The following is a 262812-nucleotide window of genomic DNA, read 5'->3' as shown; positions in this document are numbered from 1 at the left end:
ACAAGCACTTATGAATCGTTATTTTACTAAACTATTTTAAGTGAAACTACCAACGATTCGGAATGTAGATTCTACCGAGAAAAACCGGCAAGAAACTCAGTAGTTACTCGTTTCCAACATTTAAAATACATTGTTATGTATATAATTGGTTGAGGTAAAGTCTAATAGTAGCTAAACCATCTTGGCTCTGATCTCCAAGATCCTTTTAATATTAAATGAACATCAGTAACGTTTCCCAAAGTTCTCATTACTATTAATAGCATTAAACATATATCTCCCGTTTCATTTGCCCAATAATTCAATATAAAAAGCAATTATTTTTCGCTTTACGGGTTTTCACTGCAACGATATAATTTACTTCTTACTCATACGTAGTTAAATTCGATTAAATCGATATAATTGAAACACCAATTCCGTGTAAGTTATCAGTGTGAAAATTCCGAAAAAAAATTGAACCAGTCAGCGCAGACGTTTAATATTAAGAATATTATATAATAAACCTAATTTTTTGATATACTTGTCTATTCTATATATTGTAACCTTTTTACTTGTAAATTTATTTAAATTATTTTTTAATAAACGAATAAAAATTAAAGGAATTTATTACAGTTTGATCTCCTATGTCATGAATCCTTAAACCTATAAGACATTTAGATAACACAAGTAATATATATCTAATTGAGTCATTATCTGTCTGTCTGTCTGCGCTAGCTTAATTACAATAATCATTCAGAACTCCAGTAATAATCATTGTAATTAAATTTTTAGAAACAGTGCCTTTTATTGTTAAAATTAATATATTATAAACCTACACGAATGCTTCCATATATTCACTTGTGTAATATATTTAAGTTTAAGGGTTCCCACAGACTAAAGACTTTTGGGAGATTGGATTTATTTTTGTAGTTAATTACAATAAATTCATTTTAGGGTTGCGTATAAACTATAATTATCATCCTGTGCACCTATGACTGCCTTATTAGATTCTTTCGCGCTTTTTGATGCTCTTAAATTTCCATACGCCGCGTGGTTATTTGTGTGCAAATCTAAAGCGGAGAGCAGTGCGTATTCATATCATATTCTCCATTGTTAACGCAGTTTTAGTAACGCGGAACATATTTGGTGAGCTAATTAAGTCGTTATACACCTTAATGTAACAAGCCCAATGATTTGAAGTCGGTTGGTCTGTTTAGTAAGTCAAATGAGAATTAAATCGACAAATATTCAAGTCTTTAGTCGTGGGAGTTCTAAATGTGTTCTTGTTTAAGTAAATTAAATGAATAAATGACCATATAAATAGAACCTTTACCTTTATACATTTTCTTTAGAATATATTATAGATTTAAGAGTCATATAACTAAATTAATTTAAGAGAATATATTACTTATAATCATTGATTTAAAATACATTTACATTTTTATGTACACTATTGTGTATCAAAGTGAATTATGGTATCGTGTAAAAAACGCTACGCCCTACGAGGCTACGAATTTACGCGTAGATAGAGCTACGTGTTTTACACAGTGGACATTATCATTTACAAATATATCATCTTTTCGATCGTGTATGCTATTTATAATTGAAACTTATTTCCTGATCTAGAATATAGGTAAAAATTTAATTAAAAACGATTACTGAAAATTATAATTTAAAGAGATTACGAAGAGAATTATTATTAGGCTTTGTTACAACTTGGTCTCAAACAAGGATTGAATTAACGTAGATCAAACGTTACGTATTATTAAAGTACGGATACAAAGAGTATGTCATAATAAAAATGTTTTTAATTAACTCAAATTTAAATTTTATGATTTAGTTTTTATATTTTCATCAAATATAATATAACTAGTTTTTGCTCGCATTATCGCTCGTGTATAAGGGTTTGGTTTTTCAAGTATTATTTACATTATATATTTATAAATTATAGCCTGTGTTATTATCATGTATATATAAGCTACATTATTGCAAAGTTTCGTTATAATTCATTGAATAGTTTTTGCGCAAAAGAGTAACAGACATCCATACATACAAACTTTCGCCTTTATAATATTAGTAAGAATTTAGCTATGGATTTAAAAATTGTAAATAGTATTTATAATCAATGATTATACAGCTTTTCAATGTATTATAATATGTATCGTTTTGTAGTTATAATTTGTATAACAAAAATTGTAATAAGTAAAATATTTACGCATTTACACTATATATTAATGTGTAAACAAAATCATATCTTAAATATTTTGGTAAATAATGAAGACCAAATAATACATACATAGCTAATAAATATATGTGTATAGGTACACGTTAAATAAAAGTCCACGTCACGATAAAAAGTTCAAATATAAAAAAAAAAAATCTAATTGAAATCGTTTTATTAATAAATCGAATTAAAAGAAAATTAATGTTATTTGATTTGTCGTGATTTATTTTCTATATTATATGTATATATCTAGAAAAAGTGTCGCATTACAAAAGAACTAGAACAAACGAATCAACTTTATTATCTTGGTGTGCGTTACTCGTACAGTTACGTTTGACACAGCTATGCGTTTGTGTGGGTAACTGTCATTTCTTCCGACGCGTTCTCAGTTTTGGAAATCTATCTAGATATATATGAATAACTATAAATAAATCGATATCTTTTAATTGTATGCGTCTTTAAAATAATAAAGGATAATTTGTAAGTTTTTTAACAATTGAATTTAATAAATAAACTAGTTTATGAACATTGTATGTAACTCTAAAATAATAGCATTGTATAGCTTCGTCGTTAGAATACGACAAAACGTGATATAGTGAAGGATCACGAGGGATTACAAATTGTGAATATTTTAATTTACTATACACTCCTCGCTAACTTTAACATACTACTCTTGTTACCGTTGAAATACGCTGTCATTGATACATGTAGCTAGTGTTTATTGTAAATAAACAGATTGACAATAAAATTTGATTACTGTATCTGAGTTGTGTTTATTTCCTTACCAGACTGCGGAGAGTTAATTATTTAGCCGTAAGTATATTCATCTGTTACCGCATAACTTGTAAACTACTTATTATATTCAAATAAGGTATTCCTAGTAGTGTCTTGTTTATGTATACACGAAGAAACAGGTGAGTAAATTATTTGTCCATTTTTTGCAAAAAAATAACCATGAACTTTTGGACACAAAATTCATCATGTTATGACCTTTTGCTGAAGTTACACTGATCGAAAACAAAAACTCAACAAAATCAAAATATAATTTATTCAAGTAGGCTTTTACAAGCACCTTTGATTCGGAATGTAGATTCTGCCGAGAAGAACCGGCAAGAAACTCAGTAGTTGCTCTTTCAACATCTAAAAATACAGTCATGTTAGTTAAATACAATTATATATGTATGTTATGTCTCCTGCCTGGAAGTCAACAAGCATTAACTCTACGCTTTTTATAACAATAATTTACAAATGACTTGAATCTATGAAATGGCAAAGTTAAAAATGTCTTTCTACCGTCAAACAACAATACTACGTATTGCTGTTTGACGGTAGAAAAAGTAAAATGGGGGTAGTACCTACCCAGAGTGGCTGCACAAAGCCCACCAAATAAGCGTCGCCTCTGCTGAAATATAATTATCAATGCTTTGGTAATCTTTCAATGAGAATCTAAAATAACCCTTTTGCCTAAAATCACGCTTGCTCACTAACCCGTATAACGTGCAAATGATATAACACAATTATTGAGTTCTTAGTTGATAGCAAACCTTTGGAATGAAACGAATGCCATCTGACTATTTCTTGATTATATTAAAAATTATATATTATTATAATATTTGATGATGAGTTTCTTTCGCCAGGTCATCTTAGGTCGTTCGTTGCTTCGCAAATTAAAGAAACTAATTTGGATTTGAAATACAGTATCAGTATTTTTTTATACAATATAGGTATGATAGGTAAATAAATCAAATCAAATCAAATTCCTTTATTCAATATAATCATTTTTTAGCATTAGCAGCCTGTAAATTTCTGCTGGGCTAAAGACCTCCTCTCTTTTTGAGGAGAAGCTTTGGAGTATATTCCACCACGCTGCTCTAATGCGGGTTTGCGGAAATTCAATTCAAATTCAATATATAATATAATATGATATAATATAAATAATTATACTTACTTATTGAGTACTAGCCAGGAGGCGATAGTTTCATTCCCAAGGTCTGCTATCAATCATAAACTCACTAATTATATAATAATACGCACACAAGCGTTCCTTAACATTTTTTTTTTTTTTAATTTGGCTACAAAGGCATTTTGTACGCTTTCTGGGATCCTGTTTTAGAACCGTATACATGGCCCCACAAGAGTTACTGACTCTATGCAGTCGAGTAACAGGAGTAATAAGTTTTTGTTTGTTCCTTGTACCTATGCTATGAGTATCACATTTTCTCATAAAATAATTCATACTTTTCAGTACATACAAAATATTACTGAATATATATTACTGAATATATATATATTCAGTAATAATCTTCAATTAATTAATAGCCATGTTAATTTAAAATTTTATATATAAGATTTTAAATTAACATGGCTATTTTTATTACTATAAGTATTTGAAACGGGATATTTACCATGTCTTTTATTTTTATTTGGTGGAACTCGATATTTCGACATTATCTACGAATGTCTTTCTAATTGTTCTAAATATCCCGTTTCAAATACTTCTAATAATTACTGAATATACATATATTGAGAAGCAACAGTTACATCTTAATTATCTTTAAATGTATATCTCGATGATTCTTTAGCTTCTAGATCTAGATTATAGATTGCGCGAATAGTCCTTTTCTGCAGCACAAATATAGTATGGATAGAGGCTGCGTTATCCGTTAATTTGTTATTATTTACAATTTGTAAATAATAACGTAAATAAATTTGTAAATAATAATAAATAATTTGTAAATGTATGGCTCTTTTGATATTTATCAAAAGAGCCAGAAGGATCGTTTCATTCCAAAATTGTTCTATCAACCAACTCAAATAAATGGACCAACTCATGGTAAGTGGTCACCACCGCCCATATTAACTATTCCTTACATTACCAATGCGCCACCGATCTTCTCAAATAATTTTTGTGTCTCTTGTGCCTGTACTCACCCTTCAAACCGGAACACAACAATACACCGTATGCTGTTTGGCGGTGGAATCTTTGATGAGGGGGTACTGCCCAGACGGGCTTGCACAAAGCACTACCACCAAGTAAACTACTACATGGTCTACTTACGAATCTCTAGAACTTTAGACCTTAATTTTCATTATAAATAAAATAATATTCTCGTGCATATAATATTCTTCGTTTATTTATTAATTTTATTATACATATATGCAAAGATTACAATGATTTTTATACCTCTATTATTATTTTGTTTTCTATATATGACGTTCAGAAAAAACTTTTTAGTACAGTTTTTTTTTTTTTAAATATAATTTGTTAAATTGACGACAACAAATAGAAAACAATACTAAGCTTAAAATAAATTTAGTCTATCTGTATCAAAAACGCCATATATAATTGTGTTTTTATTTGACAATATGAAGCCCGAAGTTGTTGTTGCACACTTACTGGTACAAACCAGTTTACACAGTGAAACGCTCTTATAATACATGATCTGTTTGAATTACAAAGTAACTCGATGTACACAAGAAATACTTAGTAGTAGAAAACTAAGTATTTTTTATGGTAAAGTTAGGTGGACGGACGGACTTGACGATAAGTGATCACATCGCCCTTAGTCATTGGTGCTGCAAGAAATTGAACGGAATGATTCTTAAAGTACCCAATTGGCATTGGTGACAAATCTATTAGGTGGTCCATTTCCCAGTCCATATATATTACATAACAAAAAGTAATAGCGGTGAATAGTTTTTACGTAGATCGTAGCTTGTACATGATCACAACGTACGTATGTACGATGGTGAGTGCTAATGCATCCTGCGAAAACGGCCCTGCTTAGTTGTTAACCGGATTGTAATCCTTACGAAAACATAAGTGTAAATAAAGAGTCGAGATTTTTCTCAGGAGTTATTTTTTATATTAGTGAACAGTACAAAGAAACGTACGTAGATGTTGTACCATAAACTATTCTCTTTCGTTTTTAATACATAGTTTAATAAAAAATTATTAAGCTTCTTGCCGATTCTTCCCAGCAGAACCAATGTTCCGAAACATCGAACGAATTTATATTTTATCTATCTTGAAAAACTGATAAGAGTTATAAAAGCCTATTTGAGTAAAATATCAAATTATATTTTTAGGTTGAATTCGAATGATATATGAAAAAATAACGCCGTTTTAATGTTCCTTTACCACGCCATAATTTATTATGTAAACACGCAATGTATTATCAAAAAGATACCAAAAGTTTTAATAACGTTTGCCCATGCACATTGCATAATGATTTAAAGAATAAAGTTAGTAAAAAAGAGTGAGCACTTGTTCTACCAGGCCTCAGTGCAGCTTAGGAGATACACGTGTAACAGATTATTATTATTCCGACACATACAACTACCTGTGTCGAATAGTCAAGTACTATTTACGATGTTTTCCATCACCTCCACGCACGAGATGAATTATAAACATATATTAAGCACATGAAAATTCTACGATGCCTGTCTGAAGCTGGTAGCTTTACTTAATATAGTTCTGTAAAACGAAGACTCAAAAGTGCTTGTAAAAGCCTACTTGAATAAAGAATAGCTGATAATATCAAACAACATTTTCAATCTCTCTCATATAAAAACATTTAATTAAATTCGTGTTTGTCAATGTTGAAAATTTATTTCACCAAAATTACTAAATCACTAAGGATTTCACACTAATTCTAATGAAGACTTATTCACACACACTCCATGCAATTCTCTGCGGGCGCATAACGTTAAAAAACTTTAAGGATTTAGAAAATTCGATAGAGCTTGGCTCGGATGTAATACTTCTGTAGTAATGTTGTATTTGTTTCAAACTGACTTAAAAAAAGAGTACAAATGCATGAAATGATTTAAAACTGAAAATCGTAATCCCCCTTACATCGTCATTATGCCACCAACCTGGGGAACTAAGATGTTACATTTCTACTAACTTTACACTGTCTCCTTTACCTTTCAAAACGAAAAACAATAATTACAAATATTGCAGTAAGCCGTACCTACCCAGACGGGCTTGCACAAAGCCCTACCACTAAGGAGTTTATTGATCGCGTAAATTCAGATTGGCTTTTGCAGTCATTTCATTTTTTCCAATCGACTCGAAATAACATATAAAAATAAAAAAGATAAAATTAAAAAACTAACTTATAAAATTATGAATACATCGAAGTTAAATAATTATTATTCTAGTGTCAAAAGTGACAAGTTTTCACACTCACCACATCGCACGTAACTACATAATTAAAAATCCACTCGTGTAGTTGTTTACAAATTCAACAAAACCTCGCGAATGAGTCATCAAAACCTCTATTACCTGAAGCCTCGTTACAACGATACGGGTTGTTTACTCCATTTTAATTAGAACACCCTCGTGACTTCAAATTAAACGATATTCCTAAATTATAACGTATACGCTTTAAGTAACTAAGATGTCTTAAATTAATTTGCGGTTCTAAAATTGTATCGCTCTTAGTTGAAATTTGATATTTATTTATAAGAGATTTCACTGGGTCGTTTGATCATAGAAGGCCTTAGGTCAGAATAAATGATCAGATAGCCGGTGCTACTTGTGAGCAATTTACCCTGGTAATGGGGGAAATCCCGAAGCTTACATCCCTTAGGATTCTCTTTCTTATTAGCCTTAGCTAATAAGAAACAGTCCGTTAGACTTTTTTCCTTCAAATTCGAGCAAGTACTACGGACTTGGCCTTCCCAATTCGACGACCTCCGTGGCGAGTAGTGTGTACACCGGTTTTCATGGGTACGCCACTCTGAGGTCCCGGGTTCGATTCCCGGCCGAGTTATCTTGGGGCTGTGTGTATGTGGTACCGTCGTTACTTCTGATTTTCCATAACACAAGTGCTTTGGCTACTTACATTGGGATCAGAGTAATGTATGTGATGTTGTCCAACATTTATAAAAAAAAAATTGTAACTTGTTACATTCGTTCATAGTTGTTTGTTATGCTGAAGCCAAGATATCGCAGAAGTTAAAACACGTGTATCTCCGATGATTGCTGGTTCAAGCCCGAGTAACCACCACTCAGTTTTGATGTGCTTCATTTTTGATGTAAAACATCTATTCTACTACTTTCAAAGCGCGGCGCTTTGAAGGTAGTACCGACTCGTATGCCGTGACGTGATGCTCTCTAATACCGTCATGCCCCATCTCAGCTGTGTGTGCGTGACGTGTATTCACAATGCTTCGTTGGTTTATATTAGTTTTTTAATAAGGAAAATATATTTACTTTACAAAAAAATCTATGTGCTACTTCTATGACCATCGTCATCATATCAGATAATATTTTTTCTGAGCTATAAACTATATTTAAAAATATCAATATATATTTAATTTAAATAAAGAAACGCTGACTGCATTACCTTTTTTTATAGACATATTTTTTTATCTCGATATTTCAGTAGCTCATCGAGGACAATTAGGGGAGCTAGTAACATTAATAAATGTCTCGAAGCTCAATGAAAGGAATGCCATTTGTTAAGCGCTAAAAAGAATTGAAAAAGAGTAACTTGAATAATTGTAGGAGTATTGAATATGATGCAGATTTCGGAAGTCAACATCGTAGGTAATATTATAAAGTACAAGTGTAAACACAAACTCAAATAAACTTGTATTCCTTTACTCTCATCAACATGAGGCGTTTATCGTATCGTATTCTATAATTTCATTTTCTCTTGAGCCTAAAACATCGGGATCTGAAGACTTATTTGTGCCAGTAGTACAATGCGGCCATTACAATGGTATACTTGCTTAATCAAAAAACGCATAATTATTTAGAAAATGGTATGAATAGTTATTTCATTTTAATATTCTCATGCAAATTCATGCTAAAGGCGACCTCAACGCCATCTAGGAACACACTTCAGTCAACATTAACGCTAAGCAATATCGCGCCAAGCTAACTCACTAGTTTTACCACGTCAACTCAACTCAACATAAATAAATCTTACTAAAAATGTTTAATACTTTCTGTGCTCCTCAAAATTACACATTCGAAAAGTCAATCTTATAAACGAAATGGACTAACAAACTGTCAAGCTGTTGACAGAATAAGTTCATAATCGAAGTTGAATTAAATAAATTTATGGAATATTTTGATTAGTACTCTAATTGTGCTGTATTTTTATATCCTAAAATAGAAATATTTAAAAAAAAAATACGAACAACTAAATCACATTACATTAAATATTTTACAAATGATATTAATAAAAAAAAAATTGACTGTTTTTTGTCATATTTTCGATACAAAAAAATATATACTTTATACCTACTTCTAATTTCAAATACTATCCTCCTTTAATTCTCATCTAGCTTGAGATATCATAGTGAACAAATGCTTGCAACTCTATTCTCTGATCAGAAAGTAACCCAACGAAAGATATTGATCCCAAGACCAATGGTTTTACGAGAACATTTCTAGCTTCTTAATTTCAAACTGCTACTAAGGATTCTGGAAAACCTCGATGCTTTTTTTATTAACCCAACTGAATTTCAAAATTCGAATCTTGGATTTCAAAACGTAAACCATTATAAGCTTGCTACTAGACGAGATAGTAATCGAAAATACAAACGATTCTGGTTTTAAATGAACGAAACGTTTTAGGTACGCGTACGGAATCCCTAATAGTCTAATTAAAGATCTAAGAAATCCAGATAACGTTGGAAATGCTTATTTTATAAAATTAAAAGGAAAGAAACGTTTGTTTGTTAAAGGTCGGTATATAATTACGATTTTTATACAAAATAGGAAATGAAAAAATTGCCTCTGGGCTTTTTCATTTCGAAACAAAAAACGTAAAAAACATTTCGGCTAAAAATATGCTTCGTTGTTTTTGTCAGTTTATTTTTATCGCTGTTTTATAATGAAAACTATTGTGTGTAAAATAAAAATCAAAGTCCAATATTGATGATCACAATCATCCAGATATATTCATACTTATATACATATAATGAATATCACCGCTAGCACGGTGATCCATAGAGATGTAAACGTTTTAGGTTATTATAGAAAAAAGAAAAAGGAGGTCAGATTTGTTTATGGGCAATTATTTAATAATAATGATGATTACCGATTTTTTTCTGTCGACATTACATTACTTCTTAGCTTCGTGTTTGAAGTGTACAAAAATATAAATTATAATTATTTTCATTATATGTACTAATAAATGAGCCATTTTTAACTACGCAATAAACTACGTTAAACTTATACCAGGATCCAGAATCCTTGTATTGCTGTATTCGTTTTTTTCAGTCAGACATTACAAAATCCCACGAATACTATATATTATAATAACACCAGGGGAATCTCCCTCTCTACAAAGTCGAAATCCGAGTCAAAGAAAAAGTCGTCGTTGTCGAATTCAACGCAAGATATTAATCAATTCGCAATTCAAAAATTTAGATAGTGATGCTGCCGAACATAATTAAAGTTATATAATATAAGAACGGCATGAACAGAACGTCTGTTGAATATAACAGGAGATACAGAACGTTTCGGAGAAGGTTTTCGTATACTCGTATAATATTATTAAATAAAAAACTGCGCATCGCAGTTTCATCCGATTTAAACTATTGACGTGACAGCATGAATCTTACATCATTCTACATTATGTATTTGCAAAGGTTTGTATTTTTTACATTGACATTACGCAACGGATCACCGCAAGCTCATGTGTATTTTGTTAAATTAATAATTTTGTACTCAAACGAGATCTTAACAACCTCTTTATCTGCATTAGAGCACAATATGAGATTGTATGCTCGCGTAAATGTCAATAGATTGTATCCGTTAATATGTAATTAATTTTGCCGCGCTCCGATTAAAAAGCCATAAATATATGAGTATTAAACATAAGTAATACAAAATCGTGGTATAGGTTTTAATAGATTAAATTGAATAATAAAAACAAATACATTTTATAATAAGTAGAAGTTAGTTAAAGAAATACACTTAAACAGCATTATCACTAAACTCTTTTTTTTATAATATATCTTAAACGAACCTACTTAGATTGTTTTTAAAAAATATATTTGATAAAAGTCTATGGTTTGAAGTTAGTGATAGTAACGGGAATACAAATTCACTGAAATGAGGAGGGTGTGGGCAACCCGAGGAGATTATTAAATAAATATAAAGATTATTTCTAAAAAAAACGTGTAGAAAATAAAGGCAAGTCGAGATGCGTATTTATCATAAAAAATACAGCACACGACTAAATACACTTGAAGTAAATCGTCGAAAGCGTTTCATTTTAAAACATACGTTACATATATATAATATATATATATAAGTATATATAAGTACTAGCTGATCCCGCGACATTACCCGCGCACCCCGGCACTCAGACTGGCCCCATACGAAATTTCATCGACATTGGTTCAGCATTTTAAAAGTGAAGAGATAACAGTCACAGTTACTTTCGCATTTATAATATTCGTATGGATTTTTTAAATAATATTCCAGTTGAAACCAGATTAATAGAACAATACGTCATGATGGTTTTAACAGCGAAGAACATTAACCTATCTAGATATTTATCTGTAATGCGTAACTATAAAACTATTAGACCAATATAGACAAAACTTTTTTCATTAGCCTTCTCTTAGCATTTTTTCTTCATTTTCGTTTTATTATTTTTTAGCTAGGCGAACGGGCAAATGGACCATCTGATGGTAAGTGGTCACCACCGCCCATAGACATTTTCGCTGTTTGAAATAATAAAATTCCTCACATCACTCAAATGCGCCACCAACCTTGGGAACTAAATGTCCCTTGTGACTGTTACACTGGCTTACTCAATAATTACTCACAGACATTATTTTAATTGTGACTATATAACGTACTTGAATCTATATTAATTTTATAAACGCAAAGTGACTAGCTGGGTTTTTCGTCATTACGGCTTAAACACTAAACCGAATTTAATGAAATATGGTATGGAGTATGCTTGAACCCCAAGGATATGCTACTTTTCGATTCACCCCTCGAAGGGGTGAATTAGGGGGTGAGGCTTTGAGTGCAAGTTCTTCAATTCTTTTTTAATTTTAAATTCTTAAATGGCTGTGTAGGCTTTTGAGAAATTTTATAAAATATTAAGATTGTAAAGGGTTTTCGGAAATTACATTCATAGTAGTTGTAGTAATATTTGATTTTATACAATAAAGTCTGATACGGTGTTACTGTAGTGTGTCAATATGTGAATACAAATATTTAGGTAAAACAACCAACTGTGATTTCATGGTTTTCCCAACAACATCCCAATGAGGGTGAACATCATTGTTGTTAGAAAAATCGCTGAACAAGGTTTTTGTTACGAAACAAAATCGCAATTTTAAATGTCCGTTAGACTAACATTAAACGTAGACCATTTCCAGCACAAAGTCAGTGATCACAGAAAAGACCCATCTGTTCGTCTGTTGCCTGTCATATTTAAAAAAAAAAATTAAAGTCTCGCTCTATGATCGGGAACAAAAATTACACGATTATTATTTTACATAGGAATGCCACGGTTTTTGAATTGCGATTTATTTAAAAAATAATAATTTAAATTTCGAACGTATTCTAAAAAATATTGCATAAACAGCAAGTTGCATTCGATAACGTCATGAATACTTCATTACTTCCAATTAATCAGCAATAGCTCTGACATCTATGGAAATTACCTAACGACGTCAATTTGCTGGCAAACAACTGTGAAGCCATATAGCCCGATTGATTTCCGAAATCAGCGCGACGTCACCCCGCCTCCCTGAATAGGGTTGATGACGGGTTCTTTTATGTTATAATATACTTATATGAATTGGTATTTGTTCTTCATAATAGCGATCACGACATATTATTTATATGTATTAATAGCGTAAGCCGATTTTAGTCCCAGTGATTATGGGACGATAGATTCACGTAGAAAATTATGGTCTTATTTTGAAGAGCTCCAGTCGTAGATGTGCGGAAAATTAAAGAGGATTCTTAATTATAATTTTAAAATTGTTACGATTTAACAAATAATAAATTTTAGAGAGCGGAAAACAGTTACTGGCCGGATAGATGTGGCACTATGGCTGTATAAAAAAAACTAATTCAAAACGTGCGGACAGACGTCGTCAGTTTACAATGAAATTAAATCACAACAAAACCAGTCATAAGTTTCAGAATTCCAAAAAATCTGTTTAATAAACGCATAATTCGCGGGCGTCTCACTACAATAGGTAAAAGATAATACGACCAAAATTTACTTATATTGGTGTATATTTTTTCTGTCTTTATTCGTAAAGTAATCGTCTCACACACACTAAGACCTCTTTTTAGATGTTATAAGCACGAGCGTCTCTCTAATGCACACCAATAATTTAAAGTGTACAATGGCGCGCCTTCGTGGGTGAATAGATTTAAATCTGTTGTTCTGCAATTTTAAACTGTATAAGATTTTTTAAATGAATGCGTTTTAGAAATGAAAATATACAAACTATATATTCTAACGGGCTTAGTAGAATATAGAGAGGATAATACAGATAACAAAAGTTAATTTGACAAATATATTCTAACGTATATATACTTTAAAAAAAGAACATGAATTTTAATATAGTCGGCTTAGCAATTATATTTCACTGTTTTTTTTTTTTTTTCATTAAAGATTTATTTATTTGTACATAATATATTAAACATGAGCTTAATGCCCAGAACGTATAGCAATGTTTCTTAAATCTTTTTTTTTTTTGTAAACAATTATCCGATACAATTCGCGCGTTACTTATAATACGTTGATTGTAATATCCCAGATACCTACCATCACGCAACGTATCAACAACAGCTGTATAAAGTTTGAGCTAAAGTCAATATTAACAAAAATAAACATTATTTTTTATCTATAATATATAAATTGTGTACGCGTGTACGTAACTGAATTCCTCGTAAGCGGTTAGACCGATTTTGATATTTTATTTGTGTGTATGTGTGGGTGGCTTACATTGGACCTGGTATGTGGAGATGCAAACGGTAATTAAATGCAACTCGTATTTAAGAACAAATACAAAAAAATAATGATGTAATGCCATTACACGAACTTCACATATCGGTAAATATTTTAAATTTAATGAATAATAATAGTATTATATTTTATTTTAATTTATGTATTTTTTTTTTTGGTTACAAGCCTATGAAAATGATATGATTTAAATGTTTTCATACCTTTGTATTTTTTTTATAGTATAATTATGTAGACGGTCGAACAAATAGGCCACCTGATAAAAAGTGGGCCCCACCGCCAACAGACATTGGCGCTGTAATAAATCTTACCCTCGTTAATTTTATAGAAATTAATTACAGAATATTTTTATTCAAAATAAAAATGTGTATTTTGTAATTGTATGAATTATTGGCTGTAACTGTCAGCAAAAGAGTTTCACTATAAATCAACCTCTTTAAAAGATTTACTGCATGCTGGTTAACAATTTTATTAATGCATTTTATCGACAACCCTAATTTATTCCCAATATCAGATACTATGTTCTAAGGGAAGGGTAGGGTGTGTAAAACGAACGTAATTAATAAGTACACTTAATATGAATAATCTGACCGCGCCTCGTTGTGGATTTATTACGGGTTTCATTATAAACTTCAGTGTTTTAATATTTTATTATTTTGTAAAATTTTGGTGTTGTCGCAAATGTCAGTGAGCTAGTGTTCGAAATTTAAATTCTAATTTATTTATTTGCGAAAGTGTAGAATATTTTTGTTACTGTAAACTATAACTCACAAAGGCGCTCCACAACATTATGCATTGACAAAAAAAACTTTATTTGTATTACTTTTCTGTCGTCTTGCTTTTTGCATTAGTCATGTCACGCACACTAAGATATCTTGTAAGCACGATGGTCACTTATACTAATGCACACCGATAATTTAGCTTAGAGGGGCGCGCTTCTTGAGTGAACAGATCTATACAATAACTAACTAACTAACTAACCAAAATAATTAGAAAATTTTATGCAAATATATTAATTCCATGATTAAAGGCATTTAAATTGTTAGAATTGTTTTTATTATTGAGAAAGGATCTACAGTCGATCACTCAGTCTGCGCCATCTCGTGAAGTACAAGTGCCAAATATAAGCTAGATTTATCACCATCAACAACAACACAGCGGACCATTTTAATATATTTAATTTAATAATCTCGACGAAATTCCTCTCAAGCAATGAAGTGAAGGAACCTAACGTACGGTATTGTTATTTTTTTCAAAAGATGACGCACAGAGCAATTTGCGTTTGAAGGGTTAGTCCGATAACCAAATTGGCTCTCCAGTAAACTACATTCGGACAGAGGCTTGAGACGTTTCGAGTTCTGGTAAGGCCTTCCCAGAACTGATAACAATGCCAGTACGACTATTACAGGTTCTCATATATCATAAAGAGAGTTTTGGAGCTTGTCTCGTGATACGTTTTAGATGCATTATACTTAGTATTTGTTTAATTATTTTGATGATGACATATATGTTTGATATCATGACAATGTTTTAATATCAAACTATGGCTTTTATCATAAATACTAATTAATCACATAGACAATTACAATTTTTATTAATTGGGCATACCCCTAAGAAATAACGGTTTAATTTTAAATATACAGAAATGAAATGCCGCTTAAAACTTATTGTATAAAAATTAATCTGAGTGGGAAAACATGAGCCGAATGTTGAACCGCAATTTCAATTAAATATTAGACAAAGTTGCAAAACCCTCCTTATTGAGCCATCCGTTGATCCTCCATGAGCCGAATGTTGAACCGCTATTTAAATTAAATATTAGACAAAGTGCAAAACCCTTCTTATTGAAGACACTGCACGGTATAAGTCCTTAAATATTTTCAACGTTAAAGTAATTTAAATCTCAAATGTATAAAATAAAAGATGATCTTTCCACCGTCTGCTTGCTTTTGCGCTTTTTACTTCTGTTCCGGTTAATGACGTTTCTATTAAACGAATTTATTTCCCGAAACCGGGAAGTAGGGATCAGTTCATTAAATGTAATGAGAACAACGAGAGCACAAAATTTTGTGTTGAAAAAAATGTTTTGACGAACAATTATTAAAAAGCATAAATTCCGAATAGTCTACTTGAACTCCTTGCTTAATCTCTCAGTAATCCATTAGGGATGTATTAATAATCATATATATGACCGAATTTTTAAACACAATCAACTATTTCTTCTCTTGTCAATAACAAGTTAACATAGCATTGATAATAATATGAATCTTTACTAATATTATAAATACGAAACTAACTCCGTCTATCTGTTGCTCTCCCACGGCTCTATCACTGAAAACAAATTTGATGACATTTTGCATGAAACAAACTTGGAACTCCTCAGAAGGACTAGGCTACTTTTTTATACCTAACCCCTGACGACCGACCCCTAAAACGAGAGAATTTTCGGAGATTTCACTAAAGAAACATTTGATGTATGCAAGTATGTTTATGTATTTACTGATATTATAAAGGGATAAAATATGTTTGTTTGCGTGTAGGGAACACCGGAACGAATGCATTTGTAAGCTACATTATTCCTGAGTGCTTTAGAGTGTAGATTATATTGATATCATATCATTTTCTTTATTAATAAATTGCACCAGAGGGGATCGCAGGTCTATACTAAAATTATACAACTAAAGAGTTTGTTAGTGTGTTCAAACGCGCTTATACCAGGATGTGCCAGGCCGATTTGATTTGAAAATATGGTTTCATTAGATAACCACTTTATTGAGAAAATGTATTGAACAAATTCTGTCATATGGACGTAACTGGACGCTACGACTAACCCGAGTGAATTATCGCAGACAAAGTGTTCATACAAGTAGCGTTTCAATTAACAAATATAACGAAATTATAAAGGTTAAGTTATACTAGGGAACTTCGAAATTATTCCAGTGTAATGAGAGCAGAATATCTAAACATAATTCAATAATTTGTAACGTTTCATGTGCCAAATTTATGTGAATACTCAAAACTTCAATACGTTATAAACAACATTTTGGCACGTATCCGTCATCACAATGAGCCTCATTAAAGTATGCCTGCGTGCAGCCATCTTGCCTCTGCCAACTGTCGTATCCGCTTCCGTTCCAATTTTAAATTCCAAACAAGTCGCCTGAAAATGGTAGCCATTACTGAAATCTTCATCAGTCAAACGACTGATGTTTTAAATTACTGTGAATTAAATATCGCGTCTTTAATTTTAATGGCGCTTTCAATACAAAGGGGAAATTGTAGAACGTATCCAATCCAATTCGTAATCAAGATATATTCAGTTGAATAGAAGAGTATTGAAATTAAGCCATTTTGGCGTACATTTTTGTATGTGACGTCATTCATATTCACCATGTGAATGTGTGCGTATTTTTTAACAAAATGTGTACGACTTGCAAATTCATATAATAATTTTTATTTTAATATGCTAATTTAGTTATAACATAAGTTTTTATTAAAAAATAATTATAATGAGCCGAGAAGTTGTAATATACTTATATTTGCTATACTTCGTGTCGGTATTTTTAGTCTGAATATGAGGACTTAATAAACAAAAAATACATTGTTATCGGAAATTAACTAACATGTTAAAATTTTAATACATAGAATTAGAACTGGTAATACAGCTTGGAAGAGAACTTTGCTATTGACAAATATATATGCAGTGAATGATCCAGCAATTTCCACTGAATAAATCAATACTTTTTGGACAAAGTCGCCTGTATTTTCGACTGACGGCTCGGCTTCCAACATAGAACTTAAAAACAATAATAGTGAATCGCATTGTAAATCTGGTTATTTAAAAGAGCAAGTATGAGAGTTACTTGCCGTTTCTTCTCGTTGGAGGTAGAGGTGAAGGTACAGTTGAAATATTGTCGATACAAAAATGCCTTATAGTATATGATTTAAGTAAGTTATCAGAACAGTAAAGTCAGTAAAGAACTGTTTACATTAATAAAATTTATAATACTTTTTACTCTTCAGCTCAATGAGCTAGCGTTTTATAAAACTCAGACACGATTCTGACCAGAAATTTGTTCACATACCTACTTGTATCAGAAGGTATACGCTTCTACAGCGGAGAAAAATATAATAGTAGTAAATTAAAACAGCCTTTGCTGTAGCTTTTAAGAGCAAAAATTTTATTATCGTATCCTAGCGGTCACTTTCTAAGACCGTAACACAAAAGGGTCTACTTGAATTTTCCCATCAATAAATCAAAACATATCGGCTGTTTCCTGAAAGAGGGAACTGTTGCCTGTTAGAGAGAAAAGTAGCTAAATAGACGGTACGCTAAAAAGAGACAGCGTCATAAAATCATTCTTTATCGAATAGGGTATACTTACCATTAAGACGAATTTTGCTTTATTATCATTATCAGAGGTACCGAAAATATTAGAGGGTTCGTAAATATTTATAATCACTTAACGTGAAGGGTGATTTAGTAAAAAATGTTTATTTTTTAATCTACGCCTAGAATTTAATAGCTCGTCTCAGAAGCTATTGTTTTAAGTTAGTCTTCTTTAATGGTCCCTTTTCCTTTATTATTTGCTATGCAATCCCTGCTGCAGTACGAACACAAACGTCTAGAAAACGACTAATGCCCAAATTCTATACGAGCATACTCTTACAATATTTGTAACGAACAAGGATCGACTTTTCGACTGAAGTGCAGCACTCAGTTGTAACCACTGCTGATAAGTATCAACATTATGTCATTTTTAAAACAGGGAACGATTATGAAATTAACTTAACATATACGAATATTATAATCGTTATATTTAAAAACTAGTTGCCGGCCGCGGCTTCGCTCACGTTTTGGGATCGGTCGTCAGAAGTTTGGCATAAAAAGTATGCGTATATCCTTCTTGGGGATTAAAGTTGTAATTTTGCAGTAACAAACAGACAGACAGAGTTACTTTCGAATTTATATATATTATAATAATATGACATTACCTAGGAATAATTACTAACAGGCACTGAATTAGTACAGTACCACCCGGTCGTACGTTGACTTTATTGTACTAATACGGGATATAACATGAATATTATATACACTTGGTGTGTTCTCGGTTGTTTGTATCCGCCTAGGTAGGTATTGTAGTAGGATACAAACAATATATTACACGATATATTCGATATATCGCTATACAGCAATACTCAGTATTGTTGTGATCTGGTCTAAAGGATGATTGAGCACAAAATATAACATCTCAGTTTCCAAAGTTGATGACGTATTTGTATTAAATATAATACTTAATATTCATTCCAGTGCAATGGAATTATTTTCTATGAGGCATGGTCTATGATGGTATTGCTTTGCGCGCCTATTTGAATTTAAAATATAATTTAAGCAGAAATTATATTCACTAAAAGTATTATTTATTTTACAATTTAAGATTGCTATTGGCAACCCCCTTTAGGTTTAAACTTGTCTAACTGACAAGCTCATTTGTTAACCTTTACCAACAGAAGGGTAGGTTCATTTTCGCCTCAATAATTTATCGGAAATGCAATTCTGCGGGGAAATACTGTTAGCATTGTTGCCATTGTATGAATTAAAAATTTAATTGTTTGTTTAAAATTATGTTTTTGACTTATTAAACATATTATAATAATTTATATGGTGTGTAAGCCTACTTAGAGCAAATAAATATTAATTTATCGTGTTTAATATATAATACAAGGTCATACAATTCACGCTTGTCACGTCATCATCATCATCCTTCTGCCCTTATCCCAATTTTATTTGAGGTCGGCGCAGCGTGTCCTCTTATTCCATACTTCTCTGTTTGACGTCATCCCACAAGTAACATTCTTTTCAGCCATATTGTCTTTCACACAATCCATCCATCGTTGCTCTGGTCGTCGCCTTCCTCTATATCCATCCACGTCCATGCTCAATACCTTCACAACATGGTTCATATTCTTCCGCATAACATGCCCATACCATGGCAGCCGTTTTCCAAATAGCTTTTCCATTACCGGTGCCACTTTCAAACTCCTCTTATGTACTCATTCCTTACTTTCTCATCTTCGCTACATGCAGTTGTGTTTCATTCTTCCGTCACGCCAACGCTTGTCACGGCATTAATCTAGATTAAAGGCTAACTCTCCTTTCTCCGAAACTCCAAAGCGCAGTTTTGCATAATGTTCATTATGTTGTAAGACGCGACACTATTCATCTTTAGGTTAAAGTTTTAAGATAATTTATCTTCCCAAAATTTACTTACAAAAAACATTAATTTTAAAGTGATCGTTTGTGTGCGATACGGCCTCTATTAACACATCACACTTAAGTGAAATCGTAGAACACATCACTAGACATCTAACCACAGAATATATTCTAAATCTCACTTGAAAATAAACCTTATCTTTATTGTTATAAAGTTTATATTCTTATTACGTATTCGCATTGGGTGTATTCTCTACTTTACTTTAAGGGATAAACGCTGTGGCAATTTAAACTCTAAGATAGATGGTTACAGTTGTTTTTGGAATGGCAAATTAATTATGTTGGATATGGAAAGAAAGTTAGTAGTGAATTGTGGAACCATCTCTTCTTTTAGGGTTGTCGATATTTGTTTCATGTACTTAAAAAAAAAACATGGAGTTATTTTCAATTCTATTGAACTTTTACTGAATAGTATATTTATAAAACAATTATTATAATAAGTCTTAATATAACCTCGTTAAACATTATTATTATTTATCTGCACCAATATTATAAATGCGAAAATAAGTCTGTCTGTATGACTTTTAAGCTTTCACAGCTATGCACAGAAATGATTCTGATGAAATTCGGTACGGAACACACTTAAGCCCTAAGAATAACCATAAACCTTTTAAAGGGATAATGTTGAGGATGAAATGTTGCTTACAACATATTTAAGCATTTTTGTCACGAACTGAATTCTAAGCAGACGAAGCTTCAGCTGGTTTAATATCAATTTAAATTACAATATACAATTTTTAGTTTTATTTTTACAAATACAACCAAAATTTCTTACGCTTTCTTCAGATTCGACCTCAAAAGTATAAGGATACTTGAATAAAGAATATCAAGATTTTGATAAGAAATATGCCGATAGAAATCAGCATTGCTGTTGCACGTTTGCTTCTTGGCCTTAAAAAATAAATATAAAGAATCCAAAAATGGTTTTCGCTCACTAGAAAATACGCTTTAATTTTTCATAATCAACATATTGTTCATTTTACGCAACGCACATGGGCTTTATCCGCGTTCACGCCTCATTTACTAATTTATATAGCCCGACCCTTCGACAAAGTTGCATTGATGTGTAATTTCTGTCAAAACACGGATATAATCGAATATTTTTTATCCGTCTATCACCGGATCTTCTTACAACTAAGGTATATTTATTAAGAAAGGGTGGTAAGTTTTAGACGAACAATAAACAAGTAAAACAATTCTATATGAATTAAATATTTTTACTTTACAAATACATATTAATCAAACAATTATATTTATACATATAAGTGATATATCATAAAAAAAAATACTTAAAATAACTGACCGTAGACTTCACTACCCAAAACCAGATTATACTCTATTTAAAGACGATCTTACAAGTATTTGTGAATTGTCATTGAACAGAATTAAACATAATAGTGTTACCAGGTTGAATTGTAAAACCAAGTCAAACCAAGAACTGTCAATAAATTTAGTAACTACTTATTTTCACGGATTATACGTGAGTTGATAATTCACGAGAATATTTTGTATAAATATCATCTTCGTGGTTTATGTATTTTCTTATCGAATATAATATTATATATGAATATTCGACACCGTTATTAATAGAAATTGCCAACCCTGACGCAGTATCGTAGTAAATTAGAACATAACGTCTTGTAGTTCTTTGATAGTGAATGCAGTCCACACAGAACCTAACAGTTATACGCTGGATCTTCTAATTTATTATTGGGTTGTCGCAACACACGATATAACTAAAAGTTACTATCCAAGGTATTAAAATGACAAAATGAACAGGTTCTAGAAGGTTCGCTTCATATTGTACTTATGGTACACTAGTTCTAACACTTCGCTTCCGTTTTAGGGGTTGGTCGTCAAGTGCTAGTCATAAAAAATTGCTTTTGTCCTTTCCCAGGGTCCAAACTCACTCCGTGCCATATTTTCTTTAAATTTGTTTGTGTGGTTTGTCCGTGAAAGAGCAGAAAAGCAGACAGAGCAGAGGGTAATTTAATAATAACTTTACATACGGTACATCGTTATATACAAGACAGTGACGTTGAAAACGATGTTTTAGATTTCTGGTAGTAGCAAATCTTACATGGATTAGAACAGAATCTCTTGCATACTACAGGTGATGGACATCGGAGGCCGAATCAAAATTCTAATCCGAGTGATTAAACAAGTTATAACCAGTTGAAACCAGTTTTCTTATAAACTAATGAAAACTATAAAACGTGTAGTAATATTCCAAACGCTTCGAGAACTGTAACTCTATGTCCAATTACGATGCCGCAATTGCAATATGTTACGAAAAAAGGTGTTATCCAAATCAAATACATTTGCCACTAACATCATGTAAATTTTCTGCTATCTCACGCGTCCGTGATAATACGAGGCAGGGTTGAAAATATATTTAATAATCGCAGCTTTCCGATTTTTAACCTTATTCTGCTTGCGTATAGGATTCATTTTTCAGTGTCGTTTCGTGATCAGTTATATCATTTGGTAAATGGCAGAGTTGCACTCAATTCTCCAACCGCGTGTTCGGTTCAATGACATCGATCTTTGTTGTAGAAATAAATATGTCGACAATATTACCTTTGTTTCTGATCGATGTTGAATATTAGGGATAAATGGCTAAATTGGCCGATTGGGATTCAATTTGTACCAAATCTAACCGCATTTTCATGAAAAAATCCTTTGATTCTATGAAATAGCATTTAATCATGCAATTTTTTTTTATAATTTGTATCTATCTTGAAAACACAATATACAAATAATTTGAAAGCGTACCATTTTAATTATTATATTTCAAAGAGCCGTGATGTCCCAATGGTTAGAACATATAAATATTTACCGTTGATTATGGGTTCAAGCCCAGACAAGCACCGTGCTTGTGGTGAAAGAAAACATCGTTAGTGCATTCACTATTAGTTAGCGTGCTGGGTTAAGCTCCAGACCTTCTCCTCAACTGGAGAGGAGCCCAGCAATGGAAGATTTACATTCAGTTTCTTTCCTTTTTTTTCATATTACGTATACTACTTTAAGTATGGAATAAATATTTCGTACAAAAGAACGCTTGGTTCCATTTAAATTTTATGAAGTATACGAAATGAAGGACTTCAAAAAAGCACACTATTTTCATTGAACTAAAATTCCTCGTATAAAATTAAAAATCGTGCTAGAAAGTTTTCTACCAACAAATACCTTTTTAATATCGTGTAGTAATATTTTCAAAAAGAAAAACTTAATAATGATCTTCCAAATATGTTTGAATTACATCTTGAATATTATTTCGGACATAGCATCCATTGAATAAAACCCAACATAGCATTATTCATATAATATAATTACTAGTTTTCGCCGGCGGCTATGTTCGCATTTTAAGGTTTGGTTGTCAGGAGTTCTAGCTTGCTTTATACCTTTAACTTAGCCATGAATAAGCAAGACAGATAGAGTTACTTTCGTATTTATAATATTAATACACACCAGCTGTGCCCGCGACTTCGAGCGCGTTTGAATTTAAGTTATTTGGACATTGCAGCGTGACTTTATTTTTATTTTATTTTTACTCCTTATTACATCAGCTATCTACCAGTGTAAGTCCCGTCAAAATCAGCCCAGTCGGAACAAATTAACAGACAGACAAACAAATAAAAAAAAATATTTTGGTATATGTACCGTGCATACATACATGTGCATTTAGTAAAAAGCGGTTATTTTAATATAACAAACAGACACTCCAATTTTATTATATGTATAGATCAAATCATATCTAAAAATAGCTTTTATGTTAAAACAAAATTAAAGTGAATTTATTGGTGTAAACAATTTCTACCCATACATCATCGAGATCAAATTGAGTATCGACGCAGCCATGAATACACGCTCCAATTGTTCCAAGCTACTTCCAGCCTTTGATGTTATTCCAATAGGTATGCTTTAGATTGGAGCATATTTCCGGGCTTATATATGTCGCATTATATCGCACCTTTAGAATAACGTATGTGCATTTCATTTACATATATAAATAAATATTTGACAACATCACATACATTACTCGGATCTACATCGACTCGGCCGGGAATCGAACCCGAGACCCCGGAGTGGCGTACCCATGATGGTAGTTTCACGTTATTTTTAAATATTTCTAAAATTTTTCTCGCACTTTAATAAATAAATAGTTGCTTAATGTTTATACCCAAAGAATCTTATTCAATGACGAATGAAATTTACGATTCGCGAAACTCGTGTATACTTTATCATATCATAGATATAAGCATTTGCTTATATATAAATAGTATATTATATACAAAAAATCTTGTCAGCGCGATTTAGAAACTTGAAAAGCTAAATCAACTTCATCCTGCAGTGACATGCAATAAAAATGTGTTTCACTATTATTTTATTGCATAATGCTTCATATAAACTACATTTTTATCACATGGACGTCCTCCTGACTGTATTCGGGCATCCGAAACGAAACGAAAAGGATATTAAAGTGTAGTAGTCAAAATTCCTGGCGATTTCAACCAGATAGAAGTAGAGCGCTATGGCCTTCACGAGGTTTCAACACACATAGAAGGAATAGAGTTACTACTTGTGCATTTCGAAGTATACATTCGTACAACACAAAGTATGAAGGCTAAAGTGGACTTTCTATATTAATTATCTTGTCCTGTAATAGCTTGAAACGTACCCCAAACATCACAGCTACTTACAGACCTTATAGTTAATAACGTTATGACGTAATGAAGAAACATATGTAAATAATTATTTTTTTCATTATATTTATTGATTAACTAACAAAGTTTTTACCAGTTGTTTTATATTTAATTATTATTAATAAAAAAAAAACATTTGATTTAATTTAATTTATTAAAATATGTTAGTAGCTAATGCGATTGGTAATTTTATCTCTTTAATGATATACGAAGGGTACATTGATTATAGAGTTCAAGGTGTATTCAGTTTTGTGTTTATGTAATCTTTTGTGTGTTACAAATGTTCTTAGAGAACTTCGATTTTTACATTAAGTACTTTAAGGTAACAAAGAAATGCACCAATTTTATGAAGCTGTGGTATACCTATATATGCACGAGGGCGAAGGGACAAAAAGATAGATAGATAAATATAATAATAAAGAACACATTGATAAAGAAGCGCCCAAACGATTTTATAAACGTTTATATTGACGCTTATTATATCGAGCGAAGCCGGGTAGTCTCCTCTCCCTTTGAGGAGAAGGTTTGAAGCTTATTCTACTACGCTTCTCCAATGCAGGTTAATGGATACACATGTGGCGGAATTTCATTGAAATTTAAACACATGAATGTTACGACGTTTCTTCACGATGCTTTCACCACCAAGCACGAGACGAATTATTTTAGCACAGGGAAGTTAAGCGATCCTTGCCTGGATTTGCATAGGTCATCATCGGCTTTGGTGATGATGCACGCGTTCCAACCACGGGCCGTTACGGCTCTAAATCTAATATAAATTCCAAAAAAATAATTACCTATTTTAAAATAAAACCCACATCTAACGATAGTAAGATAAGTCGATATATAGAGGTAAAACGGTCAAGATATGTAGGAAATATCTCCAGAACAAGGGATTATTCAAGTGAAACCCTTATCTAAGGCTTAAGTAAAAAACAAATACACATTTCAATCGTCATACATCAGAGGATCAAACAAAAGCGCCCGCTTCGTATTAAGTCTGAAATTCTCGAGACTGGCATTTCTTAATAAAATAAAACATACATTTTATACTATATATTATACAGCCAGTCCCGGATTTCGCACGTGTAGAATAAGGGTCTATATATGTATTGATTGGCATATTTCTTTCTGAAGACTTATTTTGTTTTATTTTATTTTATTTTCATTAGAACAACCAACAGTAGATACAATATCACATCCAAAATAAAAAAAATACATTTCAAAATTATCAAGGCAAAAGTTCTACTACTAAAAAAAGAAAAAAAAAATTTAAAAAAAAGAAAAAATAAAAGTAAAAAAAAAAAGTAAAAAAAGTTACTAAAAAGTTCTACTAAGACTTCAACAATCATCATAATACTTTAGCCAATTAATACAAAACCTTCCTCATATTTTACTCCGTTCATTAGTGAAAACCGTGTTATTCGTTTGATAGTTTTTGATTTTATCGCGTACAGCCGCGGCGTGAGAACTTTATTTTATAATATGTAGTGATATTGCTTTTTTTTCTTTTTTATAATTTCCGTCAAATAAATCACATAAAATTAAATTAAATTAAAAAAAGGGTTTTACCAAGGTTTCGTACCAAGTAAAAGTCCTAAAATAACACAAGTAATAAATTATTATAATTTCCTTAAAACAAATATTAAAATATGTTTTTAAAGAAGGCTATTTTTTCTTCAACAGTAAACTGTCAATGGCACCACTCAAACTAATGGTGATAATTAAAAGTCACACTACGTTGTAACTTTAAACCATAATTTTGTAGGCATTAGAGTTGTTTATTCTTGTTCATAAAATCTTTATTTGTGACGTTTCACAAATAAATACGAGTATCGTCAGATTACAAAACAAAACGCAGGTGGAGCGCACGGAACATTACAGGGAAGCAACAAAACAAAATACAAAATCAATGCCTAACGACGCTACTTTTTGTGAAAACGCCAAAAATACTGTCAGTTTAATTATAAATTGCTAGCTGAATTTATAATTAATAAACCCTCGCGAAATTTCTAATTATGTAAAACGAATCTTTACCTAGAGCACACAAACTTTCCCCCATTTTACCTCCTCGAGGGGTGAATGAAAAATAGCACTTCCCTGTGACTTAAACTACCTCCATAACAAATTTCATCTAAATCGGTTCAGCGGCTTAAGCACGAAGAGGTAACAGACAGAGTTATTTTCGCATTTATAATACACTCTTTCTGATTAAGAATCTTTCTGATTAAGAATTTTGTGTTTTAAATGTGTAGAAGTCTCGAAATCACCTACGCCGTCCGGTCCGGGTCCGATTTTTCGAGAGGATCATATTCAGCGGCATTTTTATAATTATAAAGTTTAAAAAATAAAATGTATGCTCAATAAACGTAGCAATAAGCCCGAAAAGTTGAAACATCATTTTTAAAAAAAATTATGGTAAAAAAACGTGAAAATAGGTGAAATTTTCGAGCTCTATACAATTAGTTAAGGGGACCCCTTAATTGCTACACACACTACCGGCAATTGGAATTATTTTTTTGCTTCTCTATTATGTACCGGCGTTTCATCCGGCTTTTGAATCTGGGCGAGTGCCTATTTATTCCATTCGTTTAAAAAAAGTTAAGCATAGTATATTACAATGTGTTGAACTTTTCATTTTAAATTTAGTGTTTGATAATCTTACAAGCTCCCAAGAGTAGACTCAGTTAGAGTTTTCCTTTGACAAGATCCATTTTATTGTTAACTACCGGCAACAGTAGTTAAAGTTAGAAATCTCGTATAAATGAATTAGAAAGTCTTGTTACAACTATTATAAAATTTAAGTCTGAAAATATAATATTTTCAAATTTTAAGAAAGTGATGACGTCGTAGTTATAACGACATCTGATATACATAAATAGAATACAATGAAGTCTGATAAGATAAGATAATACTGTATTATGACAGTCGTGCAGACATCTTCACACTTTAAGTGGGTGATGACGTCATAGGTATGAGGATATAGGATGCAATGATTGTTAATGTTTTTCTTAAAGCATTATAAATTTTAAAGAAAAACACTATTGAATATGCCCAATCATATGGCGGTCTAAGCGGTACATATAGATCGTTTCCAGAAAACCTTATGAATTTCAAACAGTATTATTATCATATATATATATTTAGTATATATAAATCTATAACTTATTTCAAAGTAAAAACAAAATTTATTTATAAATATTCCAAATTCAATTGTAAAAATTATTATAATCTTAATAATAATATCAAAGTAACAAGGCATTCGTATATGTAATTGAATCGCCTTTACAGTGTAAGCACTTACATAAAATACTGCCCACTTTCATTAAATAGCTGAGAGGGTCCAATGGAAAGACTAAGACGAAAATTCCTGGTTCAAATCCAGTTAAGTACCACTTTATTTATATTTTCTTATAATTCAACTCGTGGTGAAGGGAAATATAGTAAAGAAAATACAAAATACAATACCAAGTTTCCCCAATGCGTTAGACCAGAGTGGCGACATAAACTCCTGCCTTCTCCTCAAAAAGGTTTTAACCCAGCAGTAAAACATTTATAGGCTGTTACCTTTTGTCCTTTACCTTCGAGTAATACTTCTACCAATAAAAAAAAAATAGAACCGTCTAAAAATTGAAGTGAACCTTTTTAGCCAATTAATCCATGACTATTTAGTAACACCAGTTACAATCAGCTTTATTTATTTTTGTGAATGATTATTATACTCTATTGTTTCAATTGTTATAGTCAAGTTTGTGTCTCAATGGATGCCAGAAAGGATTCACTATAGTAACGCCATCTTAGGCCCCTTTAACTAATATCGTAAGCGTTAAAGGGACTTTGTTTCTTTATTTCCATTTTATTATGATTAACACGACCGCTGATCATGAAATTTTTGGTACACGTCAGGGGTCAAAAAAGGACATATGGCACCTTACACCTGCTACACCCCGTGATACGTGGGTGAAACTGCAGGCGGAAAGTATTAAATAAATAATATTGTCCATATAAGTCCGAGGACATACAAAGGGTAAAAATACAACACAATTTAAAAATAGTAGAAACATCAGATCAGTGAGTGTCTTTAGGCTGAGTGCTCGTAGCGCACAACAAAGACAATATCGTTGTATAACAATCGCTGGGAAGCTAACCCGTGATTAAATTCCGCTATCAACTGAACCACGGTCAGTCTGAGCTTTGGAATAGGTCTCAAGTGATAAACTTCTCTCTTATAGGGATATAAACGAATCGGATTAGTATTTTTTGGCTTGGAATTGTTCCTTACAAGAGTATTTTTTGGTCTAATGGCTATTTTACGACTTTAAACTAGTCACATATTCTACCACGAAACAGCAATACATAATATTGATGAGGTCCGATTTGAAGTATAAGTAAGCCAATGACCCAAAGTTGGTGGCGCATTGGCGATGGAAGGGTTGGTTAATATTTCTTACTGTACCAATTTGTTAGCTACTGTTGGGTGATCAATTTGCGCCTCAAGCTGTCTACTTTAAAAGGAATAAGAAATACAAATGATCATTGTCCAGAATTTGAAACCCAGTACCAGTCATGTGTACTAAATATATTTAGCATGTATTTATTGATATTTAAGGTTAAGGTCATTAAATTGGTGTCAAATCAAAGCGTCAATAACGCAGTGGTTTACGAGTCACCTAGCGATGTAGAATTGCAGTTTCGAACCTGACCCTTAGGACTATTGTCCCCACTTTTAGCCAAGCTATAGGCTAATTGTACTAATTGTAATGTTTTTGAAATAAGGATAAATTTACTTGGGTAGATCCACTTTTGAAATTCACTCCGCACTCATTCAAGAGCCTGTCACGTAGTGCAATTTCGATCGTGCAATGTCTTATCTCACTTACGGCTTAATCCACTATTCTGACAAACAGCGGCTTTCCATAACCTGTTTTAGTAGTCTATATCTTAGATACAAGTTTGACGCATTGACGATTTAATGACTGATTTTCCATAACACAGGTGCTTTAGCTACTTACATTGGGATCAGAGTACATATACCATAATCTCCTCACTTACACCACACACAAACAATCAGGACTAAGCGTAACCACTTCTGCAAGTCACTCTCGCTTGCAGTTTAAATTACGTGACTGACGAACAGACCGACCATTATCAATATTGGCTACTGAGTTTTGTTCTTTGTTCAAAAGCACTTAAAGGTATTTGGAAAAAAAACTAAGTAAAATTATTATTAATCAATATTTGTTTAGAGCCAACCAAGATTTACGATCTTTTACATATGCATATATGATGACAATGTCACGGAACAAACCTCGTACCACTTTTATTTGACATGATAGAAGGCTGTAGTCCAATATTGGCATTTAATTACCCATTCTGTTCTGCATAATATCTTCTTAAATATATTTCTCTATCTCTTTCTCATGTGTGAGGTTCAAAGGGATAGCAAATCAAATAGCTTAAAGATTTCATATTCAATTCAAATTCCATACGTAATAGTTGTCTATGTTTTAAAATGTATTACTTTTATAAATAAAGAATAAATATATCGAAAAATAAATATCAACTTCACGCGATGTAACTTCGAAACACTCACAGCTGTTTCTGAGTATTACAAATGTTGGGGCAAAGTTGAATTTATTATTTTCATTTTACGTATACATCATACGCAAACAAAATATGTAACGCACATAAAATTCTCTTTTGACTACCCCACAGTGAACCGTGCCAGTAATATATATATATCCCCTAACAACGGTTTTAGATTTTAAACTGTACGCTTTGTACTTATTTTTAATTTAAAAAAAAATGGTAATTCTTTTTTCAAAATCGAAATGACGTCAAACGTATATTGCAGTTTAAATAAAGAACATGCTATCATAGAAAAAGTCGTCCAGACCAAAGTCGGTCTCGGTAGTATATTTCAAGGCCAACGCAAGACATATTATTGTCCACAAGTGTATGTGCAAACACAGGTGCACAGTGTATTCCTTCATATTTCGATAGGACGACAATTCTGCCACGACCGGAAAGAGTTCAGCCGCAGGATCGACGCCTCTACGTTCTTTCCGGGTGTACACAATCAACTCCCAAACTCCGAACTGTTCCTGAGAAATTTTCGATAGAAAAACACAATAACTTCTACTAAGCCAACGAGGCAGTCAAATAAAGAATATATAAATACTTCAAAGTAGGCTACCATTTTTACCACAGCTGGGCTCTTCGTCCTTTGAGTAAAGTAACTATGTGTATAGGTAGATTTATTATAATAAAATAATATATAATTATTAAACATATTTGTTTAGTTTTATTTATTTGATCCGAGCTAAGCCGGGTTTTCATCTAGTATATTAGTTTAGTAGCTTTGTCCAGAGTCCGTCTGGGTTGGTACCACCGACACGTCTTATATTCTATCGCCAAACAGGAATATTTAGTATCTTTACCTGAGGGGTACGCCCTATCACGCACTCCATTACTATTGCTCATCCTGCAAAAGGATTTGTCAATATGTTTACGGCCGGCCGCCTGCTTGACATGTTGGTTTACCCGCCATCGCACTAGGGCATAGGCGCGATGATTTGCAGAGGTCCCCAAAATCCCTTATTCGCCTTCTACGACACCCCCGGGATCTCTATTCTAAGCCTAAGGGGCTAAAATATAAATATATTATTTTCAGAATTCAGTGTTTCGGTTCAATTTGTAGGTAAATAGTAGCGGCATTGCTTTTAGTAAGCCATTTGAAGTACCCAGTCAAGCGAAGACTTTCCACTTACCTTGTTTGACAAATTTAAATCCACGGTATGTCGATATTGCCGATTCAAAATCATTTTGCATGTAAAACACTATTAATGACATTTTAACAAGAAATTTATGAAATAATCATGAATATATAATAAACATTATTAAATGAAAATACAATTTCTGAATGTAACAATTTCACGTTGCTAAATATTTTGAAATAACACTAATTATGGGAAACCTTGGTGGCTTCTTGCAAGTGCATCTTGCCTACCATCCACTCATTACAAATTTTCCTCTGCTGGGCTAAGGCCTCCTCTCTTTTTGAGAAGGTTTGGAGCATATTCCACCACGCTGCTCCAATGCGGGTTGGTGTATACACATGTGAAAGAATTTCGATGAAATTAGACACATGTAGGTTTCCTCACGATGTTTTCCTTCACCGCCAAGCACGAGATGAAACACAAATTAAGTACATGAAAATTCAGTGCTGCTTGCCTGGGTTTGAACCCGCAATCATCGGTTAAGATGCACGCGTAATAACCATCTCGGCTCAACCACCCTCATACTCATGGCGTATCGTAACTACCCAGAGTCACTCTTGAAACCGTAACACAATAATACTCAGTATTGGTGACTGGCGGTAGAATATCTGATGAGTTGGTGGTAACTACCAAAACGGGCCTGCACTAAACCTTACACCAAATAAAACAACCTTTCGATTATTCTTTCGTACGACAGATAATAATAGATTAATATTTGACAACATCACATACATTACTCTGATCCCAATGTAAGTATCTAAAGCACTTGTGTTATGGAAAATCAGAAGTAACGACGATACCACAAACACCCAGACCAACTACAACTTAAAAAACTAATGAACTTTTTCTACATCGACTCGGCCGGGAATGGAACCCGGGACCTCGGAGTGGCATACCCATGAAAACCGGTGTACAAACTACTCGACCACGGAGGGCGTCAAGATGCTATGCGCTACATTTTTAACTACAAACCACTGTTAATTCATACAAATATATTTTATTATGAAATTGATACGATTTCTGTTTACTATTGTCTCCCGAATTTGTTTTTTTTTTTTTTCATTTCAATCTTTATACTCTAGAGTTCTTGAGACATATCTCGTTGCACAAATTTTAACTTTAGAAACTCGCGGTAGTTGCTGATATTGTAAGCTTTTGCAAATAAAAAACAGATTTAGCAATTATTTCTATTGATGATTTCAAATGTTTTAAATGTAAAGATGTAAGAGTCGAGATGGCCCAGTGGTTAGAACGCGTCCATCTTAACCGATGATTTCGGGTTCAAACCCAGGCAGGCACCACTGAAATTTCATGTGCTTAATTTGTGTTTATAATTCATCTCGTGCTCGGCGGTGAAGGAAAACATCGTGAGGAAACCTGCATGTGTCTAATTTCAACGAAATTCCGCCAACCCGCATTGGAGCAGCGTGGTGGAATATGCTCCAAACCTTCTCCTCAAAGGAGAGGAGGCCTTTATCCCAGCAGTGGGACATTTACGGGCTGCTTTTGCTAATGCTAAATGTAAAGATTCGAACGTCAATTGTAATTGTTTGTACCCTTTTTTATGATCGAATGAATGTTGTGTCACGTACGAAAGAGAGTACCCGTCGAATTTACGTGAAAACACTTACAGCCAATATTCAGACAGTTGATAGACACATATCCACTGTTACAGTTTTTTGGCTGACGTTTTACGTAGGAAATCCATTTATAAAGATATTTCATTACATTGTATGTGAAAATATATGTTGCTTACTTTGATATTTTTTAGCAAAAGGGCCACCTAATGGTAAGTGGTCACCACCACCCATAGTCATTAGCGCTGTAAAAAATATTAACAATGATGTAAGTGACATCGCCAATGCGCCACAAATCTTGGGAGCTAAGATTTTATGTCCCTTGTGCCTGTAGTTACACTGGCTCACTCGTCCTTTAAGCCGGAACACAACAAATCTAAATATTGCTGCTTGGTGGCAGATTATATAACGAGTGGCTGGTACCTAGCTATACGGGCTGGCACAAAACCTTTCAATCAATCGTTAACGATTTTGAACTCAGACTCTGAAAAAAAATCCTTAAACCCTACAAATTACTAAACTTACTTGCTTTATATTATTAAAAATAAGCAAACATTTTTGTTTTAATAAAAATCTCTTTGTTTTACTTTATCTTTATCCATATTTATTTATTGATTTCCTTTAATTCCCTTAACTCTTCCAATAACTTATTCCAATGCCATATTTTTAATATAATTTTAATTATACTAGCTTATTTACTTTTCAAACTGAAACAAATGATTGCTATTACGTAGATCGAAACAGACATTAAATTATATCTACCTAGACGAAACTGCAAATTTTTTTGGCAAAATAATTAACGCAACGAAAACCATATGATATCAGGAAAACAAGTAATGAAAAAAAATAAAATAAAAATAAAAAATAAAATTAAATTAAAATTTTATTTACCAATTAAATAAAACATGTTAATAAATTATAATCTGATTTAAATATAACTTATAGACGCTTCTGAAATCAATGCTCGATTTCAAGACGGATCGGTTTTACGTTAACATTGGAACAGAGATGATTTAATTACATGCAGACAAAGCCACAAGAACCGACTAGGATAATATCTCTACGAACCTATATTCGCTAAATCCCAGTGAAATAATAGAGTATTAATGTCAAAACCCTTTTAGGGATGACCCTTAAAATATAATCTTAATAAACTGTTATTAAATAATACTACTATTTATAAAGTAATATTATTTAAAAAAAAAAAAAAAAAACATTTTTTTTAATGTCCGCCAGGGGCTTAAAACATACCAACAATAGATACAACATAACATGAAAAAACAAAATTACATTTCAATATTATCTTGGTAAATGCTCTTTTAAAGGTAATATCACGCATCACTTTACACAATAAATAATAAACTTAAATTTATAACATATATGTAAATCTGAACACATAAAAAGTTGACAGAAATTTATTTACTAATAGCATTAGGTATTCAAAATATAAATTATACTTAAAGAGAGACTTAATTTTTTTTTAAAACTGTTGTGTAATAATTGATATCAATACACCATTTTTCGTGATGTGTAAGTGAAAGTATGCGGACTTTTCGGATTCGGAAAAGTCAATAAATCCATGTACGAATCGGTGAATTCAAACGAAGCTAAGTTCTTCGAAGTTCTGTGAAGAAATGACTTCGAATTCCCTTCATTTAAAATTCTGCCACAAGCAAATGCCAGTATAACACATTATGAATAAGTAAACTAAATATAATATCCTATAACTAAACTATTACAAAAATATTTGAAAGTTTTCCAATTCAAATAAAACATTTTCAATAGTCAGTTTCGGATTCCTTGGAATTCAATGAACATTCTTAAAATACTCAAATATCCTAACTTATAAAGTTTGGCGACGTTTTATTGTTTAAAGTTAAAGGTAACGTGAATTTTGTTTAGGGTTACCAGCAGTACAATTCTGTAAGAATTAACATCGTATCACTCTTGAAATGTTGACAATCGACTTAAAGTGATATGCCATTTTGATACTTCTATCCTATAAATAACACACTGATATTCCATGTTCATTTTTTGCGGTTAGATCCGAGTTTCTTGATGCAGTATACCACTACAATTGTCTGATTGTCATTTGAGATCGGTTTTTAATTATATTGAAATAAAAATTGTCATAAGTCCGAATGAAAATTAAATATACACTAGAAAATGGTTTATTTATTTTAGGTTTATTTATTTCGATAATTATTTATTTCTTAGTATTATTAAATAAACTACTACTTCTATCTAATCTTTTAGTAACTATAAAAACAGACTGTACACTCAAACTTTATTTCATAAAAAAGGATAGAAAATACTTCGTGGAATAAACAAAGGTTTTGTAAGCTTGACTAAAAACAATTTTCCTCTGTGTTAAAATAATTTGAAAGGCTCAGAATGCGAATGATGGTAGGTTTATACAAACATATGATTACTTAATACAATTTTGAGAGCTCTCATTTAAACTTAATATATTTATATTCAAAACATCTCTTCCATTCCCTTTTGTTCTATTTTATAATTAATATTTCATCTATTTTTCTATAACTAGTGTCCATACACATCCGTACTTTTCTAGCTAGGCAACCCTAGTTTTCACGGTAAATTAATTTCAAAACGATATGGATTTATATTACTCTGCCCTTCGTGTTAAATAATTTAGTTAAAATGTGGCAACATTATTATTACACTCCACAACCAAACATTGTTATTAAACCTGTTAATTATCATTTATTATTAAGTATTAATTATTTATCAAAGAAACGTTAATAAATATTTTAAAACTAATGTAAAATGATGATAATAATCTTATCAATATCAGTTAATGCAATTAAAATACAATATAGGAACAATAATGAGATTACAATCTTTACTATCAATACATCATTTATTTAGGCTGTGTGTGTATTACACTATATACAATCGTTTTTTTTTTTAATTAGTATACGTGTTATAATTTTATAATGCCGCGTACATTTATAATTTTATATAGGACCATATTAGTTAATGTTACGAAGTTTTTTTTTTATGGCATTGGTTGGCGGACGAGCATATGGGCCACCTGATGGTAAGTGGTCACCGCCCATAGAAAAAGGCGCTGTAAGAAATATTAACCATTCCTTACATCACCTATGCGCCACCAACCTTGGGAACTAAAATGTTATGTCCCTTGTGCCTGTGATTACACTGGCTCACTCACCCTTCTAACCGGAACACAACAATACAGTGTACTGTTATTTGGCGGTAGAATATCTGATGAGTGGGTGGTACCTACCCAGACGGGCTTGCACAAAGCCCTAGTTTTTCTTTTTTAGTGTTAAATATTTATATTGTTAATGTAATTTTCAATAATTAAGTAAATAAATAAGGAAGTCGTTTTATTTATTTTTATAACGTGTTTAAATGCGTCTAGTCACTCACGTCAGTTCGCCCCTTCACTTTAAATTGTTATCCGCGTGCATTACTGTGAGTGTCGCTCGTGCATACAAGATGTATTAGTGTGCGTGAGCTGAATAAGAGTAGAGACAGCAAAAAAATGAATATATTCGTCAAGTTTATTTTATTAAAAAGGCCGAAAATTAAACATGGCTTATTATTTAAGATATTGCTTAATATGCTGCTCAAGGCGCTATTAAATGAAAATAAAATGGCGACAACAAAAATATATTAAGATATTTTATTAATAAATAAACCATTTAAAAAAACTCACACTCTAACGTATCTATTTAATTTATAATATAAACATACATTTTAGAATGCAAATTGTTTGATTTTTTTTAAATATACAGTAGATACAAAGTACATAAGAATGAAAGGCCTTATCAATCGAATGCCTCATAAATCATACAATTGACCGCTGCCCTCAACAGTGAAAGGCATGACGTGTTAAGAAGGGTTCCTTAGCTTAAGCGCCTTAGGCCGTGCCGTTACTTCACAGATTACAAAGACCAGATTTAAGTATATTTTTATATCGTATAGGGTCACCTCTCTTCCATAAGTTTTATTTTCGATATCAAAAGTCAAAATATACTTTATTCAAATACAACAATGAGGGTCTATATATAACTTTCAAATTTTAAAAATAACATTTTTTTATTTTGTTTATTTCCGACTCGGAATGTTGATATTCACGACTTATTTGTTGACGTTGATATACTCTTGAATCACTCTGTCTATTGTTGGAAACCGAATTAATTAAAAACAATTTGATTATTTTTTGTTAAGACAATTTATAATAAACTTAAAAGGTGTTAGATAAAACGTAGGTTTTATTAGTATTTAATTTTCGAATAATATTACACTACTCAATAATTCCAAGATAAGTATTAATACGTATTGAAATTATTAATACGTATGTACATAATTGATATCGGTAAGGAACACATCATCGTCATCAGCCTCTTTAGCTCAGTGGCAGAGCACTGGTCTTGTAAACCAGGGGTCGTGAGTTCAATCCTCACAGGAGGCAACGAGATGTGTTCTTTATTTTTATTGTTATTCATCGTCTTCAAAGTGAGTCTGACCCATAATAAAGCAAAAAAACACTTTACAAAAGTGTGTAATTGTATATTGATGATAAAAAAGCGTGGAGTTAATGCTTGTTGACTTCCAGACAGAAGACATAACATACATATAGACTTGTATTTGATGATACATGACTGTATTTTTAGATATTGAAAAAGAGTAACTACTGAGTTTCTTGCCGGTTCTTCTCGGTAGAATCTACATTCCGAACCGGTGGTAGCTTTACTTTTTTTTTGTTTCGAAAGTGCTTGTAAAAGCCTACTTAAATAAAGTATATATATAATAATAATAGTAAAATTAAAGTAACAGATTGTAAATGCTTGAAAAGATGGCTATGATATGATAAGGTGGGTGTAGTGTCTATTCCACGCGACTCGAATGCAAATGGTAGTTACACACGAGCCAGGATATCATTTGTATACATAAAAGTTTACTTACGATGTTTAGGTTTCCTGAAAGCACCTGAAAACTATGCTGGATTTCAACTCGTAATGTATGGGTGAAATCCATATATTGTTTTCACTGGACTTGTTCGAACACTTTTCGAGCCTAATTTATTTTAAATTTTGGAAACATACTATATAATTTAATAATAATTTTATAATTAAATTATGCAAAATGTTGGTTCAATATTTTTAACGAAAGTCACTACAGTTGACTTACAGAATTTATTTCGAATTGATAATTTTCATTTTCTCTAAAAGTGTTTTTGTAAATATTTGGAGAAAATAAATGTTATTTTTGTATTTTGGCTTTCAAGCCATTTTCTCTTTCCATTCCTTAAGAAATGAAGAAACGATCAGCTTAAGAATAATTTTGCTTGCATCATGAAATAATGATATTTTTCTTGTAAATCGATTGCGTTATGCGTTCGCGTAAAAGCGTAAATGTGTATTACAGGTTGTGAAACATAGACAAAGTGTCACAGCTTGTAATAGGTACCATAGAAAAACAGCGTTCGGCTTTGGAACCTAACTTAGAAGCTAAATAGTACACCTATTTAGGACAAGATCGCTGTCATTGCTTACCAAATCTCTTTTTTATTTTTTACTAGCTGGGGCCTGCGACTCCATTCGTTCGTTCGTGATTTTAAGCCTCAAAAGTAGGTGTATTATATAATTGACATATCTGTGTATCTTTGAATCTGTCGTGGCATTGCAGTTCCCAATAAGTATTTGTCTAACTGCGTAATGTAACAACACGTACGTAAGGTTACACGATATTACACAGGGCCGTCGGGGATTAAAGCATAAACTTTTTGTAGTTGTGAACACGCGACAGAGCCACATAAAGCTAGCCGTGTGCACTGAACTCATTTAAAAGTAAACGGTTTTTATTTGGTATTGGTGGTTGTTGGTGGTATTTTTTTTTTTTTGAATAAATAAGAACCGTGCTCTAATCATAAAATCATCTACGCCGTACCCATTTATATCTATAGTATATTTATTTTACAAACAAACGCTATATGTTACCCCAAAGTTACTACAGTATAAATCAGTGAAAACCGCATCCAAATCGGTTAAGCCGTTCCCGAGATTAGCGGTAACAAACGAATAGATAAACAAACAAAAATTCTAAAAATCACATTTTTGCGATATATTGAGTTGGTAAATAGCCCCAGTACTAAGTTTTCTCAAATATCTTCTATGTACAGATTTCGATCAGTTACGATTCTATTGTATGTATAGATTTTCAATTTTGTTGTGTTTTTTTTGTAGGCTAAGTAGTATAAACTTTATAGTATAAACTTTTTTAATTTTTTTGTCAGTAATTTTTGTCATATATAAAATTTTCTTTCTTTCTTTACAAGAATTATAAACAATAATTAAGTTATATTCGACTAACATACCGAAGTAATTTTATTAAAAGTAAAAAAGTTTTGCCATTTATTTTTCCGTTAAAATCTACGAAATGTAATCATCGACCGATACTAAACTAGTAGTAGTAGAACTAAATTAGTAGTTCTTGTAAAGAAATAAAGAAAAACTTAATTTAATCTTGTATTACAAGCAACGATTGAAAACCTCCTTGTACGAGCCTCCTTGGAAAAAGTATATGTTGATTTTGAAAGCTTTAAATATGATGTTACGTTTAGTATTACGATCATGAAAACGAATAATTGAAGTACTTGTAACATTTTATTCTGTAATTTGTTCGATACACAAGCTTAACTTAAGTTACAACGTCACAGCCTCTTTAGCTCAGTGGTAGAGCACTGGTCTCGTAAACCAGGGGTCGTGAGTTCAAACCTCACAGGAGGCATATGGGAATATAATTTTTATTCGATTTTCTAATGTATTTCATATATTATATTTAGGTACGTGGTAAGTATTTTGATTGGTTTTATTTTTACTTCAATTTTTCATGGTGCCATTTGTTTTATGTAGTAAAAAGAATAATTATTTTCTCAGGGTCAAGAAGCCCTTCTGACCTGAATTGACCTTCTGACTTATTAGAAACATAACGCTTATCCAAATTTTATCTAAGTGTGAACAATAATCGAGAAGGTCAAAAGTCACTGTGTTTATATCTATTCCCTAAAGAATAATTTCGTTGCCTCGTATTCAAACAATAATTAAAAAATCAAATTAATATCCCAATACCTTTTTCAAATAAAACATTGTTTAAATTTTTTAAATTTAATATTCAAGACCTAGCAGCATAAGCATTCTTGGAAATTCAGTTATCGAATATGTCGAACGTAGAAAACTAAAGAGCTTATCTTTAGGAATGTAACGTGTTCAGTGACTCATAATTAGTATAAATACGAGGTTTCATTGTTATTAGATCATTATTCTTTGAGCTATCGTCAACCGAGCAACATAATCGGGAGTAAAAAGTGGAATATGGAAAATATCGAAAATCAACCCATTATAAAGGCGCATTTTCATTGGTCGATAAGCCGGTAGTTAGCCCGATTGCGGGGAGTACCCGCATGCGAGCTAACAACCAATGAAATCCACTGGTCGATAACTCGGTCGATTAAACGTGTGCGGGTGATATCCGCATTCGGGATAACGACCAATGAAACTAGTCAGTCGATAACTCGGTCGATACAAAGCATGCGGTGACTCGCCTCCGTTCAGTCATTCATTAGACGTCATCAATACTACGCGCATTATTTATATTATTAACGCTGTTTATTTACGCAGCGTGGGAGCAAAATGGCTGAACGGTTTTCGGATTCACAAATGCTAAAACTCGTAGAGATCTATCGAGACTACGAATGTTTGTGGAACGTAACGAATGCTTTGTATAAAAATCAGGACGCAAGACAAAGTGCGTACAAACAAATTGCGGAAAAGTTAAACATTAGTGGCATCTCAGACAAAGATATACCAAAAAAAATTAAAAATTTAAGGTCGTCGTACTATCAAGAATTAAAAAAAATTGAAAAGAGCACTCGATCCGGAAGCGACCGAGATTCTGTTTATAAACCGAAGGTGTCATGGTTTTCAATTGCCGATGGATTTTTAAGAGCATTTAAAAATAAAGAGAAGACATTTTCAAATGTAAGTATACAAACTTTATTTATGTTACCAAAGACAATCCTAATTAAGTAGGTTATTTAATATATATTTTTAAGAAATATAATATTATATAAAATATCACTATTTTTTTTATATTTTATTATTTAGACATTTTTTGGAGTAACACGAGACAATCTAATACACTTCTCATAAAAAAAACACCTCGCGAGTTTATTTTTTAAAGATTACTGAAAAAATGTGTGTTTAGGTTAGTAGTGATACCTATGAGGTGTTCAATTAAAAATGTTAATGAATTGATGATCCAATTCAAATTTTTTTTTTTATATAGGTACTTCATGTTTTATTATCATAAGTTAAATAAAAATCGAAATGTTTCGTTTTTTTCATGAGAAGTGTATTATTAAAGAAACAAGTGCCGCGGGGCATAGTGGGTTCTGCCGCGGCGTTGTCCCTAGTGCAGTCTACCCTCAAATTGTTCCGGAATGTTAGTGAATAAATCTTGTTTGCCTCGGCACTGCACCTTCACTACTGAAGTAATCAGCGAATCTATCCCGAATTGTTGTCCCATTTTCAGTTAAGGTATTATCTTCTCCCATGTTCTCGAAGTTTCGAAGAGGTACTTGTCTCCAGGAGCCATTAATTGTTATACCAGTAGAGATATCTTCATAATCCGCAAGTCCAGGTTCAAGATAATTAGAATCATTTTTTCTTAGCCAATTATGAAGCGCGCAAGATGTCCTTGTTATTTTTATGGTATTCTTGACGTTGTTGGCTATTGGTTTTTCAAAAATTCGAAATCGGCTTGCCAATATACCGAACGCATTTTCTACAATTCGCCGAGCCCTTGAAAGACGGTAATTAAAAATTGTTTGCCGTGTCGTTAGATTATTTCCCGGGTATGGTTTCATTATATTATTTTGAAGCGGGAATGCAGCATCCGCAACAATAACACTTTCTGCTGGAATATTCAGACTACCGTCACCAATTGCTCGTTTTAAAGAACAATTACTAAAAACTCCGCCGTCAGAATATCTGCCCTTTGCTCCAATATCAATATAAGTGAATGAATAATCATCATCGACACAAGCTAGTAAAACAATGCTAAAAGTTTTTTTATAATTATAGAACTCAGATCCCCTACAGGCTGGAGCTCGCAAGTTTATATGTTTACCATCAATTGCCCCAATACATCCAGGAAAATTCCACTTTAACTGAAATCCAGCTTTTATATCCATCCATTTTTGTTCTGTGTTTGGGACCTGAAAAAAGAACATATAATCATGAATATTTTTTATTTACAGATCGATGTAAATTCGGAAATAGCTACTGATACTGTTGACTTCGAAAATAATAATACGGTATTAGAAGAGAATGATAGAGAAGAAAACTCAAATGCTGCGGATGAAATTATTGAAAATCGAGTTCAAGAACTAACCGAAACGTCTTCATCTACATTCACTGTGCCATCAAAACTAGCAACGAAGAAAAGGGGCAAATCAAATAAAAGACAGGACGAGGTACATGAAGCCATTGACAAAATAAATAAAATTGCCGAGAATGTTACTAAAAATACAACATCGTTACTACAAAATAAAGAAGATGAATTCGACATTTTTGGGAGATATATAGCCTCGACTTTACGTACATTGCCACGCGAGGTTTCAATTATTGCAAAAACAGATATTCAAAAGGCTTTATCGGAAATTCAATTAAAAGCATTGAGACCTCGACGTCCAATACCTATGATCCAGAAAATCCAGGATATTTAAGTTCCGCGTCTGTGTCTAATTTATCTAACTATGAAGACGATTTCAACAACATCAGTTTCACAAACATATGTAGCAATTTTATATATTATTTATAATTATGCAACATCTATTTGCCTGGTAAGGCATTTTTATTTCATTTAATTATTTGATATTGATTAAATGATTACTACACTCGCGGACACCAAAATCGATCCACTTTGTAATCCACCAGACATTGAAATTTGAAACTAATAACAATAAAGAAATACTTTGTTAGTCAATATTAAGAGATGGTTGTACACAATGTCCGTACATCGGAGAAACACGATACATATTTGGTTATCAAATGAAAAAATGAAAAAAATTTAAATAAAATTATTTGAAAGAAAGAAAGATTTTTCTAAAGATTTTTCGAAAGAAGAGAAGAAAATTTCTTTCTTTCTTTCAAATAAAACTATTTCTAAGAACGTACATTTGAAAACAATATTTTGTAACCTAATTTGTTGTTTCTGCCCATAACACTCCGAAAACGGCATTTCAATATAGTTCAATAAATTGGTGTCCATAAAAAAGGGTGGTACGCTTTAGGTGACCGGAAGTGTATTCTGCTCAATTAAAACTTCTTAACGTACGTACGTACGTACGTAACGTAATTAAAACTTCGAAACGTACAAATTTGTAAGAATATTGCAAAATTTAAATAAACTTTATAACCTTAATATTATTTACTATTTTTATATTTATATGTACTTACTTTTTATATAATCTGCCAGTGCATCATAGAGCGCGTCACACACTTCTGGTATAAAACTGCTCATAATAGAAGGGGACACACGAAATAAGTAATATGAACTTTTGTAAGAATCTCCAATAGCTAAATAACGTAAGGTGACCTCAAGTTTTAATCTTGCAGGAAGAGCCTCACGAAATAATGTGTCTTTTTTTTCAATTCTTTTTTCTACCTTTCTCAATAAATCGTCAAATAAGTTTTTAGGTATTCTGAAAAAATTATCATGATCTTCTACATCACATTCCAATGCCGGATTCAAGTTCGCACACAACGTATTAGAAGCACCGTGCATCTTTCTACTTTTAAGTAAATTTCGTATCCAAAATCTCTTTTTCTTTTTCTTCAAAGAAGTTATTCATTTCTTTTTTAATACACCGCAAACAGTCAAAATTGCTCCACAAAGCAATAATTGTTGATCCATGGCGAGTACGTCTGCTTATCTCAAAACCCACTGCCAAACTGTAGGTACCTAATTCTCTCGCACTTCAAATGCGGGCTCTAACGACCAGTGAAAATGGCTCCCCGCATGCGGGTCTTATCGCATGCGTTATAGAAATCACCCGCACCCCGTATGCGGGCTCTGACGACCAGTGAAAACGATAAACTCTTTGCGGGCCCTATGGCATGCGTTACAGAAATCTCCCGCACCCCGAATGCGGGCCTTATCGACCAATGAAAATGCGCCCTTAAGTTCCTTACCAAACAAGGAAAATGAGCGATATAATCGTACTGCATAAGGTGGGCTTCGATATTTTGAATCACCTACCCTACATCCACATCCAGACCTGGCTTCGAGTAATAACTATCAATTTCCAAAAATAAAAAAGAGCTACCTAAGGTAGCTAGTTAACAAATTTACCAACGATGATGAAATCAAGTCAAGAAGCAGTTTCGGTGTATTTTGAAAATAAAGACAAAACATTTTTAATGAGGGTATGAATAAAATAATTGAAAAAAGTTTTATTTATTTCCCCCTAAATGCCCTATTCCGCAAACATACGAGGGAGCGTTTTTATGTTCTCTTTTATCTAACATAATACTGTGTTATTCAACTTATGGTAAATGTCAGAAGTGACTCATAGACGAAAATATGAACAAATTTTCAAGACAGACTATCAAAAATATTAGTTAAATGTTAATCAAAAGATTAATTACGAGTTATTAAAACAATCTTAGACAAACGAAATATTCTATATCAAAATATTTTCCTACAAAATTAAGACACTTGGTTTATTTATAGCATTAACGTTGATATCACGACGATAATTCTCAAGCTAGCCAACAGCATAAAATAGTGCACAAGACTCCAAGAGTCCATATTTTTTATGGCTTTTATTTTTGCCAAAAGGGCAAAATATTTTCGCCTATGTATCGTGCGATGGAGAAAAAACGATAGAGATTGAACAGTACAGTCGAGATAACAGACTCAATTTAATTTTAAAAGTATAATAGTAACCATGTGTGCGTACAAAAGTGTTCTCACCCATTGTCAAATAGGACGGGAAAACCAAGACAGGAAACAGCTAAAGCGTAGTACCAACGGATTTGACTGCTTTCAATGTTTAACTAAATTTCATTGATAGAGGCTTTGTAGAAGCCCGACTAGGTACCCACTCATCATATATTCTACGACCAAACACCAATGTTGGGTATGATTGTGTTTCGTTTTGAAGGGGTTTGAGTCATTATAACTACTCGCGCAAGGGACATAACATATTTTTTGGGAACTAACATTTTACTTAGCACCAACGTTGGAGGTGCATTGGCGATGAGAGGAATGGTTAGTATTTATTTCAGTGCCAATAAATAAAATAATAAAAATAAATATATAAAATCGTTTAGTTACCATTAAGTTGAATTGATATTTGTATCCATAGTTATGCGGTGTTTGAAAGCGGAAATGACCACTTAACATTATGAAGGCAATTGATACTACTAAAAATATACACTATCGTTCAAATATTGTTGTTTTAAAGATTTTTAACATGATTTACAATATTTAACGTAACGTCGTAAGCCTCTTTAGCTCAGTGGCAGAGCACTGGTCTTGTAAACCAGGGGTCGTGAGTTCAATCCTCACAGGAGGCACTAGGAGGCGTATGTTTTCTAAGAACATATTTTTAATATTATCAAGAATAATTTTAAAACAATAAAAAATGTTTTAACGAGTAAAATTAATGACTTCGTATTAAAATATATAAAAAATATGTTCAAAACATGTTCATTAATTCGATTATATGATTGGATGAGGTTGTTCTAGAATATTCCTCACTATTTTCCGCTTGGGGAAGACGGGCATGTGTTGGTATCCTATTCTGTATCCATGATAACGTGTATACCTTTCACGATAATCGGTTGTGTAGTTAGGACTTAAAGCGTCACAGATAAACACGCTTACGCATTTATGTATAATATTATAGCCTATTTTAATCAGGAGGCACGAGGAAGCGTATGTTTTCTAAGAACATATTTTTAATATTATCAAGAATAATTTTAAAACAATAAAAAATGTTTTAACGAGTAAAATTAATGACTTCGTATTAAAATATATAAAAATATGTTCAAAACATCTTCATTAATTCGATTATATGATTGGATGAGGTTGTTCTAGAATATTCCTCACTATTTTCCGCTTGGGGAAGACGGGCATGTGTTGGTATCCTATTCTGTATCCATGATAACGTGTATACCTTTCACGATAATCGGTTGTGTAGTTAGGACTTAAAGCGTCACAGATAAACACGCTTACGCATTTATGTATAATATTATAGCCTATTTTAATCGAAGTTGAAATTAAGATAAACAAACTTTAGACTTGCGTATTTCATGCGATTAACCAATAGATCATCTATAATGTAAACTACTTTCTTAATTCTTGATAAATAGATCTTTATTAACAAGAATATTTCATATAACTACTTACAAAAACAGTAATTTTACGTTCAAAGTTCCCATGTCATCACGCACCATAAAAAAATACTCTAATTGTTTCGTAACGCGCCAAAAGAAGTGTAACTTGAAACAAAATCATCTATACTAATAATATAAATGCGATATTATCTCTGTCTGTCTGCTTGTTACTCACCCGCGGCCGAACTGAACCGAATTCGATGAAATTTAGTATGAAGCGAGCTTGAAATCCAAGGAAGGACATAGACTTTTAAGCCTAATACTTAACGAACAACCCCAAAAAGCGAGTGTATCATTGGAAGACAACTAATAATATGTACATAAAGGCAGATCTCCATCTCTATCGGGATAAACAATTTGTTTATTCTTTTCTTAAGACATTACAATAACACAATATAACAATGAGGAACAAAGGCGATTCATCGCAGACGTTGCGCTTGCGTTGACTACCCCACAATAATGGCGGCGTTCAACATTCCTGCCAACCATCGATACGACACTTCACCAGACCGACTACCTGTCAAATCTTGTTTCCTCATAATTTAAAAAATGTGCGTTAGCGATGCGCTCTCATATATGTATATATAGAAGATTACTGAGGTTATTTAATAAATAAGATCATTTTACGTCTACATCTTAATTCAGTATCTACTGAATAAAGATGTAGACGTAAAATGTTTACACATTTTACACTCAAAAAAAAACATAAAAGACACGATTTCCCAACGTTTCCGCAACAAAATAAACACATAAATAGAATTAACTCCTTGAAAAAATATACTATTTGCTCCGAACCCTGACCCGCGACCCTTGCCGAACAAGAATTCCAACACAACGCTGTCGTATAATCGTATATTCCTATATATCGGCCTTTCTCCTTTAACAATTCAAGCTGACTCCATTATAAAGCATAGTCAATATCAGCCTCTTTAGCTCAGTGGTAGAGCACTGGTCTCGTAAACCAGGGGTCGTGAGTTCAAACCTCACAGGAGGCATACATGGAATGTTAACTTTTCTTATTTACGTTTTGCTCCTTGAACAATGAACGAGTAAAATAAGTAATCTGACGGTTTCTTAGTTTAAAAAAAAAAATGTCTTCAATATACTTTCGTTTATTTACAAACGATAACATTGGTACTTACGAAATAAATAACATTTTTATTTGTTTTAAAATATCCACAATTGGTAAATTAATTTGGTAATTATACTTGTGACCAATAAATTAAATAAATTGCAATTTCAAAGAATTTAATAATGCTAGTGATATATATTTTAATCCTGAAACAATACGAAGGAAACAAGGGAAATGAGCAATATAATGATTACGAAGCTTCAAGCAATCCATCAAATCAATTTTAATCAAGTAAACTTCACAATGAAACGTTTTTGAATGGTCAATATTTAAATACTACCACCGTTTCGGAAAGCAGACTCCAGCGAGAAGAAACGGCAAGAAATCCGCATAATTTCTCTTTTAAAATAAACAGATTTACAGTGCTGCTTTTTACAATAATTAGTGTCCTGTGAAGGAACCCGAGCCTAGATCGAGGCGCATTTTTTTCTAAAAAGTATTCTTTTAGTGAATAATAAGAAGCTTTGAAGCTTTATCATTATTTTGTTCACTTCGTCGCGAACAAACTTCCTTTGAGACGTTTTCCTTCACGAGGTAAATTTAGCAAATAAAATATCATTGGTACAGAGAACTGCAAAATCCCGGAGTTTGGAAATTGAAAGTGTGTACACTCCCGTGGCTCGGAAGGCACGTGAAGACGTTGGTCCTGCGCCTGCACTCTTTCCGTGTCGAATTTGCCGTCCCATCGAATTATTAGAGTGATAATAGAGAGTGAACCTGTGTTTGCACACACATTTGTGCACTATATATCCCGCGTAGTTGGCTGAGAATGTCCGCTGTTGCTGAAATCGGAAAGGACGACAAATTATCACAATACATATAAATCTTATATATTAATAGCGCAAGCCGATTTTTGATTTAACAAATAAATAATTTATTTGTTAAATCTAATAACTAATGGGTAATGGGCGGTTAACGAATGGAGAAGGACCATTCACCAGAAACGTAACGTTGTAAGTACAATGCTCACAGTTCATTGCATTGACCATTTATTAAACTAATAATCATTTTCCAAATAACAATGTTTAATTTGTAAATTGTGAAAGTTTATTAAAAAAATTAAAGTAAATTGTTATCGACAAAGACGAATTCTAACTGAACTAATGTATACTACTAGACAATATTTAATTAAAAAAATGTTTTATAACTTTGGTGCCAAATGTAGATTAGCGACTTGCAGCTTACAATGAAATGAAATCAAAACGAAACCAGTCATAGGTTACGAAATTCCTTAAAAATCTGTTGAATAAACGCGAAGTTTCGCGAGCGACCCACTAGTGTATATTAAACCTTAGATTATTTATATATGTTGATAAAGTGTGGTACTAGAAAAGAACTAAAACATAATTTCGTTATCTTGGTGTGCGTGACAACTACGCTTGATACTCGCCAATCGTCGTACTACTTTTTTAGTGTGCGTGTGTTTTACTTATCGTTCTTAGTTTGACAGAAATTATCATAGATATTAATATAATACCGCTGTTTTAAAAAGTTTTAAATAAAAAAAAAATTAAAATCAAAATAAAATGATTTAGTTAGACTACCGACTTTATATTCTTACTACTAATTATTTCAAAAAAATAACACAACATGATATAATAAACAGTACAATAGTTTGCTTGCTACTTCACATGGCGATTGTTTATTGTCATGTATCGTCATTATAGATACAATGGTTACTAATTAAATATAGATACACTATAAGTATTTATAGTAACAGGTATCTTGATTTATTTATTTTAGGAAACTAAGGCATAATATTTTACAATATGTTTTTAAACTTAATTAAATAGAATTAGACGTCAACAAATTTGTAAGTTAGACATTGGCTGTAAGAAATATTAACCATTCTTTACAGGGCCGGATCTACCGTATGGCCTTTTGGGCTTTAGCCTAGGGCGCCGTGGATTGAAGCCCCCAGCTAAGTCAAGTCAAATCAAAGTAAAAAATAGACGATAATGATGGATTATATCATTTTATTAAATTAAACAGATCGTATGGTTAGCTGCCCTGAGAATCCTGCAATTTATCAAACCCATTCAATTAATTTAATTCAAGTCTACGTTCAGGTGTGTCTTAAGTGGGGCTCCTAAGTAGTATTAACACAGGGCCCCCTAAACTTTTGGTCCAGCCCTGATTCTTTACATCACACCAATGCGCCACCAACCTTGGGGAGATGTTATGTCCCTTGTGCCGTAATTACACTGAATCACTTACCCTTAAAACCTGAACACTGAGATTAAATATTGCTGTTTGGCGGTAGGATATCTGATGAGTGGGTGATTACCAGACATGCTTGTAAACGCCCTATCACCATTTAGATATAATAGCATAATAATGATTATAAAGAATATTTACTACAAAAACTGCGTTCCACAAAAGTTCACATTGGAAATGGTTTAACGACACCCCATTATCCCGACAGCAGACAAGCAAAGTAAGTTTAGTGTAACACCACGTTGAGCCATACAGTAACAATCGCGGCTGGAGACAAACCACCACTAAATTCACGTATTGTCATTAATGCTTCCATGGACGTCTTTATTAGTTTCACTTATAGTGATAATGATGTCATATTACAACCTTTTACTTATTTAATCTTTATGCAATATATAAAGCAAACAAGGACTTAATTACTTACATTGTTCTCCTAATAGAGGTTTCCACATTGAGCCAAAACAAAATCGGACATAGGATGCACTCACAATTAACTTCAATAATACATAACTCAACATAATTATAATTTACTGGGCAAACGGAATCCTAATAATGAAATCTAACATTCATATGCAACATTTCGTAAATAGTCCAATGCATTTTAATACCAGCAACTCGTTGCTCCCAAACTGACTAACTAATACTACATGTACTAATGAGGATGCCTAACTGACAAAATACTAAACATATATACTTGATGTATAAAATGCTCGGCGGTGAAGGAAAACATCGTGAGGAAACCTACATGTGTCTAATTTCAACGAAATTCTGCCACAAGTTTATCCAAGCCGTATTGGAGCAGCGTAGTGGAATATGCTCCAAACCTTCTCCTCAAAAACGAGAGGAGGCCTTATCCCAGCAGTGGGAAATTTACAGGCTTGTTAAATTGTATGTAATATGAGGTACCTAACCAGAAGGGCTAGGGCTAGGGCAAGCTTATTAGCCAAGCGACTTTCTAAAGGTCGAAATTTCCAGAACGAAAACTGAAAACCAAAAACATACTGTGCTTTCTTTTGCGACACTAGCGCCGTGCACATAATTAATCCTTCAAGTTGTTTCTGCAGCACTTGTGCCACGGTAGAACTCGTACTCGTAAATATATCGAGTATATCGATATTTCATTGTGCGGTAAAAACAAATGAATGACTGTTTTCATAACTCAAATGTACCAGCGAAATTAATTTATAATTTTGAATTTGGAATTATTAACCAAAGAGGAGATATTTCAGATCAAAGTGGTCAGTACGAAAAAACGTTAATTTCATATGTAAAGAATATTATTGCCTAGCAAGGAACCATGCGCATGTTATTTATAAACACTTCGTGTGTAAATTCGACTTTAGTATGAGTTCCTCTTGAAATATAGGTATATTAGCAAAAACAGGAAATTAAACAATGTATTATAGTTTAAAATATTAACCAAGCAAATCTGAGAAGGGAGTTCTTACAAAACAAATAACCTATAAGTTAATTAACCATCGTAAACTTAAAGTATTTTTGGTAAAAAAATGAATTTCTAGTGAATACATATTATAAGGATCGTGTACCATCATGACGTACATTGATAGTCTTCATTGCTAAACTTAATATAATATGCCTGAAAATATATAATGTAACGTCGTAGGCCTCTTTAGCTCAGTGGCAGAGCACTGGTCTTGTAAACCAGGGGTCGTGAGTTCAATCCTCACAGGAGGCATCGATTATTTTTGATTAACAATTTATAATATAATTTGGTAAGTATTTTTGTATCCATTTAAGTTATATGATTAAACTTACAAGGAAATCTATCTATCTCTAATATACCATTGTATTACATATAATTACTTTTGCGTGCGGCTTCCTGCGTTCGATGAAGAGATAAGCGTAGTTATAACTACATATATGTATATATTACTATGACATCATTATAATTAACGACGCAACTGTAATTGGAGAGAAAATAATCGTTCCAGACGCTTAAATATTTTTATTTTTTTTTATTATGGCATTGGTTGGCGGACGAGCATATGGGCCACCTGATGGTAAGTGATCACCATTGCCCATAAACAAAGGCGCTGTAAAAAATATTAACCATTCCTTACATCACCTATGCGCCACCAACCTTGGGAACTAAGATGTTATGTCCCTTGTGCCTGTGATTACACTGGCTCACTCATCCTTCTAACCGGAACACAATAATACAGAGTATTATTATTTAGCGGTAGAATATCTAATGAGTGGGTGGTACCTACCCAGATGGGCTTGCACAAAGTCCTACCTATTTGTTCGTTACTTGTTTTGAATTTTGTGGGGTATCTTATTACAATTTTTCACTACGGTAAATTATGGAATGTTATTCTTGTAAACATATAAATATCAAAATACTTAATATATTCAAAAAGTTGAAAAATAAACTATTACTGTATTGGATCTTAAAATATTTATTATTTATACAACATGTGTAATGTGTATGTATGTTAATATATATATATATATATATATATATATTTATTAAAATAGTTTTTTTTCTCGTATTGTTAAGTTGTTTAACGATTTTATTGAAAAGTTACTATAGTCTTTTTATAGGTTCAAAATCGATGGTTATCCCAAGAGTTTACAACTAAGGAAAGTAGATAAATATGCGTATAAAGAGTTATTAAGAGATAAGAGAGAGTAATATAATATTTTTTACGAAGAAACACATACAAGGAAGAAACCCTACCCTTACAAATATTAACATCATAATCGCTCCCACAACATTTACAGCCCGTAAATTTCCCACAGCTGGGCTAAGGCCTCCTCTCCCTTTGAAGAGAAGGTTAGGAGCATATTTCACCACGCTGCTCCAATGCGTGTTGGTGGATTCACATGTGGAACAATTTCGTTGAAATTAGACACATGCAGGTTTCCTCACGATGTTCTCCTTCACCGCCAAGCACGAGATGAATTATAAACACAAATTAAGCACATGAAAATTTAGTGGTGCTTTTCTGGGTTTAAGTCCGCAATCATCGATTTTGATGTTCGGGTTCTAACCACTAGGCCATCTAGGCTCCCATACAACCCTGATGAAAAATATCCATATCAGGAATTAACTGGTAAAGTAAAAAAAATAAAAAATTAACCTTTCATTTTAAGGTTATTTAAAGACCAACACATACATTTAGACACGCACACATTTATTTGCGTGCATGAGCATGTTTGAATGAATGGATCAAATAAAAGTAATCTCTTATCGAGTTTGGAGAGGGTTCTCTTCACACAATGCTCATACATTACCTTACATTACCTTATTTCAGCTTAAGTAATTGTATTTTATATTCATTTTATTACACGTTTTTTAAACGTTTAATCTTTATTTACCTCTAACATAAAATTGAGATTGCTGTTTCAAAATAAAATTAGATAAATATACGTCATGTGTTATAAGATGTGCAGCAGAGGCGTTAGTACTTGACTACGAACACAGAGATCGCTTGAAGGAATTGATATGACGCCTTCCTCGCCGATCTTAACCAACTGCGTCGGAAATATTATCGTGCATCATCAGTTATTCTACCGTCAAACAGCAATACTTAGCATTGTTGTGAAAAGTGAATGAGCCAATGTAACTATAGCCACGAGGTTCGTAACAGGTTAACTACTAAGGTTGGTGGAGCATTGGCAATGTAAGGAATTGATGTTAACCATTCCTATTCATACTTACAGCGTCAATGTCATTGGTTGCTGGTGACGACTTGCCATGGTCTAAGTGCGTACATTACATAAAAACCCGTACGTAGCCAATCGAAGTCATGGCGGGTACTTAGCTTTATTACAAAGCCATGAAGAGTCTCGATCGTGACATCATCAGCCTCTTTAGCTCAGTGGTAGAGCACTGGTCTCGTAAACCAGGGGTCGTGAGTTCAAACCTCACAGGAGGCAAGGCTTTGATTACATAAGCAAGATTTTTTAGTATAGATTTTCAAATTATCCTTTTTTCATAATTTTTATTTATTTATATTTGACTTAGATATTATATAAATGGTTAAAATAGATTAATACAGAAACTAATAATTCTATTATGAAGATTTAAAGATTTTTTTTCCACTATTTTGAAGTTATAAAGTGGTTTAATATACTTAATATAAAAAAATCAACCGGATTAGGTAGTAGTTTATGCGTTACTCCAAAACATACAACACACAAAAAACAAAAACTTACTTCTATGTAATATTAGAATGATTTATCTTTAATATTAAATTCAAACCCTTTCAAATGTTCTATGAAAATAGATTGACTATTATTTAACACGACGTTTTAATGCAAGTAAAACAATGGCGGTGGCTCGCACCGCTGGTCACTTACAGCCCATTAGAGCTTCGCCACGCGGAAGCTATGGAGGGCCCAATGTATTATGAATTTTATATAGACCATAATCTATGTCAATAGAACTTGTGTGAAACAACGAATTTTCTAAGCGAATGTGTTCTCTACTATAATAAACGTAATAAATAATTAATATTTAGCCAATATAATTAGTTTGTTTCTATTATCACTATTAAATTTACTGTTTTATTTAAAAATGAATAACAGTATATATGTTTCAACTTTATACCCTTTTTTTCTCGCAGTGAAAACCTTTAGAAGGTACCCGGACCCCTTGAACCAGGTTATGTAGGATTCCTAACCACTAAAACAACAACAACGGCCGTCTTCAACGAGGATCAAAGAGGCTGCGGGATCGTGTTGATATAACGCATCAGCAGTCCCACCCGTGCTGTGCTGTTTCCTCCAGAAGATCATTCCGATTGCTATCCTTCTCAGAGCCACTTGGGACACGCAAGACCCCCCACGGCCCGGCCCGAGGGTAATTCACTATATTTTGAGCCCCAGCGTCGCTGTGGGAGGGCCATGACGCGACGCCTTCATGTTATCTGCCGAGCGGGAGCAGATCGGCCCTTTGCCGTTCCTGCTTTACCGTCTCCATCTATACTATAACGGTCTCACAAAAGGAGACGACCGCTCATTACGCCGATTCCCTGTAGAGCATCGCAGTGAGAGGTATGGGACCTTATGAACCTACAAGTTTGCACGTTCCACACAGGCCTCCATCACATACCGAGCGATATCCCGGTCAGATAGCCCTATACCCTACTCTACATAGCCTTCTGGCGTACTGTCAAATATTATAGATAAAAACAATGAGATTTAGACATAGAAAAATTTACTACTTTTTAGTAATTGACTACACTAGTGACTCATCTAAGCGCGGGATCCGGGTCCTCTCCGCTAAGTCAATGTAGCGGCAAAGATTTTATTTTAGAATTGATAGGAGGAATTGAATTTGATATTATTTTCATATAAATTCTTCCACTTACGCAGCGCATAAGCGCTATACCCTTAAGCTATACCTAATTTGACAAAATATTTATAATTTTTTTACCAAAGACTTCTTTCCAATCAAGCAATTTCCTGATATTAACGCGAACATACACACAGACAAACGTGAAGTGCTATTCCATTTATAAAACCCTAATAATAAATTGATCTATAGAATTGAACTACACCTACACAGCCAGCATGATTTGAGATAATCCTATTGTTAGCGATTCTTTCAGTTCCATGCACCCACTGAACAATCCGCACTGCATAATACTCTTGTGCTATCGAGATTCCCGATAACGCAAGGGTGTAATGCAGTACGGATTTGATATTGTTATACCTATCACTACTGCCAGTGCCAGGATCATATTGAAAAAAAAAATTCATTTGATTTAATTAAAAGTTGTAGTTGTTATATGTTAGACAAGCTGAAGCCCGCGACTCCGTTCGCATGAATTTCAGCCTCAAAAGTGGGAGTATTATATGGTTGACATATCTGTGCATCTTTGAATCTGTCGTGGCATTGTAGTTCCCAATAAGTATTTGTCTATTGTTTTAATAAATCATTACTACAGTATAAATCAGTAAAAACCGCTTCCGAGTCGGTTAAGCCGATTCCAAGATTCTAAAAATCATAATGTGATCTATTGCGTCAATAGATAAATAGATATGTAGATATAGATATGTTAGATATGCAACATGCTTGTGACACTTTTGACTTTGAACAATTCTGTGAAATTCAATTAAAGCCCGTTAACTTGTCAGTATCTGACAACTTCATATTAGTGAACAGTCCGTCTTAATTTCCGCTTTGGACGATCGGTCAGGCGAACGAGAATTCGTAAGAATTCTTTTTTGGATAGGAAATAGCCCGAACGTTGGGCAATTGTTGTACTTAAGACGGCGATGAAAGGGGAAATAGGCAACTTATATTTTTCCAATTCCTCGTGTAATTTCTCGACTGATAATCAATTTAATTAATAAAAAAATCGAGGAAGTCCGATCAGTATTGGTGTAAATGTCAGTGTGATTTAGACACAACCCATTTGCAATTTCTTAATATATATACATATTATCTAACATACTATCTGTATATAGTCTTTGTCATTATCAAATAGCAAATGAGAGTATAGTCTTCATAAAAAATTGGAGTTATAGTTTGATATACCGCTTTAAAAAATATATAAGCATATGTAAGGTTTTATGAGGTAAATGCATCTATAGAGGCAATTGCATCTAATGATGACATCGTAAAAAAAACAAACGCTTACTACTATTACTTCCACCTCTGTTTTTAAATTAACGGTGTCAGGTCAAAGGCCTCATCTCCACAAAAGGGAGATGAGGACTTTGACCAGCAATGTGTTATGGAAGGCTTTTACTTTTATATATTTCTTTATGCAAATTTAGATTTGTTCAACCAAATTTCAATAAAACAAGTCTCTAGTACATTCAGGATTCACCTAAAAAACATGTACAACTCTGTTCTAGTATAGCAGATTAGAGGCAACTTATCCATAGTGGGTGACAACAATTGCAATGTAAAAAAGAATGGGTATTGTCTATGCCTCATGATTTCAAAAAAAGAAAAGATAATGTACAAACTATGTTATTTAATTACTAAGACAACCTATTATAAAATTAAGAAATTAAATTATTATTATTTAAAATTATTTCTTCCATAGAGCCTTTCCTTTTGGCTTAAGCCTGTTACTAATAATTGCTTGTCGCTCTTCTTCCTTCGCTCTTATTGCATTCTGATGTCTCTGTTTCGCAAAATCAACTTCTGAGCACATCGAGACAATTTGACTTGCATATTCCTGATGTTTGAGCATGCGTTTCTTCTGTTTTTGCTGAAAAATATAAAAAAAAATACATTGAAAATAATTTTAATGATACAATTCAAAATATACTATTTATTTTTCTTTTTTAATTAAGCTTACTAGCTCTCCTTATTCTTAAAAGTTATATTATACACAGATGATATTAGAATTGTTTGTATATATTTGATGATTAATTGTATAGAATTATATTTGTCTTTAAATCCCCTATGTATAGTAAGTGTAATAATAGATATACAAATAAAATATTACCACAAATATTGCAGCACAAGACTGGTGATTATACTTAAAAACTTATTTAATAAGAAAATGAGCTACATATTAAAAAGTCAAATCAACGGTCAGTCTACAAAATATGTGAAACTTATGTGCATTGTATATTGTAAATTTTAAGTATCATTCAACATCATGAGTTTCAATATACTAATAGTTTGTTTATAATTTGGCTTGTACTTGGGAGTGGAGACATTGTGAGCAAGCCTGCATGAAGACATGAAATACTATCATTTGAATATCAACCTATCCTTATGGGACTTTATATAATAACAGTAATGCTATGTAATTCTCATATATTTAAAAATTAGCCTGATGGCAGATACGAATGCATCTATAACAATGGGTATAAGCTTATTTAATTACCAGTAATGGTGTCGGTCTTCCATCTAAAAAGGTATAATCCTGTCCATCAGTGAGAATACCTTCAGCCGTCCGATTGACCGACAAACCTCGGTTGACTCGCCACTGCTTGATATACAGCGCTGATGTACAACTCAGTGAACGAGTGATGGTGTTTACTGAAAATTAATGAAAGTTAACTTTTGCAACTACCAACACAAGCAATTTAATACTTTAAAATATTTACGTTTAGTGTATGTTAAGCTACTTATCCCTTTTGTTAATGTATTCATATTTTATGATTCTATAAGTTTTTCAATTAAATCCGTATGTACTCGAATTTATTTTTTTAAATATAAATTTAAGGTTAAATTATTTTTGACATTTGACAACAGATACCACAGAGTATACTTATATAATCTTTCAAAAGATAAATATTTTAAAGAAATAACTAAAACAATTATTATAAGGTGTTCTATCTCTTTCAACAGACATTTAAAAAGAGACAGACCGTATTATCATCTTTGTAAAATCACAAGTGGTCGTGTAACTTCTGGATGTGTAAGCAAAGTTATATTGAAAGAAAACATCGAGCATCGAGATTATCCGAGTATTATGGGTGATCAAAAAAATGTATTGCACGTCCATAATTATGTTATAATCTAACAGGTGGTTTTCAATTGTAGTAATGTAATATAAATATTAACGAGTGTTGTTTTTATGAATTAAAAAATGATCTTTATAAAACACACTATAGTGCAAATCAGTGGCGTAGAAAAGTTTCATTCTAAGCGGGCCTTACCGGTAAATGCAAATGTTACCATCTTCGTTTTTTTTTATTGTTTTTTATTTAAATTAGAACGGGTTAAAAGGACTATCTGATTTTTATCATAACCTTTTCAAATTAATATTACATTTTTAACAAAAAAGTTCTTGAACTTCGCATTAAAATAAAAAGTAAGTTGACATCTTTAGCAGTTGAGACAAATAGACTTTAGAAATAGGATAGTTAATATATTTTAAAAATGTTTTTAAAATTCTATTTTTAGCAATAAAAATGTAACTTAGTAAAACTTAGTAATTATATTAATATACTCTATGAAATAAGTAAATTGTAGTACTAGCAACACCATTATTATTTGTTGTCATTTTTGTGTGAAAAACGGGGTGATATCATACGCGTAGTCGTTTTCCAAAATTTATATACTATCTATATTTTTGGAAGTGATTGTTTGTAATTCACACTGCTTATACCTTTCCGGATTTTGAGACGAGTAAAGAAGGTAAGTGAAAGTATAATATTAATTAATAGCGACGTCCCTTACAAGGATCGATGAAAAGTTGCGCCATTCATTCGGCAGTGTCTAGTACTTTCCAGATACATGTTGATAGAAGACTATAATTAAAACAATAATTATTTAAATTTCACACATTATTCAAGCTTTTAAAGCTGACGAAGTTGCTTTTATTACTCGTCGATAAAAATTGTCATTGTTTTGCTTTTAAATTGTTAAAAACATTTTTGCATTACGATAATTTGATACGATTTTCATGGCGAAGCAACCAATAGCTGCTGGTGTGTATACTAAAATAATTTCTCATTTTTTAGCCAATTATAGTAATTATTGACGTTTGCTTTGAAAATATTGTGTAATTTATACACAATATTCCTCAAAATTGTGTAATAATAATATAGTTTATTTAAATTAAATTGTTTGGACTGAGCTATAATGATTTTACTACTTAAATTGCTAGGTAATTAATTATAATCTTTAAATAATGACTTGCAAAACTAGTAACTTGACTCATTAAGAAATGTTACATAAAATAAAATATATCCTGTCCCATTACTGGGCTAAAGACTTCCTTTTCTTTCAGATAAAAAGCTTAATAGCTTTTGACGACACTGCTCATTATATCCACTGTTAGTGGATACAACTCTCAATGATAACATTCATAAATTAGTAATTTAATGATAAATAAGTGCTACGGTTTTTACATTAAGTATGGATTGGCTCTTCTAAATGCAAGGCTCCAATGAGATAGCATTGTTTTGAAAAAATCTGATGAGTCCCCTATATTCGCAACCTGTAATATCATTATGAACTCGTAGATACACTTTTCATAACATTATGTGAAGTTTCTTTTTATGGTGCTGACATAAGCTCAGTTGAGGATAACAAAATTATTAATTTAAAAAAAAACTATAATTGTGAAAAGAAAAAAAATTAATAACATTCCATAACCTACCAATCTAACAACCTTGTATTTTTGTTTATTAGAAATCATTCAACATAACTGAGTAATGAGTTTTTAATGGGAAGTACCTTTGACTCAATATGCAATAAGTAATTATTTAACTGGAAATATGTCAGTATTTAATTTAAATAATGACAACTCAGTCTTGGTTGTACAAACCCTAATATATGATCGGCAAAGATAGGTAACAGAAGCTTGTTTTTTGAATTTAGAATATGTTATCAAAAACTGGTAAAAATACAATTATTTTTTAAGTCTTTTGGATTGTCATTTCACAGAACAATATTCAAGGTAGATTCTACAGGAAATAATAATGCAATTAATTACTCAAATAATAGGGTTACTCTAAAATCTCAGTGGGACTTGCCCAATCTCTAACCAATGATCAGCTAGTTTCTAGTTACTAAGCTATCTTGGCTCACAAAGAAACTTCATATTAACTATGTGACAATTTGAGCACTGATATTTGTTCATTATATTTTTCAATGGACCTGGTTTATGAAAATCATATCATAATCATAGTGATCTGATGATTGCTTGTTCAATTACTAAGTAAAATTAATGTATTAAGTAATGTCTGTTAATTATAGCTTTAATAACTATAATTAACAGACATTACTTAATACACTAATTTATATATATAAAAACATTCTAGGTAAAGTTTTATAGTATTATGAAAGTCGTAGATTCGAACTCCCTTACCGAATACATAACTAATATGATGTTAAATCTTTTTCAGTTTATCACTCTCTAAGAGCGTAAGTGCTGTGAAGTTTTATCAAAAACGGCTTCCGAAAAGATAAATACATCCGATCATCCAAATTACAACACAATGTGTATGTATACAATTTTATTATAATTATTATTTTTCTTCTTACAGTATATATCTTTGGACAATGTGGCAGAGTCCAGGAGTTTATCCCGGAGGTTTTTAATTTCATTTGTTTTATCTATGTTGTGCACCTGTGCCATTGTCCAAATCATTTATTACTTACATCCTTCAAGGAATTAAATAATTTCATTATATAAAAATAAATGTACATTAATGCTAAGTTCATAGGCATTGAATTCCTGCATGTATCACTTAGTTTACTGCCTGATAACATACTTGAATATGATTATGCCATTTCTTAGTCTGAAACCAATAATTGCATTAATTGATTATTAAATGTCTTATATAAAATAATAATTTGAAAAGTTTTTAGTTACAATATAAAAATTATTAAAAAAAATTGGTTATATTTTAACCAATTTGTTCTTTAATAATGATCAAAGTTTAAATTCTATATGTTTGTAAATAATTTAGTATACTGTATACTAGTACCGAACAAAAAAGCACTTTCGAATCATTATCTACAGGTTATCTAGAAGTAAAACCAGCAACAGTAGTATAACAACTAGTAGTAAAACTTTTCATTTAGTTTAATTTTAAAAAAGGCTATATATTGCTCATATGCTCATATGAAGGATTTTTGTGATAAATGATTTATTTTGTTTGTTTTAAGATTTATTTCAATTTTCTTAGTGATATTTGCCATATCACTAAGTAGATGTTTAATTAATAGTAACTATACTCAGAAATATATTTGTGTGAGGTTAGTATTTGTTGTGCGTGTGGGATGATACAAATCTTATTGTGATGAATTAGTCTCCATTATGAAAGCACATGGTTTTTATTACAAAAAAGTATGAATTTATTAAACTTAAATTTACCTCGTATATAAAAAAATATATTTTCTATTTAACATTGCTAAATAAATCAGTTGTTACAGACAAACAATGTATATACATTTTTACAGTACATATACTAAAATATTATATAATATAACTAGTGCATATAGATTTATAATTTAACAAACAATTAACTATTAAAATTATTATATGAGTATTATAATGAAAGAAAAGACTGAAGTAATTTACAGTTTTTTTTAAATTAATCCTGCTATATAAAATGCATAAATATTAATTTCTGCACGAACCTTCAGCTTCCAAACGTTGATCAAAGTGAGATTTACTTATTTCATTCTGAACAGTCATTGGTCGGTAGCAGCCGGTTACGTAATAGGCGACCAATGAGCGTTCTGTATTGAGCCAGATTATATGCAACGTTTTGCATGATAGCTTTCTGTTTATAGTATTTGTGTGTGATTTAGTGTTATTAAATGTTAAGGTCGGTTTACATTGATCTAGCACAGCAATCCAGTGACCCTGAATGTTTGACCAATGTAAACACTTTTCAAACCGTCAAAAACTCATAACGTATAGTTATACATTACTGTCGAATCTGAACGGCGCGGACCAACCGCTGCTGTGAACCAATTTAAACTGACCTTTATCTGCTTATATATATGTGTACGCTCTGCTGATATTTTTATGACGTCACAGAAATATTTACGTGAAATTAAATTTTTTTTATTATGATAAAGTATTCAAACAAATGTAGTTGACATACTCACCGCAGTATTTTCTTGTTAAGTGTACATACACCAGCCTGAGGCACCGACGATATCATTTTGCCATCTATAGAATATAGATATTAGATACAATACGCAATTACTTGCCTGACTATCGTAACACTAGAAATTTATTTACACTTGAAATTTGAAGGACCTTTTACAGTTCATGCAGTATTTTGCATTCAATTTTTCCAATGAACAAATTTCAAATGTCGAGTTTTTTTAACAGGAGTTTATTAATTAATGCCAATGGTCGTATAGTGTAAAGATTATTTGAAGCCATTTTGCGTTGATATTATAAATTTCGTTTTACTTCCTTTGAACGGGAATATTTTGTATTATATTGTAAATATACACAAAGGTTATATAAAATCTTAGATTCAGTAAGCACTGAATCTAAGATTTTACCTAGCTACCAAGCGGTAGCTCATTGATAGTTAATATTACATAATTCTTAATAAGACATTATTGTTCTGTAAGACCCGTATCCACCAACCCGCATTGGATCAGCGTGGTAGAATATGCTCCAAACCTTCTGCTCAAAGGGAGAGGAGGCCTTAGCCCAGCAGTGGGAAATTTACAGGCTGTTAATGTGTTCTGTAAGAAAAAAACTTGTATCTCACCGCAGTACACGAATATGAAATGGCAGAAAGTGGTAAGCCATTCTGTCGTCTGTACGCTTCGTTTTTTTTTTCAAAATGTTCTCCTTATATAAAATAAAAACATCTACATTCTACATCCTATCTGACAGAGCTATACAAAGTTCTCATTTAATACAGTTCTCGATTAATACATATCTATTTATACATATAATAAAATTCGAGTGTCTGTTTGTAATATTAAAATAACCCATTTTTACTATATGAAAATGTATGTATACACGGTTCATACACCAAAATAACATTTTTTACAATTTTTGCCTGTCTGTCTGTCTGTTTGTTCCGGCTAATCTCTGGATCGGCTGAACTGATTTCGACGGGACTTTCACTGGCAGATAGCGGATGTAATAAGGAGTAACTTAGGCTACTTTTATTCTAGAATTATATATAGAATAAAAATAAAATCACGCTACAATATCCAAATAACTTAAATTCAAACAACGCACAGGAAGTCGCGGGCACCTCTAGTTTATAATAAATCACTTAACTACTTATATCCACTTTAATTTTGGTTCCGAAGTTTGGATAACAAGTTCGACATTCGAAGGGCAATTTTTTTGCGAATCCATATTGAATATCATAGATTATAATTCAAGATTTGTACCAATGATATCTCGTCCATTCAACGTCCAAGTTATTAATTTGTTTCTACTATTATTTCTATATGTTTCTGTACAGCATGATAATAAGGTTTATTTAAGATTACTCACGCTTCAATAGTCATAATTAAAACTAACCACATAATCGTATTACGATACAAGCGAAGATGACTTAGTGACTAAATCGTGATAGCTACTAGCACATATGGTAGATACGTTATAATTAAATAGATTCTCATTACATTGTACTGATAAGAAATCCCTTGAGAAGAACACACGATGTTTCTTCAACTGAGAAGGTTCGGACTGCCTCGTCAGTCTTTTGGTTCCATAAGGCCGCAGATCTCGATGTTCTGGATTCAAATCATATCGCATTAAATAGGTTTTCTATCGAAAGATTCTCAATAACTGCCGAGAGTCTTGAAGTTAGAAGTGTGTAAACAACAGAGCCTCGGTAAGCACGCTGGTCCTGCGTATCCTGTCCTGATAATGAGAGAAGAGTAAGGGAAGAGAGAGCGCACCTAAGTTTGCGTAGTCAGCTGGTTTGGCCGAAATCCCAGGATGCCAATTGAACTGCATAAATGTAACTTGATTGTCCTAAAAGAGTAACTAATGTGATTTTTACTAGTTCTTCTCGGTAGTATCAACATACCTAACTTGTTAATAACATTAATGTAAAAATGCACGCATTTAACTACTGACGAAGTTTCCCCTTCGATATGGGCACCGTTTGCCTAACAATATCATTAAAAAAACAAGTTTAAGTTATTTTTAAATTTATCACTGGGTTGTGTTTGTTGTACAAATATATCTGTTACCGACTGGCGTAAATTTATACTATTATCTAAAGTGGGCGACTCTGTTTGTTTGATTGGAGGCGCTTATCTCAGAAATCAGTATTTCCAAGTCCGATATGATCGATTTGTCTTAAAATGTTTTTGCGTTCAATAGTTTATTTATTTATTTATATTCAATTCATATAGGGTCATCATAAGATCCATGGGGGCGGAGCAATAACATTTAAACCGCACAGAACTTTTTTAAATTTTTTATAAATAAACTAACCCATGTTTTAAGCCCTTTTACTTGATATAAAGAATATCATTTCAATTTAATTTTCATAATCGATAATATTTTTAATTTCGCTTAACTAAAATTATACCAAATTTCAATGGAAACCGTCGTTAATTCGAGCGTGATTAATTAGCAATTATGTAAACACATATTGGAATGAATATTATCAATAATCAAATGAGATATTATAATTAATACCAACTAAAGATTAAAATTATATGACAACGAAATGGCGGATAATTTTAATCTTTTTATAAGTGTTTATTTCATTCCGACTGTTAACGTATGAGTTTTCTCAGAGACCTTTAAACATTTCGTAAGAGATTTTATTATACTAGTTTCACCTCCGCCTTTGTCCGCGAAGAAGGGTTTAAGTGTTATGTTATCTGTAACCCCTGACAATGTGCTGCTACCACCAGCTTGGAATGATTTGAAATTCAATCGAGAAAACCAGTAAGAAACTCAGTAGTTACTCTTTTACAACATTTGAGATGCAATATAAGAATTTAAGATATTAACCATATTTTTTAACATCTATATCATCTTATGTGAACAATATGCTTTATATATATAAATATTTGAATTTATGAATCGGCAATCAAAAAATTGTTTAGTTAAGACAACGTGAAAGCGTAACGGTCCACTCACGATCTAAAAAACTACTTCCGTAGTTCCGGTTGACACTTATTACCACTGCGTAATAATTGCAGTAAAACACATAGTTCACACAGCCAACATTATATTTTTTATCGTCGAGACCCTATATATAATAGAGCGAACCAAACGCTAGCGCGATTCAGACACCAGCCCGTTTATACAATTATTCAGTACAAACATTTGATACTTCTACGGTTTAACAGTAACACGAACACGCAGTACACTTCCGCGTCACTTTTTTACTAGAATAGTAAGGACGTCATCCCATCCAATTGACATAAAATTTGCCTCATTATGAGCTTGTGTAATGTTAAACGCTTTATTTAAAATGTTTTACAAAGGCATGTATTATAATGAAACGCATTTAAAATTATGTTTTTCTATTAAAATTCAAGTTTTCTTTTCTAGAACGTTTCTCACGATGTTAGAAACCTGTTTAAATTTACATTAGTCTATTTTAAACTCATTAATGACATTCTTATTCAATTCGACGATCACGGATTAGGCGTTTTATAACGCCTTGTGGATTTTCTGTGGTTTATTGAATTTAAAGAGGTTTTTATTAATCTTGTTTAAATACTAACTTAGTAGGTTTGGGATAAAAAATTATTATTGTGGGTTATCCCCAAGAGATACACATATACCATAGCGGACTTTTTGTAGACCTTTTCATGGTGTACAATACTGTAGTACATTATTTTGATCTACCTTGTAAGAATCAGTCAGCGTTTGCAACGTAAGCGCATAAAATTGTGTTTATTTAAATCACATTAGAATCTTCTAAAATGATTTGTGTTTCTCTCCTATATTATACATGTATTATGCATATAAACCTTCCTCTTGAATTAATCTATCTATTAAAAAAATCGCATCAAAGTCCGTTGCGTAGTTTTAAAGATCTAAGCAAACATAGGCACAGACAAATAGCGGGAAGCTACTTTTGTTTTATACTTTGGAGTGATTACAAATTGTTGCTCGGAAACATTGACGATTATTTACCTCTTTGTAATTAATTACCTACATATTCTATATATGACGAGTTTTTTCTGTCAAGTCATGCCCATTTCCCAGTAGTGAAGAATATTAAGTCTGTTTGTTTCCCGTGCCTCGCTAAACACGTAAAGCCGGTGATCTTCCGCCTGAACTGTTTACGGTTGTGTTAGATTCGCCATCATAATAATAGACTGGGGGAACAAAGAGTTTAGTTTAAAACATTGTTTGCGCACATAATTGTGCACTATTATATGTCCTACGCAGTTCACTAGTAATCAAAATTAGCCACAGTAGCCAAAAATACGGTTAGGAGTCAGGGTTACTTCAAGCTTGAGCAATCGAATGAGTCGTTTATCGAATTATATTCGCACTATCTTAATGTGTGATTCTATTTTTAAATACCTATTATTTTATGTCTGAGAAATGGGGAAGTCCGATGCATAAAAGCGCGGAGGCGTTGAAACTGTGACACATTTATCGTCTGTGACGTCACGTCATATAATGTGAAATCGATATGAACAGTTCATACAACGAATGTAAATAAAGCTAGAATAGTATTAAGTATTGTTCGTATCACGAATATACCAAGAAGTCACAAGGGTGACCTTGATACCGAAATTAATCTTTGCATGAAATGCAACATCAGATAAAAAAATAACGTTCTTTATTCAAATATTCACATCGAAGCATTTTAGTATATTCGAGATTAAATTGAAGGTACCATCGGTTCGCATTCGAAATCTAAAATTCTACTCAGAAGAACTGAAAAGAAACACGTTACATGAAGGTTTTACTTTTGTTTTATTGTTTATGGTGAGGATATATTTCAATTCTTAGCTTAATGGCTTTTAGTTGTACCAGGCACGGATTATTATTAGTCCAATGTCACGTGTGATGGAGAAGACACGTAGATCGATCGATCGAGATTACGGAATAGATTGCATTTTGTAAACATGCTTGATAGTAGAAGTTTATTTATTAATTCTTCATCTGAAATAATACAGACGTAAACTAAAATTGTTCTTAGAAACGATCGTTATATATCTCACCATAGTTACTGTAAGAATATGAGTTGGTAATAAATGTAGACAAATTGATGACTACTTCAAATCACTTTGGATCTCACTCGTGACAAATGTTGACAGTCGACTTGGTCGATACGCCATTTTGATACGTGTGTTCTATATATTTTTTAATTATCATAGACAATGTAGTATATAACATTTGACAATTAACGCTCGTGTGCGAGGAGTTTTGATTTTAAGTACAGAATAATTATACGGGTGTTTAGTTTTTCTCTCTTTGTCATCGTTGATTTGACATTTCAAAAGATACGTTAGATCTGTTTAACACTTAATAATATTTATGATTTAATCCGAATATATTTATTTATAAAAACTAATACGTATTTGCATATAAAAAGAATATTAAAATGTATATTTAGCTTGGCAGCTCGTCAAGGATGCAAGTATCGATTTGAGAAACTCGTTTCATGTTTTTAATAAATAATGCGCTGAGTTCATGTCGTTTGACTCTATACAAAGCTATATGATTTTTTAACAAATACAAACGACTTTTATAAAGACGATAACACACATAATATACTCTATTCCAATGGGAATAGGAAAGAACCAAAACAAACCGTACTTTTCAATATCACGAGTGTTTTGTTGATAAATCCGCTTTATGATTTACTACAAACAGTTCTTGATTAATATATCTTCACTTTTAATATAGCAATATTTCACTTAACTTCGTAAATCCACGTAAATTTGACTTTCAAAGTAACGAAAACAGTTTTGCCGACATTCAAAACGCCTATTTTCGTTGAACGAACAATTAAAATGGAGGCCTCACTAAGGATGTTCGCTAAACGAATGGAGAATGTATAAATTTATACAGATAAAAAATATATTATTTTAGTTTTAACATACAGTTTAGATTTTTTTTAAATATACATTTATTTAATTGGTTATAATATGGATTATAATATATAATATAGAAAGTTACATATTGTTCGATAAAAATGGACAACAAATTTAAAAGAATTCATTCATTTTACAGAAATAAAAAGTCTTAAAATATCAGTTTTATGCAAAGCAATACTTTATAGTTTTGAAAATAATACAAAAGTAAGATATTATTCGGAATTATCTAAAGTTTTTTTCTTTTGACTTTGTTTAAGCGAACTGTAATTGTAACCGATTTAGTATTTACGACCTTATGCTTTTGCTTACTGACTTTTGATTTGCCATCAACACGGACTACGCTTTTTTATTTATTTCAAACCTTAGTATTATACAATACGTCATATATCTTGAAAATGCCACTTCATAATTGAAACATACAATGTTTATTTTTATTAATGATGGAATAAAAATCTATTCATATAAATGAAATTGTGTTTCTTTGGCTTATCACTGAAAATATAAGGCTATTTGCGACGATCGAAATCAAAACTAACGACCTAATTTTGATTAACTATTTTGAAGCCTAAAAATGCTGCTATCTAAAAATTTGAATATGTACCTTTCTTGCAATTTATATAAAATTTATTTAAAAAATTACGTAACACCAATAAATTATATCGTTCCTTAGCATTCTTTACCCATTCACTCAATAATTTTCTCCTCACTAGTGTAACTAAAATGTCATGTCAATTCAAGGTCAAAGTTGTTTATTTATCTTTTCTCCTATTGCCATTGGAATAGAGTATACATACTGTAATTTGAAATGTTATGGTATTTACTCGGTCGTAGGGCCGACCACTCATATACTTTATCGCTATATTGTGTTCCGATTTGAAGAGATAGTAAGCCAGTATAAGTACAGGCACAAGTGTAATATCATCTTAATTCCCAAGGTTAATGATGCATTGTCGATATGATTAAAATATTAATATTTATTTCATTGCAAACGTATACAGGCAGTGGTGACCACTTAGCATAGGTGGCCCATTTCCCAGTAACAACACGTCAATACAATATGACTAATCATTTCGATGTGTAAATAATATCAGCCTTTATTTACAAAACTTAGTGAAATAAGTACAGTAATATATAAAAAATATAATTCGATTTCAATGTATATGTCGCTGGCAACTAGCTTAATTAGGCATCCAATGAAATGCCTAGCCACTTTGCTAAACGGCACTGTTCAACCACCAGCCTCGGGGTCAGACCGAGAAGACCAAATAGAGTTAGAGAGACGGGCTCTTATAATTATTTACTCTATTCGCTGGTTTAACGTCGCCTTTGAGTAAAGTGTCTAGACTGGTAATTAAAAGGCTAATTTAACCAGTTAGCTGTGACATAAATATATGTCCGAAGATGACTTTTAAGTGTCGTTAAATATATCTACGTCACATAAATGCATGATACACATGTTTTCATTTTACGGTTTACCGTCTGACGAGTCATTTTCACCATTATCTCATATTTATCATGTAAACAGATATGTCTAGAAAACGTTGACTTTCATACAAAGGTTTCTCTAGAAAGTTCGAAAGTAGGTATACATCAAATCGAACAATCAATATAAGTATCGTTTTTTAATTTGTTCAAAAATCAATACGTTTATGTTCTAACAATTATTTTTACTTTCGTGTTTTTAATATTGCTCTTTTTATAATTTCGTCATGTATATTATGATGAAAAAACTTTGATGTTATCGGGGTTTGTTTGTATATATACATTGTAGAGTCTAGTCCAATCGGAAAAGGAATGAAGATAAACAAAACCTTAGATTTACGTATGCTACGCGTTTCGCTAATAGCCCGCTGTACTGTGCACTATGAACCGTTCTTGAATAATATATCTTTATTTATAATACAAAAGTGTACCAATAAAATACTTTAATTTTACTTCCCAAGGTACTGAAAACAGTTTCATCGACGTTTGATTTTTTCACAAATCCGTAATCATTACCATAGATTTTTCAAGCTGTCGACCAATGATATCGCTTTAATTCGATGTCAAATTTTGTTTATTTGCCTTTTGTTCTCTTGTGGTTGGTAACTATATGAATATATGAGTTATTCCACTCTAACTTTTGTGTCTGAACAGATTTAGATGTATGAAGTAACCAAAATTTTAATTACATATGTTCAAAATCAAACATCTATTAAAAGACTTGAAGATTATTGGAACATAACTGTTTTTCACTATTTTTTACGTTATAAGTAGTAGTCAGAATTCACGATCAGTCACAATTAATTTTGTCCGTAAAACGTTTACAACTTAGTGCATTTTTGACTGACACATGACGCACATTTTTGACAATCAAAACGCTAATCTAACGCTTCTATTTATAATATAGATTTGACCTTGACTTGACACAGATAAAAAATGGCATGTTTATTGATTTAACCCTTCGATTTTACTGGTTTATAATAACAAATATTTAAAATTCGAACAATTGACATCAAAGTTAAATCACGATAATTGAACCCCGTTACAGAATGTTTTATATTTTGTTAGGAGTCTGGACGTCGTATTAGAATTATCAAGGTTATCGGAACCATCTTGTAGCGCTAAATAAAATAAACCTCTTTTTAATGTCGTTGGACATCAGGAGGTGCAATTTACGAATCATTCAATGTGACTTATCGAATTAATGATAACTATAAACGGTATGAAGTCATAATGTCAAAACGTTATGACACTGGTCCTTACTGTATGTCTAGTACGAGTTTTAGTTTCAAAGTTAATAAACATTCAATCAAAATTAACGTTCTCACTTACGAATGCTAGTCGATGTTCGATGCTTGTTAAAGGTTAAGTAAAAAAAAAAACTTTTTATTCCAATTTCTGTCACTAGATGGCGCTGTTTCGATTCTGACGCTGCTTTGAGTAAAAAACTCGCACTACACATTCTCAGTTCCTAATCTCGAAACTACCTGCATAAATATTACAAACATTTGTTTTTGATATTGTGATCCGTTAGAATGAGTGAGCTAGTGGAATCTGTGTGACGAGATACTTGATTTTGATTCCACGGCTGTAGAAATGGAGCTTATCATTTGAATTTCTTTGGGCAATTGCACCGAGTGACAAGTGAAGTGATGAATAAATGATTATTATTAAAAATCTGAGATAGCCCAGTGCATCTTAATGTGCCTTTTAACCGATAAGTGCAGGTTCAAACTCGAAAATCACCTCTGATTTTTCATGTGCTTATTAAGCGGTAGGGCACGTACGGGCTGTTTCTTTACTTTTGCTTTACAAGAAACTTACTATAACACAAATAATAAATATAGTATATATATAGTATAAAGTACCTTTTTACAAAACGGAACGCTTCCAGAAAACTATTCATGTATGTTGAGAACTTTTATCAATATTGTTTTATTTAGATTTCTAACATCTGCTTTCGTTCAGTAAAAAATACTATTTCTGTACGTATATTTCGTTCTTTATCTAAAACATCAACAAGTCGTTCCGAATTTACGGCTAAGTGTGCATCCTCAGCGATGACGCACCGCGCACGTAACAAATACTCCAAATGCTTGAATCCGTTTAGACTGCGAGCGGGCGCGCACACGCTGTCGGATACGCGTGCGCGGTCCGCGTTCACTCAGGACGCACACAAGTTTAAATTTAAAGCGGGTGAAACTGAAACGGAAAATTATACGAAACGCTCTGCATCCTCTTATATAAGATTTAATATTATTCGTTTAGTGGTTTTATCAGTTGGACATTAAAATAAATTGACCTCTTTTATTTTATTCAATTCGGTGTCACCTGCAGCCTCGGCCCATGTTAGGGGCGGTTGTACCTTTTAGGTATAAAAAAGAATATTCTTTCTTTGGGTTCAAGCTTTCTTTATACCAAAATAATGAGTTGTTTCGCCGTGTAAGAGTAACAGACGAACAGACAGACAGAGCAAATTCCGTATTTATAATATAAATTTCGATTTGTCAAAATAAAGCGTAACTTTTTTTACAACAATAATTGTGTAAATTTGAACCAAACCTAACGTAACTTAATAATACACCAAAGACTTAGCAAAAACCATTATCTCTCACATTGCTAACGTACAATTTAACACCTTAAGCTATTCAACACAAGGTCCTAATTACCGTGACGGAATAACCTTCACGGTTCGCAAAACTCGGTCATGAAGCTCAGCAATGACATGAGAATTCTTAGTACGCATGTCTTGTTTAGCAGTTTTCATACTAGTGTTTGATTTTAGCTCTTATTGCGAGAGTCATTAGGACTGTTATATCATAAAGTGAGGTTCTTCAAGATTCATATTCAAGAATTAGCCATTATATGAAGGATTGCGTTGCAGTGTAGTCCTTGTTTTTTTTTCAATTGTAAATAATATATACATTAAAAATATTACATTAGTTTTTTTATACATAAAAGTAATTTATACAACAATTATATAATTACTGTTGTTATGTGATCGGTATTGAGTTTTTATATATTAAACATAAATAGTGTGCGTTAAAATTATATATAATGTCAGAAGCTAAAGGTAAACAAGTAATTATTTTTATTAAAAAAATTATACGATTTAAATAAATTCATTGATTGTAATTAGTCGAAATAATTGACTTTAAAGTATGTTTCTTAAATCAAATATTGAGTTTGTTGTTATTAAAGTTATTTGAATTGCTATAATTGAATTTTATTGCAATAATTAATTTATATTTATTAATTTATTGCAATAAAATTCAATTATCAACAAACTCAATATTTGATTTAAGAAATATACTTTAAAGTCAATTATTTCGACTAATTACTATCAATGATGTATTATAATAAATATATTATTAATAAATTGATGTAGACAGTAATATTGACTGTAAAATATTAAGAGAAAATTACTATAAACAGTTAAACATTAAGATTTACTTTGAAAACGGAAAATTTATCTAGATCATATTTCTTTTCTCTCAGTATGTTGTGATCTCCAGCATATCGAATGTCAATATATTTATGGCTCGGATACTTTAGTTGCAAATTTATCATCATTGCATTTTTGGATAGGAAATTGAAATATTTTTTTGTACTGCCTGATATATGAAGATGAATATTCTAGAATTCTTAAGATAAATATATAGTACATGAAAAAATATGCTCTTTATAGTATGTATTGAAACAAATTTGTTTTGGGAATGAATTATACAATTCATTATTGAATATTTAAAATATGTCAGACATTTTGATTTACCTTCTTTATGGCATAAAAAAATCGTTAAAAATGTATAACATTTTATATTTAATATCACATTGATAAAATAGTTGTCAATCATTGTTAGAATAAGATTATTCTAGACGCGTTTATACAATTCACTTAAAATAAGACAAAAGTAAAAAACAAAAAAAAAAAAATAACAAAAGTACTCGTATCACGGAGAAATGCAAAATGTTACAAAAAATAGATTGTTATAATATCTCCGCGGTTAATAACCTGTTGCTAGATATACCTCTCTTTAAATATTACTTCCGGTAATTTATAAATTTAAATCTTACATTAAAAAATGTAATTATATAATGCACATTACTTTATCCAAGATTTTATAGACACTGGATTTAGTATTTAGTTAATTTAGCGTATAAATTCAATTTTATTACTACATCTATTCAGGTGGTAGAATAGAGTGACCACTAAGAATAATCAGTATTCCTAACCAGTGGTAAACTTACATTTAATATAATGTTAAAAGTGACGCTTCATAAGTGCCTGTGGACATACTTAAACAAAAGTATATATTGAATTTTATAATCTAAAGAGAAGAAGAACCAATTTAAATGGACAAAGACCAAGAAAATAATATGCAAAGTATATAATAATTATTAGTATTTATTTACCTGTTAATTTCAGATCAGTCACAAGGCGGGTACCCCCAGGGTGGTTACCCACAAGGCGCTTATCCTCAGGCAGGCTATCCGCAAGGCGGCTATCCACAAGGCGGCTACCCGCAAGCTGGTTACCCCCCGGGCGGCTATCCTCCACCTCCCCAACCAGGGTTCCAGCCAGCCGGATATGGGGGTCAAGGCTATGGTGATGTGAGTCGATATATATGTATATATATATTATTTTTAACTTTGAAGATTAAAAATCTAGTAGGTTTCGTTTAACGTCACATAACATTACTAATATATATTTATTTTGTTTTTATGTAAATAAATGTCGAGCTTAGTATGTTATAATTTAAATATAATATGTGCTTCGTGTAATGGATGGCGATTTTATGGCACAAGTGAGTTGACTATAATAAAACAACCCTTTACTTTATACGAGTGTATTATGTAATTAATAAAAAGCCGCTTTAATTATATATGTATATATAACGGCTTAGTAAATTTCAGTCGTCAATACAATCAAATCCCTTGTACATTCGTGTAGATTATTTTTATATCTGTTTAGGCTTTTTTTGAAAAAACTTCATATGTTAAAAATTGTTAGTCAGGGCTACAAAAATGATTTTGACTATGAATATTAAGGGCGACCAGCCAACTATGCGGGATATATTGTTATGCACAAGTGTGTGTGCGAACACAGGTGCACTCTCGTCCGATGGGACGACATATCCGACTCAACCGGAAAGAGTTCAGGCTAAGGATCAACGGTTTTATGTGTTTTTCGGGCTCCGAACCAATTGCTAATAATTTATCAACAGTATAACCCAATAGCTTTTTATCGACCCGACTTGGAGTGGAAGAACCCACGACCACGCGATTCACCACAATATCTAGCCACTAGGTCACGCTATATATGTACATATATCATGTTAAGTTTGAGTGTTTTTAACAGAACAATAAAACATAGCAGCACTTTTATTAAATGATAACATTTTTATATTGCGACCTCAAAAATTCTAAATGATAGTTTTAATTAGTGTATATGTTATTGTAAAAGCTCGAACTACGGTAAATCCTAAGGTTTCCCAATTCTTAATGGTAAATGCTCAAAACGGTTTGCGAGTCCAACTTTTGCCACCGTTCACTTAGTAAATCTTATTAAGATTTACATTTAAGGCACGGTAAACGTTGAAAAAAATCATTTCGTAACGTGTTATAAAATAATATCCGAAATGAAAATAATTTAAATAGGTTAGGTTAGTTATTTATAAAAGTCCGAAAAAGTCGTCCCTCTATAATAAATACTTATATTTACCAACACATGTCGGTAAATCTTAGGTTTTACTGGTAAATCTTAAGATTTACCTTAGTTCGATCTTTTACAGTAACATGTATATAAACATAAATTATATAATGAATTATAGTCGTTCTTGTTACAATTGTTGCATTATTTATCATATTAATTTTGCACAGTATAATCTTATGAATGTTCATAAAATTGTTTTAATATATTTTTTTAATTATTTTCATAAGTTATCAAGTCTCATGATGGTAAGTGGTCAACTGTCATAGACACGGGCGATGTGAGAAGATCAAATCTTCTGTCATATCATTAATACACTGGCAACCACAGGATGTCATATTAAGTCTCTCGTACCTCTTATTACACTGGGTCAATCATCATTTTTACCGGAATATAGTATTTCTTTTATGGCATTGGTTGGCGGACGAGGATACGGGCCACCTAAAGTGGTCACCACCGCCCATAGAAAAAGGCGCTGTAAGAAATATTAACCATTCCTTACATCACCTATGCGCCACCAACCTTAGGAACTAACATGTTATGTCCCTTGTGCCTGTGATTACACTGGCTCACTCACCCTTCTAACCGGAACACAACAATACAGAGTACTGTTATTTGGAGGTACTACCACCAAGAGACAAAGTATTTCTTTTTGTCTCTAGAATAAAAGATACGTGTGTGTGATCACTCACTCTCACCATCACCACCAGGTTTACAAAGTCCTAACAGTACAAAAGTATGGTATAAGTAGCCATCTACTACAGGAAGGCCATCTGATAGTAAGTGACATTGGCGATGTTAACCATTCCTTACGTGGCCAATGCGCCACCAACCTTGGTACTTAAATGTCATCTCCCTTGTGCCTTTCGTTACACCGGCTAGTGAGCCGATGTAACGAAAGGAACCCTTCAAACAGGAACACAACTGTACCAAGTATTGTTCTTTGGTGATAGAATATCTTATGAGTGGACTTGTATAAAGACCTACCACCAAGTAATGACCATGTAATAATATATAATAAAAAAGTAATAAAAACACTTGGCTTTTGAACTGGCCGTTCAGAATGTATAGGTGTGGTTCTTTGTCAATTATTTATTATTATATTTAAAAAATATATTAAACGAAATAACTCTGTTACAGCCGGCCGGTTACGCGGGCCAAGGCAGCAACTTCGGCGAGGATTCCGACGTCAAAGGCTTTGACTTCAATGAACAGAGCATCCGCAAATCTTTCATTCGAAAGGTAAGAAATGTTTATGTTAATTAAGTATATACATATATAATTATGCATGCAAGAAAATAATACTTTATAAAGGGGATGGCCTACATCAGAAAAAATATCCACACACTTTATTAACTCGTGTTTTTTGTGGGGAAAATGTTTTTTAGGCAATTAGTATGACTAATGTAATAATTATGACTAAAGGACAACCCGTCAAGTTGTTTAATGTAACGTTCAACGTCTTGACTGAACGTCATTTTGCATAGTCGAATGGGATATAGCTGACTTTGTAATGTCTGGTTTGGTTAGGTTAAAAAATGAACGTGAACAATAGGAAAAAAATTTACTACATTACAATCATCTGACTGTTTTACATCCGCTCTGTTGAAGGGGGTATGTTACAGTCTGCTAATTATTTGTTTTTTTTTGACGCTTGTTCAATCAACAGCGATCGGCACTAGTCAATTAAATGTCGTCGTTCAATGAACGCGCTAGTCATACAATCAAATAGCGGACTCAACCAGATGACTAAGACGTATATATGTAGACATATTTCTCTATGTCTCAACGTGATAAGACAGTGAAAGGTATGACGAATATGTAAGGGTGGCCATATACGAGCCACCGGCTTACTTCTTCAACAATTATTATCATCAATCATGAACTATACATTGTATAAACAACACGTTCGATATCTTACCAGAGGGTTCGTAACTTGGATACGTTAGCGCTTGACATTAGTAGGGTTTGTAAACATTAATCATATTTGATGGCTAATTAAGAAGCCATTAGTTTTCACATTAATCTTTGTTAAAGCACCACGTTAATGGATACTTGTCGTTGCATAAATTTTATATAAAATTCTACCTCCTTAATGAAGATTCGAAACCAATTATACGCTCATACAGAAACTTAAATAATGCTCTCGATACAGATGTTATAAAGACGCTTTAGTCATTTATATTGGAATATTTATGCAAAACTATACGTTGGTCAAATGTAATTTTGATGCAACAATTCTATTGGATAAGACCGATTCGATGCCGTGACGTCATCATGTTTTCTTCCCCCTCTCCTCCGCCGCTCTCTATTGTCTATAAAAAATATTGATAATTCGAGAATAAAAATAAGATAAATATATTCATTTTAATAATAAGAACCTGTTATTATTTATCTCGGTCTCGGTATATTTATTTATTAGTTCTTTCATTATTAAATTACAACATATAACAATTAATTTAATTTCGTGATAAATGTAGTTAATTATTAAGATTTAAGTTTGTTTTAATAACAATATTATAATTGTTATTTAATCTCCTCAGGTTTACGGGATCTTGATGTGTCAGCTGCTGGTGACGTTGTCCTTTATAACTCTCTTCGTGTACCACACGCCGACTAAGCTATGGGTGCAGAGGAATACGTTCATGTTGTAAGTATATCTGAGTGTCGTTCCTCCCCCCGGGGCCCATAGGCCGCGCCAATTTTCTTTTTTTATTAATATAGCAAATGCGGTATTTGGTTGGTGAGTGGTCACCACCGTCTGGACTTTGGTGCCTTAAAAATTATTAAACATTCTTACTCTTTTCCACCATTTTAAGTACAGAGTATTTTTATCTTAAATATATTCTTGTATAATATGCCTTATTTTTCAATGCTTTTTGACATGAGCTTTAAATACACAAGGCCAAGTTACATTAATGTATGCCATTATTTATGTTAAACCCCCCCCCCTGCCCGCAGCTGGATCGCGTTCGCGGTGGTGCTGGTGACGCTGATCGCGATGGCGTGCTGCCACAGCGTGCGGCGCACGGCGCCCATGAACTTCATCTTCCTCGGGATCTTCACGGTGGCCGAGAGCTTCCTGCTCGGCGTCACCAGCAGCATGTACGCCAGCGACGCGGTGGGTGAACCTCTAACCTCTACTGATTCATCAACGACATTGCTTTTATGAGAAATTAAAGCCTTGTTAATACGTCACTAATATATAATTCGATTATATAATGCGACATCAACTTCGATGTATTGACAAAAAGATGCGACGTTTCGTACTAGCAGGAAGCTGTGTTCAATCTGCTTTTGTTTTATAATCTGAGATGTTTGCCTACATAAACTGAAGACGACTAAGCAGGAAATTATTATAAAATAAATCGCAGTAATATATTTCACTGCAAAAAATGTGCATGTGGACTAAATGGCGCGACTGATTGACCGCAGGTGATGATGGCGGTGGGGCTGACGGCGGCGGTGTGCCTGGCGCTCACGCTGTTCGCCTTCCAGACCAAGTGGGACTTCACCGTCATGGGCGGGGCTCTGCTCTGCGCTACCGTCGTGTTGCTGATCTTTGGTGACTACATACACACTTACTTCGAATATTAACCAAACCAAAATTAAGACAGGGCAGCCTGTTTCGACACATATACAAACTGATATACAATTTAAAATAATATCGAATATTCAGCCAACTATAGTCGGTATACCAGTGAGCCCGCAATGCAATAACAATAAGTAAATTTAATTATATATACAGTAACAGCTTGTAAATTTCCCACTGCTAGGCTAAGACCTCCTCTCGCTGCTCCAATGCGGGTTGTTTATACACATGTAAAAGAATTTCTCATGCAGGTTTCCTCACGATTTCCTTTACCGCCGAGCACGAGACGAATTATTAATAAACACAAATTAAGCACATGAAAATTCAGGTGCTTGTCAGGGTTCGAACCCGTAATCATCGGTTAAGATGCACGCGGTCTGACGGCCCAGTGGGTACTGGGCCATCTCGGCTCTCAATTATATATTCGTCAATGTAAACTTAACTAAACATTCATTAATTAGTTCGTATGAAATTAAAATGATATAGAAATATTTTGTTATAAAGCAAAATTTTACGTGACCAGGTATCGTCGCCATATTCGTCCCCGGCAAGACTTTGACTCTGATATACGCTTCGCTCGGCGCACTGATCTTCTCCCTCTACCTCATCTACGACACTCAGCTGATGATGGGAGGCAAACACAAGTTCACCATCTCCCCGGAGGAGTATGTCTTCGCTGCATTGAACCTTTACTTAGACATCATAAATATCTTCATTTACATTTTGACGATCATTGGCGCCGTAAGAGATTAGAGCACTTAGACAATTTTGCTTTATTTTGTAAAGTTAAGCGTCTGCCAGACTTGACGTGATGTTGTAACATTTAACAGATCCAAGGTTATATAATATCACATGTTAGATATGGTAGGTAATACGTTAGACATTGTGTTCTTAAAAAATGCTTCCACATCTCATATTTCTTATCATTTCTTATTTATTTTTAATTTATAAGAAATTTCTTTGGTCGTAGAGAATGTGTTCTAAAATTTCAATTAAAATGACATTCTTAAATTCACAGTATTAATACTGAAAACTTTTGAAAAATGGGAGGAACTATTTAAAAAAAGTCACATTCCGTTTTATAGTAAAAATTATAATGAAATAGTAATATGATAAAATTAATTGCACACGTCGAGTGTGGTCGTCGCTTGACACCACAGACAATAAAGTCATTTAATTTAACAGTTTCCAATCTATTAATATTTAATATTTTAAAAAATAACTCTTAATGTTTATAGCCTGTTTACATTATTCCGACGTCAAGTGCGGCTTTGCTTTAAAATTAATGATTAAATGTTGCTATATACAAAAGCCGGAATGATATAAACGGATATAATGTCAAAAAATTATGAATCTATATATTATACTCTATATGAAACTATTCGAATATTTGAAACGTAAGCGCTTTGAATAAACTTTAAGTAACCGAAGAATTATAATTATATTTATAATGACTAAATGGTTAGACAGAAGTTGGCCTTAACGCGTATACTGTGTCTACTTAAGTTTGTCATATTAGTCATCTTTTTATAAACAAATGCCGTTATGTATCGATCCCTCTCTCCTGTAGAGCGTTGTCCCTTTCACACCAATATTTAATTGTGTTTAATATAAAATGTGATGTTATAGCCATTCATTACTTTATTTCGTAGGTGTTAGAGTTGCATTTATGTGCAGTTTGGTGTTTATAATATATTCCAATTAAAGTATATCAGCACTTTTAAACGTATTGCTATCGATTATAATCTGTTCCACTTTTTGCCACTAGATGGAGCTTTAAAATATAAAATTATAAGATATTTTGTGACCAAAATTTCAGCGGACACTCACAAAATAAATGTTTATTATTATGTATATTATATTGTTTAGTTGTAATCTCAATAATGATCTTTTGTTACAAAGATAGTAAGTTCAAATTTGTTTAAAGTATCACAGAGCTGTAAATACATGCATATTTTAACTGATAACTTTCAGACCATTGTTCGATTCTTTTGTATCGGAAACAATTATTTTAAAGATTTTTGCAAATTGGCATAAGCTTTACCAAATTTGATTAAAACATAAAATACACTATAATCAGTTTTGAAAGTTTACCAGTATTTGTGTTTCTCGATATGATTCTTAGGTATTATTTAATATTGTGTTAATATTTGTTACGTTGAAATTATAATTTTTAATAAAATTATCGTAACATTGAGTGTGTTTTTATTTATCAACCTTGAATAGGAACCTGTTTATACAATAATACTTATTAACTTTCAAGAATAATAATAATAATTTTCTATTAATTATCTCAAATCCATACATATGTTTCACTGTCAAAATGTAAGTTTTCTATAAATACCTTACATGCTCATGCTTTTTGAACTGACAACAAGCTGTCGAGTTGACTTATTGTTATTATTTTGTGTAAACCAATATGCCACCGCTAAGCGACAATATATTCCGGTAAAGGGTAAGTAAGCCAAAGTAACTATGAGTGCAAAACAATTTCTGCCAACCTTCGCTGCCACCACTCAGGAATCGGAATGCCGGTACTCAGCTCTGCACCTGGATTGTCAAAATTCCATGTCGTGAATGCTTTGGTCCCCTAGGGTTCTGTGTTCTCTTTCATATCTTGATATCTTTCATACATGATTGAACATATATTGCTTTTTCCCACGTTTATTTTCAAACCAGTCCTCTAGTCCTCATTAACTTTCTAAATCGCTAATCAAAGTTAACTCATTTTAATCCGACTTATCATTGGTGTATAGCCTCCAGTGACGTAATAGACGACCAATGAGCTTTCAAAATATAATCAGATTAGTAAATCTAATGTTGATCAGGATTTCAGAAACGGACATTTAATGACGTTGGTACTGAAAACCCGGCATGAGAAAGGACAATGGCTATATAAGGAAAAAACATGCTCAGATTATCAAGAAGTTATTTAATGTCAATGCGGTCTCTGTTCTATTGTTATTGTGTACCTACACCTAGCTCTTAACAAACATAAACTTCTATACATAAATTTCAAATCTAAATTATTTAATGGACGTAATTTCAATTTGATTTAACTATATTTAAATAGGCTTCAAATAGCTACTCAAATAATTATACTGCATATGTTATAAAAAATGTTCAAAGTTCATTCAACTTCGTGTTCTCTATAGTATCGTGTTCTGGAAACTACAACAAAATTCTTTTGACTAATTTTATCGACTTTTTTGTTATCCGAATGTTACCTACCTTTTATTGAAATATGTTATCAGTGTACGCGGAGCTCGTATCAGTGATAGTGCGATATACAAGCGAACGCCTTCACCATGGCACAGGTGAGATATTCACATTTTAACCACAAAACCTTTAAACAAAACAAGTTTAGTGTATATTTTATAATATATGTGACATAGACTGAGTACATTACTTGTATAAAGTAACAATTTTTACAACAGTAATTTTGTCCAGTTATTAAGTTCAATTAAGTTGTGTTCAACTTTTGGATGTTCAATTAGTTTTTTGCATTTCGATATTTATTTAAGTTCAAATTTATGAAATAACCTATTAAAATTATATTTAAAACATATCTGTGTAAAATAAATAATTAAAATATCAACATAAGAATACAGAATATTAAAAAAAAACAGATAAAACATGTTACCAAAACGAATCACTGTTTTAGATATAGTAAATGTACATTAATTAACTTTTAATGATTAGGAAAAATGTAATTAAAAAGTGGTATATTCTTTTCATGTATTTATCAGAGACGGGCTAGCAAGAAGGAACTGTTAATCATCTTTGTCTCTTGACATTGGCTCAGCAAAAAGTTGAATCACTCACAACACCATTAATAACATGGATCGCTATCCGTGGGCTCTAATGTTATGTCCCTACTCCATGTGCTTGGACATTTATAATGGATGATACAAAATAGTTAATGAAGTCCTACATGAATATTCACATGAATGAATTATATTCAATTTAAGCACCACACCACACCTACATAAAAATTAATATATATATAAATTATTTTTTATCAATTCATACATCATATATAATAAATCAAAATGATTTTATTTTTATTTTATTTTGTTAAGGAAACAAACAGTACAAAGCAACACATTTAAACAAAATACAAAGACAAAAATTGACCATTACAGTTTCCAAAAATAAACGTATAATAATGCAATGTTTGCTTGTATAATAATGCAAGCAAATGAAAAAATAAAGTGTAAATTAGAATTCAACTAAACATTAACAAAATATGTGACACTTAAACTACAATATCTATAGCGACGACGACAATTCTTAAAAAAAAAATTTTTGGAGCGCTCCTTACTACATTTTGTAATATTAAATTAAATGTACTTATAGCTTCAAGTTCCATCTGTACAATTGTAGACTGCCAAGAACTACCTATTCCAATCGAAGAAGGAATTAATATAAACAAACCTTAGATTTACGTATTCCGTGCGATTTACTAATAGCACAGTTAAATTGTGTGCTACTTAGTGTACTTGATTAATATGTCTTTATTTATAATACAACACTATTCCTCTCAATTATTTTAATGATACTTCCAAAGTTACGATACCAACTTCGTTGACGTTTTAAAACTCAATTTTTCGGTAATCCATAGTGAATATCATTGATTATTCAGGCTCTCGACCAATGATATCGTAGCAAGTCATGTCAAATGTTGTTTATTTGACATTTGTCCTCTTGTTGTTGGAATAGACACTGTTTTCTGCAAACAGATATACATTTATAATAATTAATGAGGCGAAATGATAATAATATACCACATTTCTTTCTTTTAAATTGTTTCCAGCCAGGTTACATGGGTCCAAACAGCTTCGGCGAAGATGCTTACCCAGGCACCTTCGACTTTACTGAACAGAGCATACGAAGAGGTTTTATTAGAAAAGTGAGCACTCTTTGATTTTAATACTTACATATACCTACTAGGTATATTCCAAAAGCAGTAAGAGCCAATACACCTAGATATACAAATAACAATTTTTACTTTGGTTGGCTAATAGCTCTGCTATAATGCACTACAAAAAGGTTCTTGAATATGATAACTTTTTTTATTATACAACATTGTTCCGCTTAACAAATGATATCCACTTTAATTTTACATTAAAAGTTCCGATAAAAACTTCGACATTCAAAACACTTATACAAATAATTATATTATTATTAACAATTATGATTTTAGATATAAGCTACTAAAATTTGACCAATTCGAGGTCCAAGTTGTTTTTCTATCTTAACTCCTGCTATTGGCTTATACCCTATACATACACTCATCAAATTAAAATTTACAAATCGGATTTGTAAGTTTTTTATTACTTTCTCTATATTTTGCCAGGTATATTCGATTCTGATGTGTCAACTTTTGGTAACGATGGGGGTCATTGCACTTTTCATCTTCCACGAACCCACAAAAGTCTTCGTTAGAAATAATTCGTACCTATTGTAAGAATACCTTTTATATTATTTAGTTAACGTATTTTTATATTTATATTAAGTTCAAGTAACCCTAAATAATAAGGATGTTTATTTTGTTTTTTTTTTTCATTATACTTATTGTTTTTTATAAATTCAATTTTTGAAAAAATAAATAGAAAGAATTAATCTACACAAATCATGACGTCTTGCGTCTTTTTACAAGCTTGATTATTATTCTTATAAGAATTTTCAAATTTTTATTTTGTATCCTAATACATCATTCTAATGTACCCTGTAATGTAATTCTGTTAGTATGCCGATCTACTACTGTTATAGTATTCAGATGATAATAAGTCTATGGGAGACCAAAGAATATCTAGACACGCGGTAGCGTGTCAGCCAAGTTCTAGTAACAGAACTGGCGAGCATACTTACTTACTTTTCCAAACATTTCGAAATCATAAAGTATATTAAAAATTAAAACAGCGAAATCACCCAGAAAATGTTAATAACATATTAATTGAAATCCAGACAAGCAAAAATGGAATTCATATGCAATTTCCTTCTCAGTTGGATAGCGTTCGTCGTCTTATTCGTATGTCTGATTGCCATGGCTTGCTGCACGGAGCTGCGGCGGCAGACGCCGGTGAATTTTATCTTCTTAGCCATATTCACATGCGCACAAAGCTTCCTACTAGGAGTCACTGCTGGTGTCTACGATGCTTCTGAAGTGAGTTTACCTGCCAAATTAATAAATTATTAACATCGATATATATTTCTTATTTATATAAGTTAACTTAAGGACATAACCTGAACGAATTTTGTCAATATGTCGTAATACTGGTCATATCTAGTGCCACAATTTATGTTTATTTTATAAATTAATTTAGAGAAGGCTAGCGAGTGGTCTATCTAATGCTTGAACCTGCGCCCATAGACACTGGGAATTTAAAGTATAAAATACGTATTAATATCGTGGATCCGTAGCCATTAATGAATCTAAAATGTTATGTCTCTCGTTGTAATCACACAGGCATTCAAACATGAATATCAGGAATTAGTAAATACTTTTTTTATGTCATAGGTAGGCGGACTGGCAAATGGGCCACCAGATGTGAAGTGGTCACCACTGCCCATAGACATTGGTGCTGTTAGAAATGTTAACCATTCTTTACTTCGCCAATGCGCCGCGAAACATGGGAACTAAGATATTATGTCCATTGTGCCTGTAGTTACACTGACTCACTCACCCTTCAAACCGGAACACAACAATACCAAGTATTGCTGCTTGATGGCAGAACATCTTATGAGTGGGTGGTACCTACAGAGATGGGTTTGCACAAAACCCTACAACCAACTAAAAGTACGAAGCCGTACAAAACACCAGTAAAAACCAGTAAACATGAGAAACTATGTTTCGAAAAGCCTCCTTCTGAACTCCATTCCCGGTTGACGTCCCGTCAGATTATGATGAATTAATCTATAATATATCTGAGGCGATCCTCTTATCCAAAATCAGACGAAAATTTATCAACACACTGTGCTAAGGTTTTGGTATTTAAAGATAACTAAAATTATTTATAATTCCGACAGGTAATGATAGCAGTTGGTATAACAGCTGCAGTATGTCTGGGATTGACGCTCTTCGCTTTCCAAACCAAATTCGACTTCACGGTAATGGGCGGAGCTCTAGTCGCGGCATCAATGATCCTACTTGTATTTGGTAAGTATTGACTAGAAAACCAGCCCAGATTTAAACGGGGCAACCCGAAACCATTCCGGACTTCAATAAGAAAGGAGTGGCTGCACAATTTTGAAGTATTAAACGACAAAATACAATTCGATATATTCCGGATCTTTGAGGATATTTCCATATACTAATCAAGTATTTTAGGTGTAATAAATAAACTAATTTGTCTAAGGATTTGAATACTGACTCCGAACTTTATTTTACAAACAACTAGCGGCTCACCCCGGCTTCGCACGGGTGCAATACTGATACAAAAAAATACTACAAAATGTCATTACATACTAAGTTCATAGCTTTTTGTCATGAGACAATACAAACCGCTATGTTTTTGTCGCAAAAAAATGTGTTTATTTACGACATCACATTAGAAACCTCTAAAATTATTACTGTTTCTCGACTATATTGTGCATGTATTATACATATTAACCTTCCTCTTGAATCACTCTATCTATTTAAAAAAACTGCATCAAAATCCGACAGACAGCGGTAAGCGACTTTGTTTTAGTTATACTATGCAATGTTCTAGTAGGTAATTCATCGGTGATCTGTAATCGCCTATTGTTTATTGTTATTGACTGTATCTATTTTTACACTCCTCTTTGATAGGTACATATTATCTCTGAGTAAATACTTTCAACATATTGTATTTATCTGGTGAGTCAGCTGCCTTACGAAATGTTTTATTGCATATGATCATAAAATTAATCTCATCACTTTATTAAAATGGTGCATAAATATATCCACTAGATTTTGGAGCCAACGAGCCAACTTCTAAACCAACTACTACTGGCCATATCGCTTATTGTCATCCTTTATAGATTTGTGTATCGAAATTTGGCCATATTATTGATATAGGATGTTCAATTTCCCATAAAAATATATAATATTAATAACTATCGTTGTTATTTTATACTTTTTAAATATGTTGTTTTTGGGTTAACTAGTTACAAATTGCAGTCTTCATCTTTCGAATTTGTCAGAAAGAGATTTAATCAGTATTTAACGTGACACTGCTAAACAATGTTCATGAGTGTGCGTCGATAGAGTTAAAGGTTTTTAATTCTAAATATAAATAAAACTTTTACGAATATACCTTCTCCAATCCAAGAAAGAATAATGATTTCCGTATTCCATGCATACAATATAGCTGAACTATTAAACTCAGATATATTGTATAGTAAATCTTTATTTACAAAACAACACTATTCCATTTAAAAACTTATATCCTGATTAATTTTATACTGGAACTTAAATGAGTGGATATAAGTTACGGTAAAAGCTTCGTCGATGTTCAACGCACAATTTTTTCACAAATACACAATTAATATAATAGATTATTCCAGCTGTCGACCAATAATATCGCTACAATTCACAGTCAAATATTTTTTATTTGAAGTAGTAATTGTCTATGGGATTATCTTAATGCTTTCGATTAGATAGAAGATAGTAAAGACTTTATGATAATAATACAAAAACATCTATCCATTTGATGAGACAAGAATCTGTTTCATCTTGTTATCGTACTAATCAAATAACGGTAAATTCTAAACAAATTATCGTAGTTTTACTAATTATCTATATGGCTTAAGACACTATATTTATAATATAACTCTATTCTTAATTACTCAATAGTAAGTTTCAAATGAGCCAATATCCTGCCTCTCAAATTTGTTTTGCTGACAGTATTACTTAATGTAGATGTTCTAAAATCTCTTGTTGATAGACATTGACGATAACATTGACAGAACAGTTAAATTTTATAGGTAACTTATTTATGAGTAAATATCACCATCACCATCAAATATAGTGACAAATATATGAGATGAATTATAGACACAAATTAAGCACATGAAATTTCAGTGATTCTCACCTGGGTTTGAACTCGCAGTCATCGGTTAAGATGTACGCGTTCCAACGACTGGAACATCTCGGCTCTCTTCCATGCCTACCAATGATAAATTCAATAATATTGACATATTGACAGTTACAACAATATATTTGCAGGTATTTTGGCAATCATATTCAGAAGCAACATATTAAATATATTATACGCCGCTGCGGGTGCGTTGATCTTCTCTCTCTATCTCGTGTACGACACGCAGCTGATGATGGGAGGCAAGCACAAGTACAGCATCTCTCCAGAGGAATACATCTTCGCAGCTCTGAACCTCTACTTGGACATTGTCAACATTTTCCTCTTCATCCTCACAATTATCGGAATGTCGAAATAGAATTTAGTATACGATAAACTGATTTTATATGTATATTATGACATAAAAAAATTATTTATCAAATAAGTTTTATATATAGTTAATTACGCTTACGCAATAAATATACTCTTAACACTAGATTTATTTTATTTTATCATTAATAATCATATTTTTAAAGAACAATAGTCTATATCTAAAATTAAACTAGGTTTAGTGTTATTTTGCAAGATTTCGCTTGGTATAACAAACGTCAAATGTAATGAAATGTAATGTAATGTATGTTCATTATTTTTTTACGAATAGGAATCCGTCATTTCACGATTGCGTTCTGAAGAAACTCGAAACACATCGCAAAATGCAAGCGTGAAAATTGACATTGAGTACATTCTTATATATTAATAGCGTAAGCCGATTTGGGTCACATTGATTATCGGATAATAGCAGCACATAAAAAATCGATTATGGTGTCCCTTTGAAGAGCCCCTGACGTAAATTTGTAGAAAAATCAAGAGGATTCTTGATTGCAATTTAGTAAATTGTTATGACTTAACAAATAATTATTTCTAGAGAGCGAAAAACGTTACGTTACGTAACGTTACATCGGTTAGGGAGCGGTACTATGGCTGTATAAGAAAAAAATGAAAAACGTAAACAAACTTAAAGTTAATTGTTTTCGACAAACTCCCATTCTAACTAAACTGATAAAATATTATTTGGTATAAAAAAAAAATTAAAAGATATTACAATGAAATTAAATCAAAACAAAAACTGTCATATGTTTCGAAATTCTTAAAATCTTTTGAACAAACGCGAAATTTCGCGGGAGACCCACTAGTAATAATTAAAGGATTAATTTATAGTATACACGTATCAAAATGGCATATCACCGTAAGCCGGTTGCCAATATTTCACGATTGAGATACGAATGAATTCTTACAGAATCATTGCTGCGTCAATTTTAAGTTTGTTCTAAAAGAATGTCTATTGATGAGTCCAATAAAACTTTATAAACTTATTAATATTAATCACTACTAGAATTCATTTAGTGTAGAATTGAATTTTACATTCCGTAAATATGTACCTACATATGTATTTAAATGTAAATTGTATTAAGTCTCGAATCTCGCAAGCTTCCAGACTTAATACAATTTACATTTTCTATATTTTATATATAAGTCAGATTTTTTTTACCAGCGACCTACCCCGACGTCGAACGGGTGGAATTTGTTAATAAAGAAAACGGTATGATTTAAATATAATTTATACCTTTTAGCGCTCAGGAATAAAGAAGCTTTCTACCAGTGAGACAATATTTAGAATTGTATCAATAATTCCGTAGATAACCCCCTACATACAAACATATTAAAAATAATATTAATTCAACCGAATTCGTCCGTATCGAACTCCTAACAAAATAATTCGTTGATAAGAAATAACTATAAATCTGACCAAGTATGAATAACGTCAATAAATTCCTTTTATCATTGGGCACAGCGTCACGCACTTATCAGCCGGTGTCTCCTCACTTACTCGTTAAATTAACAATTGCATTTCGTTCAGTTTAACAAAATGACATGTTGTTTAGTAACTACGGTAATATTTATTGTTCTATTAGTGTTTTTCCTGAGGAAGAAAGATCCTGAAGCAATATTCGGTATATACTCTGTGCCCGGCAAATGGTATTATTTAAAATATATAGTGTTTTCATGTCTTTATTACTATAGAAAGGTAAGCTTATATGACCAATTGCTTTTGTATTGTTTCTTTTTTTTTTAAATATTTAACCAACCGGCTTTATTTTAAGAAAAGGCTTTATGCATTTCTGGGTACCACCCACTTATCAAATATTCTCCCGCCAAACAGCAATACTTGGTCTTGTTGTGTACCGGTTTGAGTGGGTGAGTGAGCCAGTGTAACTACAGGCACAAGGAACATAACATCTTAGTTTCCAAGGTTTGTGGTGGTTGCGGATTATTTGGTGGTGACCACTTACCATCAGATGGGCTGCCAGACCTGACCAATCCAATATTTCATAGTATCTTTATTGACATATAATTCAAGTTCATATTATATTTAATAGAATTATTTTGTAATTTGAAAGAATTTATCTGAATTTTTTTTTTTTTTTTTATTTCATATCATGGCCCACTTCAAAGAGCCCAACAAATCTGTTTACTAAGACGGTGTTAAAGAAGTTCCTAATACATTATCAATTAAGTGTTCTGTAAACATGATAAATATAAACTTGTATGATATAGTTCATGAGTAGCAGTAAATTAAAATATTATAAATTTAACTAAGAGTGAATGTTCCTGTTAAGGATTACGTAGTTATCTTTTTCTTGTATGGAAACAATTTAACGTAATTCTCAAACATAAAAAACACGAGTAATTTAATTATATGTACTTGCTTATTAAGAACTAAATTCTATTTTAAAAGCGATTTTTATTCTTTTATAATAAATTCTCTGCATAATTTCAAAATGATGGAGTTATTCTATCACATGTGATATCAATCAACCCACAACTCACGCACGGAGCAACGTGATGGAATTATCTCAATGCATTCCCAGTAGAACATTTACGGGCTGGTAATTTACTAGTTTTCACCGGCTTTCCTTTGCGTGAACAAAAGTATCAGTTTTTCTTCACTTCATAGCTATTTTCAAAATATCTTTTCAATTGCATGAATGAAAACCGATCTAACAATGTATTCTCGCATTGACGTAGAATTGATTAAACCCTACTTAATAAGCCTATTCCTTATCTGTCGTTGATTTTAGCTCTGATAACTATGGCGATAACTATTACAAGATAAACACCTGGACGATATGAAGCGGTTATTACGCAAATAGCAAAGTTTTCAGTCATTTTATCTCAATATAATCTTATTTAAAATCTATTAAAAAATGTATTTAATACAGGATTACACGGCTGTCTATAACAAAAATCGAGAAACAAATGTAATTACTTTTTGTTGCTAATTGTTATATGGAGACGCGACTATATGCACTGGAACGTATTCTGAGGCTGTATAATATATAACAGTTTATAAGTACTTTCCTTTTTTATGGCATAGATGGGCGGTCAAATGAGCCCTCTGACGGTGAGTAGCCACCACGACCTAGAGACATTGGCACCGTATGAAATTTCAACCTTTTCCTACATAATCTATGCGCCACCAAAATTTGGAACTGAGATTGAAATAAAACTAGTTTTTAACGGATTTAATCGCGTATATTAATTATTTTAACATCCCGACGTTTCGAGCACTTTGCAGTGTTCGTGGTCACGGGCAGACGTGACCACGAACACTATATACGCGATTAAATCCGTTAAAAACTAGTTTTATTTCAATGTGTAATAATCGCGAAAATCTAAGACAACATTATGGAACTGAGATTTTATAACGATTGTGCTTGTAGTTACAATGGCTCATTCTACTTTCAAATCGAAACACATTATATGCTTGATGAGAGGATATATGAACAGAGCTATCACAAGCTATGTTGGGGCCTTTGGGCACACATTAATTTAGGGCCCCTTTGCTAGACATTTACTAAAATTAAATATGTAACAAAATAACAATTTATTTTTAATTTTAAAAATTCGCCTACCATGTAGGTGTTATTTGCTTATAGCCAGGCATTAAGTTTAGTTTCAAATTAACGGTGCAGTAATTTTCGTTCTTAGGAATCTAATTGGTGGTACAATCTTATGGCACGTATATAACGTATATGTATGTTCTTAGCTTTCAACTTTTAATATCGACTATCGTCACTAGCATTTTGATCAATATGTTAGCAATTTCTTACAAATATGGCAATTTTGAAAATATACATAGTAGTCAACTGTAAGAGGAATTTTTGGTTCTTCGAAGGGGCCCCTTCAGAATGGGTACGAGCCATGTGTGCCCTTATGTTGTGTATAATGTATATGAGGAGTAGATTGTACCTACCTAGACGGGCAAAGCCCTACCACCAAGTAAAGCTTACTAGGTACTTACCAAAAAGTGTAATTATACAATCAAAAATCTAAAACATACAAGCGTTACACATTCTTATTGAGTGGCAAAAACCACCGGTTGGCAAAGAAAGGAACCTATATTATACTTATTTATTTTAATTTATTCTACTCTTCTAGTATTCTAAGAAAAACAATGGAGCTGGTACGGATGGGCAAGCGGGGCAGGGTGTGAGAGCTATAGCAAATCCGTCGGAAATGGACAGAGCGCAACCTCTGAGTGAGCACGCTAAGGTAATCACACTTATTTCATGTTCCAGCATACCCAACATAACTGATAGACAACAACCATTAAAATAGATAGTTAACTCATAATTAAAGTACAATTTTATTAAAAATATACCAAAAATAAAATTTTACATAATAAATTTGCAAAATAGTAATTTTTTTAAGAATCAGAAATATGACATCTATAGGCTTTCTTGAGCGTGGTTTGTTTTTTTTTTTTTGTCATTAAGGTAGGCGGACTAACAACTGATCCACCTGATGGCAAGTGATTACCACAAGAAATATGAAACTTTGGAGATGGAGAAATCGCCATTGCGCCACCGATCTTGGGACAAAAATGTTATGTCCCCTGTGCCTGTAGCTATACTAACTCAATCATACCGGAACACAAGAATATAAAGTACTGCTGTTTGGCAGTAGAATATAGATGAGTTGGTGGTACTTACCCCGAGGGCACAAAGTCCCACCACTAAGTAAAAGTAACTTAATCTTAAATTACAATATGTAATACAAACAACACATTGTTAAAATAAAGACAATTATCACCCTGAAAATCGATGTATTAACTTCGACTATCGACTTCGATGTATCGACTTGCCTGTATAAATCTTTATTCTTCATAGGCTTTCGACGCAGTATTCTTCATATCCGCGATGAAAGATGAAAAAGAAGATAAGGGCGTGTACATAATATCAGGATGCGAGCGACGACCAATGGGCATGTGCAATGGGCTTTTTTACATCGGGGTAATTATCGATAATATGTATTAAATCCTCACCGATCTCGGTCACAGCGGCAAATCTTTAAGGCGACCGTAAAAAAATTTGCACTCTCTTTTCCCTCATTCTAAGAATTCGTTAGGACGGCAAATCTGACACGACCGGATCTTTCCGGCCGACGTCCGAGGCCGAGGTCCGACGGCTTTCAACTTCCAGTCTCCGAGATGCTGAGAAAAAGCCAATGTTAGTAAAAGCCTAAAAGTTTTTATTGGCCCGACCTGAGTTTTGAACCCTAGACCAACGACGTTACTACTAATACTAAACTAATTCACGGCATGTATAGCAATTACTTTTTTGCGAATCGAATAGCGGGCTGGCTGTATTTAATTATCGACTTCACACAACACTACGTCAACAATGACTGCAAATATTCAACTCAAAAGTATAAAACAAAAACAAGAATACATTTTTAAAGATAAAAATATTAATTATAATGAAGGAACATTTACAAAGCTACAGATAAAAATTAATTGAAACTCCCTTATAAAAATAATTAATATATTATCGCTTCCTGTCACGGCGCTGTGCGGCGGCCATTCCCAAAGGTGTCGCACAATATAGTGTGCACAAACACCGGTGCACTCTCTAATCCTCTAACTTTTATACTGGGATAAACACAGAATCATTCTAAACCTCCTGAAAATGTATTAATAAAAAAACTCAACTTAGAGTCGGAACCTCAGGATCTGACCTTTGAGCTAACCGACGAGGCAGTTAAAATACATAGTGTTAGGAATATGTCTAATAGGTAAAACAATACCTAAAAACTAGTAACTATATGGGACCATCTTAACATATTTGATTAAAAATGTATGACTTGATGAACCTGCGGCTTTACCCGCGCGATATTTATAAAACTTTACCGAGGTGTAAATTAAAAGTAAGCCTGCCTATCCTATATCCTTCCATGGGACGCTAAGTATCTCCATACCAAATTACATCATAGTCGGTTCAGCGGTTTAACCGTGAAGAGATAACAGACAGTTACTTTTGCATTTATTAGTATAGATTTGACTTCTCGTAGACGCTATATGAGAAGGATATATACTAATAAATTTTAAATAATATTTTTAAAACGCTTATATAGAAAGGGACAGAGAGAAGGAGAAAGAGAGGAAAAGGTCACCTGGAATAACATATAAACATAGTCGCTTTACTTTACGTGACGATAACTGCTAATTCAATATACTTTAGAGCCAAGATGGCCTAGTGGTTAGAACACGTGCATCTTAACCGATGATTACGGATTCAAGCCCAGGCAGGCACCACTGAATTTTCATGTGCTTAATTTGTGTTTATAATTCATCTTGTGCTAAGCGGTGAAGGAAAACATCGTGAGGAAATCTGCATGTGTCTAATTTCAACGAAATTCTGCCACACGTGTATTCCTACCCGCATTAGAGCAGCGTGATGGAATATGCTTCAATCCTTCTCCTAAAAGGGAGACGTGGCCTTAGCCCAGCTGTGGGAAATTTACAGGCTGATAATGTATGTATGTAATATACTGTAAGCCGCTTGCAAGTGTGTACTTCGTTTCAAAAAAATACTTCGTGTTTACATCGTATATGATATCTAGCGTTGGATTACTGTGATTGATTGACATATTTATGAATTAACGACATTACAATACTTAACACGCACTTATCAGAGATTGTTAAGCATACCGATTACTAAACATAGTTGTTATGTACTTTTTGTCAATAATATTGACTGAATAATTAGGACTTAAACTGTGTTCTGAAATCCATCTGCCAGCCCCTATATACATGTATATATTATACATTGAATGAATATAACTATTAATCACCTATTATTTGATGCCTTTAGAACCTTTTCTTACATTCTTTATTTTAATTCAAACACATATTCGCTAAGGTAGTCAGGATTATATGATCACAATAAAAAGTAAATAGGTTACTATGTCAGTTACGTCTATAATAATAATTATGTACATAATGAACTAGTAGTCAAACAAGACTAAAGACTTCATAGTAATAGTGATCGCTCACTAATTGCTTTGTAAATATTTTGTGGTCGAAACCATGCTTTTTATAACACAATTTCCAATCTTTCGATGCGCCGATATAATGTAGTTAAAATGATACTTATATTTTAGTTGCCGGGTAAAGGTCTTCTGTGCAGCAAGAAGATACCCGATACAGTGCTATTCGGTGCTCAGATTGGTGAATTTGGAGCGGAAGGTATAATGATGACACCCGTTGAACCAATGAAGAAGTGGGCCGTGTCTTATAAAGGCCCAATGTGGTAAGTAAAGAGAGTAAAACAAAATACTTACAATTTTTTTAGAATATGATATGAAAAAGATAATGAAGAAAAAATAAGCTAAGCAAGAAACATACTATATTCGGATTAGAATTAACTCTAAAAAGGTTAGAGACTAACACCATTAAATAATTTTTAGATCGTCCTTACTGTTTGTGAAAGATCTAATGTTCTTACTTTTCTGTTTTAAATGTAAAAAAATGATAGAAAAAACGGAAATAATTAATTCGATTTCATGAAATTATATTAATTATAATTTAGATTCACTTATTTCTACTACTTCACGTAAATACAAGCTAGAAGGAATAATCGTGTAAAAATATTTCATTCAAATATTTTATAATTTTGGGAACGGCAAAAGTATTGCACTATACAGCCTTGATACTTTTTATTGAACTATGAATTTCATATCAATCCAGGTATCAAAATGAGCCAAGCAAGGTGGTAGACGTCGAATTCAATGGCGAATGGAATGCAACGAGCGACTACTTCGATTACGACTGTGATCTACATCCACCCGCTGTCATCCGATCCATCGCTAGAGAAAAATGGAGCAGGAAATACTTTGAATCACTTAAAACGTAAATATAAATACTGCTTACTAAAAGTATTCTTTACGTACGCATCAGTACTTGCTTTTTACTTTTTAAATATTTTTTTTCAATGTAGTTTTACGAAAAAAAAACAAAAACTTGCTACACACTCTCTCATTTGCTCTCAGACATTCTTCCATTTCTTGGTCTTCTACTTCTTTATTCCATCTTTTATTTAAAAAATCCCTTCTCTCCCTATGCCATCAGTATCGGTCTGGCGCAAGTTTAATCCGATATTCGAGGTCACTAGATTATGATGACCAATAAATAAGAATCATACAACTTTAAATAAAAGTCTAACTTTACTAAAGCATTGTTTAAATTTCAGTGCTCACCAATCTCATTACGAACAATTCGGCGAGATGAAATGCAAGTTCAAGATTGACAAGGAGACGTTTGAATATACACTGCCGTCATTCAGAGATCACAGTTTTGGTTAGATTTTAATTAATGATTTGATAAAATGGAAATTTTAATGTTTTATCTTACAACTTGTCGTGTTGTTGACGCTCTATGGGATATTCAATGGAGTTAGTGTTTAAAATCCATAAACAACAGCCTAAGCACTACCATATTTCAAGCTAAAAATTTTGTGTATTTCAAAGAAAAATAAAGATAATTTCAGTTAACCCACATAATATGTTGCCTGTTATGGGGTTTAAAATAAATTACATATTATGACAACATTATCTATATGGCTTAAGACACTATATTTATAATATAACTCTATTCTTAATTACTCAATAGTAAGTTTCAAATGAGCCAATATCCTGCCTCTCAAATTTGTTTTGCTGACAGTATTACTTAATGTAGATGTTCTAAAATCTCTTGTTGATAGACATTGACGATAACATTGACAGAACAGTTAAATTTTATAGGTAACTTATTTATGAGTAAATATCACCATCACCATCAAATATAGTGACAAATATATGAGATGAATTATAGACACAAATTAAGCACATGAAATTTCAGTGATTCTCACCTGGGTTTGAACTCGCAGTCATCGGTTAAGATGTACGCGTTCCAACGACTGGAACATCTCGGCTCTCTTCCATGCCTACCAATGATAAATTCAATAATATTGACATATTGACAGTTACAACAATATATTTGCAGGTATTTTGGCAATCATATTCAGAAGCAACATATTAAATATATTATACGCCGCTGCGGGTGCGTTGATCTTCTCTCTCTATCTCGTGTACGACACGCAGCTGATGATGGGAGGCAAGCACAAGTACAGCATCTCTCCAGAGGAATACATCTTCGCAGCTCTGAACCTCTACTTGGACATTGTCAACATTTTCCTCTTCATCCTCACAATTATCGGAATGTCGAAATAGAATTTAGTATACGATAAACTGATTTTATATGTATATTATGACATAAAAAAATTATTTATCAAATAAGTTTTATATATAGTTAATTACGCTTACGCAATAAATATACTCTTAACACTAGATTTATTTTATTTTATCATTAATAATCATATTTTTAAAGAACAATAGTCTATATCTAAAATTAAACTAGGTTTAGTGTTATTTTGCAAGATTTCGCTTGGTATAACAAACGTCAAATGTAATGAAATGTAATGTAATGTATGTTCATTATTTTTTTACGAATAGGAATCCGTCATTTCACGATTGCGTTCTGAAGAAACTCGAAACACATCGCAAAATGCAAGCGTGAAAATTGACATTGAGTACATTCTTATATATTAATAGCGTAAGCCGATTTGGGTCACATTGATTATCGGATAATAGCAGCACATAAAAAATCGATTATGGTGTCCCTTTGAAGAGCCCCTGACGTAAATTTGTAGAAAAATCAAGAGGATTCTTGATTGCAATTTAGTAAATTGTTATGACTTAACAAATAATTATTTCTAGAGAGCGAAAAACGTTACGTTACGTAACGTTACATCGGTTAGGGAGCGGTACTATGGCTGTATAAGAAAAAAATGAAAAACGTAAACAAACTTAAAGTTAATTGTTTTCGACAAACTCCCATTCTAACTAAACTGATAAAATATTATTTGGTATAAAAAAAAAATTAAAAGATATTACAATGAAATTAAATCAAAACAAAAACTGTCATATGTTTCGAAATTCTTAAAATCTTTTGAACAAACGCGAAATTTCGCGGGAGACCCACTAGTAATAATTAAAGGATTAATTTATAGTATACACGTATCAAAATGGCATATCACCGTAAGCCGGTTGCCAATATTTCACGATTGAGATACGAATGAATTCTTAGAGAATCATTGCTGAGTCAATTTTAAGTTTGTTCTAAAAGAATGTCTATTGATGAGTCCAATAAAACTTTATAAACTTATTAATATTAATCACTACTAGAATTCATTTAGTGTAGAATTGAATTTTACATTCCGTAAATATGTACATATGTATTTAAATGTAAATTGTATTAAGTCTCGAATCTCGCAAGCTTCCAGACTTAATACAATTTACATTTTCTATATTTTATATATAAGTCAGATTTTTTTTACCAGCGACCTACCCCGACGTCGAACGGGTGGAATTTGTTAATAAAGAAAACGGTATGATTTAAATATAATTTATACCTTTTAGCGCTCAGGAATAAAGAAGCTTTCTACCAGTGAGACAATATTTAGAATTGTATCAATAATTCCGTAGATAACCCCCTACATACAAACATATTAAAAATAATATTAATTCAACCGAATTCGTCCGTATCGAACTCCTAACAAAATAATTCGTTGATAAGAAATAACTATAAATCTGACCAAGTATGAATAACGTCAATAAATTCCTTTTATCATTGGGCACAGCGTCACGCACTTATCAGCCGGTGTCTCCTCACTTACTCGTTAAATTAACAATTGCATTTCGTTCAGTTTAACAAAATGACATGTTGTTTAGTAACTACGGTAATATTTATTGTTCTATTAGTGTTTTTCCTGAGGAAGAAAGATCCTGAAGCAATATTCGGTATATACTCTGTGCCCGGCAAATGGTATTATTTAAAATATATAGTGTTTTCATGTCTTTATTACTATAGAAAGGTAAGCTTATATGACCAATTGCTTTTGTATTGTTTCTTTTTTTTTTAAATATTTAACCAACCGGCTTTATTTTAAGAAAAATTTTAATGGCTTTATGCATTTCTGGGTACCACCCACTTATCAAATATTCTCCCGCCAAACAGCAATACTTGGTCTTGTTGTGTACCGGTTTGAGTGGGTGAGTGAGCCAGTGTAACTACAGGCACAAGGAACATAACATCTTAGTTTCCAAGGTTTGTGGTGGTTGCGGATTATTTGGTGGTGACCACTTACCATCAGATGGGCTGCCAGACCTGACCAATCCAATATTTCATAGTATCTTTATTGACATATAATTCAAGTTCATATTATATTTAATTGAATTATTTTGTAATTTGAAAGAATTAATCTGAATTTTTTTTTTTTTTATTTCATATCATGGCCCACTTCAAAGAGCCCAACAAATCTGTTTACTAAGACGGTGTTAAAGAAGTTCCTAATACATTATCAATTAAGTGTTCTGTAAACATGATAAATATAAACTTGTATGATATAGTTCATGAGTAGCAGTAAATTAAAATATTATAAATTTAACTAAGAGTGAATGTTCCTGTTAAGGATTACGTAGTTATCTTTTTCTTGTATGGAAACAATTTAACGTAATTCTCAAACATAAAAAACACGAGTAATTTAATTATATGTACTTGCTTATTAAGAACTAAATTCTATTTTAAAAGCGATTTTTATTCTTTTATAATAAATTCTCTGCATAATTTCAAAATGATGGAGTTATTCTATCACATGTGATATCAATCAACCCACAACTCACGCACGGAGCAACGTGATGGAATTATCTCAATGCATTCCCAGTAGAACATTTACGGGCTGGTAATTTACTAGTTTTCACCGGCTTTCCTTTGCGTGAACAAAAGTATCAGTTTTTCTTCACTTCATAGCTATTTTCAAAATATCTTTTCAATTGCATGAATGAAAACCGATCTAACAATGTATTCTCGCATTGACGTAGAATTGATTAAACCCTACTTAATAAGCCTATTCCTTATCTGTCGTTGATTTTAGCTCGGATAACTATGGCGATAACTATTACAAGATAAACACCTGGACGATATGAAGCGGTTATTACGCAAATAGCAAAGTTTTCAGTCATTTTATCTCAATATAATCTTATTTAAAATCTATTAAAAAATGTATTTAATACAGGATTACACGGCTGTCTATAACAAAAATCGAGAAACAAATGTAATTACTTTTTGTTGCTAATTGTTATATGGAGACGCGACTATATGCACTGGAACGTATTCTGAGGCTGTATAATATATAACAGTTTATAAGTACTTTCCTTTTTTATGGCATAGATGGGCGGTCAAATGAGCCCTCTGACGGTGAGTAGCCACCACGACCTAGAGACATTGGCACCGTATGAAATTTCAACCTTTTCCTACATAATCTATGCGCCACCAAAATTTGGAACTGAGATTGAAATAAAACTAGTTTTTAACGGATTTAATCGCGTATATTAATTATTTTAACATCCCGACGTTTCGAGCACTTTGCAGTGTTCGTGGTCACGGGCAGACGTGACCACGAACACTATATACGCGATTAAATCCGTTAAAAACTAGTTTTATTTCAATGTGTAATAATCGCGAAAATCTAAGACAACATTATGGAACTGAGATTTTATAACGATTGTGCTTGTAGTTACAATGGCTCATTCTACTTTCAAATCGAAACACATTATATGCTTGATGATAGGATATATGAACAGAGCTATCACAAGCTATGTTGGGGCCTTTGGGCACACATTAATTTGGGGCCCCTTTGCTAGATGTTTACTAAAATTAAATATGTAACAAAATAACAATTTATTTTTAATTTTAAAAATTCGCCTACCATGTAAGTGTTATTTGCTTATAGCCAGGCATTAAGTTTAGTTTCAAATTAACGGTGCAGTAATTTTCGTTCTTAGGAATCTAATTGGTGGTACAATCTTATGGCACGTATATAACGTATATGTATGTTCTTAGCTTTCAACTTTTAATATCGACTATCGTCACTAGCATTTTGATCAATATGTTAGCAATTTCTTACAAATATGGCAATTTTGAAAATATACATAGTAGTCAACTGTAAGAGGAATTTTTGGTTCTTCGAAGGGGCCCCTTCAGAATGGGTACGAGCCATGTGTGCCCTTATGTTGTGTATAATGTATATGAGGAGTAGATTGTACCTACCTAGACGGGCAAAGCCCTACCACCAAGTAAAGCTTACTAGGTACTTACCAAAAAGTGTAATTATACAATCAAAAATCTAAAACATACAAGCGTTACACATTCTTATTGAGTGGCAAAAACCACCGGTTGGCAAAGAAAGGAACCTATATTATACTTATTTATTTTAATTTATTCTACTCTTCTAGTATTCTAAGAAAAACAATGGAGCTGGTACGGATGGGCAAGCGGGGCAGGGTGTGAGAGCTATAGCAAATCCGTCGGAAATGGACAGAGCGCAACCTCTGAGTGAGCACGCTAAGGTAATCACACTTATTTCATGTTCCAGCATACCCAACATAACTGATAGACAACAACCATTAAAATAGATAGTTAACTCATAATTAAAGTACAATTTTATTAAAAATATACCAAAAATAAAATTTTACATAATAAATTTGCAAAATAGTAATTTTTTTAAGAATCAGAAATATGACATCTATAGGCTTTCTTGAGCGTGGTTTGTTTTTTTTTTTTGTCATTAAGGTAGGCGGACTAACAACTGATCCACCTGATGGCAAGTGATTACCACAAGAAATATGAAACTTTGGAGATGGAGAAATCGCCATTGTGCCACCGATCTTGGGACAAAAATGTTATGTCCCCTGTGCCTGTAGCTATACTAACTCAATCATACCGGAACACAAGAATATAAAGTACTGCTGTTTGGCAGTAGAATATAGATGAGTTGGTGGTACTTACCCCGAGGGCACAAAGTCCCACCACTAAGTAAAAGTAACTTAATCTTAAATTACAATATGTAATACAAACAACACATTGTTAAAATAAAGACAATTATCACCCTGAAAATCGATGTATTAACTTCGACTATCGACTTCGATGTATCGACTTGCCTGTATAAATCTTTATTCTTCATAGGCTTTCGACGCAGTATTCTTCATATCCACGATGAAAGATGAAAAAGAAGATAAGGGCGTGTACATAATATCAGGATGCGAGCGACGACCAATGGGCATGTGCAATGGGCTTTTTTACATCGGGGTAATTATCGATAATATGTATTAAATCCTCACCGATCTCGGTCACAGCGGCAAATCTTTAAGGCGACCGTAAAAAAATTTGCACTCTCTTTTCCCTCATTCTAAGAATTCGTTAGGACGGCAAATCTGACACGACCGGATCTTTCCGGCCGACGTCCGAGGCCGAGGTCCGACGGCTTTCAACTTCCAGTCTCCGAGATGCTGAGAAAAAGCCAATGTTAGTAAAAGCCTATAAGTTTTTATTGGCCCGACCTGAGTTTTGAACCCTAGACCAACGACGTTACTACTAATACTAAACTAATTCACGGCATGTATAGCAATTACTTTTTTGCGAATCGAATAGCGGGCTGGCTGTATTTAATTATCGACTTCACACAACACTACGTCAACAATGACTGCAAATATTCAACTCAAAAGTATAAAACAAAAACAAGAATACATTTTTAAAGATAAAAATATTAATTATAATGAAGGAACATTTACAAAGCTACAGATAAAAATTAATTGAAACTCCCTTATAAAAATAATTAATATATTATCGCTTCCTGTCACGGCGCTGTGCGGCGGCCATTCCCAAAGGTGTCGCACAATATAGTGTGCACAAACACCGGTGCACTCTCTAATCCTCTAACTTTTATACTGGGATAAACACAGAATCATTCTAAACCTCCTGAAAATGTATTAATAAAAAAACTCAACTTAGAGTCGGAACCTCAGGATCTGACCTTTGAGCTAACCGACGAGGCAGTTAAAATACATAGTGTTAGGAATATGTCTAATAGGTAAAACAATACCTAAAAACTAGTAACTATATGGGACCATCTTAACATATTTGATTAAAAATGTATGACTTGATGAACCTGCGGCTTTACCCGCGCGATATTTATAAAACTTTACCGAGGTGTAAATTAAAAGTAAGCCTGCCTATCCTATATCCTTCCATGGGACGCTAAGTATCTCCATACCAAATTACATCATAGTCGGTTCAGCGGTTTAACCGTGAAGAGATAACAGACAGTTACTTTTGCATTTATTAGTATAGATTTGACTTCTCGTAGACGCTATATGAGAAGGATATATACTAATAAATTTTAAATAATATTTTTAAAACGCTTATATAGAAAGGGACAGAGAGAAGGAGAAAGAGAGGAAAAGGTCACCTGGAATAACATATAAACATAGTCGCTTTACTTTACGTGACGATAACTGCTAATTCAATATACTTTAGAGCCAAGATGGCCTAGTGGTTAGAACACGTGCATCTTAACCGATGATTACGGATTCAAGCCCAGGCAGGCACCACTGAATTTTCATGTGCTTAATTTGTGTTTATAATTCATCTTGTGCTAAGCGGTGAAGGAAAACATCGTGAGGAAATCTGCATGTGTCTAATTTCAACGAAATTCTGCCACACGTGTATTCCTACCCGCATTAGAGCAGCGTGATGGAATATGCTTCAATCCTTCTCCTAAAAGGGAGACGTGGCCTTAGCCCAGCTGTGGGAAATTTACAGGCTGATAATGTATGTATGTAATATACTGTAAGCCGCTTGCAAGTGTGTACTTCGTTTCAAAAAATACTTCGTGCTTACATCGTATATGATATCTAGCGTTGGATTACTGTGATTGATTGACATATTTATGAATTAACGACATTACAATACTTAACACGCACTTATCAGAGATTGTTAAGCATACCGATTACTAAATATAGTTGTTATGTACTTTTTGTCAATAATATTGACTGAATAATTAGGACTTAAACTGTGTTCTGAAATCCATCTGCCAGCCCCTATATACATGTATATATTATACATTGAATGAATATAACTATTAATCACCTATTATTTGATGCCTTTAGAACCTTTTCTTACATTCTTTATTTTAATTCAAACACATATTCGCTAAGGTAGTCAGGATTATATGATCACAATAAAAAGTAAATAGGTTACTATGTCAGTTACGTCTATAATAATAATTATGTACATAATGAACTAGTAGTCAAACAAGACTAAAGACTTCATAGTAATAGTGATCGCTCACTAATTGCTTTGTAAATATTTTGTGGTCGAAACCATGCTTTTTATAACACAATTTCCAATCTTTCGATGCGCCGATATAATGTAGTTAAAATGATACTTATATTTTAGTTGCCGGGTAAAGGTCTTCTGTGCAGCAAGAAGATACCCGATACAGTGCTATTCGGTGCTCAGATTGGTGAATTTGGAGCGGAAGGTATAATGATGACACCCGTTGAACCAATGAAGAAGTGGGCCGTGTCTTATAAAGGCCCAATGTGGTAAGTAAAGAGAGTAAAACAAAATATTTACAATTTTTTTAGAATATGATATGAAAAAGCTAATGAAGAAAAAATAAGCTAAGCAAGAAACATACTATATTCGGATTAGAATTAACTCTAAAAAGGTTAGAGACTAACACCATTAAATAATTTTTAGATCGTCCTTACTGTTTGTGAAAGATCTAATGTTCTTACTTTTCTGTTTTAAATGTAAAAAAATGATAGAAAAAACGGAAATAATTAATTCGATTTCATGAAATTATATTAATTATAATTTAGATTCACTTATTTCTACTACTTCACGTAAATACAAGCTAGAAGGAATAATCGTGTAAAAATATTTCATTCAAATATTTTATAATTTTGGGAACGGCAAAAGTATTGCACTATACAGCCTTGATACTTTTTATTGAACTATGAATTTCATATCAATCCAGGTATCAAAATGAGCCAAGCAAGGTGGTAGACGTCGAATTCAATGGCGAATGGAATGCAACGAGCGACTACTTCGATTACGACTGTGATCTACATCCACCCGCTGTCATCCGATCCATCGCTAGAGAAAAATGGAGCAGGAAATACTTTGAATCACTTAAAACGTAAATATAAATACTGTTTACTAAAAGTATTCTTTACGTACGCATCAGTACTTGCTTTTTACTTTTTAAATATTTTTATTCAATGTAGTTTTACGAAAAAAAAACAAAAACTTGCTACACACTCTCTCATTTGCTCTCAGACATTCTTCCATTTCTTGGTCTTCTACTCGTCTTCTTTATTCCATATTTTATTTAAAAAGTCCCTTCTCTCCCTATACCATCAGTATCGGTCTGGCGCAAGTTTAATCCGATTTTCGAGGTCACTAGATTATGATGACCAATAAATAAGAATCATACAACTTTAAATAAAAGTCTAACTTTACTAAAGCATTGTTTAAATTTCAGTGCTCACCAATCTCATTACGAACAATTCGGCGAGATGAAATGCAAGTTCAAGATTGACAAGGAGACGTTTGAATATACACTGCCGTCATTCAGAGATCACAGTTTTGGTTAGATTTTAATTAATGATTTGATAAAATGGAAATTTTAATGTTTTATCTTACAACTTGTCGTGTTGTTGACGCTCTATGGGATATTCAATGGAGTTAGTGTTTAAAATCCATAAACAACAGCCTAAGCACTACCATATTTCAAGCTAAAAATTTTGTGTATTTCAAAGAAAAATAAAGATAACTTCAGTTAACCCACATAATATGTTGCCTGTTATGGGGTTTAAAATAAATTACATATTATGACAACAGTATCAATATCCGTGCCATAAGAAACGTTGTAGGCACATTATTTGTTACTACAAAGCACAAAGGTATTTTAGTTTTAAATAGCAGTAAATCTAATTACAGGCATAAGGAACATAATAACTACGATTCCATAATTGTGAGCGCATTATCTCTAGTAATCAATTGTTAAGAGCAAAGGGCAAAGGCTGGCTGGCCGACCTCCATCAGGTGACGAAGTAACTTCTGCCTTCTTACGAATAATTAAAAATTGACCTGTTATTTTCATAAAAGTTACATTTATTTTCAACTTATTATTAGAATTATAAGAGCCAGGTCGGCGACACGTGATTCTTGACCGATTATTGCGGGTTCAAATTCGGGAAAAAAATTATTCACCATCATCATCCTTTTATCTTTTCCTTTTCTTATCCCACTTTTGGGTATAGACTACTCTCTCTGTAAGTCGTCTCCAATGGTTCCACTGCAAATCTAGACTAGTTTCTACTCGTGGTTTTCACAATGGTGAGCTCTCTTGACTTGGCCACTACTCCGCCACCGCCTATCTTCGCCCTTTCTCATTTCGCCAAGAGTCATGAGCGCAAATTATTTTGGTTCACCGTTGGATTGGCAGTAATATTTTTCATTGCTGTTTGGGACATGGGTTTGATGCCGAGCATGTTTAATGTGCTCAATTTGTGTTTATAATTCATCTCATGCTGGGTAGCGAATAGATACAGTTCAAATTGAAAAGTAACTACTGTACAAATATGGACCATTTGACACGGATGCAAGAATGCTTTAATAATTATAACATTTCACCGTGGAGAAATTCCATTTGCTAATGTTATCTTTTGTTTAAGGTCAGAGACGAGATTGGACTCTAATGCATAGGTACGCCTTCCATCATATCTTTCTGGAAGATGGTACTAATATCAGCGTGGGAGTTATTTGTCAACCCTCCACAGCCACCAGGTAAAGCTGAGTCTACTAAATGTACTTTTATCGAATCTTAATCTTTATATTCTACTATAATACTCGCCCTAGATTCGCACGGTTAGAATAAAATTATCCATTTAAAACTAAAGAAAAAATACAAAAAAAAAATAACGTCTGGAATGAAGTCGCTTTTGCTGTATATTATGTATTAACTGAAAGACAATGAACAAATAAAAACATTCTAGAATAATTTAATTTAACAAGAATATTTGTAAAGAAATTTCGTGCGAATTAAAACAGTAACAAAACATATGTATAAATAATATTATATAAATCCGTATATATGTAATAGAAAGAGAGAAAGGTCGGCTGGAGTGGTCGTATAACGATTTTTCCTTACGTGAAGACTTGTGCCAGTTAACTCTACTGAAAGCAGCGTAAAAAAGTTTTTTTCATCGTGCCAGGGCCTTCACTGACATAGACAAAACACTTCACCAGATTTCCAACAAGTATTACAATATGCTTAGCTGTGTATTTACGTACTTTACTTTGATATATACTTTTAGTATGGAAGCAGGAACAGTGGGTCTGCCCAATGGTGAGGTTTTACCTATAAAGTGGGTAGACCTGAAACTGTACCAGCACGGGGAGGGCGGCACAGCACCCCGGGATTACGCATTCAGAATACAAGCTGGAGATGAGGAGTACACTATCCAGGTATTATGAATATATCGTAATATGACTCCGATTTTTAACATAAACGACTTTAAAAAGCATTTAGTTAATTTTGTTTTTATTTTATTTAGTTTCCCCAAAGGATTTTTTACAGTACATGGTTTTTTTGCCAGGCAACATCACAATCTAAAATTTTGAATTGCAAATCGATGACAGATCGCGTTTGCATTTTTTTGCCTTGAGCTCTAGTTAATTTTATAAAGTATCTCTAAGCAAAATTATTTAAATTCTCACGCAAACCATATACAATTCTATAATATACTCATGTCTTACACACTTTATACTAATTTGAGATGAATATCCTTCGGGATTTCCGAATAATTCCTGCAGACGAATTAACCGATGATAATGGAATTGGATTTTGTAATATAATCTAAGATCCAACATTGAACATCTAACGTTTTTGTTACGACAAATTTATTTATTTATCTAAATATTATGTTTAAATTATCATTTTTTCATAAACTATCTGTTTATAGCCTGTTCCAACCGAAGAAGGAATAAACAAACTTCAAATTTACGTATTTCATGCGATTTTCCAGTAACTCAGCTATATTGTGCACTACTAAGAGTTTATGATTTATTTATAATACCACACTATTACATTTAAATTCCTATATCCACTTTAATTTTACTTCCTAAATTCTGATAATAGATTCGTCGACTTTCAAAACGCCATTTTTTCATATCATAGATTAATCAAGCTATCAACCAATTTCATTTCCCAGGTTTTGGTGGAATACGAATCAACTCACTATGTGTCTCAAGAGTGGGACGCGCGAATGGTGGAACGCTTTTGTAAATTCATCGTCAACGGTGTTCCTGGAAGAGGGGTCTCAGAGTTTCACTACCGTCATAAAGATGGCCGACCAGAGAGCGTAGCTAAGAACGACCCTGATTGGTTTAGGAAAATGTGTCATAAAATATAAATACATTAAAGTAAATGTTTGTCTAATAGTTTTATTAAGATTTTAGATTTACATAGGAAAGATATCGCTATATTTGACAGTAAGGGCTTGTCAACAACCTTATAAGAATTATATACAAAAAAATTTAAAACAATACGAGCGATATAATTTAGCGAGTAAGAAAGTCACGAGAGGCTTAACGGATGTATAGGTTTATTGAATACAAGAGTAGATTGGAGGCTAAGTAAGGGATATACCCATATTTAATTGTCGATTAATGATAATTTTTTACTTCTTTCTTTAAAGGTATAAATATGTACATACCTACTTAGTGGCATTATAATAACAAAATCAAAATATTATGGATTCAACTAGGTTCATAAACACTTTAGAATTGTCATGCTACAGCTACGAATGAGAATGAAATCAAATACTAACACAATTATTTATAGGCTTGTATAAAATAAATAAACATTAAATTTCATCCTTTTGTAATGTTATTATTATTGAACAGTCTCATATTCCAAGTAGTTGGTCAAAAAAAATCGACCGTATTATGTTGATACGATATGAAAGATACAATTATTTTAATAATATCAATAAATAAAAACGCTGAAAACGACCGTGACAAAAGCCTTGGCAGCATTTTACATTTGATTCTTCCCGTTTCACAACGATTCCACTGCGCTTTTACAGTGTAAACATTATAAACGGTTCTTGCAACATCGTCGATGGACATTGGTCACTATTTCATCAACTGCGACCTTGATTGGTCGGTCAGGAGCTGTCCTTTCGCTGCTCCAATTATACCGCTAATCGAATTGACTGACTGCGGTCTACGAATGAGATAATTGCACACGCGCATCCCATAATGTATAATGGGTGATGACAATCTTTTGTAGAAAATATTAAATATTACTGATATATTATGTTTTATTTTATTGTTAAAAAAAAGAGTTCGTTAATATATAATTATGTATTACCTGTGTCAAAATTTTAATAATGTTTTTTTTTTTAAATATTTTGGACGTTAATAATTATACTGTGAAAACAAATTTAAGGTTTTAGTAACAAACGTTTGAATTTAAATTATCTTTATTAATTTGGGATCAATGGGCGAATTAAAACTAAAACATTGACACCATTTTTCTTTATTTTGTTATAATTTAAGAGAGTGGAGGAATATGTTGCCCCTTTGCCGGAAAAAACTATGAAAAATATGAACGTGTAAGCTAAGCTTGCTTACACTTTAGGGGGGACTTAAATTATTTATTGAGCATAACTTCGTTCTAATGCTTTGAGGTAATTTTTATAGGATTTAACAACATTTTTTTATTAGTGAAAGGCTAAGAACAAAACCATGTTTTATACAATCTCTTCGGTGGGCTGTTTTCAATTTTTAAATTATTTTGGCAAAGGAAAATACTGTCCGTGAAATCAATAATAAATTATAAACAAAATAGTTTTTTTTATATATAAAAAGACACTGAATAATTCAATATAAAACAATAGAAATAATTGTTTTTCATCCGACTGTAGATATAACCGGTAGCCCATTAGGGTCCCAAGTATAGTACGCAGGTTGCTCGTACGTTGTAACAGTCGAACGGCCCATGCGGTGCAATGAAGACCACGTGATTATCAAAAAAGTCAACGAAAAAAAGTTTAAATTATAATAGCACAGATAGAACCATTGGAGAATCGGTAAGCTGTAATACAAGACAGATATCTTTTTCAGAAACAACCTAATTATATACCTGAGTACATTATTTGAAAAAAAAATCTAGTTCAATAAATTTAAAACATACCTACTTAAGAAAAAATAAAGTTATTTATTTTTAATCTGTATTCGCGAGATATTACACGAAAATGTTTTAATGTTAACACACATATCGTATTTAATAAAAATCATTCAAAACATTTTTAGTGTTTAAAACATGGATTTCGATGCTATTCTTGAAGATGTTGGCACCTTCGGGAAGTATCAAAAACTTGTCATCTATTTCATCCTGTTGCCTGCGGTTATACCTTGTGGCTTCCATGCGTACGCGCAGCTCTTTATGGCAGCTGACGTAAAGCACTGGTGCAGAGTGCCGGAATTGGAACCTCTCGCTGATTTAGAGCTTAGTAAGAACTTAAGGTATAAAAAACTCAAACTGAAATTTGTTAAATATTTTATTTACCGTTTGAATCGTAGGTATATCTATGTGCCTTGTGCGCGCATGCGCTTATTTGATGCCGTTCCATTGGAGACAAAACGATCGATATGTAAACTTCAATTAAAAGCGTGATCTGATTTTTCTATTGCTCCCAAAATAATATAGAACTAATTATTTCTGTTCTTTTTGGGGATGATTAATACCATCATGTAAGCGTATATGCTCGCAGCACACCTTAAAGGAAAACGTAAATTTTTCATCAACGTTGATGCTACAAACTTACATAGTTATTTCAGCATACTTACGTTTACAAAAGCATACTTCGCTCGCTTCTTCTTCGGGAATTGAGATAATTTTACAACTAAATTTCTTATTCGTCAATATAGTTTAAAGTAGAAAAAAAAAGTTTTTAAAAAAGCTCTATTCCCGAAAGATGAGCTCCGTGCAATGATATCAGACGGCTCTATCAATTAATAATTATATTATATAATAATAGCCGATATAGCCTTGTGGTTAAAACGCGTACATCTTAACCGATGATTTCGGGTTCAAACCCAGGCAGGCACCACTGAACCACTGAATTTTCATGTGCTTAATGTATGTTTATAATTCATCTCGTGCTAGGCGGTAAAGGAAAACATCGTGAGGAAACCTGCATGTGTCTAATTTCAACGAAATTCTGCCACATGTGTATTCCACCAAACCGCATTGGAGCAGCGTAGTGGAATATGCTCCAAACCTTCTCCTCAAAGGGTGAGGAGGCCTTTAGCTCAGCAGTGGGAAATTTACATGCTGCTAATGTTAAAAAAAATGCTAATGCTCTATCAATTAACGGTTTTGATAAATAAACTAAGGACTTCTTTCCAGTATACCCTTAGAGCTTAAAAACGGCCAATTAGAATACTCTCAATGCAGTATGTACAATTTAAACTACAGCGATATTATGATACAGTATCCCGATATAGATGAATCCCGTGGTTTAACAGATGTTATACCCTGCAATAATGGATGGAATTTTGAACTCAACACTTACAAGAACACAGTTGTTACTGAGGTACGTAAACCGAAATTGAAACAAAGATTATTTTCAATTATTATAAAATTTATATATTTCGTCGATTTCATAAATATACGTGATTATTATATCTATGAGTGTATATATGAGTGGATTTTATTTTTTTATGAATTTCAATATTTATTATAATTTATGGAGACAATTTTGTTTTTGGCAGTGCGTGCTTGTGTAAATAATTTCTTAACGTATATAAACAAAAATTGAGGTACACCTCAATGTATAATACGATAGAAACTCCGTTTATATAAAAATCTATATATAAATCTATAGCTTCTATAGATATGTAATACATTAAAGACTTGACTACCTCGTTGGCGTAGTGATTAAATACAAGGCTGTAGATCACGAGGTTCAAAGTTCGAACCCCAGCTCGGGCCGTTAAAAAAATCTGCAGTCGAAATATACAATACTATATCTATAATATGATATCCTGCGTAGTTGAAATCGGACACCGTGACTTAAAGCGGTCAGAACGACATCATCATTAGCATTATCATATGAAACATACAGGATTCTGATCATGTTATTTTTTTTCTAGTTCTTTTAAAATTTGTTAAATTTCCTAATAAGCAATTATTAAAAAAAAAACATAATTGGTAGTACTGAGATCGAAGATTATATTTTAAATATTTTATCCATTGTATTTAAAAAAACAGATAAAATCAATAATATATCTACTATTAATATATTATCTAACCGCTCCAATGCCAAATAAGTATTTCCCATGCATTATACAACCACAATCAATTTAATCATTTAAATTTATATTATTGATTAAAACCAAATTATTTTTCAAATTTTTCATTGAAGTTCACTAGAATTGGTTACTGCATATATTATAGAAGTAATTATTAATGAAATGATTCTTGCAAAGGAGCATAATAATTATACATCACGAACCACTTGAACTAAGATCAAAATTGAGTTCATTGACCTTAGCGCAAACCAAATATGAACCGGAAATCGTCGTTTTATAGTGATTATAATTCATTAAGCCTTATTGCAGTGGAATCTAGTGTGCAGCAAAGATTTCTATCCAACACTCGGCTTGGTGCTTTTGGCTGTAGGAGGAATAATTGGAAATTATATTTTTGGCTATCTTCAAGATACTATCGGAAGGAAACCTTCCTTCTTTATATACCTGACTATCGAGTGTATATTTGGAGTGGCAACGGCGTTTGCACAAAATTACTATGTCTGGATCGTCTATAGATTTGGCGTTGGTTTCACAGTTCCTGCTATAATGGCTACGCCATACGTTTTGGGTTTGTATATTTATTTATATGAAAGCTAAATTGTTGTCGATCTCAAATCTCGAGTAGGCATATAATAGAGTATCTCGAGAGCTGATAATTTGCGGAATTTGAAAAGCTATGTTCATGGTCGTCAAATATTCAAAAACACTTATATTAAATACGTAATGGCTTGTCTGCAAATATTGGAGTACAGTTCTGGATATCCAGATATCGAGTTGGCACTTACCTAGCTCAAAGACTGAGTAGTAACAGCGTCAGCATCAATAACCATCATCAGGATACAATGCCACCTACGTACCTACGTTTAGACGGGCGGGGTGTACTTATTATAATATACATTTTTTAATTAGAAATGTATTAGATGTATTTATTATAAACCTCTCATAATGTATTGTTTGCAGCAATTGAACTCGTAGGACCTAAGTGCCGAACGCTCTGTACCATTCTGTCAAATATTGCATATTCCATGGGACTGATTATGTTGGCTGGTGTGGTCTACTTAGTTCGTGATTGGCGCCATTTAGCATTGGCGACCACACTGCCTTTCATCACGTTTTTTCTTTACTTTTGGCCGATGCCTGAAAGTCCCAGGTGGCTCTTAGCTAGGGGTCAGTTTGAAAAAGCAGAAATTATTCTAAAACAAATGGCCAGGTATGTATTAAACTTGTTCAAATCTAGATTTTAATCCAAAACTATTCTAAAAAATAAGCACATTTTTCACAGAATGAACGGAAAATCTTTACCTGCAAACTACATGGTGCATTTAAGAAGAAAATATGAATCGGACAAACTAAAACAGGATTTGGAGAAAGAAAAGTCACGAAAATATGGAATTTTAGACCTATTCAGAACGCCTAATTTACGGAAAAAAACAATCATTATAACTTTTATTTGGTTCACCAACACTAGCGTTTACGTTGGTCTTTCTTATTATGCACCAGTTTTAGGTGGAGATGAATTTTTGAACTTTTTCTTAGCTGGCGTTGTTGAACTACCCACTTACATGTTTCTATGGCCTTCGATGGAAAGGTTAGGAAGACGATGGACCCTTTGCATGAGCATGGTAGTCGGAGGAATCGCGTGCTTAACTACCTTTTTAGTCCAACATGGTAAATAAATTTTAATTAGCTCTAGGTACATGCTATTATCTAGCGATCCGCGTTCAAAAGTAAAGGAAGCTTTGACCCAGCAGTAAGACATTTACAGACTGTAATTTTATTTTTTTGGAAATCTTTTGTTGTGGAGATGCCTTTCTTCTTCTGTTGTTATTGTTATTTATCTTTCTTACAGAAACCAATGTAACTCTAGCGCTTTACTGTGTTGGTAAAATGGGGATATCTTCAGCGTTTGTCGTCCTTCCTTTAATGGCATCGGAATTATATCCAACAGTCGTCAGAGGTCTCGGCATGAGCCTGAGTTCAGTCTTGGGAATGCTTGGCCCTATATTCATACCAATAGTTAACTATTTGGTAAGTCGATGACAAATATATGACTCATGAACATTTATTCACTGTAGAAAAATTATAACTAATTACTTAGATAGTCAATTAATAATCATTTTATCCATTCATCCTTTTTAGGGTTCAGACATAATGGTTCTTCCGTTAATAATAATGGGCGCACTACTGGTTGCTGGTGGAATAGCAAGCTTACTTTTACCAGAAACTCTTAACCAGCATTTACCTCAAACTCTAGAGGACGGAGAAAGAATGGGTTTAGATACTGAATTCTGTTGCAGTCCTCCAGTAAAGGAGACCAAGCGTCCCACGGAAATAGAAATCCAAGAAAGTCATAATCAAATTAACTGTAAGGATTGTAATGCTTTATGTACTTGCCAAATGGTAAACGTATCTTTGAACGAAGATGTGGCAACTATTATTGACAAAAATAATGATAAAGTTGAATATATGGTAATAAAATAAAATTTAGAAATTATTTGTTTTATTTTGTTTTTTTTTTTTAAGAAATTATAATTCGAAAAAAATTATTAATACGAGTGTACTATTAATTTATTAATTAGTCGATTATTACAAGTACAAATACACTAAGTATCGAAAATATAGGAGGTTCAATGGCATGATTGTCAAAATATGTCAATTTTGTTATTATATAAGCATAGCATAATAGTACGTTACGGTATAAGCTTTGGTCTTGCTATTAAGGTGCAAAAATATGATATGTTTCAGATCAAATATCACATTCGTTTTAACCTGTAACTTTAAAATGCCAATATGTGGGTGGTTTACTGTAACTCACTTATGACCGCTTTAATTTTTGCAGAAGTAAGAAAAAAATATTTACTTAGTATATTACAACTGAAAATCAGTTATCTGTAAAACATAATCGTTTACTCATTTTTTATCTGTGGTAAAATTGCAGTTGTCAACATCATATGTTCTTGCGGCGAATACATTGATATTATGAAATAATATATTACATTAATAAATCATCTTTAAATCTAATATGGCTTCATCTTTTTTACGTACTAATGTGATAATCAGAAATTTTAAAAAGCCATTTTATCAAAATAAACGCAACTCTGGATATGTCGTCCTGTAAGTTATTTTATTTTAATGTCTTATTACCGACGCCCTCTATTATCTTTAATCTGTATATATTTAAATATATTTAAAGGTATCAAACATTTTTTATAAATATGTAACATATCATTAAATAAAATATGAGGATATTATGTTTTTGTGTAGAAAAAAAATTATGTAGGAACAAAAATATACCTATAGGATAATTACATTATTCAGGATCATATTACGTTATAACAAAGCATATTAATGGCATATACACTCAACATTATCGATTTTACCAAATAATGTGTAACTATATAATAGATATATAAAAATATGTCTAATTGGACATTAGACAAGACTAGTACAGTGTAGCATTTGCTTTATTTTAAACCAAAAATGTAAAAATAATAATACATATATTATTCGTTATGGGATCATATAAAAATATATTTTCAGAAATAGGTTTATTGAATTTAAAAATCCAATTAAATTGATGCAACTTATACAGAGGTGCGAGGATGGTGAGTTAAATTTGAAAGTGTAGAGCAACACGTAGTGATGGTAATACCCACATCATATTGCGTTTGAATATATGTAAATAAAAAATAAAAAAAAAACCTGCTGATTTTCTTTCGCCGGTTCTTCTCAGGCCGGGGTATTTTCTTTTCCAAACCGGTGGTAGTGTTTAATTTGACTATCAATAAGTATGTGTAATGCTACTATATTGAATAAAGAAAGTTGAGTTGTTTGAGTTTGAGTTTGAATATAAGAATTGAATAAAGGACTAATTGATATATATGTTTTAAACAAAGTCTTTATCTAAAATAATAATAATAAAAAAAAAAAATTCAATTTTAATTAATTCATGGTATAAAAAAACTGTCATATTATTTTGTTTACAAAATGTTATTGGTAATTTTTTTTCTATTAACAACTTTATACTACTAGTATTATTTAAAAAGACTTTAATTAAAAATATAAATAGTGTTATGAAAGGAGATATTAATTGGATTTTATGTAAAATAAATTTTTCTTAAAAAAAAATATATTTAAGAGCACATTGGCCACAAAGATGCCATCGCAAATAGTAATACTATGCCAATGTCACTCATTCATGTCTATATATGTATGTATTTTTATGGAGTTAAAGGCTTATGACTTTTACATTTAAATATACAAGATGGTAGGTAAAATTTCAAGCAATTTATAACATGCTTACAACATAGGAAACATAATGGTTTATATAATATTCTCTCTATTTGATTTTAAATATTCTATCTCTTTTTACAGAATCCCAGAAATAGGCGAAGATGGAGATAAGAGCACTCTTTTATCAGATAATGGATTGCCAGAATTTAATGATATTACCATCGAGAAATGTATCGCAACTATCAGCAAACAAAGCTTGGAGTATGAAAATGGAGTCAGACAAATAGAAGAATCAAGCTTGAATTGCAAAAATGCATTTGTTGAAATTTTTCATCCACTCGAAAAGTTAGATAATGAATTGGAACTAACATGGGGTATGGCGAAAACTTTGTATCTAGGAAATAGTTCTTTAATGCCAACCAAATCATACATTCAAATTCATGAAAGAGCACATAAAGCCAGGTCCTCAAAATTCAATAGCATACCAATTTTTCATGCTGCCGTTAATGAGAAAAATCGACTGAAGAAAATAACTGATGAAGAACAAAGGCTTTTAGATAAGTATATTCTAGAAGGAAAACTAAATGGTCTTGACATTAAAGGTGTGAAACGTGAGAGGCTCAACAATATTCTAACTGATATACAAAAACAGAGGGGCATAGTCAGGGATAAAGTTAATATTGCCACAAAAATTTTTAGTAGTATAATAAATAATGAACAAGTGGCAAAGGAATTTCCAGAAAGCCTCGCTAAATCGATGTCAGTTAATAATGATGCTAACAAAGGCCCATGGAAGCTTACACTACAACCTCACATCTTTGAACCTTTCATGCAATATTGCCCTGATAGAGAGCTAAGATGGAATGCTTGGCAGGCGCATGTACAACGCTGTTCAGGTTATGGAAACAAAGATTTAGAAACAAGTACCGTTATAGAAAAGTTACGTAGTTTACGGTTGGAGCAAGCAACAATATTAGGATATGATACTTTTGTGGATATGAGCATGGAAACTAAAATGGCAGGTTCAATTGATAATGTGTTAAATGTACTTGATAATCTGCTTGAAAGTGCACGACCAATGCAAGATCTTGAACTACAATCACTTCAAAATTTCGCAAACGAGAGGGGATTTGACAAAAACCTTGAACTCTGGGACATTCCATACTGGCAAAGGAAACAGAAATGGTCACTTTATAATTTCGATGAAAATAAAATACGAGAGTATTTTCCGCTTCCCAAAGTTGTTAATAGCCTTTTCAATTTATGTTGCACATTGTTTAAAATTCAAATCGTTGAAAGGTCAGACGTTCATACATGGCATAAAGATGTTAAATTTTACGATATTTATGATGAAACAAGCAATAGACCGATAGCTGGTTTTTATTTAGACCCCTATGCTAGGGAGGATGAAAAAATTCGAGTTTATGATGATGCTGGATGGCATGTATCGATACGCAACAAAAGTTCCATATCCTCTACTCAGCCTCTTTCTGCCCTAATTTTTAACTTCCAAGCTCCAGTTAATGGCCAACAGTCATTGCTTTCTTTTAAGGAGGTAAATGTTTTGTTCCAACGATTTGGCCACTCACTACGGCATTTACTAACTAAAGCAAATTATTCTGAAGTTGCTGGATTATCAAATGTGGAATGGGACGCGGCAGAAGTTTGCGGCCAAGTTATGACACATTGGCTTTACGACCCGAATACCATTCAAGGAATTAGTGGTCATTACAGAACAGATGAACCATTACCGGATGACATAATCAAAAATATTCAAAATATAAGAAGACATATGTCTGGTTATGATTTATGTAAGGAGCTATATCTCTCTCGTCTCGATTTGGAATTGCACTCAAAGAAGACCTTTTGGAGAGACCTAGTGCAGCAACTGTGGCCGAAGTATAATGCTCTACCGTTCGACAAATACGATTCTCATCCACTTTCATTCACGAAAATATTCTCTGAGGAGTGGGGTGCAGCGTATTATTGCCATTTATGGTCGAAAATGATTGCAGCTGACATTTACAGTGCTTTTGATGAAGCCAGGACAGGAGACCAAAATATTATAGCCATCGGAAAAAGATATAAAGATACGTTCTTAGCCACTGGCGGCAGTTGTCATCCCAGTGAAGTATTTAGAAGGTTCCGGGGCAGAGATCCGTCGCCGCACGCATTGCTGAACAATCTTGGTCTTTCAAAAAATACTGTTGAAGAATAGAATGAACGTTGTTCATATCTGTAGATATATAGTTTTATTTCTACAATTATAATGTTCGTGTTTGACTTTTTTTTTCATTAATGTGACCTTAATTTCAAACTTTCGGGCCATTTATTTCAACAGCAGTGAATTATTATGATAAAGCGTTAAAATATCAATAAAAATATAATACATCATTGACAGAGTTTAAATTAGAAATAATCATTCTAATCTTATAATTAATAAACTAATTTTCAATTTTATTGGATCTATGATATGACTTTTATTTAAAATTAATTTTAGTAGCAATCTGTATATTGCCACTATTGGGCTAAAGCCTCCTCCTGTTCGTATGGTTAAAAGCTTATTTCACTAAACTTCTCCATTTTCATTCAACACATATAGAGTTCCTAATTTTTTTAGATTAAACATGATTTACGCGCGATATCAGCGGCGTTCGGGTTTAAATCCGTACGTCTTCGTTTAAGATTCATGTGTTTTAACCACTGGGCAATCTCGGCTTATCAATTTAAAAATAGAATATAGTGATTGAAATATTTTAACCCGAACCCACGTTTATAAAACACGCTTAAGCTTACAAAAATTGCGCACTTTTATATATAACTTTTCTAGAATGTAACCCGCCCAATAAAAAAAATACGCTCAATACCAATAGTAAATTTACGTACAAAGATATTTTACCCTGACTACCCTGTTCAAGTTAGCTTGATCTTTTTGACAGACAGGCTAGTGATGAGAAACAGAAAATATAATATAATATATGACAGTCGATTGAACGATGGAATATGAATTAAATTTTTTTTTACCTTATTTTTCTAAAAAGAGTTCTATACCAACCACTAGCCAAAAAAAACCCAACCAAAAGGAACCCCGTTCGTAACAATAACTCAACAATGATCTTTAATAATGATTTTTTTGTTATCGATATTTGTAACAGTTACTGCCTGTTATTCGTGTCATTACAAAATTATGTCGATCAGAAAAATTTACATCTGTCAAAAAGATCAAGCTATCTTGTACAGGGTAAAAGACATTACTTGGAAATATGCTAAATTAGCAGCACTGGATGAAAACTTATTCGGAAAATAAGTATTCAATATAACTTGACTTATATAAATATTGGGTGATTGCAAAAATAAAAAAGACAATTATTGAATATTCACTATTTAGTAAAATTAAAAAAAAACTGACCATAAATGAAATTTTAAAAATGAAAAACAATTAAGTGTGATTATTTTATTCGCAAATAATTCACTAAAAATCTTAATAGTTAAAGGTGTCGTATTTCTTATTTTGACGCTTATGACTCTTTATCACCTTAATGGAAACTAATACATTGCTTGTCTAGATATCTGTTGAGACCACTAAATATCGAAATATTATTAAACTAGTACAAATTATTCAGAATCTGGATCCTGTTCCCAAGCTCGCTCCATATCATAAATGTCTTTTTTAAGATTTTCGTCATCGGGTAACAATTTTGCAGCTGCTCTCATTTCATCGATGGCTTTATTTAGATATCCTAAGCGAGCAAGTGCAGCAGCTCGACGAGCTATACACTTCCCGCGGCTTCGGCGATTTCTTTCGCAAGCTGGTTTCATCAAATCTAGAGCAGTTGAGCAATCATTCGCCTGCAAATCAAAATATGATTACAACAACATATCAAATAATTCTGTAACATAATGCTATCTGCTTTACCTAGAACAGATACAATTGCTTAACACTAAAGACAAGTTACTTGGTGTGAAATCGACATTCCCACCAACGTAACATTACATGGAATTTGGTGATAAAGCTTCCGATTGGACACACTCGAAACAATGCTATTCTTGTAGGGCCATCATTACATCATCATCATCATACATACGTACCAAAAATGTAACACTTCCTAATTAAGTATATACTTACACATTTATTAAAATTCCCTAAAGAAAAATGTGCAGCAGCTCTATTGGCAAAAAGGCTGGGCAACTTATCAGAAAGAGTAATGCCATGAGTGTAGGCACTTATTGCACCCAAAAAGTTTCCACTGCGAAAAAAATCGTCGCCCTTTTCCTTGCACCATTGCGGGTCTTGTTCTTCTGGACGCAAATCTTCCGAAACAAATCCTAGAAATTGATCATTATTATAACATTACATGCTCAATTTGCCAAATTACCAAAATATTGGAATGACAGTTTCATTATACGTTAGACGCGATGTAAATGTTAAAATAATGTTAACCTATTATGGCACGTTCAGACAAATATTTGCTTGCCTGCCCAGATGGGCCATGGGTATATAAATTACTTTATATAACTAAGTATAGTATACTTAAGACAAGTTTTAAAATTGTAAAGATTTAAAAAATGTGTTTAGCCACAATTTAAGTCTGTCACAAAAACTTTCACAAACAATTCTGTGCAATAATCTTATAGTATTATATAAGTACATTACCTACTATATATAAAAATATAATTACCAGTTGCTCTTCGAGCTAGTGTTATGTTTTTTAGCCATATATCTTCTTCTCGAGCAGTTGATTCTCTGCTAGGTGTTGGAAAGGACCGAGGCGTATGTGTTATTTCTACTTGTGCCATTTCTCTGAGTTTTGGCAAAACCCTTTTTGCTGTTTCTTCTTTTTTCTTTTCGATATATTCTGATCTGACCTTTAGTTGCATCGGAATTTGTTTAGCACTAGCTATAGAAACTTTATTTTGACTATGCTCATCTTCCAAAGATGGTAGTTCAGTTATCTTAACACCAGAACTTTTATTGGTATCATTTTTCCAAATTTCCAATTCATCCATTGCCTTTTTGCACTCTTCATCTCTTCTAGAGTCCATTACGATATGTTGTTTATTATCAATGTCCATTGCTTGTTGAACAGTAAACCTAGCCAAATTACTTTTCATAATTGCTTTATTTTCAGCTTCGTTCTTAGCCTTTTCTTGACATTTTTCAAGGACTTTTTGCCTTATTTCCTTTTTATCTTCTTTGGATAATATTTTTTCTAAATCACTCCAAATGCGGTCTTCTTTCTTAACTAAATCTATGAGAAGACAATTATCGTGTACTATTGTACATTTACTTTTTGTCATATCAACATCATGCATTAAAAATAATTCAAAGAAAAAAGGGTTGAAATTCGCTTTGATATAGCAGTCAGATGAAAATAGATCTACTTTTTCTTTATAAACAGAGGGTATGGGAACCCTCAATTGTATATTTGAGGAGTTTTGATTCCATGTGTAATCTTTTATTAAAATAGGCATATTTTGAACGATAAAAAAACGTTTTGCTAATAACAATATTTCTACAACTTTATTTACTTGTTGTCATGGAAATTTCTTGTACTTAGTCATAATTTATTCTGACAAATAGGTACTTATTCTGATAAAATCAAAGGAGGATTTTAAGGGAAGCGCTCATTCATCGGTCTAGTGTCACAACAATTATTAAAGTATGTTTTATTTTTAGGTATATGTGTAAATAGGTTTTATGATATAAATAATGTTAAAATTATAAGAATTAATGTTTTTAAATCAATTGTAATTTATCTTCCTAAAATTACCACTCTATTAACATAATATACAATGCAACAAGTATTAATTTAGTGAGGTACTATTGCATAAAACGTTAACCTTAAACCTTAATAACTAATATTGAAATACCTACAACATAATTATTCTCGGGGAATGTCTGGGTGGATTTTAAATTTTATGTTTATCAGTGTTACCAATTTTTGGAAAATTCCTAAAGTTGCGGGAAAGTTCAATTCAATTTAGACGCATTAGGACTATGTACGGATTAAAGCATTTTAACATTAATAAATTTACATATCGCTGTAATATCAATGTCTCAAGAGAAACTAGCTATTTATGGGGGACATATCATAGAGCAAAAATGGACGCGCAAACACTTGTGTTTGTTTAATGTGCAGACTTCCCTTAATATCTGATAGGATGGCCGATTATCTTGTAAAATTAGCACATCGTACCATTTTAGAAAAATATGTTTTATAGTTAAAAATCTATGACGATTGGCAGGCATTTTTTTCTGAGACGATTTTTTTTGGATTCTGTATAATAAATAATTTCTGGAATATGAATTTGTCTTTGGCAACGTTAATAGGGATTCCCCTCTTGACTTATTATACTAGTTTTACTTACTGCTACTATAACTATATATAAACCAATGTTTCTACATACTGTTGACATTACATTCTTTGATTCTTAGTTCTTTGTTAAGTGTTTGTAGCGCTCATTGAATCAAGGTAAAGATAATTTATTACGGATATTAGTTATTCTATTTATAGTGCAAGTTTAACTTTTTTTCAGTGTCTGTTTTGTGTGTAACGAGTTACAGCAGATTCTTTAAAATTACGGCAGACCAAGCGTATGAAGACATTATTGATAGTTGATTTGAACTTGAGTATAATTATAGATAATTTAAAATATAACATTAATTTAATAGTAGGTAATTATTTTATAGGTATTAAACGAAAGTCACACTTTTTATTAAACTATATATTACTTTGAATAAGGACAGGTTAGTTCAAAAATGTATAATTTTAAAATTTAACAAGACAATAAACCTATAAATAAATGTATTATTGTGCTGGGTTGAACTGTAATGATACATAAAAAACACACCGCAAACATTGAGTGTGTATTACTTTTTATTTACTAACATAATACCACAATGCTATTTTCCTTGCGGTTTTCTGCTTATCTCTCCCCTTCAGATAACAATTTTATAATTATTGTATTCAGTGCCAACTAATACGACTCAATAAACTCACATATGTTTCAATTTATTTTGTCAGAATTTGCCTGAATAATTACAAGTCTTCGCTGCATTTAAAGAAATATGGCTTACAAAATACAGACAGGTAAGCAGAGATAGCATAATTTTTTTGTAAATAAAAGATTCTGTTAAGAACATTACCTTTAATTGATTAATGGTGATGTAATGTTTTCAAGTCAAGTTAAGTTAATAAATGTCTTTTTAAATCGGTTTCTATTTTAAAAATAAAATAATATCAGACCAATCCTTATGTAAATTATTGAAATAATTCAACTATCCTATTGTAATTTATTCATAAGTTAATATGATCTAATAATTATTAATAATTTTCAGTTTTAGGAGATGTGACTCCTGAAAAGTTAGGCATAACTCTACCTCATGAACACTTGGCTATGAACTTTTCACATTTTTATCGAAAACCTCCTAAGATTCTAGCCGATAAATTTGACTTATATATGAATTTAGATACTATTGGCTATATAAGACAGTATCCATATAGTTCTCAACACAATCTGTTTCTGAATGATAAATATGCAAATGATGCTGTTTTGCAAGATGTAGAATTATATAGAAAGTGTGGCGGTGGTAAGATTTTTAATATACTTACAATATTTAATACTCTCACTATAAACAATCTATGATTTAACACTTGAATGAAAGTGGAAAATTCTTAAGAGGTATTGAGTCAATTTTTTTTAAAGCAATATCTCTAAAGCAATAATCTTAAGGTTAACAGTATTTTCTCAATCAATTTAAATTATAAAAACAAAAACAACAAACAAGCAAACAAGCAAACTTCATGAAAGTTTTATGCAATGTCATAATTTTTTAAAATAGTTCTTTAACCCTTGATTTTGTTCACTTTGCATTTTATCGATAGAAATTTTGTTCACTTTGCATTTTATCGATAGAAATCACAACTACATAGGTCCATAATACTAATTTATCCTCTGCAACACTTATCGATCCACAGCAAATATTTGATAGCAATAGTTGCTATTACACTGGTAATTATGAAATTTTAATTTAGAAATAATGAAAACTTAAATAAGTAAGAAATAGGATTTTATAAAAAAAATATTGAACTAAAATAAAACTGTTTTATTCATAATCTAGGATGCATAGTCGAAAACACCACAGAAGGTTTGGAAAGGGATGTTGGGTTTTATGAAATGATATCAAAGAAAACAGGTGTTAACATTGTGGCTGGAACTGGTTACTATATAGCGGACATGCAAAGTTGTGATTCCCTGCATGCTACTAAAGAAAATTTGTATGACCATATGTTGAAAGAACTAACAGAAGGCTGTGAAGACTACCCTACAGTAAGGGCAGGTTTTATTGGAGAAATTGCAAGTGTTTGGCCATTGAGAGGTACTTATTTTTTTTAGTATGAATAATGCCATCACTTTACCACTTTTTGTATGATGAATAAAAAGAGATAAAACCACTGTCATCAAACTGACCTTATATCCAAGTGCTGTGCACTTCATTTAGTCACGTTGCAGTAAATGTGCATAATATTTAAAATAGGAAATTGTTTTGATGTTATGTACAAAAGGGACAATTACTATAAAAAAAAATGTCTTCACCAGTTAATTATCAATTAAATTATTTAAAGTTTTTTTTTTACTTTTGCCCTTTAATTCTCTGATTCACTAATGTAATGTCTCCATGCAGAATGTTGATCTAAACTAAGTTTCGCGATATTGAGTTTGTTTGTGTTAATAGTTTTTTGCTTGATGATAAATTGATAACATTTTTTTATTACATATAGATTTTGAGCGTAAAGCAATACTGGCAGCAGGTGAAGTTCAAGCTCAGGTTGGTTGCGGAGTTAGTTTTCATCCACATCGGGTACCCGAAGCACCATTTGAGATAATCAGACTTTACCTTGAGGCTGGGGGCAAAGTTCATAAGGCTGTCATGTCACATTTGGATAGTAAGATGTTTTCATTTGTTGTTAATAATAATATTTCAATATTTTATTAGATATTTAACCATTTCAATGATTATAAATTTAAATCCAATACAAATTTTGAAAACTTCTTTAAGTAAAAAAAATTTTCGTTGTTTATTTGGTATTGTACCAAATAAACAATGATACAATATTCTTTTAAAAAAATATATTGTTTTAGGGATAGTTAAAGTGTCAATGAATTAACAGAATTTGAAAAATCTTTGTTTAATAAATATAAATAATTTTTATAATTTAGAACAATTGAGACCAAAGATAGTTTATTTGAAGGTTCAGTGTGATAGCAAATGCATTATTACATTAACTTATCTTTTCAGGAACCTTACTAGGTTCTGAAGAACTATTAGAGTTTTCTGAGTTAGGATCATACTGCCAGTTTGATTTGTTTGGCACAGAAGTCTCTTACTATCAATTGAATATTGATATAGATATGCCATCTGATAGTCAGAGATTGGATATGATACGTAAGTTATTGAATGAAGGCAAGGGAGAAAGAATTCTTATATCTCATGATATTCATACGAAACACAGACTAGTAAGTATCAATCAATATGTCACAGTTGTTTTACACAATGTTTATCTATATAAATATAATTTTTAAACCCGCACATGAGACAAAGATGCAATATTTCTAATCCTCATGAATATGTTAATGTATTGTCTAACAGTAAACGCTAAGGTCATACCATAATCATTTAATTTAATCTTTATTATTGCAGACATCATATGGTGGTCATGGATACAGTCACATACTGACAAACGTTATTCCGAGGATGAAATCTAAGGGAATGTTGCAAGAAGTTATAGATAACATAACAATACATAATCCTGCACAGTGGTTAGCAATTTGGGATGGCCATAACTATAGATAAAAACAGAAAAAAAATATTTTAGATTAAGAATTAAGCAAGGGTCTATTCTGGTATATTAAAAGGAATATAATCTCCTGTGAAGTATGAGTTCTGAAAATGGATTAATTTCAAGAAGTCCAGATTTTGCTTATAATATATAAGAGCGATTTATTAACTTTCTTACTAATAATATTTTATAATGAAGTATAACTCATATATATGTTTTATTAACCTGATTATGATATTGCTGAGCATAATAAAATATTTTCTAATAACATGTTGAAAGATTATTAATTAATCATTATATGAATAAAATATTCCATTAATATTAATCTTTTATTACTCTCCATTGTTTCTTATTTTCATTTCATTTAATTATTTAAACGATTATTACTATGTATAACTTTTGATATTTCGTTGGCAGGATTAGTAAAATTATACAAACCTTACCTATTTCATAATATTTATGCTAGTAGCTAGTGTTTAATTCAAACAGCTTTTGATAAATATATATAGATTTTTTACAATCAACATGATTTCACTTATGTACACTTTAATTCCAGCTTAGCTGACATTCAATTTATTTTTTTTATTGAATTCCTGTTTATGGTCGCGATTGATGATGTCCGTCAATTCAAGGTCAAAATTGTTTGTTTATCTTTATCTCTTCCTGCCTTTGGAATCGACCGTACATTTATGTTGTATTTAAATGATAAAAATAATCTGCTCTATTTACTCTTTATTGTTTAATATGATGCAATGTTAGGTGTACATTATATACCGAACCATCTTTGAAAAAAAAAAAATATATTCATGTGACACATTAGATCAACTAATACGCTTCATATTTTAAATGACCTTAGATGAATCTGTCAATGTTTAAAGATTGACCATTATTTACAATTAGTCTTCCAAATCCAAATTCTGAAGTTCTTCATCTAAATCTTCATCGAGGAACAGGTTCTCATTGATTGGTACTGCACCAGAGTCAGGAGATGTCTCGTCAGTGTTGCTTTCGGTTGCCTCACCGTTTTCAAGACCCTTTTTGTTTTGATGTAATCTATCCTCTGTGGCTTTCGTTCCTGAATCGTCCACCTGAAAAGAAACATGAAACTCATTATTGTGCCCATGTTAAATTTAAATTGCTATCGCGTTTAAATTTAAATCAACGTAGCTTTCGTTTTCTCAATGGGCGTTGATTATGAAAAAATACATTATGTCGTAGCATATACTAGTAGTATAGTACTTTTTAGTTGACTGCTTTGACCTTGGGAATGAAATGATTGCCTCCAGGCTGTTTCAAATAACTAAAATATAATTATCATTGTATATGGAAAATGGTTAAAAAAAAAAAGAATATATATATCCCGCTGAGTTTCTTTCGCCGGTTCTTCTCAGGTCCGAGGTGCTAAATTCCGAACCGGTGGTAGATTTTTGACAATCAATAAGCAAGTGTAAACACTTCTATATTGAATAAAGATTTTTGACTTTGACTTTGACTTTGATATACCCTATACTAGTTAGAATATTAACCGAAAGTCAATTATTAACCTTAGATATATATATATATTCCATGCTATTTGCAAATAGCTCTGCAATAATGCACTTTTTTTTTAGCATTAGCAGCCCGTAAATGTCCCACTGCTGATATAAAAGCCTCCTCTCCCTTTGAGGAGAAGGTTTGGAGCATATTCCACCACGCTGCTCCAATGCGGGTTCGCGGAATACACATGTGGCAGAATTTCGTTAAAATTAGACACATGCAGGTTTCCTCACGATGTTTTCCTTCACCGCCGAGCACGACATGAATTATAAACACTAATTAAGCACATGAAATTTCAGTGGTGCCTGCCTGGGTTGGAACCCGAAATCATCGGTTAAGATGCACGCGTTCTAACCACTGGGCCATCTCGGCTCTTATGCAATAATGCACTACAAACAAAATATCATGTATATATCTTTATAATAAAACACTATTACTTAACTATTTATATACATAATACACATTAATTTTACTTCCAAAACTCCGATTGAACAACTTCACCGAAGTTTAAAAATGCAACTTTTTCTGCGAAACCATAAAGAAGTTTAACTTCAACATCATAGGTTATTTATTCAAGATGTCGAGTACAACGTTGCATAACTAATAGGTGACCTCGTTAAACTATTCAGGATATCGATAGTACTATCGTAGTTGTAGTATCGTTTGATCAATACTATCGATAGTATCGATAGCTCTCCGTGAGCAATACTATTGGTAGCAGCGATACTATTGATACTATCGATAGTTTAGGACTATCTCTAACAACTTAACTATCGATAGTGGACTATCGATATGCAACACTAGCCGAGTATGATAACGCGTCAATTCGATGCCAAGTATCAGGTGAATGTGTGGTATCCACTCAGATGGGCCGTTATAAAGCCCACCAGATAAAAACTCTGTGTGACGAGCTCCTGGTTTGGTTACTATGTTTAAATTGTATGATTTTGAGCATACTTGACGTTCAAACTGTAAGCCAGCCAGCAATGTTAACAAGTCAAAAGTCCATGAATTCATTCATTACATTCTAATTGTTACAGTACTATATAATTTTCATAATATATCTCATGCTGGGATTTGAATAATAACATAGTGTAAGGAAATCTGCATGTGTGAATGAAAATCTGCCACATGCGTATACATTGACTTGAACTAAAATAAGCTCCAAACCTTCTCAAAAGGACAACTTAGTCCACTAAATTTAGGCACTTATTTTCTAACTATTCACTTATTAAGTGAGTTCATTGGCGATATATTTTGACTCGGTGTTTGTAGCATACTATTCTTTAAGCACTACTCACTTCGGAGGCCTCCATGTTAATGAGATCCAACTGAATGTCTCGGTACTCGGTGACATCTTGTTCATCGTCATCTTGATCGTAGTTGCGCAGATCGAAGGTCTCGTCATCATCGTCCGCATCGGCTGCCAACGCAGGATCGAACGAGAACATCTCTCGGCCAGACAGCCCAACAGCTCGGCCAGCCTTGAAATCGTTTCTCTTTTGCTCCTCTGCTTTGGTAAGTGCTTCCTGTAACAGTTAATTATTTATAACATTTTACTCCTATACTTATATCATATAAAGCTGAATAGTTTGACATCGCTACAACCAGATTGAAAAAACAAATGCGTTCGATAACCTTTTCATTGAGAAAGATAATAGATTTTGTGGTATCACATTGTGAATCACGGGACTATAATAAGATTTAAAGCGGGCGATTGCACGCGGAAAATTTATTGTTAATAAGACGTATAGTGGAAGGCAGGAGCCGAGATGGTCCAATGGTTAGAAAGCGTGTATTTTAACCGATGATTGCGGGTTCAAACCCAGGCAAGCACCACTGAAATTTCATGTGCTTAAATTGTGTTTGTAATTCACCTCGTGCTCGGCGGTGAAGGAAAACATCGTGAGGAAACCTGCATGTGTGTAATTTCAACTAAATTTTGAAACATGTGTATCCACCAAACCGCATTGGAGCAGCGTGGTGGAATATGGTCCTAACCTTTTCCTCAAAGGAAGAAGAGGCTGCTAATGTATAGTGAAAAAGCTTCATGCAAAATAGATTGGAGCTACCCATTTTCCAGATAACTAAAGGGTATTTAATATATATATATATAAAAATATATAAATAACTGAGATCTTTAAGATGGGACGTAAATATGAACAATATCTTAAATAACTTCTATCTCTGCCATTCCTCTAATAATATTTGTCACCGAGCCATTATTTATAATTCCTTACAGATGATTTTAATTATTGTATTTATTCACTATCTTAAAAGTAGCTACCATTATTCAATTTTTAAAATAGCCCAGGGCTGTCCTAGCAGCATTATGGAACAAAATTATAAATGCTGTCTAGTTATTATATTAGTTGCCTTATTTTTAGTAACTGTAAAATAATAAGCCTTTTTAAAAATATGAAATACCTGTTTCTCTTTGATCTTCTTCTTCTTCCAGGCAAGGAAGGTTTCTAGAGTAATCTTAGTTTGATTCGGGCCTAAGGCAGCCCTTTCCTTTTCTATTAAATCAACAAGAGATATCTCATTCTTTTTCTCTTCCATTTTCTTTTTATCTCGTTTCAAAACGAAGCCAGCTGGCAGTGCATGCCTGTATATACATTTCGAACCCGAGGGGCACTCCCAGAACCAACCGTATTTAGATTTTTCGACAGCTTCCAAGAAATGTTTGCAGATCTGTGAACATATAATTTGAAGATATTTTAGAATAATTTAATTAGATAGAATATAAATTTCAAGTTTTCATGTACAGCTATGTCCTTATATGGACACATATTAGTTACCATGCCTCTTATTTCATACCCTTGATATGGTATGCAATGTAACAAGTAGTTAAAATGTTAAAGATAGGAAAAAAAATTATTTTCACATTGAAAATATTAATTAGGATGGTCTGTATAATCTTGATAAGATCGAATAATCTTATATTATTTGTCTAATAATTATAAATGACAACTTCGTTGGAATTCATTATGATATTGTTGTTTCATTATACTATTTGTTTTCAGAAAAAGAGTATAAAAAATTAAAGTACATGGCATGTTTATATGTAGATTTTTTTAATAAATAGTTTTTTACGTCAACATTGTCAGATAGAAACTGTCTATCTGGGCTCTTGCTCGAATCAAATGCACACCGGACAATAAACAATATACAGAAAACCAACTATCACTGTCGCTTATACTGCATTTATAGATAATTTCCCATCAAATTGCCACATTTAAATTTTATTACGCAAGTGTGACTCACAATGTCAGTCGTTGGGCGTTGTTTGTCTTCTGCATGTTTCTTTTCAACAACCTCTTTGAGCTTTTCTTCATCCCAATTGTCCATATTGTCATCATCATCATCATCCCTCATGTCCACATACAAGGACCTCTTCTCAGCCTGTAAGTATTTAATTATAGTTACTTAAATGTAACATTCAATATTATTTTTAAAAAAAAAATTATTTTGGAAAAGTTTATAAGTGAAGATATTGTTTTATTTACTCTGAAGAGTGGTTTTCATCAAGATAAGAGAGCTCTGAAAATCGTTAGAGAGGTGAAGCAAATTATGCATCAAGTAATTAAAATCAATTGCCTTATCCCACCCCACCAAAATAGGACTACCAAAGGAGCTTACTGTGTTATGTATGTTACTGCGTACACAAAACTTGGATGGTTGGCCATTAAAGTTTGCCAAATCTTTATTATGGATTGTTAAAACTATTCTTTAGTGTTTGATACATAAAATATAACAAGTGATCATTTTATAAGATGTGTCAGAAAATATTCAGATGGTAAAAATCCTATTCTACAGATATATCCTAATTTTATTTTGCAAATCTGCTATATATTATAGTTAATTTATGAAAAAAAATATGTTTTATCCACCCAACATGATAAGTGTGAATCATTTTTTCCAATCAATGACAAGGATTTATTTAAAAGTATGCAGTAATTCTAATTCAGATATAATATCTTATTACATACCTTTCTTTCGATAGTCAGGTCATGGGAAAATTTACACCTATCGCCCTTCGTACATTGCCCCTGCTTGAAGAAAGCACATACCACGGATTTGGGATCAATACCTGTAAAATATTAAAAGATTATTGTATTTCAATATTTTTTTTATTTTCTTCCAAACACTCATCTGTATAAATTAGTGGGGACTGTCCAGTGGTAAGAACAGGTAAATCTCAATAAATGATTACAAGTTTAAACCTTAAACAATTAAAAGCATCACTGAACTCTTGTGTGTTTAATTTGTGTTTATAGTTATACTCAGTAAAGGAAAAATTATAATTATGTGTCATATGAAATTCTGTCACATGTGAACTAACTTTCTGCTTTCCAGAGGAGAACTTCTGAGACCGACAAGCTGTTACTTTACTGGTAAACTATTTAATTATTTTTAATTTTACTGCTTACCTTTTTCAACCTTCTGTGTTTGCACTGGCTTGAACAACAAAGCTAATTCCTTCTGTTCCTTAAGTTTAGTTTCCTTATCCTTTTTCTTATCATCCATAGGCTTGGCAGGGTGTATGCCACCACTCTTGACTTGTTTTTCCACTTGCTGAATAAACTTTTGCTGTTTTGCTCCCTTTTTGTTTTTTAAGCCAAATGTTTTGTCCTGTATAAATAAGTAAAGTAAAAAACATTGAAAACACTCAAAATTATGTTAAACAAGTCAGGAAATCTAAATTAAATGCACATAAATTATGGGGTCCTTCGGGGGAGCATACGAACAGTGCTTGATACGAGTAACTGGGATGGATAGACTAGCACATTAAGTAGGATATTTCTAAGAAAAAACTATTTCTATTCAACCAATTTGTTTCTCAATCGGTTAGTGGTAAAAATAATATGTGTGACGGAATTACCTCTATGACTTTTTCCTTTTTCTTCTGCTCAGTCTTTTTACTGGCAGAATTGCCAGCTTTTTTCGGAGGCATGGTTATGTTACGCTATGTCCTTATATCAACAGGAACTAAGTTATATCTGTAATTTTATGTCTTAAATAATTAATTTACTTTCGCAGGAGAAGCTGCGGTTTTAAAGGGATGTTTACATCCGATTATAAAGTAAAAATTATCCACTGTGAAAATCGTCGTGGAAGAGTCAAGAAACACGAGTTGACTTAACTTTGACATTGACAAGTCGTACAGAACGGAACTAGGTTGGCGATGAAAATTAAAATTATTGCTTATCGATTTTCAACATTTCACAATTTGTATATATTTATTAATGCATAGCGAAAATTATAATCCTAAAAAATATTCTGGCAATAAAAAAATATTTTAACAGTTAATAATAATATTCAAAAACAAAACAGTATTTAAATAAATTAATTGTATTAAAATAATAATAAATAATGTTGTTAAATCAAGTCTTTGTAACGATAAAAAAAATGTATATCTATTTACTTTCTGTACCAAATACTGAACACGAAGATAATATTTAATTAAAAGGTATGCAATATAATTGTAAATAAAATAAATTATTTGTTACAAAGAACTTGATATCCTAAAATATTTTATAAATATTAACAGTGTGTGTAGTGTATTCTTTCGAATGTGTCAATATAACATATTTTCGCATTATAATCTGTATTGTTTGAGAATAGAGTAAAAATATTTGTTAGTAGCATAATAGTCAGCGACTCGGTAGTTAGTTGGAATCGGAAAAAATCAGATTTTAGTTGATATTTTACGTCACAATTGTCACACACGGTCAATCTTAAATTTTATCCCGTGTCGAAATAAACAGTAGCGGAAAGTAGGCCATGGCGAATGATAGTCTATTTTATTCGTTATTATTCGGTGCAACGTTAAAAAAGTTGTGTTTAAGTCATCAATAAAATAAAATAATGGAAATTGTGGACATAGAGGACGGCCAAGCCGATCCTTCGGCGGTAACAAGAAAGAAAAGTTTATGGGCTAAAATAAACAACAGGACCACATATAGTTATTTATTTAATATTGTTATTTCAATATTATTACTTACGTGTCTAGTTTTAGTGTTATATTTCTTCAAAGAATATCTGAAGAATATTTTATACTGGGTGGACGCGCAGGATCCCAAGATTATATTTTTGTTATTTATGGGACTATTTTTAATTGTAAGTTTCCCAGTGACGATTGGATATTTAGTGCTTATAATAACCAGTGGATATTTATTCGGTATTGTGAAAGGCTTAGGAACTGTAGTGGTAAGTGCGAACTTTGGTGTAGCAGTGGCACATTTTACGTTGAAATTGTTGAGAGGATACTTGCCTCTCGACCGACTGCTGAAGAACGAGACGGCGAGAGCTCTTCTCAAAGTGATATCAGGGCCTCAAGCGTTTAAGATAGTATTTTTTGCCAGACTGACGCCGATTCCTTTTGGTCTTCAGAACACAATTTTCGCAGTAAGTTTTTTTTTTAAATTATATTAGCTTAAGTTAAGTAAAAAGTTTTTAAACTAAATTTTTAAAATTTATTTATTTATTCAATAATGTAATGGTTATTTTTGAACCTCATGTTTTTTTTTTATTATAAAATACTTTAAATAATACATCAACAATATACAAATATAGTAAAAAATGTTATATTTCAAATATTTTAATTTGTTGATAGCCAAATACTCTTTCACTATTCTATTAAATGAATCTACTTCTGTTCATTTAATAATAAATTCCAGAAAATATTTGTTACTATAATTTAGCCAGCAATTTTATTATTTAAAAATTTATATATTTTTGTGTATAATCTGATAAAGTTCTTAAAATAAAAACAGTTGTAAATAATTGATTAAAGACATTGTTATAATGGTGTCAAAGTAATATTTTATTATTTTAACAAGAAGATAAATGGAATAAAATGATTAATGTTATGAAGTGTCTGAGCAAAAATAGACCTTATACAAAAAAAATAATTTGATTATGAATTGTCCTTGGTGTAGAAATACATTATAGAAGAAAAAAAAAATAACAAAACATCTTAGGTAGAATTTATCCATTGAATAAGCTTCTATATAGTGTTCTTCAAAAATGTATTTAAATGGCTTAAAGATTAATTTTGACACTATTTTTAGCATGGTCTTTGGAAGTCACAATCAAGGAACTTACTGGTAATTGTCCAAAAAGCCTTTTTTTTAATGAAAAAATCCTACTGACATAATTTGTAAATCATATTTGATTGTTTGTTACAATAAGTCAAATAAATCAATAATTCAATTGCAGACAAGTCCCTGTTATTGTTATGAGGCTTCTTATGAAAATAGAAAATGTTTAGGTTAATTAAATTTGTATTATTTTCCAGTATTGTGTAACTTATGGCAAATATAAATGCAATGTCAAAATGCACTCCTTAATGGGTCCTAAGCAAAACTTAAAATATAAAAAGTGACCCTTCTAAATATCAGATAAAAATTAACCTCTGAGAAAATATTTATTCATATGCCTACTAAAAAAAAAGAAACTACATACTTTAATTTATCAGTAAACAATCAATTCATTCTTGAGTTTTTTATAACTAAGCCAAGCCTTTCTATTTGTATTTACATCAAATCATTGTTCTTGATAGATGTATTTGGCAGGGCTGCTAACTCTGTAAAGTAATAAATAAAATAAATCAAAGCAAACCTCATAACTAAATCATTGTATGTGGAGGCTGTATAGTGTAATACTTTTTTAAAAGAATAATACATATCTAGAAAAAAATTTTTGTTTAGGATATTAAGTAAGAACTTTTTTGTTTTACAGTCTGATATATCATCTGTTGGTGATTAATAAAACACTTACTGGGCATGTTTAAATATTTATGGTACTAAAATCAAGGTTGAAGATGCACCATAACAAACATTTTTAGTCTATAACAACATACATCACCGGCAACCCTAAATATAACACATTATATATTCCATGCAACAACCCTTATAAGTGTACAGAAGTAGAAGGTCATAGTAAATACCACATTTACCTTTCTTCATTATTAAACACACATTTCAAGGAAAATTTATGGTTAGTGCTGTTCAATTATTCACTCAAACCTTAACGTGTGAATAGGTCAAAATATATATATTTTTTAAATGTTACATGTATTCATTGTACATCTTCAAAGCTATGCAGTTTGTTACTATAGAAGTTGAATATTATATTAGTTTTAGTTATCTATGCTTGTAGTAGCCCAAAAATGTGAAAAACCCTTGACATTTGCCAAGAAGGATATGCATCTTAATTTGCCGCGTGGCAAGTAGGTCATTTTACTTTTTTACATGTTTTAGAAACCCCTCCCACACCGCTAAGCGAGTGACTAGAAGTGTGTGCATGTACTTACTTAAATACTTGCATCATCCAAAACAAATACGACGTGAAGCTTAGCGGTCAAAGTGGGGATGAATTGCTTCACTTTGATCCTTTGATTTTCCACCTTCGTGTCAAAGCTCATTTAACGTGAACTCTGATCTCCACCTCCTTAGCTACGAGTTGAGTTGTACATCCGCATTTCGGTACACAAACAATCTTCGAGTACCTTCACACTAAAGACGAGATAATCTAAACACAAATTTAATTTGGTGCTTGTATTGGTCATATTTTGTACGTATATTTCACTAGAATTTTCAGAGGTAATTTTTATTACTTGATAGGTATACTTATAGAAATAATTTTCGAACGTATATTATTTACTTTCCAATTATTACTAACTTATGATCGAAGCTGCAATAACAAATGCCAATGACGGCTTTATGTCTCAGTAGCAAATATGCATACCGAAATAAATGTGTTTTCGTTTCAAAATACTTCAGATTGAATTTAGAATTGATACGTCATTAGTTTTGTTATGAAAATTTCGAAACCGTGTTCTGTTTTGCATCCGGACGTATAAAGCGGCGAGATGACTACACGCCCCCTCTTACTAAAAAGTGCTGTGCCCTAAATACTACAGGCGTCTCTTGAGGTTCACAACTTACATGCAAGTAAAAAATTAAAAACTGCAACATACTAAACTTTAAAAGTAGTCTGTGTTCCATTTTTAAACCCCCATAAAAATGACTGGCTGACTATATACATTTATTCCACCGTGTTACGCTTAAAATAAATTATGCACATGCATTATTCACTGTAAAATTTATTTGCGCTGTTTTTTATGTAACATGTATTAACTTTATATATAAGTGTTTATTACTGACATATACCCTTACCACACATAACCATCTAGCGTATGTATTAAGACGATCGCAAAGACAATTACTACTTTTATTATTTAATTATATATATTCCTAACATATTGTACCTTCGTCAATGACTAAATATATAGAGCAACTTGGTTACCATCGCAACAGAATAAATTTTAAACACTCCAAATCGGTCTAACCGTTACCTAGTTATACGTGAACATACATACTCGATGAATGTGTAACCTTTTTTTTTTTTGATGTTGTCAAAAAAGTTGACCTTGAACCCAATATCGTACAAACACCAAGCGCAAATGTTTAAAAAAAATATTTACTTTATAAAATCGACGTAACATTTGTTAGTTTATTGAGATACTTTCTGTATTTTTCCAGCCAGTATCTCAATAGACTAACAAACCAGATTTTTTTATGCTATGCTTAAGTCGATAGGTTAATCACCACAAATCGTTAGTCTTTTTTTAATACGTGTTGGCAGATGTACCGATGATATGTCGTTGAGCTAATGGACCACCAATGGGCCACTAGTGTACACCACTGCACATAGATATTGGCGACGGAAGAAATGTTAAACTTCCATCGCCAATCCACCACCCACCTTGAGAACTAAGATGTTATCTTCTTGTGCCTGTGCACTAGCTCAACCTATCAATCGGATCACAACAATACCAATTAGTTATTACCGTTTGGTGGTAGAATAGCAGATGAGTCGTTGGCACCTCCAGCCCAAGCTGGTGTAAGTACCTGGTTTCAATAACGAATCGCAATGTTTAGAAGATAAAATCGGATGCCTCACAAACAATTCGAAATATTTAAATTAAAAAAAAACGAAATCCAGTAAGATCTAATAAAATTAAAATAGGGAAATAATTAATGAGGACTTGACGAAACTAATGCCAGCCAATGAAAAAATTTGCTAGTTTAGTCAATTAAACCATTACGTTCCTCTATTAGAGTGACAAAAATCGAAACCAGAGTAGCGTATGACATGTGTAATTAAAAGTTAACCTCCGCCACAATGGTCATAAAACAATAAAGCGAATTAGCAACACGAGAACGTGACAAATTGTACGTATCTGTACGAACAGTAAAAAAAAAAAGATTTGTGTTGGGGATTTTCCAACTATTTTACAAGCAAGTGTGGAGTGATTGAAGTTTATTGATATTATGTTTATTAAATGAGAAACATGCGTAGTCATATACGTCGTAATATCAAGGAAACCAGCTAATTGTACAGGACATATTTTTGCACACACAGGTGCACTCTCAAATCCCTTGCTCTCATAATCCGATCGAACGACAAATCAGACACCACACTCTTCCAATTTCCAGACTCCAGGCTGACCCTGAGAATTAATCGTCAGAAAAACCCAATAACCCTATATCGGCCCGACCTAAAGTTTGAACCCAGAACCTTGGTTGCTGTGGCTTCATATCTAGCCACCAGACCGGCGAGGCAGTCAAGAACATAATCATAGGTGTAATTTTAAATCAAACGAAATGGGAGTTGTTCAGTGAAATATATACAATATTGAAGTCTTACATGACGATCTGTTTAGTGTTTATATTTTATCAGTTTCTGAAAGCCGTCTATAAATTATGATATTGAAGGAATCCACTACGATGATTTTATCTTTTGGTTATGAAGACCATAATATAAGATACAATTTATACGTAGAGAACACAACGACGTATATTTTTTTGTTCATTTGTTAAAAACTGTATCAGCTACTAACTCTGTCTGGACTGTGGACTTAGGGATAAGGACATAAGATACCTTAAAAAGTATTCTATTACTTGTATCCGAAATAGAAATGACTAGCTCTAGGATCTGATCTTGAATGTATATAACATTCAATTGTATGCCTTAATATGATAGCTTTAGAGATTAAATTCAGTAATAGTCAAAGTGCACATAGCTAAACGTCATGTTATAACAGCAGAGGAAGGAAAGGGAAGTTCTTGTAATATCTGGTTGTTACCAAAATTTACTTACCATGTTATGACGGCAGTAACTAGCAAATGGAAAAGTGGTCGTTGTTCACTCTTCACGTGAATGTTTTATAAAATTAAGTGAATCGTTAAGTTAATAATTATTCTGACAATTAAACTGTACATTGAATAGTACCTAACGAAGTAATGATTACTACAGGAGATATTACAAAGCACGAAGTAGGACAGCGTTACGTGGTTTCTGAGGCACGGGAGAATCACCATACCCAACTCTTAGCCCTGGGCTATTACCTATACTTTCGAGAGCTACGAAGGCTTTGAACCAAGGACCTTGGAATCTATATATATTAAATGCTAGCCAACTAGTTCAATGAAGCACTTAATAAAACTTTATTACTGCCAAATGCCGTAAAAATGCCATGAAGGGTATATTAAAAATGGCGTCTAATCGTCGCCATATTAAATGTCTGCCGTAATTATAATATTTTTAACACTTACGGATCCTAGATAACAATGTCATGATTATGAAATGTTGAGTATAATAATCTCTTAATAGTGTGAAATATATCGCTTAAATCGCTGATAAGCGTCGCTTAAGAGATTGTAGACCACTGATGTAATTAATTAAAATATTACTACACGTTTCTAATCCATTGATCCGTTTTTGATGAAAATTTAGTGTTTAATATATAAAAATATAAATGAAAGTATACCTCGCGTGTGGTTGAGAAAAAATAATTTTATATAATATAGTTTTTTATATAAAAAATAAGATCATACTTGCAATAAAATTAAAAAGGTGCCCAATAGTGCGCGTTTACTAAAAAACGAATATAACACGTCTACCTATAAAAAAAGCGTTTTCTTTAAATAATTTGCACCAGATATATTACAAACTAAACTAGATTTGCCCGCGACTTCGTTGACTTTGAATATAACAAAAAATTTAATCTTGTAGCCAAAGCTACTCCTTATTACATCAGCTAATTGCCAGTGAATGTCCCTTCAAAATCGGTCCAGCCTTTCCAGAGATTAGCTGGAACAAACAAAAAAAAACAGACAAACAAAAATTGAAAATAAAAATATTGGTATATTTATCGTTATATATACACATGAATTTAGTATAAAGCGGTTATTTTAATATTACAAACAGACACTTCGATATTATTATATGTATAGATTCGATGTTTAAAAAAATCGCACTAAGAGAAGTGACGTTACGATAAGATAAATAATAATTAATTAGTTCTGAATACGAGGGTAAGATCACTTGGCATAACCTCATTATATGAATATGATATTATAATTCGATTGATATTTTTCCTCATCCTTTCACATTATGCTCGGTTGAGTTTATGGATGTATTTATTTATATGACGAATAAGAGTTAACCCACGGGATGATTAAAGATTGCTGTAGTAAAATCTGCAACGGCATTAAGCACATCTTTAATAGATAATAAACTGTTATTGTACTGTTTATAAAAAGACGGAAAGTGTATAGTGAATTGAGATAGATCATTGATTTCAACCGTTGCAATTTTGATCAATAGATTTATTAAAAGGTATTTGAATAAATGAAAAATAGTGGGGCGTGCTGTGTTAGATGTATTAGCTCAGTAGTATAAATTATATTGGCTCAATACTAAGAAAAAAATATTTAATTGTATGTAATTTAAAAAAAAAAAATATTAAAACTTTAATATTTTATCCGAACGAAGTCGATTAATCGACCTATAACTTACACTGAAAGTTTGAAGTGTGCAATTACAGTGGAGCTATCCTATGTGGACAAATTCGAAACTCACCGCAAAACACGATCGTGAAATGTCAGAAATGTCAGATAGTGATATTATGCGGCATTGACTATAATAATAAAATCATAACATTTAAAGGTATAAAACACCGTAAGACGGTTTTCAACATTTCACGAGTGAGTTCTCACAGAACGGCACTGCTGTATATGTAGTATTATTAAAATGTGACTTGAGAAATATTTAATGCATAGACATGATTTTGTTAAAATTGTCGTAAGTATGCCTAACGTGTTTAGTGTTTTCTCTCTTTCTGTCATATTTTTTTTGACTTTCAAAAGAAGGAGACAGCACTTTTTAAATAATGAACCACCAACCAGACCAATTAATTTCAATATCGCATATCAACTATGTTACAATGTTTGTTTATCAAACTCGAAGTGGCCTTTTGTGTTTTTGTTATTATCAACCCTGATCTATTTTACAATACGCTTGTGTATTTTTAGCACGTTATAACGTGCAATAAAAACACGTTGCGTCTAAGCGATCTATTTATGGATTATCGATCTGTATTCGTGATGAGAGGAAAACTCTGCTTCTGAGAAAATGTCACCGTGTGAGTGTGACGCAGTTCAGTCTGCAATACAGTGTGTCTGTGTTGAATTCTTAATTGCTTTGGGTCACGGCGTCCATATTGTGCATATTTCAAAGATGATTTTAATCAACTACAAAGTTATCAAGTAATGTGTTTGTCTCGTTTGTTTTTGTATTGCGGACGGTAGTTGTATTATTATTGTATTGTAATACAATGTTTCTTGTATTTACTGTTAGTATAGGCTCGTTAGTACAAATTTGGCAAAAATTGTACTGTAATTTTGTTTACTTTCATAGTTAATACATCATTTTTTTTTGTAAATAACTAAAATTAAAGTTTGAATATATTGTTCTTAAGTAAATAGTCAGTGTTAATACTCTTCATTAACGGAGATAATTTTATCTTACGACACTGATTCATGATACCTGAGGAAATCATGAAACTCTTGCACGTATGATTAATTTTGTTTTGGAAAAGAGGAGACTTCGGGGTTCATTTCATATTTGATATTATCGGGTAGACACCACACGGTCTTCACGTATTTACGACTAGACAGCAATTCTTTGTATTATTGTATACCGGTCTGAACGTTGAGTAAGGCAATTTTACTATAGGAACTTTACAACGTAACATCTTTGTTCCCAAGATTGGTGATGCATTGGCGATGTACTTCATACAGCGCCAATGTCCATGGACGATGGTGACGTTTTACCATCAAGTGGCTCTTTTGCTCGTCCAACTATAATACACTAGCTACCCGTCCAGACTCCGTCCGGGAAATTTCTTTCATTGTGAACCTTCTATAAAGTACTAGAAATCTTAAAAAAACGATGAAAGAAATCGGTAAAGTTGTTCTCAAATTGTGGCGTGATCAGAGGAAATAGGTATTCAATTTTATATTCCTATAAAGCCGCAGATCACGAGATCCAGAATTCAAACTCCCGGATAAAAAAAAATCGAAAATTTCTCAATAGCAGCCCGGAGTCTTGAAATGGATATTGTTTACACTTCCTTAAAACGAATTAGACGTTGGTCCTGCTCTTAAATTCTTTGCGATCGTGTCGTTTTTGCCACACAATCGGATTAGGAGAATGAGATAGAGAGAGAGTTTGCGCACTTGTGCACTTAAATGTCTCGAGCGGTTGGCTAATCTCTCTTGAGAAATCAGGAGAGGAAAACGAATTAGACGTTGGTCCTGCTCTTGAATTATTTGCGATCGTGTCGTATTTGCCGTCCAATCGGATTAGGAGAATGAGATAGAGCTGTCTCTAGCTTGCGCACTTGTGCACTATAAAGTCTGTTTTTTAATCTCTCTATAGAAATCAGGAGAACATCATCATCTTCAACTACGTAAATATTCATTGTGAAATTGACTTATACAATTTATCATTAATCACATTTAACCATACGCAAGTAGACGCATTACTCTAGATTATCGTTAGACGTTAGCCAAGAACAATGCTATCGTATTATCACATTAACGAGAGTGCGCAATTCGAGATTATTATTTTAGTTGGCATATATACAAAGATATTAACCTCACGTCAATCGATTCGTATTACTTAGTGTCGTATGAAACTATACGCTTCGACGGTTTTGTAATACTGTTGTTTTAAGATGCATGTATGTATTAACCTATATGTAGATGATTTTTAAAACAAACAACGAAGTATATCATATGCCAGCTTATCGCTAGTCGCTTGTCTACGTGCAAAATTGCCTTTTTAGGTATATTCCAAGTCGACGGAAAAATTTTAGGAAAGTTTAAATAATTTTGTACATTCGTTATCGCTCAGTGTAAATTAAAAAATATGTTTGTTTTTTTATTGGAGTTACAAATATATCGAATGTCTTATTACACGGTAGTCGACTTTTTTATCAAATTTAATTAGTCTCAGTCACTGTGATAGACTATCAAACGCTAGTCCCATATACTTTTATACCTTTAGTATAAGTAAGAAAAAAACAATAATAACGAACCTTACTCGCATATGATGTGTAACGCCTGACTTCTTATTCATAATAAGTTATATTAACATTCTCAACCAATCACGGAAAATGGGTCACTGGGGAAAGCTGATGGCCAACTGAAGCACTGCGCGCGCTCATTGGTCAAGTCAAATAGCGCGCGCTTCTCCGGTTGTCTGTTACTCACTTCCGTCCCTTTTCATGAAATCCCCTAACGCAGATTGCAGAAAAGCGAAAGGAAAGATCACATCAATATCATCATATAAATGAACATAAGATAGAAAAACTAATTTTCTCGTAAAAACAGAATTATTACTGCAATTCAAAGTGGATGATTACAAAAAAAATGGCAAATTTATTCTGCTCTTAAGAGAGTAAGACATACTCCATTGCAAGTTGTAATTGAGAACCAAGTAATAATGCTTATTCTAATACATACGTCTTAATTAAGATCGTACGTGACTACTTCTCAAAGGTTGATTAAAATATTTTGTAATATCTCAAAGTACGTATCTATAAGTGTACGTATATTTGTATAGTCAGATAGGATTATTTTTAGTATGTTTTGTAATAATCAGCGTCAACCTAACAACCAATTCCATTTTGCCGTATTAGGTACATATACACTTAGTTCTTTTATGTATACATATATTATTTTTCATTGATTTATCCTATTGAATTAACATTTTTGTTTAATTCCTACCAATTTAACTCAAAAACGTGATGATCGATTAAGCTGATTTGAAATCCAAGCGTCGCATACCTTTCTGATAGACTAATAGTTTCGAAAGAGAGAAACTAATTAACCCAGACATTCATATTTATAACATTTACTAATGGTCTCTTTATAACCATATTCATGAATAGTTGAGTTTAGTAGCAGCGTGTTTATTTTATTCTGTAGTGAAGACCCCAAATGATTTCCTAAGGATAAGTTGTCACGATAAAGATTTTAAGGTTAACTTGCTTCCAGTGAGCAGTAGGCTAATGCTGTCTCCCGGATATGGTTCAAGTATCCTAATATTTTTGATCACTACAAACGATTATATATTTAACAGGGACGGCGATGAAGAAAAAATATTTAGAGATGTTTATCATGAAACATCCGCTAGTGTCGTATAGAATATTTTAAGACCGGCATCAGTTTACTAACAAAATGTTTGCTTAACATAAAGAATGTGTTTACATTCCGTCACTGTTTTAGATGCGAAAAATCTAAATGGTTTTCAGCCAAGGTTACACGATTTTATGCTAGATATTCATGTAAGATTTAAGAGGCAACGGACGTGCGATACTATTTGTGTTCTACGTAAATCAATAAATATATAAAATTAGCCCAGAGTTATTGTTGTTTAACTTTTATCTAGAATTTTCTCAGAGAGAAACGTGTTTCATAAATTTACCTAAGTTATAGTTTTTGCAGACATTCCATCTATAATAAATTTATTAATAAAGATGTAGAGATTGTTTTTTTTTTTCTTTGAATGCGATAATTTCAGAATCCGCCAGCCCGCTGCGATTTAGATGAAGTTTTGTGTAAAGATAGTTTGAATCCCGCGGAAGGACATGGGCTGGTTTTTTGTAATTCTCCCCCCGAGGAGATAAAATGGGGGTGACGGATTGTGTGTGTTCAGTTAGAGTTTTTATATATATTAATAGTGTTTCGCTAGACTTGTCTGTTCCTTTTTTCTTATGTTCGTATTACTTCACATCGCTCTTTTACATTAGTACTCTAAATTTATATAAATTATCAATAAATACTAATTAAGTAACGTAAATTGATTACGAAATAACAAATTATTTATTAAATTCACTACTAATATTCACTTGGATCTTGATTGATTGAATGTCACGCCAAGGAAGATTAATTTATTATAACGCTATTGAGTAATAGCGTTTTAAGGTTATGACGCGTGCGTTAACATCGTTACACGTTCTATACAATACATACGTTCTTTCTCTACTCTTTCGACATGATTATGCAACGTTTTCAGGATTATCTTGAAGCTGCAGTTACGTTGTGCACGTCCTTTTCATGTTTTTGGCAGCGTGCGTTTAAACATTGCATATATTACGTGGAACGTTCTAATGAGGCTGCTGCATCAGTATATATTAGCCATAATACTTATTAGATCTATGTAACATTTTGTTTTGGTTTCAAATTTTCAAGTACATATTCGTACACATTCGAATCATTAGTTATTCGCAGTTCAGATAGCAGGAAAATAACTCCAGGCAAAACCGTAAGAACAATCTAGATTACCGTTTTTTTTTTTCAAACTGCAATTAATCTAACTATCCATGTTAGGTTTAATTAGCTAAAACCTAACAAATTAAACGTGCGATAACTTTAACTATTAGTAGGGTTGCCATCGGTCCAGGCTCGTGGTGGGTTTATCCATGATAGGAGTACACCTGAAGAACATTTTTTTTTTATGATGTCGGTAGGCGGTCGAGCAAATAGGCCACCTGATGGTAAGTGGTCACCACCGACCATAGACATTGTAAGAAATATTAACCATTCCTTACATCACCAATGCGCCACCAACCTTGGGAACTAAGATGTTACGTGCCTTGTGCCTGTAGTTACACTGGCTCACTCACCCTTCAAACCGGAACATAACAATACTGAGTACTGCTATTTGGCGGTAGAATATCTGATGAGTGGGTGGTACCTACCCAGACTTGTTGTTAAAAATAGCAATAAAAGGGTAATAATGTCAGCTTTAATAAGACATAAAGAAATGTCTATAGGACGTTTTGATAAGACGGCTACCGTTCGCAATATCACAATCTGTATGACGTAATATTTATAATATCTAGGGCTCCAACAACTTACCTACGTAACTATTTGCTACTCTAGATAGTTATATGACGAAAGCCTAACAACTCTAAAGTGGTCCAATTTTATATCGTAAAAATATCGAATTATAATGTAAATTTTTATAAGTGGTAACCCTAAATATATGTCACGTTATGAGTTGCATGTAGTCTTTAATTGAACCCTTGCTCTATTCTATACGCAGTAAACGTGACTTTGCTCACGTATATTAAACAAGCAGTTATCCTTTCAGTATCCGTCGAAAGTAATCTTTTTCCTTCCTTTAAAATGTAATTTACCGTTTCGATGTGTTTCATAACTATTTTCCCTCTAAATGAACACAATGTCCATTGTATTATTATTGTTACCCAGGTTTCACTTAAGGTTGTTTATCAGAGAATGCGACGCTATGGCGCCGACTGATTCAAGTGATTCCGTCGTGTCCGATCCAGGTTAATGGGAACTCTTGTCTTCCCGAAATATGAATATTTTTCGAGACCGTAGACCAAAATTGGGCTTATTGATCGTCAAAAATCTGAAGAGTTGAGATGGCCTAGGAAATCATCGGTTAGAATAGAACGCGTGCATCTTAACCGATGATTTCGGGATCAAACCCAGGCAGGCACCACTGAATTTTCATGTGCTTAATTTGTGTTTATAATTCATCTTGTGCTCGGCGGTGAAGGAAAACATCGTGAGGAAACCTGCATGTGTCTAATTTCAACGAAATTCTGCCTCATTTGTATTCCACCAAACCGCATTGGAGCAGCGTGGTGGAATATGCTCCAAACCTTCTCCTGAAACGGGAAAGGGCCTTTAGCCCAGCAGTGGGAAATTTACAGGCTGCTAATGATGTATGTAATGTAAAAAATCTACTAGTGGTTGGATGGTAATACCTCAGACCTTAGCAGAAGCGTCGAATGTGGAACTATGATGGTATATATATCGAAAAAATTTCAATATATAATTGTACATTATGGAATATGTATCAAGCTTTTGAATATATATTTCACAGAATCATGACGTTATTATTCATTGTACGTTATCCTTGAATTGTTTACGAGTTTTCTATGTTATTCCATTCGGTATTTTAAATTTCTTTTGCTAATTATGGACGTTAAATGTAAATTACCTCGCGTGTTCTGTATGGGTGCGATTATCTTAATTACTTCTAGACTTAAATGGTAATTTTACCCTACCTTATTAAAAATAGTTGATAAGCTATATTGAAATAAAATATTATAATAGGTATTATAAAATGTTTTACTACCAAAGGCGGTGCAATGGCACTATAAGGCGACATTCACACAGCGGTACGGTTCGGTTTCGTTTTATTATAATTTATGTATTTGCATAAACACGTTCACAAATACCGATCCGACAAAATATACATTGCTGTTATTTACAGCTCAATCAGTCAGGTTTAAAACGGTCCTCTAAATATGGTGTGAACACAACCTCCAGTAGAGACGGAGCCGTTTAAAGTTATCCTGTAAATAAGTAACAATCTGCGGGAAGATCCTAAAGCACTACTTACTATAAAGTGGCCCATTGGCTATCGCGTTATGAATCAAAATATACTTTATTCAAGTAGGCTTTTACGAGCACTTTTGAATTGTCATTTAACAAACTATTTAAAGTAAAGCTACCACCGGTTCGGAATGTAGATTCTACCGAAAAGATGCGGCAAGAAATTCAGTAGTTACTCTTTTTCAATATCAAAAAATACAGTCATGTTAGTTAAATACAATTATATATTTATGTCGTGTCTCTTGCCTGGAAGTCAACAAGCATTAACTCCACGCTTTTTTATCATCAATATTCTCTTGTATTGAATAATATGCCTTCTTTACCAAAGTGTTTTTTACAATAGACTTGAATCTATGAAATGGCAAAGTTTTGATTGAACGAATGAAAAGACCAATAAAAAACGATAAGACAGTATTTAGTTACATGTGTCTTAATAGTAAGCCATTATCCTTAACCCTTGGCGAATTGTAATAAAATACTTCGAGTACATTACATGTAAGCGCCATGGGACAGTCTCCATATAACTGCACATTATCATAACGATCTATTCGTAATTCCTCTACACGTGTTATAGTCGTAACTATGTCTCGATCAAAATTACTTTTGAAAGTCAAGCCCGTCAATCCTATTACTGATGCTTTTGACTAATGACATTGGTTAGGTTTGCTTAGGTTAGTTTTATTTCATTTTTTTTATGACATAGGTTAATGGCAGACAAATCTGCAACCTGGTGGTAAAAACATTAAAACATGCAACATTGGCACCGTATAAAAAATATCCGTTCCTTACATCGCCAATGTGCCACCAAATTTGAGAACTGAGATGTCTCTTGTGCCTGATACTTTGGTTCACTCACCCTGTAAACTGAAATACACTAATACAAAGTATTACTGCTTGGCGATGGAATAATGATGAATGGTGGTACCAACACAGACAAGCTTGCACAAAGCCTTCCCAAAATATATACCTAAGTAACCTGGGAAATAAGTATTACATGACTGTATGTATTAAATCTTGGCACATGGACCACACGTCATTGGTCTTGGTCCGCTCTTTACAGGACCACAGTGCATGCAGTCAGATGCCACGCTTATGGATCTAAAACTTATCTAACTTTTCCCTTTAGTTAAAAGTACTTTAAAGTAAAGGGCAAGAATGGTTTTGATAGGGATGGAGTTCATGTCTAAGTCAAAATATTTATTAAAAATATAAACTTTTATAATTGCTTATTGGCTGTCAAAAATATACTAGCAGTTCAGACATTCAGTTCAGACTTCAGATCTGAGAAAAACCGACGGAGGAACTCATCAGGATCTTTTTTAATATGTATGTATGTATGTCCGAGAAAAGCGAATAGAAGTGTGTTTCTGTGAGAATTAAATTCGTATCTCATTAAATATTGACAATTAACATACGGTGATACACTATTACGATACGTGTATTCTAACAATTTTATTGTTATAGTCAACGTCGCATATGACATTCTGTCATTTCACAGTCGTGTTCGGCGATGAGTTTCATGTTTCTTTTTACTGAATACCTTTTCTGCTCGCTGACGTTACAAGTTTAGCAACAGTAATATGTGAATTATTTATATCTGTTCCAACAGTGCATAAATTATTATTGGAATAAAAGTTTATTTTAAATACAGTATGGATTATTTTTTATTTAAGCATATTTGACATGCTGATAATGTACATATAATAACTTAATGAATGAAGGGATTGCTTTTGAATGAAGGGATTGCTTTAAAAATTGTCTTAAAGCTTACTATTTTTATTGGCAGGTGGGTATTTGAAAGAATTCTCGGGGTTGTACTTGTTCTCTGTGGGGTCTCTGTGGGAGTGAGGACATAGAGTGTCTAACAATTTTGTATACTATCATAACTTCTATGGCTAATCTTTAGAAGTGAACGCCGTGACTAAATTCGGTCCGGATAATTTTATTATTATCAATGTTTGACATAAATATTGGTAAGGTAACGTAATGATGTTATGAAATAAACTCAATCAACGTGAGGGAACCCATTTCTCTGACTTTATTTATAAACGTCACGTTAATATAACACTATAAATTTTAACCGTTGAAATATTTTATAAAAATATAGTTAATTGTGACTCGAATCACGCTCACGCCATTTCAACACGTTAACAAGTACGTTGAAACAAAATATAAAATAAAGTGGTCGAACTAATATAAAATAGAAAAATAAAAAAAGAAATATCATAATTATATATCTAAAAATAAAAATCCACTTACTCGCAATGGACTGGTGTGATTGAAGCTCCGAAATATATTCATAAGAAGATTAGTGGGCTTTGTCCGTAACTAAGAGGTTTATTTTACTTTACGGATAAAAATTTGTGAAAAAATGCACCCGGCCAAATGTAACATTTAAATTTGTAGTTATAGATATAATCAAAGTAAACGAAAATATAAATGTGGAGTAAAATAGATATTAATCTAGAGTTTTTTTTAAATAAAATTATATGATTTGGTCGCGTGTGTGTGTGTACTGACATGTGCCGTACACACACTCACGCGACGTAGCAATGGAGTTTGCCGTCACTGCATAGGAGTGCTGCTGCACTGCAATTTTTTGTGCATAAAGTGATATACATAAACTCCTCGACCTTCTATAAAATATCTTTAATATTGCTCAAGTAAGTTTTCGTCAATGATGCTATGTCGATTTTCTTTAACAGGTAAGTGATGTTCGAGGTTGTGGTTATCATTTGGCAACTCTGCTGGGGCTCCTCCCAGCGCAGGTGATCAACGTGTATCTCGGGTCAACGCTGCGGTCCATGCACGACGTTCTGCACGAATCGCACTTGACTGGATACATTGTTTTTGCATTCCAGGTAAGTTTATTATTTCTTCAACATGTGCTTGGTCTGCGTCATTTCTTTATTTTTTTAATTGTTAGATGTATAATATTGTACGCTGTTATTACTGTGCTGGTATTCCTCAATATCTATGCAATGTTTATATATTCGAAAAATTAATTTCTTTCTTAAAATTTGATCTGAAGCTGGCCAAGCTTGAACATTGCGTTTTCCTAACATAGCATTTTTTGTTTTGAAATTCGAATGGGTTATTTATATTGTGATTAGATCTCCTGGTAAATATGTAACCTTGATAGACGTTTACATGTGTCAATGTCTAGAAAGAAATGACATTAAGCGACCTTTGTTCTAGATCCTTTTTCCTACGCTTGCGTGAAACTTGTGGTTCAATTTGGATAAAAAATAATATCTTTGTAATATGTATGTGAGAAATTATTTCATCGAATTGTTAATACTGTTTAAACAAAGGAGGTTCTTGTTGAATAGCATTTCATACATTCGACTTTGGAATTGCTGTTTTTTTGTTTTATTAAGAAGGCAGTCTCAACTATAAATAGTTGTTTGAAACTGGTATTAAATGACGCATGAGCCTTGCAGGTACAAACGTCACGATTCTTGATTGTTTATGATTTAATTTGTTTTGTTTAAGTCGATTTATTAAACATAAAATTATAAATGAAAATAGTGCTCGCGTGTGTTTTTAAGAAAAATAATCTTTTGTCTTCTAGGTTCAAATGAAAATTAAGATTCTTATGACAATAATTGACTACACGGCACGCTTACTAATTATTCCTAAAGATCCACTTTTGGCGAATCTCTAACAGACCAACTGAAAACGCACGTGTACCATCTTTATTGTTGTCATGACTCAATGCTATGCGCTCTTATTCTAATTTAATAATCTAATTAATTTTGTATCGAGCAATCTGAAGACAAACATGCTACAGATTCAAGCGAAGGCAGGCATTTGAAAACCTTTGATCTTTTCTGTAACCCTGACCGCAACTGAACAAATTTTCGTGATGATTAGTTGAGCTAGTTTTACTTAGTTAAAAACATTTATAAATATTACTTATCGACGACCTCCGTAGTCGAGTAGTGTGTACATCGGTTTTCATGGGTACTCCACTCGGGTCCCGGGTTCGATTCCTGGCCGGGTCGATATAGAAAAAGTTCATTAGTTTTCTATGTTGTTTTGGTTCTGGGTGTATGTGGTACCGTCGTTACTTCCTACTTTGGGATTAGAGTAATGTATGTGTTGTTTTCCAATATTTATTATTTATTTATTTATTTATTACTTATGGTTATATACCCCAACTAATAAAATAAATGCTCTATGGCCACGCAAACAACATTGCGCGCAGCCTGGCTCAAAAAGATATCTACCATACATACAGCAAAGAGGGCTCGATTTATTACAGGATGTCAATTGACAACGCAATTTAGATCGGTGTCGTTACAAGTATAAAAGCATTCAGACTAATCTCCGTTCCCTCTTCTCTTCTTTCATTGGTCTAGTTTAGTTAGCTTAAAATAACAGAGCCGGAGGTCCTGAGTTCGAACACTAGGTGGCGCCAATAAAAAATAGTCATAGTATTTGTAATACAATAGTTGTTAGCCGCGGCTTCGCTCGCGTTTTAGGGGTTGTTGGTCATGTATTAGGCAAAAATAGGAGCCTATGCCCTTCCTTGGAGTTCAAGTTTGCTTCATAACAAATTTAATCAAATTCGGTTCTTTCGTTTGGCAGTGAAACAGCGACAGACAGACAGACAGACAGACAGACAGAGTTACTTTAACATTTATAATATTAGTATAGATTGGTACTTACATTGCTTGAATTATCTGTGCATACAGGAGTATTATATATTTTTATTGGCGTAGTATTATAATAATATTACTATAAGTTATTAAATATTTTCTGTTAAATTTAAAAATATATTTTTGTCGGTATGCCGTAACATAATATAAAGACAGAAACAAACAAGTACAGCAGAAGTATTCTGTAAGAAGATACTCGACACGGCAGAACACGAGCGTGAAATGTCAAAATGTGATATGCGACATTGCCTATAACAATTACATATAAAATGCAATTCAAGATGGTATCGCCATAAGTAGGTAGTCAGCGTTTCAAGAGTGAGATACAAAGTGAATTCTTAAAGATTCGCCTTCAGCGCGAATCCGTTATTTTAGTCCAAGAACAGCGAAACATCCAGATTCATATTTGTTTTCTTCAAATTGTCAATGATAATAATGGTTGCATCTCTAGTTCAATTAATACCAAATATACCAAAATCTATAATAATCTCGTATAGGTATAGACCAATGTATATTATGTATGATATATTTGTAATGACAGCATTTAGTGACCATTCGAACGAAAACCAGTTGCGGTAACCAATGCACCAATCAATCGGACTCCACCACAAAATGTTTATTAGTTTCGTGTTTTTTTTTTTTTGGAATGGATATTTCGTATTCTTTGGATTTAAAATTCAAACTTTCAGAATTTATTAAACTCAACCGTCGTTTAGTGTATATGAATCTACGCTTGCGTGTGTGTGTGTGTGTTGTGTGTTAAGAGCGTGTGTTTTGTTTAGTTCTGTTTGTTATCATGTGGATGTATCATGTGTGTTATATAAATATATATGTGTTTATTAGTGCGTGAGAGTATCAACCAACACAATCAGAACGGGATTAGCCTCAGAACTCAGGACGTACATGTATGTCCTTTTCGAATTAGAAAGAGTATCACTAGGTTTCCTAAATCAAGCTGCTACTGAGAATTTCTATCAGAAAAATAGCTTCAATGAACCGATAAAGCTTATTATTAGTGGAAAATTAAAATTTAAATACCAAGAAACATAATGACATTTTAAAGACGATAATTTTGAACATCCAATCAATTTTAAGTGTTTACCACGATTAAATAAGTATCATGATATATAGACGACTATTCGTTTTCTTTTCAATCAATCGTGAATATTGTCATAATGTGAATGTTTGTCATAATATTTCGGAATACATATTTGCAACTGTAATACCATTTTAGCTTATAGCTTATAGACGTTATTATCAAAGCATTACAATCGTATATACAAGTACGTAAATAAATGGAATAATAATAAATATGGAAATACGGTTGAGATTCTTTGATTGGTGCTTCTAAGATCTGATCTTGTAAATATTTCACAATCATGTATTCAAAATATTCTTTATTCACGTAGGCTCATAAAATCATCCTTGAATCGTCATGTTACATTAATTGTAAAGCTACAAAGTAAGAAAGTAGATTCGATCGAGATAGATCGAGAGGAACCGACAAGAAACTCAGTAGTTACTCTTTTCCACCATATTAATTTACAGAGTCTTCTTCCTCGAGTCTGTACAATGAAGTCACCGTTTTATTCGAAAAGAACATACTTATTTTGATTTAGTAAAATCACCCCAAACGCAGTAAAAAAGCCGGAAAATTCTCTTTTGTACGATGAAAATACTTTCAATATCTGCAGCGTTACCCCAAAGCAAAATCCCGTACTATGAAAGTAATCAGCAAGTATACTAATCGGGATGTATCAACATCAATATTTGTCTTTTTCTAAACGTGTCTCGTCGTTTTCGAGCTGAGTCTCCATATCAGGGACAATGAATGAGGATTCCACTGTGTGTATTTGCGCGAATATGGGCGCAATTTCTGTTCACTCTCAATACGATGGGATGGCAATCTGACGCGACCGATGAGAGTTCCAGCGCTGGAACAATTTTTATGTGCCTTCCAAGAAACGGAAATGTAAACATTACCAACTTTCAAACTTCCAGCTGCTATTGAGAAATTCATTCAGCCGGTAGGGCTGCTATTGCGAAATTCTTGACAGAGAAATCCAACAACTTTTTCGATCCGAATTCTTTTTTTTTTTTCTTATTCAAATCTTCGAAATTTACGAACTCCGATTTAAATTTTTGTTTTGTTTGGGAAGGGAACCATTTAATTTGAATTCGGTTTTTTATTAAAATTATATTATTAAGGACTCGATACGTGATATTAACTGTGCCTGCCAAGTCTGACATAAGACCTCTCAAGTCAAAGAGGCAGTCAATATAATCATATTGTAAACATATGCCTGTATCGATATAAATAAACTAGAGCAATCTTCATGCCACTTCATATTTTTTTTGCATAATTACCGTCTATTTTGTCGATGGAGCAACATAATACAATGGTCGCTCGTTAGCTCGGCGAAGTCGAAGTGTCACTTCATATCGAGTGCTCGAGACATTGACACCATTTTCGTTTTATTGTCCGACGTGATATTTTTATAAACAGCCAGCTTATGGTCTGAATAAATACTGGCTGATATTTTTGTAGTGGTTTCGTTGATTAGTTCGTTTTTATTAAATTAGGTTTGTTTTTTAATTTTACTGATGACTTATGTGACTAAAACTTATGATCCTAGTATCGGCTATTTGCAATTGAATTCTTGAATGTTTTTTAAAGATTAACATTTTAATTACGTGATCGTGTGTTAAGGGACTTCCCCTCTTTAGCATTATTATACAAGATAAAATAAACGAATTCATAAGTATGATAGTAATATCTATAACATAATTGAGGCTAAGTAACTAGGGTCTTATCCAAAAACAACTTTCCACAGACATTTTAGTCCAGAAACACAGTTTTGTTATCTATTACGGACTTTTGTTCTTTATTAAAAATAGACGAAGGCGTAACTTTATTGAGCCATTCAATACTTAATATTATGTATACAATATAAAGAGAACATTGCGAGTAACTGATAAAGTAATTTATGATAATTATTCTCGCTTTCACCATTATATCAACATCATTCTAGATATCAACGTTTCTCAATCTACAGGTTTCCAACCCTCACGTTTCACATTTAATTCTGTGTCATATTAATCCGTTTAATAATTGAAAGAATTATTTACAACAATAAATATTTTATTATTAAAATAAAATAATTTGAACAACATAAATCAAAGTGTTCCAAGAAACCTAGTCATCGTAATAAATCACTGATTAATTAAAAAGTGATGATCAGCTTTGATATGCGTTTGGAGTTTGTTTTTACAGAATTTGTGGGGATATCATAGGAGATTTTTAGTTGTTATATGACCTAAGAAGTTTGAGAAACGATGCACTATACACTGGAAACTTGACAGTAAATGAGAACTAGTTAAACTCGTAGTGAGATAAGAATTAGCGTACGTAAACGCCTGAGTCATGTGGTTATGTGGCATTCGTTTTAGAGCTAAGTTTTCGACTCGCGATAATACCTTATATGATGAAAAAGAAAACTCTTTCAGTTTATCGTATGTATATTATAGAATTCTTAAACTCAATTGTTTATTTAACCGACTTCTAAAACGGAGGTTATTAATTCGCTTTTATATTTTTGCTTTGAATTTGAAAGATCCTATTTTTATTTTGGATGGCACTGCCTGTTTGGTCTCATTAAAATTTTATGAAAAAAAATAAAAAGTCGTTCATTTTGTTGATTATGTTTTTGTGATCAAAATCTTTATACTTTATTGTTTGAAAAAACAAAGAGTCATTTTTTTTTCTTTTATTATACCTGGTTGTTTAGTCATCAGGTTGATAGAGTCATTTAATTACATTTATATTTTAAAACCGCTTAGGAAGCCTTTGCAATCTGGACTAGTTGAATAAATTAAATTACAAATTATTTTCACTTGTTTAACGTAATGTGCTTTGTTTCAATGTTATATGTGTATTAAATTAAGATGAGATGTTTTTTTTTAACGGTCTTCCTTTTTACGTTGTTTAGTTAAATATTTATTATCTCTTTCTTTATCATTGATTTGCACTTCAAAAGAACAAGTCAGCATTATATAACTAGTTACCACCTTTATAACATTTATATTTGTATACACCATTATAGATTATATAAATATCATGATTATATCTTTGCCTATGAACATTATCATTGTAAAAAGATGCCACACTTTGCATTCCTAATATCGTTTTGGTGACGACACAATGTTGTTTTTTACTTCTGTAATTACAAGTCATCGGAATAAGTAGCGCTAATTGACCTTTAAAGTTAAATTAGCCGAGAGTATATATAGAGTTGTTATGTTTATGTTATGTCCATTAATTCACTTTTGGAAAATTTGTAGGGACTACCTATTTCAATCAATATTAATTAGATTAAAAATACAAATCATTGTTGATAGTAAGGATACGAGACTTCATTATTCTTTATTGATAGTTTAAATGCTAGACAAATTACTCCTATCCTAATAAAAAGATTAAGCTAACCACCATGCTAAACCGGAACTGATGGGTGCAATATCCCTCACGATATCTTCCTTTACGGCCGCAGAAGGTAAATTATAAATACATATTAAGCACAATTATTAACGGTGCAATGGTATATTTAAAAATTTAGTTTCGGTTTAGAGTTCGACTGATTCAGATTAGTCGGCTCCATAACCTTGTCTCAGTCGATAGACAATAATTGTTCTAGAACGATCTCGTGTGAAGATCAGCAATAAATTGTGTTAATCTAATCACAACCGATTTTGTAATTACGTTTCAATTTGTCCTCGTCTGAACGTCAATTGCCCTCCGCTATCAGTCATTAGTTTCAAGATAAACCGCTGTATTTATATTCGCGGCTGCCATTTGAAAATAAATATTTTTATTGACTGAAAACTGACAATATTTATTATTTATATGTGTATGTATTATATATATTTGCTTAGCAATAATACTTTATGTGATATGAAATTTCAACTTTGCATATAGATTAATTTGTGCTTTATTTTAAATTTACAATATCAACTAAGACAAGTTTTAAATGGTTTCAGATTCTAATCGGCATAACGCTCATGGTGTGGGTGGTGCAGAAAGCACGCAAGGAGTTGACGATCGCCATAATGGCGGCCGAGCTGGGACGCGATACGTTGTCGACGAGCAGCTCGTCCAGCTAGCCCACCGCCCGCACCTCCGACGTCGATAGCGGCAGCGACAGCTAGGGGCGGGCCACCGGGTGTTGCACCCAGCAGTGTGAGACTTATGTCTAACATAAAAGGACTAAAATTCTACGTCGTTTCGACTGATTTACTAAAATCTCAAGTAACCGTAGCTTTCGCTTTAGTCGTTGCCGTTGACGTCGCTCTGGTGATGCATAAATAAGGTACTGTTTTAAGTTCGGCAGTGACGACCTTTACCGTAATGTGAGACGTAACTTTAAGGGATAAGGTTCACAATTCCATAGCAATGGGTCGAGCGAAATGTCGAATCTTAGCTAAAATAGCTAGTCCACATCAGACTTGAATAACAGTGGCAGCGAATAAGCACGAACGTGCTCCAATGTGTGACCTAATTATAAAAGAATAAGGTCCACAATCCTGTGATATTAACGTTACGTTCGTAGAGGATATAGTTGGGAATAGATATTGTGAAGATTTTATTTTGTAAGTAGAACTTTTTGAAGTCTTTCAGAACGATACGCACGCAATAATATGATTACATTTTTCCTCGATAGAATATTTTCTTGACCTATTATTATTATTATAGTCCTAGTTACGGATGTGTGTGTTGTAACAACAATAATAATTGCGAGTCTGTAACGAAATGGAAAATGTATATAAAAATGCGTCAAGTGCTTATCATTCTGACAGAATTATATTTATTCAATATAAATTGTATTACAATTTACAAGTTTATTTTCGCTGATAACGTGCTCTGATGCGGAAATCTCAATTTACATTTAACGAAGATATATAAATACATATAATATATAGGTACTTTCTCTTTGTCAAATCCTGCCAAATCTGTATGTTAAAAATGAAAACACAAATTTATTCCTCTTCATCGTTATTTTTAAATCGATTTTAGTCATTAAATGTTTCATTTCGTTTCGTTTAAAAAAAAACTGTTTTTCAAAAATAGAACACAATTAAAAAAAATGCGTATATTTCGCTTTAATTGTGTTTCTGAATTATACGGTTTCATGGATTTCGTTAAGTACATTCGAATGCTGTCTCGTCACGCATACTTTTGGTTAAAACGTAAATCCGTTTTATCGGAATGAAAATCTTTCGTGTGGTATAAATTTTGACTATTACGCTGCGACCTTTGAGATCTTGATATTATGCTTTATTGTACTGCACGAAAGCAAATTTACGAACGGAAATTATTCAGGGAAACGTTTTTATTATTTTTTTTATAAATATATTAACAGTTATACGTTCTTTGATATTTAATAGTAATACGATTTATTTTTATTAACAACTTAACTAAACGTTGCTGGTAATCCGTGATTGAATAGAAATCGATGAGGTCCTGTGAAATTACACTTTCGACTTTAAATAAACATGCGTCGCAGCGTTCCAAGGTTAATATTTTGTTTGACTTTATCCATTGGAATCAGTCCAAAATATTTCTTTGTTGTCGTTTTAATGGAAACAATCATAAAAACACATTGTTATTGCTCTATAAAATTAAAAAAAAAAGGAATGTGTATACTTTGACAGGCTGCTGTCTAATTCACTGCATTTAAAAAAAACTTTGATATTCGTTATGAATGTTGTTGAAATCGATTCTATTTTTAAACGAACTCGTTAAATATTCTGTTCTTTATCTGAAGTAGTGATGATCAATCAAACGATAAAACCGTATTTGGCGTTTTATGATGCACGTGGGGTTACGTATTTATTTTAATTTATCATTCACGTTATCAGCTCGACGAAGATAATCGCTAGATAAACTTACAATAGCTGGAAGGTCAGATGACGCCGTACTTTAAGTGTGTTAATTGACGTTTTAACATTAGCACGCCGATATTGTGTCTTGTTAATCGTTGTAAGCCAATAATAATAAATAACTTTAGCAAAAAAAAAAATGTTTGCATTTTTAATAAATTCAATATGATCCGTGAACATCAATGATATTGTATACCGACACGTTATGCACTTTTAAAAACTGTTTGCTCTATAACAAGTCTCTATTTCATTTGCATTTTTTTTAATATAAAATAATTTTCTTTCTTATTTATTATTGAAAGGCAAAGGAGCAAATTTTCCACTTAATAGTAATGCCACATCTCCGCTGCAAAAAGTTTACATCACCTTAAACCGGCATCACCAAGCATTTGTTCATCCATTATAAATGATTGCAAGATTTTAAATTTAATAAGAATATAACGTTTCTAAAGGTATGGTATCATTGGTATTAAGTATTTGTAGGCGATACAAAATATTTATTCTATTGAGTAATGGCTTATTCTGGTGTTTCATCGTTCTTTCTTCCGTCTCTTATCGTTAGAATTTGTAAATAAACGTACTATTAAACTTGCCCTGTTCAACCCTTATGTAACATTTACGCTGTTCCCTAACCGTCTGTTCTAGTCCTTAAAAATAATAATATGTTTTTCTATCAATTCCCGTTGATAATGTCGTTAGGAGATCATTTAAGTGATTATTCATAATACTGCATTATTTTCGTGTATTTTATATGCCTTTAATGTAAATCAATTGTAAGTAATTACAACTAATATAACTAATGTAGTACCTCAAAGCTAGATAGAATATCTTGTTGTCTGTCATTATATATAATGCTAAAGTATCGTAATATGTGTATTGATGTAATAAAGAAAAAAAATATAAGCAAATATTTTTCAAAAATTTATCCACAAATAATATTAATTTTCGGGAAATGTATGTAGTTACAAAATAGTATTAAAATTGTTGCCAAATTATAAAATGGGTCGTGGTCACAAGAGCTGACTCTAAAGACTGTGAAAAAAAAACGATTCGTAATAGTTGATAATGTGTGTAGTTCTTTTTTTATAATTTACAGAATCAATACAGATAAAAAAATAAAAATATAGAACAGATTATCCGTGAGTATTTAAAATTGGGACCATTCTCTTTTAAGAGAAATAATTATTTTGCGCATTATTTAATAGAATAAAAACACCGGCCACCTAATTAAGTAAATTGACTTAACATTTGTTGTTAATAGATAATTTTTTTATTGTATTCAAAATTTTTGCTAGATTAAAATTAAAAAGCTAAGCTCTTCTGACCACGATTGCACTATGGAAGTAATACCTTGTGTATAATTGATAAAATATACAAATTAAAAATTATAAATGATATAAAGTTGTTCGGTAAATATGCCTATGATATATAAGATCTAGGAGTGTTTTTTTTTAAATTTGTATTAATTTCTAGTTATTGCATTTATTCATAATGGGAGGTTTACAGTAAAAACTCTGTAGTAGAAATTTAATTTAATATATTGTTTTGTTATATGAGAAATAGTCTTTTAAAAACCTAAAAACTCAGTCACAATAAGCTTTTTTTAAGTAGTTTCAATAGAATACATTTAGTTTTGTATTTATTATTTTGTAAATCTTCCACTTTTCTTCCAGATCTTATGTAATAAAGGGATATTAAATATGTAGGAGAAAAATATGGTTTTGTTTTTGTTATAATTTATTTGAAAAATTTAATTAAATATATTTCATTTATTTCGTAAGGTATTGACCTCATCAACCCAATTACTGAGCTGTAGCTCATCTATGTTAAAAGTTATTTTTATTAGTAAAGAGTTTTTAAGGAAACAGGTTTTATTAAAAAGGAGTGTCACAACGAATTTGTTAATTTAATACAATGAAACCGGTCATAGTTTTTAAATAAGAGTGCAATAATTTGTGAGAAATTAAATCTGGAAAAAAGAACTTTTAAAAAAAAATATATTTTTTTATGTAATTTGTTCTTCCTTTAGACATCTTGAAGACTGATTTTGTATAACATGTAAAAATTAAATTAATATTTTTTCGTTATTTTTCTACTACTTCACCGATATTTATAAAATCTTAAATCACCTATAGTTTTATGAGTAATTAATACTTTTATTGTTTCCTTTTTTTGTGAGAATACATTTTATTTGTGCCATTACTGTTCCATGTGAAGTTTAAAAACACAGTGTTATATTTGAAAAAAGAAATTGACATCAGTGCCAAATTATCTCTTAATCTTTATATGATTTGGCGATTCTCTACAATATTGTAAATATATGGTACAGGTCATCCCAACCAGTGTAAAGAGATATCAAGAGGTAACGTTCGGCCTTACTAAAAAAGCCATTGAATTGAGCAACGACAGAGTGTTATATCACAACTTATTTTTCTTTAACATAGCTCTGTAAATTACTTAAAATAGTTGTTTCATGGCCTAGGGAGGCGTTACAAATGGGTTGGGAATCCATGTCAGTGATTTTTACCACATGCAAATAAAAATGAAATCATGGTAACACTAGAATTATGTAAAATGTATGCAACTATATATTTCTTTACATATGTTAATCAATAATATTTAATAATTATTGATTTCGAATCACTGAGTATTGAACAGTCTACAATTAAGCAGGCGTTAGGTATATAAAGTTCAATTCAATAGTTTTTTTTTTTCAATACATTTATTAAAATTGTAAATCATCGAAAATGTTTTTCTTCAATCGATAATTGCTTGTCGATATTTTACATGTATTGAGAATAAAATATAGATTGGTGACACAGATTATATAAGACTAAACCAATAACTTTTTTGTTAATTTTTTTTTTTCGCTTTTTTCTTGTGTTGTATAAATTTTATTGAAAATAATTTTTGAATACCTATGTGACTTAGGACTTTGCAACCACGAGTGAAGCCTAATGAAGACTTGTTTATCAGAGGTGTTCATCATATTTTTGTTTTAGAATAAGAAAATATATAATGTGTAAGATCATATTTATTTGTAATTGTTAAATTTATTAATAAAAAGGTTATAATGTATAATCGTCAATATCGATTTACTGATATTTAAACAACACTAATTATAATATTTTAATCCCTTTTACAAGTCCAAACATTAAATGTAATTATGTACTGCGAGATCACGATCATTTCTAGAAGTCTGCTTGGTGTATTTATTTAATACAATAAAAAAAAGTCATAAACTAAACAATAATTTTGGATTTTTTCTATGTGTGATGCTTTAAAAGCTAAATCTATGCTCAGACTCCTAATGTACCTATTTAAATATTTTTATATTATAAAACTAAACCTAGTGTCTATTATTATTGTGCATTTATTGGAAACGAATTTATTTTGTGTTGTTTTAAATAATATCCTATTATATTTATGACTCACAATCTGTCATTTATGAAAAAATAAACAAGCCTTATGGAATACATTTGTTTTTTTTTTTAATAAAATTTCAATTACGTAACCTGTCCATTTTTTAAATAAATATACTTAGTAAATCTATTTAATATTAATAACCAAGTAAAATGAATTTCGACATCGCTCCTCGAGGCCAGACATAATTTCTTAAGTGCAAATTACACTATAGAAATAATGAAACTATAGCTTTAGACTATATATGAATTTAGTAGGTACTTTTAAAATATTTACGTATTTATGTACAGTTATAAAAAATGCACGCATAGAAATTCATGCTGCATGCATGTGTATTTTAATTTAAAATTGCTTTATCTTATTTACTATTTTATTATTAATAGTAAAATAAAATTATGGTAGTGGCTTATGATAAAAGTAACATAGTAGTAAATGTCCTAATGCTGAGCTAAGGTTTCCTCTTTTTTTGAGAAGTTTCGGAGTTTATTTCACCATGGGGGTTTATGCGAAATTAGATACATGCAGGTTTCCTCTCTTTTCATTGACCGTTGAGCAGAGATGAATTTTAAATTCAGTATATAGTATATAAGATTTATTAGACACAAATTTCAAGCATATGTCAAATCAGTGGTCTTGTCTGAGTTTGAACCCGCAGCATTCGATTAAGATTCACGCGTTCTAACCTATTATGTATATATTATAATTTTCAAATCCTGAAACTTACAAATAAGTATAGGTATATAAAATGGTGTACTATAAAAAAACTGTTATATAATATCTTCAAGTTTCTTACACTTAGTACTGATTAGGTAAAAATGTTATTAATAATAATAAAATCAATGTCATCTTGAAAGTATAAATTAAAAACGACTATTATAATATTTGGATATTTATATTATAAAATTTGAGATTGAATAATATCTGTTTCGTTTTGTTTTTCCAAAATGTTGCCATGTTTTTTAAGTTAATGCCAATTCTTGAACTGGTTTACAAACTGTCATATTCATTATCATGGCGGAGGACGAAGACGGTGTTTCGGATAAAAAAGCACCTGAAAGTTCAAATAATGGAGAATCTTCGCAAGATAATCAACAAAATGCCATTAAACCCGACTTAGGAATAGAAGAAGCTAAGTATGATGTTAAAGAAAATGGAGATGCGGAGCCTGTTGAACCTATATGTTCATCGTCTAGTATGTGTTTTGCGAAGTTGTTTTTTGTTCTCTAAATAAAAGGCATTCCTTTAGTTAATTTCTCCTTTTTACAGAATCGACTGGTGCAGTGCGCAAAGAAGAGAATCCTTTTTCTTTCCGGCACTTTTTGAAGCGAGACCTGTCTCTGCCAGGGAATTCGACATATGAAAACACGGGAGCCAGGCCGAAAGTTTACGCGAATACAGTGCAGCATTCTCCAACAAAAATAGATATTCACGCTGATTCGAGGCGTGACAAAATACGTTCAAGTGAAATTCAAGCCAAAGATAAACAAAGTGATGGCATAAGCCTTCGTAACTGTGACAATACGTCTTCGAGTAGTTCCGTAGAAATACCTTTTAGTGTAGTTGATAATACCGATTCTAAGCATAATCTATACGCGGATAGTTCCGACGGGCCTTTTTTTCACAGGCCTAACTTAGCTTCGGAGCCTTTAGGCATGCCGTCATTACCTGATTTTGTGCAAGACCACATACTAGTGGAGCAAGCCTATTTGAACTCTAATGGCCCTATATCCGTCGACTTGGACAATTTACCTGATTTCACGTTTAATACTAATTTTAATGCTGGATCATCGGCTTCCTTGGGAAGAAGGAATAAAAGTGGATATGGTAGTAATAGGGGTTATGACTTTGAATCTTACATGGGAGCGGCCTCCACATCTGCAGACTCTGGTCCATCTGCTCGTAACATTCCTTTGGACTTGCCCACTGGTGCAGAGGCGGCTGGCCCGGTGCCTCTTGACCTGCCTGTACACCTCAGCTTGGATTTAACTGAGTCAGTTAACTCAGCTGATCGCAGGAATGTGTCTCCTAGAAATAGTTTTCCATTGGACTTGCCTCCTAATGTAGGTTAGTGGTTAATTATTTGATAACAGTTTATTTAATCAATTTAGTTATTATCTTAAGTATTCAGTGAATACATTGCAAGCTTAACAATTAATTTACATGACTGATATACAAGTTTTTTATGATTTTATACAAATGTTTAAATATTTAATTCACTGTCTTTTTAATTCCTAAATTTATATTTGCTTTGAGGAGAAAAATGTTACATATTATTAAATTGGCATTGTTATAAATAAAAAAAAAAATTATTTATATATATTTATGCTTAACTTTAAGTAGTAGTAACTACAATTTAATATACTACTAAAAACAATACAAAGAAACTACATATAAATATTGTTTCTATAGTACAGAAGCTATTGTACCAAATTAGTCTATGACAATGACTCGCTCTATTGCTAATTCATATAAATGGGCTTCATACCATTTTATAAACCTTAATTTGTACAATCTACATTCAATTTTATACACACTTATGGTATTTTTGCATCTTTATTTATTTCATAATACTGATTCTAAGCCTAATCCATATGCGGATAGTTCAGTCGGGCTATTATTTCACAGGCCTAACATAGCTTGGGAGCCTTTAGGCATGCCTTCATTAACTGATTTTACATGAAGTACACAAATAAATCTTGGTGATCATTTTCAAATTATAAAAAACAAAACAATACACATGACATCTTTGTGTGCCAGTTGTCATGGTGCTTGGTTTAAGTCTGTAAATGCCAAATTGTGTATCAAAATATTGATGATAGTCAATCTCATATTAAATAATCATACATGACTATGTTCTACATGGAATACCTATCATTTATTTTATTTTATTTAAATTTCTCCAGAGACATGTGCCTTGGTTGTTACATTAGTATCTTAATAGTACTTATAATTTCCTATCTAATTCATAATTTTAAAACTAAATAGTAGACATACTCTGGTACATTGGCCCTTAATATGATTAAATAAATTAATATGCTACTCTTGATATGTTTTATCACAATATGTTTACTCCAGATATTACAATTATAGTTTACATAACGTAACACACTTTATTCCTTGACTTCTACACAATTTTCTACATTATAAATTTTTTATTATCAATATGCTAATTGCTTTGTTCATAGGGTTTCTGTGTGTGTAATGTTATTATTTCTTTAGGTAAAAAGCTATTTTTTATCAAATTTAAGGTGCAGAGTCCATGAGGCTACCAGACTTCCTACCGGTGCATCCTGGCAGGACTTCACCAGAACCAGAGCATCAAGACGAGCAGTTGCAGCAAATTATCTCTGAATTAGAGCGCACCAGGTAAGGATATCATTCTTTTAAAAAGCATGTATTTAGTTTATTACACACACACACTTCTCTGGTAGTTACAGCTATAGATGGTTGCCATGGCCATCCATTCCTAAGATAATATTAACTTTTAAATGTCCCATAAGCTCGAACGAGTATAGTCTAGACACTAAATAAAAACCAATGACACGGGTGTTTGCTCACACGAGCAGGGCGGAGCTGTTCGCGGAGCGCAGTCGGCGCTCGCGCGCGGAGGAGGATGCTCGTGCGGCGCGCGAGGTGGCGACGCAGCTGCGCGCCGAGGCGGCGGCCGCGCGCGCCCGCCTGGGGGAGGCGCGGCGCGCCGACCGCGACTACGCCGGCCAGCTCGACGCCGTGTCGCAGCGCGCGCACTCCAACCTGCTCGACACCGCCGTGAGTGTCCCTCGGCCGCGTTGCAATTCGCATTTATTCGAAGAGGAGAGTGCGTCTAGTAGTGTCCTCCGACCGACCTCCGCCCGGTCGTTGAGAGTACAGTACATGAGGCCATTTCAGAATCATTAATCGATCGCTTCTCTTTCCTTATTTCAGGCCCGAGCGTCCGAGGCGGAAACGACGGTCTCCAAATTGAAAAATGAAATAAAAAGACTAAAGGTACCCGAGTCGCTATTAGTATGTAAAGCGTAGAGATGTAAACTATCGATAGTCAAACTATCGACCTCGAAAACTATTCAAGATAGTACTTGTATATTTTAATGTTTTTTCTGTAATCGAGGATAAAAAATTGACAGCAGAAACAATGGTGCTAATATTGGTTCACTTAATCAGTATCACATATTTAAACTTTGTTGCTTGCACGAAATGTATTAATTCCTATACTCTCTCTTGGCAAATGCTTCATTAAATGTATTTAAATATCTTTTGAAACTAATACTATCGAATTATCACCGATGTATAGATAGTATAAAACAATCGATAGACTATCGATACCGTTGCTTACACATCGCCTACCGATGAACAATGGATTGTATTGCTATCGACGAGCACCACGAGTGCGTGCGAGTGCGTGCGAGTGCGTGCGAGTGCGTGTGTACAGGCCGTGTGTCCGCAGGAGGAGCTGTCGGCGAGCCGCGCGGAGGCGCGCGGGCTGCGCGCGGCGCAGTGCGGCGTGGCGGCCGACCTGCGCCGCGCCAGCCACCGCGCCGAGACCTCGCTCAGGTACGGCGCCCGCCCGGGCCGAGCTTACATTCATGAATTCTAATCATTTGTAAAAAATACATTAGTAGAAAAATATATCATTCAATACATAGATGATAAAAAAGTTTGTTGACTTCCAGGCAGGATACATATACATACATAATTGTAATTAACAAACACTATGTATTTTAAATTATGGAAAAGTAAGAAAGAGTAACTACTGAGTTTCTTGCCGATTCTTCTCGGTACAATCTACGTACCGAATCGGTGGTAGCTTCACTTAATATCGTTTTGTAAAATGACGATTCAATAGTGCTTGTAAAAGCTTCCTTGAATAAAATATATTTTGATTTCGTTAAGTCTCTACCCATGGAATTATATGGGGATCTAATATATATTACCGAAAAAAAACCAAGACATACACTACCCGTATCGAGGATAAATTATTACGAAACGTGTAAAACATTTTATTGCTACTGAAACTACATACTAATCAACATTTCAAATTCATGGACGTAAATGTAACAATTTCTGTATGAATCTGAATGTCCTGCTTCCTTTTAAGTTAATTACCTGTAGTGCATATAAAATTCATTCAAGAACCAGTTCTAACATGTTTGCGTGAAATTATGTTATTAATTTTTCAATATTATGAATCACAGGGAGCTCCTGTCGGGCTTGGAGCGGTTACGGACCCTGAGCTCGACGCTGGACCCGACATGATGCTAGCTCCCACGTTCCTGTCGACGACACCTCAACTTTTGTATTCATTTATTTCTCTAAATGCTGCTATTTATAAGATAATTTATTAAATATAATTATTTAACCTATACTGAGTTGATTATACTCTCTGTAACTCAGTTGTAAAAATATACAATGTCTTTTTTTTGGATTTGCACTTCGAATCTCTTTAATAATATATAAAATTAAATCTTTTTTTAAATATTTTTGTATAGAAACGATAAAATAATCGATGTTTTTACAACTGAGAGAAATTACGCTTCTATTCCGCGAGATAATGTTAACTGTCCACGTCTATGTTAGTATTTGGTTAAAACCAGAAACGCAGTACAATTAAGTTTATGTACAATCGAAAACATTTTAAACATATTTAGAATTAAATTAACTTAAAATTGTATCTAGTTGTGTATGGGAAGTCGTTGAAATCGTCCTTGCGATAATTTGCTAAAGTCAAAGCGGCTGGGATCGGATCAGACTAATCTACTAATCTGCATCGGCCAGATCCATATAAAGAAAGGAAAAAATAAAAAAAACTTTATACCTTAAAAAACACGACTGCCCTGAGTGAATGAATGAATATATAACCAATGTCATAGACAAACATATGTACATCAGTTCAGGTATTTAAAAGTTATACATTATATATGTCAGATGTTGTTTATTTGACTTTCTGTCCTATTGTCGTTGGAATAGACTGTATAGACATGTATATGGAAACCATTACACTCCTTTTATGGACAGTCGTGTTATAAAGGATCCTACTCATTTAACTCAAACATATATGAACGCTACACATCTTATGTCTAGAAGAGATGTTTTTTCAAGCGTTCAAGCTTTAGGGATGGGCCTGACTAATGTAATTGTTTAGAATTATCGATATTTATTTTTGTAATCGAAAATAATATAAGGTTATTATATATTTGGGCCATTTCTTAATCGTATTCGCAGTAACCTTTAAGATGTGAATAGTAAGTTGTGATGCAAAATTTTATTTAATTAACTTAAATGAGACTAATTTTAGACTTTTTAAATTGGTATAGGTTGGTATTAGGGTGCAATTATGACGTCATTGAAAAAAGGTTATGTATGAAACTAAATAAATTATGTGTTCTTTGTGACATCACTAATTGTTGTTTGAAGTCATATTGAATAAACGTCTTGTGACGTAATTCAATGCAAAGTCATTCGTCTTAATGGTTTTTATATGTGACTAATCGACTATGTAACTATTTATTATATACTATATATATATATATATATATTATAGTACAGATTATTCATTATATATATGTTACAATTGTATGAATAAAACGGAAGGTAACTGAGAAGTTGATTTTAGAATACAAACAAAACATACTCTTTGTAAAGATGGGGTCACATTTTTTCGAAAGATGATCAACATTATATACACAGTGTCGCAAGTTATTTTGGCGTATCTTTATTTATTTATAGCGCAGCTAAAGATTCTCGGACGTCCACGCTACATTTTTACAATGAAATGATGTTATATATGTATGTATGTCTTCTGAGTGACGTAGTTTATGATTTATGACGTCAAAGGCAATCGAAAATGGCGGAGGGTCGCAATAGTGTAAGACCTTTTTTAACGGTGTATATGCTTCTACGAAATCTTAGTCATTTATAGTTACTTCTGAGACCACACTAAGGTAATATTTGAAGATTTTTAATACAATATTTTGACAAATATGTTACTATTACTACTTAGTCGAAGCAGTTTATTTTTTTTTATTAAAGAGGTAGGCAGGCGGACCACCTGATGGTAAGTAGTCAGCATCGCATTAATCAATGCGCCGCCGAGCATAGGAATATAATGTTTTGTTCTATGTATCTGTACCCTAAGTCGTGGCTACAGCAATGTCTCTTATCCAATAACGCGATTATTAACATCATTCATCCTTAGTGTGATCCAAACTTTAGAGTTTTGAAATCGGTTGTTATTCATTGAAACGATTCTATATAGTTAGTGATGTCCTAGCGGTAAAAGGTTCTAGGCAAAAAAAGGCGCGAAAATCCCATCGAAAAAAATGGCGCCTTTTGTCAAATATGGATTTTCTTGTTCATTGTTTCTAAATTGAACTAAATCTGAATAAAACTGGATTGAGTATATTCATGAGCTCGGAACGACTGCATTGAATATACTTATTCCTTGACTATTAATTTAAATAATAATAATGAATATTAATTAAAATTGTTTTTTCAAATAAAATATTGTTCATTTTTAATATTCTTACTAAACTTACCATATGCAATATTTTCTATATTTTAGAATCTTGCAAGTACTATAATCGTTTTAACAATAAGCTTTGTATGATATAACTGAGAGCCGGTTGTGTACAATTGTACAGTTTAATTTATTTTGTATGTGAATGTACGTTCAGTAAATTGTAACGTGTGAAATGAACAATCGGAATCGGATCGGAATGTATCATATATTTCGTCTACAAAATGTGTTGTAACCATAGACTGACCGAGAAGTTCGCTGAAGTTGGTTGTTGGTTGAAGGTAGTTAAGAACCCAGCTGTCTGATCTGGTTAATCAGATAGTATTAATCGCATTCGTCATGTCGTTTATGACGAACTAAAGAAGAGAAAAAAGTTAGAATCTAGACCAGTGGCTCTAAACCCTCGGTCCATAGACAATATATTTTAATGGTAACTTTAGTCAAATATGCTACGATGTCGCGATGTTTAGTGACGTTCGCTGGACGATATGAGTTTTGTTTTTAATTTTTCAGCAACTAAAGAGTGGTGTATTTGTGAGGATAATGTTCAGTCTGTTCTTCAATTGTGTCTATGGTTCTAGCACATCTGATATAAATCATTAATACATCTATGTAAGTTTAGATAACTAAAATGAATATTAGCATGTGGCTTTTGTTTCAAATATGAAATAATTAGGAAAATTAAATACAATTTGATAGAATCGGTCGGTACTGTGTTTAATCGGGTTAACATTAACCATTAATCATTCATTAAAGAGAGCAAGGATAAGTTGTTATAAATGATACTTAATATTGTATTATAAATCAAAACTTGTAAATAAAATCATACATTTTATTGTAAATTCGTATGAAATAATGATTCACATTTATTTTTAATTGATAACTTGGAGCAGCATTTGACTGCGGCGCATATCTTAAACCTAACTTGTAAAGGAGGCTATCGAATAATATTTAAGAGCCACATGCATAAACACTATTGTAATATTTACCGTTTAATTAAAATGATTCATTTTTTAATTTACTTTTTTTTTGTATTTTACTCCAATCGTGAGCTATATTTAAAATTTCAAGGTTAACTTATCGTCGAATAAGTAAAAAATCAATTGTAAAATTTCACCGTCACGTACATTGCCCCAAGAGATTTAATGAAAACGTGGTAGATACAATTGTATTGATTGTCTTTAGGGAAATAATATAGCAGTCTGAGATCATCCTCTGTTAAAATCACTAGTGGCAATTCTGTCTTAATTCGAAAGTCTAAGAGTCTCTGTTTTCTGTGAGATTTGTATTATACGAGCGTTGTGATCACTTGTACCGAGACAGACTTGATACAATACGCATACGTAAAATAAAACTAACCTAAACAATATATTTAGTCAAGAGTACTTTTAACTAAATGGTAATAATTGTATTGATCTTAACTTGTTTTGTTCTGTTGACAAATAACACTAAATGAACTTTCCTTTTTAATCTCACTCATTGAAAATTTATAAATAAATTTGTTCGCACCAGTATCTTCAATCAATATTTTTTAATAATTCATATGATGTTATAATTTAAAACCGGTACCCGATCAATGTCCAGTTCATATGTAGTTTAAATCGATGGCAACTAATTGGTATTTTTTTATTTTATTATTTTTATTACGTCATACCAGTTGCAAATCATCGCCAGTCTCTTGTGAAAAAAATTATACAAGCGTATTTGTTATGTGGAATGGTAAATTTTGTAAATATATTATGATTGTTTTATTTAAGTTCCTTAAATATTAATAAAATGTAAAATCATATAAAACTTCAAACCAGACTTCATAAAGTTAAGTATTAATTTTGATTTTTAACCATTAGAGGTAGATTTCACCACGATACCCGATACAGCCAGCGACTTCCAGCTAGCCAGACTTTCTTTAGATTAACAGATAATTAATAACATTATTGACATTACATATTAAGTTCCCTAAATTAGTATTGAGTACCTTAGTCCCATTGCAAAATTGCAGATTCCTCGATGCAGTTTATGTTTATATTCAAATAAAATATTGGTAATAGAAGTTTTTCAAAAATGTACATAATATTCATTTTAAGATAAATCTGTAAAAGCTCGATAAAAGTTTGTATGCTGGTTCTATAAAATATTGGTTGATTGAAAAAATATTATTGTTTTATGAGACATAAAGTATAACTTATGTGAGCGTGATGGAAACAAATAAAATTAATTTTAAATTGTGGTGTTTTATTGAAAGTAAATATTTAATTATAAATCCTTAGTAACATGTTAAGTATTTTCGTAAATTTAGAAAAAAATATATATGAAATTGGTTTCTGATGTGCTCGACCCAAAACATGTATATCTAGTAAATCTTTGTAGAATTTGAAATATACCTAAATTAGAAAAAAATGTTACATAAAAGTTACTAAAATGTCACAAAAGTTACTGCTGATTTTTCAGTACATTAAAAATAATCTTATCAAGGTTGTGACATACCTAACTGAGGACTTTGATCGTATTTTGGGATACAACACAAGAATGTTGTATGCCAAAATTCTAGCTAAAAATATTCTAAATATTAGCCCACGGAGGCGCGCCTAATTATTATCGACGTGCATTGTATGATTAGGAGACGCAGGTTTACAAAATCTCTCAGTGAGCCTGAGACGACTATAAAACAGCAGAAAATAGAAATTAGATATTTGTAAAGTTTATTTTATTAGAAATAAATTAATTTATTGTTGACGGTCGCCTCTCCATGAGTGAATGTATGACACAGAGGTTTTCAGTAACTTTTTTTTTTTGGTTGGATTTTTCACAGGTTCCCAAAAGAGTTTAAAATATATAATTTATATATGTAACCAACATAGAATATTTTTACACGATTAAAACTTTGGAAATTAATTACAAGGTAAATAAAACAATAAAAATTCAAGCAAATCATAATTTATTTAATTTTTCTATCACATTAAATAATACTTTATAAATTCGAATTAAGTTACTTAAAACGAAATATCGAGAAGGAATGTAAAATATTGATTACTTAATAAGTAGAAAATAAGCTTGCAACATGCAATCGATTAAAATAAATTCGAAAATCATAAAAGAATAAATAATATAATATAATAACTATTAATATCATAAACCTATTTTTTATGTCTGTATACTTAAGTATGATTTCGTGAAATGGTAAACATATATAAAAAATTAAAACCAGTTTAATTTTATGGTGTGGTACTTACAAAAAATAGACGGTATTTACGTCATATTTGATGGTTTTTTCTTTTGTTTGATTTGTCTTTTGACGAGACCCACGGTATTTTACGAAATTACTATAGAGATAGGTCTTGTTATGTATATTTATCTTTAAAGGTTTTGTCACATTGTGTTCACGTTTGTTGTTATATAAAAGGGCACCAAATTGACCCTTGAGAAAAAAAAAATTATCTAAGCCATGCTACTGGATGTCTCTTAATCTTTTTCTTCTTTTAAATTGACTTTGGTTAATTAATAAGGAACTCAAAGATTTTTTTTTATTTATTTATAAATATTTAATAAAGAATATTAAATTTTGTGAGTTTATTTTAAAAATGAATTATGCTATTATTTCTTATATTGGGACCACTGGGAAGTCATAGTAGTAACCATAAGCGTTACCCCACACTAAGGTAAATTTCTAATCATGCACGCGCGTCTTGATCACTGTGTGACCACTTAAGTATGTAATTAAATTAAGGCTACGGCTTCTGAATTACTTTACAAAAATAGCACGTTAAGTTTCTACACTAATAAACGGATAACTAACGGTAACTCAATAATTAAACTTTAGTGTGGTCCCAGCATTACTGAACGACGACTATGAAATATTGAAATCCAAATTTCGGTCCGAATTTCAAACCGAATATTTCGGCCTTCCGATTAAATAGAGATTTTAATAAATCTATCGCATTTTCGATATTCCCTTTTAGTTAACACCCGTAGTACTAGCTGATCGAAGTGCCGACTGCCTCCTAGATGCGGTCGGGCGCATAGAGCGGCTCCCAGTGCGCCGGACAGTGCAGGAAGTACTTGCGACACGCTGTGCAGAACCGGCGCCGATACTGCTCTGGCGAGACTACGGTAGGCTGACCGGAGCCCAGGTTCTTCTTCACGAGATGTTCCAGTTTCTTATCCCACGTGAACGTGCGGATGTAATCTATCGGTCGGTGTGTGATTGAAAACGATTGACAAATCTTATTAGAGGCGATTGTGTATGATTTATTTTTAAGCATGTTTGAGAGTTAATGGTCTGTGTAACTATGGCCTTATCTATTTATCATTTACTATTTCGGTTTCGCTCCGCAACAGTGGGAATCGTTGTCTTTAAGAAACATGTTGGACATTCTTTTATGAAAAAAGGTGATTCTGATCAAGTGTAAAAGCGTTTGATTAGAATCATACTTGATGAACTGGATGGCGGATGGGGATTTTATAGAATACTAAATTTTTACAAAATTAAGGGAATTCGAAAAGTAGAAATCAGTGTGTAAAAAATATATTTGGCGATGACTTCAATTTTGGTGTGAATAAATTTTACCGAATTGTCAGTACGTTACGTCCGGTCAAATGACAACGAGTGTAAATGAACGAAATGTGCAACTCTTCTCTATGGTCAATCATCACAATCTGTATAATTTTCTAAGAGCTTGGCGTGCCAGGACAAAGGGCTCCGTGTTTGTACACTTGAGAGTTGAACAAGATGGAACGATTTTAAAGGAAACCGTACTGACGATCGGGCAAAAAATTGTTGGTCTCTAGAAAGCAACAATTTTCAGACAACAGCAGCGGCTCACCGATGACGCCCAGCACCAGCGTGCGCGCGTGCAGGCCCAGCAGCAGCGAGTAGTCCATGACGCCGTGGTCCGCCAGGAAGCGCGTGTCGCGCTCCACGCCCGCCCACAGCGCGCGAGCGCCCAGCCCGCCCACGAACAGCTGCTGCTCCCAGCGCACTGCCGGGGCGGCCGGAGCGGTCAGAGCGGTCGGAGCGGTCAGAGCGGGACGCACGGGGGGGGGGGGAGGCACTCACTGCGCAGCAGGTGGTCGTCCAGCAGCACGGCGGTGGCGGCGGGCTGGGGCGCGGCGGGCATGCGCGGGCGGGCGGCGCCCTTGAGGTCGAAGCGCTGCGCCACGGGGTGGCCGTACCACACGTGCTCCGTCACCAGCACGCCGCTGCCGCCGCCGCCCACGCTGAACACGCCCAGGATGCGCGCTGCGGACACCACACTTGAGTCACTTCCGGCGACTGGCGACGTGCGCCGTGTCCCGTCGATACAATATTCCCTCACCGAGTAAGCTTGGCAACTTTTTCTGGCGACAGTTGGTCACGTAGTTGAAGTAGTGCGGCGCGAATTCGAGAAACTGCTGCCACTCCGGCTTGGTCATCTCCTTCAGGACGTATCGGTCATCTGCAAATAATGCACTCATTAATAAACAAACGGTGACTGTTTACATTAGAGATGCAAAAATAGACTATAAAATGGTTCTAAAATAAGGTTCAAACCTTTCGTTTTGTTAAACGTAGACCCCGATTTACCGCCTCTGGCCGCCCACGGCACGCAGTGTGCGAGCGACCGTATGAACCCTTCTTCGATTTCACATAATCCTTTATCTAAAACAAATTGTTATACTAATGACAAGACGTGTCCGGCGATTTTACCTGTACTATAATAATACAATAATAAAAGTCCCTAAACTTGAAAATATTAACGGATAATTCAATATTTTTACGTAACACATTTTTTCTAATCACAGAATATGTTTGAAAATGGTAGAATTAGTTTTAAGTGTTTATAGTAACTTACTTATAAACATTAAAAAACCAGCAGACAAATATACATCCGATGTTTTAATAGACGCAACTGATTTTGTGTGAGACAGACTAGGTGGCAGGGCTTTGTACAAACCGTCTGGGTAGGTACCATTCTACCGTCAAGCAATACAATACTTGGTATTTTTATGTTCCAGTGTGAAGGGGTGAGTGAGTCAGTGTAACTACAGGCAGAAGGGACAGAACATCTTAGTTTCCAAGTTAAAGTCGCATTGACGAAATACATTTTTGGAATTTCTAAAGTCGCCAATATTGTGAGTATTGATATACACATGAGTTGGGATGATTGCACTAACTGTCCTTGTCTTTGAGGTCCTCACAACACTTCCCCTCCTCCCAGTATTGTTTATTCTCCTCGTTGTAATCGAGGGGCGCCAGCAACATGTGCCTCAACTTGTGGAACTGGGACGCGTAGTACACCCGACAGAGAAGACCATCCTGAAATGAAAGTATAAATAATGAATTAAACAAAATATTTGAATATAATTAAAATATTAATTAAAAAAATTAATTATGTATATCTTCAGTCTAAATGTTTAATTCTTAAAATTCATTCGTCTTTTATTCCTTGGTCGAGGTTGCATATTAAAAATGGGATTGCTTTTTTGTCAGTTTCAGAACAAATAGAGACTGAGTGACTTATCGAATAATTGGCAGAGAATTTGAACAGTTAATTGGTGGCAGTTAAATGTTAGAGGTCGTATGTCCCCTCTGGAGGTGCTGAGAGGTGAGGAAGTGCACACGTATTATTAACGTAGGTCTAAGAGTTATTGTAATTGATCGCTTTGTTTATAAGACGGTGTGTTTTAAATAAAATAATTAAATGCTTAAATCAAATTAATATTATGTTAAAAAAAATGTAAAATTTAATTATTTTGTTATTTTAAAATTATTATTCATAAATATTATTATTTTAAATCTTGTAATTATTTATTATTGTATTGTATTTTAAAATTTGTAAAGTAAAAATGTAATTGTTTTCTTGTTAAATTATGTAATTATAATAATTCTAGATTTTTAAGTAAACATTTACTCACTGATACTGTATTCGCTACACCCGAAATAAAGTTTATTTTTATTATGTATACGACCTCATAGGTTGTCAGTGGTCAGAGGTCAATTGTAAAAAATTTAAGCCCGGCCCGTATATTGGTTACACAGGCGACTGATGGAAATATAAAGATTTAATTGTGTATATGTCAGTGTGTGTTCCTTTGTCGAGTGGGGCACAATCTCCAATTAAGTAATAGTGAAGTATCACTAAGGAATACCTTCAGTAAGACTTCAATGTGCTCGTTCGCTTTCGCTTTAGCCTTGTCCGCTTCGCTTTTCTCTTTGCCAGTTGAGTTCTCACCATCGTCGCAGTCGCTTTGGCTTCTACAATTAATAGAATATTTTTTGACATTTTTGAATTACGCTGTTCGACATTTGCTTAAAGAAGAGAGGATGCATCATTGAGACAGTTTTATTCGTTTTAGTTGTAATATAATATTCTCAAAACAAATTTAATGGACTGAAAATAGAGTCATCTCAGATTTAGAAAGAGTTAATTAGTTTTGTATGTCGTCTTGGGGCTGGGTGCATGTGTACCTGTGCTGCAGCGAGCGCTGGTAGGTGGGCGAGGCGAGCGCGGCGGCGATGACGGAGCCCACGTCGCCCGCGCGCACCGACACCACCACCAGCCCGCTCGACACGATGATGCCCTCCTGCACACGCACACGACTCACCACCACTCATACACCACTCATACACCACTCATACACCACTCATACACCACGCGGTAGTTTGAGTTTGAAAAAATCATTTCAGGTTCAAACCCAGGCAAGCACCACTGAATTTTCATGTGCTTAAAGTATTCCAGAACAATTAACTACTACAAAGACAAATGTGTAAGAGATACTCACATTCAAACAAATCTTAACACACACATTAAAGAAAAGTAACAACACAAGTAACTATCTAATACAACACATACATACACAAGTCATTGAACGCAGCGTTAAATCGCCCGCAAAAAAATAGTTTAAAAATATACACAGTAATCTATTTATAAACAGGCGATAAAAGGACATTTATATTAATATTTATCGTGACTGTCCAATTTTTACAAATACCATCGGAACGATTCGGCATTTTTTAGCATTAGCATTTTTAGCATTAGCAGCCCGTAAATGTCCCACTGCTGGGCTAAAGGCCTCCTCTCCCTTTGAGGAGAAGGTTTGGAGCATATTCCACCACGCTGCTCCAATGCGTGTTGGCGGAATACACATGTGGCAGAATTTCGTTGAAATTAGACACATGCAGGTTTCCTCACGATGTTTTCCTTCACCGCCGAGCACGAGATGAATTATAAACACAAATTAAGCACATGAAATTTCAGTGGTGCCTGCCTGGGTTTGAACCCGAAATCATCGGTTAAGATGCACGCGTTCTAGCCACAGGGCTATATCGGCTATTATTATATAATATAATTATTAATTGATAGAGCCGTCTGATATCATTGCACGGAGCTCATCTTTCGGGAATAGAGATTTTTTAATAACTTTTTATTTTCTACTTTAAAATATATTGACGAATATGAAATTAATTTTTAAAATTATCTCAATTCCCGAAGAAGAAGCGAGCGAAGTATACTTTTGTAAACGTAAGTATGCTGAAATAAATATGTAACTTTGTCGCATTAACGTTGATAAAAAAAAATACGTTTTCCTTTAAGGTGTGCTGTGTTTTATCAATCATCCCCAAAAAGAACAGAAATAATTCGTTCTATATTATTTTGGGAGCAATAGAAAAATCAGATCACGCTTATAATTGAAGTTTACATAACGATCGTTTTGTCTCCAATGGAACAGCATCAAATAAGCGCATGCGCGCACAAGGCACATAGATATACCTACGATTCAAACGGTAAATAAAATATTTAACAAATTTCAGTGAATGCCGAAGATGCCCTTCGGCATTTTAATATATTGCAAATCTGTCTCCTTCGGTCGCTACAACGCGACTAATTGAAGAGAGCGGCGCTGTTTGGACACTAGGTCGGTTTGACGTCATCTAGGGACTGTGGGGCTACACATTACAGGCGTATCCCCGATAACCATGGTCGCTATATAACATTTAAGAATTAACGCCATGTTAACTGATTGTTAGATTAATAAGTATACTACATTAATTAGTACGTAGATAATCTTCACCTGATTGGATGGATGATTGTTGGAGAGAAGCTGTGACAGTATTTGTTTGACGGTCTTTTTGTCTCCTCGTTCTTCGTCTTCCTCGGTACCTGCATCACATTGTATGTTAAATAAATGTTTTTTAAACAGAGACACATCATATATCATTTTTTACTCACCGGCATGTTCCTTATCCGAATCTTTTAGTAGATTTTCTGCAAACATAATAGTTACAATTACACAAATAATAAATTCAGGATAATGTAATCGAATTTATTTTTAAGTACTGTCGGCAGAAAATTAAACGAAATAATTTTAACATCACTATTAGTGAATTGGAGTATGTTGGAATAAGTTCCAAACTTTCTATTATGGAAGAGAGAAAAAAGTTAAATAAAATAAATACGTATAAAGATATTTATGGGTTATTTTTGGTGTATTTTTTTAACACAATTTTTTTCCTGATACAGTACATGATGTATGATAGAACTGAAATTTTATAAGAATAAGTACGTATACGATATACACACAAAGTTAATATTTTTATTAGCGGATGTGTCGTAACAGCATTATAGTGAAACGACGCTGATAAGCTAAGCAAATGGGTTTTTCGAATTTTATCAATTTTTAAATAATAAATAATATTATGGATTTTTAATGATCACGAATCTGAGTTTTATGAGAATTTGACTCAATAATTCTTGGTAGTAATTGCTCGTATCCAAACTTTTTTAAATTTAAATAGCACTCAAGCAAGACGATTTTTAGCTGTGCAATGTATCAGGTCTAAGTTTATTGGTCATTAGCCTTGTATTAAACATATACAAATGTATGTAACCTATTGTAAAAAAATGACTAAATTTTATTATAATTGACCAATATTATTTAGTTGTAAAAAATAAAGATAAAATTTGAAAATCTAGTGTTATTCGTAAATTATATTAAGTAAAGAGAGAAAATAAAAGGATATATATTTTAATTAAATATTGTTAGCTCTCTTCCTTACCTGCAACATCGTTGCTAGAAGTTTCTGTCATTTCCTCTAAATCCGGTTTCTCTTCCACTGTATTTGAAATATACAAAATTATTAAATGATTATACTAAAATTATAAATGATATATTTTTTGCCAGAGAAGAATAGAGATTTCATCGTCTCGCGGATGTCACGTTATGAGCCGACTAAGGGAAAATGTGTACCTTTAATTTTAGATAATTGCTTATTTTTGTTTACTTATTTTATCTCTTTTTGTAGTTGGAAATATGTACAAGCTAGCGCTGTACACGTGCCTGTAAGTTTTTTGACACTTGACGTCACACAATTCGTATGACTCACTTACGATCATTATGTTATTACATTTTTATATGTACTTTCAGTGTAATAAAGACACTCCGTAGTATCGGTTGGCTTGACAAACATAATGTTTTCTTTGCTTGACGACAACCCCGATTGCTCTCCGATCTACCTGACATCTGACATCTGACGAATTAAGTGAACGTGTGCTAACTAGCCCGTTCATCGTGTTTAGCGCTTCCATCAAAACTATCAGCACTGATACAGATTCCGAAACGAATGAGTAGAAGAGCAGCGTAGCTCCAAGTGTTCTCAATGAGAGGAGAAATAGTATTACTCAGCAATGAAACATTTACGGATATATTACATTAAAAGGCAGTCGTACTTCACTTGGTGGTAGGGATTTGTGCAAGCCCGTCCACTAAGCATGTCGTAAGTAGTGAGCGTAGGTACCACACACTCATCAGATGTCCTACCGTCAAACAGTTATACTCAGTATTATTGTGGCCCGGTTTGAAGGATGAGTGAGCCAGTGTAATCACAAGCACAGGGGACATAACATCTCAGTTCCCAAGATGGTACATAGATGTAATAAATGGTTAATATATCTAAGGGCCCCGCTCGCCACCAGGGGCCCCATTTGCCGTCCATAAGACCCGTCCCAGTGAAGCAGCGGCAGCCCTCACCGAGGTCTGCGGGGCGCGGGCGGTGCGCGTCCCGCAGCATCTTCTCGGCCGACACCACGCAGTCCTGCACGCCCCACAGCTTGCGCACGCGCTCTGCGCACGCACACACACACACATTGCCTTTTACGTGATGACAGTCAAATTAAAAGAAATTTCATTGCGACGTTTCTATGCAACGCAACATTGTACCGGCGACTAAATAAAATTTATTAAGTTATTTTTACTTAAAGCCCGTACGAGTTAAAATCACATAATTTACAAATTATTAAAAGTAACAACTCATAAGTAATCATGGCCCGCGGGTTACCAGCCAGCGAGGTGTGCTCGTGTGTGGTGAGTGCGAGATGCACTTGCTCCATGTGCAGCTTGAACGACGTGTACGCCTTCTCGCTCTCGGGGTCCGTCGCGTTGCTGAACGTCTCGTGACCTGCTCGACAGCACCGTATAAAATATAAAGGCTTCTACTTGGTGGCAGGGCTTTTTACAAGCCCGTCCAGGGTTGAGCCAGTGTAACTACAGGCACAAGGGAAATAACATCTTAATTACCAAGGTTGGTGGCGCATTGGCGATGTAAAGAATCGTTAATATTTTTTATAGCGCCATTGTCTATGGGCGGTGGTGACCACTTACCATCACGTGCCCCATGTGCGCTTTCGCCAACCCAAACAATAAAAGTAAAACTCCGTTTAGACGAATACACTTAGTATTTTCTAATCTATAGTAAGTTTTTTTTTTAAATAAATTAAGTCTTTTTGATGAAAAAGGTAAAAATTTGTAAATTACTCACTGTTGGACATAAACCTTCTCTTCTCTTGAGAAAATCTCGAGTTTATTCCATCACGCTTCTCCAATACGGATGGATAAGGCAAAATTTTATCTAACATATGCAGGTTTCCACACGATGTTTACCTCCACAACCGAGCACGACTGATGATTTACTTGTATTGTATAATTTTTGTAATTAATAAATGACTCATAAATGTAATAAAATACAATATTGAGTACAAAGGTCTACGTATGGCACCTCTGAGCATGAGGTCGTTGAGCTGCGCGATGAGCGCCTCCCGCATCTGCCGCGTGTCGTAGTTGATGGCGATCACCTCGGGCGGCAGCTGCACCTCGTACGTCGAGATCTTGTTGTACCTGCGGCAGTCGAACCACTTTACCACACGAGCACACGTCGTGGCGTCCAGCGGCGAGCAGAGAGCGGCACGGACCGGAAGCAGGCGGTGGTGAGGCGGCTGACGAAGGCGTGCGAGTGCGCGTGCAGCGGGTGCGCGCACAGCGAGCGCGCGTAGCGCGGCGCGGCCAGGCGCGTGCGCACGTACTGCGCCAGCGACACGCGCAGCGCCGCGCGCGACAGCCGCGAGCCGCGCGACACGCCGCCGCAGCGCTCGCAGCGCGACCAGAACGTCACCTGACGAGCGAGCGAGGGGACGGTGGCTCCATGTCCGATGATCAATTTTAATTATATCGAAATCAATAAATATTATATCCAAACTTTTTGTCTTTAATATAATATTGTATTGAGTAATATGCCAAATAGTCTATGGTAGTAGTCTATAGTATTCAAATAATGAAAATGGTTTTATTATGTAATAGACCAAGTTAAAAAATAATTACTAATAATTACTCACGTGCTTACTCTGTTCCTCCTTAGCTTTATCTACGTTGCTGTGTCCGATCGTATTACAAGTTATCGTTATGCAGACGTCCTCGTGCACAAATCTGTTACAACATTACAAATCCGCTGTAAGAATATTGATACAGGCAGTTCCTAGTCATAGAGGAGATCGGAGGTCTAAGAAATTGTCTACTGCCGTCCAGTTTGAAACGTAGGTAAGTAGCTTACTTGGTGGTAGGGATTTGTGCAAGCCCGTCTGGGTAGGTACCACCCACTCATCAGATATTCTACCGTCAAATAACAGTACACTGTATTGTTGTGTTCCGGTTACAAGGGTGAGTAAGCCAGTGCAATCACAGGCACAATGGACATAACATCTTAGTTCCCAGTTGGTGGCGCATAGGTGATGTAAGAAATGGTTAATATTTCTTACAGGGCCTATGTCTATGGGCGGTGGTGACCACTTACCATCAGATGGCCTATATGTTCGTCCGCCAACCAATGTCATAAAAAGAAGTCACTATTATTTAAATTTGAAATGTAAATTTAATTTATAGATTTATTTTATAGACTATTGACGCATTTTTGTATCGATTTTAGATTACCATTTATAAAACGTTTATTCAGGGACCCGCTACACAAAAAAAAATCAAAACATGGTCAAGATTCGTGGTCCAAAAGCTTGAAAGACTGACACAGAATTCCGAAGAATGTTTAATTAAAATTATTATACTTAAGTTAAATCAATAGTCTCCAGCTCGCGTTCACGGCGTGCAATATAAATATAATAAATTCCACCTACTTCCTGACGTGCTGGTTCATCGGTATGTGACAGTTAGCCGAAGGGCACTTGTGGTCACCGTTGAAGCAGTACTTCTCCAAGAAGGCGCCCAGCGATATGTCATTCCGGCCGTACATTTCCATCGTCACAATCCTTTAACAAGTAAACAAAACTCAATTTAGCTCGTATAACACAGAACAAAACTTTTGGCTCAACATTACATCAATTCGACCTTGATATTATATTCTCAATGCAACCCAAAAAAATTTACTTCGTGTATAAATATATTTCTTATAAGACCAGTATAATGTTTGCATTTGCGTTCTTCCCAGTACGCAAATGCAAACATTATACTCTCAAGGTCGAGACCTTATATATATATTGGGACGAACCAAACGCAAGCGCGATTCAGAAACCAGAACCTTCATACAAATTTTCATGCAGAACATATTATAGTGCACAAGTGAGCGCAAGAGGACCAACGGATTTACGCGCATTCTTTCAAATTCTAGACCCCGGGTTGTTACTGGGAATTTTACGATGGAACTAACCAATAACTTCTTATCAGCCCCAACCCAGGAGATATAAGATCTTGAGGTACTGGGTTCAAACCCTGGATCGATCTAGTCGCTAACTAGAACCAGATCAACGAGGCAGTCAGTTCCCTTATATTTATACAATTCCTGAATCGAAGGTCTAAAAAATTGCTAAAGGATATTACACCACTAATGACTTTTTAGTTGACTGCACACCTTGGGAATGAAATGATCGCCTCCAGGCTGTTTCAAATAACTAAAATTGTACATGGAAAATGGTTAAAAAAAAAAAAAGTCCCGCTGAGTTTCTTTCGCCGGTTCTTCTCAGGTCCGAGGTGCTAAATTCCGAACCGGTGGTAGATTTTTGACAATCAATAAGCAAGTGTAAACACTTCTATATTGAATAAAGATTTTTGACTTTGACTTTGACTGTTAATTTTTTTAATATGATATTGACCAGGGATTAACGCAGAAGTCGGGCACGTTGGGCGACTTGCTACTGTAGCTGTACAGCAACAGGCTCAGGCGCTGGTGGTTCTCAGGGGACAGCGGATCCAGTGGTTCTGGCTCGGTAGGCTTGCTTGACTCTACCGCTTCTATCTTCTTCACCACGGACGGATTGTATCTGGGGCATCCCGCTGCAGAGAAAAATGTTTGATTTACTTACAGAATACTAGCGAGCCAATCCGGCTTCGCGCGTGTACAATTTGTTAATAAACAAAATTATATGATATAAATACAATAAAATTGGAGTGTCTGTTTGTAATATTAAAAAAAAAACCGCTTATTACTAAATGCATAATATGTATGTAAACACAGTACATTTACCAAAATAACATTTATTTTTATTTTTGTCTGTTTGTTCCGGCTAATCTATGGAAGGACTGGACCGATTTTGACGAGATTCACTGGCAGATAGCTGATGTAATAAGGAGTAACTTAGGTTACAACAATAACTTTTTTGTTAAATTCAAACAATTTTTTTACCATACAGAATAACTTTGCTATGAATTTTTTTTTGAAATTGGATCATTAGTTCCGAAGATATACATAAAGATTTTTAAAATATGCTGTATGGTCCTTATAATTTAGGTTAAAGGGTGAGATGGGTTGATTATTCCATATCAACTGAAAGGTATCATAAGGACCCTAATACCCTAAAAAAATTTTTTAATAATTTTATAAATTATATGACTATGTAAGTTTTAAACCACCTGATGACGGAGTATTAAGCGTCTAGCGAAACTATTCTCAAGTATCAAGTATCATGCCTCAAAAGTACCAAATCCTCTTAATGCAATACATACTGAGCCAACCCTAATTAAATTGCATACAAATGATGACATATATATAGAAACCTTATTAAACAATACTTTAATAAAATATTGTTAAATTAAACCTTGAAATTATTAAAAAAAAAAATTACAGATTTTTTTTAAATATGTAGTTATTTGTGCCCGCGTTTACATACGTTTATGTGTATCGGCCGCCAACCGACAGCCCGTGGCACGGAAGTGTGCAAGAGACGCTCTCAGCGCGGGGTCGTCCGCAGGCGCTGTTATTGGTCGGTCGATGAATGGATGGTTCGCCTGTACAAAATTATCATGAATAGCTGTTAATTATACAGCACTAGCTACTAGTCCTGACTTCGCACGACATCACTATTGGCCGCATATTTTCTGTCAACTTTAACAATCATCATCGTATTTCCAATATTCATAAACCATAATGACCCAAAACTTCCCCTTGAATCACCCCATCGATTAGTGAAAATCGAATCAAAATCCTTTTGATAGTTTTTGAGAATATCGCGTAAAGACGCGGCGGGAGGACTTCACTGTCAAGCGAGAGGGGCCAATGGGGAAAATGCCACCCGTATATTTTAAATGAAGCAGAGTTACGTCCGCTAAAGAATGTCACAAATAGTGAAGTCGTCAGAGGTAGCACAGGCGGCGCACCGGCGGGGCGCGCGTGCGTGCGCGCGGGGGGGGCGCGGGCGCGCGCGGCGCGGGCGCGGCGGGCGGCGCGCGCGCGGGCAGCAGGCGCAGCGCGGGCGCCGGGATCACGATGTTGGGGGACATGGACAGCACCACGTCGTCCGTGCACCATCTGCGGGGACCACTCTACGTTTACATCGAACTTTTTTTTCTTCTGCTTGGTGGTATGGTTTTGTGCGAGCCCGGCTGGGTAGGTCCCACCCACTCAGCATATATTTTACCGCTAAATAGTACTTAGTATTGTTGTAGGCCCGAGGGATATAACGTCTTAGTTCTCATGGTTGATGGCCCATGGGCGATGTAAATAGTGTTGAATATTTTTTACAGCCAACGTCTATGAGCAGTGGTGACCCCTTACCGTCAGGTGGTCCATTTACCCGGGCTGCCGATATCATAAAAAAAAACTCTTGTCTTCGTGGCCACCAAAATTATTCTTATTATACTTATTTGAACTGTAATCACATAAAATTAGTCTACTATGTCCTTAGCGTTATTTTTCTTTTATAGGGTCATGCGGTTCTTGTAATAATTTAATGCTATAAATTTAGAATAATATTTTTTTGTACTTTCAATTATAATTCATTAGAACATTGTTCTAAACCCGGTTCGATTTTGATGACTTAAATACAGAATATACTTTATATATAAAATATAAAGTCACTAACGAGATACGGAACCCGGACATCGAGAAACAATAACAATAGGCTAGTTGACAAAATTTGGAAATTAGTTTAAAACTATAGCTTAGCATCTATTTCACCCCAAAAATATACTATTTTAAGAAAAATAGGTTTTTTATGTTAGTATTTTGAGTTTTTAGAAATGAACTTGAAATTGACCGCGAAAAAGGCTAAGACTGTCATGGCGTCTTGAATGACGTCACACCTCGCGAAACAGCCGTGTTTGTGTATGACAGTCAATTGTGTTTTTTAATAAATAATGAATTCCTCGTATTATAAATACTGTATGGTGCCCCAATGTGAAAGTACAATGATAAAAACGCCAGACAAATTATTCATATGCGTACCAAACAATAAATAAATACGAATAAAGTGCTTAAAAATGGCATGGAGGCAAGATGCTCTTATTTTGTCAACTAATTCCACAATTTATTTCTGTGAAGATCATTTCGATGTAAGTATTAAATACAACTTGATATATCTAGTTATAAATGTATCGTAAAAGAAATGAATTTAGCAAATATAATATATTACACATAACCTATAAAATGTTAGGACTAGAATAGGACTTTATGATTTGTTTGAGTTAAAATATTATTTTCGTTTTATAAAATGTAATAATTCAAACTCTTCTTATGTTTTTAGTTGCCAAATGATATGACTAATTATACAGAGTATCATATTATGGGTAAAGACACAAGTGCGCATGAAACCAGGTTGTATACCAACGAAGTTCGAATGCCAAGAAGATATATGTTGAAAAAACAAAGTTTGTCAATAATCGCAGAGTGTTTGAAAGATCCAGAACCAAGTAGTACCCCCAGTTTATCTGCCATAATGATAATTGATAGCAACAACGTAGCGTTCCGCGCTTGTTTCGCGAGGTGTGACGTCACGCAACTCTGATTGGTGTTTAATGTCACGTGATTAAATGCCTTATTTTGTCGATTTTATTTTCCAAAAATATAATTAATCTTTTATTATTTTTGTAGAAAAGTTGTTTTTTTATTTACTAATTATCATGGTTAATCATTAGAAACTCAAAGCCATCCGATTTATTATTAGTGGAAACAAGCCTATTTAAGAACATAAATAAATCATAACTCAACACACATACGGTTTAAACTTGACTTACCTTTCGCTATGCGTGTCCGCTTTCAGCTTAGCCTCTTCCTTCGGCAGGAAAACGTCATCATCTATAGACATCCTAGATTGAAGGGGATCGCTGAAATCTTTGATCGGAACACCGCAGCTTAGATTCTTATCGCTATCCGTTTTACGCGCGAACTGTTTAGATTTTTGCAACGGATCATCTATTTCCGATGCTTTATTCATTTCGGCATCATTTGGTTTGTTTTCGTCATTCGTTTCTGTTATATTATCAGACTTTTCATGAGATTCAGCTTCGTTATTAGACGATTCAACTACATTTTCATTCGTTTTCGCTTCAGTGAGAGATTCAGTTTGAGTATTTCCGAAGATATTATCGTCCGTTTCCGATGTATCGTTACTCGACTTGCTGTCATCGTTATCGTCTTTAGTGATCAAGTCTTTTTTTAGCGTTTCGTCTACATCATCCGTGAGCTCGTTAGGCGTTTCGTCGTCGATAAAAGTTCCCGGCTCGGGCAACACGGCCTCTATGTCACCCCAAAACGCCTTTTCCAATTTCCAATTGTAACAGGCCAACAACATGAATTTGACGATTCTCTTCACGCGAATTAGCTCCTGCAAGGATCCGCCTCTGAGTAGGATGCAGCATCCCAGCTGAGGTTCCGCGCAGCCCTCGAGAACCATGAGCGTCTTGCTGGAAACTGAGGAAACCGAGTCGCAATATTATTTCAGTCACATGGCAAAAAAATATTGAATTTAGAAGCAATCTGTTCGGAAACAAGTACCCGGGACATGACATAAACCTTTCATTATAATATTATTTGAAAAGGTTCGAAGGCAAATTTTTCGATTACATACAATTTATCATTTAAGTTGCCATTTTGCAGATACGGAGTTTATAAAATTGAACGGGTTAATTTTAAGAAGTAACACATGTAATCGAAAAGGAGTCGACGTTTACGTGAGATGGACTCTCGAGACGGACAATATGGCGATCGGTGACTAGGCGGCGCTACTACTACTCACAGTTGCGCACGTAGAAGTTGCGGCAGGAGCCGAGGCGCGGCGCGCCGATGCGCGCGTCGATGGAGGCGACGCGGTCGGCGCGGGCGCAGCGCGCGGCGCGGGCCAGCGCGCGCTCGCGCACGGCCGTGGCCAGCGCCACGCCGCGCGCGCGCAGCGCGTCCTGCACCGCGCGCGCCGCGCCGCCGCGCACCAGCACCACGTCGGGCCGCAGCGCCGCCACGCGCGCCGCGCAGCGCGACAGGTACTCGTGCTCCTGCCGCGGCGGTTTAAACATTTCTATCCATATTATATTTTATCTGAATACTAATGATATATTGATATTTTATATATTCAATATATGGCACACTTTTTATCTACGGAGTCGGTGCTGTTTCTACGTGAAACATTCATCATAGGACTGTATTAGGAAAAGTATCGATTAACCAGATTTATTTCGTTTGTAACATATTTGCAAAAAGGCAGTATTTGATATGACAGTTAACGCTACATAGTTTCACACTTAAGACAATGTTTCTTGGACCGTTAGTCAACCTGCATTAGAAGTGGTTCCAGGGAGGTGAGCTTTCCTTCCACTCTCTGGTACGCTATGGAACAATCTAGAAGCAGCACTGTCGGATTCGAAATCTGCTTAGGCATCCCTCTGTAATAAGTAAACTATTCGTTAACATCTAGTCTCAACAGAAAACTGTATTGAACTAAATGTGTTTCAAATAAAAATAAGAAATTTATTCAAATGGACGTGAAGAACTTTTACATCGACATTTTACAAGCAATTATTATCAGTTAATTCAAAGCTTACGTCAGTTCAAAATAGAACTTAGTACTTACTTAATTAGTACACGTAAATAATCTTATACAATTAACAATATTGAATACTAACTCCAGCATTTTATTATATATATGTCTGAATAGAAACCCTCCATTCATCAGATATTCCTACCGCTATTATTGTTGTATTTCGGTTTGAAGGGTTAGTGAGTTTATTACAGAAATAAGGGACGTAACATCTTAGTTCCCAAGGTTAGCGGCGCATAGGCGATGTAACGAATGGTTAAATTCATATACATATTGTATATGTCAATTTCTATAACAGATGGTAACCACCTCCAATCAGGTCATCTCCCCGCTCGCCTACCACAACCTACATTATACATAAACAATGGTTTATTTTCTCATTTATAAATGTAAAACAATCAAATCACTAATATTTTTTTATTAACAAAGTTGGGACCAAATCCATAGAGGTAAAAGGTTTCAACGAACCTATGGGCAACATTCTTGGTCATGACGACTCCGGGTATGACGCAGCTGTCCGTCATATTACCGCCGGGCACTTTCTTTACTTGCACGTAGTTTCGTACGTCGATGTCATTGCTCATCATATCTACAAAGATCGGAGAAGATATATTATTTTTCAAATCAAATCGAATCAAAATATACTTCATTCGAGTAGGCTTTTACAAGCACTTCTGAATCGTCATTTAACAAACTGTTTAAAGTCAAGCTACCACCGGTTCGGAATGTAGATTCTACCGAGAAAACTACTCGAATTATTAATGTTTCGAAACATGTTCTTATGTGGTGATGTATCGTTCTGAATGATTTGGGAGGGGGGGGGGATCATTCTTAAAGGACACTAGCCAACTGCACTGGAGATTTTGTTCACGAACACAGCTACACTTTCTATTACCTCTCAGAGTGAGACACTGACGGGATGGCGATCCGACAAAGACATTTCAAGCACAGGATCAACGTTATTACGAACTCCCCGATTGTATAAACACTGCTAATTAACAAAATTTTTGTGCCGCTACTGAGAATGTATTCAAAGTAAAAACCCAATAACCTTTAATTGAGCCGACCCAGTTAAGTGCAGCTTCGTAAGCTAGCAATGTTTTTATACAGTTTTATAAAATTATTTTTGGCAGTCGATTTAACGCTCCGATGTTCATAATATAGTGATGCTAATGGAACGTATCGAAATTTTCTCGATACATTTTTTACTATTCCTTTTTTTTTTCCTAATATAATATGATTTTATATATAGTATATATGTTATATATTAAAACTAAATAAGTACTTTGTTGTGTCCTGCAGTTTTCATTGTATCGACGCAATTCTATTAATTATCATCAAGGATTTTATTAAATATTTATATTCTATTTGTCATTGTAGAATTTGATTTTTAACACAAAGACAAAATATTGAACTTTGTAATTTCTCAAATTTCACCTATGTGCGTTGAATGCGAGTAGTCTAAAGGAAACTGCTCAGCTAGTTTCGCGCACGGACGTACCGGGCACGGTGAGGTCGGCGGCCTGCACGCACAGCGGGTACAGCGCGCCCAGCCACGCCGCCGGCAGCGCGTCGCGCGCCAGCCACTGCCGCATCAGCAGCCGCAGGTGCTCCTCGCCCGACTCCGCGATGGCGCGGCACGGCGCCTTGCCGCCCTCTGCCGCCGCTGTGGGTTGCACGGGCGGGCTTACTTAGGAGCTGAATAATTAGATAATGTCTTCCTCTCTCGAATGTCAAGTAGCAGTAAGAGGGAAATCGCTGTTAAGGTCCGAGTATCTTACGAAATTGAATACGAGCGAGACAACAATATGAAGCGGGACTGGGAAGCCAAATCTTTCTCCTCGGGTTAACGCAAACGGTGGCGTGTTAAAGAAACGCGTAAACGGCATTCTCGTTTAAAGTCATATATGTGACTGATGACTTCAATGAATCTAATTCCAAAGAAATCATTTTTACCTTTGATTTTTATAAAACATGCTAGTAACATTTAAAAAACAAATGTTACATGCTTATAAACTATCTATCTATAATTCATAATTAACAGATTTAATTTTCAGGTATCATTCATAATTATTATAAATTATAATTATAAACTTAATTTCTGTAACGATATATCGATACAAGCGTGGAGCGTCACTATACGACGTCATCGTACATTGACATCGATCGTACATATTAGAATATTTATGTGTACTAGACGCGCTGTCCGGTACTGAGATTTTGCGCACTAAGTTAAGGTCAATTGTCAACAATTAATTTAACCAAAAGCGAGTAAGCAAGAAGACCTGACACTTGTCGAAAGAAGCTATTTATTATTATTCTTAATAAATTCGGTAATTTTTGTTTAGTGAGATATTATCATTAACATGCGCTCTGTTTACATTATATAATTATTATTTGTCGTAAATAACGAATTTATTGTTACTATAAATAAAATATTAAATACATTTGTTAATAATGTATTTTCTTGTAAACTAGGTAGTTATTTGTTGATATGCCATTTCGCTTATTCTTTATTAGATTTATGTAAGAGGGAGCAGGACAACCGATAAGTCGACATGGATAACAGAATATACTTAAATTGGGTATGCCCAAAGCGGAACAGATAAAAAATAAATTTAATTTAACAAATACTTTTAAAAACTACTTTTACAATAATACCGATTTGCATTAATTGATATTGGAAAACAAAACATACATTGTAATATATTATATAATCATAAAAGATATTCCAATTTTAAACTCACTTTCAGTATGGTCCAGCATGGGTTGTTCATCATCACTAGATGGCGTTGATTTTTGTTCTATTGAAAAAAAAAAACAAAATCAAATACAATTTTATAATAAAGACACTGACCACACGTCATACATTCTACTGGCAATACTTTTAATTGTTACCTGTTTTAGTGGCCTTGATCAGTCTCGCTGAGCTGTTGCCAAGATTTAGATCGAGACAATACGAAGACACGCTTTCAACGAGCCTGCTGCTGCAGTCTTCGGCATCGGCTTTAGAAAAAGTGTTAAAATAAACAAACATTTTTCTACTGTCAATTACTATTAAAAAAAAAATAAGAAAAAAACTTGTTAGAAAACATTTTTTTTTTTTTAATTAATTAAAGTGGATATAAATGGTAGTTGGAATATATTATACAGCTACCCGGTGGCGGATCATTGGTTTCGCTTTCTTGTGCTAGTTGTATGGGACGATAGAGGCCGTAGTCTGCAAACTGCGCGGGCTCCGTCATGCGCTCCATGTAGCCATTGTTTAGAAGGCTCTGGCACAAAACTGTCGCTTGGGCTCTGTTGAACACATCGATTTTCTAAATAAAAATGGCAAATAGGCCATGCTAAGTGGTCACCGCATTCCATTAAAAAGTACGAACTGTAAAAAATGTTAACGAATGGTTAACATAATATTCACATATTCAAAGCGTCACTAAACTTGGGAACTAAGATATGGTGTCGTGAGCCTGTAGTTACACCGTTATGGAGAAGGTAAATGCAAGTACAACTAAACACGACGACCTCCGTGGTCGACTAGTGTGTACACCGGTTTTCATGGGTACGCTACTCTGAGGGTTCGAGTCCTGGCCGAGTCGATGTAGAAAAAGTTCATTAATTATGTTGCCTTGGGTCTGGGTGTTTGTGGTACCGTCGTTACTTCTGATTTTCCATAACACAAGTGCTTTCGCTACTTACATTGGGATCAGAGTAATGTATGTAATGTTGTCCAACATTTATATTATTTATTATTTAAACTACCAACAGTCAAGCCAGTCTCGACGATGGATACAGCTCAGAATATCAATGAGTCCCAGTATTAAATCGGTTATCATAAAATCTTGATTTTTGGTTAATGGTAAAATATATAATAAATTTTTTTAATGAGTTAAATACATGAAAAGACACAAAAAAAATTGTTACTAATCACCTGGTTTTGTGCGAAGTATTGTCAATCACCCACTGCAGGACGTCACAGCCACGCCAGACGTTATTGTATCGTACGAGACGAAATCTTAACATAAACAAACTTATTACTACAAAAGTAAAAAATTAAATTGTGTATTTTTTATGAAATATGTAGGTGCAAAAGTGCCACCTGATGATAAGTGGTCGAAACCGCCCAAAGAAAGCACTGTAATAAATATTACCCATCCCATAAGGCACTATTGCACCACCAACCTTTGAAACTGAGATGTTATGTCCCTTGTGCCTTTTGTTACACTGGCTCACTTACTCTTCAAACTGGAACACAAGAATACTAAATATTCTTGTTTGACAGTAGAATATCTGATGAGTGAGTTTCAGCTGGAAAAGCTTTCCCATTTAGCAAATTAAGTCCAATAATATATTGTAAAATAAAATAAACAAGTTATTTTAATCTTTTTCTGAGCAATATGCATTGTACACCTGGTAGGCTTTTGATTAATTGTACTAAATTCAACACATTGCTATTTTTATAATATACCTGTGCTGTTGGGTCGGCACTGCAAAGTACAGTTGCCTGAATACATCATGTATAGATTCTCTAGTCGAGCTGCGCACTTCACAAGGCTCCTGTTCTCGGGCGAAAATGAAATCACGATTCTTGTGTTGGGCCTTACTGTCTGGGAATTTAACCTGGAAAATGTTAAGAAAAATTAAAGAACCAATGACAACAAAAATACACTATACATTACCGTACATGGTAAAGATACTGTAAATTTGTTTTTGTAATGTTACTGGTAAAGAGGTGCATATTGTCATTGGGTGCTCGTGAGGTAAGGGTAACAAAAATGCCAGGGATACAAAAAAAACATAGGGTACCTCAATCTCACAGTCAGGCAAAGCCACTAGTAGAAACTAGTTTTCCATTAAAATAAATAATGTTTGGTTTACATTTTGTTGGATCAAAAAATCTTGTATAATATTTATTGGTTGGATTGTTTAGTACCTGTAAACTCTCTTGTAAAGTACGAAGGTCTGGTGAAATGTCTCCAGTCATGTCGTTTTCTCGCAGATATGTAAGCACCACCTTACAGCAGTACGTGCATACCCTTAAACCTCCAGCACAACCAAATATTTGACCTAGAAATATTTTTTAAGCAATGATGAATAAAATTGACCTTTATTTTATTTCCTACATACAATTTTTAATGCACTTAAATAAGAAGTATGATTCTTAACTTTATTGTACAATAAAGTTACTACTTACACAAGATGTCTATATTCACAAATACATTAAAAAAAAATTAATAATTCTAAATTATAGTGGGCAAAAACCACTACAGAAAAAGCAATACAATTATACAATCATATAAATATTGGCCATAACATTATATATATATGTGTTTGTATATGGTATTTAATGATTCAAAAGTACTTATTTGATTTTTTTCTTCAAGTGGGATAAATTATAGTTATAAAAAATATTACTCACCTGGCACTCTTTGGCTGCAACAACGTGAACAGAAGATCTGCCCACACACACGGCAATGGTGTCTTCTTCTCAAAGCACTAAATCGTGCCGCACATTCGTAGCATTCGCGCGAGATATCGTCCGGCATCCAGTAGCGAGCTAATTCTGTGTCTTCATATTTGGTGCCACCCTAAAAACATTTAAAAGTTTAAGTTGGATAACATTTTAATTTCATTCTTTAACTATCATTCTTCGGAAACAAGATACATCAATATAATTAATTAATATTTAAACGATAATTACCCCTGAACCTAAAGCAGCAAGGCCGCTAATTCGTTTCAAAATATTTGGTAAGCTCCTGCCTTCATATTCAACAACATCATTCCCGGTTTCCGTTTTAATATCTTCATATTCCTTATCGTCATTGACTTTGCCAGATTCACTGTGTTTATCGTCACTAAGAGTTTTATTATCTTGACCATCCGCAGTTTCACTGGGTGTAAATATAGGGAATTTCCATAATTTATTTAAAAACGTTGTCACGCCACTTTGATTCGACTCAGACTCGAAACGAGGAAACTCTGTGAGCTGGGAAGTATCATACTTCTCCATATTTTAGAGCAAAATATTGCGTTAAAACTTAGATTTACACTAAACAAAACATTAGTGCGAATACGATTTGCAAATAAAATTGACATTAGCAACTAGACGTTGACAGTGATTTGTTATGACGTAGGATGTTATCTATTAAATAATATAATGATAACTTTAGGTGCAAATTTAGTATGAGTACATTCAAATTCAAATTACTTAATTCAATGTAGAAGCATTACACTTACTTATTGATAGTCAGATTAAAAATTACCACCGGTTCGGAAAATGAAACATCCTGACCTGCGAAGAACCGGCGCAAGAAACTCGGCGGGTCTTTTTTTTTGCGAAACTAATTAAATACATATTTTGAATATGAATAGAAATAGCCAGGCGGCAATCGTTTGATTCCCAAGGTGTGCTATCATTACTACGTGAGTTTAATACTTGTGTCGTGTAAAAGAAAATATACGTTTTAATAAATGTATCTAAACTAAACATAATTCATACTTCTACACATTATATATTTGTTTTAATTTGTTAAATTATTACAATTACAGCGTTTGTCAAGTGTAATTTTTACTCTACATATGTACATGTAGGTATGTCATTGAAAATTTGACATTTGTTAGTGACAACTGACATTAATATTACTCTGCTGAATGCTGATTCTGCATAAGATTACCAATTATTTATAATTAACTTTATTTTACATTCCATACATCTATTATCAATTAAAAAGTAATTAAAAATGGGCGAGGTATCGTTAGAAACATCCGCCTATGCAAAATTAATACTACATGCGGCGAAATATCCGCATTGTGCTGTGAATGGAGTACTTCTTGCTGATGGTACTAAAATAAGATCGGGAGCCAAAAATCAAGACTTAGATATTGTGGATACGGTGCCATTGTTCCATCATAGTCATTATTTATCTCCAATGGCAGAAATTGCCCTCACACAGGTAACATTTTAAATGCTTATTACCATAGCTTGACAAACAAACTGTAATTATAGTTTAATTCATATTTATTATTAATTTAGTCTTATTTCTGAGCAATTGAATAACATTTTATTCTTATTAATTGTAGATAGAGACAATAGCCCAGGCTGATAACAGAGTTATAGCTGGTTATTATGCTGCCTGTGAGAATTTCCGAGATAATACAGTTGAAAAGTGTCCAGGACAAAAGATCGCTGAAAAGATTGTTGAACATTTTCCATCAGCTGTCTTCATAGTTGTAAGTCTACCATAAAAAAATATTATAATTAATAACAAACAATTATGTGTTTTAAAGAAACACTTACTATATTTCTTATTAAATATTTTATTTAGATTGACAATAAAAAGTTTGTGCAACATTTGGAGACTCCAGCTATAAAGCTACACAAGTACACCGAAGGAAAATGGAAGCCAAAGGATGCCAACAAAGTGCTGTTCCGTATGTATATCTTCTTTTATCTATATATATATCTATCTATATATCAAATAAAATTTAGTGTTATATTAATTAATGTAAATTGTTATTAATAAATTAATGTTGGTTTTATTTAGTTACATCTTTGCCAAATAACAAATTAAAAACAATGATATTTTTTTTTATTGTATACTTAATATTCTTAAAATTTAAATTTTAATAAATAATTTGCTTTACTATTTTAGTCAATTTAATTTTAAATTAATTGTTTCAACTGTTATGTCATTCAGCCATTTAGGGAAATTATAATAACAATAAAATATAAAAAGTTCTTATATGTTTTCAGAAACACCATATGTATTGGAAACTGTTTCGCACTTACTACAGCGTGGTGTACAGAAGGACCTTATAGATTTCGACAACTACTTGGATGATCTCTCACAGGATTGGACTAATCTAGGCATTGAAAAACTTATTGCCAGTATAAATGCATCAAACTCCATTGATTGTAAGGAAAAGGCATATTAACATATGGTATATTGTATTAGTTAATAATCAACCTTTTATATATCTTTTGGGTTAGGCAATCAATATTACCTATAACTGGGTAAAGTTTTAAACAATATACTTATGAATATACATAATCAATTATTTTCCAAATGAAATGAATGTATTTTAATGTTTGTGTAGAAATGGCCACTAGGTTTGTAAAAGGTTTATATAAAGGTACTAATTCTTTTGTATGCAATCTATAATCAACTAATTGTACAGTATTGCTATCTCTTTCTTAGGTATGGGATTTGAAAAGGATACCGAGTCTCACTTCCAGGAACTTAAATACTGATTAAAGTCAGAATAGCTTGTATGTCTGTAATCTGAATGATCATTGACTGATGGCAGCCAATCATGCAAGAGCGACGAATGAGTCACCTTTTAAACTAAATTTTATCTAAATATATTATCTAGATAGCCGAGATGGCCCAGTGGTTAGAACGCGTGCATCTTAACCGATGATTTCGGGTTCAAACCCAGGCAGGCACCACTGAATTTTCATGTGCTTAATTTGTGTTTATAATTCATCTCGTGCTCGGCGGTGAAGGAAAACATCGTGAGGAAACCTGCATGTGTCTAATTTCAACGAAATTCTGCCACATGTGTATTCCGCCAACCCACATTGAAGCAGCGTGGTGGAATATGCTCCAAACCTTCTCCTCAAAGGGAGAGGAGGCCTTTATCCCAGCAGTGGGACATTTACGGGCTGCTAATGCTAATAAAAAATGCTAATAATATTATCTAGACTCATTGAAAGCTACAGATTATAAAAGCCAAATATTACCTAGACTCATTGAATACAACAGATTATATCCAAATAAGTTAATCCTGGTTTAACCAATAATCAAAAACTGGAGTATAATAAAGAGATTGTTACAAAAGAGTCAGTACCACTGTATGTTGTATAACCCTTAAACAAAATAAATGTAAAATGGTATAGGTAAAAAATATTGTTTAATTTCTGGGAGAATTGTTATATTATTTGACTTATATTATGTCGATGAGACACGTTTAGTAGATTTATTTTAGTTATTATTGATTGTTTTGTTAAAGGACTGTTTTCACTGAGAATGGAATTACATATTGGCATTTCTTTGATAATATAGAAAATTATTCTATAACATTCTAGAATGTATTATGAAAATTAACGATGAAATCATTGTCAGTTTCCATGAATTGGTTTCAAAATATTATAAAGCTAAAGACATTTCAATAGGGTACAATGGAAATTACTTTACATAATATGAATGTATAATTATAATAGCTGAATATTTAAATAGTGTATTTATAAAGCATTTATATGTAAAAATGAAACAAAATTTATTATTTTTAGTCAAATTATTTATATCACACAACATTATTAAAGTAATCTTCTATCAACTTCTTACATTTATTAATACCTCCCAAGTCACCGGCTTTCCCTTGAAATTTACCATTCTTAAAGGCTCCTTTACATTTTAGTAAATCAGTTATTCTGAAAATAATAACAAGAAAAGTTTTATGTTATTGTTCAAACTGGAACATATCAATACTATGCAGTGCTGTGTTAATAACAAAACAGCACTAAGTAAATCTAAATTTTCACCTTTATCAGTTCTTATGTATGAATTTAAAAAGCGATCAGCGGTAATTAAAATCAATTTTTCTTTGTGTTTAATATCTGCCCTTTTTGTATGAAATGTAATTACGTAAAATGAGAAAGTATTAGCAATCCAAATTGCAAGCAAAACTATTATTGTGAAAACAACTGTGGAATTAATTTATTAATGGACTAGTTAGCCATTACATTTAAAGACACTTACTGTTGTCCTAAGGCTTTGAAGTCACTTTCTGCACCCTGTATAATAATTTGACCTTCTTTTGGCTTATCCTGGTCTTCGGATGCGACAAAAACAAATATGTCTTCATTTTCCAAACCCTTACAGATGGCTCGGTTGAAGTCAGGGTTAGCCTCCTTTTTAAACATAAATAAATATTTTGGTGTTGGTTGAGTATTTCTTATTTTGTCAACTTCATATTGCGCTAACTCTGACAAGACATTTTGTAAATTCTTATTTGTTATTTTCAAGTTTCTCTGTAGTTTAGACACTAATTCTTCATGTTTCACTGGTTCATTTCTGTAAAGATTTTTTTTTTATACAGTTTTATATTTTTAGTTTATAGAGTTTGTTTGAGGGAGGGTATATATACTTTTTTTTAATGAATTTTATTCAAGAGGTTTGCGGAGAAGCAACTAGAAAAGAGAGCCTTATCATCCTATATACCTATTACAAAATTATGATGGTGAAAACCACCCTTAATATTGTCTCTGATAAATGGTCTATACTCAATCAGCATTACATAATATTAAACGCCATGTTTTCACTAATCCATAACGAATACCATAGATTATTCAAGAGCTTGACTAATAATATCGCTTCAATTTATCATTTTATAAGTTTGTCTTTGCTCCTCCTCTGGTTGGAACACGTTATCATTCTGTATAAAATTTAATATCGGTTTTTTGTTTTTCTTGTTGTGGCTCGTGTTTTTATTTCTTTAAGTTATATATGTAAATTAAAATAAATTAGTTGTACCTATTCTTATATAATAATATCGCTGTAATGGTTTTAAAAGTGTTTCGCACAGAATAGGATTTTATGTTTTAATTTTTATTTGATTCTAAATTGTAAAATGATATTGGTACTTACTTCAATAATCCTATTAGAGCCTTCTCCCTGTCCAACATCCTTTGGAAGGATTTTGTAACACGATTACCTACAAGGAACCTGAGATTTGTCTTGCCTTTCTTCCCCGGTTCGACGCCTAATAGTTTTATCATTTGCAACTGACTGAAAAAAGTGTATTAGTTACGTAATTTTATATTGTTTTTACTTAAAGCTGCGCCCGCGACTTTAAACGCATTTGAATTTAATAAAAACTTTATCAGTTATCTGCCAGTGAAAGTCCCGTCAAAATCAGTCTAGCCGTTCCATGAGTAGCCGGAACAGACAGACAAAAATTGAAAAGATGCTATTTTGATAAATATGTACCGTGTATACGTACAATTGCATACACATGCATTTAGTAGGTATATTTTGATTTTATACCGACCGGTTACCGCAAAGCACTCCCACTAATCTAGTCTTTTCCTCAATTAAGGTATACCTTAAATTAGTAACGTGTGTTCCACAGCACATATTCTCGTCAATATCACCGATGCATATCACGCGTATTGTATCCATGCAGTCTTTTGGCAGCCCTCTTGTGTGTGCCTGAAAATATATTACAAAAAAAAAAAGTGCAAACATTAGGGTGTGTCACAGCGATGATTTTGTGGGTACACGACACACTTGCACGACAATCTTAACCGAAAATATATCCAGTGGTTTAAATCCGTAGCGAAATTTCATGTCTTTAATTTGAACTTCTACTTCGTCTGGTGCTCAACGAGGAAAACAAGTATAATAAGCTCCAAAATTTCTCTTCAAAGGAGTCTGGTACTGTGTCTACTGTTATATATATTGGAAGATTTCCGGCAAGGTTATATCTAGCTAAATCGAAATGGCTCTGTAGTGGAACAAGCTCTAAAACTCCAGCATGTGATAAGAGGCATGTGCCTAGCAGTGGGACTTTCACAGGCTGTTGTCTTATAAATAGACAAATTGCAAATATACATAGAGTTTATGTATCACATATTATATTTAAAGAGAATTACAAGTCAATATCATCAAACATAATACAGATTCGTATGGAATTTAACTGGTGGAAAGAAAAACTACTGAGTTTTGTGACGGTTCTTCTCGAATCTACATTCTGAACCGGTGATAGCTTTACATTTATAATTTATAACTGTACTGTATCATTACCATTCAAAAGAACGAATATAAAAAACGATTTATGAAGCCTCACTCAGCCTAATATGAAACCTGATGATGAATAAAATTTTAAAAATATTTATAATTACCTCATTTAAATCAGGATCATTTGCTTTTAAAAATTTGACTGTGACAGGTGTGGCCGAACGTATGTGTTTGTTGCACTGTTCTTCAACAACCTGTACCGTTTCATCACTGACGGATGTTGAATCAAGCTCAACGAAACATTCATCGGCACCCAACCACCAGCTGGTCGTGGGTAAACTGTGATCTCTTTCCAATATTGCAGATAATAAATGTTGACCTGTAACCTTGGTATATTAAACAGTGATGTAAGTTTTCACTCCATCTTAAGCACGACAAGCGGCTGGATGCAACTAATCTGGCGATCTACTCTCCACAAAATACTTTTAAGACACTTTTTCGGGCACCTCACCAATGGTCCAAGACTTGACCATAATTGATGAGGCGCCCTTATTTTTTTCGACCTGTGTTTTAAGACGGGCCTGTAAGTTTTATATGTATAATAAAATAACAGCTTAAGCACTGGAGCAGTTAAACTTTACTGCTTTATTTTCCTCATCACCTGAATCCCAATCTTAAATTGAACTAGTAGTTCCTGAAATTGGCGAGTTCAAGTTTTTCGGCTTTATATATTAAAATAGATATGAATGATATGATATGGATATCTTAAGCAGATAATTGGACAATCAGTAAGAATTAAGTCCACTTGCCAATATCTAATAATGTAAAAAATTTTCAAATGGATAGTAGCCATAACATCCTTAAACCTATAACCGGGTTGTATGTCCTCAGAAATTCTCAGTGTTCCCTTTGACTATGGACTCGACACCCACACGGTGAATCCGTGGAATGCTAAGTTCATCTCTTATTATATAAATGGCTGGGCTTCGCAGTTTAAATATAGACTATTTACATGAAAAGCAAGAATTTTACATTCATGTAAGCATAACAGTTGTGAACATACCTGAATGTTGCTGCATATGGTCAAACCGTCTCGACCAATCAATTTTCTGTACTACATCCGTACCAATTTCAATTGGTTGCTGGGTAAAATGAATAGCTTGATCTCCTTTCCGAAGCACTTGCAATACTTCTACATCATTTAACCAGCCTAAATCAAAAGGCTGCAAGTTTTATAATAAAAATTATACTTTTATATTTTGTAATGATGTCTTTATATTTTATAATCTGTTTAAAACATATATATACCTGGCCTCCGCCTGCTGGGAAGAGTATTGTATTCTCTAAGGTTATTTGGAAACCTTCAAATTTGGACACCTTTCCATATTCAACTATTGGCTCCTTAGTTTCTTCGCATTTAATTACTTTGGAAGTGAACTATTGGAATATAATAATATTTATTTATATGATATAAAAAAATTATATACATAGAAGATCTAATATTTCAAGTGTATTTAAGAAATAGGAAATTACGAAATTACATCATTCAAGTTTAAATTAAATAAACTGTAAAATTATCTAATTGATTTAATTAATCATACTTTATTTACAATAACAGGCAATTATTGCAACAATTACAATATATTTTTAAATATATTTATTACCCAAGGCTTTCAATTATTGGTTTTGGTAATGAATCAGGCAAATAATGAAAACCTTTATCTTTTTTATGTATACATAATCTTCTTTTTATATACTTTATAGCTCAGATTATAAAATAAAAGTAATGTTGAGCACTCAGAATACAATAAAGTAACAAATGTTCAAAGTGTTGTCACTTTAATTATTGTTTTTGTTAATTCATTGTTTCACACAGAATTTATCTTGCTTTTATTAAATAACTATAATATTCTACGCTTTAAATGATCTCTTTATGAATATACATAGATAGTACATTCATAATAATATAATTTAATTGTTAGATTACACAGTGCAGTTATCAATGATAAGTCAATTTAATTTTGTTATAGCTATTACTTTATAAGTTTTCTTAGCCACAAAAATATATTTTTTATTTATCAATATTTCCCTGCTTTTATTTATTCTTTGGGAGGGTTCTCATGAAATACAATATAAAGTATATTGGACTAATTTTAAGAAATTAAAATAAATAATTACAAGTATTGAATAGGCAGGCTTAAGGTTACCTCTGTAAGAAAACTATCTTCTTGACACTTAAATACCATTTTTAATATTACGTTTATCCCTTTATTTTTTAAAAAGTTATATATTTCGTTTTTTTTTAAAGCATATATTTATAGCAGGTACTGGACCTGTAGTCTGTATTGGTCACAATTCTATAAAGTAAGGTCTCGCTGTGTAACAAAATTAAAAAAAATACATTATTTTCATTACAGAAACTGAAACAACCAGCGACGAAAAAAAATTACTGAAATGATTATTTGACATAACAATTTTAACATTCAAATTTCATACTGACATTGACCGCTATTAATGCGTCTAGAAATGTTACGTCTAACAGTTTCAGTAAACTCTACTGAATAAACTGAATAAAAAAAGGTACATAATAATATAATATTTCTAATTCATATAAATTAAGCTAAAATTATAAGATTTCTGTTAGTTTTCATCAATTAGTATAAATTTAGAAAGTTAACATTTTAGCTTAAAGCTTCGGATAGATATTTCTCTAAATGATATAATAAGAAAGTGTGCTTGTGTCTTATTTGTTGAACGTGACTGAAGTATGTGATTATTGGTGTAAAATAAACAGTATTTTGATTTGATTTAGGAAAGGCTTTAGCAACCATAGAAGTTTCTGTTTTTGAGTACTTTTACCATTGAAATTAATAGCGACTATTGCAAAACACCTGATGACTTTTTTGGGATCATACATGTACTTGTCTAAGTAATGTTTCAGTCGAGAGTCGGAGCAGAAAATACGAATGTGAATTATCGGCACAAATATAAAGATCAACATATATAATTAGTTTGTACATAAATAAAGTTCCAATTATGATGTGATGTGTTAAGTTAATTATAATGTAAAAGTCTAACCAGGAGCAAATATCATTACAGGTCTGTTACATTGTAATAGTATTAAACGCCATGCCATGGTTAGAAAGGAATTCTTATCGAATTAATTAAATAAAAGAAAATATTGAATGTAGCATATTTTGTTTAATTTAAGGTCAAGCTATTTATTTTTTTTATAATTATTAAATACTTGATCCAAAACTGCTATGGCGAAATCGACATCTTTTTTGTTGATGCACATGGGCGGTTTTATTCTCAAAACCTGAAAATTTAATGACAGTCAGTAACAGATAGTTAAACATTAAACATTGATTCACATTACTTAATTTATTTTAGAGTTTTTAAAACTTACATTACGCCATCGTCCGCCAGTTCCAATTAGGATACCCAAATCTTTGATCGATTCCAGGATTTCACTTGCGTCACCCGAATTCAATGGCTGCTTCGTGCCCGGTTCTACTAACTCTAGTCCTATCATTAAACCTTTACCGCGAACATCACCGATCACAGGATAGGAGTTTTGTAAATCCATTAACTGTTCTAGAAAATATCGCCCAGTGTCTTTGCAGTTTTGTTGTAGTCCTTCCTCTTCAATAACCTGAATGTATCAAAGACAATATCTTTATTCATGTAGCGCTGAGGAGAACTGGTGAAAATGATCAGCCAGTTTTTTTTGTTACAAAATGATTTTTATAATAAGTATCAATAAAAGTTTCGCTTTTTATTATTAAAGATCACACACACAGCGTTCACACTATTTTGTAATAATGATACTATATACAATTATTTAAACAGAATTATTAAATAATTAGTTCCTAGTTATATACATTTACCTCCAAAACAGCTTTCCCAACAGCAGCGGCCATTGGATTACCTCCAAAAGTATTAAAATAAGAACTTTTGGTATGAGCTTCGGCTATTGCCTTTGTTGTGACAACCGCACCGAGTGGAAATCCATTACCGATTCCCTTAGCCAACGTGACTATATCTGGTTGGACACCATGGTTCTGGAAGCCCCAAAATGCGTCGCCTGTGCGACCAAAGCCGGTTTGCACCTGATAACAAAGAATATTTTAAAATCTAATCATCGACATGTTAACCATCAATGTTTTATTAATTCATTTTGATGAATTATATGATGACTCTAAAAGTATCAATGTTTTTTACCTCATCAGCAACAAAAAGACCTCCATGTTTCTTTATCAATTCAGCTGCTTTCTTAATATATCCCTTTGGAAACTGAACTGCGCCATTTACTCCCTGGATAGATTCCGCGAAGAATGCTGCAACTCTGCCAGCAGGCACTGAATTTTCTAAAAGCTGATGAAGTCAAATTATTATTACTGTTAAGATAAGTACTTATAACAAACCTTAGTTTTAATTTTAACCCAAAGGCTAAAGATATTGTGTAGTTGGTTCTTTGTTATGTACATGTACTGTTGTAGTATACGAACCTCTGAGAGTTGATGAACGTATTTATCAGAAGTCACGCAGTCACCTACGCAGGCGCACGAATTTTTCACCTGAGATATGGAGTCTCGGCAGCCACCCCAAATGCCTCTATAGGGATCTGGTAGCATTGCCTGCATACGTTTAATAATTAAAAGTAAAACACGATTTAATTCTCAGTGAAAGTGTATTGTAAAGATATATTTTAGTATGTAAGCTTTTAGATATTTCGCCAAATATGTCATTGCCATTAATATTCGATTATCGGAATCGAAAAGATAATTCGAAATCAAAACGGAAAAGTGATTATTAGAATCATATTAAAGTATGATACTTTGAAACTAACTTGTAAAGCAGTAAAGAAAAGTCCGGTTATAACTAACTAGCTGTTACCCGCGGCTTTGCCCGCGTAGAATATAAATATATTTACAAATTAACTTCAAAAATTACGTTAATGTAAGACCTCTTTATATACCACATTGGTGTGTATTTTAGCCCTTAGGGTATAATATTCAGAAACGCTTAAATACGTATCTACTCATTTTTAATCAGTAGCCCAAATATAAAGTTTCATGCTGCTAACTTCAAAAATGACGGACTTCCAGGCTATCCTGTATACGAAATGTCAACCCCTATTTCTCCCTTTAGGCGTAAAATATCCAAAAGCGCTTAAATGCGAATCAACTCTTTTTTTATCGGTAGCCTTAAAATAAAGTTTCCTACTTGTAACTTCAAAAATGACGGTCTTCCATATTCAACTATATAAAAAAAGACAACTCTTATTAAACCCCTTATAGGTTGAATATGCAGAAATGCTTAAATACGTATCTACTCACTTTTAACCAGTATCCCAAAAATAAAGTTTCATATTTTTAATTGAAAAAATGACGGACTTTCATAAAAAATTTACATCCCTTATTTCAGCCCCTCGGAGGTAGAATATTAAGAAACGTTTAAATATGTATTTACTCATTTTTAATCATTAACACAAAAATAAAATTTAATCCTTCAAACTAAAAAAATGACGGACTTCCAGACTAATCTATATAAGAAATGTCAACCCCTATTAAACCCATTAGAGGTAGAATATCGAGAAACCCTTTAATACGTATTTAATCATTTTAATCAGTATCCCAAAAATAAACATTCATGTTTTAACTTAAAAAATGACGGACTTCCATAAAAACTTGCAATCCTTATTTCACCGCCTTTGTGGTAGAATATCAAAACACGCTTAAATTCGTATTTACTAATTTTTAATTAGTATCCCAAATATAAAGTTTCATGCTTTTAACTTAAAAAAACTCCCATAAAAAATTTCAACACCTATTTCACCGCCTTAGTGGTAGATTATCTAGAAACGCTTAAATACATATCTAGTCATTTTTAATCAGTATCAAAAAAATAAAGTTTCGTGTTTCTAACTTAAAAAATTACGGACTATCATACATACTTTCATCCCTTGTTTCACCCCCTTAGGAGTAGAATATGCAGAAACGCTTAAATATTTATGTACTCGTTTTTAATAAGTATCCTATAAATAAAGTATTATGTTTCCAACTTAAAAAATGACGGACTTCCATACAAAAGTTCAACCCCTATTTCACCCCTTTAGGGGTAGAATTTCCAAAATTCCCTTCTTAGTGGGTGTCATGATATGTTAGTTTATAAGTGTACAGTCTAAAATATAAGTTTTATGCTTCTAGTCTAAAAATGACAATACTTTCAACAACTTACAACCTTTCATCCCCCTTTTCAACCCTTTACAGCATTTTTTCCAATTAAAACGCCTATGTCCTTTTCATGCACATAGACTATTTGTATACCAAATTTCATTTAAATCGGTCCAGTAGTTTTGGCGTTAAAGCGAGACAGACAGACAGAGTTACTTTCGCATTTATAATATTATATAGTATGGAAGTATGGATAGTATGGATTATTAGAAACAAAATACTATCCTTAATCCAAACAATACTATAAAGAAAACTATGACACCTAATTATAATTAATTTTATCTACATCCAAACTAAAATAAGTGTTAATAATTGTGAAATTATTAGAACCAAAATATTATCCTTAAAACAAAATTAAATAGTATTTAAAAAGTATTACTATACACGACGATATTATATCGCAAAAACAAATAACGCTGCATACAAACGCTCAGAAGGGAGCCGAAGGCGCGTCGATTTCGACCAAATTTGATTACCATAAAAACGGTTCTAGTGAGTTAATCTTAAAAGATAGACATATACTGTCGCAGACATTTTTTTAGATCATTTCAAGAGGAATAATTCTTTCATACATATATTTTTGATATATTCAACCGTTTTCGCAGCGCACGCAACGGAAGCCCTCAAGGATGAATAATTTTCCCCGCTTTTTTCACTTTTTCCATATTTTTTTTCGCTCCTAATAATTGCAGCGTGATGTTATATAGCCTAAAGCCTTCCTCGATAAATGGTCTATTCAACACAAAAAGAATTTTTCAATTCGAACCAGTAATTCCTGAGATTAGCGCGTTCAAACAAACAAACAAACAAACTCTTCAGCTTTATAATATTAGTATAGATATATATTTTTAAGGAAGGAATATTAAGGCTGTACCCTATTAATAATTAAAAAAAAAAACATATACTTACATGATGCATACCAGAGGGTACCGGAATGGGCATTCGGTAAGACTGCGTAGCTGTTAAGCCCATTACAGTACTGGAATACCCATGGTAACAGCTTTGTAACGATATGACGTCATTGCTGTTCGTGTAAGCCTTGGCAAGAAGTAATGCGAGATCGTTTGCTTCTGTACCGCTGTTTACTAGATATACTACCTAAGTTATAAAAAAGAGTTATAGTGAAACATAATTATATATAATATAATAGGTATGAAACGTGCAATTCTAACCGTGATATAAGTGAAACGATAGCGTTTTCGTTCTTTTTTCAATAATAATTTTTTTTTATGGTATTGGTTGGCGGACGAGAATATGGGCCACCTGATGGTAAGTGGTCACAACCGCCCATAGACAAAGGCGCTGTAAGAAATATTAACCATTCCTTACATCACCTATGCGCCACCTTGGGAACTAAGGTGTTATGTCCCTTGTGCCTGTGATTACACTGGCTCACTCACCCTTCTAACCAGAACACAACAATACAGTGTAATGTTATTGGGCGGTAGAATATCTGACGAGTGGGTGGTACCTACCCAGACGGGCTTGCACAAAGCCCTACCACCAAGAATTTAAACAATATCAAAATAATCTGACTTTTGACGCACGTACATGAGTTTCACTTACATCTTTAACGTAATCTTAATTAGATTACCTTTAAATCCCCAGGAAACTTAGCAATAAGTTTTTCAACGTATTCATAGATTTTCGGGTGTCTATAAATGTTCGTTACGTGCCAGAGACTGTCTATCTGTTCGTGCAGCGCAGCTGATACTTTACTAAAATAAAAATAAAAATGTATTTAAGAATTAATCTCATATTTATATATACATTTTACTTACATAATCGTCCTACAAAATTAACGTTGCAACAAAGTCTTACGAAATGTAACGAAGGAATTATAACAAATATTTCAAACTCACGGGTGGCAATGGCCTACCGATACTGTTACGATTCCTCCAAAGAGGTCGAGGTATCGTCTTCCATCGTGGTCGAAAAGCCATTGCATGTGTCCCTGATGAAGCACCAATGGTCGCTTGTAGATATTAAATATAGCTGGTGCTATGTGATCTGCTTTTATTTTGTCCGTCTTCTGGAAAGATGGACCCTACGAACAAAATAATTGAAAAACTATCAATGTCCTTGACGTATTATATTGCATTTATATATCTGAGTTAGAATATATCCTTAAGAAATGATGCACGTGTGTCCCGTGGAAACTAAGTAAATCTGCTGGTTTGGTACCTGATTGTTTCATTTTTATTGTTTGATGTCCAATCGGACTATAAGCGTAAAGAAATACTGTCTGCATTTATTAGTAAGTATAAACAGCCCTTGCGTTAGTTGGTGTCCGTTATGCCCCATATGTCCAAAATGAGCTTGGATAACATCATCATTGTATTTACGTGTTGATAGCTTGTACAAGAATGTCTGGGTGGGTGCCACCATTTTATCACATAGACTATGAATATACTTATAATGTTCTAAATCCCAAGATTGGTGGGGCATTGACGATGGGTGGATGATATTTCTTGCAGTGCTTATGTGTATTGGCAGTAAGAACCACTTACCAGGTGGCTAATTTGTCCGTCTGGCTACCTATTTTAAATAACTGGAAAATATTGAATACTTACTGAATAGGTTTTTGGCTTAAAGTCACATTTTGGAAAGGCTGTTGAAAGCTGCCTTGTTAATATTTTGTAGGAATTTCTTGTTACTGTAACATAGAAAAATAAAATAACAAATTAAGATGACAAAAGATTTTTTACAAAATTTTAAAAGTAATCCCCTCGAAACAAAAACATTGCTTTCTATCGATACCTCTGTTCGCCATTACTGTTTATTGGCACTGTGACCGTAAGACTACAATAGAATTTAATTAAATTTGAATTACTACCCGTGACCTTTGACTTCCGAATATATTATCGTAATACAATATATATTATTAAGGCGCATTTGGCATAGTCACTTAATATATGTATATTTTTAGATTTTTATTACTTATTAACAAATATTATTTTACTGTTTTGAGTGAAATTCTTCGATCATTATGAGAATAACTATTCTTATTTATTAATTTAATATTAAACACAATTCTACTTTATTGTGGCATGGTGAACGTTCTTCTATTCTTTTTATTTTAAATTAAAGTCCAGCCATAGATTAGTACTAAAATATACTTAAATATTCAGTCAACCTTATGAACGACAAAGCTATAAATAAAATTATCGTGCAAAAGTAAAGACAATGTTTTTTTATTATTTTGTCACAGTATGTCAAAGTTTTACTTATGCGATAATAGGAGTTTTAATCAAAACCGCGTAATAATAATCTTTGTTTATAAGCATTGAACTTAATATTTAAGACAGATGACCTCACAGTAGATTTATAGAGTAAATTGATAAAGATTATAGGTACCTACATACTAAATATAAATTTGATATTTACTACAAATTGAAATTATATTAAAATTATAAATAGTTTGTTGCGACGTAAACAGTAAATTGATTTTAATAAGCTATTGTTGAGATTGAGGTGATATATCATCTGAAAGTACGTGGTATCCACCATCCACGGTGTTGATGGTTAGGGCTTTTAGCTTAGGGCTAGTTCTAAGGGAGGGTATCCACTATCCAAGATTACGTCGCTGGGGTCTCGACAAGAGAAAAGCCCCCACAATAGGGTATAGTAAGTAAGCTTAATATAGATATACATAGATAAATACAAATATTTCTTTATATCTATTTCTTTATATCTATCTAGATCTTCATATTGCTTTTTATGCTGTTAAGATAATTTAATTAGATCCACAAAAAAAATTTGATGTACCCGATTGCAAATTGGAATTAAAAATAATTAGGCGCCTTCACTACTTTGTGGGGCAACTGGGCCTAGAAATCTCAAAATCCGCCTCTGCCTACGCTTGATCGATTCCATAGACCCTTTTTGTGTTGAGGATAGCAATCACACGGGTTTTAGAAGGTCCCACAATCCCCATGCCGCTTACAGAGATACCTATCGGAGATTTCCATAGCTAACTTTCTATCATCTAACGTACGAAGCTTAGGCTGTATACGTAAGTAAAAGAATAAAGCACTATTACAATAAACAATAATATTAACAATTTATCATAGAAAGATTTGCTTTTACGTTTTGTTATTTACTATATATAAAGCGCACATTTGTAGTCTTGACATTATATAACTCTATAATTATTTTTATAATAACTATTTTACTTTGATTACAATTGTAGTTTAAGTTATAAATATACAACAAGTATAACTTAAACATATATAACATAAACAATAAACACACATAGGTAGATATGATGCTGAAAAATACTCATATCTCTTACTATAACAAAACCGATAATATGTAAAATACGATTTTATTGTATTTTTATAAAAAAAAATTGGACAAGATAATATTAAATTTTAATTCTAATTATAAATCTATTTTAAAACCCATTTAAACAGTATTATAGAAATTATGCGAATATACATTTAAAACGGTAAAATATACGATTTATTATTTAGAGCACTGTCGCACTAGTGACAAGTGTTCCTTCCACGTCAATCGAGTTGGATATAAAATTGGCATTGGTGAGATTAAGTTTACGCGGTGGTGGCCGTATTGTGTCGAGTGAAGTGAATGGCCCTTAGTCACCTCTAGATATTGACTTGTTTTCTTTAAAAGTCTTAAAATAAAAACTTATAAAAAATGAAACTAATTTATCTCATGTTATTGGTTTTACCAGCGGCATTGCTTTGCTTCCAAAGTGGTAAGTATTATGCTACATTTTAATAGAAAGTATTTGCGGAATTACGTGGCATTGCATTCGTTTTATTTTAGAAAGAAAGTTCCTATAAATACATTGACATTTGATATTTTAATAGTAATTATTACTCGAATGAAATTATTAGGTAAATTATGAATATATTTTTAATATAATATGGTAAATATGTAAAGTTCCTTTTTATACTTTAAATACATATTATGCTTAAATTATAAGTTAAGCTATATTAAATCATCATTACTCGTAAAATACAATATATAATTTGAACATTTGATTTCATTTTGGTGTCATATAACTGAATGTACATCCAGATTGATCAATGAACTACATCCCTATATATTTCCCTAATACACTATGTGATTTATTTTATTTACATTAAGTCAGATAATAGGTATACATCTGTTTTATTGTATAGTATATATCAACATGAATTAATTAGTAAAATTCTGATATAACATATGTTAATACAAAATACATAATCAAATGAGATTTTATATTGGATAATATTTGATTTCAGCCAATACAATCCTTGTTCGGGCAGATGAAGATGAATTAGATGATGTAGTCGACATTGAAGGTGAAGATAACCAGGTTGTTGGTGAAGATGCACTAGGAGATGACGATGACTCAGTAATAAAGTCTTCACAGGATGTAGATACAAGCATTCTATTCATTAAACCAATCTCCAGTTATGGTGATGTGGCATTCGGTAAGTGTTGAATGAAAGTAGTTTTATTCATAAAAAGATTTTCATCGAGCTCAACATACTCATTACACTCATATTTCTTTAGATGAGTTTAGATATGTTTTAAGCGGTAATAAGTTAGAAAGAGGGCAATTAATGTGTTGTCAAGATAAGTTATTACAATTTTGTGTAATTAAACAAATTTTCAAATCACATGTGACTTTCTAAATAATTGCAACAATTTCAAATCAAATTAGTACCTAATTTACAGTTAAAATTTAACAGTAGATTAACCTTCAATTTAAAATTATAATTTCAGATCTTCAAGCAGGATTTCCTGTAGAGTTCCTCGTTGGTTTCGTCAACAAAGGCTCAGAGGATTACATTGTTGAAACAATGGAAGCATCCTTCAGATACCCCATGGATTACACATACTACATTCAGAACTTCACAGCACTGCCTTATTACAGAGATGTGAAGCCAAAACAAGAGGCCACATTCGCTTATTCTTTCATCCCTAGTGAGTCTTTTGCTGGCAGACCTTTTGGACTCAATATCCAGCTGAACTACAGGGATTCCAGTGGAAACTTCTACCAGGTATTTAATATGTATAAAATTGATATGTCTATGAAAGTAAACATTAAAAATGATTTTATAATTTAACACATTATTTTTTTGGATTGGAGTGACCTTAAAAAAAACCTTAATACTATATCTAATAGTAATTACTTATAATTTATGTTATGTTATCAATAGGAGGCCGTATACAACCAGACTGTGAATATTGTCGAAGTATCTGAAGGCTTGGATGGAGAAACCTTCTTCCTCTATGTATTCCTTGGAGCAGCATGTGTGCTAGCTCTGGTACTCGGTCAGCAAGCTCTATCATCCCTCGCCCGCCGTCGCTCTCCTCGTGCTGCTCCTAAGCCCCTAGAGACTGGTACAGCTAATGATGTCGACTATGACTGGCTGCCCAAAGAAGTTGTAAACCAGCTTAGTAAGTACAGGAAAATAAAACATTAAAAATAACAAAAAACACAAAGAAGTGTTTTTTTTTTAACTTCTTATTAACTCATAAATATGATATAATTTAATATTTTTTTTTGTTACAGAAAAATCACCTAAAACACCCAAACAGTCACCACGCTTGAGGAAAGCGAAAAGATCTGCTGGTGATGATTAATTTCTAGCTCTTAGTTATTAACTTAGGAACACCAACATTTGCCTAAAAGTAGGCTAAGATGTGTATGCGTTAAAACAAATAAAATAGGACTAGACAATATTAATTTCTTTGTCTGTGAAAAAAATCTCTAGTGTTGTCCCTTTGTGGTCTATTCCTATTTTGTATTGTTAAGTGAAGAGACTGTGTGGATTTTAGTTGCTGAAAGTGTCGAGTAAATTAAGGAACAAATAGTGTGGACAGCTTTGTAATAACGATTGCGATTATGAGAAGACATTATTTAATAAAAAACGTTAATTTTTTATAATGTTTTATTTATAACAAAAAAATCATGGTTTTTGTACAAGAAACAGAAACATGAAATTTTAAAATTATTGATATTATACTATACATATAAGAATACATTTATAAGAATAATGTTGATATTTAATTATTTTTTTTATTAATTTCCATACCCCAGTAAAATATGACTTAAAATATGAATATTAAATATGCCCAAAAATTAAGGTCCTATAATCCATAATATTTGATCAGTCTTAAATAAATATATATACATATTTTAAAATGAGATCATACTAATTATCCATCCTGACATGCATGGTTACAATTCATATTTTACCTTAAGATAAAATATATGAGACAAATTCAACCAAGGGATTCATACAAATTATTTAACATAAAATTGCACTTTGTAGTGCAAACATCAGGCCATATTTCGGAATATACTGGTCAAATTACAAGTTTTCCAAAATAAATTTTATATTTTGAGTCAATACAATAAAAAATAAGATGTATATAAAAACAATTTTTATTCAATGTACAGTATGTATGTGAAAATGTATTTCTTAAAAATAATATCTTTTAAATGTAAATCTCCGTGTTGTCGAACGGTAAAATTTCCAACGATGCTTAGGCAGGTCGATACCGGTCGATGGCTGCTATTTTGTAGCGAAGATTTTATTTCAAATGCCTCTGAGAAGTCGGTTTATTGTTATATACTTTAAATTTTAGATAACCCTACAGAAAAAAGGAATTAGACCAGAATGGCGTGGAGGCCAGTTTATGCCAGGGAAAATTTCGAAGTCTTGGCAAAGACGTAATGGACGTGTGCGAGGTTACCCCGACCTGGTGTAACCATGTTGTTTGGTTATAGCCAGAGAAGTTTTGGCACCAAAATCTATTTGGTAGATTATTACCGAGGAGTACAATCAACCGCTGTGGCTTTTGTGGTCTACGAGAAAACCTTTAATTCTACCAAAACCTGAGCAGTGCTCGAGGCACTGAAGAGATGTCATATTGATTGGAGTTACATCGAGGTGTTTAAATGTTTGTGTAACGCCACTGCAATGACTGTCCAAATCCAGGACTGTAAAGTGAACATAAACAGCGTTGAGGGGTTGGGCAGGGGGATGTTATATCCCCGAAATTGTTTACCAATGCATTAGAAGGTCTTCAAGACGCTGGATTGGACTGGGCATGGGGTCAATATAAGCGGTGATTACATCGCGCGTCTTCGATTTGCCGGTGATATTTTCGTCTTCTCAGAGTGAAACAATATGTTGGTCTCGGCTTGAACTTTGAGAACAAGTTCTTATGCAGAAGGCGTCTTGCGCCGGCGTTGATAACCGTTGAAGGGTACCTCTCGATGTTGTTGGTGAATAAACCTGAGTCAAATGAATTAAATTGTCTTAACTTGTCCACACATATTTCTCAATTTACTGTATCTGTATCGCATTAACCTCTTGCGTCCTCAAAAAAGTAAGGGCCAATAATTCCTCGCACCGACATCACACCCTATACAGTCGCTTTTAGGGAATAATATGGCCTCTCATGGTTGTTTTGTTGAGGCAGTTTTGCTTATCTACGTGCCCATTGAAAGGAAAATTGTGTTTCATCCAAATACAACACTGTTAAACGTCGAGAAGTGTTCGATTGGTTGGTTTACAAAGTCAAACCTATGACGTACAACCTAGGGGGTTTTTCATTATGCAAAATGCGGTGTAGTGATGATCTATACCTACATATTTAAACTACTTTCGAATTGAAAAATTTGGATCCTCGTGAACAGACCGGCTTAAGCTCTGTTTCCTGCCGTTCTTGACGACCGGATCAGAGTATTGAGTTTCTGCTACAACCGGTCTCTTTAATTTTTTTGAACCATTTTCATCCTGTGACTATAGTGAATTTACGAAAATGTTATTAATGCTGTTACTGCAAAATTTTCTACGCGCTACAGTCGCTAAATCATTGTCTTTTCGCTCAGCACGCGATACGCTCCTGAGGAACGATCCACAGCTTAATCATAAATTAGGATTGTGTAGTTCATGTAATAAGTCTGAACTCCCAAAAACCAGGCTTGAAATTGACATACCTCACGCGCCTCATTAAGTGATTTAAGTGATTTTGAAGATAGATGTAATTTATTTTTAGACATAATTAATATTTAATACCTGTGTAATAAATAATAAAAACACTATGTATTTATCGATTGGTATTCAGTAAATCGGTGAAACTTAGATCATTATGCTAATTGGTGTAGGTGCAATTAGCTAATAAATATTTTTGATCATTAAGATCATATTTTAGATCAAATCAAAAACAGCTGGAGATAAAAAATTGAAATAAATTTATCGTATCCAATATTGCACATTTAGTTGACATTTTTTATTAAGCTCGAGTAAGGCACTACACTAAACCGATAAATTTATTGTCGAAATTTTTAATCTGTATTTTAAGTCCTTTTTCGTATACGCTCGTTGCGTTGCACGTGTATTTTCCTTTATTCGCTCGATATCTAGATTCTAGAAAAAATGGACAAACCCAACGTACTCGCCCGCGTTGTTAAAGTTCTGGGTCGTACTGGATCCCAAGGACAATGTACTCAAGTAAAAGTAGAGTTCATCGGAGAAACCAGTCGTCAAATCATCAGAAACGTGAAGGGACCGGTCCGTGATGGAGACATCCTGACACTCCTCGAGTCTGAGCGTGAAGCTAGAAGACTAAGATAAACGGTAATTGAGTGTTACTTAATTCGTATGCCTTAGAATAGCCAAACTGTATGTAAAGATAACCTCTCACCAGTTTTGATTTTTTTTCCTTCCATTAAAATTTGGTTAGATTAATGTAAGCCTTTTTTTTAAAGGCTAACTTGAATGTTGTCATAACAATAACAAAACATCTAAAAGATTTCTAACTAAATTTTGAAAACGTTTTTTTTAACCAACTTCATTAATTGAAATGATTACTCAGAGTAGAGCCAGTAAGTACTTAAAGATCATTTTAAATTCTTATATAAACACTAAACATTATAACTTGAACCAGTTAGCATAGTATTGATTTTGTCATGTTTAAATAATGTCTTCGACAAGCAGTGTTTGCAACCGAATCTTTCAATATATGTTTTTAATATAACTAGTAATCTATGTATCTTTCTTGTTTCAGGGTCAGGAGAATCTTCATTAGGTTAAGTGCTATATGTATCAATCCAATTTATAATGTAAACATCAAAACCGTCAAAGATACCATCTTGTAACCAGCTAATATATAATTACTTAACAAATTTACGTTGTCTCATTTATAAAAACTATCCCAAAGTTTATAAATTAATTATATATTTAGTTTTCAGAAGTAATATAACAAAACAAATTACTTTAAAATTAATCTTTAATTAAAATAGATTTTAATTTAATTGTATTTAGCATTAAATTTTACCGATAATGCCATATTGTCTGGTGAAATAAATAGTATTGTTGCAATATCTATTTTAATATTGGAATGTGTTGTACATACGCAACGGCACGCTCAGTATATCTTAAAATTATAAGGTGGTTGAATGTCACAACGGAAGCTACAATAAAAACTTCACTTGAACATATTACGAGTCATGTATTAAAATACATTGGTGGTATAAATAATAGCACGTTCATCTGTGCTATACCTCATGTTATAATAATGATTGTTTATGTTTGCAGTACAAAACTTGATTATATCATTTACATAATGTGAGGATGTACCTACCAATATATAGTCTACTGTTATTTTGTTTGTTTAGAACTATTGATAAATTATACAATCTTGCTTGCTATACACAACTATTTAGCATTGCATAAGTACCATCGATTGAAACATCGATATTATGTTATTATATTTGTTCTACAAAAAGAATATTATACCTTTTTACATTCTTTCACAAGAACTCAATCAAAGCATAAATCAATTATATTTTATTGTGTGTTCATTAAAAAACAAGTACTAAGTGTATTTTAGTGTTCCATTGACTAAAGTTTAATTATTATGTATTTAAATTCAAATTTATAGTTCTAATACGTCATGATGTTTACAAGAGATTAGTGCCAAATGTCAATATTTATAGATCATGATAAGCTAGTGCAAATTGTCATAGTTCTATGTAATTAGTATTATCTGTATATATGATAATATGGTATACAATATATTCTTGGGCCTTTCAACATATATATGTGTATTTAAGTGATAGCATACACAAATTTTATATATACTTCAGTGATATTCCTTTTATCTTATCTTGATAAAATATAATTATATGGACATTTATAATTGTATCGACAAGTTAGATAGTAAATTATTTCATAATTTACTGGTTTTAAATTCATCTTGGAAATATTCTTTATCAACTATCTTTGAGTTAATATATTAAGACCTACAATGCATTTGTAATATATATTTTTACAATCTGTAAAGGTTTATGAATGGGCTTGGGTAAATGAACAAATAATAGTTAATAAACATTAAATTTCGACATTTTTATTCACAATATGATAACAGATATCTCTAACAATAACCATATAATCATTGCGATCACATAATTAATAAAAATAACAAATGAAATACATAAGTACATGTCAGTATCAGACTCCCTTATTCATACACCACAAATTGTAAATAAAATTCATTTTATTTACAAAAATATCTTATTTCGTATCGTTTTTTTATGGATTTTAAGAAGTGGCAAAGATTAAAATCCAGTGGATTTTTTCATTGACACTCATTTTTCGGTTTCAGGAACACTTGTTTGCACTTTGAGCACGTTGGAGCTTACTCTTTACGGGAAGCGCTAAGTGTCATACTTCTCACCTTCACATTGGCTCGCCCAAAACAGGCAATTGCCGATACCACTATAACAGAACAGAATGATGGCCGCTAGGAAGACAACACTGCAAACTGTACACGGCTTTCTCTCTAAGAAAAATCCGATTAGATATAACACCATAAACATGACGTGTGTATTCACTAACGCCGGGTTTATTGGTTTCGGAATCAGAAGCACAGGAATCAACCATTGTAAACAATACATTTTGAAGGTATCGGCGCAAAATTTAATAGATTAACTTTTCTGCGTCTTAATAACACAAACTTTGACTTTCAGTGTAGAAATCGACATGTTTTGAGTGATATCATAGTCGATCAGCTAAATAATGTCAAGGTATTAATTTAATATTCCGAATGTCGACATTTATTTTGACAGTGACAACATATCTAGCCATATTCCAAGCTACTAGCCTACGATTACCTACGACTTACGAGTCAAATAGTTAAGTAATGTTACCATAATAATAAATAATATGTCTCGAGCACAAAGAAGAGCTGTACTTGTTATTTCTAAAATCTCACACTATAATTTTACTCATATTTAAGTCCAACTACTACCCCCTTTGAAACGTTAATATAGATAAGATAAAATAAAAAACGAAAAGTATTAAAAAATAGTAATCCTACATTATATAGCTTCTATATATTTTTTGCTCATATTATTTTCAATTATATTACAGTACTTATCTAATAAACGTACTCAAAATTATTAAAATGAAATGAAAACAGAATATAGTATGTAAATGTAAAATGTGTACTGAAATAAAACTTTTAATTTTATTAAACGTTATCTATTATACATATTATAGATAGTATTTGTAATTTATAGTAAGGTTACATCACTTAAAAATGTATTTCTCAAGTCTGGCAGCGCATTAATCTTTTATAAACTGTTACAATTTCATCATATAAAACTAAAGATCATAAGTCTAGCAGAACATTAATCTTTTATTATAAAAATTACTCTTTATTATTAGTTTCTACTAATAGAAAACATTTATATACTTCAATTTTTTTGTAATTGAAATACTTGGTATTCATGAAAAAGGTGAGTTCGGCTTATATTTAATGTTTTAATAAAATACGTCTTATTGAATTTACGGTACCTTTATATATGAAAAATGGTAATATCTAACATATTCTAGAAGGTAATTTAACATAACCAACGTAATTTACTGGTACTGTAAACGTGTATCTACATCCATAAATATATTAACTTAGGTATCTATTTATTGTTATTTATGTAGCTATATGATTTCTTTAATAAAGTTCTTTGTTCTACTCTATGAGTTAATACAACGACAAATGTTTGAATCATATGTTGTATACATAATATTTTAAAATAAATGTAGGCACTGATATTCATTTAAAAGTGTTTGATCTTTAACAAAAATAAATGATAAATCATCTTGATTTAGTTAAAACAATCGAAAGTAAAACTATATTATAATCTATGGATATCTATGGATAGGTATTATAATCCCAATTCCCCATCTTCATTTCATCCCTATTTCAGATTTTCAATACAAGCTCTTTGGACGAGCGCCAGATTACGAGAGGTAAAATGAATATGGGTAAATTTACATCTAAAAACTGCCGCCGTCGAACTTTTTATTACATAAAGGTGCATCTACATAGTACGTTTCAAGTGTATGTAATTAGTTAAAGCCTCTTTATAATTAGAGTCGTTATGATAACGCTTGATGCCTAAGAACAATAACATATTAAAAACATTACACAATAGAAAAATGATATTAAACAGCCATTGATTCAGTATGTACTGTCTTAAGCTTTCAAAAATAATAAAATTGTTGCTTCCATTTTTTTCCTGCCGATCCTGCCAGCTACCACAGCCACGGGGCCTCGGGGCCACGGGGGTCTAGTGTCGGTCATATTTATTTTAAAATTATGGTAGAATAAAGACACTGACACATTACCTCTGAAAACATCACACTCATTTTTTGGACATCCGTTTAAAAATCACCGAATCCCATAGTTTTCTATCTATTTCCTTACGGTAGGGGCGGAATTTATTCATGAAAATTTTATGGAATTACATGCCAAATAAAAAAAAAATGACCTGTTGTTAATTTTTAAAGCGGACATGACTGTGGATCCGTCTAGCTTTAATAACTGTTATGATTAAAGTTTTCTAAATATCCTAATGATTCTCCTATTATCTCGTGTTAGTGAACTTAATATTGGATCATAAATACACAACGAGAGTCTACTGGGTAACTTATAAGGTTACAGATCAGGTTAAAAAGCTCGGGTCGAGCCACCCGTAATTGGATTTTTCTGTCCAAAAATGTTCAGTAACAGCCAAATGTGGGAGTGAGCGAAAATCGAATCAGTGATCGGTCAGAAGGTCATCGTCGTAACGTTACTGTAGTATAATGAAACTAAAAATGCTTTTTAATCAATTTAGAAGCATTACACTTATCAGTAGTCAAAGCCACCTTAATTCGAATTAGTTGAACGTTTAAATTTTATTTTCATAGAATATAAAACACGCAATATATATTAGGTTTTTAAGCCATAAGATTTTTCTTATATTATATGTTTATGGTGTGCAATAATAATAGTAATAATTAATAATTAGAAAACTCTTAGATGATATCCTTCTTGACCATCTTTATAATATTGAAAGGGAGCTAACGAACGTACGCGGCTGAAGATTAATGGTCAAAGGGATACAAAAAGCATTCATATATAGCCAGGCTACTTTTTTTATAAAGCTCGTTTATATCACGCATGCGCTGGGAGGAGTGAGGAGTCCCTCACCCTTTATCCCACAGTTTCCCGCCAGTGACGTTCGACACCCACATCGGCCGGCATTCGTATATATTTTGTGAAATTATAAAAATCTTTAATATTCCTCTAATCGTGATTCGATTTAATTGTCCATAAGCGTGTACAAAAATATCTAAGCCGGAACTTTTCAAATATGGCCAAAATTCAATTTGAATCAATATGTGAACAATTACGGCATGTAATAAAGGGGTCCGTATTAATCATATGCTATTTATTGGTCCCTATTATGTGCCATGACAACGAGCACGAAGCTTATTAAAGTTTAGATATGGTATGACATTATTACGACAATAAATAATTATAATATAAAAATAAAACGTATTGTACAAAATAAATATTGGAATCGGAATTGAAAGCAATCGAAAATGGCGAACACGGCTCATTTGATGAGACGGCAGAGTTCCCGGGATTTGTATGCTCAGCGTTCATTGGACCGAATGGAAATGAAGGAGTTGAGGGGTCGTCTGGTGACAATGGAGAATGGTCACCCGATACATCGAACTCATGTTATGTACGGTGCAACGAATCAGGCCTTTGAAGATACAAGTCCTAACAGACGCTCCTCTGAAACTCCCACAAGTAAGGCCAGTTCCGGAGACGATAGAGGTGGATTTAAGCCAGAGGGTGTTGAAATAGAACGTGAATCTTGGGACAGCAAGTTGACATTCCTCCTCGCAACTGTTGGATACGCAGTCGGGTTAGGTAACGTGTGGAGATTCCCATATTTGGCACAAAAAAATGGAGGTGGAGCATTTTTGATCCCTTACTTTGTGATGTTAGCTATTGAGGGAATACCGATTTTTTATCTGGAACTGGCCATTGGTCAACGTTTGAGAAAGGGTGCAATTGGTGTCTGGCACCAAGTATCTCCATATTTGGGCGGAATCGGCATCAGTTCAGCGGTGGTGTCATTCAACGTGGCGTTGTATTACAATTCGATAATCGCATGGTGTTTGTTCTACTTCGCGCAGAGCTTCCAGGCCGAGTTGCCGTGGTCTGAATGCCCTAAAAAGTATTTTAGCAACGGATCCTACACCACTGAACCGGAATGCGCTGTAAGTTTATTTTCATCATTATTTAATTAACTGATCAATAGATTAAGTAAAAGTACAAACTGGTAAATTAAATGGCTGCACATTGACTCGTGCTAATTACGATATTATTATCTATAATTAAGCAAATTCACTTAAACATGCTTGCTTAAGTTTAAAAAAATAATGAATGAGTAGTGAATAAAAGGCGTTGGACTTATGAAATATTTTTTCGTAGGTGAAGATGACAATATCGATATATATATATATTAGTGTTGTATCATTTAATTTTAATAATTATATTTATTTATTATTATGTTAGGTCAAATTCATTCTTAAAATGGCTGTTTTTTCTTACTTGGATGTTATTTTACTGTATGTTATTATATGTACATACATACTCAATACTGATACGTCGTTAAAATTAACACTTACGGTCACATGCATTCTTTGGTAAATCTTTTGTTGGAGGGTTGGACAGGACAGGGTTGATAAACTAAATGTTGATTAAACAACCAAATACAATTAATGAAGCATACTAAACCAAAAAAACCCAATGGAAAATGACCATAATTGTATGAGCTCTGAGATATTAAACATTAAAATATGATTTACTATTTCAAGTAAAACTTTTAAATAAAAGAACAAATTGCATAAAACGTTCACAAATAGCCTGACTTTGTAACAATCTTAATTAGAAGTCATAGCTTACTTAGATAAGGTACTGAGCTTAATGTCGGAAGATTTTATTAGGATTCTTAAATAAAAGTATTTTAACTTTCCACATTAAGTAAAACTGCTAGTCTTAAAGTTTTTGTTTAAATAATTGTATCTTGGATTTATACGAGGTATATAACTTTAATAAAGTAATAAAAATCTGTGTAGTAGACTAATTACTGACTATTTATGCTAAGTACCACTAAAGTGTTTACTTTAAAGTGGTGGTCTAGTTCTAATAAAGTGGTAGAGACAGCCTCGTACATATTATCTTGTTAGATTCCGTGGTTCGCGGCGCACTGATGGTGTATCAACTGGTTTATACTTCATACAGTGACAATCTTTGTGAAACTTAGCTTGTTGTAAAAGAACTAGATGTCACCTAAGTTTTACGTATCCGATTTTATAAATAATTAAAATTAAAATCAATTGAAGTAAATTTCAAGGGCATCTGTCCTCGCGAGACAAGGGTGACTACACAAAAATAATTATCGAGAGGCAATCTGCATGTGGCAATGAGAATCTGCCACGTGTACCAACCCGTATTGGAGCAGCGATTACGGATTTACCCTGGGGTTAAATGCGTAATCTATAGTTAAGATTCAGGTATTCTAAACATTGGGTCATTTTTGTTAAATAAAAACATTACTGTAGCAATTATTAAAATGGTTTACGAACAAAATATTATTAATTAAAGTATTAAATACTAGGATTTTAAAATTAGATTTTTCGATAGGAAAAATGAGGCTTAACTGGATACCTTGTTATTATGTACAATAAAAGTAACCAGTGTTAAAAGAAGCGTTATTGATTGTTAAAGTTGAGATGGCGTGTGTTCATTGGTGGAATTAACGTAAAATTTCATAATAAATAAAAATACACACTCGTGTGTGTATTTTTATTAGTAAAGGTATGATAGTGTGTGTAATGATTTGATATTTCTAATGTGTATTATATAAAAATATTAGCTTCCATCGCTAAATCTGTATATAATCTTTAACCGTGTAAATTTTCTTACCTTCCTCCATTCCCAATTGTCATAAAAAGGCACAAAGTTTTTCCTTCACTATATTACTATATCAATATATATTTTTGTACCAATATTTAGTAGGCAAATATAGATTTAGACCGCACTTTGATGTTATTAAATGTTGTTAAGAAGAGAATGGACTTCGAAACTACCTAATGAAAAAAGTTCCAATTCAAGTATATTGTGCTGGAGTAGGTATTTAAAACGCCGTCTTGCTTGACTCTGAAGAACTTTTTACATAACATGCTACAGGGATATACAAGGAACATTGCTGGTATTGATAGTTTTATATGATTAAAAATTGACCGGTATTCCACATGTATACACTATATTTTGAACTTCGCAGTTTTGGTGAGTTATTGTAAGAGATTTTTAGAAATAATGGATAAATGGCATATGTAGACTTTGAATTGGCTTCGTGCCACGTCAGAATAGTATGGGCAAGCGAATCCTTAGCGTCTTCAATGGGACGGAGTTGGTACCAATGGTTTTTTTTTGTGGATATTCTGTGCAATCAGTGCCTTTGACTCCCACATACTACCCGCGAAAGTACAATTTTTCTAGCGTCATAAAAAAAAATTGGCAGATCGATAATATTCTAGCGCTATATACTTATATACGGTTGGCTCACTTCAACTGGAATATATTACAAAGTTCTGATATATTCCAGTTGAAGTGAGCCATTGTTTATAAAGCGAAGTATTGACGATACAAGGAATGGTTTAACAGCTTAAATAACTTATTTTCTTGACTGCTAAGCCGTTTCTTCTTTGCTCAATATTCTATCATATAAATCTTTTTAAATTATTTTCTTATTAATATTATTTTAAATTTCTAAATAGAATGTTACCCTCTAATATCAAACCACCCACCAAAGTAAGCATCTCTTTCATCGAACGGAATTGATCTCTATAAATCCGATTTTAGTAATTACTTGACATAAGCAACTCACCAGACAAACTCAAATCGCTTGCGACCGAATGAATAATCAATATAATCTGATATCTCGAGTTCCTTGTCGCAAATTCAATTCAGGTATGTATAAGGTGAGCCAATAATCAATTGAAGGGTTGAATAGACATCTTTTGATATCGTATAGTACTCTATAGATCGGTTTATGTATGAAGACTTCATTATATGTCCCAAACATTTCGGTATATTTGTGGTATTTTCCCATCGTAATTTAAATTTTAGTTCTGATGATTTGATAATATCATAATACATCATATAGAAAAATTGTTGATCACTCGTGATAGTGTAAAAGTCGAAATTTAAATATAGAAGTATATTCGTTGCTTATTGGTTCTAAAAATATAAGGACATTTAGATAGAGTCGATTCAAATAACCGTTTAATAAGATCGAGTATTTGTAGTATATAGTCAGTTAATTCGCTTGCAGGCTTATCTTGAGCAATCCCTTGTCTGTATTATCTTACTAAAGCAATTTCGATTGTTGATTGATGATTTGACATAACTCTTCATAGTGGCGCATGGCGGATGTGAGGAATGGTTAATACTTCTTACAGCGATATCTAGCGATATATAATTGTGATAGCAAGTGATCACCACCGCCCATAAACAATAGGTATATACCCGCTTATCTATGTTATTAAAAAAATGGATAATTATGAAAGGAAACTGATGCTGGCACTTTTTAAAGATATTTTTTATTGTAGTAAATTATTTTATGTCTATATTTTGAGAAAATGCTGTAACCTTAACCAATTTGGTAAACGTATTACGTATTCGAGATTGTTCGGACACGTATTTAAAAGTGCTTGTGTGTGCGTTCAATAATAAAGCATATTTTCAAGCCTCACTTCATTTGTTACTACGTGTTTAAATTTGCAACAGAGTTTTAATTCAATTTAACCGAATTGATTAAACTGATATACTTCATATTGGCAGAGCCGGATTATCCATTAGGCAATGTAGGTAACTGCCCAAGGCCCCACATTAGCTAGGGGGGCCCCTAGCTAATGTGGGCAGACTGAACATTAGGTAATAAGGTTAAATATAATTAATCTGTTGAAGCTAAATATTGTTCTTATTTGAATGGGGATATTTTTGTAAAAACACATAATAAATTGTGATGGTATTAAAATATATTATAGGGAACTAGAAACGGATAAAGGGGCCCCGATATATTTAATCCGGCCCTGGGAGTCGGAGACATAATTTAATATATTAAAAAGTGTAATTAAATATGGCAAAGTAAAATCTCATTTTAATATATAATGAAAACTTATATAGAAATAGACAAAGAAAAAAATATATAGTATCATTTTTTTCTATTTGACAACAGATCCTTTTTTCCATTCGGTTAATTGACGAAGAAAAGAAAGTTCCGAATCTGGTAATGTAATTATACTTTTCACAAATTTATAATTACGATTATTGTCGAACAAACATCAACACTGACATCTGACAACACTGATACTAGATATTTTCTAAAATTAACTTTATTCATTAGAATTGTTGTAGTTGACATATCGGAATACGTAAAAGTCCCACTGGCCTCTTTTCCTTTTGAAGCGGAGATTTGGAGCTCATTGGATCACGTTGCTCCAATGCGAGAAATACATTTGGCAGAAATTCACCTGACATATGGAGATTTCACGATGATTCGCTGTCAAGCATGAAAATAATTTTAAACAAAAAAAGTGCGTGAGGTGTTCTACTTGTTCGGCGTAAATAAATAAATAGTTGCTAATTGCATGGAAGTAAATATTTAAAATAAAATAACATAAATATTTAATAAGTATTTTGAAATTATTTTGATTATGATAAATGTAATTTATTCATTTTTTCGTAACGCACCAGATGAAGTATTATAACTTTACTACTTGTAAAGTTGACGTGTGGCTCAGAACGTTTATAACTTTACAAGTAACGTGTGGCTCTGAACATTTTCAAATGATTACACTCTGTAAACAATGAATTCGCTCCCAGTGAGTCTAGCGCGACGAATGGCCGACTAGTTACTCTTGTATTGTCATTCTCTATACATTGATTTGCTTTCATTTGAATTTATATTCAAACGTAGAATATTCAGTGAAACGGTGTCAGTAAAAAAAAATCATTTGCAGTATTTTTAAATTCAGCTCATATTTTATATATGTATTATGTATTATATAATACATATATAAAATATGATATGGTAGTGTTTAATTTGACCATAATAAGAAAATGTAATACTTCTATATTGAATAAAGGAATTTGAGTTTGAGTATATATATAGTTGGTATGTAATGAGTCCTATTGCGAATTTCTAGTTTTGAGTGAGTACATGAGAACTAATATCTAGTTTCCACCATTGGTGGATATTGGTAGGGTATGGTGCATACACTATCTGTGGACATGGGCTTTGGCTACGTTAGGTCGCTCTACTTTGTTTTAAATTGAATAAAAATGATTTTGATCAACTTTTATAGGTTATATTAAATTTCAAGGCTGTGTATATTTCTGGGTTTGCTACCAAAGCTAAACAAGCCTACGTAGCGATAAACAATGTTATTTAAGTTATAAAAAATATAATTTGTCTCTTTGGTTACTATACGGGAAATGCTACGCCGTAGCACTTAAAGATACGAAGATTAATGTCGTAACCGTGTAGTTATTTTCTAATATAAAATTAATATAATTTTCACTATTTAAATTATCTATCATTGCTCGGATTATTTTACTTATTTCATTGAATAAATTATTCTTATTATTACCTTTGATTAGTGTAGTTGAAAGCAAAGTGGATTTCATATTTTATATATTTAATAATATAGGTAGATGTATGGGCAAAATGGATCACTTGATGGTAAGTGGTCACCACTGCTCATAGATATTAGCGCTGTAAGAAATATACCTTGGCAAATAAAATATTACGTCCCTCATGACTTTAGTTACACTTGCCACTCATCCTTCAAACCAGAACACACCAATACCAAGTATTGCTGTTTGGCGGTAGAATATGTTATCAATGGGTGGTACTTACCCAGATGGACTTGCACAAACCCTTACCACCAAGTAAGATATTTGATATTGGCAGAGTATTGACGTATTGTCTACGGGTGAGGGGGATCACTGGTGACGTAATTTGTTCACGGACATTAGGATTCGAGAAGAGCATGACTCGTCTTCATACAAAAAAAACACACATACAAACCCATCAAAACACAATCGACTGTATAATACTTGAAATATAACTTTATACTCAAATAAAATTTTATTAATGGAATATTTTGTTAAATTTATTTGAAAACCCTGTTAACAAATATAGAGTAAACGCATAACGGCTCAAATAACTGATCAATAATGTATTGAGTAACGATTTACAAACGAATAAATTGTAATAAAACAGAACGAAGCGACGGACAAATCTACATTAAAACGTAAAGTGAAATAAAATTTCATTAAGTATTGCTTCTCGCTATTTCAACAGACAAACATTCAATTAATAGTTGTAAAGGTACCTTGTCTGAAAAAATAATTAGACCTATTGACTTATTAAGTTGACGTTACCGTTCTTGCGTCAAAAATGACGTGAAGCTATCCTGATACCTGAAGCTCTGAAATTCAATTTCCTTTAGTCAATATAGAAACATTTAACTTATTTACTCTTAGTCAAATTACCAGTCTATCCAAATGTGTCAGCATGCAGTTTCATTGGATGTTTATTTGTTTTGCACTTTTGCTTAGATTTCCTCTAGCTTAGGTCTCCTTTGAGAACGCTACCATGACTGAAATACCACTACTGCAAGATAATATACACAAATTATCATATCGATGGTGTCGAAATTAAAACTTTATATAATTTATTTATTAGTTCTTATGTAAGAGAATTATGTCATCATACAATGAAAAAGTATAAAAATAACAATAAATGTAACAAAATTAATCGGAAAATGAAAATTGTTGATAATGCTTGCTTTACAACAACCCCATTACCTCTCCAACTCAGTCTTTAAGATAAGGAAGTTGCAGTTCTCGAGTCACTAAAAGTGTGAGCAATTTGTTAGAAAAAATATGTTAACCTCAATTTTGTTAACCTTTACTCAGCGGCTTCAACTTTCCATCAACGAAAAGGCTATCGATTATTGTCATTGTATCTGATTCTTTCTAATTATTTTAATAGCTAAATAGAATGCCCTCATTTATATTAGACAAATATATTATGCTTAGAGTATTTTTAAATTCCCATGACCTCGGATTTTAAATAACGAATAGTATATCCGCTGGCAACATTCTTTATTTACGGCCTCTGTGAAGTTTTATTTTATTTGCAATTTATGTACCCGAAACGGAATTAGCTGGAATTTAACTATCAAAAGAATAAACTTTATATGTGTATATTATTAGTATGTTTTAAATAAGTTCTTTACAAATAGCATAAATTAGTGATATAAGAACCCGACAAAGTGAGATAGTAATAAGCTGCAAAATCAAAATGTCAAGTAGGATCTTAGTAGCGTTTTAAATTGTCATATGAAATTAAAGCTATGACTCGTTAAGAATGTCGATTCTATTGAGAAAAACCGACTCGGCAGACTTGGTAGTTACTTTCTTTTTGAATTGGAATAAGTAACAAATAACGTATAGTTCAATTTACATAATACTTTATGAAAATCAATTAAGTCCATACTATCATCTATGTGTTTTTAAAAGCTATGACTATTTATATTTTTAGTATGAGATTAAAATTAATAATAAGCAAAGTTAAAAGAATTTGCGGAGTTTTAGTATAGAATATCTCCGCTTAAACCGTTTTGTTTTTGTAGAGCCGCGAACTTGAAGATTCACTTTACTTAATCATGTTTACATAATAATCGAGTTAATTTTAGCGAGATTATCTACATTATTGTGAATGACCATACGGCAAACGTGAAATTTAGGATTCGATCGTATCGAAAGCGGATAGTTACGGAAAAAAATATGTAAAAATATCAACATCGATTGGCTAACTTGACTTTAATCTGGATGGTCATTTGACGGTAGCCGCCGATGACGCAATAGGCGACCGGTGAACTGTTTATATATAATTAAAGGCACATTCGTTCATTTGGGGTTATAATAACTACTAATTAAAAAGCAATAAAAATGTATAAAAGGCAAATTGTATAATTTCAAATAATCTAGAGACTTACATTTTATGATAATGTTGGACCAAAAGCCTTATCCGAAACACGCTACATGTAATGGTACAAATATAATATATTCAGCGATTTTTGCAAGATGTAATCATCAAATCTATTTATATCCATGAAAAAGCGATCTTTTTATGGATATAAATAGATTATTATATTATTATTATTATTATTTATTTTTTTAGCTTTGGGTTTTGATCCCAAAAATGATCTCCAATCAGCAAAAGCCGAATCTAAAGCCAATATAAAAATAGTTTGGACGGGGCCTAATATAAAAATAAGATATGAAAAATATTTTGATGTACCAAAAATACCACTACGATGCTATTATATAAAAAAAAATACAGTATATAGTCTTTTGTTATATACAATATATGTATATAACAAAATTAACATACTTTGATCAACTTTAGATACACGGGACGATAGTCAAACAAGTACCGATATTCAAATGGATGTGGTCAGCCATACATACAAAATTTACCTCCTAATCTAAGGTCTTGCACCATTTAAAGTTTCAATAAGTTTCGTGCTTGGTGTTAGGGCTTTGTACAAGCCCGCCTGGGTAGGTCCCACCCATTCATCGTCTAACAACAGTTAAAAGTATTGTGTAGCGATTTGAAGAGTGAGTGAGCCAGTGTAACTACATACACAAGGCACTTAATATCTTAGTTCTCCAGGTCAATGGCGCAAGGCGATGTAATGAATGGTTAATTTTTTTATGATGCCAATTTGTATACATTATATTATATAAATAAATTATAAATTTTTTTTTCTTTATAGTTGCAATAAAAAACTATAACTAGAAAACAAACTATGCTTAATGGTCATCGATAAATTTTAAGATAAATATTTGATTTGACATTGGAACATGCCGTTGTTCAATTCATAACCCAAACAACATTTGTAGTAAGTAATATTAAACTTATTAGTTAGATTTAATGAGTTGATATTACAGCTGAGTGATGGACCACGTTTACTACTCGAATGTATCGAACAAACACACTTTATTGTAGTATTTTATTATATTGTAGTAAAAAACATAAATACAACGCCCGCTCATGCGGGTCGAAGTGTTGTACAATCTGTATCCGTTCACAATGAAGGGACTATCTAATATAAACATTTTCATTTACAAAACCAAGTTAAGCTCAAAATATACTAATATTCTGAGCTTAACTTGGTTTTGTAAAGAAGAATCGAAGTATTGAAGCGCCCTAACGAAAGCATTTTTTACTGATAAACATTTTTATTTTGGAGCTCGTCTCAGCACTAAATTTAAATTCAATGCCATTGTTATGTTAAAAAATGTTTGTTTTTTTTTTTTTTTTTTTAAATAACGATAGCTTGCCAATTAACGCCGTAAAATAGATATCCATATGAAACGTATTTTTTTTATCTCTCCTCGGTTGTTTATTTACTTTTAAATAGCTTTTTGTTGGGCATGAATAAAAAGTTACACGTATGTGTTAGTTATTATATATTTCCTGATTAAATAATTATATTCCAGAGCCAAGTATTAAAATACAGTTGCACTTAAAGTTTGTTGAGGAAAGGTGCGATGGACGCAAGGTCTTCACAATCGGGTATCAGCTTCCCTTTGAACTGGATACAGGATTTGGCGCAGAGAGGTCCTTCGAACCACGATCCGAACATCTTCTTGCATTGGGCGCAATTTTCCAAACAAATTTCCAAAGGATCCCATCCAGTAGCAATGGCTGGGGTGGCATTTATGTGATCCATGCAGAAGAAGAAGATAGCTACACAGAAGAGAGCGTAGAAAATAAGTTTTCCTGCCATTTTGATGTGTTCGTGAGTTACTTGAATTCGATGAAGATAAGCTGATGACTGTGATATCCGAATGGATCGCGGGCATTTTATACAAGAATCTGCCAGTTTTCTTAAACGAACCGTGTGTACACGACGGGTGGTTGCGTATTGTCCATTATCTAAATTGATTTCGTTCTAATTAGATTGTGGAAATTATAGATACACTAGCCGTGTATACACGATGGTATACCCAATCGGGAAACACTGAAATATTTGTCTTCGTTGTTATTCATAAACAGAAGACTTAATGTCGATTTCTATGCTTTTAATTAAAAAAAAACTAAACGTCTATACAAACTTTCATGTTCAATTTCACCCTCTTTGGTAATTAATTTTCAGAAACGCTTCGAAAGACGACCTTACAGACCCACTTTAAAAAAAAATCGAAAATCTTCGCTTACCTATGACCCGTAAATCTTACCCTGGTATAGGCTATGTGTCTTATGTCAGACAGTAATATTAAAATTTTAATTGCATCAAAGTTTCTTCCGACATACGTTAATTCCCTAACGAAATTTGTTTAAGCTTGATACTCTTTGTCGAAGAGTCTTTCGAAAGTTATAAATATAAAAATTGGTATTAAAACCTCTGCTTATAATAAAAATACAACTGTGAAACAAAGTTTTTTTCGAAAATTTATATCCCAAGGCGGTGAAATTGGGAATGACAGTTTGTATAGACGTTCCTTTTTTATTAAAATCGTGGAAATCGACGATAAGTCTTCTGTTTATGAATAACAACGAAGATAAACATTTCTGATGAAGTGTACCATCGTGTACACGGCTAGTGTATCTATAATTTCCACAATCTATTTAGAACAAAATCAATTTGGATAATGGACGATACGCAACCCCACCCGTGGTTTACAGATACGGTTCGTTTAAGAAAACTGGCAGGTTCTTGTATAAAATGCCTCCGATCCATTCGGATATCACACTCATCAGCTCATCTTCATCTAATACAAGTAACTTACAACCACAACAAAATGGCAGGAAAATTCACCTTCTACGCTCTCTTCTGTGTGGTTATCTTCTTCTGCATTAATCACATAAACGCCACCCCAGCCATTGCTACTGGATGGGATCCTTTGGAAATTTGTTTGGAAAATTGCGCCCAATGCAAGAAGATGTTCGGATCGTGGTTCGAAGGGCCTCTATGCGCCAAATCCTGTATCCAGTTCCAAGGGAGGCTGATCCCCGACTGTGAAGATATTGCGTCCATCGCACCTTTCCTTAACAAACTTTAAGTACAACTGTATTTTAATACTTGGCTTTGGATAATAATGATTTAATTATGAAATATATAATAACTAACACATACATGTAACTTTTATTTATGCCCAAAAAAACTATTAAAAAGAAGTCAATAAACAAGAGAGAAGGGATAAAAGAAAATACGTTTCATATGGATATCTTATCATGGCGTTAATTTTCAAACATTAATAATTAAAAAAAAAACATTTTACATAGCTATTGAACATAAATTTAGTGGTGAGATAAGCCTAAAAATAATATTCTTTATCAGGAAAATTGGCTTTCAGTAGTGGAATATAAATAATTGTACAAAATGCATATTTGCTTTTATATATATACTAATACTTCGATATTTTTCAACAAAACCAAGTTAATCTAAAAATATATTAGCCAGAATTGTAAATAAAAATGTTTACTTTCTATTTCCATCTTTTCCATCAATCAGCTGTCACATCAACTCATTAAATGTAACTAATTAGCCAAATATTACTTACGGCATGTTGTTTAGGTGGGTATGAGTTGAACAATACCTTCTTCTTGCATTGTATTATTCTTTCAAATGTCAAATCAATGACATCTAAAGAACGTTTATAAGTAAGGCCGTTATTGGTAAGTTTAATTGGTGGTAGGGATCTGTGCAAGCCTGTCTGGGCAGGAACTCATTGTATTCTACATAATATTCTACCGTCAAATAGCAGTATTTTGGTATGGCTGTGTTCTGGTTTGGAGGTTGAGGGAGCCTGTATTTCGGCAGGCACAAGGGATATAACATTTTAGCTCCTAAGTTTGGTGTCGAATTGGTTTGTTGTAAGGAATGAATAATATTTCTTACAGCGCCAATGTCTATGGCCAGTGATAACTGCTTATCATCAGGTAGCCCATTGACCCGTCCGCCTACATAAAATATAAATAAATACTATCTTTGATTGTCTATTGTATTAAAAGATTCAGTCCAGAAACGAAACATATACTTTCTCTGCTTTTTATATTTTCCTTACTACATTTACGTTATTTTCTACAAATCTTGACAAAGTTTACATGGCATACATAAAGTATCAACGTTTGGTTTCGGTATGGCCTCTGTATTTCAGTATAATCTTCAAACTTCGTGACTGGTTTGGCTTCGTGATTACTATCAAAATTTATTTAAACGAAACAAAAAAAACCTTAACCCCGTAAAATTTCAGGCATCCGCAAGACTGGTGACGGAAATGACGTTGAAAAGTAAACTTAAAGATTTTTTCACGATGATACAATAACGTTAATTTTAATTTAAATGTAGTGCATTACAAATTATATAATAGGCTTGTTTCCAGTAATAATAAATCGGATGGCTTTGAGTTTCTAATGATAAATCATGATAATTAGTAAATAAAAAAACAACTTTTCTACAAAAATAATAAAAGATTAATTATATTTTTGGAAAATAAAATCGACAAAATGAGGCATTTAATCACGTGACATTAAACACCAATCAGAGTCGCGTGACGTCACACCTCGCGAAACAAGCGCGGAACGCTACGTTGTTGCTATCAATTATCATTATGGCAGATAAACTGGGGGTACTACTTGGTTCTGGATCTTTCAAACACTCTGCGATTATTGACAAACTTTGTTTTTTCAACATATATCTTCTTGGCATTCGAACTTCGTTGGTATACAACCTGGTTTCATGCGCACTTGTGTCTTTACCCATAATATGATACTCTGTATAATTAGTCATATCATTTGGCAACTAAAAAAATAAAAAGAGATTGAATTATTACATTTTATAAAACGAAAATAATATTTTAACTCAAACAAATCATAAAATCCTATTCTAGTCCTAACATTTTATAGGTTATGTGTGATATATTATATTTGCTAAATTCATTTCTTTTACTATACATTTATAAATAGATATATCAAGTTGTATTTAATACTTACATCGAAATGATCTTCACAGAAATAAATTGTGGAATTAGTTGACAAAATAAGAGAATCTTGCTTCCATGCCATTTAACCACTTTATTCGTATTTATTTATTGTTTGGTACGTATATGAATAATTTGTCTGGCGTTTTTATCGTTGTACTTTCACATTGGGACACCATACAGTATTTATAATACGAGGAATTCATTATTTATTAAAAAACACAATTGACTGTCATACACAAACACGGCTGTTTCGCGAGGTGTGACGTCATTCAAGACGCCATGACAGTCTTGGCCTTTTTCGCGGTCAATTTCAAGTTCATTTCTAAAAACTCAAAATACTAACATAAAAAACCTATTTTTCTTAAAATAGTATATTTTTGGGGTGAAATAGATGCTAAGCTATAGTTTTAAACTAATTTTCAAATTTTGTCAACTAGCCTATTGTCAGTGTCATTTTGAAACGTAAGTGTGAATACAAGAAGTAGTTCTCGACTCGTGTTCATTCGACCCCGTAATCTGCCTAAGGGCCCTGCACTGAAGAAGATGCTGTCTTTGTTTTCCTTTTATATCTTATCTTCTATGTTCGAGTAAGATCTGAGAGGCATTAACGTAGCTTTGAAATTGTGCTATCTCTAAGCTCCGAGATAATTAATTATTATTTGTCTTTTACTTTACTGAGTCGAGATGGCCCAGTGGTTAGAACGCGTGCATCTTAACCGATGATTTCGGGTTCAAACCCAGGCAGGCACCACTGAAATTTCATGTGCTTAATTTGTGTTTATAATTCATCTCGTGCTCGGCGGTGAAGGAATACATCGTGAGGAAACCTGCATGTGTCTAATTTCAACGAAATTCTGCCACATGTGTATTCCGCCAACCCGCATTGGAGCAGCGTGGTGGAATATGCTCCAAACCTTCTCCTCAAAGGAGAGGAGGCCTTTATCCCAGCAGTGGGACATTTACAGGCTGCTAATGCTAATGTCTTTTACTATCGGATAGTTTTATATTTACGTGTTTATAATTGAAAGGAGATTCTTTTTTTAATAATTCAAAGAGTGACGTAATAAGTATTTTCAAGTCACAATGCGAAAAATGGAATTGTTTGTAAAACATTGGCTCCATCACATTTTTGTTGTCCTCATTAAAAATAAAATGGTTTGAATGCGGTAGAACATGAACTTGAACAACTACAATACTTTATAGAAATACTACTAAAAATGCTATGAAATAAAAATAATCGTTCATGGCTTGACTATACTAATCTACCTCGATCAAGGTCAGGGACCTTAGTAGTACCAGGTAGATGAGTATAGCGACGCCATTGTTTTTAAAGGAGAAAGTATCCAACCTGTTACTAAAAAAAACTAAATGATTTTTCTTCATTCGTAAAAGACAAAGTAAATTTTAAGATGTTGATTGCAATCTATAGAACTAACTTCAGAGTATATTTAGTTCAACAATAATTTGAAACTTATACAAACTTTACAAAGGAACTGGTAGCTATTCTTGGAATGAACTTGCGTTATCCCAAGTGCGGAAAAACTTTGGAAGTGTACATTGAATCAAAAACTGGAAATGAAAACATTTCTACAGTTTATTCCACGATTCGATGTTACGTGATGCGACAATTCCTTGATTTTAAATATTTAATACAAGAATATAAATCACGCTCGCCACGTTACGTCAATAAATTGAAAGTGGGTGGAGCTACAACAAACAAACATGTCTTCCTATATAATAATATTATACGCTAAAGCCTTCTCCGGAACCCACTGTATCTAATATAACTTGTATAATTTTACGAATGTTTAGTACGAGTAGTATTTTCGGTTCAAATTTCGAAAAACTTCTACACGTTTATTTATAATAGTATGTACAAATTTAATATTTATAAATTCTTATATATATATATGTACATAATAAATAGGACATAATGTGTTACACTTTGAGATTTTAGACACATATACTATACAACTATTTGCATCTTTGATGTATAAATTCTTAAGAATTGTTGTAATTGGAACTCAATGAAACGAAATAGAGTCAGACAAAATCATATTAATTCAATTTAAGAGGACTACAAGAGCTAAGTGCCCTTGAGAATCGCACGCACACACTTACAAAATCGACAATTATTTGTTTTGCACTTTTGCTTAGATTTCCTCTAGCTTAGGTCTCCTTTGAGAACGCTACCATGACTGAAATACCACTACTGCAAGATAATATACACAAATTATCATATCGATGGTGTCGAAATTAAAACTTTATATAATTTATTTATTAGTTCTTATGTAAGAGAATTATGTCATCATACAATGAAAAAGTATAAAAATAACAATAAATGTAACAAAATGAATCGGAAAATGAAAATTGTTGATAATGCTTGCTTTACAACAACCCCATTACCTCTCCAACTCAGTCTTTAAGATAAGAAAGTTGCAGTTCTTGAGTCACTAAAAGTGTGAGCAATTTGTTAGAAAAAATATGTTAACCTCAATTTTGTTAACCTTTACTCAGCGGCTTCAACTTTCCATCAACGAAAAGGCTATCGATTATTGTCATTGTATCTGATTCTTTCTAATTATTTTAATAGCTAAATAGAATGCCCTCATTTATACTAGACAAATATATTATGCTTAGAGTATTTTTAAATTCCCATGACCTCGGATTTTAAATAACGAATAGTATATCCGCTGGCAACATTCTTTATTTACGGCCTCTGTGAAGTTTTATTTTATTTGCAATTTATGTACCCGAAACGGAATTAGCTGGAATTTAACTATCAAAAGAATAAACTTTATATGTGTATATTATTAGTATGTTTTAAATAAGTTCTTTACAAATAGCATAAATTAGTGATATAAGAACCCGACAAAGTGAGATAGTAATAAGCTGCAAAATCAAAATGTCAAGTAGGATCTTAGTAGCGTTTTAAATTGTCATATGAAATTAAAGCTATGACTCGTTAAGAATGTCGATTCTATTGAGAAAAACCGACTCGGCAGACTTGGTAGTTACTTTCTTTTTGAATTGGAATAAGTAACAAATAACGTATAGTTCAATTTACATAATACTTTATGAAAATCAATTAAGTCCATAGTATCATCTATGTGTTTTTTAAAAGCTATGACTATTTATATTTTTAGTATGAGATTAAAATTAATAATAAGCAAAGTTAAAAGAATTTGCGGAGTTTTAGTATAGAATATCTCCGCTTAAACCGTTTTGTTTTTGTAGAGCCGCGAACTTGAAGATTCACTTTACTTAATCATGTTTACATAATAATCGAGTTAATTTTAGCGAGATTATCTACATTATTGTGAATGACCATACGGCAAACGTGAAATTTAGGATTCGATCGTATCGAAAGCGGATAGTTACGGAAAAAAATATGTAAAAATATCAACATCGATTGGCTAACTTGACTTTAATCTGGATGGTCATTTGACGGTAGCCGCCGATGACGCAATAGGCGACCGGTGAACTGTTTATATATAATTAAAGGCACATTCGTTCATTTGGGGTTATAATAACTACTAATTAAAAAGCAATAAAAATGTAAAAAAGGCAAATTGTATAATTTCAAATAATCTAGAGACTTACATTTTATGATAATGTTGGACCAAAAGCCTTATCCGAAACACGCTACATGTAATGGTACAAATTTAATATATTCAGCGATTTTTGCAAGATGTAATCATCAAATCTATTTATATCCATGAAAAAGCGATCTTTTTATGGATATAAATAGCTTTGGGTTTTGATCCCAAAAATGATCTCCAATCAGCAAAAGCCGAATCTAAAGCCAATATAAAAATAGTTTGGACGGGGCCTAATATAAAAATAAGATATCAAAAATATTTTGGTGTACCAAAAATACCACTACGATGCTATTATATAAAAAAAAATACAGTATATAGTATTTTGTTATATACAATATATGTATATAACAAAATTAACATACTTTGATCAACTTTAGATACACGGGACGATAGTCAAACAAGTGCCGATATTCAAATGGATGTGGTCAGCCATACATACAAAATTTACCTCCTAATCTAAGGTCTTATTTTAAAGTTTCAATAAGTTTCGTGCTTGGCGTTAGGGCTTTGTACAAGCCCGCCTGGGTAGGTCCCACCCATTCATCGTCTAACAACAGTTAAAAGTATTGTGTAGCGATTTGAAGAGTGAGTGAGCCAGTGTAACTACATACACAAGGCACTTAATATCTTAGTTTTCCAGGTCAATGGCGCAAGGCGATGTAATGAATGGTTAATTTTTTTATGATGCCAATTTGTATACATTATATTATATAAATAAATTATATTTTTTTTTTTTTTTTTTATAGTTGCAATAAAAAACTATTACTAAAAAACAAACTATGCTTAATGGTCATCGATAAATTTTAAGATAAATATTTGATTTGACATTGGAACATGCCGTTGTTCAATTCATAACCCAAACAACATTTGTAGTAAGTAATATTAAACTAATTAGTTAGATTTAATGAGTTGATGTTACAGCTGAGTGATGGACCACGTTTACTACTCGAATGTATCGAACAAACACACTTTATTGTAGTATTTTATTATATTGTAGTAAAAAACATAAATACAACGCCCGCTCATGCGGGTCGAAGTGTTGTACAATCTGTATCCGTTCACAATGAAGGGACTATCTAATATAAACATTTTCATTTACAAAACCAAGTTAAGCTCAAAATATACTAATATTCTGAGCTTAACTTGGTTTTGTAAAGAAGAATCGAAGTATTGAAGCGCCCTAACGAAAGCATTTTTTACTGATAAATATTTTTATTTTGGAGCTCATCTCAGCACTAAATTTAAATTCAATGCCATTGTTATGTTAAAAAATGTTTGTTTTTTTTTTTTTTTTTCAATAACGATAGCTTGCCAATTAACGCCGTAAAATAGATATCCATATGAAACGTATTTTTTTTATCTCTCCTCGCTTGTTTATTTACTTTTAAATAGCTTTTTGTTGGGCATGAATAAAAAGTTACACGTATGTGTTAGTTATTATATATTTCCTGATTAAATAATTATATTCCAGAGCCAAGTATTAAAATACAGTTGCACTTAAAGTTTGTTGAGGAAAGGTGCGATGGACGCAAGGTCTTCACAATCGGGTATCAGCTTCCCTTTGAACTGGATACAGGATTTGGCGCAGAGAGGTCCTTCGAACCACGATCCGAACATCTTCTTGCATTGGGCGCAATTTTCCAAACAAATTTCCAAAGGATCCCATCCAGTAGCAATGGCTGGGGTGGCATTTATGTGATCCATGCAGAAGAAGAAGATAGCTACACAGAAGAGAGCGTAGAAAATAAGTTTTCCTGCCATTTTGATGTGTTCGTGAGTTACTTGAATTCGATGAAGATAAGCTGATGACTGTGATATCCGAATGGATCGCGGGCATTTTATACAAGAATCTGCCAGTTTTCTTAAACGAACCGTGTGTACACGACGGGTGGTTGCGTATTGTCCATTATCTAAATTGATTTCGTTCTAATTAGATTGTGGAAATTATAGATACACTAGCCGTGTATACACGATGGTATACCCAATCGGGAAACACTGAAATATTTGTCTTCGTTGTTATTCATAAACAGAAGACTTAATGTCGATTTCTATGCTTTTAATTAAAAAAAACTAAACGTCTATACAAACTTTCATGTTCAATTTCACCCTCTTTGGTAATTAATTTTCAGAAACGCTTCGAAAGACGACCTTACAGACCCACTTTAAAAAAAAATCGAAAATCTTCGCTTACCTATGACCCGTAAATCTTACCCTGGTATAGGCTATGTGTCTTATGTCAGACAGTAATATTAAAATTTTAATTGCATCAAAGTTTCTTCCGACATACGTTAATTCCCTAACGAAATTTGTTTAAGCTTGATACTCTTTGTCGAAGAGTCTTTCGAAAGTTATAAATATAAAAATTGGTATTAAAACCTCTGCTTATAATAAAAATACAACTGTCAAACAAAGTGTTTTCGAAAATTTATATCCCAAGGCGGTGAAATTGGGAATGACAGATTGTATAGACGTTCCTTTTTTATTAAAATCGTGGAAATCGACGATAAGTCTTCTGTTTATGAATAACAACGAAGATAAACATTTCTGATGAAGTGTACCATCGTGTACACGGCTAGTGTATCTATAATTTCCACAATCTATTTAGAACAAAATCAATTTGGATAATGGACGATACGCAACCCCACCCGTGGTTTACAGATACGGTTCGTTTAAGAAAACTGGCAGGTTCTTGTATAAAATGCCTCCGATCCATTCGGATATCACACTCATCAGCTCATCTTCATCTAATACAAGTAACTTACAACCTCAACAAAATGGCAGGAAAATTCACCTTCTACGCTCTTTTCTGTGTGGTTATCTTCTTCTGCATTAATCACATAAATGCCACCCCAGCCATTGCTACTGGATGGGATCCTTTGGAAATTTGTTTGGAAAATTGCGCCCAATGCAAGAAGATGTTCGGATCGTGGTTCGAAGGGCCTCTATGCGCCAAATCCTGTATCCAGTTCCAAGGGAGGCTGATCCCCGACTGTGAAGATATTGCGTCCATCGCACCTTTCCTTAACAAACTTTAAGTACAACTGTATTTTAATACTTGGCTTTGGATAATAATTATTTAATTATGAAATATATAATAACTAACACATACATGTAACTTTTTTTTATGCCCAAAAAAACTATTAAAAAGAAGTCAATAAACAAGAGAGAAGGGATAAAAGAAAATACGTAATAATACGTAAATAAGTCTAGCATCTGGAAACCTCTTGGAAATTGGAGTGCCGCCGAAAATAGTCCGTTTGCTACAAAGCATTTACAACAAGTATTCTTGCAAAGTAACTCACGACGGCCTCATATCGGATGACGTTGCAGTGCACGCGGGTGTTCGCCAAGGCTGCGTCCTATCGCCGCTACTCTTCTTAGTCGTTCTAGACGGAATTTTGCTTCGCATCTTAGAACACAGGCGCCGCGGCATAGAGTGGGGATTATCCAACGTCTTGGAAGTCTTGGATTACGCTGATGACATATGCCTGCTGAGTCATACCCACGCCGATATGCAAGCTAAGCTAAACGATCTAAGTCAGGAAGCGGCAAAAGCAGGGCTTAAAATCAACATCCGGAAGACCAAGGAGATGAGAACTGGTCTGAAGAATCGTTCACCGTTGCTGATTGGCACAGAGGCAGTGGAATGCGTCCACAAATTTTCATACCTCGGGAGCGTCGTGTCAGAGACTGGTGGAAGTGAAGAGGACATCGCTTCACGGATAGCCAAAGCCCGAACTACCTTCGCGCAGCTGAGACCTGTTTGGCAATCACGGAAACTGACCCGAAGGATTAAACTTAAGATATTCGGGTCCAACGTGAAATCCGTGTTGCTTTACGGGTGCGAAACGTGGAAGGTTACAAAGAACATCTCACGCCAAATCCAAGTTTTCGTCAACCGCTGTCTTCGTCGCATTCTCGGTATTTACTGGCCCGAGACCATCTCAAACTTAGAGCTGTTGGAGAAATGCCATGAGAGCCCGATCGACAGTCAGATCAAGCGTCGTAAGTGGAGATGGATTGGACACACGCTCCGAAGGGACCCCGACCATATTCCCAAACAAGCTTTGGACTGGAATCCCCAAGGGAAAAGAAAGCGTGGCCGTCCCCGTCAAACCTGGCGACGCTCCGTTTTGGCAGAGGCGGCGAGCATCGGAATGACGTGGAGCGAGGTGAAGGCTGAAGCCCAAGACCGATCGCGATGGAGGACATCTGTGGACGCCCTCTGCCCCATCTAGGGGACATAGGACATTCATCATCATAGCTATTGAACATAAATTTAGTGGTGAGATGAGCTCAAAAATAATATTCTTTATCAGGAAAGTTGGCTTTCAGTAGTGGAATATAAATAATTGTACAAAATGCATATTTGCTTTTATATATATACTAATACTTCGATATTTTTCAACAAAACCAAGTTAATCTAAAAATATAATAGCCAGAATTGTAAATAAAAATGTTTACTTTCTATTTCCATCTTTTCCATCAATCAGCTGTCACATCAACTCATTAAATGTAACTAATTAGCCAAATATTACTTACGGCATGTTGTTTAGGTGGGTATGAGTTGAACAATACCTTCTTCTTGCATTGTATTATTCTTTCAAATGTCAAATCAATGATATCTAAAGAACGTTTATAAGTAAGGCCGTTATTGGTAAGTTTAATTGGTGGTAGGGATCTGTGCAAGCCTGTCTGGGCAGGAACTCATTGTATTCTACATAATATTCTACCGTCAAATAGCAGTATTTTGGTATGGCTGTGTTCTGGTTTGGAGGTTGAGGGAGCCTGTATTTCGGCAGGCACAAGGGATATAACATTTTAGCTCCTAAGTTTGGTGGCGAATTGGTTTGTTGTAAGGAATGAATAATATTTCTTACAGCGCCAATGTCTATGGCCAGTGATAACTGCTTATCATCAGGTAGCCCATTGACCCGTCTGCCTACATAAAATATAAATAAATACTATCTTTGATTGTCTATTGTATTAAAAGATTCAGTCCAGAAACGAAACATATACTTTCTCTGCTTTTAATATTTTCCTTACTACATTTACGTTATTTTCTACAAATCTTGACAAAGTTTACATGACATACATAAAGTATCAACATTTGGTTTCGGTATGGCCTCTGTATTTCAGTATAATCTTCAAACTTCGTGACTGGTTTGGCTTCGTGATTACTATCAAAATTTATTTAAACGAAACAAAAAAAACCTTAACCCCGTAAAATTTCAGGCATCCGCAAGACTGGTGACGGAAAATGACGTTGAAAAGTAAACTTAAAGATTTTTTCACGATGATACAATAACGTTAATTTTAATTTAAATGTAGTGCATTACAAATTATATAATTGTCAGTGTCATTTAGAAACGTAAGTGTGAATACAAGAAGTAGTTCTCGACTCGTGTTCATTCGACCCCGTAATCTGCCTAAGGGCCCTGCACTGAAGAAGATGCTGTCTTTGTTTTCCTTTTATATCTTATCTTCTATGTTCGAGTAAGATCTGAGAGGCATTAACGTAGCTTTGAAATTGTGCTATCTCTAAGCTCCGAGATAATTAATTATTATTTGTCTTTTACTTTACTGAGAGTGTGTTACTGAGTCGAGATGGCCCAGTGGTTAGAACGCATGCATCTTAACCGATGATTTCGGGTTCAAACCCAGGCAGGCACCACTGAAATTTCATGTGCTTAATTTGTGTTTATAATTCATCTCGTGCTCGGCGGTGAAGGAAAACATCGTGAGGAAACCTGCATGTGTCTAATTTCAACGAAATTCTGCCACATGTGTATTCCGCCAACCCGCATTGGAGCAGCGTGGTGGAATATGCTCCAAACCTTCTCCTCAAAGGAGAGGAGGCCTTTATCCCAGCAGTGGGACATTTACAGGCTGCTAATGCTAATGTCTTTTACTATCGGATAGTTTTATATTTACGTGTTTATAATTGAAAGGAGATTCTTTTTTTAATAATTCAAAGAGTGACGTAATAAGTATTTTCAAGTCACAATGCGAAAAATGGAATTGTTTGTAAAACATTGGCTCCATCACATTTTTGTTGTCCTCATTAAAAATAAAATGGTTTGAATGCGGTAGAACATTTTATTTGGAGATTTATTGAATAACTACAATACTTTATAGAAATACTACTAAAAATGCTATGAAATAAAATAATCGTTCATGGCTTGACTATACTAATCTACCTCGATCAAGGTCAGGGACCTTAGTAGTACCAGGTAGATGAGTATAGCTACGCCATTGTTTTTAAAGGAGAAAGTATCCAACCTGTTACTAAAAAAAACTAAATGATTTTTCTTCATTCGTAAAAGACAAAGTAAATTTTAAGATGTTGATTGCAATCTATAGAACTAACTTCAGAGTATATTTAGTTCAACAATAATTTGAAACTTATACAAACTTTACAAAGGAACTGGTAGCTATTCTTGGAATGAACTTGCGTTATCCCAAGTGCGGAAAAACTTTGGAAGTGTACATTGAATCAAAAACTGGAAATGAAATATTTCTACAGTTTATTCCACGATTCCTTGATTTTAAATATTTAATACAAGAATATAAATCACGCTCGCCACGTTACGTCAATAAATTGAAAGTGGGTGGAGCTGCAACAAACAAACATGTCTTCCTATATAATAATATTATACGCTAAAGCCTTCTCCGGAACCCACTGTATCTAATATAACTTGTATAATTTTACGAATGTTTAGTACGAGTAGTATTTTCAGTTCAAATTTCGAAAAACTTTAACACATTTATTTATAATAGTATGTAAAAATTTAATATTTATAAATTCTTATATATATATATATGTACATAATAAATAGGACATAATGTGTTACACTTTGAGATTTTAGACACATATACTATACAACTGTTTGCATCTTTGATGTATAAATTCTTAAGAATTGTTGTAATTGGAACTCAATGAAACGAAAAAGAGTCAGACAAAATCATATTAATTCAATTTAATTATTAAGTTTCACTTCGAAAGTGTGTGACTTTTACTTTATTATATAGGTAGGACGGGCTAATGGGTCACTAGTGAGTGGTCACCATCGTCCATAGACATTGGAGCTGTAAGAAAAATTAACCATTCCTTACAGCGCCAATGCGCTACTAACCTTGGGAGCCAAGATGTCCTTTGTGCCTGTAGTTACACTGGCTAACCATTCAAACCTGAGCACAATAATACTAGGCATTGTTATTTGGGGATAGAATACTTGATAAGTGGGTGGTACCCAAGCAGGGGCTTGCACAAAGCCCTGCACCATGTCAGGTGTGATACTAATATGTCAACATTATCTTTTAGTTTATTATAAGTCTAAATAAAATAAATTATGTTGATTTACATAAGAATTATTATATAGTAATAAAAATTAAAAATAGTTACCGTACAAATCATGACCGTGTGGAATGGTGGCAAGAATGCTAGCAACATTTTTCCCGTTGAATTGCAATTCCGATACTCTGGGCAGAAAAAATGAACCAGCCCTTATTATATATGTTAGAAATTTTCATCAGAATCTCCTTTTTCCATTAGTGAACTGTTTTGTCGTGCTGTTAAAAAATTGAAAGCAGAGTGCTATTTTTATTTTCTGGCGATAAAAGGCACTTCAATACCGTTTCGCTCTCGAAGCGTGCAATGCTATAAAGCCTGTCGCACAGACACAACTGCCTGGATGGTCTGGTTTAAAAGGCTGCTGTTTCGCAGTCAGGGTTTCATTCCTGAACCGGGGAATGAATATAGTAATTCTCAGATATTAGTGTTACAGTCCCGGGTTTCGAAAGGCACGAGACGGTCAAGTCAAGATTGCTAAGCCTCTCTTAAGTCGGTCCTCTTTGAAGTAATAAATCAACACGATCACCATAATTGCCGAGCATAAGAGAATAAGGGCCGACATGGCGCAGTGGTTAGAACGCGTGCATCTTAATCGATGATTGGGGGTTCAAACGCAGGCAAGCACCACTGAATTTTCATGTACTTAATTTGTGTTTATAATTTTTCTCGTACTCGGCGGTGATGGAAAACATCATGAGGAAACCTGAGGAAAGCATGTGTCTAATTTCAACGAAATTCTGCCACATGTGTATCCACCAAACCGGATTGGAGCAGGTGGTGGAATATGCTCCAAACCTTCTCCTCAAAAAGGAGCGGAGACCTGAGCCCAGCAGTGGGAAATTTACAGGCTGTTAATCTTGATGTTATATTGATCACCATAAATTATATAACAAAATCGCTAGTGGTAAAAATTTACTATGAACATAGCCTTATGAAAAATAATTACGTATTGTAACGGTTCCAGATTTCATTTTTCTTTCCCTCGCTTCGGTAAATGGGGATTAAATTTATCGTTTTCTCAATAACAAAAGGAAAAAAATATAATGTGAATCTATGACTGTTATAAATCCCTATAAATATTGTGTCTAATAAAACGCTACGGGATGCCGAAAGAAACGAAACGTCGTTATTGTTGGTTATTGAAATAATTTATAATTAAAAAAACCAATAAATAAATACGGATCACAATAAATGAAACCCATCCTAAGAATTTTATCACCTTCTTGATCGCACACACACACATACACACACTCACTCACTCACTCACTCACTCAATCGCTCACACACACACAAACAATTTATTCGACATCGGTTCAATCGTTTAGGAGTTAGATAACATTTTAAATATAAAGTTACGTACTTTACACACACATAAAGGAATGAAGAAGGGCGGTGGAGACGAGTCATGACTATCATGCCGTTTGCCGTCACGGCATACGAGTCGGTTTTACCTCAAGGTGTGCCAATAAATGTTTTACACCAAAACCGAGAAAAAGTCTAAATAAAATTTATACTATTTACTTTGATTTTAAACGACGGAGTATATAGGTATATGATTAACTATTTAAATAAAACACTACTGGCTCCCAAGACAGAATACTCTACTAATGTAATTTAATATTATTTCCTTTGACAAAGAATAGCGTGATTCAGAAAAACGAATAAAGTGAACCACGACATCTATTGTTTCGTATTAAAAATAAATACATGTTTAAAAATTATACACTATTGAAAAAAGAATGTTGCTATACGTTTCGTTTTATGTTTTAATATTGATGATAGAGCGTTTTGCTTTTAAATTGTGGGATTGATTAAACAGGGGCAAGGGACGACATCTTAGACCTCCTAAGATAATACAACAGTTAATATTACACAATAGAGTGCCTAAAGGCTGCCATCTACTATCAGATAGGTTCCTTTGTCCTTTTGTTGCTTGTAATTTTACTTTAAAGTTGAAGACGTGTGACGTCATATAATCATCATCCTCCTGCCCTTATCCCAATTTTACTTGGGGTCGGCGCAGCATGTCTTCTACTTCCATACTTCTATGTCGGACGTCATCTCACAAGTAACATTCTTTCTAACCATATCGTCTTTCACACAATCCATCAATCGTTTCTTTGGTCGTCCCCTAGCTCTATATCCATCCACATCCACTCTCAAAACCTTTGTATGACGTCATATAATACAATACAAATAAACTTTATTCCATACAAAATAAAAAAGGAAGAACAAGAATACAGAAACAGTCTGGTAAAAATGAGGTCTTATTGCTTTTTCATATATCTTGGTTAGAGGTCATCATACAATCAAAAGCGGCTAAGAGCTAAGATTTATAAAAAAAAAGATTTCCTTCAACGCCAAGCACTAGATAAATTATAAACACATAATAAACACAGGAAAATTCAATGTTGGTCTACTCGGGTCGGCCACAGAGCCAATTAATACATTAAACATAAAATACGTGTGCGTCTCGGTGCGCCGGACGGAAGTGATAACTTGAACTAATCTAAGTTGAAGTTATATCAAGCGTCATGGATATTAATGAAACAGAGTGCTGGTCATCCGTTAATATCGCTGACTTAACAGATAATTCATCTTAGACGCGCTGTCTCAATTCATCTTAAGATTATTTGAGGATAAACCATTAAATAACGAAAAAGGTCAAGGTCACAACTATTAATTGAAACAACGTTTTTTTCACATTTAGAAACGTCTGTATGGACACACAATTAACATGTAAGCATTTTCATGTTTATTGTGTTACCTAATCGAATCGTTTTATTACGACTTTGTAATATTTTGTCGTAGAATAAAACTCGGCTATGTAACGAATCCTCTTAATATACCTTACGAAACTCACGATGAGTGTATTTTTTAAGAAAGAAAATTTTAGGAGATCTATTGTCAATTTTACGCTTGGCTGAAATTTACGATCTGTTCTTTTCGGTACGATTCATAAAAAAAATCGTTCAAATTTGGTATTTGAAAGTTATTTTTTTAATTAACGATCGACGTAACGCTGCGTCCATGGTTACTAATTAATGGCACTGTACAAAATAATAAGACTATAATATAACAAGTCACGTTAGTATGAGCAATGCCATTACGTATTCGGCCTAAGTAGATACTTTTTAATAAAAATGACGTCATATATTTAATAAAATAATTAACTGTCATTAATAAAGAAATATTTAATCAGCTCATATTGCGGACAATAAATTGCAATAAAATAACAATGGAACAGATTTAAATAATTAACATAAGCAATAGTTACTCTTCTTAAAACAAAGAAAGAAAAATCAAGTTACCTAAAGGTGATATCAGAGGGTTCATTCGAGTGAATGATTCATTTTTCTTTCATTCCATGTTCACAAGGCTTAGCTGGAATGACGTAAAAAAGAATATTCATCCGTAGTTTCTTTCAATATGGCGTCGAATGAAGTCGTATCTCTTGGAATAAGTTTAATTTGTGATCATTTGATCAAGCAGCTAAAAAAAAAGATTAAGAAAAATGCGTTCGAGACAAAATGGCCAAATCCGAGTGCACGTTCACTGTGTTCAGACTGTTCATTTTTCGTTCTTTCGGAGTGGGAATAAAAGATGCCGAATGAACCGATCCAACATCGTTGGATCAGTTCACTAATGAATTCATTCGGGACTTTTATTTCACTTTGTGTTTAGAGTGTCACTTTGAGTGAAAGATGCAAAATGAAACACGAAAATGAACAAAAAATTAACCGTCTGATTCCACCTTTAGACAAAAAAAATGCATGAAATATTGGTCTGGTCCAAATAGGTAAACCAATCAGTATCAGTTAGGTGATTATTTAATATTTTTTTAAATAAAAAAATTAGATAAAACGTAAAGATGTATAAACTTTTAAAATAATGTACTTTTGTTTAATTAAAAGCATCTATTACAAATTTACATGCAAAAATATTTACTACAATTTTATGGAACTAATATTAGTTTCATCTATTCTGGCATCGAGCCAAAATGCACCGATAGATGCATACTACGGTATAAAGCTTACAATTGTAGAGCTCGCCTACGCGACTATATCCGAGCTACGAACTTGGATTTGTAGTCGCGTAGGCGAATCATTTCGCTTTACTGTAACGACGTGGGCGTCGTATTATATAGCAGAAATTTCGTGATGAATTATTTATACAATGTTGAAAATATGATTTTTATTAATGAAAGGAAATACCATAGCGGTTTATTTATTTCGTATAGGTGGACTGGCAGATTGCCCATCTGATGGTAAGTGGTCATATATATTGGCCAGACAAATTGGTACTGTAAGAAATATTAATGATTTCTTGTATACAGATGTCGGTTGCAGCTGTTAGCTAATCATTTCGATAGAATCTACATTTCCAACTGGTAGCTTAATTTAATTTTTTAAAATAATAAATATAGTCGTTATTATTCGTTAACTTTAACTTACTTAATTAAATAACATAATAACGTGTTGACGTCGTTTGTGGATATGCTTTTTTAATAAGGGTATATTTAATTTAGTCTGTGAATACGTGGGTGGTATGTGTGGATCATTTAAGTAAATTTTAAATCACTCCACGCCCACACGATACGACCAGTTGAGCTGAAATTTTGCCCGCAATTTTGTTTCGGGTAATAACGCAATCCAGTGTACTACATTGTATTGCATTTGAATTCAATAAAATCTAGTTTTTGTTACTGTGTACTATTTTTATATGTTGTACATATTGTGTACAAATTTAGAAGACGTTCGTATATGGTCCATTGCATATTCAATTAATTACTCACATATATCTTTGCTCTAACGTTGTGAAACGTCAAATTGTACATATTATACGTTGTGTCACACAATGTCAAAATTATCTCATTATTTTATAGACGTTTTTAATCATGAACATTTTGACGTTACACAGATCAATAGTTATTTATAGTCATAATATGTTAATATTTTTCCCTTAGTAGTTATAGTCGAATTCTCGTGTTGACGTGATACAGAAAAAATACAGTTCAGTTTTTGGGGAATTTTTATTTGAGCCATAAACAGCGCCTTTTGTTGGTTCCGCTGGACAAGAAGTGAGGGTTACGTAGGACTCCCCGAATACCCTTTAAAAACCCGTGGCACCCACTCCATTTCTTCGGTGATCATCACGGGATCGTTTGCGCTTGCTACCGTGACGCCCCGTCAGTATGCCCAGCTATTTGAGCCTCAGATTTTTTTTCACCTTTGTATAATGACTTCATTACACAAAATAGTATAACATTTTACCAAATTTATATAAATCAGGTAAGGCAAGTGTGCCACCATCTGTCACGCTGACCCTTCCCGTCGCGCATATTGATTGCGCCTCTCAAAAGCGCCATAATTTTTTTTTTATTGCTGGAAATTGTTTTTTACCTGACGCTTAGAGCTCTACCCCAAGGCCATAAACAATGTCCGAGATTTATTGTAATCCCCATATAATGAAATAGTTACGTGTGTTTCTGGTCACTGGTCGTTCGAAGGTCTAATACCTTTATGTATAGTATGCTTTCGACGATAATTTAAAAGTGTGGCATCAACATAATTTCAAGATCAAAAATCAAATAAAAAAAGAGTATATGTTGAGCTCTACCACATCATTTTTAAGAATTTTGTGAATCAAACACTACATAGATTTTCATCGCATGATAAATAAACCCCGTTGACATGAAAGTATATTATAAATATTTAGTATTACATTAGTATTAGAAAAGAGTATTCTACTGTAGAGTCAAGTTGTTTCCACTTATATATTTATGTGACGGTTGACTTTCTATATATATTTCTATATTATACATTTTATAATAAAAATAAAATAACAGGTGTCGCAATGTGCATATAAAAAGTCAGAGGCAATATAAAAATATGTAACAAATTGCTTTGCTTTGAATATCTAACAAAATATATCTCGAAGCGTAGCAACGTGTAGATTGCTACGATATTTCATAATAAACGTTCTACGTACGGTCGCAGACATCATGATAAAAATGATATACATACATAGAAGTAACTATTGAAATATATGTATATATATATATATATATATATATATACAACGTTCACAGTCTGTAATCTCCGAAAATATTCATTTAAATGACATGCTGTAAAGGACCATGATCTATATTAAATGTTTAATGTATTTAAGGTACTTGATTGGATAAGGATTAATTCTGAATTGCTTAAAATCGCTTCGAATATAAGCCATTATTTCTCGTAAAAAGTAAAGGATAAAAAATAGTTAGTGTAACCCTAAGAAATAGACATGGCAACTTTTTGAAGGCCTTTTTAAGGTGTACAATAGTGTAGTACATTATTTTGATCTATCTTGGAGGGTTCAGACAACGTTAGCAATGTATGTGCAAAATAATGTAATTTATTCTACTATATTGTAGATGTATTAAACATATAAACCTTTCTCTTGACTTGAATCAATCTATCTATTAAAAAAACTGCATCAAAATATGTTGTGTAATTTTGAAAGATCTAAGCATACACAGCGATAAGCGACTTTGTTTTATACTATGTAATGATAACGTAAACATTGTATCTTTTAGCATTAAAATCAAAGTATAATTTGATAAGCGTAACATTTTTAGATATTGTCAAACAATATAGATATTATAGATCTAAGATCCAAGACAGAGTTCAGTTGAAGGAATAATTCTTCAATTCAGAATTTCAGAATAACGTTTCCAATAATATGTAATGTTGGATAACACAAAACCTAAAGTAACTATTACGTAATCCCTTGCTTAATTAATTCGATAACAGAATCAGACGTGTAATAACCATTAAGAATATTAAATACGAGTTCAAGTGGTATTATCCAAAGCATATGTATATATTGTATGTTGATTTGGGGACGGAAATAGGTAATATTTAAAATATAATCTGATCTCATAATCGTTGGTTAAGTCTAGGTTATCTCTGTTGTAAGTCATATATAAATAAAGACAAACCAATAGACCTAGTAATTCGATTTACAATAGAGATTAGTTCGATTTTCCTAATAAATATTTCGTAAAAGATATAAAGTAAAAGCGAAGAAATAAATGTCCTATTGCAGCCAAAAATTTTTTTAAAGGAAGCTTTTTCCATGGAGATGTTCTAAAGCGAGGTATGTTATTATCTACAAACAGTTTGTCTTCTCCGATGAGAACGGGACTTAAATCTCGTAACTTGTGCATGCTAATGGTGGGGTATCGTTGTACACATTACCGTTCACTGATGCATTCATATTAACAGTTTGCAAAATAATAACGTTCGACGGGTCTCGACTATAATCTGTAAGCTTATATTATTAAAAGGGTGCAGGATAAGCAAAGATTTTATTTCGTAAGTTCGTCACGTTCTGCAGACAATGTATACAAATAAAGTGAGATCTGTTTCGACAATTTTAGAACTAAAGACTTGAACTATATTTACACAAACTTAAGTATTTTATCGAAACAAAATGATACCGTATTAGTAATCCAATAAGATATAATTTTGTTGTTTACTTTATAACTTAACTAACTCCTAAAGTTTTGGTGGTGATTAGTTGAACAATGTTGTATGTCGTATGGCCATCTGTAACCGGAATTTTATCATTAGACATAGCAATGAGCCACAATCTTTAGGAACTAAGATGTTATGTCCCTTGCGCCTGTAGCTACACTAACTCGCTCACCCTTCAAACCGGAACACAAAAAGACAAGTATTTATGTGAAATTAAGAATTCATATATTCTCATGTGAAAATTTATATGATATTGGGAAGCTTATGTATGTGTTAATACAGCTTGCATATTTTGTATTATAGACATGAAAATATAATGTTTAATTTTATGAATTGCTTTGTCCCTAAATCTGACGATTAGAAGTTAGATGTTCCGTGGTGACTTGTAAAATGGATTATCGATTTCTTAATTAAAATTTAAGGTAATTTTTATTTTATTGATGTTAATATAACGATTATTTAGATCATCAAAGCATTATGTATCTATAAATATCTGTTACATAAACATCACGAGTATATAGTAGAAGGAATCTAAGAACGGCGCAACTTCAGACCGGATTAAAGTATTATCCTATTGGATAGTACATAATTATATCTTTAAAAGCTTAATAAAAACTATAATATATAATTTCACTGTCTTTGTGTATGCCACTGCACTTTTATACACACTTTTGTGGACACAGTAGATGGCAGTGCAGAATTTACTAAAAAAATCTTAATTTAACTGTACGAAGTCGGTATGGGAAGCAATTTTTTTATATAGTTGTTTAAAAAAAAAACTTTTTTCTTGGCGGTAGCTACAGCTATAGCCAAACAGGAATGCTTAGTCAAAATCAAAAACAAAATATACTTTATTCATATTGGCTTTTACAAGAACTTTTGAATCATCATTTAATAAACTATATTAAGTGAAGCTACCACCGTACTGTTGTGTTTCGGTTTCCAGCGTGAATAAGTTATTGTAACTACAGGTACAATGGACATAATATCTTAGCACTCAAGGTTGGTGGCGCAAACGCTATGTCAGGAATGGTAATAACCATTCTTATAGTACCAATATCGGTGGTAGGTGGTGACTACTAACCATCGAGTGGCTCATTTGCTCGACCTACACAATAAAAAATAAAAAAATGAAATTGGAGGTAACTTATCGAATTATTGTTACAGGTTAGCAGTCCGACCCAGTACTTTTGGTATAGAACCACTCTTCAGATATCCGAAGACATCAACTACCCAGAGACCTTCAATTACAAAATCGCGCTGGCTCTGATCATCGCCTGGATATTAGTCTATATGTGCATGATCAAGGGCATAGCTTCTTCCGGAAAGGTGGTATACGTCACCGCTACATTCCCTTACATCGTCCTTGTAATATTTTTCTTCAGAGGAATCACTTTAAAGGGCATGGGTGATGGACTAATTCATCTGTTCACCCCGAAATGGCATAAGATATTGGATCCAGTAGTTTGGCTCGAGGCTGGTACACAAATATTTTTTTCACTCGGCTTGGCATTCGGAGGACTCATCGCTTTCAGTTCTTATAATCCAGTCGACAATAATTGCTACAGAGATGCAATTATGGTATCTATGACGAACTGTCTAACGTCCATGTTCGCTGGGATTGTGGTATTCTCAATAATTGGATTTAAAGCCACAATGGTTTATGAGAATTGCCTGCGTTTAAGAAATGACACATTACTAGAAGTCTTTGGACCTGCTTACAAGTCGATGATATTTCCTGAATCTGGTCAAAGTTTTTCTGTGGATTTAAATGGAAATTTAACAAATTTAGTCATGCCAAATTTACCGGAATGTGATTTACAAAAGGAACTAGATAATGTAAGTATAACAAATAAACATAAACAACAATTTACAAAATAAGTAAATATATAATAGTGGGTAATCGAATGCGTGGCAGAGTTAATATTACAAAATGTATCGTTAATTAATGAACCGCGAATGGTACTACAAGTTTCACATCACTAGATTTAATTAACCCCTTTTTAACCGCTACATCACAGAGTATAAGGAATAAATAGAACCCTTAATCAAACGAAAACCTAATAATTAAACTTACTATTATGTATTATAAAGGGCTGAAATACGACTAAGGGCATTTTACAATTATGACAAGAACCAAATCAGCTTTCAAAAGACAACTGTGAAAGTAGCAGGACTTGAGATGGATAAACAAAGCTGAATTTTGTTTCACCTCATAGTTTTTTACGAACGTAAGATTCGATTTTCTCTGTAATAATAAAGAATTTCTTGTTTACAGACAGCTTCAGGTACGGGACTCGCATTCATCATATTCACCGAAGCAATAAATCAATTTCCAGGCGCTCAATTTTGGTCAGTTCTTTTCTTCCTGATGCTCTTTACTCTTGGTATTGATTCACAATTCGGAACTTTGGAAGGCGTTGTCACTTCCATCGTAGACATGAAGCTATTCCCAAATCTTCGGAAGGAGTACCTCACAGGAGGAATATGTCTCGTCTGCTGTTTATTATCAATGGCATTTGCTCATGGCGCCGGAAGCTACATCTTCCTTCTTTTCGACATGTATAGTGGTAACATTCCACTGTTGATTATCGCCTTTTGCGAATGTGTGGGCATAGCATATGTATATGGAGTTAAAAGGTGAGTTAATTGAATGACCGTACACTTAAAAAATATTCACAATCATTAAAAACAATTATAGTTCACATTGAAACATAGTAATGAAACATTTTTGGAAAAAATCGTTTTCCTAAAACTTTATATAGGTAGTAATGTTACCGTTCTAATTAAATCTGCAATAAAACGTTAATTATTTTTTTTCAATGAAGGTCTTGTTTCTATACAAGTATAATGTATACTTAAAAAAAAAAACAATACCAATTCTGTCTTTATGTATTGAAAATGATCAAGCATTCACGGGAAAATTAGAAGGATCATAGAATTCCTACTCGAATATTCTCGTATATATATTGTGAGTACTTTATTAAATGTCTCCAAGAGTAAACTTTTTATTTCATAACGGATTTAGTTTATACGACCTTTATGACTATTTAGAACTGGTTTTATATTCGGGCATTTATTAGATTTAACGACATTTCAACAGGATAACGACATGTATAAATCCTTTTAGAACTGGTTTTAATACAGACTAAATTGGGAAAACAGACTTCTAAATGAGATCGTTAAAAGTTAATTCATAGTTTTATATATCGTGTTAGTAAATGTTAGTTTTCATAATATTGTTGTTAGTATTTGTTGAAGAATATTTTTCATATTTAGTGACTTTGAAGCCACGTTTTACATCATAATGGAATCTTTTCCATTATGGTGTAAAACAGTCTTCCTTCCGGTCCAGATGAGGTCTTCCTGTGTATTTAATTCTTACTATTCGTTACAGATTTGCTGATGATATCGAATTGATGACCGGCCAGCGTCCAGGGATATATTGGTTAATTTGCTGGAAGTATTTATCACCTTTAGCTATGCTTTCTATACTTATATCCTCATTCGTTGAGCTGGCTATGGAAGGCTCGGGGTATGATGCCTGGATAAGCTCTGAAGGAGACACAGTTCGAAAACCTTGGCCAATTTGGGCAATTCTGTTGGTGCTGGTCCTTATATTGGCTTCAGTGCTTTGGATTCCTGGATTGGCAATTTGCAGGTAAGTTTGTCTGTTTTCATATAAATTATGACATTTACGAGAAAATTTGAAACGGCTCGCTATTTTTTAAGTGTTACTGTATATATATCTTAGTATAACCGTAATTGTCATGGTTATCAGCTTAATGATATAGAAATAAATGTCTTGCATCCCCATTTAGAGCGAATCACAACAAAGTTTATAAAAATCTTCTAAAAGAAAGCCGAATTCAACTCACTTAATTTTATAATTCTTGCTCGGCGATTAAGGTGAGAATCGTGAGAAAATTCGCAAATGTGTATCTGTAATATAGATTCATCACCCCGGTTTGGATCAGTGTGACGGAGTAAGCTCTAAATCTTCTCCATTTTTATCTATAACAATAATTAAATACTGGCTAATAATCCACTTACGAAAAATTTTATTTATTAAATTTGTGGTTAATAACTTAATCGAACAAAATCTAATAACGCATCATCACCATTAAATGTAAAAATCCTGTCATTATATCTATTTATACAATTTCTCCTCATGATGATCATATAATTTAATAATTATACAATTCCAGATATTTCGGTATACCAATAATAGATGATGAGGAACGTGCTTGGTTCCCGGCTGAAGATCTGCGTGATTTTCACGGGATAGAACCTAGACCAGTTTCCACCATCGAGACTTTGCTGTTCTGTACCAGACCTGATGGTACCGAAGGTTGCTGCTGGCCAGGATGCTGTGAGACAGATGATGAAGAGTAAATCATGAAATGGTGATCAGTTGACTAGATCTGTTAATACCAACATATCGAAATGGAATATCATTTTTTCGACAGCTTGTATTTTTGATTTTATATTTCAGTAAAATATTTATAATATAAACATCTTAAATTTGATAAAAACTAACGGCTAAACCAATCAATGTTGTTTGGGGGGTGATTAGTTAAACAATGTACTTAAATTTTTCTATTAAATGTGGCTTTGTTTTGTGCCGTCAAGACACAGATTATTACGCCAATGTCACGTGCGGACGAATGATTAAACAATGTTCTATCTTCTTATTTCAAATGTAAAATCACTGACAATAGAAAGAGAAAAATAAGTGTTAAAACTATCCGCTAAACAATATTTATAAGTAAGGCCGTAGTTTTGTATTTTTTGTAAATTTTACTGATTTACTAAAACTTTATTTCGTCAATATCATACAATATCATTTATATAAGACGTCCATATCAAATTTCATTGCATATGTGCAATAATTAGATATCTTATATTTTTAGTGAAAATTTTAAAATATCTATTGAAATAAAGTTATTTTTACCCTAGCTTTATTCACTCGCCAAAAGATACCTAGATAAGACGATATTTAAATATCTCTATAAATATCAGCGAGAGTGTGCGCAAGCAAGCATAAAAATATGAACTAATTGTAATGAGGTAGAATAAAATTCGGAACGCACATGACATGACTTTGAAATTTATAATCGGAGAACTGCTTTGTCAATGTCTTTATCTTTAATAGTTTAATAAGATATCTACTGTATGTTTACCATTTACCAATACATATAAATGTTAGATTGTAATGTCAAATTGTTTTTGTCATCACTAAAGGTAGCTTAGAAAAAAAAACCATATCAAATTGTCATATCCTACAGTTTTTAAATGATTTATAATCTGTTTAAAAATATCATATATTTATATAAAATATATACACTGGTCCAGTACAGGTGTCAGGGATATAAGGACTTCTTAACTGAGCAAGTTAATTTATATGCGACCTGTTTTGCAAAGTCTATGGAATTCAAATCAAAAAGGATTTATATAAATATTGATGTATTTATAAACACGTTTATATTTTTACTTTTTACTTTGAATACTCTGTTAACTATATTAAAAATAAAAAAAACATTTTACTATTGTTAAAAATAATTAAGGTTATAACCTTTAAAACGACAATAACTGATTAATTAAATCATTAAATGTTAATCTATGACAATAACATTATACGATTTTTAATCGGATTTATAAACATCTCTATATATTAATATTTTAAAGATGATTTACTTTTGTTAAGCTAGTTTGAGGATTATGATAGATGAAGACAATACGAAATCAAGATTAAATAAAAATATAATGTTAAGTATCTACATAGCATTTTTAGACTTTGATGTGATATTTGTTGTTGACTTTTTAGAAATATACTATAATATAATTAGCTTATGTTGCGTATTAATCACTATATTATTACACGTACGAACTGCAGCTTTGAGTATTTATACTTCTAGATAGACTGTCAGAGCTGAGAACGCGTCGAACATAATCGCCAACATTAATCACTAAAATCACGCAATTAGTAAAGCAGTGTGACGTTTGGCAAGTGTCAAACGTAGCTGTCAAAGCAAGACGAAGACAATAAAGTTGGTTCGTTTGTAGTGCGGTACTCTATCTGCATGTATTAATATCTAAGTATAGGGATAATGTTTTGATTTGAGCGGGTTCAACATCGATATCACTCAATATTTAGGTTTAAAAAAATATCACTCTTATCTATCCATTTTTAAAATTAGAATGAAAAAAAAAACACTCAAGGTGTCTTTTATATAAACATAATGATTATAAAATAACTTATTGTTTTCCATATATATATAACAAATGATTGCTTGGTATTTATGTATACTTATGTTGTTATGTAAGTAGTTTCTTATATTTATTTACTTTAGGACAATAATATTTTTAATTTGATTCTGCCTATGTACTGTTATAATAGCTATGAATATATCTATTACCCTTTCGGTAAATAAACCTAAAAAAGGGGGAAAGGTTAACTGAATTCAAAAAAATAATATCCATAACCATCTGCAAAAGATTCTTCATCGATTGGAGATACATAGTCTCACTCCGGAATTCACTAGTTTTCACGACGCTCAACCATTACAGTACAGAAACCATTACAGAAAATGTCTCCTTTAATATAAAGTTAAAGTAATTTCTAAATTGGATAGCAATGTATTGAAGGAATTGTAATGTTGTTAATTATATTATTAAAGTTAGATTTATACATATGAGACGGAAAATAATCGTATAGAAAAAGTTTATAACACATTAAGTCCTCGTATCATGAAAAGAAAAAAAGCTAAGAGAGCGTTTTTAGATACTGAGATCAGTTTAGCTCATGGACATCTTCTTTAAAAGATACAACTAGAAATATTTATATGCAGGGGCATTTTTATTTTATGTCCTATATTATATTACGTGTATAGGTAATCATTATAGAGTACCTTAGCCTTCAGTATGTAAAATAAAAAATTTCATATAAAAACTCCTTAGGTTTGCGGCCTAGGTGAATATCCTCTATTTTTCTTGGTACTGGTATCCCCAATGATGTTACTCACACCTGCTCCACCAAAAAAATCCTCGACCTCTGCCTTATACCCTCTTATATTTCTCTCCGTCTTTCACTTCCCATACCTATAAGGAAGTATTATTAGTAAAAAAAAAAAAACAATTTCTGAATATGTATTTTTGATAGTTTATTC

General features: G+C 32.8%; 20 protein-coding genes and 6 non-coding genes across 34 annotated transcripts; 19 read left to right on the top strand and 7 right to left on the bottom strand.

Annotated features, from left to right (window-relative positions):
- The first annotated feature begins 37901 nt into the window (after nucleotides 1-37901).
- Trnat-ugu lies at nucleotides 37902-37973 on the top strand. The gene has a single exon. It is a non-coding gene; the product is annotated as a tRNA-Thr (tRNA).
- A 2246-nt stretch (nucleotides 37974-40219) lies between these two features.
- Trnat-cgu lies at nucleotides 40220-40291 on the top strand. The gene has a single exon. It is a non-coding gene; the product is annotated as a tRNA-Thr (tRNA).
- Nucleotides 40292-42005: 1714 nt separating this feature from the next.
- LOC125069521 (protein ALP1-like) lies at nucleotides 42006-44742 on the bottom strand. Its single transcript, XM_047679041.1, has 2 exons — nucleotides 44026-44742; nucleotides 42006-42781 (listed from the first exon to the last, which is right to left on the bottom strand). The coding sequence occupies exons 1-2, from the start codon at nucleotides 44348-44350 to the stop codon at nucleotides 42006-42008; spliced, it is 1101 nt and encodes a 366-aa protein (XP_047534997.1). The 5' UTR covers nucleotides 44351-44742.
- Nucleotides 44743-46074: 1332 nt separating this feature from the next.
- Nucleotides 46075-46146, top strand: Trnat-ugu. The gene has a single exon. It is a non-coding gene; the product is annotated as a tRNA-Thr (tRNA).
- A 1745-nt stretch (nucleotides 46147-47891) lies between these two features.
- Trnat-cgu lies at nucleotides 47892-47963 on the top strand. Its single transcript has one exon. It is a non-coding gene; the product is annotated as a tRNA-Thr (tRNA).
- A 3978-nt stretch (nucleotides 47964-51941) lies between these two features.
- Nucleotides 51942-52013, top strand: Trnat-ugu. The gene has a single exon. It is a non-coding gene; the product is annotated as a tRNA-Thr (tRNA).
- Nucleotides 52014-54148: 2135 nt separating this feature from the next.
- Nucleotides 54149-54220, top strand: Trnat-cgu. Its single transcript has one exon. It is a non-coding gene; the product is annotated as a tRNA-Thr (tRNA).
- Nucleotides 54221-57253: 3033 nt separating this feature from the next.
- On the bottom strand, nucleotides 57254-58506 carry LOC125069113 (39S ribosomal protein L52, mitochondrial). Its single transcript, XM_047678486.1, has 3 exons — nucleotides 58364-58506; nucleotides 58141-58295; nucleotides 57254-57513 (listed from the first exon to the last, which is right to left on the bottom strand). Exons 1-3 carry the CDS (start codon nucleotides 58407-58409, stop codon nucleotides 57331-57333), a joined length of 384 nt encoding a protein of 127 aa, XP_047534442.1. The 5' UTR covers nucleotides 58410-58506; the 3' UTR covers nucleotides 57254-57330.
- Nucleotides 58507-59249: 743 nt separating this feature from the next.
- Nucleotides 59250-81720, top strand: LOC125069111 (protein lifeguard 1-like). Of its 3 annotated transcripts, XM_047678482.1 has the most exons (9): nucleotides 59255-59399; nucleotides 61115-61133; nucleotides 61256-61302; nucleotides 74650-74834; nucleotides 77074-77175; nucleotides 78477-78583; nucleotides 78895-79054; nucleotides 79369-79498; nucleotides 80049-81720. In XM_047678482.1, the coding sequence occupies exons 3-9, from the start codon at nucleotides 61272-61274 to the stop codon at nucleotides 80276-80278; spliced, it is 945 nt and encodes a 314-aa protein (XP_047534438.1). In that variant the 5' UTR covers nucleotides 59255-59399; nucleotides 61115-61133; nucleotides 61256-61271; the 3' UTR covers nucleotides 80279-81720. The 3 variants fall into 3 exon arrangements, with proteins under 3 accessions (XP_047534440.1, XP_047534441.1, XP_047534438.1); XM_047678484.1 differs by lacking the exon at nucleotides 61115-61133 and having other exon boundaries at nucleotides 59250-59399; XM_047678485.1 differs by lacking the exon at nucleotides 61256-61302 and having other exon boundaries at nucleotides 59254-59399; nucleotides 61115-61211.
- Nucleotides 81721-82742: 1022 nt separating this feature from the next.
- On the top strand, nucleotides 82743-89056 carry LOC125069353 (protein lifeguard 1-like). The gene is made up of 6 exons (XM_047678821.1): nucleotides 82743-82842; nucleotides 84342-84437; nucleotides 84885-84991; nucleotides 85535-85694; nucleotides 86558-86687; nucleotides 88719-89056. The coding sequence occupies exons 1-6, from the start codon at nucleotides 82834-82836 to the stop codon at nucleotides 88943-88945; spliced, it is 729 nt and encodes a 242-aa protein (XP_047534777.1). The 5' UTR covers nucleotides 82743-82833; the 3' UTR covers nucleotides 88946-89056.
- A 1365-nt stretch (nucleotides 89057-90421) lies between these two features.
- On the top strand, nucleotides 90422-98175 carry LOC125069520. Its single transcript, XM_047679040.1, has 7 exons — nucleotides 90422-90652; nucleotides 93067-93180; nucleotides 93798-93920; nucleotides 96070-96218; nucleotides 96656-96817; nucleotides 97158-97264; nucleotides 97949-98175. Exons 1-7 carry the CDS (start codon nucleotides 90494-90496, stop codon nucleotides 98173-98175), a joined length of 1041 nt encoding a protein of 346 aa, XP_047534996.1. The 5' UTR covers nucleotides 90422-90493.
- Nucleotides 98176-99639: 1464 nt separating this feature from the next.
- Nucleotides 99640-109345, top strand: LOC125069487. Of its 2 annotated transcripts, none has more exons than XM_047678992.1 (9): nucleotides 99640-99878; nucleotides 102298-102411; nucleotides 103028-103150; nucleotides 105299-105412; nucleotides 105883-106046; nucleotides 106392-106498; nucleotides 107587-107698; nucleotides 108229-108379; nucleotides 109126-109345. In XM_047678992.1, the coding sequence occupies exons 1-9, from the start codon at nucleotides 99720-99722 to the stop codon at nucleotides 109324-109326; spliced, it is 1245 nt and encodes a 414-aa protein (XP_047534948.1). In that variant the 5' UTR covers nucleotides 99640-99719; the 3' UTR covers nucleotides 109327-109345. The 2 variants fall into 2 exon arrangements, with proteins under 2 accessions (XP_047534948.1, XP_047534947.1); XM_047678991.1 differs by having other exon boundaries at nucleotides 99641-99878; nucleotides 105299-105447; nucleotides 105885-106046.
- Nucleotides 109346-110912: 1567 nt separating this feature from the next.
- LOC125069231 (beta-alanine transporter) lies at nucleotides 110913-115717 on the top strand. Its single transcript, XM_047678649.1, has 8 exons — nucleotides 110913-111009; nucleotides 111233-111445; nucleotides 112332-112518; nucleotides 113546-113804; nucleotides 114197-114446; nucleotides 114519-114904; nucleotides 115086-115264; nucleotides 115376-115717. The coding sequence occupies exons 2-8, from the start codon at nucleotides 111243-111245 to the stop codon at nucleotides 115715-115717; spliced, it is 1806 nt and encodes a 601-aa protein (XP_047534605.1). The 5' UTR covers nucleotides 110913-111009; nucleotides 111233-111242.
- Nucleotides 115718-116175: 458 nt separating this feature from the next.
- Nucleotides 116176-119752, top strand: LOC125069395 (probable cytosolic oligopeptidase A). The gene is made up of 2 exons (XM_047678879.1): nucleotides 116176-116350; nucleotides 117611-119752. Exons 1-2 carry the CDS (start codon nucleotides 116259-116261, stop codon nucleotides 119685-119687), a joined length of 2169 nt encoding a protein of 722 aa, XP_047534835.1. The 5' UTR covers nucleotides 116176-116258; the 3' UTR covers nucleotides 119688-119752.
- Nucleotides 119753-121030: 1278 nt separating this feature from the next.
- On the bottom strand, nucleotides 121031-122941 carry LOC125069415 (dynein axonemal assembly factor 4-like). Its single transcript, XM_047678904.1, has 3 exons — nucleotides 122149-122941; nucleotides 121596-121795; nucleotides 121031-121318 (listed from the first exon to the last, which is right to left on the bottom strand). The coding sequence occupies exons 1-3, from the start codon at nucleotides 122939-122941 to the stop codon at nucleotides 121085-121087; spliced, it is 1227 nt and encodes a 408-aa protein (XP_047534860.1). The 3' UTR covers nucleotides 121031-121084.
- An 873-nt stretch (nucleotides 122942-123814) lies between these two features.
- On the top strand, nucleotides 123815-127629 carry LOC125069184 (phosphotriesterase-related protein). Of its 2 annotated transcripts, none has more exons than XM_047678583.1 (7): nucleotides 123815-123942; nucleotides 124495-124560; nucleotides 124809-125060; nucleotides 125592-125849; nucleotides 126253-126417; nucleotides 126771-126988; nucleotides 127173-127628. In XM_047678583.1, the coding sequence occupies exons 2-7, from the start codon at nucleotides 124539-124541 to the stop codon at nucleotides 127323-127325; spliced, it is 1068 nt and encodes a 355-aa protein (XP_047534539.1). In that variant the 5' UTR covers nucleotides 123815-123942; nucleotides 124495-124538; the 3' UTR covers nucleotides 127326-127628. The 2 variants fall into 2 exon arrangements, with proteins under 2 accessions (XP_047534539.1, XP_047534540.1); XM_047678584.1 differs by lacking the exon at nucleotides 123815-123942 and adding an exon at nucleotides 124199-124217 and having other exon boundaries at nucleotides 127173-127629.
- A 397-nt stretch (nucleotides 127630-128026) lies between these two features.
- On the bottom strand, nucleotides 128027-134011 carry LOC125069182 (zinc finger CCCH domain-containing protein 15 homolog). 2 transcript variants are annotated; one of them, XR_007119829.1, is made up of 8 exons: nucleotides 133733-134011; nucleotides 133281-133482; nucleotides 132840-132940; nucleotides 132115-132252; nucleotides 131275-131541; nucleotides 130149-130376; nucleotides 128141-128399; nucleotides 128027-128103 (listed from the first exon to the last, which is right to left on the bottom strand). XR_007119829.1 is itself a non-coding variant. In XM_047678582.1 (7 exons), the coding sequence occupies exons 1-7, from the start codon at nucleotides 133802-133804 to the stop codon at nucleotides 128208-128210; spliced, it is 1200 nt and encodes a 399-aa protein (XP_047534538.1). In that variant the 5' UTR covers nucleotides 133805-134011; the 3' UTR covers nucleotides 128027-128207. The 2 variants fall into 2 exon arrangements, 1 of the variants encoding a protein (XP_047534538.1); XM_047678582.1 differs by having other exon boundaries at nucleotides 128027-128399.
- A 500-nt stretch (nucleotides 134012-134511) lies between these two features.
- LOC125069250 (transmembrane protein 64) lies at nucleotides 134512-159334 on the top strand. 2 transcript variants are annotated; one of them, XM_047678675.1, is made up of 3 exons: nucleotides 134512-135258; nucleotides 151349-151504; nucleotides 158342-159334. In XM_047678675.1, exons 1-3 carry the CDS (start codon nucleotides 134719-134721, stop codon nucleotides 158462-158464), a joined length of 819 nt encoding a protein of 272 aa, XP_047534631.1. In that variant the 5' UTR covers nucleotides 134512-134718; the 3' UTR covers nucleotides 158465-159334. The 2 variants fall into 2 exon arrangements, with proteins under 2 accessions (XP_047534631.1, XP_047534632.1); XM_047678676.1 differs by lacking the exon at nucleotides 151349-151504.
- Nucleotides 159335-164674: 5340 nt separating this feature from the next.
- LOC125069265 lies at nucleotides 164675-173365 on the top strand. Its single transcript, XM_047678698.1, has 7 exons — nucleotides 164675-164855; nucleotides 164930-165727; nucleotides 166912-167029; nucleotides 167230-167431; nucleotides 167588-167650; nucleotides 168108-168214; nucleotides 168856-173365. Exons 1-7 carry the CDS (start codon nucleotides 164675-164677, stop codon nucleotides 168914-168916), a joined length of 1530 nt encoding a protein of 509 aa, XP_047534654.1. The 3' UTR covers nucleotides 168917-173365.
- An 824-nt stretch (nucleotides 173366-174189) lies between these two features.
- Nucleotides 174190-196805, bottom strand: LOC125069268 (1-phosphatidylinositol 3-phosphate 5-kinase). The gene is made up of 33 exons (XM_047678702.1): nucleotides 196431-196805; nucleotides 196149-196317; nucleotides 195663-195796; nucleotides 195198-195349; nucleotides 194661-194744; nucleotides 193887-194029; nucleotides 193628-193735; nucleotides 193477-193533; nucleotides 192231-192395; nucleotides 191198-191318; nucleotides 190466-190574; nucleotides 189935-190187; nucleotides 188934-189609; nucleotides 187097-187230; nucleotides 186593-186733; nucleotides 185579-185759; nucleotides 184607-184738; nucleotides 183818-183908; nucleotides 183398-183597; nucleotides 183205-183323; nucleotides 182488-182607; nucleotides 182181-182273; nucleotides 181210-181266; nucleotides 180383-180418; nucleotides 180225-180313; nucleotides 178621-178736; nucleotides 178302-178407; nucleotides 177327-177468; nucleotides 176704-176811; nucleotides 176489-176608; nucleotides 176230-176412; nucleotides 175997-176152; nucleotides 174190-175359 (listed from the first exon to the last, which is right to left on the bottom strand). Exons 1-33 carry the CDS (start codon nucleotides 196737-196739, stop codon nucleotides 175175-175177), a joined length of 4989 nt encoding a protein of 1662 aa, XP_047534658.1. The 5' UTR covers nucleotides 196740-196805; the 3' UTR covers nucleotides 174190-175174.
- A 566-nt stretch (nucleotides 196806-197371) lies between these two features.
- On the top strand, nucleotides 197372-199907 carry LOC125069267 (ER membrane protein complex subunit 8/9 homolog). 2 transcript variants are annotated; one of them, XR_007119830.1, is made up of 6 exons: nucleotides 197372-197682; nucleotides 197810-197959; nucleotides 198055-198160; nucleotides 198483-198644; nucleotides 198928-199102; nucleotides 199434-199907. XR_007119830.1 is itself a non-coding variant. In XM_047678701.1 (5 exons), the coding sequence occupies exons 1-5, from the start codon at nucleotides 197470-197472 to the stop codon at nucleotides 198978-198980; spliced, it is 684 nt and encodes a 227-aa protein (XP_047534657.1). In that variant the 5' UTR covers nucleotides 197372-197469; the 3' UTR covers nucleotides 198981-199116. The 2 variants fall into 2 exon arrangements, 1 of the variants encoding a protein (XP_047534657.1); XM_047678701.1 differs by lacking the exon at nucleotides 199434-199907 and having other exon boundaries at nucleotides 198928-199116.
- Nucleotides 199882-212649, bottom strand: LOC125069266 (alanine--glyoxylate aminotransferase 2, mitochondrial). 2 transcript variants are annotated; one of them, XM_047678700.1, is made up of 17 exons: nucleotides 212513-212649; nucleotides 211283-211365; nucleotides 210572-210756; nucleotides 210304-210427; nucleotides 209619-209807; nucleotides 206982-207110; nucleotides 206695-206847; nucleotides 206361-206582; nucleotides 205880-206125; nucleotides 205748-205789; nucleotides 203779-203907; nucleotides 203534-203693; nucleotides 202635-202849; nucleotides 201836-201942; nucleotides 201379-201519; nucleotides 200491-200805; nucleotides 199882-200162 (listed from the first exon to the last, which is right to left on the bottom strand). In XM_047678700.1, exons 1-17 carry the CDS (start codon nucleotides 212583-212585, stop codon nucleotides 200036-200038), a joined length of 2640 nt encoding a protein of 879 aa, XP_047534656.1. In that variant the 5' UTR covers nucleotides 212586-212649; the 3' UTR covers nucleotides 199882-200035. The 2 variants fall into 2 exon arrangements, with proteins under 2 accessions (XP_047534656.1, XP_047534655.1); XM_047678699.1 differs by lacking the exons at nucleotides 199882-200162; nucleotides 200491-200805; nucleotides 201379-201519; ... (3 more) ...; nucleotides 203779-203907; nucleotides 212513-212649 and adding an exon at nucleotides 211470-211502 and having other exon boundaries at nucleotides 205671-205789.
- A 591-nt stretch (nucleotides 212650-213240) lies between these two features.
- Nucleotides 213241-215611, top strand: LOC125069166 (translocon-associated protein subunit alpha). The gene is made up of 5 exons (XM_047678561.1): nucleotides 213241-213429; nucleotides 213962-214153; nucleotides 214449-214726; nucleotides 214886-215126; nucleotides 215242-215611. The coding sequence occupies exons 1-5, from the start codon at nucleotides 213369-213371 to the stop codon at nucleotides 215310-215312; spliced, it is 843 nt and encodes a 280-aa protein (XP_047534517.1). The 5' UTR covers nucleotides 213241-213368; the 3' UTR covers nucleotides 215313-215611.
- A 2445-nt stretch (nucleotides 215612-218056) lies between these two features.
- Nucleotides 218057-218868, top strand: LOC125069300 (40S ribosomal protein S28). Its single transcript, XM_047678742.1, has 2 exons — nucleotides 218057-218320; nucleotides 218751-218868. The coding sequence occupies exon 1, from the start codon at nucleotides 218120-218122 to the stop codon at nucleotides 218315-218317; it is 198 nt and encodes a 65-aa protein (XP_047534698.1). The 5' UTR covers nucleotides 218057-218119; the 3' UTR covers nucleotides 218318-218320; nucleotides 218751-218868.
- A 1197-nt stretch (nucleotides 218869-220065) lies between these two features.
- LOC125069320 (bladder cancer-associated protein) lies at nucleotides 220066-220841 on the bottom strand. The gene has a single exon (XM_047678771.1). The coding sequence runs from the start codon at nucleotides 220639-220641 to the stop codon at nucleotides 220402-220404; it is 240 nt and encodes a 79-aa protein (XP_047534727.1). The 5' UTR covers nucleotides 220642-220841; the 3' UTR covers nucleotides 220066-220401.
- A 2758-nt stretch (nucleotides 220842-223599) lies between these two features.
- LOC125069171 (sodium-dependent neutral amino acid transporter B(0)AT3) lies at nucleotides 223600-260132 on the top strand. Its single transcript, XM_047678569.1, has 5 exons — nucleotides 223600-224305; nucleotides 256811-257482; nucleotides 257922-258283; nucleotides 259041-259304; nucleotides 259852-260132. Exons 1-5 carry the CDS (start codon nucleotides 223616-223618, stop codon nucleotides 260036-260038), a joined length of 2175 nt encoding a protein of 724 aa, XP_047534525.1. The 5' UTR covers nucleotides 223600-223615; the 3' UTR covers nucleotides 260039-260132.
- The last annotated feature ends 2680 nt before the right edge of the window (nucleotides 260133-262812 follow it).

The sequence above is a fragment of the Vanessa atalanta genome, chromosome 15, assembly GCF_905147765.1.
Source record: "Vanessa atalanta chromosome 15, ilVanAtal1.2, whole genome shotgun sequence".
NCBI lineage: Eukaryota > Metazoa > Arthropoda > Insecta > Lepidoptera > Nymphalidae > Vanessa > Vanessa atalanta.
Note: the sequence above shows the minus strand (reverse complement) of the source record. Positions and strands in the feature narration are given on the sequence as shown.

Coding starts and splice junctions, on each gene's coding strand:
- LOC125069231 (XM_047678649.1), top strand. CDS start 111,243: ATGGATTTCGATGCTATTCTTGAAGATGTTGGCACCTTCGGGAAGTAT. Junction 111,446..112,331: donor GAGCTTAGTAAGAACTTAAG/GTATAAAAAACT, acceptor ACTTCTTTCCAG/TATACCCTTAGAGCTTAAAA. Junction 113,805..114,196: donor GGCTACGCCATACGTTTTGG/GTTTGTATATTT, acceptor TATTGTTTGCAG/CAATTGAACTCGTAGGACCT.
- LOC125069395 (XM_047678879.1), top strand. CDS start 116,259: ATGGCTTCATCTTTTTTACGTACTAATGTGATAATCAGAAATTTTAAA. Junction 116,351..117,610: donor AACTCTGGATATGTCGTCCT/GTAAGTTATTTT, acceptor CTCTTTTTACAG/AATCCCAGAAATAGGCGAAG.
- LOC125069415 (XM_047678904.1), bottom strand. CDS start 122,941: ATGCCTATTTTAATAAAAGATTACACATGGAATCAAAACTCCTCAAAT. Junction 121,796..122,148: donor ACTAGCTCGAAGAGCAACTG/GTAATTATATTT, acceptor ATCAATTTCTAG/GATTTGTTTCGGAAGATTTG. Junction 121,319..121,595: donor TAGGGAATTTTAATAAATGT/GTAAGTATATAC, acceptor TTTGATTTGCAG/GCGAATGATTGCTCAACTGC.
- LOC125069171 (XM_047678569.1), top strand. CDS start 223,616: ATGGCGAACACGGCTCATTTGATGAGACGGCAGAGTTCCCGGGATTTG. Junction 257,483..257,921: donor TACAAAAGGAACTAGATAAT/GTAAGTATAACA, acceptor TCTTGTTTACAG/ACAGCTTCAGGTACGGGACT. Junction 258,284..259,040: donor TATGTATATGGAGTTAAAAG/GTGAGTTAATTG, acceptor TATTCGTTACAG/ATTTGCTGATGATATCGAAT.
- LOC125069111 (XM_047678484.1), top strand. CDS start 61,272: ATGTGGCAGAGTCCAGGAGTTTATCCCGGAG. Junction 74,835..77,073: donor GGGGTCAAGGCTATGGTGAT/GTGAGTCGATAT, acceptor ACTCTGTTACAG/CCGGCCGGTTACGCGGGCCA. Junction 78,584..78,894: donor CAGAGGAATACGTTCATGTT/GTAAGTATATCT, acceptor CCCTGCCCGCAG/CTGGATCGCGTTCGCGGTGG.
- LOC125069300 (XM_047678742.1), top strand. CDS start 218,120: ATGGACAAACCCAACGTACTCGCCCGCGTTGTTAAAGTTCTGGGTCGT.
- LOC125069250 (XM_047678675.1), top strand. CDS start 134,719: ATGGAAATTGTGGACATAGAGGACGGCCAAGCCGATCCTTCGGCGGTA. Junction 135,259..151,348: donor TTCAGAACACAATTTTCGCA/GTAAGTTTTTTT, acceptor TTTCTTTAACAG/GTAAGTGATGTTCGAGGTTG. Junction 151,505..158,341: donor ACATTGTTTTTGCATTCCAG/GTAAGTTTATTA, acceptor AAATGGTTTCAG/ATTCTAATCGGCATAACGCT.
- LOC125069353 (XM_047678821.1), top strand. Junction 84,438..84,884: donor GAAGAGGTTTTATTAGAAAA/GTGAGCACTCTT, acceptor ATATTTTGCCAG/GTATATTCGATTCTGATGTG. Junction 86,688..88,718: donor AATGATCCTACTTGTATTTG/GTAAGTATTGAC, acceptor ATATATTTGCAG/GTATTTTGGCAATCATATTC.
- LOC125069166 (XM_047678561.1), top strand. CDS start 213,369: ATGAAACTAATTTATCTCATGTTATTGGTTTTACCAGCGGCATTGCTT. Junction 213,430..213,961: donor ATTGCTTTGCTTCCAAAGTG/GTAAGTATTATG, acceptor ATTTGATTTCAG/CCAATACAATCCTTGTTCGG. Junction 214,727..214,885: donor CCAGTGGAAACTTCTACCAG/GTATTTAATATG, acceptor TGTTATCAATAG/GAGGCCGTATACAACCAGAC.
- LOC125069182 (XM_047678582.1), bottom strand. CDS start 133,804: ATGCCTCCGAAAAAAGCTGGCAATTCTGCCAGTAAAAAGACTGAGCAG. Junction 132,941..133,280: donor AACACAGAAGGTTGAAAAAG/GTAAGCAGTAAA, acceptor AATATTTTACAG/GTATTGATCCCAAATCCGTG. Junction 132,253..132,839: donor ACCTGACTATCGAAAGAAAG/GTATGTAATAAG, acceptor AAATACTTACAG/GCTGAGAAGAGGTCCTTGTA.
- LOC125069268 (XM_047678702.1), bottom strand. CDS start 196,739: ATGGAGAAGTATGATACTTCCCAGCTCACAGAGTTTCCTCGTTTCGAG. Junction 192,396..193,476: donor CATGCTGGACCATACTGAAA/GTGAGTTTAAAA, acceptor TGCAACCCACAG/CGGCGGCAGAGGGCGGCAAG. Junction 176,413..176,488: donor AAAGTTGCCAAGCTTACTCG/GTGAGGGAATAT, acceptor TGGTGTCCGCAG/CGCGCATCCTGGGCGTGTTC.
- LOC125069320 (XM_047678771.1), bottom strand. CDS start 220,641: ATGTATTGTTTACAATGGTTGATTCCTGTGCTTCTGATTCCGAAACCA.
- LOC125069520 (XM_047679040.1), top strand. CDS start 90,494: ATGACATGTTGTTTAGTAACTACGGTAATATTTATTGTTCTATTAGTG. Junction 90,653..93,066: donor GTCTTTATTACTATAGAAAG/GTAAGCTTATAT, acceptor CTACTCTTCTAG/TATTCTAAGAAAAACAATGG. Junction 96,818..97,157: donor TACTTTGAATCACTTAAAAC/GTAAATATAAAT, acceptor TTTAAATTTCAG/TGCTCACCAATCTCATTACG.
- LOC125069113 (XM_047678486.1), bottom strand. CDS start 58,409: ATGAATACATTAACAAAAGGGATAAGTAGCTTAACATACACTAAAC. Junction 58,296..58,363: donor TAGCTTAACATACACTAAAC/GTAAATATTTTA, acceptor ATTAATTTTCAG/TAAACACCATCACTCGTTCA. Junction 57,514..58,140: donor GAAGACCGACACCATTACTG/GTAATTAAATAA, acceptor TATATTTTTCAG/CAAAAACAGAAGAAACGCAT.
- LOC125069265 (XM_047678698.1), top strand. CDS start 164,675: ATGGCGGAGGACGAAGACGGTGTTTCGGATAAAAAAGCACCTGAAAGT. Junction 167,651..168,107: donor ATGAAATAAAAAGACTAAAG/GTACCCGAGTCG, acceptor GTGTGTCCGCAG/GAGGAGCTGTCGGCGAGCCG. Junction 168,215..168,855: donor CGCGCCGAGACCTCGCTCAG/GTACGGCGCCCG, acceptor TATGAATCACAG/GGAGCTCCTGTCGGGCTTGG.
- LOC125069184 (XM_047678584.1), top strand. CDS start 124,539: ATGGCTTACAAAATACAGACAG. Junction 124,561..124,808: donor GGCTTACAAAATACAGACAG/GTAAGCAGAGAT, acceptor AATAATTTTCAG/TTTTAGGAGATGTGACTCCT. Junction 126,418..126,770: donor TGTCATGTCACATTTGGATA/GTAAGATGTTTT, acceptor TTATCTTTTCAG/GAACCTTACTAGGTTCTGAA.
- LOC125069267 (XM_047678701.1), top strand. CDS start 197,470: ATGGGCGAGGTATCGTTAGAAACATCCGCCTATGCAAAATTAATACTA. Junction 197,683..197,809: donor CAGAAATTGCCCTCACACAG/GTAACATTTTAA, acceptor TATTAATTGTAG/ATAGAGACAATAGCCCAGGC. Junction 198,161..198,482: donor TGCCAACAAAGTGCTGTTCC/GTATGTATATCT, acceptor ATATGTTTTCAG/AAACACCATATGTATTGGAA.
- LOC125069521 (XM_047679041.1), bottom strand. CDS start 44,350: ATGCACGGTGCTTCTAATACGTTGTGTGCGAACTTGAATCCGGCATTG. Junction 42,782..44,025: donor TGCACTGGCAGATTATATAA/AAAGTAAGTACA, acceptor TGTTCTTTTTTC/AGGTCCCAAACACAGAACAA.
- LOC125069487 (XM_047678991.1), top strand. CDS start 99,720: ATGACATGTTGTTTAGTAACTACGGTAATATTTATTGTTCTATTAGTG. Junction 105,448..105,884: donor TCTTATAAAGGCCCAATGTG/GTAAGTAAAGAG, acceptor ATATCAATCCAG/GTATCAAAATGAGCCAAGCA. Junction 107,699..108,228: donor CAACCCTCCACAGCCACCAG/GTAAAGCTGAGT, acceptor ATATACTTTTAG/TATGGAAGCAGGAACAGTGG.
- LOC125069266 (XM_047678700.1), bottom strand. CDS start 212,585: ATGGAATCGATCAAGCGTAGGCAGAGGCGGATTTTGAGATTTCTAGGC. Junction 211,366..212,512: donor TGCCCCACAAAGTAGTGAAG/GCGCCTAATTAT, acceptor TCTATGTTACAG/TAACAAGAAATTCCTACAAA. Junction 202,850..203,533: donor CCATATGCAGCAACATTCAG/GTATGTTCACAA, acceptor CCAAGGTTACAG/GTCAACATTTATTATCTGCA.